The 246,118-nt window shown below is 38.6% G+C and overlaps 2 protein-coding genes across 2 annotated transcripts; one reads left to right on the forward strand and one right to left on the reverse strand.

The window, feature by feature from the left end:
• Nucleotides 1-21,353: 21,353 nt before the first annotated feature.
• Nucleotides 21,354-143,998, forward strand: MGAT5 (alpha-1,6-mannosylglycoprotein 6-beta-N-acetylglucosaminyltransferase). The gene is made up of 17 exons (XM_082056324.1): nt 21,354-21,434; nt 68,640-69,028; nt 73,017-73,184; nt 83,611-83,687; nt 85,115-85,204; nt 94,749-94,820; nt 95,586-95,747; nt 97,301-97,470; nt 98,350-98,484; nt 104,636-104,769; nt 108,154-108,287; nt 117,971-118,120; nt 125,727-125,873; nt 129,622-129,738; nt 130,546-130,620; nt 135,054-135,211; nt 136,917-143,998. Exons 2-17 carry the CDS (start codon nt 68,791-68,793, stop codon nt 137,113-137,115), a joined length of 2,226 nt encoding a protein of 741 aa, XP_081912450.1. The 5' UTR covers nt 21,354-21,434; nt 68,640-68,790; the 3' UTR covers nt 137,116-143,998.
• Nucleotides 143,999-147,988: 3,990 nt separating this feature from the next.
• TMEM163 (transmembrane protein 163) lies at nt 147,989-241,037 on the reverse strand (the record flags this gene model as incomplete). The annotated part of the gene is made up of 8 exons (XM_082056169.1): nt 147,989-150,534; nt 151,870-152,011; nt 155,578-155,689; nt 169,496-169,592; nt 187,137-187,228; nt 188,247-188,290; nt 235,701-235,820; nt 240,884-241,037. The coding sequence occupies 8 exons, from the start codon at nt 241,035-241,037 to the stop codon at nt 150,474-150,476; spliced, it is 822 nt and encodes a 273-aa protein (XP_081912295.1). The 3' UTR covers nt 147,989-150,473.
• Between the last annotated feature and the right edge of the window lie 5,081 nt (nt 241,038-246,118).

Raw genomic sequence — 246,118 nt, forward strand, 5'->3', positions numbered from 1 at the left:
GAGTCCATTTCTCTTTCTCTTTTCCTAAGGTGTGACTATGTTGTGAAAAATAGATGCTCCTGGAAAGAAAAATAGCTTTCTTAATCATGTTGCACAGTTTCGACTTCCACCAGCCCATTAACTGAAAATAAACTACTAAGCATTCTAACTGTCTGCTCAGTGTCTGCCCAGTGACATTTACCAGGAAAGACGCAGACAAGACATAGTGACTGGAGATTTTTACAGACCAGAATAGTGACACTGTAATCTTGCTCTTTCCCTCCCTATACCCATCATGCCCTTTTCCAGTCTCTATGTCCCTTTCTGGACACAGCTATGTCCAATACAAGTGCCCCTTGACATGTGTTCAAATCCAAAATACAGGTATTAAAATTCACTTGAAATTAAAAAATAAATAAATAAATAAAAGGGCAATTTAAGCATTCTCTGGTTCCAGGACATATAGCAAAAAGGACATTACCTCTACTAAGCTCATTTCTGAAGTCAACAGATGGTCTTGCTACATTTAGATCACTTGGAAGTTGTTCGCTCTGTTCTTTGTTTGTTACAGAAAAAACCTTGGAAAGAGTTTCAAAAGACTGTACAGAGAAGGCTTTATGCCAATCCTACTTAAACCAGTCTTTCTGATATAGCTGAAAACAACTTCTACAGTTGTGAGTAGGTGTAAATGTCACAGGACATTTGTAAGTACACATGACCCAAATTAGAAACAACAAAGGAGGGTCTGATGTTATCCCCCCACTATATTTCATGCAGCCAGCCAGTGACAGCAGCCCACAGATGCTGAGGCCAGAGATGCTTTGGTAAATAGAGCAATTTGAGCATTCTATAAATCATCAACATAGCAAAATAAACTTCTTGGAGGCATGTGGTTGTGCCTCTTCCTGACAGAAGGATTGCAGTCTCACTCAAGTGTAAATAATTAACTCACCTGAACCATGCCCACAGACTGGTGAAAGGGAAGATACAGCTCTTGTGCTTTAGTAGCAGTTTTATTTTCAAATTATGACCCAAAGCTACTGTTAAAGGCCACTAACAGAAAGAGATGGTGAGTGAAAGATTCGGTTATTTACTTGCCTCTCCTGTGAAAAACTTGAGGTAAAGCTGAGATAGTGGTCTACTTCCTTGTAATTTTTCCTGTATTAGTTAGCGTAGATAGAATGTACTCTCGGCAATGCCCTACACTTCTTATGCAGATTATCTATTGTCCACTGTCACGTGTCCTAAATTACAAGGTCCTGCTGCCTAGGCTGAATAATAAGATACTTGTAACAGCAGCTGAAAGGAATAAAAACAAGCAACCAAAACCAGAGCTCCTTTCATTCTTATTTTTCTCTGCCTTTTAACATCCAGCAGGCCACAAAATGAATGACAAGGATTAAATTATTTGGCTGCCAGATTATCTCAGTGGCTGTTCTTAGCAGAATATCCATGCAAATCATTGAGAGAGCAGGATATGAGCAGGTGAATCAAACTCTGCAGGGTCACTGCACATCTGACTCTCACTGTATTAGCTGCTCCCTGGCATTAGAAAAACTCAGAAAAAAAAAGATAACCCATCTAAATGAATGCTAAATATTGAACTAAATCAAAGGCAATAGATGTGGACTTTGATTGTCTAACAAATCCAACCTAAAAGGAATGGGAATTCTGCATATGACCTACCTGAAATCTCCCATCGTGCTTGCACCTGCCCATCCTTTGAGGTACATTTTGTTTAGTTCCTGTAAAATAAAGACATGCCTCACTAACAAGACATACAAAATTATGAAGTATAAAAAATAAAACTCCAAAGCTACCATCATGTCTTAAGAAACCTTAGAAACCTTAAATTATTATTTCAAAATGTACTCATTGTTATGGTGTGATTCCATTGTTTCTTTGTTGTGTACATTTTCTCATTAGATTGAAAGGTGGTTTGGAAAGAGGACACCCCCCTCTGTGTTTTACCTGGGCAGTGCCTTTCACCATGAAATATTTATCCCCAAATGGAGATTCCAGGCTTTATTGCTACATGAATAATATATGTAACTTGAGTTATAACCTCCCAAAGACCTATTTACAAGTCAATTTTTCTGTCTGTTCAGCATTGCACTTCCTGACTACATCCAATGACAATATTTTCTTACTTTACGATAAAGGTTGTATTTTAAATAACCTCACTGGCCTATGTATTTACTAACTATTCTTTCTCCCCTTATCTAAAGTACACCACTTACTTAAATTAAACTACTTATTTAAAAAAAATTCTCTCCCTCTGCTCAGGAAAAGTTGCCATTAGCAACTTAACCTAATGAGCAAGTTACCCCAGTGGATGAGACTTCCAATTGTTCAGCTTAAATAAAGAGCAAAAGAATTTGCTTTGATCATAGGGGATTGCTCAGTGGGGAAAACCAGCAGAGGAAAAAATTGTAGATTCTCATGAAAAGCACCTACAAAGACATCACCTCCTATATTCCTCAGATACAGCTCCACCTTTTATAAACCACTTTTGGACAGTCGGACTGTGCTTCCACTCAGAACATCTTAGTAGAAGAGAAAAACATTCTATTAAAAAGCTGCCTTGCTAGTTTTTTATAGAGAGGAGAAAGAACTGAGACAACACAACTTGTTTGCCTAGTCACTCATAAGTTTTCCCTGATTCCTCTATGTAACTGAAGAGAGGATCATTTCTAAGGATATTTAAAGTGCTTCTTGACAAAGATCTTAGGCCAGAGATGCTGTCAGTTCTGGAACACTCTCTCTCATGCAAAAGATGTCCAGCATCAGCTGCCCTCTAAACGGCATTTGGTATAAAGAACAGAACTTAGTAAACAGATGTAACAGAGTAAGTCAAGAGCATTTTTGCTTAGTCATCTTGGATTTTTAGGTATTTTTAAGTAAATCCCTCTCTGTGTATTTAAGATGGTGTTGCTTTGAGAACATTACTAAGCAATGTTTCTACAGGGGAGAGTCTACTACCTAATAAGAAAAAAAAAAAAAATGTTCCTCAGCCATTGTGCACTTATCTTGGTCTTTCTAAGGTGGACTGCACCTTTCCATTAAAAGTCTGACCAAAACACTAAATGGAAAAGCTCTAGTTGCTTCTTGGTTATATGGACTTCACATTTCCCGTTGTCTCTCTCAGAGTCTTTTAGAGTTAAAATGTCCAATGGGCCAGAAAAACGGAAAAACTGAAAAAGAAGTGACACCTTACTTAAGTCTGTTGATTAGGCTAGAAGCTTCCAAATGCTAAGTACCAAAGACAAGGCATACTTCCCAGCAGTGGAAAATGGAATGTTGAGTTATAACAATTACAAGTGCCATTTCTGAGCCTTCTAAGTGATGAGTGGGCTCATGACAGATAATGCTGACAGCATGACAGCTCTCTGTAAGATAGCGTAAATACCCACCACACTGCTAATACAGTGCGCTCACCTGCTTCTGGCCGCCACAAGAAACTATCAACACATATGATGAGATATTAGAATGGACTTCCTAAATTAACAAACTCAGCCCCGCTATCAACCCAGCTATGTCACACAATCCCCTTCATAATCTGATTAAAGAACATGCCCAAAACTAGCTGGGAAAAGAGGGATTCTTACTCTCATTACATTTCCTGAAAGGACATTGCAGAACCTCAAATATTTGACATTTAGAAACTTCCAATTTTGTACCTAAATGTAATTATGACCCAATTTGTTCTTATGCCTAATCTTCCCTTTGGTTAAATGGTAAGGGTAAACTCCCCTCTCTGGTGTTTTTCAATCTATACATCTGTATGCAGGAACTGCATTTCCTCTAAGCCTTTGCTTTGTTACGATATACAAACCAAGTTATCTTATTCCTTCTTTCTTAGGATAAAAAGGACTTCATCCTAGCTGTTTGCCTTTGTAGGCTTTTTCTGGCTTATATTCCAGTATTAATTAATCCTTCTCAAGCAGGAGCACCAGTACATGGTGAGAACAGTATATAGTATTGTATCCAGATCTTATAGGATACATCTGTGCCTCTTCACCTCTGCCCACTCAACTCATCACATTTTTTTTTTCATGGCTGCATCATACAGTCAGGTCTGTCATACTGTTACTAATATTTAAGTTTTATCTGCTACTGGCATTTTGAACAGGTAATCTCCCAGCTGACAGCAAACATTCTTTTCTTCTGGTTTTGACATTTATAAAAACACTTCATAGTGCATTTATAACATTTTATGGTATATACTCAAACATCGTATTCACTCATTCTTTAAAAACTGATACTTTAATGTTTACAGAGGCCTGAACAGCACAAACATCCATAATAGAAGAAAGCACTAAAACTATGGATTTGTTGAGATAATGAGGCAGGAAAAACAAACAAAAAAGACACCACTGCTGTAGCTGATTTTACTTTTAAAACAGTCCATTAGATGTCTTTTAGCAAATTACTTATATGGTTATTTAAGCCAGTGGACAGTTCAGGGAATTGGTTCTTTGACTTCTAATAGAATTCTAAATTTCTTTATTTAACTTCTTTTATTGCCATTGGTTGCATCAGACATCTGGGAACAAGTTAAAGAAAAGCCAACAAAAAAAAGAAGCTTTTTGACACCAAGGTCAGAGAATAAAAAGCTACATTGAGAGATCAAACCTACCACAATGAAGAAGGCGTATCTGCAAGGAAAGAAGGACCCATTATTTTTTCCCAGGGCAATACCATTTTTCTATGTGAATATATACAAAGAGCTCAAATTATTCACGCAAACATTTCCATTAGGGTCAACGGGAGTGCAGTGAGCAGGATGTGTAATAGCATTTGTTTGAAATCAGCAGGGTCCAGGAACTCTGTTGTGCTAGATATGGTTTATACACACAGAAAAGTCTTTGAGGCTTTTACAGTCTAAACTATAAAATCTCAGAGGAAGACAGAAACAGAGGCACAGTGCAATTAACACCTTGATGTACCTTCAAGTATATAAACCTCAGTTTCGCCTCGCACAAACATTTAATTTTTTGCTGGACCAGGGCCAAACTGACTTGACAAGGGTCACATACATAATTCCTGTGGAAGAGTTAAGCACTGAATTCCGTTATTGTGAAATTCAAGGTACATCAGTACTCAGCCCCAGACAATGAATCCTGTAATGCCAATTCCAGCCAATAACATGCCATGCACATTTACTTCTGTAACAGCAGTTTTACTGTATCTTTGTAAAGTGATGAAAAAGATTAAGAATAATAAAAGAGATCTAACAATACACTATTTTTTCCACTTAATTTAAATGATGGAAAAACCTCTAGAAAGAATAAAAGCAATCTGGTCAGATTCCTCAATGGCACCTGCTATATATTATTCATGTCCCAGAATACTCATAATACGCAAAATATCATTTTAAAATAAATGTTGTAAAACTGCCTCACTTACTATCATTTTAAATGTATTTGCCTGTAAGGAATATGATAATATTCTCTATGACAGAACAGAGCTATCTTTTTTTTTTCCCTTAATCAAGCCAAATATCTGCTAGAACAAGTTAAAATCAAACTCTCCTCTGAAGCAGTATTTTAAGTACACAGTCTTTCCAGAACAGGCAGTTGCATGTTGCCTTTATGAAGTCTCTGAAGTCACAGTTGGACAACATGACCAGACATGGCATGAACTGTTTGACTGAATCAAGCACAATGCAAAAGGAAATAACAGACTGTCACATGAGCAAGGAGGTATCTGATAGAAACCTCTTGTGACAAATTAGAACCTCTCAGGTCTCTGAAAAGTGGGTAGCAAAGCAACATCTTAAATAAGATTCGCTATTCATCACTCCTTGTATTTGCAAAGTTTTTGTGTGATTTATTTTTGTTGTTTCTTCATTCCTTCGCAAATCATGTATTTAGCAGGAACTGCCAGTCCTTAAAGAATGTGGCATCTGATGCAGTATCTGATGCTGGATTTATTTTGTTTGGTTTATAACAAAAATGGATCACATCAGCTACAACAGTGATGTCTTTTGTTTAATTTGCTCAGTTTTAAATGCTGCAGCTGGATTTGACTTAGATCTGTAAGTAAGAAATAATACACTGAGATAAAGACATAGGGTCATGTTCTTTTTGTCAGAGGTAGGCCATTATATAAAATGTGTCTTTATCCAGATAGTACAATATAGCTGATGCAAATCCTATAGAGCCCTTGTAAAACTCTGTTCTAAGAGTTGACAGAACCTTACAGCACTCGGAATCTCACAGAGATAAATTCTTTGAATAGACAAGTCATCTACACATAAATTTATGCAATTACATTCCAGTTACAACAACCCTTAACAGTTCTTAAATACAGAAAAACAGCCATGTCCACCAGATACCACCTACATGACCAACTTCCATACATATTGATATGCACTCGCTTCAAGAAATGCATTATTAAGGACCTGCCAATAAATTATTCTGGATTCTAAATATTTTTCTATGAAGTGCTGAGAAATTTTTACCAATTGCATAACTGCAGCTAATCTGTGAATTACTCCAACCCCAAACAATATTCCAGGTTAACTTTTGTCTTCCTAAAAGAGCTGTCCTATCTTCACTTCATACAGCAGTGCTTTCTCATATAAGTAAATAGAGATAAATAACTGAACTCTAGTGGTTATGGTAAATTGTTCTACATAGATTGCTGCTGTGTATTGCCTCATTTCCACTATGTTGCTTCACTGCATACTGACAACTGAAAACTGTTCCTTTAGAAACCTCTTTCCACATGCCTTAGTCTTCACTCACCAATAACTTAATTTTTTATCCTTTCAGTATAGACACTGACAGGTCACATGTATCAGACCATAAAGAGTTGTCATGGCAGATCAGACTACTGGTCCATCAAGTCTGGTATTCTGTCTTGACTATATCTCAGAGGAAGGTGCAAATCCTCATAATGCGACAAGCAACTACGCAATGGTACCCATAAGGGCAACATTTCTTTTCCACTTTGACAATCAGCTTATACCCAGAAGCACAAGATGCTATTATCCTTTAAATAGTTTCCTATGCTGTGCATGACAGACTCCCCTTATGATTGATATCCAACAGGACACTGTTGCAGCTAATAGGCTCAAAATCTAATTTGGTGAAAGAAGAACAAGACTAAAAAGCAAGGTTAGCAGTAAAACTGGTTTTCAAAACTAAGACTGAAGCACAGAGAAAAAGATGGATTCTGTGGCACTACCTTTGTTAAAGTTTTATATGCAAGCTGTGCGATGATTTCAGATTCACACATGACTAATGAGGAAGACAAAGCATTTGGAACACTCATGGAGTCCATGACCTGGATTTACCAGCTCTCCTATAGTAAAACCTGAATACTAGTCTTCAATGGCAACAATTGCTCATACAAAGATACTGCTTTTATTAGTGTTTCCTGGTGGTATTTTGCATTTCAGTTCCCTTGAAAAGGACTGTTTAAAAGAGCAGCACTGATGTTTTACTGAAATTAATAAAAGCCTATGATCCCATTATCCCATGATTCTAGCATTTCTGGATCTACTGCTCAAGAATGCACTGCGCTTGGAATAACTCAATTTATATGATTTGCAGTCTATTTCATAATTATTTTCCATAATTAAGAGCAGATTACGCAGAATGTCCCACAGAGATCAGCAAAGCATCTGAACTCTCGCTAGTTCTGATAAAAATCATTGAGTTGTCATATGACTGTGAGTTCGGATTTCCTTTCTATTAATGGGTAGCCATATTTCCATTCTTTGGAATCCTTATTTTTATCCAAAATCTGACATCTTCTCCCTTGAAGAGAGTCAGCTATTAATCTCTGCTGGCTTGAACTTAACCAGTGGGAAGAAAGAGCAGCAGAAGTAGAAAAATGAGAAAGACTATCCAGACAATAGTTAGGAAAAAGTAATTTGTATAGAAATTTGAAACAGAAAGAAAAAAACTACATGTTTTCATGGACAAATTAGCAACCTATTGAAGGTTACTAACTTGATATTTTATACTGAAACATGTTATTTCCCTCAAACATTTGAAAGAACAATAAATACAGGAGATTAATTTTTCTGAGTTTTGTAAATGGAAACAACTGGAAGCAATTACCTTAAGCTGAAAACAAAGAAATTAATGAGATAAGAGCAAAGAGAGAGCTGTTAGTTTCCAGAATATCAGCCAAATATGTCAAGCTCAATAAAGTGTAAGAATTTTGAAAGTTCTTAAAAACAGATAAACCAAGGCATTAGCAAATACACTGTGTGAGAAGAGATTCTACATTTGTAGCAGGACAAACATGCCCTGTGTGTTTCTATTTATAACTGTTGTAAGTCTGTACATGTGAGTAACAGGAGAATGAAAATGTTTCTGAGTTTTTTTAATAAGTAGATATAAATGAGTACATTTACGATTGATTTCCATGAAAGCAAATGTAAAATAAACATTTTCAAGATGATGGTCATTGGATTCTCTGCAGTATGCATTTCTAAAACAAATATGCCATCTAAAAGGGAAATGCCCACAGGCTTCTAAGTTTACAGAAGTCAATATTGTTTGTCCAGAGTTTGCTGTTTTATTAGTCACTATTTTAACAGCTGTTTTCATACAGGATATTTTCCCGAGAGAGTGTTGTATGGCAGATTTTCAGTGATATGAAAATCTAGGCATGTGGATATAAAACAGACAACTAAAAGTTGTATGTTTTCAGAAGGGACTTGGCTGTTTTTAAGCACCTTTACAATAAAAGACCAATCTAGAGCTCTCCAGAAAATTGTCAAACACCCACCAATGCATCACAGAACATCTAAGTCTATGGGCTGGAACTGTGGTAACTTTACATGTTCTTCCTGAAGGAAGAGCAGTTTGAACCTTGCTTTACCTCTGCTGCAATTATCTGCAGTTACACCCATCTGAGCTGACAGGATGGATCTGGTTGTTCCTACACTATTGGTACCATCCTGGCTTTTCAACCCCAGCTTCTGCAGGCAAGGGCAAGATTAGATTTACTAAAGTAAACATTCCATCTACCTGATCTGACAGACTGATGTTACTCAGTCTGCAGTATTTTTAGGCAGTGACTAACAGTAAATTTCCAACATATGAAAAACACTTTATTTCCTGCTAGCATCCTTTATCTCATTGATCTACCTCCCTGTAATACACATGAAAAGATTACATTTATTTAAATTCTGTCTCTCTTAAAAAAAAAAAAAAAAATCCAAGTCTTCACTAACATGTATATTATTTAGTCAAATTTACTTAAACTGCAGGCATGTTGTAAATCATCTGCTTCTCTCCTGAACTACATAGGTTGCCTAAAAATATATAATGTGATTACACGCAGTAAATTAATGGTAATCCTTTGCCTCCCCTAGGCAGACACGTTTTCTAGCTGGCCAAGGTCTAAGTGGTTCTCTCTAGGGCCTCTACTGTGTGCAACTGTGAGGCTGCTAAGGGCCAATGGGCTATAACCTGACACTCTCAGTCACATCTTTCCAACCTGGACTGATGGAGTCTATATTAAAACCTTTTGTCCAATGATCCTGCTTTAGCAACAAATAACAAAAGATACTTAGAAGTTTGATGCTGAAATAATATCTCAGCTATAGGCTGAGAGGGGATCTCATCAATGTTTATAAATATTTGAAGGGTGGGTGTCAAGAGGATGGGACCAGACTCCTGTCAGTGGTGCTCAATAACAGGATGAGGGGCAACGGGCACAGACTGAAGCACAGAAGGTTCCATCTAAACATGAGGAGAAACTTCTTTACTTTGAGGTGCCAGAGCCCTGGAGAGGCTGTGGAGTCTCCTTCTCTGGAGACATTCAAACCCACCTGGACACATTCCTGTGTGATCTGCTCTGGTGAACCTGCTTTAGCAGGTGGGTTGGACTGGATGATCTCCAGAGGTCCCTTCCAACCCCAACCATTCTGTGATTCTGTATAATATTCAGATCCGTGTGTTTGGATGAAGCCACCCAATCTTTGCTTGTGTTTCATGCTTGTTAGGCATGTGTCTAAGGAGATAAAATTGCCTATGAGAAATACATTCTAGAATGTCTAAGGAAACCAGGAAGGAAAGTAATTTGAAGCCAGGGACCTAATTAGGAATACATTGAAATTCCAGTGTCTCAGTTGTACTAGAAAATGCAAAAGCTTGACTGTATCTACTTAACATTGGGATGTATCTCCAGGGATAAACAAGTATCTCTAAATGCTTCCTGTCCACAGGGACTGGTATGGGTCAAACACTGGAGGGATATGAGAACTGGATTTGGAGACTGTCCTCTTGAATATCACTTGAGATTTTTTTTTATTTATTTATTTATTTTTAAACAGTGGCAAAGGCTAAGGAAAAAAAAATTAGATTCAGGCTTACATCAGTGTTTGGACAATCCACTGAACACTTAAATTACAGATGAAAACATATCTGTCCATGTTCTAGCAGACTTTTCATGTAGAAATAACATTGATTAAACTATACAAGCTGCTGTGAGTTCATTGCATCATGTTCTACATTGAGTCCCAGTTCCTTTCTAGCTGCAGATCAAGTTGTTTTTTTATCACATCTATGAAGCCTTGAATAGCCTGGGATCTTAGTACATTAGAATGTGCTCTCCTTAAGCTTCACTGTAGAATCTTCCATGGATGGCAATCTAGAATACAGAATTTCTTCCAAGGTGGCAGATCCCGGTAAGAGCAGAGGTGACACCAGAAGACAGAACACAGAAGGAAATTGAGTTTTTGAAATGACTCAATGTAGTTAGAGGGTAAGGACAAAGAAACAAACTATTTTAGAAAATGTATATTTTTCATGTTAAGTTTAGTTATTAGAAGAAGTCAGTATTCATGACGTAAATCAAAACTTTCCTGAATTAATGTGTGTTGATCAATACTCCCTCCTGAGACCTTTTCTGTTAATACTTCTTATTTGATAAGAGACGTATGCAATTCATTCCCTTTTGTGATCCTGAAGAATTTGAAATTTACAGTTGCAGAAAGCAAATACAACTGATCCAGCTTTGACTTTCCAGCTGTATGCCTCATGATGTCTACACATGGTCAGAGCAGACCTGGGTGAAATGATAAAGATGTATTGTTATTTTTCACATTTGCAGGTTTAGGGTTTGTTTGGTTTCTGTTGGTTTTGAGGTTTTGTTTTGTTGGGCTGGGTTTCGTTTTGTTTGTTTGGGTTTTTTTTCTTGTTGTTGTGCAGGTTTTGTTGTTGTTATTGTTGGGGGGGTTTTGTTGTTTTTGTGCAGGTTTTGTTGTTGTTGCTATTGTTGGGGGTTTTTTTGGTAAAAGGACTACATTTCTGAATGAGGACTCTCCCATGCTCCGGTTAGACTGCTTTTCATTTAAATGGGTTGTCTGACAAAGCAAATATTTTCCCTTGAGGAAATCTACACTTTCTGACTTCCCAGTGCAGGAATTCTCTCACAGCACATGTAAATGCTTCTACTTGGTCTTTTGCTCCAGTATTGTAGGCTGGCAGATGCATAAAGTCAAATTAATTGGTGCACATCCAGTGGCTGCATTCACTACTATGTAGCTTATTATTTTAGAAGACGTTGTACAGAATTCTTCCTTTCTCATAAGAATTTCTCTTCAAAGTTTTCAAACTTGTTTAAAACATTTTACAGCCAGTGTAGACCATTTCATAGAATCATAGAATCATTTCAGTTGGAAGAGATCCTCAGGATCATCAGGTCCAAGCATAACCTAACTCTAGTACTAAACCATGTCCATAAGAATCTTGTCTAAACGCCATTTAAACACCTCCAGGGATGGCGACTCCACCACTTCCCTGGGCAGCCTGTTCCACTGCTTCACAAGCCTTTCCATGAAGAACTTTTCGTAATATCCAATCTGAATCTTAAAATTTGATGTCTCCTTCGAGCCGGAATCGAACCAGCGACCTAAGGATTACCATGGAGCAGCACCTCTACAGTCCTCCGCTCTACCAGCTGAGCTATCGAAGGGACCTAATTTCATAAAGCCCATTGAATTATATATCTGCAAAAAAGAATCAGTCCCTTGCTAAAAGATCTTCAGTCCCATGAAGTAAAAACACATTAAAATAAGAAGAGATTTGGAAGGAGAAGGTAAAAGATGGAAGGTAGTGGCAGGACAGTGAAAATGTGATAATTCTTCTAGTAAGTAATGAAGACATTTGATTTGAGAAATCCTTGCAAGAGTCAGTTTAGGAACTCCATTGTATTTAGTAAATTCTAAACATGTTAAATGAATATTGACTTTGGGCTAAACATTGCATGGCCAAGTTCCACACTCAAAAACCATAAAAGTAAAGGTGCTGCTTCTCTTTTTGCGATGTGAATCCTATTCACAGACACTCTTTCCAGAAGTATCCAGTAACCAGATGAGAAGACTTAGAGGTCACTGACATTCCAGGTAGATGAGCATTCCTTTAAGGCTTTTGTAGTGCTTGAAATGTTCAATATATATTCTCTATTGTAGAATCTTGCTGGGACTAGAGATTGCAAAGTGTCAACAATTCCAGACAAGTACAAGCACTTAAAAGATGCTCACCAATGTCAGATTAAAATTTTCCAGATTATACTTTAAATTACTTATAAGGATACACCATTAAGGGTAATATATTAAAAAAACCCCAGTTATTATTTAACAACTAAAATTCCACTAAAGCTTTCACGTAGCACCAAACAATGTAAAGAAAAGCTCAGTATTGTCCAGATCTTAGTCAACTTGATTTTTTTCTTTATCAGGAACAGAATAACAATCTAAATACACATCAGCCTGGAATTTATCGACCACAGGACTCTCAACCTTTTAGACTTTTGAATAAGACCAAAGGCAACCTACCAGATCCGTTTAACCAGCAGAAAGCCTACAAGCAAGTTCTCATATGGGATAATTCCACAGTCAATAATCCTGTCTTTATTGCTCACCTCATAATTAAAATACAAGATCTACTGCAAATAATCTCTTGGTGCTGAAAAACAGAATTTCAGACACGGGGTACACTACAGTTAAACGGTATCCAACAAAAAATTTCCCTCATTTGGGGGGCCAAGGAAAAAAGACTGTTCAAAGACAATGATCTAAGCCTCCCAGTTTGATTTTTTTTCTAATAATAACAGAAGCTTCATCTACCTCCTGCTGAAGAGACTGTTTTGTCACAGTTCATAAATTGTTGAAAACAGTTTCCTTTTTGTGAAGTTTTATAATCAGTCCTCTTTAGCTTTATAAAACAGTCTCCAGTTTAGTGTCTTCTATAAATCAAATGCCTCCCACTTTCAAACTTTAATTGCCAAAATAGTGACAACAGCTCTCTTTTAAGTAGATAGAAGCAAACTAAATCTGTTTTTAACACCCTGGTTTAATGGTTCCCATAAGTGAAATGTCACCTGGCTACTTGAGAGGGAAAAGATGCCAATTTCAGTGACTGCCTACATGATGTGTTTTCTTCACCCTTGTGTGATAATGCATTTAGCATTAATGAAAAGTAAACTTGCACAGGTACATTACTGAATCCATATATCATTTTGAGTTTCAAATTAACGAGTTAATAAAGTATTTTAAAGAAAAAAGAACAACTGTGGGTCACTTAAGAACAATTACAGGTATGTCAAAAGTTCTGGAGATATATAGGAAAGAGAGCATTTATTTCCTAGATCTGTTGTTGCTTAAAGCAGTAGGCCTGATGCTGAAATCACAATTAATATCCTAGTTCAAACTGTAAAAGCAGATTCAATAATAAAGATTATTTGGCTTTTAGTATTTGGTTTAACTGTCAAATAACAACAGAAATACAGAAACATTTAACTAATGTAAGGCTGAAAAATAATTAACTTCATTACTTCATTATGGCATTGGCCTGGAGTCCTTTGTTAAATTAGTGATAATGTAGCAGAGATCCAGCTACTCTGTGTTCCAAATTCATTTGCTCTATTACACTGGCCACAATCACACTGTAACACTAAGGGTTTATGTTACTTAAAAATTAGGAATTTGACTCTTCAGTGTCAAGATTTTCCAGATTTTGTCCATGAGACACCGTTCTGTAAGGTGCAGTACAACAGCATGACTAGGGCTATATCGGGGATAAAAAGGCATGGAAATACATAAATATATACATATATATAAAATTCATCCGGGACAGAGTAATATTTCCAGAATATTTTTTAAAACTGCTGTTTTGAAGTCATTCCAGTTCACTATTGAAAATATGCCAGGAGCTGCATGGGAACCTATGAAAACTGGAATGAGGAACAGAGACCACAAGTTGTAAGGCCTAGTTGAACTGAAGCTGTTTTGTGCCTTGAAAAGCTTGTATTTCACCATAGGGAAAGGCATTATGTCATGTTTAGGTTGTTTCTGTCAAGGCAAGGGAGTCAGACCCTAGAAAAGAAGCACTACCCCAGATGAGTTAGCAAATAAAAGGAAGCAATGAGGACATAGTAACAGCTGCACTGGGTCAAATGAAGGACCAATTGCTCAGTATCTCAAAGAAAGAAATGAGGAGACACTTTGGCAAGCTGTGCATGTAGCAGGACAAATACATGATGATGCTTCCCAGGGAATATTTTCCCAGCTTAACAGTCAGAGACTTAGAGTCTTCTTTAAAGTTGCTACCTACTTAGAAGTTGCTACAGGACCTCTTATTGAGCTATGTAACTCTTTTTTCAATCCATTTGTGGTTTTGGCCTCTAAAAAATCCAGAAGATTCTACAATTTAACTTAGATTTTGCCTTGACAAGTATTTAATTTCATTTGCCTGAAAGCCACTATTCAAAATTTCATTGGGTGCCACAGGTTCTTTTTGCTGTGACAAATACTGAACAATTCTGCCTCATTCATCCTGTGTGATCAGTGATTTCATAATGTTGTTTTACTCAACCTTTATCACCTGTTTCCTGAGTTCTCCTCTTCTCTAATTACTAGTCTTATTCGTCTCTTCTCATTTGATGTAATTCACAGTCTCTGATCACTCTTATCATCCTCTATTGCTTTACTATATATTTTTTGTGGTAGGTGAAGCAAACTGAGTGTACCATGGACCTCTACAGACATAGGGATGTTTTGTTCTGTTCACAAATCCTTTCCTAATGATTCCAAACATTCTGTTTTTTTTAATCACTGTTGTGCATTGAGCTGATATTTTCAGAGACTCTTCAAAGTAATTTCATAATCTTATTCCTGATTAGTAATATAAAAAGTCCATTTGGATATATAGGCAGTCACTTTTCATTTTTTTATGTAATTTTGCATTTATTATGCAAAGTAATATCAATGCTAAATTATATCTGCTGTTTATTTTCCTGTCACATGGTATCATAGCATCCTTCTGCAACATTTTGCATTCAAATTTAGCTTTTACTATCCTCAGCAATTTTATATCATCTGCAATTGTCACCTCAATATTCCTTCCATTTCCAGATCAGTTATGAATATGCTGAAAAGCAAGGTCACAAAACAAGGTCCTGAGAGACTCCAAATATAAACTCCGTCTGCAGCGACAAATGATCCCATATCCCTATTTCTATTTTTGTTTTCTATCTTTTTCTACTCCTATCTTTAAAACATCTTATGACATATCTCATGACAACCTCATTTCTTTAATGACAGCAAGCGTTTGACTCAAGATTTTGTGAAAAAGTGTATGGACATCTGAATAGAATTTGCTATCCAGATCAGAGAGATGGTTACTGACTCCTTCAAACAACAAACCAATCTGTGAGTTTGTCGTTTACCTCTATAGAAGAGGATCATGTAGAGATATTAACCTATTATACATATGCTATCTATATATAGGCTAAGTATATTTTCTGCTGATCCATCAGGGAAGAAGTCAGATTAAGCCATCCATTCCCAATTTTCTGATTCACCACTACAGACCTCTCTGAAATTGGTGATTCTGTTAATTGTGACAAGAAGATGAGATGACAACATAGCAGAAACAGACACTCAGAACTTTCTTACCTAAGCTCCTTCAAAATTCTTGGACAAAAACGATCAAGCCTGGTACTGTTAATTTTATTGATTCAATCTAAAAACTTCCCTTAATTCTTCAGTTCAAGACAAGAGTTCCACAAAGATCATACCAGAGGTGAAACTTACAAAATTACTACCTCAACAGTGAACACCAATACAAATAACCCATCCATATCTTCTACTATGTCCTTACTACCTTTGTTATTTCTTAGCCTTTCTCTTCTTATACCTTAATCATTTATTTGCTGCACAGTCTCTTTGGCAAATCTCCATGAGTGGCCAGTGACTTGTTTCCTCAGGAAAGTCTTTAACTCCCTCAGGTCCAATGAAATCCCTAAAATAAATCATGATGCAATTTCAGTTTGCATTCAAATGAGAATACAGAGTATCTCTTGCACCTTGAGCAGTCCTTCAAACCTGTTCAAGGTGAATGTAAAATATGAGCATTCTTACTAATAACTACAAAGGGATGAAGACAGTGGAGAATCAGCTCTACCAGATTTATATTGTGCTTACAAACTTTTACAATTACATGCCACTTTGTACTGAAGAGCTACTGTAATGTCCAAAAAGGAATCCCTAATATTTTCCTGCAAATCAGGAGCTCCTTGGTACACTTATTGCACACATTAAATACCTATTTAAAATGTCTGGTTTGGTACCTAAAACCAAGGGTTTATTTCCTGTTTGATAACTCAGCACAAAGTTAATGGAAATGTTTGCACAATTTATGTTTACAATGTGTCGGAATATAGATCAACGTTTTCTGGTGATGGAAAATTTTATATGTTGTTATATTTATGAAGAGGGGACAGAATAAAAACTTCAAAGGCAAGAGTCAAATAACAATTCATGGGTGTGTTCTTTTGTACTGGACAGAGTTTATGATGCCTTTAAAAAATCTGACTTTTACATGTCCATAAAAAGTTGGTGGGAAGGAGAAAGTTAAAACCTAACAGCAAAATCTTACTTGTGTTAAAAAACAGGGGGGTTACCTGAATATGGGGAAAGTACAGGAACATTTTCTGTTTGCTACTCTTCTGATATTTAATCAGAGTTAAACCCAGGTTATCCTACAGCAACTTTGAATTGTGAATAAGGAGCAAAAGAAAGGGAGACGGTGACTCTTCAAGATTTCACTTTGTGATCAGAATATTATTAGGGTTGAATATGACATCACTTCAGAATTACATTGTAGTGTAGTTCAAAAAACATAGATGAGGTCCTGAGAAGACCAAACAAAAAAGCATGATACATTCTTGAACAAGAATGCATAAATTTTCTGATCTCCACCACAGAGGTTGGGGTCAGTTATCATTTTGCAGTAAATTCATTTGTATCAACAAAGCTGAGGGAGACATCAAACAGAAAGCTTTAAAAGCATATGTTGGAAGCCTCAAGACACAGCTATCGTGTTTGGCAATGAAGAGACAAAGATACCTTTCAGGAAGGTCTTTTTAATCTTATCTCTGGTTTAAATTACAGTTTTTCCTTTTTATTTTTCCTCTTCTCCTTTTCCATTTTATTGAAGTCATGTTCAACATTAATAATGCAATACTCAGCCTACCACCAAAGAGTCCACTTAGGATCTGCAAAGCTCACAACTACCCCTTTATTCTGAGGAGCATACAGGGGACTTATAAAAGAAAGTAAGAAAACCTGCACAGGGGGATAGAGACCTTCCAAAGACAAGGCAAAAGGGCTTTGAAGGAGATGCAGATGATAATGCAGAAGCTCTCTAGTCCCTATTGCAAGTGCATTATTGCTGCTATTGCTCTGCTAATCCCAGAAGCATAACATATTGTAACAGTGTATCTACCTGAGAAAAGGGGGGGGGGGGGGGGGAACGACACTACCAACTAGAACAAAGGCAGGAATGTTGGATGTAGTCCACCTCAGAAGAAAGAGATTTCTATCTTTAAAATATTTTCTATATCTATCTTCTCTAATACTACAGATCTCATAATAACAGATTTTGCTATTGGGAAAGGTGAACTAAATTATATGTGTGCTGTAATTTTGTTATACAATGTTACAAGCCAAAAGGAAACACGGCTTACACACACTGCCCTAAGGAAAGGTTCATGTAGGTAGGGTCTTTGAGTAATCACAGAATTCTTCTACATCCCAGGCACATTTCTCCCCATTATAGTAGTTTATTCTTTGAACTAACAGAGATGGAAAATTCAACAAGTAGACTACTTTAAAGGTGACAACAAGCAATTCTGGAGTCAGCACCAGTGACCTCTGTACATTTACATTTTAGGCTATCACTCACTGCTGGTCCATAATCAGAATCCTCCAAAAGTCAGTATAGAGAAGTGCAAAAGAATTGCCCTCAGAACATAAACATTCCTTAAACAGTCCTGCTGCATTCAGTGTCTTCTAAGGATTACTTCTGTCCTTTTATGTCAAGCTTACAGTTAGCAAGCAGAAGTCAGTATAGATGTGACTTCTTAACCTAGTCTGCCCGAATTCTATACTAATCGGAAGCTGTGACTGGCACAGAATCACACCAGGGAGTTTTTGTTATCCACTCAGGGCAGGGCTGTACCAGCAACATTTGGATACAAAAATCAAGCAGAGAAAACATATGAATAGGTGGTCTCTTGAATGTCTCTACCAGAATATCTTTTCCTCACTAATAAGACAGACCTCAGAGTAACCCAAAAGTTCTCCATTAACATCAGTTGTAGCCAAGACCTAGCCTTCTACAGTGTTTTGGTGTTTTCACACATCTACCAACTTATCTTCTTTAATCACAGAACGCTGGCTCACAGGATGTCTGTGTTGGTATGTAGGGCAGCTATACATGTGGTGACACTCAGGAAGCACATGTGGTGGAGCATGACTACATCTGGGAAGTATGCCTCCCAGCAGGTCCTACAACAGATAGCACACCTTAGGAGGCACCTGAAATTGCAGAGTAGCACTTGCAGGCCATTTCTGCCTGTGCCCAAGGGTGATGGGATCAGCACACAGAGTCCTGGAGCTAGAGAGAGAGCCTGTGGCTCTGAGATGCAAACATGCAAGATGAGATGCCAGCATCAGGGCCCTGATGGCATTAACAGGCTCTAATGGTCCTTATTAGACTCACTTGGAGCCTCCACCCACACCCTCTTCCCATGAGCACAGAATAAGCAAGCAGACAAGATTTAACTGTGTGAGATTCACACTGAATATGGGACAGGGCTCAGAGAGCTAAATGTGAATAACTGGTGGCCTACTTGTTACACACTAAAATAAGGAATAAACATGTAAGTGCCAGGTTGCTCTCAGATTCTCCTAATACTTTAATACTGCAGGGGTTTATGTTCTCTCTTTTCTCAGTCTCCTGCTCCCTGTGCTCCAAGAACCCAACCTTTCCTCAGCAAATGCTTCTTGAGCAGGGAGCCCACTCTCCTATGCACTTCTCACTTCCTTAATCAATTCAATGCAGTTTTTTTTTTTTTTTTTTTAATTTAGCTATATCAGACATACATACTGTAAAATATGTAGTGTAACTTCCTATTTCTGAATGGAGGGTCTGACTGGTATGCTCCAGATTGAAAACTCTTAGCTAATAAGATTTACTGTTCCCTTCAGCAAGAGCTCTCCTAGGAGACCACTGTTGTTATTTTGTGATATATAGTATTTCTATAACAGAACATATAAAACTCAGAAGTGACTGCAATGTTAGGTCTGCTCCTGCATATGAGCTTCCTAAATTAAAATCATAATAAACAGAAAAGGATCAAAGTGCTGTGGATGCTGTTATTCCACCTGCTTGCTTTGTCTGTGACAAGAGTCTGTTCCACAAACAGTGCAAATCATAGCAGATCTTCTTAAAAGGTACCATCTTACACAAAAACTGGTCCAAGGCTTTGATCACTCAATACCTTGCAAAATTTCCAAATCCTTAACCTCTCATTAAATGCCAGTGAGAGTTTCCAGCAGGGAACACAGCAAAATGCTGTGTGAAAAGTGAAACTCTGAATTACAGAGCATTATTGCAGATGCTTACAGGTACAAAGAAGTGTCCTTTAGCACGCATTGTTCACATCACAATTTTCTGTCCTGTATGGAGAAACCCAAAATGAATAGCACTGAACACTAGCAGAGATTTTTTTCAATTATCACCAAAAACATACCCATTTTCTTGACTTTTTTGTATAACCATTTTCTGATGATTCATGGCATGTGAAGAATATTGTAATAGATATTGATCTAAATTCTGCAGATTATTGCAACCTACACCTTTTACTTTTACCTCTTCCTTTTACTCATATAAGGTTGTAGAGGTAACCAGAAATACATCCTTTTACTTAGATCTTGATCTGCTCCTTATGAAAGAAGCCTCTATCAACACCATCGAGTAGGACTGGCCACCAGATGTCACCCATCTTCTATGGGCTCCCCCCGAGTCTGTGCGTGCAGGCTTGGGAAAACACACCGCTCTCCAGAAGCCGTGCTAAATAGAGACTGTCTCGCCACTACAAAATATAGTCATCTTCTCATTACAAAAATACATTACCTTCCTTTGCTCTAATGGCTCCCAAACACTGAAGCTCTAGGAGCTTTCAGAATGTGTTTAAAGACAACCTAAGAAGATTAAAACCCTTCAACTCCTGATCACAAACACCCGTGTCTAATGCTTTGGAAAACGTTAGCTGATGTGATGCACACACCTAGCGCAGCCAAACCACAGCTGCTACCACACACCAGACCCGCTCCTGACCTTGCTGTTTGCGGGGCTGTGAGGATTTCGGTGGACACGCCCGGGGAGGCGGGAGGGGGCTCTTGGGAGGCTGGTTTGGGGTGCGCGGTCAGCCAGTGCTCTCCCAGGCACGTCTGTCTGTCCCTGCTTTCCCGACCTCTGCCTGACAGGCCGCCCAGCACTGTGAGGCAGCAGCGACGGTTTCCCGGGCCGTTCCTCCGTGCCGGCCCCTCGGCGGGCTCCGCCAGGCCTGAGCGCGGCCGCTCGCTGACCGGACCCCATGGGGGCGGCAGGGCCGGCCGTGGGCAGGTGCGAGGGGAGAAGGAGCTGCTCACGGCAGGGTGAGGCCGCCCCTCAGGAGCACCGAGCTGCGGGGCGTCGAGACGACGCCTCACCGGCGGGCTCGTGGGCGTTTCCCGCCGCTCCCGGTGCAGGGCTGCGCGCGGGAGGCCGCTGTCTCCTCACCCCGCCTCGCGCCCCCGCGCGCTCCGCAGCCGGGCAGGCACTTTGCACACGCTCCCTCGCTGTGCCTGGGCCCGTCACAGGCGCTTCCGGCCGGGCAGAGCCGGTCGTGCCGCTCTGCACACGCGGGCGGGCGCTGCCGTGCGGGGCTGCGCCGCGCGCGCCCTCGCGCTCTCTCTCTCGCGCGCGGCTCTGGCAGTTTGCAGACGCTCCCTTGCGCCCGCCCGCCTCCAGGTGGCCCGGCCCCCACGGCGGGCGCGGCGGCCGCCCCTCCAGCCCGCGCCGGCCTCCGCCGCGGACCATGGGCGATGCGCTCCGCCCGGCGCGGCGGGCTGCGCACAGGCGGCGCCGGAGGAGGTGAGGCGAGCCGAGGCGACGCCGGGTTTGGGGGTGGTGGGGACCGGTGCCGCGCCCAGCCCCACTGTGGGGGGTCGCCAACCGCCGTTGCCCCCTCAGGCCGCTGCGGCTCTGCGGGCCGTGAGGGAGAGCGGTCTCTCGCCTCAGCTCCCCGAGTCGCGGCCGCCGCAGCCGTGCGGGGCGGGGGCTGCGCCCCCGGTCACATCCCCCACTCCGGGGGCCGGCCCGGCGCGGGGGAGCCACCTGCCCGGGTGCTGCGGGGCGGTGCCGGCGGTAGGCACCGTGCGGAGCCGGAGGGAGGGAGGGGGATCGCCGAGGCAGCCGCTTCGGTGCGGCGGGGCCCGTCCTTCCCGCGGCTCGGCCGCCCCCGTCACCTTGCGTAACGACCTTCCGCGCTCGGCCCGGCGGGGAAGCGCCTCCGCCCGAGCGGAGCCGGGCCCGGGAGGTGTCTCTGGAGGGGATCGGCCCCGGGGGGCCGCCCGCTGTGCTCCGGGCGGCGGTGGGAGCCGGGAAGGGCGGGCGGGCGGCGCGGGGGGACGGAGCTGGCGGAGGTTTTGCCGAAGCGCGGGCGGCGAAGCTCTGCCGTGGATGGGAGGATGAATCTCGGGAGAAAGTCTGTTGAAATCTCCCCGTTACGATCCGGTTTATTATACAATCCCTTGATTCCATCCGGTGCTGGTTTCGTTTCCTCTTCAGACTTCACAAACCTCTAGGAAGTGAATTTGAGAAAAAGGTTCCTGAAAACTGTCATCTCTGTGCCAACTGTGCTTTGGTCTGGCATGTCTACTACTTTTTCGCTGGAGGTGCATTGAGCTTTAGATTGGAAATAACGATGCTCTTCATTTGTCAGGGTCAGTATTTCTTACACATCAACATCATCCTGCGGTTTGCTCGTAGGGACTCACCTTTATGTGAAAAGCAGTGGCTGACTTGCTGTGATTGCATAGGTGTGCAGACCTACATTAAGCAAGAATTTTGGGGATTTTATTGTCTCCTGTGATATTTAGCAACTATTTAAGGTAAAGTTACTTTTTGATATATTTAGGGAGACAGTAAATATCACTCAGCTTTGAGGAGCTAAATCTTGGTAGGGGCTTTCCTCATTATTAACATAGGGAGTGTAGGTTCCATCTTTTCCAGAGGCAGTATAATATGAATCTCATCTTTTAGGTGAATATTTCTCTTTCTGGCATTGTAGTCAGTAAACTTGGGGAATGAATTCTTAATTCTTGTATTGTATCTTGATACGTCAATCTCTCCTGGTAACTGCAGCAGCAATAGAGTACTCTTTAAATGAAGGCTCACTCTTGAGATTCACATTTTTGTGGTACACAGTCTTATTTGTCTAAAAAGCTCTGTCACCTTGTCCCCGTGAAGTAGTATGATAGCTTTTTCAATAGTGTGACTCATAATCATAAATACAGGAGTGAATTTTGACTTAGTGCTGTGCAAGTGCTTTATCTCAGCAAATAGCCTTGTGCGTAGAAAATGCAAGTAGGGTGGAGGGAATGTCTGATACTGTATCTGTTAATCTTTGTCATCAGGAGGGCATCATTTGAAGTTGTTTGCAGGATAGGAGTATGTCTTTACTCCCAAATCAGTGAGACGATCTCAGTTCTTTCAAAATACTTTTGCCATTCCATGACTGAAAAGGTTTTAGCAGAACCGGTTAGTTGTTGTTATTTATTATTGAAAGCATTTTGCCTGGGGACACCGAGTCCAATTTAGCCTGAACGGGTGACTTACCTTTTCCCTTCTTCATGCCTGTGTAATGACTCTGTGACTGTTCTTCATGAGAAACTCTGCTCACTGCAACATATAATTCATATATATTCATATAATTACTTGTGGCTGTACAAAGTCTAAAAGTAGGAAAAAGCCTTTCACCTTCTTTTTGTTTGTTTGCTTGCTTTTTTTGGTGGTAGTGGTTTTCTCACATGTAAGGTAACTTTAACTATTCTTTCCTGCTCTTTACTTGTACAAGGTCCTGTAGGGAATAGTTTACTCTTAAAATGGCCCACAAAGCAGTATGTTTAGCAAAAGGAATATCAGCTCTTCATAGTTAAATGTATGTGGACTGTTTTCTGTTGCTCTTATATAGAATATAGGTTTATTTTGTGTTAACAGAATAAGGATTAAAGAAGAACATATACTTCCTCTTTTCTAGGTGATAAATCCATCTTTCTGTCCAGAAGAAAGGCAGCTTATACAGCCTAGCCTGAAAAGATGCTGAAAGACAAAGTGACTGAATATAAGAAGATCAGGTTGTTTAAGCTCCCAAAACTAAACTGCCTAAAACTTAGGAAGCAGCCAGTGACATTGAGTACAAAACACCTAAAATCCTTAATCTGGTTCGTGAAGTAGAATCTGGCAAAATAGTGAAGGGTTCTGAATTCCTGCAATGACTTAGAATAAAGACAGTTGCTCTACAATTTTAAGCCATCTTTCTCCACTCAGATTCCCTTCCTTTCCCTTGTTAAAATAAATAAATAAATCTTTATATAATCAACTTCTATGCTTGAAATAATATGTAGAATTTTACCAGCACCACTCATTTCCCTTCAAGTTTGAAATTATATATTTTTAGTATTCTTTGCAAGGTTATGCTTTTGACATTGTATGCTGGTGTCATCTAAACCATCCACTCTGCTTTTGCTTCTGTTTAATAAAATAGCTTAGTATGCAGTTTTCTTCCTCATCTTGGCTCTAAAATTGTAATAGAACTTCAGGAGTAGTTGGCATTGAATGCCCTTAACTGATATAGTAGCTTGATTATTAGCTGCGTGGTAGGTATTTGAAGGCTAATGAAGACTTAGTGTTTCATGAGAGAATGGGAGAATTAGTTTTGTTTTATTGATAGGAAGAGCAGCAATAAGGTAGAGTCAGTGGCAAACATTACTTTTTGGTTATTTGCCCGCAGATTGTCTGACTTAGTCTATGTGTAGTCTCTCAAATAGGTGGTGGAAAGAAATACAGTATGATGAACATCAAAAAAGCCAGGTTCTGAATAGTATTTTCATTTATGTCACGTTATTCCCCAAAGTGTCTGCAGAACTCTTTTGCTTAGCCTGGTTTGGAACCAGAGCAGTACTCCAGCAGCAACTCTTGGTAATGAATGTCGGAAGCATCTGCTGAAGGAAATGAACATACTGCACAGTGATAATCAGCTGGGATTCTGATGAGTGGAAACTCTTTCAGGAATCAAGCAGTTTTGCTATTACTGCATCTTCAATGTCAAAAAGTTCTTAACTGATTAGAGTGGAATAAGGCCATCCTTTATTTCTCTCTACTTCTGCCGAAGTAGTATTTATGCATCTCTGCATTTCACATACCACATATGCACATCCTCTTAAACAAAAACACCTCAGCACCAAAACCTACAAAATCTTTTGTCTTCAGTACTTCAGAAGAAAAAGTGGAATTTTGTATTTGCCTCTGTGTGAAAGCGTGCACACACAAAACCCTCTTGTTTTCCTCTTTTACCCTCCTGTTATGGCCATATGTTATTGAAGTTGTGAAGGCTTCATTGTCTGTTTCATTTCTTGAAGAGTCCAGGCCTGTAATGGTATAAATTCTGAGAGGAATAAGTCTCATTCAGATTGTGTTTTGATAGTGGCTTGGTTTGTGTCACTTCTGCCCCCATCTTTTTTGTCTGTTTCTTGTTTGTCCCTGTGAGTTAACAGCTGGCATCCGTAATTCATGGCCACAAAGAGAAAGTGACTAGAGTTCTATGCAAACTTAAGTTAGTTCAGTGAAGGGTTTTGGATATTGACAAATGCTCTCTTAATTAGATGGACAGCATTTGAGGAGTAGCCACCATAATGATGGAGAACTGGTGACATACTTGCTGATACAGACTCCTAAATGTGGGACAGCAGCTTTTTGTGACAATGCAGACTTTTGTCAAGGTGGATAGCCTTATTCTTCTAATCCAACTGGAACAGTACAGCTGCCATAAGGTGAATTTGTGCAGTTTTGTTCTTGCTTTCCAACCAGCGGAATTCTTGTCCGGCTTTAATCAGGTGAATCCTTTAAGCCCAAGGTCCATGCATGCACTTAAGCCAGGATGTAGCTCCTTTGAGGAACTTCTGCTAAAATTATGGTATTTTCATATGTCTGCGGCAGGGAAACACTGCAGTGAAAGAACAGAGATGAGAAAAGTAGTTTGGGAAACTCTTAGAGTACTCTAAATAGCAAAGGCCTTTTCATGAGAAAAGCTTAAGTCAATGCTGTGATTTGTTTGATTTATTATTTATGGTTTGTATGAGCTAAGAATCCTATGATGCTGGCCCTTTGAGTCTCACAAGGTCCTCTTATTCCTGTTAGCTAACTGTATTTCTTCATACATCCCACAGGCATTCCAAGCTGTTTAACCTTTATTTTTAGTCTAACCTACTGGCATCTGTCTTACTGATTTTTATATCCTGATAAAAGCCTATGATCTTTGAAAGTTATCAACCACCTCTTTTGACCTTATTGTCTTTTAGACAAGGAGATTTTCATAGGTTACGAGTAGCAGGCAGAACCTGATTTCACTTGTATTGGTTGTTGCTCAGGGGTCGTGTAGCTTGTTGCATTTCTTTGTATATAATTTTTTTGCCATACAACATTCTCCTTGTGGTTACATTTCCCTAGAATAGTTTTAGAACTAAAACCTTTTCTCCACTGATGTTAGAGTTAAGTAATGGAGTTTATTGCTGCTTCCTTTCCATTGCCTGTTAAGGTTCCGTTTCTCCCTTCCCTGAGAGACGGACCAGTCATACATGCACCGTGACTGGTACAGCATTTTACATGACCCGTTTGGAGGTCCTAGCAAAGCATTTTCGGATAGCCATGAATCAAGTAGTAGCTTGGATATTAGGAAAGATTTCTTCACCGAAAAGGTTGTCAAGCATTGGAATAGGGAAGTGGCTGAATCACCATCCCTGGAGGATGACGTGGTGCTTGTAGACATGGTTTAGTGGTGGACTTGGCAGTGCTAGGTTGATAGTTGGACTTTATGATCTTAAAGGTCTTTTCTAACATAATTGATACTATGATTCTAAGTTGTCATAAAAGCTACAAGGTGCATGCGTGCTTGCTGCGTGAGGTTATGTTTTATGATCTAGATGGTTTTTGAATGTGTGACATTTCAATATACTGAACCTTTAGACTTTACCACACTAAGTGACAGTCCTCTTGTCTGCAATATGTGTGACTAAAGTGGGTTAACACGTTCTCCCAGAAGATCCTTGTTAGTACAAAACTATCTACATAAATTCACTTAGGCAGTAATTTGCTTGGGTTTAACTGTGTTTTATCCCTCACTTCTCTTTTCTTTTTCTTTTTCTTTTTTTTTTTTTTTTCCTGTTTTCCGTCTTCTCTCTTGTGTTCTCTATGTGTTTGTTCCTTTGCTGCACAGAACTAATGCAGTTCAGTGCAGCTTCAATGCAGTTTTTGGAAGTTTCCCTTGAACTCTGCAGAACACAACTGTAGTATGCATGTGATATACCTGAAATATAAGTTCAAGTATTAGAGGTGCCATGTAACTAAGCTTACTATTATGATTTTTTGTGTGTGTGTGTGTAAAATGAAGTGTAAAATATGTTTTGATTGAAGATGGCATATCTGAAATGTTTTATTTGTCACGTAAAAGTTGTATACATAAGATACTTAAGAAAAATATACGTAACTCCTTCATCCAATGAACTTGAACAATTTTCATGTGGTATTCATAGCAAAAATCTTTGAACAGATGATCATCTACTTCCTACCAAGCTTTTAAGTAAGTTCCATGAGTCTTTCTTGCTATGCCCTGTTCAAGTACAGTATGTGCAATGATTTAATTTTCTATGTTGTAGATTAAGAAGACTGAAAATACAATGTTTAATTTGCTCTTGAGAAAGCTTTACATTGTACTGTTAGACCTGTGTATCAGAAATACTAATTGATTAATTTTCCTGAAAAGCTTGCTTAAAACAAACAAGAAACAGCAATAACGAAGAAACCCACCTAGAATAAAGGTGAGGAATTTTTCTAACCTGGTATTTATCGAAGTTTGACGCTGTTTGTTCGTTTTATATCAAGACATTGTAACACGATTGTATTGAATGCCGAATGAATCTGTTTGCATGACCTTGCTGTAGGATGGAAGTCCCACGCTGTTTCAGTGCACTGTCCTGTGAAGACTATTTCTGCCTGAAAGAAACACTTCCAGTACTAATGCCTCTAAAATATTACTTTAAGTAACATGACCATTTAAATAGTTTGTTTCTCCCAGTGTTGGTTTGCATTGCCCATTTCTGTATAGACATAATTAAAGCTTGCTGGTTTTAATAGTTAAAATAGCAATAAATACGGAAAACAGACAACCTGTCTAGAAGTATTCAGCAAAAAGCAACAACCACATCTTTATCATCTTCAGATTCTCAGGATGAGTTTTCTTTCTATCTTGCTTTTGGTATGACTTGTACAGTAAAATGGACTCCTTTTTCCTCAAAAGAATACAGAATGTTATCTTGTTGTGTCTTTGTTTGTTTACCTGATCCTGGAATTTCAGAGCCACCTGGCAAAGCAGCTTTCTCCCTGAAGAAAAGATAAACTAAGCAGACATATGCATTTCATGCCTAAGAAAAAACTGTACTATTCTTAACATAGAAACTTTCACTTTGGCAAAATACTTTAAACACCTATCTGGCAAACTCCTGCAGTAAGGTTAAAGGAGCTTGACAACGGTGTTCTCAGTAGGTACTAGTCTAGCACATTGTATGTGGAAACAAACTTTCCCATCTACTTAACACACACTCATACCAAGGAAAAATGGAATTTGAGGTTGGAAATGTTAAAATGTATACCTCTATTGCAGGAACTGTGGAAAAAAGTTCCAGAGAGATCAGGAAAAAAAATCTGAAAAAAATATTTGAAGGACTGAACAAATGAATTGTTTGAGAGAAGCTTTTGAAAAGCTCAGACTGTTTGTCTGGAACTTAAACTAAGTTTAGTAATTGGGCATTTGAATAGACATATGGCCTAATTAGAATATCTAACTGTTTTCCTTCTCCTAAGATTTAATTAAGCATTGTCACTCCTGTATTTTTGGTAGGATTTTGTCACTGAAATCAGAATTTGCGTTTCCTGATCTGACAGAACAGGAAAAGGATGTGGAACGCTCTGTATGAGGGGGAAAAAAAGACACAAATATTTCTCAATCTTTACCACTCAAACTTCAGCCTATGTTGTACAGGATATTTGACCAGATTATTGAAGTTACATTATTTCAATCAGTTCCTTAGCACAATAATCTGTTTTCCTAAGTTCTCATAAAAATGAACAGTTTCCCTCCTTGTATTTCTCTTCATGAAGTGCAGTTTCTCAGACAATACTGTTGATCCTCCAAGAACACGGTGAAATGCAGTATCGTTCCAATTGTGCTTAACATCTGTACGTGTTATACAGCTACTTTTCTTTAACTAGACTGGAAAAAAGCATGCAGAGGAGAATGTTGCAAATGCTTTCAGTGTTTTTTCTACTCAAGCTAACAGCTATTTTACTGTAGATAAAATCTACTAGTTCTGAATACCTCATCTAATTTTAAGGGCCTATAATCAAGTTAAATGAATATGTTATGGTTACTTCAAAATCAAACAGTGGGTTGTTATTTCTAATATTAACAGCTATTTTCTTAGATACCAGTTAAGCTTATTTATAAATCAGCTCTAGAAAAAAATATTTTTCTTTGTTTTGATATTGTAACCTCTCTTGAAAGAGAAATGTGGACTGTAGTCTTTATAGATAAGATAGCAATCTGTAATTCTTGTTGGAATACTTTCCCAGATTTTCCAGTAGCTTGGCAGTCATATGTTCAAGCAATTGGGTAATCAGCAAAATCAAAACTTTTGACTTCTTTAATGATGTGAGAAATGAAACTGAGTTGCATGAGTGTTTGACAAAGTGATTCAACATACATCAGAATCTAGGTGTCAGTGGTTTGAGACCTCTGGGGAAGATTATCAATCTCAATTTATGTCTCCAGTTGTTAATCTTCGTGAAATCTTTGTCTGAGTTTCTTAAGTGACTCTGCCCAGGTTCTGGATTGATTATGTTGTAGTACTATGCATGAGTCCTTTGAGGAAAAGGTTACAGTAGCTTTCACCTAACCTGTCTTATAAACATTCTCACCAAGGTGAGCTAAAACAATATTTGAGGGAGCAATGAAGAGCTTCAGGTTGGAAGATGATTATGGTTTTGGCCTCTCTGCTGGCTCCATTACAAATTGCTGCTTGCTAGCAGCTGAGATGAAGTTCTCTTAAAATAGTACTTGCCTACTGGAAGTTTGGAATTGTAGTTCCCTAGTTGATCTGTGCTGGCTGCTCAATGTCCAGTGAATGAACAGTTGTTTGAATGTGGTTGGTATGTTACCCACAGTGATTCATTGTGCCTCTGCTTGTAATGAAAGGAACGGATTTTTGTAATGATGTAACACTAGTTTAAGTGCAGTGGGTAAAGTTCTGTACTGGTGTAAAAGGCATATTGCAGTTTACTTAAGCTCTTTTTGAGTTGATGCTGTTTAAACCTCTGGCTCTGCATATTGAAACGAGTACAATGAGACCCAAGTGTGCACTTAAACTTTCCTTTGAGGGCTGTACTGGCTGATACAGAGCAAAAGCTTGTAACAGGTTTAGCTTCTGTTCAGCTGCTATTAAAGTCCTTGTACCTTGATTCATTTCCTGACATAGTAGTTTCCATATGTACCGGTTGCATATCTTGTGTGCTGTGTAATGTTACAGAAGAATGCCAGTATTGACTGTGCTACTTAAGACATGTCAAGGAACACTTTCTTACATACTGAGATATTGGCATGCTTGTGATCACATCTAGAGGAAAGAAAACAGTGAGCCTTGTAAATGGAAAAAAGATACCTTTTAAAAAAGCTGTAGTTGAAAAGTAGTATTAGAATTTAAATATATGGGGAAAACTGTTCTATATAATTTTTGCATTTCTTAGACCTGAAAAGGGAAGTTAGGTGGAGATCTGAAGAATCTAATTTATCATAATTTGAGTTTTTTAAAAATGTAAATTAGTTAGGGGCTTTTTTCCATACATTTGAAGTAAAAGTTTTCTGCATGCCATGTTTTTGAAAAACTGTTGGTTTTTTTTTTCCCCCATCCACCATTAATACTCTGTTCTGTTAGAATTGTCTTGGCCTCTATTCAGTGTGTTGTTTGTACCTCATGTCTTGTTTTTGCCCTTGAGTGTTGTTCCTATTGGGTATGGCAAACTTGAATTCTTTTGCCCAACTGATAATCTGGTACTTCAGGATATGTTGTTCAGAATACTCTGTAACTCAGTGACCTTATAACACTGTTTTAGAATTTCTAGTACCTTATGCTAATCCAATAGTCTGTGCTCTGATCACAGGAGAATTAGTAGCAGCATTTGGTGGTGCTTTTACATGACAAGGTCATTGGTCTTCCTGGTCTTCACCAAGACTGCAGTTCGATAAAGTCTGTGCCCTCACACTGTTCTCTTGCCCTCGTACCAATTTCTCCCCTTTTCCTATCCCTGCATTTCCGTGACAGGGCAATGAACTGGCTGACAAACTGTTGTGGCTGTAAATGGCTTTCTGGTGTTGGCCATTCCTGTTTCAGAATGACAAGATTCCCCAGCTCTCTTCACCTTTGAGTTATATATACTGGGGAAGAAGGTTGCAGAGGGAGAAAGATGATGCTTTCAGTGACAGTGCTGGCTTGGAGAGTTTGAACATCAGTCTAATTTACAAGATCACATTCTTACTACTTCTTAAAATGTTCAGTTAACAGAGAGTTAATATTGGTTAATGCTCTATCTGGTAGGTCAAATGGCCCTAGTTTTATCTAGCAAATTAATATTGATGTTGTTGGTTTGGGTTTTTTTTGTTTGTTTGTGTTTTGGTTTGGGGTTTTTGTGTGTGTGGTTTTGTTTGTTTGTTTTTTCAGAAAACTTCCTTTATATAAGTATTATCAATGTACATTTTTATGTTTGTTTATCCTAATTAAACAACAACAAAAACCACAAAAAAAAACCCAAAACAAAACAACAACAACAAAAACCCAAACACACCAACCACAAAAAACCCACCACGTTTTCACTGCATGGATTCCTGATATACAGCTCAGATTTCAAACTATTGATTTTGGACGTGTATTATGAAAAGAATCTTTTAATGTGAGTGTACTCTGCCCTTTCACAAGCTACAGACTATTTATAAATAACCACCCACCTTATTCTTTAAATAACTAAAATTTGTCACTTCATTTAAAAGGCTGCTGATGCAGAATTGTAGCTTTGCAGAAATTACTCTGGGAACCTTATACTGCTCAACATGTTTACTTTCCCTGTACTATGGGGATCAAGCCTATTGCTCAGGATAAAAATGTTTGTCCAGGCCATAAAAATGCAGGATTGAAGTATTTTTGTTGTTTACTTTGTGCTGAGCATCTCTGTCATCCTTGCATTTGACAAATGGAAGAAGAAATCTGTCAAATGTTATTATCTTTTTTTTTTTTCCCCCTAGTGTATTCTCCCTTGGCTTGTCTGTGTGCCTGAGTGCACTGCTGACAGTTGTCCAGTTTAATATGATGTTAAGGTCTTTATTTCCTTGCACGTATTTCTTTAGAATATCACATGAATTACAATAATGTTTTGACTTGTAAAACTAATTAAAAAAAATTAAAAAGGGAGAAGAGAGAGAAATTCTACAGAGTACTGTGTAATAGGCTTCAGGGTGTTGGTTATACTTTTCTTTCCATCTTGGTTTGTGTCTGTCTCCTTTCTCTCCTATTTTGTGTAAATTGAAGCATGTTTATTTTGTCACTGCTACTTATTATTGCTATTACCACTGCCTCTGCTGTTCTGCATCCTAAAAGACTGAAGGGATAATCATGTTGTGCTCTCTTTTCATTTGGCCTTTAGGAGATATACAGGCAGCATATGTGTTTTCCACTCTGCTCAGCACTGGAAACAGCCTTCCACTAGACTGTGAAAATTTTAGTGAATATAATCTCTTATTTAGCAGGTGTACTAAGGTTCAGCTGTTTCACAATACTAAATATGCTGATTTGGGGTTTGGTTTTTTTTGTTGTTGTTGGTCCAGCTGGATTTCATTTATGTGTGAGAAGTGTTTTGAGTGTCCTTGGCTGTGCTCAGAAAGAGACAAAGTCTCCTCCTTAATCCAGACTTCTGAATGGCTTTTGTCTTTTTTTTTTTTTCTCCAAACATCTCATCTTGAAGGATGAGATTTCACCATATAACTTGAAATTTTTTCACACACATTACACTTAACCTTTACTTCATGCATTCGTTCCCATCACTTAAAGTGTACTTCTGAAATTCTTTCTCATGTTCGTGTAACCTGTTTCTTTATTAAATAACTTAGGAAATATCCTTATTACTGATTGACTTCTAGAACTGGACTAAACCAGGACTCCTTATCCTGCCCCAATGAAAAAACTTGGATGGTTGGTTGGTTTGTTTGTTTTCCCCAGCCCCTGTAAAATTAAGTTGAAGTTGATGAAGTCTCTGAATGGTATATGTGCAGTTGTGTTGAATCTTTGTTATAGTGAGCTAATAATAGACACAAGATGAACTAAAACCTTTCTCTTGGATTGCTTGCCACCTGACTATCAAAACATACGATTTCAAGCAAGGATTACATGTCTTCAGAAGGACAGTAGATCTTGCATCTTTTTCTTTGTCACATCGATAACTCTTTCACACACGTCCTTTCTTGTCTTTTTTCTGATGTGGCTTTTTCAACTGACCTCAGCAACTGTCTGTAATGATTGAGGCCATTTGTACTGAAGGTCGGGCTCTCTGCCCATGTTGCAGAAGCTTTGAATCCACAGAAAATGAAAGTAGCACATTAAAAAGGTGAGTGATCGCTGAGTGTCCTATAGTTTGTCTGGATCTGCAGATTTTTTTTCTCCAGGGAGTTATTTGCATCAGAATTGACTTGCATATTTTTGCTAATATATTGAATATGTTATTGCAATGACATAGTTGGCTTGATTATTCTAAATGTTTGTAGAGGAATCTTTTATAAGGCTATTATACCTCCCCTAAAAAATAAACCAGTCAGGATAAACAAATGAAAATATTATGGAGAAAATGTAAGTTTGCTACTTTAGCAGACCACCAAGACTACTTAGAATGTAGGAAAGCTGAGCAGAGTGAGGCAGCAAATAAATCTGAATTTAGACAACTTTTTGAATACTATCTTCTGAAATTTCTAGTAAATCCATGCTAGCTATTGTCTTTTCAGAATTAAACAGCTAGATACTTACAACCTTGAAGCAGTAGTAGGTTTTGGTTTTTATTTTTTAAACTAAATGAAGAAAAAATCTTTCCCATTTTAAAGGCTAGGTGGAGAAAGATCTGGCGATAGTGATGATGGTGTTTTTAAGGAGTCATTAAATTAACTGGTCAGGTACTACCTTCTTTCATGTAAAGCAGACTTGAGTATGAAGAACAGGAACAATGCAATTCATTGGGAGAGAGGTTAGGAGTTAAATGAAACCTTACCTATGGAAAAAACAGCTTAGCTGCTCAACTGTCTTGAAGATCAGACATTTTCTCAGGTTTGGAAAATAAATGAAAGACACTCAAAGATGATATGCCAAAATAGCTATATGTAATAATAATTTTGCATTGAAATAGATATTATAAGAGCATAGAGGTAATTTCTAAGGCACTCTTAAGACTTAAACATCGAGTCATGTGTTGAGTCCAAACTGTATAGGATACATCTTTTCTCAGCATTAAAGCACAGCCTAAGTTGGAGTTAAGCACGAAAGACATTGAGTGATACAAAGCTGTAGAAAGAAATATATCCCTCAAATACAGAGGGAAATATTGTTGAAGAAATATATTGTTTCTTTTGTCAGGCTATTATTAATAGCTTTGAGTGACTGAGTGCCATTGGGTTTTGTTTTCTCCCTCCCCTCTAATTAGAGATACTGTTATACTCTGCATGCAAGTGGCTCAAATACAGGTTTGTCTGCTTTCTGCAGTGGAACACAGGTGTAAGCCAGTAAGCTAAGAGAGGATACAGTGATAGGATAGTCTATGTTGGGTCCTTGTGGTTGTAGTTTACAAAGCAAATGGACTGCTCTGGATGTTGAAATGTGCTTAAGAGAATGCCTTAAATAGTTATCTGCAGGTTATCTGCCAAATCCTACATGTTACAAAGATAAATCAATGGTAGCCCAGAGAAAGGCTTTTTGTACCAACTAATCTTTTAAAATTGTGTTTGCCAGCACATTTCCCCAGTGAGTAGAAAGGAATGAGTATTTTCATAATATTACAAAATCTGTTCCTTCGTCTCTCTGTCTTTTTCTCTTCATTAGCTACGACTGAACAGTAATGAAATCCATTCAGCTGTGATAGTGTCAGTACAGTGACACTACAGCTCTTTTCCTCTCTGCTAGTACTACAATACTGTTTCAAGGCCATTTAAATTCTGCTCAGAGCTGTAAGCGATCTTTTTGGCAGTGTTATATGCTTTTACATTATCTGCTGGATTGCAATAACTTTCAAAAGGATTGTCTGAAGGTGGATTTTTTTGGTACGTATTTATAGATGAGTATTCATGTCTTAGAGCTGTGGGTTTATTTCATGTCTGGTGTCTTTACCTAGCTAACGTTAGCTTGGTTCTAGGAAGATACTACCTGATACAGTCTGGGAGAATGGATGCTGAACCTGCCTGGAGGTCCAGAAGAAAATCAGCAAGTAGAAATAATTCCACAGGGCTTGTACCTTTGATACCAACTGCCTTCTTTGAGCTCTTCTTCTAATTAAAAGTTAGGTAGGGTATATGGTGAACTGCAACCAAATGTCATCTTTGCTGCTAATGGAAATTCCTTTTGAGGCAAGCCTTATATCACTGTATTTGTCTGGAGAAGTCTCCTAACTTTCCCTTGTTAGCTCAAATTACATTATTTTTCACTGTCACAATTATAGAGATGGATAATATTGCCTGTTGAATTTCCTTTCTGATTCTGGAAACGATTTGGGTTTAGGATGCTAAAGAGGTTTGCAGTAGGATGTGTCCTGCTGTAGATGTTGTCTGGAGTTTAGGATGCAGTTACTGTGGAAAGATGTTATCTAGATAATGGCTATAGCAGCTGCTTTTCAGCTGTCAATGGCACCACTTTTCATAACTGGAGATATTTTTTTCTGATGTTGGGGGGAAGAAGGAAGGAAACCTTGCTGCTTACATTTATATTGCTTACAGTGCATTTGTGCTGCTGAAACACTAGAGAACTAACCTAGTAACTCAGTTGATGTGTTTGAATGAACCATGGAATTCTGACTTAACTGCCTTGTAAATCTCGTCTCTATGATTCAGATAATATTTGACAAATATATGGATACTTTGTTGTACATGTGTGGTGTTCTCTGTGTATTGTGTCAGGGAGCTTTTAGTTGTACACTGCAAGATTTTCTGCTAGAAGGGACCTTTTTTTTTTTCTCCTCTTCCATTCATACAATGATGAGTAACATCTAGACTAGTTTTTATTGGTAATGTTGAGTTTTGTGTGCCCTTTTTGAGAATACTTAGTGAATTGGATCCATTTCTGCTTGTTTTTTGAAAGCCATTTCATTTAATGAAAATGCTTTAATTTATATGTGTTTTCTAAGAACTGACTTGGAGGGAGAAAGCTCAGTGTGCATGCTTGAGAATATGGCAAAGAGCATGTGTGGTGGAATTCCAGGAAAAAAAATTTAAGTAGAGGGTAACAGGTATTAAACATAGCTACATAGCTTTAGGTTATATAATCCTTGTACAGTTCAGCCAAGTGCAAAATTAATCACCAGATTTGTCTTTTGAAATCCATTAAAAAAAAAAAAAAAAAAAACAAAAAGAAAAAAAATAATTACTTAAACTGAGAAAGTTCAGAAAACTATGGTAGGCAGGTGAGGAAAACAACCCTCTGATGTGGTTCAGACTGAAAAACATAAGATTAAATCCATGGCAAGGCAAAGACAATCTAATTTTGTAGTTATGTAAGCCTTTAAAATGGGTCATCATTGTTGGGGAAAAATATGCCTTCGTTTTCTAGGCTTTTTTTTTAATGTACCAAATAGGGATTTTTTTTCTCCTCCCCTTCTCGCACTAGAAGGAATACTTTTCTCTAAGGACAAAGATAGGATGAAGCTAAATATATCACTTGTCTACTTTATTCTCCATCATGTTACTTCAGTGGTAATCACTCATTTGAGATTTACCTTCAGAGATCCTATGTGACATAAGGTGACATACATAATGAATATATGCAAACATGTAGCAATTTAAATTTTTTTGTTGTTGCGCTTTGGTTTTAGTTTACAAATTCCTATAAAAATAAAACATATTTTGTACACATTAATTTATGCATTTAGGGGAAATTTCACCCTAATTCTTTATTATTTGTGTGAGGTGAAGAAAAAACAGCTTAAGATCCTGTCTGAGAGCTGAGGTGCTTTTGTTTTCTAGTTTCGAATGATGTACAGGAAAGTTAAGTTTCTTTTCTTTGAAAGTACCACCCTTTTCAGGGAAGGGGAGGAAGTTGATAGAGTTTGAGGGCCATGAGCTCAGTGGCTCTGTTATGCACTTTTGGTTGGTATTGCATTTGGTGGTGGTTGTCGTTGTTGTTTGTTTTTTTTGGTCTTTGTTTGTTTGTTAGTTTTCTGAAGCACCAGCTAGAAGAATCTGAAGAAGGCCAGACTGAGGAAAGAGGGGAGTGATTACATGCTTCTGTAAGAGGAGGAGGCCTGAGAGATAATGACTACAGAGAGATCTTAGGCAGCCCTTTAGAACTGAGAGAGAGAAAGGGAAGTTACCTAGGTGTCCTCTAGACATCTGAAAATGTAGAAATCATCAAAAACTTTATCTCTCCAACTCTTTTTTATACTGTATTTTGGGTAATTGGGAAAAGGACTGAAATGTTGTTTCCTATTCACAATGGGAACCATGCAATGATGAGGAGAAAGTACATACTGCTGTAAATAGTGTTCTTCCTTTGATACTCCTCACTCAGAGTTGGTATAATTGATTGCCAGCAATGGGAATTGTGTCCAAGAAATCCAGCCTGCAGTTTCTGATGATTGAGATAATTTACTTTCACTTTCTATTCAGCAGCTAAGTCCTGTTAATCCAGCTTCTAGTTCATCCTGTATTTATATTCTTTATAGGAGTTGACAGTAAAATTTTTCAGTCCATGCTGAAAACTGCATGTCGGCAAATAAATGGGTAACCATTATAATACAAATCAAATGAGCATCTATTCGAGCTTTATGCGGAGCCTTTGATCAAGTATTTGATAGTAAGTCATGATGTCAGTACGTTGAACCAGAAGAGGACAACACAACCATGGCAGAAAAGATTCCCGCAGTCTTGGTGGAAGGGCCAGTTTATGCTGTGTGAACTATGCTGATCAAAATAGCCAGACCAGCTTCTTGCTCAACTTACTTTGACTGAAATGTCTGTGGAACACTCAGGTTAATTCCATGGACAGATGTGAGGAGGCAACGACTTCTGGTTGGAGACGTCTGCTGGCACACATGGATCCAGAATAGCTCGTGTCTTCTTGGCCTCAGCCTGTCGCACTCAGAAATATAAACCGTGCATACTGAATCGTGTTCTATGGAACTTACATGTATCAAATCACAAAACTGTTTTCCCCTTCACTCTGCACTAATTAAATTGTACTGCAATACCTTCTGTTACCCAGCAGCCATTTTTGATAAGCACGAGCACTTTGTTGTTTTCTAAATTATTCTTCTTCATGATCTGAAAGAGACTAAAATTTTTCTCATACTATATTGGGAAGTACTATCAGGAAGTAAGAACAAAAGAGATTAAGCTTTGAATGAGTTACGAGCACTAATGGTTCCTTATTATTAATATTAGCTGTGTTGTAGAATATTGGGCAGTGTGGAGAAAGGGAAGGGATAAAAACACACACTAATTTGAGTTTAGGAAGGTCAGGTCCTTCCATAGTCAATACAGAGGATGAGGCTTCTGGGGCTGAATGACTCCCTAAAGGGGAATAATGGCTCAGCTGAACAGCTCTTTGCTACAGAAAGATACAATTTCTGCTTTTTGTTTTCACTAGCTCTGATACACACCTGACCCATCTGTTAGACAGCTTCATTTGCAAAACAAGCAGAAAGCTAATGTAAGAAAAATATTTCTTTTGTTTTCACGATCTGAATCAGCTCATGAAGGGATCTGTTGATTTGGCACATCTAGCACAAAGGAGGGTGCGAGAGTAGGTGGCTTGGAGCAGTGGGATGAGAAACATGGAGTTAGAGTAGCGTGTTCTCCAGCCACAAGCTGTTGGCTCAGCATCATGCGTGGCTGGGCCATCTCACATGGGTCTCGAGGACTCCAGAGGCCCCACTATCTGTACTCACTGCAGACTCATAACTTCACCTTGTGCTGTGGTGGCAACAGTGGCTGCTGCTGTTGTCTTTCAACATTACCGTTTCCTTCCCCTTCTTTCACACCATGTAATCTTGCTTTTCATTTCAAAACAGGAGACGTGGTAGTCTTGGTAAATCTTTGTCTTATTAGGTATAAAGTCAGTAAGTAAATGATGGGGGGGGTGGTTCTATGGGAAAAAAAAAAAAAGAAACCACTAATTTAAACTTCTCTATTGTTTCAGTAGTGTCACTGCTATCTGCACTACTGATGCTGCAGAAATTTTTGATAAGCAATACCCTTCAAGTAAAGAGTATCCAGCATTTTTGTTTGGAGGCTATTCTCAAGAAGCATGCATGTAAAATGCACTGCAGAGTACCCGACCACACCCGCAGAGTTCAGAGTTGAGTGCCAAGCCTAGTGAAGCTTCCTTGTACTTGTATCACATCTGGGTTCTTTGCGTTTTGGCAAGCAGTCAAAAACCGATTTAGCCCTTTTCAGGAATTAAGCGTTATGCTCAGACATCGTAACTCAAGAGACTGTGTCCAGTGTATGGTGTGAAATTAATCAAAAGGAAAGAAAATTAATGACCTGCTGTGGTGCCATCCATCAGCAGGTGTGAAATTAACTTGCCTTGACTGTGGACTACATTTTAATGGCATGACGTAAAACTACAGAAACTGTTGCCATTATTACTAGGGAGCAAGCAAATGTTTTTAAAGATTACAGCTTAATGAACTGCTTACGCCATACAGTGGATAGTCCCATGATCATTTAACAGCATGAGTTTAGATTATGTTCCCTAAGAAGATCAAGTATTACTGTACCAGTAAAAATTGTTGAAGGCAGGCTACAGAAATGCAGTTTTAATTTCTATAATTACTGTGCACCAGATGGTGGATGTATACTTTTTTCCAATATAAGTACTTCAGCTCAAATATAAGCAGTTGTGATCTTTATTTACAATTCATCAGATTTTAACCTAGGTGATCAAAATTCCTTTGTTATGGCCCATTATGATGACCTTCAAATAAATATGTAGACCAAACTTCACTATTGTTTGTTATAGTTACAAAAAAGCCTTTTTTTCTTTTTTTTTTTTTTTTAAATTTTCCCAGATCTTAATTATGAGGATAGCAAAACTACCCACCAGTGTTAACGATCCACTAAACTTTAACTACCCACTAACTTTATTTTGGAATGAGTATCTAAGATTATGTATTTAGGGCATTTGGTAAATCCTAGTTATTTTAAACATTGTTTCTGAAAGAGCAGTACTACAAAGATGTAAAACATATTGCAGGTTATTAACAGAGAAATGAGGAAGTTGAAGGAAATGTATTTCCTACTTTGAATCTAAAGTATCTTTATATCCTGCCAACTGTTTTCTTCTGCTCTCTCCTATTTCCTTATGTTCATGCACTTTTTCCTCTGTAGTTGCTCTGATTATTTTTTTTAAATGGTGCATTTATCACCATTGTGAAAGCTGACTTTGACTTCTGCTGAATATGCCTTGAACACCCTCTAAAATGTTCAGTGTCATCTCAGTCCTTTATAGAACTCCTGATGCTTTTGTCCATGGCAGAAAATGGTCATGTGTGGTTGTTGGGTTTTTTTTTTGTCTTTCCCCTTACCCCTCACCTTCCCCCTTAAATTCTGAGCACATATTTCCAAGAGTTAAGGAAGTTGTGTATTTATGATGAGAAGGAAGGCTTAGTTATGACTTGCATATTAGCTTTTTTTGAAGTAGGGCTGGTATACATACATTGATATATTTTCAAGATAAGGTATCCACAGTATATTGGCCCATACTTGATTATCTGATCTTTCTAAACTGACTCATTTGACCTCTTACTAAGGAGTATCTTTGCTTTTGTAAAAGCAGTAAATTTTTTTGTTTCAATATTGTCAATCAGAAAGTTGTTACAGTAATTGAAAGTCTAATGCTTCTCAGTTGTAACAACGTTCTGTGGATTTTGTATCAAAAGCTAATTCTGACCTTAGCACTGGTAAAAGGGTTCTGATTCATAACAAATGTGATGTAACTACTGAGAAATGTTAGGATTGTTCTAGAGTTATCCCACCTATGTCACTGGCAGTACGTTCTTCAAAGATAAAACTGTAAGTAGTAGCTCTAGGATTGCAGGATACTCACTGTTGCGGAACTTAAATGAAGAGGTCTCTAAAAGGTTCTCTTGAAGAATATTCATTTGGGTTGAGCTGACAAGATAGTTTACAAGTTTCTTCTATCTTTGAAGAGAAACATCAGCCTTGGTACCTATTTCAAAATGAGGTAAGCAAGTCAGGGAGGCCTAATGCTTTGCAGCATTGTAAACATTAACAATGCAGGTCAAGCTTTTAACAGTGATCAAAGGTTAGATGATTACTGTAACAGTCTTATTTCAGCTGGAGCTCTGGTCTGTTTTCTTTTCCTGCATTAAAAAATGAGTATTTTGATAAGCGTGTCTAAAGAAACTTGCAGTTAAGGCTTAATGTGTAACATGATGCTCTTTCAACCTCGTTTACCTTGAAATCAACCCTGGAATACTGTGTTCAATTGCCTGCCTGCAATTTGGGTGTTACATTACTGGGTTTATTTAGTTGTACTCCTGCCTGTCTCTTGTTGATGGCTTGTATAGTTACCTACAGCTTTATGATTAATTTGTAGCCCGGGGGGAGGTGGGAGAGAAAAGGAAAAGAGATAAGTTTAACTCTTTATATGGAAGTTCTCCTCTAATATTTGAAGACAAGTGAAAAGCCAAGCAGGAGTGCTCTAGCAGCTGAGACAGCAAGGAACTGTAACTGTCCTGGCAAACCTTTTTGTTAGTCCATCTTGCTGGGAAAAAGACCTCGCGTGTCTGTTTTCCATAACAGGCTGTGTAAGCTGAGTCACACAGCTCTTCATTGTTCCTTGCATTCAAATGGAGCTCATGTTGGCTGGTTTTGCTATTTGTTTTATCGTCTCATGTCTGCAATATCCTACCACGAGGGAACATGAAGCTAATTATGGTGTCTTCATAACAGTGTTTGGTTGGTTTCTGTGCAGCACTACTTGGTTGTGTTATGAAGAGAAATGAGATTTCTCTACACTGCCTGTAACAAGAATATGTAAAATTGGTTTGTCAGTATGCTCAGAGTTAAGCAGTGTGATGTTCTATGCCAGTGAGTGTGGGTTCCTGAGAAGATATTTGGATTTCCCTTGATCTAGAATGACTGAGGACTGCACCTGAAATTATTAATAGCAGAGATGGTGCACTACAAGCAAGCTGATCCAAGGGAATAAAAAATACAGAAAAAGTAAAACAAAACCTCTGCTTGCTCAATTTGATAGGAGAAAGGGAACTGTCTCTTCTGGTTGTACCGAGCATTTATTAGTTGTAAAAGTTATGCTTAACGGCAGTTTCTGATGAGCTGAGAGACATGAGGAAGGGGAACTTGTGTCTGCTGGCAAAGATGTGGCAGTAGCCCTGATGAAATCATTGGGTAGGAGTGAGGTTTTTTTTTTGTTTGTTTGTGTGTGTGTGTGTATCTGTATGAAGAGTGAAGATTTTGTTTGGCTTTTCTCATGACATTTTCTGTGTTTTCCCAAACTGCATTCAATAAGTGTCCCTTCCCAACGGAATTACCAGTCTGCAGACTTGTGGTTGTTATTGTTACTCAGCCAGGGATAGACAGAAACTTCTTATATAACAAGTCAAAAATTATGATGTTTAATAAGAGATTTATTCTGCATGGCAAAAAATTGAAGTATTGTTCAGTTATGAGTCAAACCACTTATTTTGCCATCTAGTTCGTTATGTGCTAAGTAGGTTTATGCCACCACTTATTACAGCTCATAAAAGTCACCATAAAATTACTCAAAATAAGAGTGTTAAAATGTCTTGCTGTCATTAGTTATCCAGTTGGTTTGGTTTTGGTGTCAAGTTTGTAGATAAAGTGTGAATTTTATAGTTGCAGATGGCATAGGATTCAGATAGCATTCTGCTTTTCATTATGGAAAGACACAACCTATATCTAGAGGCTGTAACTGAAACTTTTTTCTGGTCGTAGCTACTGCCTGTTCTCATCAGCAGTGTCAGTGAATCTACTGTACCAAGTCTAAAAGCAATAGATGGAGTATTGATAATGTTCAATAAGTCAGTGATGCCGCTTCTGAGAACAGTACCAGTGAGAGGCTTTCATTGAATCTTTGTGTTCTCTGCCCAAATGGCAGTCAGTCAAGATCTGGAGCATAACTGTGTAAACTGAAGTGCCCACTTCTTTAATAGTGCAGCTCATAATTTCGAGATGCAAATTATTCTAACATGCTCAAATAATTTACATGTGGGTAAGATCCTAGAGTCTGCATCTTTGAAACTGTTGGCATGGTGGAAAGAAAACTAGGCTATGGTACAGAAAGTGATTTCCATCAGTCGTGTGACCAATTGATCAATCACTTCATAATGATTACTTGATATTATAATAAGATTTTATCAATTGATAATGCAATAAAAAGTCTCAATACTTTACAACAGCAAGCTGTAATAGTAAAAAGGTAATGTCTGTTAATAAGTGATCCTGGAAAATTTTGTAGAGGGTATATATTTTTGTAAATTCCAGTTAACCTGAACAGGAGAACTCTTTGAGAAGTAAACTCCAGACTGATTTATTTTAACAGATTCATGGTCCAAATCTATTGATACATACAGTAGTGTCAGCTCCAATTGCTGTAGCCTTACAGTTTTCAATTATTTTTGTATGACTTTATCTCAATAAATTTGGGGATATTATATGCTGTTTATTATATTTTTTTAATCATAAATAAGGTATGAGAGTGTTCAGGGGTAGCAGGCCAGTGACTGTGTCACATACTACATCTAAGTGTACATCTCATCTGGGAGATGAGAATATAGAAGTGCAGAATTTAAATAGGAACAGCTTCTCTGGCTTTACTGGGATTGATGTGGGTAGGGTATGTCAATCTGCTAAAAATTAGGCTCAGAATTTGGTCAAGAAAGAAATTGTATTGTCAGACTGCAGTGTCAGAAGTACATGATCATTTTAAGGAAACTCTAAAGCAGTCTGTTAGAAAGCTATTGTTTGTTTGCCTGCCAAGGAGTACATTTACAGATGTATGTCCTAAGTGACTGTAAATAAACTTTCAAACATGCCTTTTTAAAACTGTAATGTTAAACTGGAATGTCACTTTCGGTTAATCTCTGTTCAAAGAAAGATCTCTGTTTTCAATAATTTATGTGGAAACTGTATGAAAGATTTAAAATTTGACAGCTCTGAAATAAGAAGATTGATGCTACTCTAGTGTGATGTGATTTGGACTCTGACCTAATTTTAGTTAGTGATTGCTGTAGGACTTTGTGGGGTACATGAGCTTATGACTTTTGGAGATTACTGGCTGATATTTTTAGGCTACCAGCTAATCCTGTTTAGGAAGAGGATTTTCATCTGAAAACTCACAGGTCCTTAAATTCTTCCTGTTTTGCTTTAGAATGACAACTGGAAAATGTACAGCAAAAGCAAAGGAGGGTTTACTTATTTCAAACTATCTTGTACTGTGGACCTCTTCTAGATAGTGATTTTCTGTGTACATGTTGAAAAAGTGCTATTTTTCTTCAATGCTTAAACAGAAGGAAGATCTTCCATTGAAGTTGTTAATTTTGCACATGCTCTAAAAGATGTATGGAAAAAGCATTGCATACACATTGGCCCAAAGATGTTTTGAGCCTTCCCTTCTGGATTTTTCCTATGTTGCCTTGTAGCTGTTTGCAGAGCAGCCAGACTATAGATAAACTAACAAATGCAAATTCAGTTCCATTTGCTTATTCAACAACTTTGTTCCATATATAAACACTGTATTCCAGATGTTTTCTACTTTTTAGAAGTTGCTTTCATATACTTGTAAGGTATGGCAGAGAGAATGCTGTTCATTCCACACTTGGTAGGGGGATGCCATCTGCTTTGTCTGTTAATTTGGAAGGTAAGTGTTTTGTCACCTGTTTCTGCAGATTGAGTCCAAAATGCTTACCAGTCCTATGTAGGAGGTGACCTTTGTGAATTTCTATTAAACTTTTTACAAAGTGTAAAGAAGCAGAAAAATAAAGGCCATTGTTGCTTGAATGTTGGAGTGTTGTATGTAGGATTGTAGCTCCTGTAGCAGTTTCATTTCTTTTTTTGTTGTATGCCTCTTGATGGCAAGGGAAGCCAAAGTGAGGTGGAGAAATGAGAATGTGCACTAAAAGTATAATGTGTATGAGTGATACCACCTTGTATTGAAAGTATTGCTCAAACTGTCTAGTTTTTGTTGCTGTTTTGGCATGCTAATATTAATAGGTTTTGCTCTTTTTAGTGAAAGGGTGTATATTGGACTGAGCTTGATGTAATACATACTTTGTATACTCAAATCTCTTTTATTGCCATTACACAGAAAATTCCTGTGATGGCTTGGTGAGGTCCTCATCTCATTGGTAATGGGGGCTGAAGTGAAAGGGAGGGGAGTAGGAGGATGTCACATGCACATAGGCGATGTCATGTCTTACATGACATCCCTGCATCCCAGCACACACAGAATCATGCTCTTGTCTCCTAAAAGCAGAAAAGGCTGCAGTTCTGTGGGCAGCGTTGACAGTGAAAGAGAGCAACTAACTCCCAAGAGTTCTCCCACACAAGTCAAGACAAATCTTGCTGTTCTGCAGAGCAGTGTGGTTTTATTCCTTTTTTTTTTTTTTTCCCCCTCCTCTCTGTTGCCTTCCACACACCAACTCTTGAGAGTTATTTATGGTGCTTTCAGGGAAGAAACTGATTCAGCTACTGCTCATCAAACTGCTGCTGGGCTAGGTGAAGCATTATCCCTCACTGAGGCTTTCTGTTTCAGTCCTTCAGAACTGCCTTAACAACTGGCCATGTCTGCTTCCTTATCTTCATTGTCCCTCCTCTTTCCTCTTCAGTTTCTGTATATCGCTTGTGGTTTTCATGTGCTCCCACAATATAGAAACAAACAATATCAAATATTTGCAGAACTTGATTAATGTGTGAAAGTTTTCTAAATCTGAAAAAGCTGAAGCGGTAGAGATTTGGCAAACATTTAATTATCTGCATGCAGCCAATCTGAATATTGCATAAATCACAGTGAGTTTCAGCTTTCTGCTCTTTACTGACCTAGTTTAGATATGCTGGCATCATTCACATGGAAAGAGGCTATGCTGCCTAGATACCCAAGTTGTTTGGATGAATTATTTTTTTTAATTGCACAACTTGGATTGTGATGCATCAAAAGGAGGTTGTTTGTGAGAATGGTTTTGATTTAATTTATATTTGGAAGCATCGGATTAAGCACATTCATTACACTAGGGGAGACTTCTGTTTTAAGAGCTGCTAGTCAGGTTCTATTCACTTCGAGCACGTTCCTGAAGAGTGCATGGTTGTATGGATACTTGGAAACAGACATTTTAAAGCAGAATATTGGAGTCTTACTCACAAGGCAAATCAGGAAAACCAGAATCCTTCTCTGAGCATGAAGATACCGTTGAGAAAAATAAATGGCAAGAGTGCTGTTTAGAAAGGAACTTGAAATAAGGCAATAGCAGAATACAGTACACCCAAGCTTAAATATGAGAATTGACCAAACTTGTCTTTAATTGCTTAGGATGAAAGTAGATGCTTTTCACACACTTGCTTAATGACACTGTGCAATGTATTCTGGGACTGTCTGGGAAACAGAATGGGCTTTGTAGTAACCTGCATAAAATGTTGTTGATAAAATACTGTAATTATGGAAAGCTGTTGAGTGGAGCAATGTCTATAACTATTCTCTCTTTTATACTTGGGATATGGTTCTTTCAAAAGAATTTCAAAAGACTTGTCTCATTTACATGGCTAAATGCAGCCAAAGTTTGTGGCCAAAATACATTTACTTGTATATTTACTTGTATCTGATGCTTGGTTTTTTGCAAGATTTTAATGGCTTTTTCTAGTTAATGGTTCAAAGAATTGTGGTATTGGTTCCAAAATCTTAAATAAAATTAGTTGTTAGTAAAAGCCAACTGTGTGTAAACCAAATAAGATGCTTGGAATAGACATTCAAAGCATGAAGCTTGCTCACTTATTCTCTGAAGTGTTAGTAAGCCTCTGAAAGTCTATCCGACATGCCAGCTTGGTACCTTGGACTGTGCCTCCAATGTGTATGTGCTCACTTGGGTTGACACTGACTGCTGTTGGTGTTACTGAGTCTAGTTACACATAGACTAATATTGATGCTGGTCTTCGGTATTTACAATTCTTTTTAAAATATTTACAACAAATCAAGGCTTCTGAAATGGGCAAATCTAAGCTTATGATAGTAACAATATAATTCCTCAAACAAGTGTGAGCAGCATTAAAATACCCATTGTTTTTAAAACACCTTCGCAGTTAACAACACAGTCAAAACTAAATTGTCCTCAAACCCTGAGTTATTTTATGTTTAGCATTTCATGTTATAGTGTATTTAAGTACCATTTCAACATTAAAAATAGTGTTTGGTTTTTCACAGATGACAGCATGCTAGCAGGAATATTAACTAAATTGCTTCCACAATGTTTATGAGTACTTGTAGAATATCCACATTCAAGTACACCATTTGGGATGGTGTGGCTGGTTTGAAGTGTTAAGGTTTGAGTGGTTTTCAAGTCTGTCAAAATGAGTTGCCTTACCTCCTTAACTTTTTGATGGGAGGGGTTATACATGTTATAACATAGGAGGAGAGGTCAAGGAGGAGGCCAAGGGACCTGGAACTGTTCAGCCTGGAGAAAGGAAGCTACATTTCTATAGTCCAAAAATTACATTCGGCCCTTTGAAGGCAACCACGAGGCTGATGTGGTGTGCAGTGAAAATTAATTTGACACCCCTGCTCTAAGTCATATTTGTGTATTTCAGATACACATCAGCATGTCTGAATCTGAGAGTGCTATCACAAATAAAAATCTTTTTTATATTTTAATATTAAATCTTAAAGTAAATGTAATGAATGTGTATTGCATGGGGTTAATGTTATGATTCTTAAGTGGTTCAGTGTATCAGTAGACTAAGGCAATTAAATACTTAAAGGGGCAAGGGGAGAGAAAGGCCAACTGCCATTTTAAAAACTGAATATGAAATCTTACGCTGTCAAAAATGATCTTGCTTTTATGTAAATTACCACTTAACAGGTGTTTGAAAAGAAACACAGCTTTTGTGGTGAGAAACACTTTGTCCATGTTCAGCCAAATGAATGAGTTATAGAAATTGAAAAAAGTTAATTTACTTTCTTTTCAATCTTATTTAAAAAAAATAAAAGAAATTTAAGGACTTGATCGCTTGCTTTGCAAGGCTGTAACAATGGGTTAATAGCAGGCACTGCAGTAGGAGTTAAAGGGTGTGGAGAGATCTGACATAATGCTGAAAACATAAATGTAAAGACAGAGATGCTGCTTTTGGGTTGTACCTTTTTTTTTTTTCTACTGCTGCGAAGCAGTATACTGCTAATGACCTTTTCTAAAAAAAGAAATTGAAGTGCATTCAATGGTAGGTTCTTCTTCTCAAGTGTTATCAGTGTAATCACTCAATGTATTATGTTTAGTTTTCCTAAATGAAACTGACTGCTGTTTTCATTACTTAACAAAAAAAGCAAAGTATGTGAGTGGAGATTGTTTTTATAGTACTCTTTATTTTCTCACTATTGTAAACAAATGCAGGGGTTTAAGTTGAGTAGCATCATTAACATGGATTTCTGAATAATGGAAATTATTCTTTCTTAAATTGTTGAAAATCATTATTTTTTTTTTAATGGTGTAATCCGTTTCCTTAGACCAGCTTCTAACTATTTTGTATTGAATCTGTTACGTGGCACCAGCTATACTACTTTTCCTGTCGCTGGACACCCAGCATGAATAATTCCCTATTCAAGATCAAATGAATTATTGGAGAAAGAACAGATTATTTTTTCCTGCTACAGAAATCAACTGTGGGTATGCATAATACTATGTAAGCAATCCAACAATAACTCTATGTACCTTCAGAATAATGTTTTGCACTTCTGGATAGCTTTCCAGTTTTTTGTAATATCCTTTGATAGAATGCACCGAAATAGTTGATGATGGCTTTCATATCAGTGAGTCATGGCTAGCCAGGCTGCTAATTTAATGAACCAGAAGAGTAAGACAGGCCTGTTGTGGTCACAGAGTATATTGATTTGAGTGCAAGAGAAAGTACGTGTGAGCTCTGACTCTGCACGCTAACCTGTAAGTCTGTGACTGACGTATTTATCAGGACTGGTGGCGGTAAGGGAGGACAGGATTTTGTGGTTACCCACCAAGAGTGTATTGCTAGCCAATACTCCAAGCTCACAGACTAGAATTCATATCTAACCAGTGGGGGGTAGTGCTGCATCCTCTTGAAGTAATGGGGAGCTCTTGTAACTTCTTCTAAGTGTAAATAGCCTTCTTCAGCTAACATACAAGTAGTCAAGCCATTGCTTCACTCCTACATCTCTGGCATCTCTCAAGAAATCTGATCTTGGTACAGTTCCCCTGGAGGCTTTCTGTAACATGCATCCAACCCACAGAAGTAGACATGTCAGAGGACTTGCCAGGAGAATCATAGATTACTTAGATTCATAAAGACCCTTAAGATCATTGAGTCCAACCATTAACCTGGCACTGCCGAGTCCACCACTAAGCCATGCCCCTAAGTGTCACATCTACACATCTTTTAAACTCCGCCAGGGCTGGTGAGTCAGCCCTTTCCCCGGGCAGCCTCTTCCGATGCCTGACAACCCTTTCAATGAAGGGAACATTCACCTGCTTCTACTGTTGACTAAATCTGCTTCAGTTTGCAAGGAGTAAAAAGTTTTCCTTCTAATCTTTTTCTTCTTACCTTCAGTGCAACCTGTGTTTGTCAGATCCCTCAGGGCTGTCGTTGTCACCGTGTGGCATCAGCTGTGCAGTGCTAATGAGTTTCAAGAAAAGAGAACAGCAGTCTCTGCCTGGTGCAGCACCTGCAGGATCTTTATCAGTCTTGTCCTGTTTTCAAGAAGGACAATAGCAACAAATTCTCCAGCAGGGCCAGCTTACTGGCATTTTGGTGAAGTCCTGGTTGTAAATATATGTTTTATTAAATTTCTTAAGAGTCTGCAGTACTTGAGGAAATTATAACACTGTTAGGTTTTCGGGTTTGAGTGACTGACCTAGGCAAACTTTTACTGAACTAACTTGGAGACAGAAAATTGCAGTGTTCCTAAAGTATGTTGTCTCCTCTGCCTGTGGGTTGAGCCCTGTCCTAAAAGGTCAGTCTGTCCTGCCTATCAGCCACATTTTTATTCCATCTGTTAATATGAATGTTCTCAACATGATGCCAAGCAAGAATTTACTAAATATGTGCTTTGTGTGTGTGTGTGTTTGAATAGATAATCCTTGAATGATCAAGTTTTCCTGCATACCAAAATTAAACAGCTTTTGACCACCCTCGCAAAAGACAAATGATTGGAAATGACTTCCCGTGACTTTCATCACATATCTATTTCCTTTCTCCTTAGATGATTCTTCATTCATGTGGGATGTAAGTCTGTATAAGAACTATTTTTTCATTCATATCTATCTATATATACAGAATTTATATTGTGAATGTATTTATATTCATAACATAAAATAGATGACTATTAAAAATATCCTAAATTCAGGTAGAAAACCAATATGATATAAAAAGCTGAACATTAAACTATGATTTCTTGTTATGAGGACGATTAGGAATATGTAAAGCTTAAAATGTGGTTCCCCTCAGTTTTTCAGTGTGTAAGCAAATCATGAGAAGTAGTTGAAAATGTAACTTTCAGTAACAGTTCTCAAATCTCAGTAAGTTTCCTTATTCTTATGAATTTCTGAGTTACAGCTGTGATTTAACATGCCTTTCCAAATGTAGCAAGTGTGAAATACCAAATCTTAAAGATTTTTTTTTTTCCTCCTTTAACACATTTAGGAGGATGGGAGGAGGGTGAGGGGAGGGAGAAAAAGCTGGTGTTGAAAAATTCAGACCTCACTCCTACTCTTTTATGAATTGCTGTTAGTATTCTTGTCTCCATGTGTGAGCTTGAGGTCCAGGCTTGTGGTTTAAGCTATATAGAGAGATATGATACTTCTATACAAGAATAAATGTGCACAGATGGAGATAATCAGAAGTCACTTAAATGTGTAGGTTTTTTTTGAGATGCTGAAAGCCCACAGTACCCAGTTGACATTGATGAGGGCTACAGGTGCAGAGTATGCTCAGACATACCCTAAGAGTCTGATTTATAAAGGTGTTCAGGCACCTACAGGAATACTCAGAAGTGTCTCATTAAGTGCAGTGGGAGTTGTATATTTGGGTGTGTTCATAAATCTCTAAGATGCCTCTTTGCATCTTTATTGAGATATCTTTAAAATTCTTCATTTTTGCTGTGCTGTTGACAGTTGTTGTAATTAAAGGGAATTTTTTTTAGGACTTCCCTTATTGTTCTAAGTTAATTATAAGAAATCCTAATGTTGTGGTTTGAAGGGTAGAAAGAACAAAAACTTTCAAGGATGGTACTTTGCATAATATGAAGGATTTCTGTGGAATTCTTTAACCTATTTTATACATTAAAATTCAGGAAAAGGACCTTCTGTGCTTTAAAAGTTCTTAATGAGAAAAAACAAACACACAACTTTAAAATCCCTACTTCTGTAGTTACACCTCTGAGACATCTATTCTTTGAAACTTAGAATAAAAAGAATCTTAGAATCTGTATACAAATTCTGAGCATTTTTTATTGACAGTCATCTGGTGTGACTGACAAAAACCCTTTATTTTTCTTTGTGTGTTACTTCCATTTAAGGCACACTTCTGTAGTAAAGGAAAATGTTGGTGTTGGCAGAGATTCAGAATTTCTTCTCATTCCTTAATAGTAATAGGGATTAAATGTGGATAGCAACATAGCTTTTTTATTTAGTAATAAAAACTGTAAATGAGTATTTGTTTTTGCAATGACATATTCTTGCATGTAATTCCAATAGTGCACAGTAAGCCTCCATTAAGCTAATAAATCAAACTTCGTGTTCCCAAAACCATTTTCATCTCCGTTCCCAGTCCTTCCTAGACACAGTATCAGACTTTCCTTCCAAATTCTGAATGTAAGGATGTGAAAGGAGGAAAAGGAAAAAAAAGAAAAAGAAAGCCTGGGCCTTGTAGGGTTTTGACACACTTTCTGAAAGGTATGGCCATTTTCATCCTGTCGTGATTTTTTTAACAGGCAAACACCCTTCCGCCTTTTCTAATCTCAATTTAGTGTGATGTGTTTTTTCTCTGCCTTTCACAAATGAGGCCTTGCTGTGCTGACATCCCTGAAGTTCTGTATTTTCCTGCACATACTAGTTTGACTGTGTTCCACTTACCTATCCTTCCTTTGCTTTGTGTTCTCCCCACTTGAAACATAATCTTCTTGTTTTTACTTTCACAGTCTCCCCCTCCTATTCAGCAAGGAGATCTTGCTTCCTACCTCTACCTGGGCCATGTGCTGCCCTTAATAGACTTTCTTATCAGACAGAGACTCTAGAAAGCATCTTTTTGCTTTTTGCCTTGTTCCTCCCTAACACAGGTAGGAATTCTCCCTTAATCTCCACAAAACTACTTCACTGTTCTCCTCAAATCTCTTCTGAAAACTCTACTTTGCTGTGATGCCTACAGGAAAAAAAGGAAATGAGACTCCCTGTCTTGTTAGTACTACTTCCTAAGGTTTGTTTCTTTGTGTTTCCAGTCCATCTGCTCATTGTTATCATGTGGTTTTGCACGGCTTGGCTCCTGGGCACAAGACATCTCTTTGTCCTTGGCCTAAGTCTCCTAATCCATGTGTAGGATTTACTGTAATGCAAATATTAATACTAGTCCGGAGGGGTAGGTCTAATGCTAAAATCCTGTGTGTCAAATATGACATGATCACTTGTGTACTACAGTGAAATCCAACCACTTTGTCTAGGAGATGGCCATTGTGGTAATTCTTTTTGTTTGTTTTTTTCTTTCTTGTTGTTGTTGTTTTTATTGTTCTATGGGCTATACTGTATTGTACAATTTGACACTTAGAATTTAACTTTTCAGACAGAAAAATACATACAAGAATTGTAACTTGTGAAAAATTTGGTCAGGGTTGTGGGGGTTTTTTGTGATTCACAGGAATCACATTTGATTTGTACATGACTTGAATTTTATGCTGTGTCCTTTCATTTTGACTCAAAACCTCCTAACTAGTTAGTCTTTAACAATACTGTTTGATGAGCTAGTTTCTCCCTCCTTCTGCTTTAACTGGAAGCTTAGATCAGATGGAGATGAATGGATCATCTGCTTCACTGGAATTTGTAACCAACCTTATCTTCTTACAAATGGTCTTATTCTTTTAGATTCTTTTAATTCTGTTTTCATTTTAAGTGGTCCATAAGATATGCCATCTGTTGAGACCTAGGTGTTGTTGCTTTTCTTCTTTGCCTCAATTCACTTTTTGTCATTTGGGTTTTGTTGTGGTTTTACCCAGTACCATTTAATTGCTTTTCTTGAAAAATTACACAACAGGTATTTAATATTCTTTCCAAACCTGTTATTATGAAACGTTTTTATCATGCTGAAATTGAAAAAAAAAAAAAAAAAAATCAGTGGAGGAGGAAGAATAGATAATGTTAGTGAATATATTTTTATTTAAAATAAGTTCAATTCAATGGATTACCTTTTTTTTTATTTGTAATTATACAATACTAATTTTAAAAATGAATTGTCAAGATTCTTGAATAAAAATTGTGGCATGTCTTGGTGCTTTTCTATTTTTGAAAGGGCAAAACTATCTGCTCTCTGAAAATGGGTTTCTTGGAGTTGGCTTTAGTGTAGGGAGTTTTTGTCAGTGGTTTTGCTGACGCTTCTCTAAGGCTTGCTGGTTTGGGTATTTAATCTGCCTGCTGTCTGTTTGCTTGCAGCATTTTCATGTCACTTCAGTTTTACTCATGAAAGTGTTTAGGCAGTGCTAATGTGAGATCTTTGTTATTCTTGGTTCCTACTTTGCCCTTCAAGCTCCTTGTGAGCCAGCTGGGAGGAGGTCATGAGAGAGCATGGGGACGTGATAGGAAAACCCAGATATAAGTGGGTCAGTGATGGCACCATGTTACTGGTGGGAGAGGGAGAGAGGAAAGGCAGGAAGGAAGGAAGGGCACTCCCACCACAAAACCTTTATCTGAATGAGATTTTTCTGCTGTACTGCAAACTGAGTATGGCTAGCAATGGACGTTGCGGAATTTTGCATTACCTACATTAAGAACTAAGCACAAAACCATTTATTTTGGTACATATGCATTCAGTTGCTCTGTCATTAACTGGGGCACCTGTTGCAAATGAAAGTCTACCTGTATTAGAGCCCAACAAGCCATACCTTCTTAACTCCAGTGCCCTCTGGATTGCAGTCGTAAATCACAATGACCTACTGCAGTCAGTGCATTGAGCGCTGTGCAGGTTGCAAGCCAGCTGGAAGCATTGACCATGTCTGTTTGGAAAAAACCTTTGTTTAATGACACAGATATGTTGGGCTGGTATCTTTTCTCTTGGTTAGGCTGATTGAAGCGTTCTCTGTTTTATATTCCTCTGTCTACTTCAGTTTATTGAAGATAGTGGCATAATGAGATGGGGTTTCGTTCTCAGCACTTAGAATTGACTCCTTTGCAAGCCAAAGCAGGGCTCTAGTTGAGACTTCACGAGTGGCAGACCTGACAAATTGGAACCTTGTGCTTTCAGCTGAACTCACAAAACTTGTTACATCTAGAAAACAAGTATTTGGTGAGTTGTTCTTTTGTTTGATTTGGAGTTTCAAGTTTAAATGGCATATAAGCAAAGGGGAAGAGGGAACAGATGAAATATTGAAATCATACTTCATAAAGAAATCTGAAAAATGCTATTTGCACCAAAATCATTCTTTTCTCTTGCACTATGTATTTCTTGATTTGTGCTTATATAAAAATGCAGAAAGCATGTTATGCAAGTAAAGTGTTTCTTTGCTTGACACTCACTACGCAGCCACCTGTTAAAACATAACGGTATTGATGATTCCCAGTATGAGATATGAAAGCTTTGCTGCTTGTGATGAAGTATGTTTACTAACCTTCAGAAAGCGGATTTTGTTGCTAGCAAAGTAGAATTTGAAAGCCTGATAAAGTGAATGCATATAAACTTTCAAAGTAGCACATAGGCTGGAAGACAGTTTTGTGCTAGTAACAGAAACAGAGCAGCCAGCTGACTTGTGCTGTGGAAAACTTCACTTACTCTGTACCTTGCAAACTGCAACCGTGGACAAGGGTGGGTTTTAAAAACATGTTGTTTTTTTGCTATCTTCAGATTTAACAGTGTCAAAAAACTCCTCGTGACACTCTTGCACAATATGTGAGAACACTTGACCAGTAGCCTAAACTCAGTTTCAATAAACTTAATTACTTATGCATTGTCAGACCATTGAGGGAATTTGTTCTCAGAATAAACATGGGAAAACTAGTGGAAATTGCCAAAGCCTATACAGGATGATTAGTTCTGTCTCTTCCGTCACCTGAAGTTAGATATGTGGGTGTACGGTGTTTCTGAGTATCTCTGCCTATGTGAGTGTGTAAATGTATTGAAGATGGTGGCTGTTTGGGAACATTTAAAAGTATTACTTACAGTTTTGAAAAACATAAGTTTAAAGGAACTGACCACATGGAAGGAGGTAATGTTCACCAGTTAAGTAATTAATGTGACCCAAGACCTTAGAGTTCCAGATGTGTAAATGCTTAATATATAATTTATACCAAATATTTTCATAATCCTGCATGTAAATTGTGAACACATTCTTGCAGAGTCTGTGGTTTTATTTCCTATATTGTCTCCAATATCCTTTAACTGCCTGTGCTGTAACCTTAACATAGACCCATAATGTCTTATGTTTTGTCCCTGATGACCACTGAGTGCTGTAGAAATTATTATGCTTGTGAATTTATATACGTGTAGTAGAACAGATCTTATTTACTAAGGACCAGATCCTTATAGTGTAAATCAGTGCAAAGTTTGGAAGATAAATTGCATAGATATCTGACCCTATGAGAATTTCATTTTTTGTGAAGCTGATATATAGATAAGACTAACAGTAATATTGAGGAATAGTAGTTCTGAAGGAGTTTCATGTTACCTTGGATAATTTATTTAAGGAAGGTCTTGAAATAGGAAGCTGTAATTACTGTTTATGGCTTTCTCATAAATGAAAACTCTCCCTATTCCTCACTTGAGCTGAAAGATTTATCAGCTTAAGTGTATCAGGAAATACTGGTAACTCTTTTGACAAGTGAACTGTTTCCTCTATCAATAGTTTCAATCCTATTTGTAAATGGAAACTTATTAGTTATGCATCACCAGTTGCACTTGCAATCTCCTTTGTGTCTGTTGACATATCACTATAATGTTGATTTAGTAGTATTTAATGTTCTTCGATCTGTTTCCTTGGGCTTGCCTGACCCAGGGTATTCAGCCATCCACTTTGTTTAGCCCTTGTCTGTCAGGCTGCTCTTTCTAGTACCTTTTCATTTCCTGACCATAGGTTTTGTTTACTCTCTCTTAGGCTTACCTTGAAATGTTTTGTTACCTCATCTCCTCACTTGGGGCATTTGTTTTTCTTGTCCCTGCCTCACCTTTCAGTTTCTTAAACAGCTTAATACTTTCTTTTAGTGATTTGCCCTCCACACTTTGGATTTGCAAGCTGGTTTTGCCTCTTCTTGCTAGCTATTGTTTACTCTGCAGCTTTCTTCTCATATTTGCTAATTCTTTTTCATAATTAAAAGGAAGACCTGAGCTTTGTTATCCTATACATTTTATTTGTTTGTAATCTGTTACATCTAAAATGTGTGAATACAGAATTTCTGCCTCTTTGATTTTTCTAGTCTAATTTCCTGATGAACCAGGGCTCTTTCAGTCATCCAGTTTTGGAACTTCCAGTTCCCGTTGAAATTTCAGTCAAGCTGATGGTGAAATTTCTGTACGCTTTCTGTAAATTAGTAGCTGGCTCAGAAGAGCCCTGCTAGCATAGTAAGGAAAAACATGGCATGAGAAGAAATGGTGAGAAAATAAAATGCAGAAAACTAAATTGCTACTCTTTTTTGAAGTATTGCATTTTGTTACAACAGTTAGCTGGCTGTAAAATGGATCGTATATGGTCTGGGCAGCCATAGCATGCTGCAGGAATTCAAGAAACCCTTTTTGATACAGTTACAGGTCATTCAAACTTAAGCTCAACTGGTTTCAAGTGTGTTCTGTCTTAGTAAATCTGCAATTATGTGCCAGTATAACCACATACACATAAAGGAAGGGTTAGGGTTTTTTGTGGCCATTCTCATTACAAATTGCATTATGTCACTTGAGAGAATAACTGCAGGTAATTGATTTATGAGTTTATTTCCTTCACATTTTCTGTGATGAGTATCTAGTGTATGAATGAGTTGGTAGTCCAGAGTAGTTTAGTATGTTTTCAGATGTAGATTGGAATGAGACTTGCTTTTTTAAGTGAATTGATAACCCTGCTAATAACACTTTGATTTATATAGTGGAGTACTCTTGGAGATCATGAACTGAATTCCTTTTGAATGAAAACATTCCAGGAATGCAAGTGATGTCCTCAAAATGTTGGTATTTAGTCAGTAAGACCAGACTAGATATAATCCACAGCACTGACCTCCCTGTACTGACACCCACACCCCTGAGCTGAAATGCCTATGGTGTGAATGGCAGGTCTTCAAAACCTATCATTTGGTTTTGCAGATAACGGTCCTGCTCTGCTGTGGTACTTGCTAATGTAAACAGAGGTTTTGAGACCTAGGGTGTGATTTTATGTCTATTAAAGACAGACTTCAGGCTTCATTTCCTGGTCTATTTAAGGATAACTTTCATGTGTAAATTCTAACTAGATCCTTTGAGGAAATTCATGACCACTCAAGCATTCAATATTGTAAATAATTAAATTGGCAAAATGTTAACATTTATGTTTGCTTTGGAACTGCACTGCAGGAGGAATAAAGGTTTGCTTTCAGCACTGAAAATGAAGCTATTTTTGCTATCAAACCTTGAATGACAATTGACAATAGCCTCAACATAACATGCTTTGGAAAGGGGGCCCTTCCAGTAATGTAGATGATTTATAAAAAGCATTGAGGCATCAAAGAAAGTGGATTACCCAAACTGTTACTGCACTGTGGACCAGAACCAGTAGATGAAATAGCTTTCTGAAGTAATAATAGATTCTAGCTATCTAGGGCACCTGAAAACTTAGGAGCGAGAGAGGCTAAAAAGAGGAACATTGTTATTTATGATGGAGTATAAGCAATTAAGAGAGCTGATGGGGTTCTGTATCTGTCCTTTAGAACTATATGTTGTGTATCAGCTCAGAAACTTTTGCTGCTTGCTAGGAATTTTTCATATTTCCTGAATTTTGGGGGTTTCTTGTGTGTCCTCCCGCCTCTCCCTGCCTATCAGTAGTGTAGAGGGAAACTGCTAAGTTATATCACTGATTCACATTTCTTGTGCTGCCACTGCTGGCTGCTTTCTACACTTCACTTTTTTTCTTTTATTTTTCCTGCCCCGTTTAGCTCTGTAAGGGTTACAGCTGACACAAAGCTCTTCCTCAGAGTTTGCCAGTACAAGTTGTTCTACAGCTGCTTAGGGATGGTGAAAGAGGGGAGGCTGTTTTCCACCTACTCAAAATAGTTCATAAGTTGTGCCCTGCAATATGCTAAGTACAGTTCATAGTGTTTGCAAAGGAAGCTTATATAGTTTATTAGATCTTACAGATAACTAGAAAGCAGCACAGTGGTTATAATAAAATAGGTGACAGATTAGAATGTGGTCATGCTTGGCCTGATACTGGCTCTCTTTTGAAAGTACTGTTGTGGTCATGGCCGAGTTGTTTGATATTTGTTGTACTTTATGGTAAAGCTTTAAAATTCATAGCAGCATTGTGAGAATCACGTGCAGAGGGGTTTTACATGAAAGCTCATATTATTACTATTTGCTTATGGCTGGATGGATCAGAACTGCATAGGTGTAGAAAGTTTTGTCTAATGCCTTTTCTAAGAGTTGCCCAGTGGCTCTCTTCCACTAAGATCCTGTGCTTTTGGAGGAAAAGCATTACTTTCAAGCCCTACTGGTGCTTTAAAGTTCTGTCTTGTTTGACTGTAGGTTTCTAACTGGGCTTTATTGGGCATGTACAGGACTAGATGCATGTCCCTTTAAATATTTTGACAGTGGGAGTGTTATGTTTGTGATAAGAGGTTGTTAATAGTTTAAAAGTGAGCTGTGTAGCTTTGATGCTGTTGCTAATCCAGGAACACAATAGTCAGTCCTCAGGATGGAATAGATTGCAAAGGTGATCCCTGTGTGACAAATTGTTGCTACTTACAAAAGAGAAATAAGAAACAATAAAAGCTTTCACTTCAATGGAAGTGTTCTTCTGGTAACAGCTGTTGATTAAAAACAGTGTTGATCAACAGAATACAAGTGATGCAGGAAATAGGTTAAATTTTGCTGTTCTACTAACTTTAAAATTAGATATGAAGCAAATTGCAATTTTGTCTTTTTCAATAATAAAGAGAAGGACTTAAATGCAGAAATGAAAGCAAGGGAATAATCAGCAGCGCTGTTGCTTCCAAACAGGTGAGTGTGTTGAAATTTTAATTCCGTTACGTTTTGTGCTTTGGAGTTTCTGCTTGTATTTTCAGCCATTTGTCTAGCCACATAAGCTGGAATGTGTTCAAAATGCTAGCCAAGAACAAATCCATTGGAAGAAATATTATACTTTGACTGAGGTTCAAGATGTTCTAAAGCAACAAGAAATAAATATTTCTGATGACTTATTTAATGTTCAGCTTAGTTATGTTTTCTTTCCTCCCTGTGATCTGATATACACTTGCTTAATAGCACACACATACTAATTCCCTGTGTATTTCTCTCTACTTTTCCTCTGTTTTAACTTGACTCTTTTATCTTTTTCCATTGGCATTTGTCCTTTACCGACAGTTTAGATGTAGGATGCTGTAGCAACAATTTTTTTAAACCCAACTTAATGAGAATTTTTTTTATTTGATTATCCACCACCCCCAGCAAATAAGAAATTCAAAGAAGTTAGATTTCTTACATAGATGTACTTACGTTTTTGTCTTCCATTTTTGAAAAACTTGTTTAGTTAAGATATAGTGAGTGCTTTGAGCGTGAATGTGTTTGGATCTTTCCTTAAATCTTGTATTTTATGTTCAGCTGTCTATCTGGGGTCCAGCAGTTGCACAAGACTACATTTAGTGTGTTGACCATCAAGTTGATAAGGGATGATAGTTGGGCATCCACATGGATGAGAGCGAGCTTGCTGAATACAAAGAACTTTTTGACTTTCTTCTGTGAGTTGGACAAAGCTGCTGTTTACTTTTTTTTTTTCTGTTGGACACACTGCAAGATATGATGTAACAGTCTGATTTGTGGTTAATAGCAGTGGGTGATACTGGAGCCTGGAATATCTGCTTGATGCAAGAAATGAGCTAATGGATCCAATTTCTATATAATAAACGTATTTCTTCTTGGAGTGCTGAGTAATTTGGTTGCTTTGATTATAAGCTGAAGGTAATTTTATTATTTGTTTAAAATGAAGTTTTCTGAATAAGGTCATAGTGATGCTTGTAACTCTTGCTACCACAGTTATACTGTGTCTGTAAGTTTCTTCCTTGTAAAATAAATTAAAAGAAAAAAATCAACCACACACACAAAAAATTCTTATCTCTTGATCAAGCATGCTGACATCCCCAAAATGTTCTTTTTCAGTGAGAAAATGCTATTTTGGGCATCTTGTATTAATGCAGCAATAAAATGAAGGTTATTAATATACCCTATACTTTGCCTGTACAAGGCTGTAAATATGTAAATTTCTTTGGTTTGTTCAAGGTTGGGAATATTTCTGATTTTGTGAAGTTCAGGGAAGTCCTATTCCTAGTCCTAAAATTCATTCAGTTTTTGATCTCTAAGAACATCATTAAAAGAACATCAGGTTAGTTTGTGTTTCTGGCCATAGATGCATAGCCTGGAGTGTTTTTAATCGATAAACAGTATTTGAACCATGAGGATTTCAACCCATAAGGATTTTTCTTTATGGATTTTCCTGTAATCCTTTTTTCCTTCATCTACTGTGTAAACCTTCCTCCCTTTTGTCCTCTTTCCCCCCTGAAATATTAGGGTAAGCAAACAACATGAAAAGAGGAACATCTGATGGTTTAATTTCTGAGGGACTAAACTGCAGAAAATGACGTGCTAGGTAGAAAACTGAAAGCATTTTGGAGTGCTCTGTGAAACCACAGACCTACATGGGGAAATTATGGTGGGGTTGCCACCCAAACTGTTTGTAACTGGAGAAATTTCTTTTTGAAAGTGAAGGTAAGCTACTTGCTCAAGATGAAAATTTACTTGTTTTTATGGCATCTTATCAAAGACTGCTTTTCTCTCCTTCAACCTTCATCCCACTACCTCCTGCCAATTTCTACTATACACACACACACACGCACAAAAGCAAACACACCCCCCTAACCTAAAAAAACCCAAACTCGGAGTATTTATACTCTTACTCTCCCGCAGTCCATCTGTCCTGCTTCTACTGTTGTGACCCAGTGTTGTTTTGCTTTTCTCACTTCATGGGATTGCATCCCGAATTGCCACTTCAGGAACAGTACGTGGTGCCATTTCAGCTGTAGAGGGGTGGTGAGAGAGAAGACGTAGTGACATCTGTCAGCTAGAAGAAAGAATGGGTTGGCAGAAGCATTGCTCAAAATAAAGCTGAGCAGCAGAAGGAAGAGCAAAACTAAGACTCCATAATTCAGCTAAGAAAATGGCTTTATGCATTTATTTTATACTAAGGAACTTAAATTGTAAAATATGCCGTTTCTGTAAACATCCGTTACCAGATGATTTTTCAGCTACCTCTTTGTCCTGAGGTGCTGGGTGTGGAGACTGCCTTTGAGGTCCACAGGGAATGTGGACACCTTCAGATAGAAGCCTCACCTAGACCTTGGAGCTGCAGATGTGGGTTACTATAATTGGCTTTGCTAAGCATGTTTCTGTGCCTTCCAGAACATGCTGTCATCAATTTTGTGTTTTATAGGGCTGGTCACAACTGAATTATGGAAGCTTATTTTAAGAATAACAAAAATGTTTTGAGGTGCCTTAAAATTTATGACTGGAACTACGGAAAGAAATGAATTATTTATTGACTAGTTGTTGGAATCAGTGGAGTCTTCCAGACTTAGTTATAAACTGACTCATCTGTTCGTATTTTCCCTCTCCTTAGAGTAACCACCAGGTTGGTGTTTCGGCTTAATGTGTGATACTTAGTTTCTTCTGAAATCTTGTAAAATGTTACATTGCTGAATTTATCTTAAAGAAGAAAAAAAATAAAAAGTAGCAGCTATTTTAAGTTCTCAGAGGGTTGCAAGGCTGCAGTTTTGTTCCTTGTTGCCGTGGCCCAGTCAGGGTAGGGGGGCAGTAGACAGCCCCTCTCGCCCCCAGCAGATGTGGAGTCAGCCTTTAATGTCCTGCTGTCTGTCCATTGCTGGACCTGTCTGATATGATCAGAGACTAAAGGGCAGCTAAACTGTTTCTGAACTCTCAGTGTAGCAATTGAAAGCCCTGAGTTTTGTTTAGATGTGTGAATGGCTTCATGTTAATAGAACATGTTTCCTAAGTGTATTGGTTATTTAATTGCCGTATCAGTACTGGAGTCAAAATGTACATGGTAGGCAGACATTGTGTTGAAATGCAAGTATTCTTATCAGAAATCAGGCTTCTTTTTTTCTTCTGTGATCTAGTTTATACTTTCTTATCTTCTACCAACACAGCACATGACCGTTCTTTGATTTCACTCAACTGTATTAAGTAGTAAGCTGTAGCTTATCCCGTCGTTAGTGCTGCATTTTGAAAACAGGAGAGGTAGATTCAGCCTCCAGAAGGACTAAAGAAAGCCAGCATCTTGCAATAAATAAAATGGGGTGTAAGCAGGGTGATGTCTTCAGGACGGATTGCACTGTTTCAGAACACAGATTGGCCAACTGAGGTGGGACATCTGCTGAGATATTCCTGCAGGAGTAAAGAACTGCCTTACTGGGAAATCCATTAATTTGTATTCAGTTGGGGTTTAGTGCACATCTGTTTAGGCAATGCAGCTGCAGTTGGAGACAGTGGTTAACATCAGCCTGGAATTCTAGTTTATGTATATGTTGAAGCATGTCTGGTTTAAACTATTAAATCCCAGCAGTCCCAGTTGGACTCATTACTCCTAGAAAATAGGTTTTAGAGGATTGCCTATCCCTTTTAAGAGGCATTACATCAGCTTCTGCGTGAAGCATGACTCCTGGCATCCCTTAGCAGAGAAGTGCTGGGATACGGCAGGTGTTTTCACTCACTACTGTGTTTTCTGGCTGTAACTCTGATGTGTTGGCAGCCCGCTGGCTTGACACTTGAATTATTGTTAGCTTTTAGGTTAACACACCCTTCTTAAGAATAGAGGAAATTCACATCCTGATATTTGTCCTTTGTTGGTCTGTAACATGTTTTTCTACAGCATCAAACAGTTGCAAACAGAAGTGCAGCCTACCCTCTTCAGAAAACAATCAGGAAAATAGATCAGTATTTGCTTTAGGATCCTGACATGTGGGCTTTTAAGAGCACCTCTTCGAGCTGATTGTGATACAAGAACAAATTGTGTGCAACAGAATACATGTTGTTTGTGTATGGATATATGTAAGAACAGAATGAGAATTTGCTATGACTGAAGGTTTAGAAGGCTGATGAAACAAAACAGTTTTAAGCCAGCTTTAAATTTTATAACAAAACTTCACTTGATTGATATTCATTAATAATACATGTTGCTAATGGCTAGTTCTTACTCATTCCTAGTCATTACCACTGCATATTCAAAGCAATTAGTCTGTAGCAATCTCATTATAAATTGGTTGTGAGCACACAGGAACACAGAGCTGGTGGCATGTATTTAGCACCGATAGCTGTGGTCCTTGATAGTGAGATGTTTGAGGCTGTCACAGGTGTGTTTGCTTGTTGCATAGGAGTTGCTAGGCTTTTCAGCTTTTGCTGCTATTGAAAGAAAAACAGTTTTTTTGTTTTGTTTGTTTGTTTGTTTTCAAATCTCAAGGTTACACTTCATCAGTTACTAATAACTGACCAGCACTGAGGTGGTTGTGGTTCTGGGGCCTCTGCTTTCAACCTGTGCCCATATTTTCAAGGCCCTTGTTATCTCAGTCTGAGTTGTATACCATAACAAGAGGGACCTGGCACCCAGCTCTAGCTCACACAACAAGTTTTCCTAGTAATTTCACAAGCATAAGAGGCGAGAATTTGGGCCTTCCACATTTGGCCTAAGGCTTGAGGCATGTTCCTAGCAGTGGCAATACTATTTTTACTGAGCCACTTGGTACAAAAATGCATACACATTGTTTACTAGTTATGCTGTATAAGTTTGCTTATGTTGTAGTTCATAACAAGCTAATAATTAAATATTCCCCATCTGCGCCTACATTTATGGGTGCAAGAGCTTCTGCTTTGGCTACAGTCTGTTGAGGCTTTATAACTGTGGAGGCAGTGATGAACAGTGCATTCAGGTGATGGACAGTGGAAACCTGGCTATCCTGAGTCCTGAAGATATTAAGTACCATTTCTTATATAGGTACAGACCGGACAGAGAACGTCAAGCTCTGTATTTGTAAATACTAATAGAGAGATTTTGCTTAATCTCTTGTAGATAATTAATTATCTTTTTCAAAAGGTGAAGAGGAATACATAATTATGTGGCACCAAAATCTGTTCACATTAAGATTAAAGTGTTTGCACACTATTTTAAGTATTAAAAAAAAAAAAAAAAAAAAAAAAAAGAGAGTACAGACGTAAAATGCTGAGAACTGTGTGATTTGCATCCCTTATGTACAGGTGACTTTAGCATTGGGATCCTTTCCTAACATAATTCAAAATAGTATGAGGGCTTTTTATTGCGATGACATAGACATGATAATGTTATCCTCTGTAGTGACCAACTGTTGAGCAGGATTTTATTAAATCCTGAACAGAAAAAATGTGGTTTTAATGAAGCTGTTCAAAATACTAAAAGTACTAAGATGATTACAGAATCACATAAGCACAGAACAGTTGGGTTTGGAAGGGACCTCTGGAGATCATCAGTGCAACCCACCTGCTAAAGCGGGTTCACCAGAGCAGATCACACAGGAATGTGTCCAGGTGGGTTTGAATGTCTCCAGAGAAGGGGACTCCACAGCCTCTCTGGGCAGCCTGTTCCAGGGCTCTGGCACCTCAGAATCAAGAAGTCTCTCCTCATATTCAGATAGAACCTCCTGTGCGTCAGTCTGTGCCTTTTGCCCTTCATCCTACCACTGGACACCACTTAGGCCTATGTAAACAGATATGAAGTTATCCCTTTCCCAAATAAATATGCTAATTGTTTTTTTTTTTTTTTAAGAGTAGAGACAGTCTGGTTTAAATTGTAGTATGTTTATCACAAAGGGTGTAACTGGTCTGTTTAAAACAAAAACAAAACACAGCAACCAACAACCAAACAACAGTCCAACCAAACGAACAGTGTGTTGGTTCAGTTGCAGTGAGATTTTGTCTTGTTGGAGTTGAATTTAAGGAAGAATGTAGCAAAGCTGTTCTTTATTAAAGCTTTTCTTGACTTGTATATCTTTTCACTTTCACCCTGTTTTTCACACTCGGCCTACAGTTTTGGTACATTTGCTACTCTTGGTAAATCAGGAGGAATGTCTTCCTAATGGTTTCACAAACAACTTCACAACTATGACATATCCAGTTTCCAGAGAGGTCTTGGAATTACTTCCAGAGTTGTCTCAGAGTGAGACCACCTCTTTCAAAAACTTAAAAAAAAAAAGAACACCCTAGACCTGCCATTCTTTAGAAGCACACACAAAAATGTCTTTCCATGCCCTCTTTAGATACGACTCCTATTGTACATTTTAGGGACTAGGCTAGGAAGAGGCCTTGATAGTTCACAGGATCAGCTCCTTTGAGAACATTTACAAGGCAAGGGGAAAATATGGGAAATATTCTACTACCTTAAGTTCAGGAATGGTTTACTTGGTATGGGCAGCAGGCAATATCAAAGTCTGTGAGTGATTGCACTAGACACGTATCTGTTTATTGCTTCAACCTTTGCACACTTTAGTTACTAATTTCCTGTCAAAACAGAAATATCTGTGCTGCTGTCATCATGCATGGCACATAACCCTTTGATATCTTCTGACCACTGTCAATTTAGATACCATATAATGAGTCATTATAGGTAAGCAGTAATCATTAACTGTGGAATAGTTGTGTTGCAGTCCTTGACACCTGTCAAATCTCGGACTAAACATATACCGAAGTCAGTGCAGGTGTGCATCCAGCCATGGAAATGGGGGGAAGCACAGACATTCTTTTCCTGTGCACTAACAAACCTCCATGACCACCAACAGTGCTGTAAAGTTAATTAGTTAAGTACATGTTGTTGAGCATTCATCAGCTTGCTAGCCACTGGAATTGCTTAAGTGGCAGTAAAAATAGGGCCGGTTTGGGGTTTTGGGGTTGGTGGGGTTTGGGTTTTTTTGGTCATGATTTTATTCCTGTTTCTTTTAGCACTTGCAATAGTGGGGGCCGTTCTTCCATCTGTCAATGAATTCTAATCCTTTCTTATTGCAAAACATTGAGATTTGCTTTCTGTGTTCTCACAGTTTTTCAGTAGATTTAGGGCTTTTTTTCTGTTGATAAACAGAGTGGGTTTTTTTTCCCTAAACAACTAGTCATAAAAAATCGTTAGCACTTGTCTGTTAAAACATGATGGTGATAGGTTTACTTTCTTACTCAGTGTTTTCCACTTCACAAACTGAGAATTGGGGAAGAAATATTGATTGTTATAACCACAGATATTATTGCTGTAGAGGATGCTGTCAATTCTTACTTGAAATTAAGTAACCGAGGGAGTTAATCTTTAATATTTCAGATTTGTTTTTAAAATTGTGACGTTTTGTGATGTATGAAATTTTCTACATTTTATGACACCAGATATTGCAAGAGAACAGTAAAATAATACTCAGTTTCTAATGATGTAACAATACTCTACAAGAATGTCCCAAGGCTATAGTTAAATAAACTGAAAGAAATGACATTTCCCTCTGCCATTTCTTGGAAAATTAACTTCAGTGTATGGAGAACAGCATTAAACAGAGTCCTTTGTTTTCTCTATTGAGACCATTCATTTTCCTTACTGAGATATTTTAGGTGCGGAAAAAGTGAACTTGAGGGCTTTATAATATTTTTCACTGTACTTGCAATTTATTTTTCTGCACCATTCCTACTTAAGGAAAAGGTGGCTACAAATTGCTCTTTTAGCAACATAAATGCTTGGTACAGTCGCTGCCTTGTCTGCTTGTAGTTTACTATGTAATGCACATTCACTTCTACAATCAATAATAATCAATAATGCTAAATGCACAAACAGACGACACGTTGGAAGATGAGTAGTCCAAAGATACTTCTGTCCTGCAAAACTGCTGGTTCGACTGAAAGCAGAAGATCTAAAGGGAATTTTAACAAACAGGGAGTGTTGCTAGCAGGCATCTGTGTAATTATCCTATTAAAACAGAGTAACATCTGCATTATCTGTGCAAGTGGAGAATGGAAGGGAACATTATGTTGTCTAATCCTGTTTGGGAGCATTATGAAGTTAAAAGGATAACATTTTACCAAATCTGTGTTTCAACACTTAATTACCTTTTAATTACCCTTTTTTCTCCTTGAGTTTTATGCTAAGGACCCTGCCTGTAGCTTTCATCACAGAACTGCCCTTGCCTTTGACTTGTTTATGCCAGGTTTTATCTTTGATTTTACTGTGGAAAGATGAACCTACTGTGTCTTGAAGGCCGTTATTCCAATTATTTTTCCCTAGTGTGTGCAAAGCTCTGAGAATATTAATTTTATATACAAAAGGCATGTTATAGCAGTCAGTATTATGTGTTTTGGATTTGGTTGCAAAGAGCAAAGTCTTTGGACTATGTGTTATGAATAAGGAGTAATGATGCATGGCAGAGGCCACACAGGAGCAAAAGGAGATTATTCCAGCCTTCTGACTGCTTGCAGTGTAAGCCAGGAGTGTATTGGCTTAAATAATGTAGATTTCTTTTTTCCTCTTTACCCCTGAGGGTGTCTGATTTCCTGATCACCTATCTAACCATATGCCGTGGCTCTTGCCAGGAACTCGGAGCAGTGTCACTGCCAGCTAAAATTACTTGTTTTCTGAGAACTGAGTTACGTTGAGAATTGTTTTAAATTGCTGCACCGACAACATCGCGGAGTTTAGTGTACACACACACACGCACACAAAATGTAAAAGCAGCCTTACCTTGAAATTCAGCTTAGAAACCACTTCAAGCATTGAATTTGATCCAGACGCTGAGAGGTGTTCCACACCTGCCCAGGCGCATCACTCCCTCTTTGTTCTCTTTCCAGTGCTTTTCGCAGCTTCTTTGTGCTCTGGCTAGTACTGTACAATGTTGATACATGCAAATTGAACATGTACAAAGAAAGCATGTTGCTTACTCCTATTTTGTAGCAGTCAGAGTGAAGACCTAGTCTAGCTAGTAAAAACTAGGCTGTGCTAACTTTGCTTCTTTTCTTTCCTCTTGCAACAGGATGGAACTGAAATACAGATGTACATCGACTAAAGAGCTGGAATAAGACTGAGTCCTGCCCTGTGATATTTATATACATAGACCATGAACTTGCTGTTTGGCTTCATGCTTTAGGAACCTTTGTAGTAACAGTGTGAAGCTGTTGGAAATCATGGCATTCTCTCCATGGAAGCTCTCCTCTCAGAAACTCGGCTTTTTTTTGGTGACTTTTGGTTTCATTTGGGGAATGATGCTCCTGCATTTTACTATTCAGCAGCAAACACAACACGAAAGCAGTACAGTCTTGCGTGAGCAAATTTTGGATCTCAGCAAAAGATACATCAAAGCGTTAGCTGAAGAAAATAAAAATGTGGTTGATGGGCCTTACGTTGGGACAGTGACAGCATATGGTAAGTGTATGCTCTAGGTTACGTGATAATCTGATTAGGTTTTTCTTAAAGTCATCCAAATGTTTTACGGCGTTATGCTGCTCAATTGACAGTATATTGCACTGTGGATTTTCTGCATAGACTGAGAAAGCAGTCTTGACTTGTAAGTGTGAAATGGGACAATTTTTCATTTCCAGTCACTTGGAAATGAAGATGTCTGATAATTTTTACCACATCTGTCTAGTAACTGTATCTGGTATGCCTCAGGTTATTTTTTTAGAATGTCATTAAAAAGGGTTTTTTTGCTGTTTTTGATAAACTTTTGGAGACTTTTCAGTGTTGTGTGTCAGTGATCTAAGAAATTCCTTGTGGAAGAAGACTGTACCTTATTGATAAATTAGAGACCTGCTATGTTCATTTCTTTTTCTTTCCCATGTCATTTCTTTGTTCAGTCAGTTTACTTAACATTTAAGTTTCTGTATCAGGCATAATCTTAAATTAATCTTAAACATATTGTATTTGCTTTGGAGTAAAGAACTCTTTTCTTGAGTTCAGGTGCTTTGATCGGCAGTAAATTTTAATGCTTACTTTACCATTTGTATAACATGAGAGTTAAGTTTGTGTGCATGTGTGAGAGAAAGCATGCAGAAAGGAACGAAGCATGTTGCCAGAAAATGTTATGAAAATAAACATATAATCCAATTTCAAGTTAGGTGTGGCCCCTTTGCAATCTGATAATGTCACATCATACACCTTACCTGTTTAGCATTTTTTAAATTCACTTTCCCACTTAGCTATGCACTTTCAGGCTATCTGGAAAGTTAATGGCTAATTAGTCATCTAGATTTGTTTCCTTTTATAGTTGCCTTAATATTTGGCTCTGAAGAAATTGGATAGATGTCTTTTGTAGGTTTAGACAAAGAATAAAGACTAGGATGCAACAGATAATAGCTGCATGTTTTTCTATAGTTTTCTCTTAATACTCTTCTTCTTGGTGCATGTGATGAAAATATCCTGCTGGGAGTTTCTCTCCATGGCTTTTTTCTGTTAGCACTTTTTTCCTCTAAAGAAAGAAATGTTGAGTTTGTGTGAAGGTGCTTGCCTGCAAGCCTGAGATTATCATCCCAAACACAGGTAACAATTACATTGCTTTGTTGCTTAAAGAACAACCCATCCTGATTCTGTAACTTCTGATTTCTGTCTGCATATTGAACTATACTGCTATGGTAATATTACAAAGCAACACAAGCTAAATAGAGTGGTACTAGATCGTTATTTTGATTGAAGACCTCCAAGCAAGTAGAGGCCCCTAGAATTGTGTGTATACACTTAAAAGAAAATGCTATCTGCTATATAGCCATCATCAGTGTCCTGTTATCTTGTAAGGATGGTTGATGGTAGCTGAATTGAAGAAGAAAAACGAAAAACAAAGAAAAATATGTCTCCAGAAATGAAGGGTAACTGCATTAATCCAAGCCCAAGCTAGGTCTGAAGGTACAGGGTATCCTTAAACGCAGATCCCCTTGCAGCTTGTTGCCTGTGGCATTAATTTCCTGTTCCAAATCCCGCTGAGCAATAAGTTGACTTGCTGCCAAAGGATGCTCAGGTTCCCTGGGAGAAGTTAAACTGCATTTGAAAGTGCGTAAGAGAAATTCGTAACGCTTCTGTGAAAGTAAAGCTAAGTTTTGTGTAAAAATTTCAAGTTCCATGGCTAAGAAGAATTTTAAGTTTAAAGACAAGTTTCGACAGGTGTTTTCAATTAAGGAGTTCAGAAATATGCAAAATATTGGTAATATATTTACTTAAAATATTAGAGGGAAAGATGCTATGGTGAGTGAATAACACCATATTAAATAATACTTTATGAATCTGAGGAAGATAATAGTTACTTATTAAGTTATATTGTTCTGTTTGGCATACCAAATGATTTGTTGATAGCAAATGATCAGGTTAGCTGTTGAGGATTAAACACATTAATGATTAATGTTAATGGGTAGAAGTTGGTTCGCTATTCTATGCAAAGTAACAACCTTGACTTTTAGCCTTTTTATTTCTTTTAATCTTATCCTCAGATGCTATTACTAAGCACAGTTGTCATTTCCATGTTCAAGAGTAAGTTTTAAGTTTGCTTGATTTGGCTGCTTTTACCCACCCAAAAGATTTTCTGTCACTCCTTGTGATTTTATAGCTTGTTTGCTTTCTCACTTTTTCTTACTCCCATATATTGACCGATCAGGCAGGTAGATCAAACACTTTCCTTTTAAAAGTTGTGGTCCTAGTATACACAGTGAGCATTAGATTTTTATAGCATTAAGCAGTTATATTACAAAAATTATTATGAACCTGTTTCTTCCCTCCCCTTCTCAAACTAGCTTCCAATTGCATTTTTGAACTGGTAAGCAGTCTCTCATATAAATGTTTTGCTATTAAAAGTATTCGGTATTAAAACATTACAAAGTTTAGCCATTTTTTTCTTTATTCTCTGTGTATACTTTTATGTATGGTATGTTTCTTCCTTGTTGTTTCCTGAATTTTTTTTCTGCCTTTTTTTACTTGTATTTTTTCTTCCTTCTGTACCACATTTTTTTTCATGTTAAATCCCTTTTCCACTCTCTCCTTCTTTCCTTTTTGTCTGCACACTGTACCATTAAGTGATGCCACAACCCCTTTTAAGATAGTCCAGATCATTAGTGCTTAAGATTCCCTCTTCTGATCTTTAAAGGACAAAGAAAAACACACAATTATAAAGAAAAATATCTACTTTATGGCTTCATGGAATAAATATAAATCTCCTTTTATTTGGAAAAAAGAATCATAAGCCTTCTAAAACTAATAGCTTTTTCTTACTGTCTCATTTGCACCAGTATTGGGCTAGTCATGGGAAAAAAAATAAAAGGAGTACAAAATAAGCATGGCAAAAATACAACTGATGTTGTGGCAGAGGAATCTCTTCAGATGTATGGAGAAATTTTCTGTTACAGATCAGAAAGTTATTTGATTCTAAAGTTGTGGAAAGCAGAAATTGTATTATACATATGCACATGTAATATTTTATGGAATTAAGTGGGAGAATAATGTAAATTCATCATACCAAATTCTTTAATCCTGAGAGAAGGGTACATGAACAAAGAGCAATACTTTCTTTTATCTTTTTTGGCTCGTTGCCACTATAATTATACGGTTTAGCCTCATAGTGGTCTACTTTTCCATTCGTCCCCACCGTTCTTTTAGCTTCTCCAACTGTCTGGGCAAGAAATATGAACAATAGAAAAAGGGAAAGAAAAAGTATCAGAGAACTCTTTCTGGGTTGTCATTTGATATGTAAACTCCTGTTACTATTTGTTGCTTTCCATATGGCAGAATTGCTATGTCAGACCGAACAGGTAGAGGCAATCACTAACAGCTTAAAAACAACAGGTGTTTTTTTGTGTGTTTTTTTGTGGTTTTTTGGTGTTTTGTGTATATGACAGAAGGGTTGAACTTAACATTTTTTTGCCAGTGAAGAATGCTGTTGTGCTGGAGGAGATGCAGAAGAAGGTTTTTGTACTGGCTCAATGTTGTCCCATCTCTGGGGGAGGAGATTTTTGTTTGCAGGTGACCGAGCATCTAAAAGACTGTTCCTCTGATAGTGCTTGAATATGGATTTAGGTTTAGGGTTATTGTTACTTAAGCAACTTCTTATTACCTGACTATTGCAAAGCATGCATTTTTTTATTCCCATGTGTGTACCGATTAAGGCAATACACATTTCACCTGAAATTAAGATATGTGTATGAGTTGCAGTGTGCTCTATAAAATACACAAGAAGACAAGTTCCACCTCCAGGGAAACTTTTATCTGAGGCTAAACAAAGTAGGGAATGTTACTGCATAGAACTGCTGATGACAAAGATTTGCACTGAGAAAGTGTCTGCGTATATTCCAGTCTCATTCTTGTATCTATTTTTTTATTCTGTCTGACATGGCACATTGCATTATTAAGCAATTTAACTTTTCATTTTCGCTTGTAGATTTGAAGAAGACACTTGCTGTCTTGTTGGATAATATCTTGCAGCGCATTGGGAAGCTGGAGTCCAAGGTGGAAAATCTTGTACTTAATGGAACAGGAGCAAACTCTACCAACAATACTACCACTCCTGCTCCCAGCTTAGGAGCAGTCGAAAAGCTTAATGTAGCAGGTGCGTATGGCAGTTTAAAATATTTATGCAGTGTTTAATCTGTATTTTTCTCTCTTGGCCATAACATGATTTTTTGGTGTTAGACATTTGGAATGCCTTGGAAAACAAAATTCCAAGTCTAGCCTCTATCGATGGCAATCTGAAGTCCAGTGGTTTTTTTTACAAGCTCAGAGGAAGACTTTCCATGGTAACTTGAACACCTTGAAGAAAATAAAATTCTCTGCCAAAGCAATATAGTCTACCTTGTTCATTGTAAAAGTTTCATACTTCAGATGATCCCACTTCAGAAAGATTAAACTGGGCAAGCACTTTCTCTGTAAGCCTAGTTACTTGGGTTGATATTAATCTACTGTGCATTTTTACCATAGACACTTTATTGGTTATTAACTGAAAGAAAACATTTATTATGTTTTTTACTGGTTATGGTTTAAAAATGTCTGTCCCTACTCTGCTTAATAGCTGTTACGATTTGGCACACAAAGATGATCTACCTGGTACCTTCAACTTAAATATATATTTTTAAAAGTCATTTGAAGTCATTAATTTTGTCTTCAGTGAAAGGCCTGTTCGCTACTCTCACAACTTCTCAAAGTATTTGAGTCATGCTGTGGTAGAATGGCTCGCTGGCCTCTTCACCTGCACAGCTCTGTTCCTTTAGTGTTCCCAGCTGTGAATGTGGTTTATACACTAAATAAATATTGCTGTTTATACTCCCTGGTCTATTGCCCTGCATTTTGCTCTGCCAACAAGTCTAAATAGGTACTGGCTGTCCTGACCCATAGGAAGGTCTGAGTCTGCCCTGCTAATGATCTTTGCAGTCCCAAAAAGGGAACAGAGCATAGGAGTTTTGTTTGTTATTCCTGGTGTTTAGCAGATTCATAATTTTAGTACTCACAAGCAACGCCTGAGGAGGTTGATAAGAGTTTTCAGTTTGTGGTGTTTGCATAGCTTTTTGAGGCCTGAGGCTTGCTCTGTGGCAAAGAACACCATTTGTCTTATTAGAGCTTCAGTTTTTTACCTTTTGCTCTTGTACACTAAGTTTGAAATATCTGAAGCAACTATATTAAACAGCAACAACAAAAACCTTTAGGAAACAGTTTCCTAAGGTTTGATTAATGTATTGTTCTGGTGCCTTGTTGAATAATATTACTGTTCAGGTATCTCCAGGCTGGATAGTACCAATGGGTAGAATAGAGCTGGAAGCTAATCCTTGTGTTAAAGTGCCTACTCTTCATCCCTTTGAAGCCATTAGTGGAAATTAATCTGATCAGAGGCAGCCAAATGGAAACGAAAAACGTGTTTCTACTTCTGTCTTCAAAGCAGTTTCCTGACAGTAGCAAACTCTGGAAGCCATATGATTCCAGTAGAATCATAACAATAAATATCTTCTCTGCTAGGAAGGAAATTTCAGTAAATAAGCTAGGTTAAGTAAACATCGTGATTACAATACCAGCTACAGTGTTAGCTTTGTCTGTAATATTTTACCAGCATCCTTTCTTATTGTGCTAGAGCATTTGAGATAATCTGAAGATTGTTGCAGAGAATGCAATTTGTTACCCAAGAGTTTGTCATTTTACTGGAGCTGAAACACGTATGTATACAAATACACATAATACTTCATTGTTTTCTTTATAATAGTTTATTCAGCCATTACAATATGAAGTGATCACAGAAAGCAAATGTTAGGATTACTGTTTCTGTCTTTATCAGCTCTAATATTTTAATGCTGACTTTAGACAAATTCATGTTAGCTATTGCTGGTAATATTTTTCTTATAATTTAAATCAGACTACGATGGCAGGCTAGACTTGTCAGTCTGAATATGCAATGGGCTTTTCTTCATTGTGTATTTTAAGTGTTAGTAACACTTTCATAGAGAAAAAAATAGTATTCTTTTATCTGCAAACTAGAAAGAACAGAGATCATGATTAGTCAACATTTCTCCTCCCAAAGCCTCTCTGCATGTGGAATTTTCCTTTATTAGGTACAGTGCTGTATTAAGGAAGCAGTTCTGAGCACAGTATCTATATGATGCAGGTGGATTGTGATAACACAAGAATCCTGGTTTAGGTCCAAGGTCAAGTTATTGAAATCAGTCCAGTTTATGGTTTTGTCTGACTTCAGTGAACACATCTGGCATGTGCCCATGTCTCAGATTTATGGATTGAAAAAGTCTTTTCGTTAAGATTAAGGACACTGGCAATTGGACCAGATAGGGGTTTTTAAACAGAAGTCCCACTTCTCCCTACTTACTGTCTACTGTATAGACAACTAGAATAATAGTATATAAAGGAAATATTTACAGTATTAGAATTTATAAATGTTTTCTTCAGTTCATAGAATTGTTTAGGTTGGAAAATACCTTGAAGATCATCGAGTCCAACTGTTAACCTAGCACTGCCAAGTCTAGTGCTAAACCATGTCCCTAAGCAGCACATCTGCTCATCTTTTAAATACCTCCAGGGATGGTCACTCAACCGCTTTTCTGAGAAGCCTGGCTTTTTTTTTTTCTTTTTTCTTAAGTTGTTCCACCTCTGACTGTCAAGCATGGTGCAGAACAGAGGCAGCAGCCGCGATATCTGCAATGGAAAATATGGCTCTGTGGTGGTGTGTAGAGTTTCTGGCAGACAGCAGGATGTGAAGAAAATCCATCTGGATTATGCTTGTTCATAATAAGAAGATGATGGCAGTAGATAAGCAGAAATGTTGAGGATTTAGCAAGGACTGTAAGTCAGCTGTCCCTGAAGTAGGTGAACTATTTTATTCATTTTTCAGTTCCCATTCAGAGGTCAGAAATCTATCTCTTCAGACTCTCAGACAACTAGCATCGTTGATTTATATGCAGACTGAACTGTGTATTCCTATCCTTAGTGTGTTTAGGTTTAATGTTTGTACTGTGGTACCACACCTAGTTTCTCCCTCTGAAATTAGTTTTGCATCAGTTTTTCATTGAGGGAAGCCCAAGAGCAAAAAAGCTTCTCCTCTCTTTTGGGTTGCATGAAAGGATAATAGAGCATCTTAATATCACAAATACCTTTAATCCTCATCCCAAAGGAGCTGAGGATGTGACCTCTGCTAGAGGGTGAAGCTCCATAGATTACATTAAAGAGTAAAGCTGGAGAGCACATTGAGTAGATTGAGTGGGAGGTTAGGTGTTACTTTTTTCTTTTTTTCCCTCTTTAAATCCATGTGTAAAATCATAAGCATACTTTCTTTTTTTTTCTTCCCTTCTCAAAACCATCCAACAACCTGGTTGTTTTGATACTGACAAATTTCAACTGCTTTTTCAGAGCCTCCACTTGGTTTATGAAAGAGTGTTGTTAATAAAGATGCTTATAAGGCTTCAACTGATTGGTTTGAGAAGCAATCAAGTCCTCTTTCCTTCTCTCTATTCTGTCTTTATTCAAGTTGTATCTGAAAAGATTTTAAGATATTTGGTAGCTGTCCTTTCTGCATTCATGGGAAGTAAAATATTCCCATACACACAAGAAAGTATTAATCTAAACCTTGGGTGCCCAGCAGATAAGAGTTTTTGTCAGCCTTGTCACAAAGCTTTGAACCACTGCCACAAATAACACCTTAGGTAAATCTTAGCTTGCTGTTTTGGAGGTGATTAAGTGGAAATGGTGAAATACAAAACTATGGCACATGTCTACATGGCTGCTTCTGTTGTAGGCAAATCCTTGGTTTCATGTGACAGGCACAAGATCAGTTTGATTTTAGGCAGCTTGGCTTTTAGCGGTTTTGCTTTTCTAAGATAACTGTGAAAGGAATCCTTGATTTTTGTGGGACATATTTCATCAGATAGGACGATTTGCTTGCACAAACATGATCAAAGAATCAATTCTCTGTTTTCTTTATGTGATTTTTCAGTAAGCAGAGGGTGTGGGGTTTGTGTGTTGTGGCTTGGGTCTGATTTGGGCTTTCTCTTGTTTTTTTGTCGTTATTGGTTTCCCTCCCACCCCAAATTGTGAACTCTTGCTGTGATTTTTTGGCAGCTATTGTTTTAAGCGAACTAAAGGAAACCATTTCAATTCCTCAGGCTTTAAAACACTACTAAATAATAGTGGTACTAATTCTGAATATTCAGGTTGCAAAATACTTTTTTAAAAATAAAAATGTTGATTTAAAGCAAGGACTAAGGTGCTTTGAGGCCGCTGTCATCACTCTACTGTGCTTGTTCAGTGAAAAGCTAAAGTTTTGGTAAGTGTAACCATCCATCAGCTTAGACAGTATAATTTGACTGAAAAGTGTGCCAGACTGGTTGTTTACAAAATATTCTTTTGCCTTGAGAAGCGTCATTGTGGACAATATTAATCGTGTGTCTTTGATCCTGTAAAAATGAGCAAGTGAAGGTTCATATCAAGTCCTGCTCCTCACCTGCCTTGTGCATAGCTGGCCGTAGGAGAACTCTCTTTAATACCAAGACCAGTCAAGAACTAGGTTGCTGGACGCAACACTGCTCAGCGAGGGAGAATATTTTTGGTGTATCTGTTCAGAGTTTCCATAGCTTTTTCACCTTATGCATTAACTTGTTCTGCTGTATTGGCTGTTTGAGTTCTCTTTTAACAACTTCAGTGTTAGTATCTTCAAAGTCACTCATTAGGATGCAGACATCAGTATTTACTTGTCATCCAAGACATGATGGCTTGGATGCCTGTCAGATATCCGGCATCCTTCAGGAATGTGTAGTGAGGCAGGCTGACAAGCCAGCTTTGGCAATGCTGCGAGCAGGCTTTTTTTCAAACGTTACTATGGTGAGAAGAACCTTTGCTGTGGTATTTCCACGTCCTTCTTCCTAAAGACTTGGGGCTGACACACTGAAGCCTTTTAGGTGAGGAAGACAACTCAGGTAACTTCATGATCAGTTGTTTTGTTTCCATGGCTCTCTTTCTGGTGAGCCTTGTTACATATATAACAGCCTTGTTAGTTTTAACAGTCTGCAAACATAGTTCACCCCGTAGTTCTGTACTTGCAGAGGCAAACTAGATTTTAAAAAGCTATGATGTTGCATGTTATTTTGAATTTCCAAAGCTATCCTGTTTTAAGAGGGCTACCGTAGACTTTTCTTCAGTTAACGTACTATGTACAATGTTCCATATGGCTGCGCCTTAAAAAACAAACTGTTTGTCCCCACAGAACATCAGTGTGCACCAGATGTGGGCTTCCCTGGTTCTATTAGCCAAGATTACAGCTTTCGCAGGGTAACAAGTTGCTTTGACTTGTATGTGTTGTGCCTTATCTATTGCATATCTATTCCACGCTGTATACAATACAGAGCAGTTTTTCCTATTTTTCTGTCCATTTGGCTTCCCCAAAGGCAGCAGCATGGAGTTTTCAAGCCGTGCTGTTGCAGTGCAGCACAATGACTGTGCAGAAGACCACATGTGAATATTTTCCACTGCAGTGCTGAGCTGTATTAGTGATGCTGAAGGGGGCTGTTAGTGGTCCCCTAGGCTGCATTTTGATTAAGCACTTGACTTCTACTTGTATTCTCCTAACACTGCATTGATTTCAGTAGCATTAATGGAACATAGCAGCACAGCTGGTGTGAGGATGGACTAGCACTAGAAATGTTAATTTTCTTCAAATCATCCCAGTGCTTCACTACTGAAGTTTCTAAAGTATTAGTAGAAACCATTTTGTGCTCTGCATTTAAAATCTTGAAACCTTTAGCTCAGTTCGTTGAACACGTTGATAGTGTTTTCAGCTCACAATGCAAATTTTCCCGTTAAAGAAATCTTACCAGCTGGGGATGAAAAATGTGAATGAAATTGAGAATGTGTTAATTAGTGGGAGAAGGGAAAGGAGGTCTTACACAAACTAAACTAGCCTTAACTACGGTGTTGTGCCTAGTCATGAGTATGAGATTTCAGAACTGAAATAGAAACAAGAGAACCTCTTAATGAATTAAAGTGAGAATAATAGTTTTATTTAATGATCGAAACCAGGAGAACAAATAGAGATAAAATTCGTGAATAGACTTGATCGCATGTGATTACTCTGTCCTTTTAATACTAAAGCAGTTCCTGATTTTATGAGATCTGCTGATGGGAAACACGTTGAGTCAAGCTATTTTCTGTGCTATATGTCATCAAAGGATATTCTAATACGCATTTTTTGTACTAGTCTATAAATCTGGGTTTAGCTTCCAGGTTCCAAAGGACATAAACTTTTGTGTCATGTTAAATTCTTAAGGTACTTCCATTCTCTGAAGAAAGAAGACTTGGTCCTTAGCACACTAGGTGGGCTGTTGGTGTTATGGTTTGCAATTTCAATAGTATTGTGGCTTTTTCATTTGCTGCTTTTTTCATTTGTTATTTTAAATCTTTTATGACAAACAGAATACCTATCAAGCAACAGTCACTACTGAGTAAATAATTATAACTATTATTCAGCTTACTGTCTTAGTAGATTATTTTTAGACTTCCTAACTGTCTGATTGAGAAAAATTGAAGCAGAATTTTTTAGCCTGTTACAGAGCATATTATTTGAAGGATGGCGCAGTATAGGAAACGGACAAAATGGGTACATAGCACTCACCGTTACTTACTTTTACTGTTTGCTAGGAAGCAAACAAAAAAAAACAGTGCCTTATCACAGATCGTGCTTTTTATCTCTTGGGTGTTATAGACCTTCACTAAAACAAACTAAACCTGTGGACATGGAGTTTAATCACAAGAGACGATAACGACCTGTCCCTGTGAACTGGTGTTTAAAGAGGGTGGTGTCAAAGGCATGGGAATTTAGCCAGTAGAATCGCTCATACAGAGCAAAAAGGGGGAAATATCCTTCCAGTGCAAGGTTAGGTGGCTTAGCTTGTGTCTGCCAAGTCATTCGTGCCAGCATGCCAGACTTTGCACTGAAATAACTGATGATTGCTCACAAGTTCAGTTTCACCTGCTGTGCAGTGACGATCTCTGATGCAGAGCTGTGTTATCTTTAAACAGCCACAGACATTTGCAAAGTGAACATATGGCTCCTTTCTAAACATGGGGATGGAGTTTTGGTTAGTTATATATTGAATATCCCAGGACTTTACAAATGGACCCCTGTTTAAAGAGGTGGTTGGTTTTTTTTAAATCTAGAGTTGCTTGGTGTTTTATCAATATCTTCCATTTTTTGTTTTTTTTTCCTCAGGATAATCTGTAGCAATGTGCACTCTTAGGTTTATAATACGCTCACATTCATATTTTCAGTTTGTCAATGCATTCACTTTTTGTCTAACATCCTGTGAGATAGATGTTTAATAATTATGTCTTTGCATAACAGCAGTCAAGAGGAAATAAGCCCTGCATGGCTTCAAAAACACTTAGGTGTCTGTAGAATAGAAATTAATGTAATGACTCACACAAAGCTTCAGAGAAAAAAGCATGAGTATTATCTACTGTTGCTTTGTACTGACTTGACAGTTGCTGTATTCCAAACTTTTTTGGCTGTAAGTTCTAAGTTTTGGCTGGGAAAAGAGACCTCAGAACTTGCATTTTAAATTGCACACATCTAATTAAGAATAAAAATCCTTGTGGTTTCTCAAATACTTTTTTCCCAACAAAAGTAACTTTAATGTCTAGCTTAATAATGTATTTTTTCCCCTTCAGGAAAGATCTATCCGACATGAATTTAGTAACAGCATAATACTTTTATCCAGACCTTTTTAACAGGAATCTTTGTAAGATATTAGGGTTTTTTCATCATCTCCAAATGATGAAGAAACTCTAAAATCCTGAATTGCATTTTAATACTTGCTTTTCATGCTTTGGAAGATCCAGATGTGCAGATCAGGATCCCCAAGGTTCCACTTGCTTCATCTCCCTTGTCTTTGTGAGCCATTCAAAAGTATAAATTGCTAGTACCAACACTCCATGGGATACACAAGATTTGTTCACCTCTGGATTCCTGTTTAAGAAGGGCCAGCTCCTAGTTAGTGTAGATGGCTGAAGGGAGTGAGCTGCGTTGGCCGTATGGGCTCACGCTGAGCTAGAGACAGGCTGGGGAACACATTCCAGCCCTTGCTGCTTCTGCTGCTCCAGCTGTGCAGCATGAGGACAAGCTGGACTCTTAATTTGGAGCTATGAATTTGTATTGAAAGAGGCTGATCACAGCTTCCGTGACTTCAGATATTTTACAAGGATGTTTCCTATGTTTGTAACTGTGGTTCAGAACAGCCAGTTTACTGAGGACGGGGGAAGGAACCTTTTTGTTTCCCGCAGGCTACTAGATTATACCAACTGGCTCCAGGACACCCTCCATGCCTGGTTGGGAGTGAGCTCCTAGAGGAGCTGAAGGGTAATTTTTTGCACAGGTTCAGATCATTAAGGATGAAAAAAGTTGGGAGTGATGTTTCCCAACACAGAACTCACACTGACTATGGCCAAGAAGAAGGGGTACTGCTTCAGCGCAAGTAGCACTTGACTGGAACCATCTAAAATTATTCACAAATTCAGACTTTTGCATTTAATTCTCAGGCTTATGTGTGGAAACCCATACGTTCGAGACTTGTGCATTTCTACAGGCGATGTGTTGCTTTGGACAAATCTTGACGTAGATATGTTTCCAGTCCATTTGTGTCAGCTGGCTTTCTAATTGCAGGCATGAAGGAAAGATTGCTTGTCTAGGGAGCACTCCGATGGCGCAGAGTTGTTTTCCTCTGTTGCTTCTCCTGTTCTTTCACGTTTGTTTTGTCTTGTATGCATATATTGCTAGATTTTGTTCTGCTCTGGATAATGCTTTATGTAAATTGTTTATATTTAAGCTTTATAGAACTGCCTTCACTATGCGATTACCTGATTAGTATCTGTGTACGAAGCAAGTGAAAGTTGGTATAGGTGTTTGGATACATCCATTGTAAGTCTGAGTGGGAAGCTGGTGGGCATGTGGAGCATCTTCGGAGTCTGTAATGGTGGAATAAAAGTGTTATCATTTTTTGTGGAAGGTGAAAGGAAGCATTTACTGTTGCTGACTGAATTTAGAACATGCTTTTAAATGGTGAATATCTGTATGCATGCTCTGTGTGTTCTTACTTGGAACAGAAATCAGAGCTATAGTTGTCTGTGGCCTAGTCTGCAAGAATTCTGTAAGGATAAGAAGATAAGGGAGAATATTTTGAAAGTGTTTATTGATTTGAAATTACGAAGTCATCTTAAAAACAACTTTGCTTCAGTGTTATTGACATTGACAGTACAGCTCAGTTTGTCAAATTGCTGCTGCTGCAGAGACTGCCAAATAAGTGTCTTCTTCCTAGAGTGGTTCTTCTTTCCACACCTGCTCCATTTTGCAATGCTTCACTCATATTTCAAGTTTTTATCTTTAAAAGAAACTATTTTCAAAAGAAATGGAAAATATTCAGATAAATCAGGAGGTGGTTTTTTTGTATATAATACAATGTTCTTTTATCCACTGATCCTGTCCCTATTTTAGTCTGGTACTGCAACCTTTTTTTTCCCCTGAGATCTCTAATTAGCATATTGTGGGTGAAGCTGTGCACCGTGTCTGCCACAGCATGGAGCGTTCCTCGCTTGATGGATGGCTGGCTTTAATGATCTTGATTCTTGCCCATGGGAAAAGCCAGAAATGATGCAGGTATAATTTAGATAACTCTGGGATGAACTACCTAAATTGAAAACCTTATCCTCTGCTGCCTCTGGCAAGAATCTCTCCACCATGTTAATCATTTTTCTTGCCTTAAAGGCCTGCATTAGAAGATTCTTCAAAGTTCTTAGAAGAAAGTCATATCCTGGAGTTGGTGTGGCAATGTCCTTCAAAACTGCTCCTTTCTCCTTGACTCACAGGCTAGAAGTGTTGCTCTGTATAATACTCTTCATGTGTTGTAAAAAACTAGAATGATAAAATATTAAAATAGGTAAAAAAGAAAAAAATTCTTGGGAGACCACAGGAAATTTTTCTCATGAATGTGATGTAGTGCTGCTCGGCTGTATATTTAGATCATATTGCAACATTTATTAATTGGGTCATGTATCTGATGCCAAGTTGCAGATCATGGGTGTATGATAAAGTGAGAACAGAACTTGAAAATCTGTTTTTATGTTTAAGAGTAATATACCCTTTACAAATATTTGACAATTGGAAACAAATTGTTGCAATTTAGTAGTTGTAATCATACTTCGATTAGGAAGTTATTTTGCTTTTTATTATTTTCAGTGTGGGTTAGCTTAATTTTTAAGTCTTCATAGACCAGCTTTTGTAATTCAGCATTTTTACGGCAAGTCAAAGGTGTAATCTATGCAACCATTTTCTTCTTTAGTCAGAAAGAGCACACCGAGTTTTAATGTTACAACAAATGTTATACAGTAGGACTCTTCAGTCAGTCAGCCTGAGTTGTAGATTCGTGAAAATAAAATGAAGGATTCATAAGGCTACCTGTCAGAACTGTGAAATGAAATTCAGTTTGGTCTATGTTTCTCTTTAGATCTCATAAATGGAGCCCAAGAACAGTGTGAATTGCCTCCTATGGATGGTTTTCCTCACTGTGAAGGGAAAATAAAGGTAACTGAACTGTTTTTAATCTTATTATGTGCATTTTGTTAAAAAACTGAACATATATTGCAGGAGATCACTACTCAGACCATGGCATAAAACAAGAACAACTGGGTCAAAAAGAAAAGCGGATGTTTAGGAGTGTGTGTCTCAAGCCTTTAATCCTGCTGCTGCAGAGAAATGAAGTGACATCCTATTAAGACAGACATAAAATGCTATTTTATAGTAAAATGCTAGATTATTTAATAAAATACCTTATTATTTGAATGCTTTCTTGTTACTCACAAATTTCTCCTTTTTTAAAGCCCTGTTTTTCTTCCCCATTATGAGTCATTTGGTGTTCCCCTACCCCGGGACTGACATTCTGTGGGTACCTCACTCCAGCCCTTTCCCCATTTCAGCAAGACATTTGTGCACAGATTTTTTCCCCTCTTTGCCAACAGCTCTGTCTGGTTCCTCCCTTCCCCTTTTCCATTAAAAGCATTCTGCCTTTTCTGCTCCCAAGCCAAGTGCTGCACTAAGTGTGCCACCAGAGCTTTGGGGTTCACAGCTGATTCTATATAAATCCTGTATTTGACTAATAAAGCAGTGGGAAAGTCCAAATATAGAAAGCCATCAGACTTTGGTTGGAAAGGAAATAACAAAACAAACCAAACAAAAAACAACTTGCAGAGATGGAGGTTTTGGATTTTTTTCCCCCAAGATACATTTTGAATGTAAGGATACTGTTTTAGTAGTTGTGGATAAAAGTAAAATTGCTAGGCACTTAAATATCATTATCAAGTATTACAATTTATTTCTGAAAGTGAAAGCAAATAACTACCCAAGTATATGTGAAATTATATTTCCTTTTTTATCTAAACAAAATTCTTAGACAATAGTATTTAAAAAAAATAAGCTGTTCCTTTTAAATCTCTGGTCTGTGTTTTGATCTGTTTTGACAAACTGGCTGCATAGTGACTATGTAATACATTATTTGAATATTAAAATACAAATCTAAATTAATTACTTGCTTCTGCAGAAATGTTAGATTCTTGGCAGAGTTGAGCAGATTTGAATCTTTGTAACTGAAATGATCTGTTGAATTCCAGAGCGAGTGTAACATGGGGTGCAATGCAGGCAGCTCCAGCCACGCCCGCGTGTCTGGTCCCTGATTATATTCTCCTTTTGATATTTGTCTCTGCTTGCCTGGCTTCCAGTTTGTATAAACTGTACCCATGTCTGGTATGTAGTTAGTTCCCCAGCACAGGTGAATGCAGAGATGCAGTATGCTGCAAAATACTAATGAAATTCCTTTTCTGTTATTTGTGATTTTTATCTGGTTGTATATACTCACTTGCAGCTTTCCCCTGTTATTCCTGAGTTCAGTGTGAAATACTATAGAGATATCGCATGGTACTTTAAGCCTAAGAGACTGTGTTTTTGTTCTGTTACAGTGGATGAGAGATATGTGGCGGTCGGATCCCTGTTACGCAAGTTATGGTGTAGATGGGTCCACGTGCTCCTTTTTTATTTACCTCAGTGAGGTCAGTAACCTTTTAATCTGCAGAAGGGGAACATCATAGCACCTCCATAGTTCTGGTAACTGCAAACTTTTCTCAAAAGAAATCATAACTTTCTTCAGAAAAATACTATAAAGAGGAAAAAGCAATTAAAACAGAATTATTATGAAGTGTGCTGCTATTATTCATAAATCATTCAGGAGTTTCTATGCTGGAGAATTCTGATGTTTATAACTGAAGTGATGTAAGCAGCAACCCTCCAGCGAGCCCACGCTAAGTATCCTGTTGAAGCTGAGTCATAGACCCTTGCCTCTGAACACTTTTTCTGCTGCTTTCTATGTAGCTCCTGAGATAGTGACAGGTAAGGATTTTAAGAGAGACATTTGGAAGGTAAAATTTGGGAAGTGGACCTAGATGGTATGTCCTGCTAAGCAGCGTAGCAACTTCCTACTTGGAGACTGTTCATGAATTGCCAAGTCTGTTACAGAAAACAAAAAAAACCGTGAAAGTCATGTTTTTGCGAGAAGTTACAGATATATTGGCTAAAGCTTTTGGTACCTATCAGAACCAAGTGAGGTGCTTACTCTGGTGGATTTTATGCAGACCTCCTGTTTCCTGAGTGACACTTGTTTTCCAAGAATGAATTTTCTCAGTCAATTTTATGAGCTCCATTACTGGCTTATAGTGTGTGTGCCAGACACAGGTGTATTTGATCACTTGTCCCCTTCTTTCTTATTAGTAGAATTTTGATATCTTAGAGCAACTGATCTCAGAAGCAGTATTGATATTTACTGCTTGCAAAGAACTACAAGAGCCAATGTGGCTGCAGAATTGCAAACTACTATTAATTTTGTAGTTTCTGGAGGACTGAGGTGGTGCAGCTGGGTTTTTTTATGACATATCTGAGATTAAAACAGTAATTCTGTTATATAAGTAACTCATTTGAAATGAAAACAGTTTCCATTAATTTACTCAGCTGACTATCATTGAACTTTCAGGGGCATTGCTTGAAGCAACAATAATAGTTAAAAGCATATCCAAAACACGTATCTGAAGAAATAAAAAAAGCTAAGTTGAATCACAAATTTGACTCATTCCATTGCTAGTACCAAATGTTGATTTATTTAAGAGGCTGTCATGCTGGGGAAGAAAAATATATATGATCGTCTATATTATTTATCCTGTTATTTATCATAAAAGCTGGAGATACGGTTTTGTAATCACCTGAAGCCGATCTAAGTTTCTGCTAAAAGGTTATGTTTTAGCATCAGCAGAGTTACATTTGCACATTACTATTCTGTCAGCCAGCAAATGCTTCATGCTTATAATGGAGATATGCCTTAAAAAAGAAGATACATGTCAACAGAATGGGACAATGTATTATTCTTAAATGACATTTATTGTTATGTATTTCTGTTAAATGACAGTACTTTCTGTGACAATCTCCTCTCATCATCAGTTTTGATGCCATTAGTTTTTTCATAATTGATCTTTCAGCTCATCCTCATGGCAAAATGTAAGCAGATTTACAGAAGCCAAAATGGTTGTTTTCTCAGGGGTCTAGGGATTTAGAATTTTTCTTTAAGCAGCAATAGTGAATTTGGGCAACCTCTCATTTCTTGATGGAACAACAGTACAATTAGTGTATGTGTATATTTGTTAACTTCAGACTAAGGTCTTGTACTTCTTTTTTTAAAGTGTTTTCCCATGATAGAATGTCAAACTAATATTGGGTGAGCATATTATTAACCTTCAGTGTAAATTTGGCATTCTTAATCCTATGATTAATTCCATGATTAATGCCCAGCAGCAGAGGTTGAAAGCTTAAATGTTTGCGAATGCAAGCATGAAATGAAATTCTAATAACACTACAATGATGTGGATTTATGAGGTGTGTTGGCTGCTAAGGATAACTTGGAAATGCTATTGCGAGAGTAATTTGTCAAAGTGGACAGTGATGAAGAGTTGACAGTTTATAGTATGGTTGCACAGCTGAATGATAAATGTGCCTACAGAGCTCTCAAGTCAAACTGCTGATGTAAAATATTAAAATGCATTAGATTACTGGAAGCATATTACTGTTAAGGTTTTTCTTTTTTTTACTTTAAGGTTACAGTATAGGAGTGAGATGGTTGTGCACACATAATCTGTTTTACCAAATTTGATATGCATCAAATTGTGCATATGTGCACTTTTGCTCTTAAAATCACCTCTGCTATCTCGTGTGACAAGTGCCTGTGCTCTTTCATACTCTTTTGAGATCTACTTTTTTCTTCTGAAGCAGTTCCGCTAGCGTATTATGTTACACTCCTCTATTAATAGCACTCTTTGTAATACAATTCTAAACTTGTAAACAAAAGATCTGGAAATATTACATTTTGGTGTGTAATATGGGTCAGAGCCAGAGAGACACTAAGTAACTTGCCCACGGTTTGTGCAAAGATTTAGAAACAAAGCCTGGAATAAAACCGAGTCTTTGAGGATCTGTCATGTGCCCTCATTATGTTGTCACCACGTCTGTCTGCAAAATAGTAACATCACAGTCAAAATGCAGGCTGCCCCAAGTCTTCTCTTCTGCAGAGCCTGCACAAGTGCAAGTTTTAGCAGTTCTGCCTCCACTGGTTTGCTTTGAAGGGCGCTCCTGCAGGAATGCAAGAACAGCCAGCGGAACTTCTCCACCTCCCGTCTTGTGTCTTGGCTGCTTGAGCCTTATGGGAGGCAAGCATGGCAGCGGAAGGAAAGCAAGAGGCAAGCCAGCACATTCAGGCTTGTGGGTTTTGTTTAAAGCTCTGTCCTGTACAGACTTGTAAATAAAACTGCAAGGATTTTGTCCTTCTGTCTTGCTGGTTTGCTGCAGGCATCAGATCACTCCTGGTGGATGATATGCAACTGTGCAATCCTTGTAACACTAATTGTGCTGGAGCCTTTGAAAGACAGGAGGAAACACAAATGGCCTGAATAGCAAAACCACGCTTAAATTCTCTTGAATAACAGAGCAACACAGAGATTAGAAGCAGCAAAAATTGAAAAGCAAGTCTAGGCAGCTCTAAGGTTTCTGGATGGTTTGGACTTGTTTACTTTTAACTATAATACAAACTTGTCCACTGAGAAGAGTTATTTCCTTTTAAACTTACCATTTAGTTATGAAAAAGCCACTTGTTTAACGCTGTAATGTCACTGCCACAGTTATAATTTTCACGGATGGCATTGCCTCTAGGGAGAAATGTGAAAAAATGAATTTCTAGACAGTACAAAAATATATTTCACTGCAAAATGTCAGCTTGCAGCTGAAAAATGACACTTTTAAAAATATATTCTAGAAAATGATTTTTGCACAGTTTCTCAGCTTACCAGAAGAAAAAAAAAGTGGAAGGATCTTATCACTCCTTTTCTCATCTAGTTCTGTGCTTTCTCTGCAACAACTGCCAGCTGCCCAGGAGAGGGACTGCGGCTGTGCCTGCTGGGCAGCCACTCGCTGCCATGGAGTTACCACCGCCCAGGGGTCGTTCCATTGACATCTGCGGATGCTGGGCAGATCTCATTAAATCCCAGGCTTTGGATCTCCAGCTCACCTTGCAGATGCAAGCATAGTATTTGCTACCCATCTTGGAAGCGGATCCAACCCTTCAAGACTAGAACTGTTTCAAAGACTAGATGATCTTTTGAGGTCCCTTCCAATCCCAAACATACTGTGATACTGTGTGTGTGTGACCAGTCCTTGAGATTCTTGCCCATTTGCTAGTATACCACTGGAGAGAATTCTTGTTTTCAGTTGTTCAGACTTGATGGGAACAGAATGCGTGGTTTGATTGCTGTAGTGTTTTTCTTTACACTGTTACTTTAGCTTTGAAAGATAGAGCAGAAAAATACAAACTGAAACTGATTTTGAATGTGGGTTTATTTCCAGACTGCAAGCTGTAGTCTGAGGCACATACTAGTGAAAGCACCTGGGAACTGTAATTATACAGGTTCTGTAAATCCTTGTGGTGTTGCTGGTTTACTGCAGTTTGCTAGCAACTGTGTGAAGTCCCCCTTTACAAAATTTCTGCCACACGTGTAATCTAATTTCTGACTTTGAGATGAGTTAATGACTTGGATTTCTTCATTGTAATTTAACATGAAACCAACTTCTTTGAATTCTACACAATTACTCATAAAAATGACAGAAATCTTGTTGTTGTCTGAAATGTAAACCAGCAAAAGCTTGAACTTCTTTAGTCATCTTACATATTCCATTAAGAAACTGAAATGCTAATGATTGTCAATACTTTGTCCCCAGATCATCCATTAGCGTATTCCCCTGGATCTGGGTGACGGGGGGTCAGTTGTCTTTTCTACCTCAGTCATTTTAAACTGAGGTTAGTATTTTCCTGTCTTGTTGGAAAAGGCAGAGATGCTCGTGTAGAAGAGGAATCAAATCTAGTACATGTTGCTGAGGCTGGATTAAGAGACCATTTACTGATTGATGGTTGTGTATAAGATTTTTGTGTTGCAGTGTTCCTGGGACTGAAGGTACCTAACACCCAATTTTTGGGATTGCCTTTGGAAACAATAAAATCCAAAGTTACCTGTATACTCCTCCATTTCAGAGAAATTATTGAGTTCAGTTTAAGAAAATCTGGGCCTTCACACCCCAAAGCAGTTCAGAACACCAGCTTTTCACTAAAATCTGGAATCATGTAGCACTTAAATTTTGGACTTCTAAAGTACCATGCAGCCTAACCTTATATATAATCTACTACATATGCTTTAGCCAATGCTGTGTCTGCAGAGATTCAGAACCAACAGGGAACACTTGAATTCTTGGATGGACCTGGTTTCTTGAGGATGATCAAGGACTACCTAATGCATTTGGCTGGCCTTGAATTCAACACTAGGTACAGGAGACACAGCTGGTCTTATTCAAAAATATGACAGAAGAAAGATAAATATGTGTTCTGAATAATATATTAGCATTTATACCACTCATGCAAAAAATGGTCCATCTTCAACTCTGCGGTTGCTGCTTCCCAACAGTCTTCTTTAACTGCTAATCTGCGGTCTGATACCACATCCTTCCTATTAAATCATGTGCATGGCAGTGTAATAGTTGGTTGCTATGGAGAGAATAAGCTAGAGAAGGAACCCAGTGAGAGGAAAGTTGTTCTGGGAAGCGGGGGAAAGGAGTCCTGATTCCGTCTTTGGAGACAACTTCTGTGTTTTGTCTTAAATGATTAAATAAAATGTATTAGCAAGTTGAAGGGCAGGGTGCAAACGAACACTGCTGTCCACCTTCCCCTTGCTCAAACTTAGGGCTTGTTGGGTGTAGATATTCTGTTCCTAAACAAATATAAAGCTGAAGTGTTTCTACATTTCTGATGGATATTTAATCTAGATACTTAAGTGAAATCATAATCCTTTCTGTCATTGTTGCTGATGACAGAGAAAAGGTGCAGATGAATGGAACAATACCTCGTTTGTAACTGCGTACTGCAGCCTTAGCATGTGCTGTATCATCTTCCTGTTCACAATCACATGCATGCACATCTACACACACATTTGTCTGTGTATACACACACACTTTTTTTCCATTGTATGTGTTATTTAACCACAGATATTCCTGTCCCAGGACAAGGTACACTTTAATGCTGTTGCATTTTCTGCAGACTTTTTTGTTATGAGTTAGATGGTACAACACCTGGTCAACCAAAGCAGGTTGGTTTTGTTTTGTTTTCACCTGTCGCCCTGTTCTGTATTAGAAGCTTTCAGAAAATGTGTTGCAAAACAAAGTCCCTAATTCTTGTCCTCACATTCCCTGCCCTATCCCTGTCTTGTCCCTGGTAGTTTCAGGGAAAGCTGATAGGCTTTCCTTAGGCAATTTGGGAGCAAGGAGAGAAAAGCAAGTTCTGGGCACCAGGTGTTTTCACAGACCTTGTAGCGCTGTTGGTGCTTATTTGTCATATGTAATGAAGGACATCGAAGGCCTCCATTCAAGCCATTCTGAACAGTTGTAGACATTCCTTACTTTTCTTTCTCCCACATCTATAGTTGGAAGTTAGTACTCACCAAAAAAAAACCCTGACTTGTACTTATCTTACATCAATAAGTCTGAGAAAAATGGATTAAGTTTTCACTGGTAGTTGCTGGAAAGAAGATCAATTCACGAGCATCTTCCTGCATTTTTGAATGACTATAGCAGCCACTGTTGTTTTCAGAGAAGTTTCCATGGCAGTGGTTAGTAGTCTGAATCTGAGAAGAACAGCTGCAGAACTTGATCAGAAATGATGAGTACAGCTCAAGTTATTGTTGTGGGCCATATCTGAGTCTCACGAGGTGACTGGGAAAATCATTTAACTGCTTAGGTTTCATATTTAGTTCTAGGCATCCTTGTGGTGTCCTGTACCAGAAACCCTGAAGTGATTAGCTGAAGTGGTAATACTTGACTCTTAAAAAAAACCCAAACAAACAAAAAACCACCCACCCACTTTCTAGGTCATCTGAAGTTCTCACGAAACTGTAGGTCCTTCCAAGAGCTGCAATTAGAAGTCGTTCTTTGGCTTAAAAGTGAGGAATTGTGTGTTCTGGACAGGAAATGCTGAAGTGCTCGGTTAGAATTGAATATTGGTTCACTGGGCAGGAGACAAAGGCCAAGTAATGGAAGAGCAGAAAGTGGGTGTCTGGAGAAAGGCCAACAGTACATTTATTTAGATAATTTTTACACGTCTTCCAGAAATGATGCAACAGAAGCAGCATTTATTCTGCTCTACTATGCATCATTACATGAGGCTAAATAGAGAGGAAGACAAAGTTTGTTTTGCTACCCATCTGGTTAGTGCAAACTGTTGCTTTTAATTCTGACAAGATATTGAGCACTATTTCTTTACAAGAGTTTTAAGCAGTCTTTGTTGAGGCTTTGTGCTGCTGTTAGACCTTAATTTTACATACTGCAATACAAAACCACAGTTAACTGGAAGCTTTTTGCTTGAAATACATATAAAAATGCAACTGTTGTGGGCTTTGAGAAGGGCAGCAATAAAACTCAGCAACGTGCTAGATATCTTGTATAAGTATCATGGAATCAGCAGGCTTTTTAATTATGTAGCAGAAGCCTGTCAGTGCTATAGTTTCCTTTTCCCCTAGTTCTACAAAGGCTGTCTCTGAAGTCCTAGTTACCTTGTGTAGTTGAAGAGGTTGAGATCCATCTCCCTTCTACCAAAGTGTCTATAGGCTGTTGTTCACCCATAGCTCTCACTGAACAGGGAAGAAAGAACCACAGAGAGAAATATCTCTGTTCCCTCTGAAAACCTCAGGTTTTTGCAGCTGTGATATTTCTCGCATACTAGGCACCTCTAAATACAGATGTTATGGCTTGTGTAGACTTCCCTGCTGTAGTTTTTCATTTCTGTCTTTCCTCTGTATTTGCATGATAATATATATTATCATCTAAAAGTGACTTCTGGTACATGATCTGCGGTGTTGAGTGTTTGCGTGTTCTGCCCTCCGGCAACCACTCTTATCATAGTCTGATTTTTTGTCTCAGTTTTCTTGGAACCATGACGTTGTTGATTCTTTAATTACCAGCAAAATTAACCCATGTTCTGAACGATAGAATTCATATTAGCATTTTGGCTGGTTTTGCTATCATAATATCTGAGGGGTAGTTGTTTGCTTAATCTTTGCTTTCTTGGTGCTTTCATTAATTATTATCCCCCCATCTAAAGCTCATAGTTTGTAAGCCATTGGCTCATAAAAAATAGCAGAATTAATTCCTTTTTCTGCAAGAGAATGCCTATGCATTCTTCCCAGTGCTGAAAATAACAAAACAACTGGTAATACTTTGAAGAGTATGTTGATAAATCCTCCAGTGAGTTAAGTTGGTCTTTCCAGTGAAATAAGGAATTGACTGAATATCAATAAGGAAAAATGAGTGCTAAACCAACTGTGTACACTGATATTGCTTTGGGTCTACTCCTTAAGTGTTTATTTGTGATTAGAATTACTGTAATTTAGTTTAGACTAGAGGGAATGTTTCTAAAAGCACAAGAAAACCTGTATTTGTTTCTATGTCAGTGAGGCGTGCTGCTAACTGTCCTTGGTAGCTCTGAAAAATCTTTGGTTCCTTTAGGATGCCTGGTGGTGCAATGTGAAATACATCAACCCAGGAAAGGGGCACTTACAGTAGTTCTTGAAATGTCATATCTTAATATAGATCAATTTTAAGCTAGGAATAATTCAAAATTATTTCTACTATTTGAAAATAAAAAGAGAGGTTGTGACTGGGCATGATTTGTAACATGGAGCTTACAAATCTTTTCCACCAGTGATTCCACAGCTTATATCAGTAAAACTTTTCCAGAGTTGGAGACCACTGAAGAATCACATGTTTGCAGACAAGGTTGATCAAGTGACTGCTTTCAAATGTATTAAATACAATGAGTAGATTAAGTCATAGCATTCAAATTAATGCTTCTATATAATTTGTCTGAGGAACCTAGTTTGAGACATTTCTTCTGTTCAACGAGGTTATGATGTCTATTAATTTCCCTGCATGTAACAGGTCTTCTAGGCAATCATTTGGTATGATCTTAAGCTTTTAATCTCTAATGCTTCAGGCTTACTGCAGCATGATTAAGCTGAAATTGTGTTTTGACAAGTCTATGCCTGCAGGAACCGTAAGACCAGCTCTGAGTTCACCTTCTCAGGGAGTTGTGAACTTTATCAGTAGTGATGGGGTATCTTAGCTGGCTATAAATGTTTGTGTTTCTCCCTTTTCACAGTGCACAGTTCTGTTTCTGTTTCCATGGGTTTGCCTCCAACAGTGAAATTCCTTTATCCCCAAAGTGAATTTCTCAAGGCACATTAATAATAAAGATTCTACAAGACAAGCAAGATCCCCAGGGAGAGCACAGGAGCTTTCAGTGACTTGCATCAATTTGCTGTTTCTTCCCCAACTCCTAGCTGTTGTACATTTTTTTTTTCTAGTAGACAGTAGTAGAAGTATTGCATTTACACTGATAATGTTTCTCTAAGAATTACAGCTATTAGTACTTGTGGATACTGTTACTTATGTTATAATTATGTTACTTATACCCTTCACATAGGCTGGTTTTGGTTTTAGTCGTCTTTCAACTTTTTGTCTAGATTGCTACGAGGTAAACTTTGATCCTTGGGTTTTATCAGGCTTTGCCTTTTTATATTCCAGGGAGATGGGAAATGTTCCCAAACACAATTTTTTAAGGCCTAGAAGCATAAAATAGCACTTTTTGAAAACATTTCAGAGAAACCATATTTAGAGCATTTAAGAGCTGACCTCTGTCTCAAAAGGGTTTTATCTCCTGTATTCATTATAATGAATGAATATCTGAATGTGACTTTTGGTTGCAAATTTGCAAGGTTGAAATAGTATTGAATTGCAAAAAGTCTTCTTAAGCTTTTCTCGCACAAAGCAGTTTTACCTTGCAGTGACTTACCCATCAGCTGATGCCTTATTTAAGCCATACAAAGGCACAATAGAAGGGCAGTGAGAGAGCTGCCAGCGACCAGCTGGAAGTAGAATAGAATGATTCATTTTCATGTGATTGTTTTACAGGTTGAAAATTGGTGTCCTCGTTTACCTTGGAGAGCAAAAAATCCTAATGAAGAAACTGATCAAAAAACAGTGGTAAGAACAATGTTAAAACATGAGAAATAATTTAACAGTTGTGATTCATGCAAAACATCCTGAAACCCTGTGCCACAAAATGCTGACAAGACTAGAATTTACCATTTTTATTTCTCAGCTCTGCAAAACTGAAGGGAAACGTCCTTGACTGTGTGTATGCAGCTCATCATGTTTTTTCTCCAATCTTTGTATTGCGCTGCAGTCTTGGTGGTAGATTTTCCTTAAAACATTTATGTGTTTAAATTTATGAAATGCTGTACAAAGATACTGAGTGAAATTACAAATCCATAGACTGTTCACCAGTTTTAAGTGACGTTTCTTCCTTCATGGTATAATAAAAGACTTCATTGTATTGGGAAGATTCATAATATGCGTGAACCTTCAGCATACTGTCCTGATTTTATAGTGTGTTTTAGAGATACTTCAACCTCATTTTGAAGCACATGAACAAAACTAAATATTTTCTGGCAGCATAAATACATCATGAAACATTGCAAACATATTCTGGGGCTACCAAATACTACTAATAAAAATAATTTATGTGGCTTAGAAATGTCTATTTAAAACTTAAATATTTGAATTAAAATCCCAACTTGTCTTTATTAATGGCATTAGGGGTGTTGTTTGGAGTGGTTGTTTTGTTTGTTTTTGTTTTTAATGAGGAATGTAAAGCACAGAGTTCACATTTGAGAAGTTTTGTCACTTCTGGGAAGTCCAATATTTGAAGTATAGTATTTTGAGGGTTTTTTAATGCTTTAATTGAAGGCTGAGATTCGTATCAACTTCGATAATCTCTACAAAATGATGTCAAGACATGAGGAATTTAGGTGGATGATGTTACGTATCAGACGGATGGCTGATACTTGGATTGAAGCAATTAAATCACTTGCAGAAAAACAGAATTTGGAGAAGAGAAAACGAAAAAAGGTAAATGAAAACATTTTTCATTCCTACCACTTGCAGTCTTATAGGCTCTTTTAAGTTCCTTGTTCCTAAAGTAATTTCAAAGTGGAAATACCAAATATGTCTAAAAGGCTGGTGTTTATACTTCTGCCTCCTTTCAAGAAGTATTGCACACTTTGAAATTATTGTTACAATGGGTATTTGCATCACAAATAGTTTTACGTACTTTCCATGAGTCAATGTTTACGTTTTTAAACCTCTTTTATTTTGGATAGAGAGTATACAGAAGTTTCTAAAGGGAGAAACTGTGAATTTACTTCAAGCTGATGCAAATAGAGTGTTTTACGTAGTCATAGAAAACAAGAATTGTACATCATCTTTGTCCAAAACTGGGGCATTTAAATAGCATATTTTTTGTTTGGATTTGAGTAGACCTCAAATTGGCCACTACTTTGGATTGAATCAGTTTAGACCTCTTGTAATGAGTTCAGTTTAAAAATAGTGAGATTCTTGAACTGAAAAGTTGGGGGGGTTGTTTTGGTTTGTTTATTAATTACCTCAGCCAGTTAAGATAAAGCCGAAAATTGTCAGCACAGCAACAGTGTCTCTTCCCAGCTTGCTCTTAGGGAGCGGGTTCTGACTGACAGCAGGACGATGTGCAGGCTGTGCACTCATGTCTCTCCCATCTCTCAGGCTGCGGCTCAGCTCCCTGCTCGAGATTCTCAGTCCTCACATAAGGACTGGTCCTCATGTTGCCACTCTAATGTTTGTCACGTAGTGCAGCCCTTGAGAAGGCTCACCCCTGTCAAGGAGCAACCCTTCTCTTTGAAGCAGCCCTCCAGCCTGTTTTATTAAAGAAATATAACATCTAAAAATCCATAAACTCAAGAATAAGCAGAAGTGGTACTGCCCTGCATGGGCAGTTTTGATGGGATGCTCTAGTGCTTAGTCTTTGCTTTTAAAAGTCCTTTGAGGTTGCTGTTAGAGCAGGATGATTTTGTTTTAATATGTCCAGTTCAGCTCTGGGAGCTGCAACATATTAGAATAAAATGGTTGCTTGAATTTTGCTGCTTTTTAAAGAGTGATGGAAAAGGTTTTTGATGTTTGGGAGTTTTTATGCCTGGTACTGTATATACGCACACTCAAATAACAGCCCAGGTATGTGGCAAAGTGTTTGGAATTCCACTTCTGTGCTTCTGTGCAAAGGCAAGCACAGATTTTGAGGAACTACAGAGGAAAATCTCCTCCAGTGGCAACAGAGACGGGAGGTTGGGAAAGCATCCTGTTACCCTTATGCTGTCCATCAAAGTTCTCAATGGCTTGTTCACAAGTTTAATTACTGATATGGTGGCAGGCAATACTGCAAAACAATGCAGTAACATTCTTACACCTACTGTTCTAGAAATCCATTACAAAATTAAATTATCGTGAGAGGAGTATTAGATTTTTTTTGGTTGGTTTTTTGTTCGGGTTTTTTTTTGGCCGTAGTTGGAATTTAATGGAAAGAAAAAGCACAGTGAGGTAAGCTAGTTGCATATTTAATGTCAACAGCTCTAACATATGACTTTCCTTTCCAGATTCTTGTCCATCTGGGGCTTTTGACAAAAGAATCTGGATTCAAGATTGCAGAAAATGCGTTTAGTGGTGGCCCGCTTGGTGAATTAGTCCAGTGGAGTGATTTAATTACATCTCTCTACTTACTGGGCCATGACATCAGGATTTCAGCTTCACTGGCAGAGCTCAAGGAGTAAGGAGATTACTTTCACTTTTGAAACTGGAATGCAAAAAAAGAATTGTAAACTCTCGATGCTTCTATTAGCAGTATGTAATTTCTTGAGGCATAAAATGAAAATGATAATTCACTAAACAGATGATAAGATTATTTTAATGAGCTAAGTATATGTGCTATGAAAACCATAATGTGTTTTCATTGTAGCTTCAGGCTCCTGAGACTTCATAAATGGATGTTGTAAAATTCAAACTAAGCTGCTTATTCTTTAACATTCCAAGTGCCTTAACCAGCTGCAATAGGAAATGTTACAGCCTAGCCTGTGTCTTCTTCTTCGGTTTCTGCTGTTCTTCAATGAGTATTGGATTTTAAAATAAAGGTTTAAATCCTTTAAACACATCACTTTTGATGTAGTTCATTACTTATGTTAGGTCGAATTTCTACCTCATTTGTCTTTGTCTTGCTATGCAAGACAGTATTAGGCATACATTCAGTATTAGGCATACAACATCTGTTTTAAGTTTGAGCACATGCACTTTTTTCTGTACCTTTCATTTTTTTATAACAAACATGACCGCATCATTTTATAGAGAGTTCTTACACTATAAAGCTGTCAATAGAAATCAGGAATTATTTCAAATAATTTCAAGCACACTATTTTGAAACATTCCAACCATATTACTCTCCTGTTTAAACTAGATGAGGTTTTTGGTGAAAATGAGCTCTTTACTGATATATAAACAGTTATTTAATAAATGCTGATCTTCTTTAGCATTTCGATGTTCTCACATGATTCCTGATTTGGAAAAGGGAATGATTGGTATAAATAGCATTACAGCATCTATTTAAGATATTTGGAAAGTAATACTTTTTCATATTCCTTCTTTCTTTATTTAGGATTATGAAGAAGGTTGTAGGTAACAGATCTGGCTGCCCTACTCTGGGGGATAAAGTTGTAGAACTCATTTACATTGATATTGTTGGACTCACCCAGTTTAAGAAAACGCTTGGTCCATCATGGGTGCATTACCAGTAAGTATAACACTTATTTGACCTCCTAACTGCTTTGTTAAACAGCTGTTGTTGAATAATACATGTCAAAATACTCAGGTGGGTACATCCATGTGAATTTGAATTGATCAAAAAGTAAAAATGTGGTTATCTGTTGTCTTTCGCTCTTAGGAATATAGGGGCTATTGCCTGTTTGTTGCTTCCCATCTTTATCTCCCCCAGCAAATTTGGCATTCTTGGATTCAAACATTTTTAATCTTAATGAATTATATTACATTGAGGCCTGATCTTTGCCTTTCTTTCCCTCCCTCCTTTACATTCCCCACCTCCCCATACTTTTTGTTCTGTACATTAGTAGATGAGCTGAGAGATTATTGGGTTTTGGTGTTTAGTTGAAATACCAAAGGCATGTTTGGCTTGTCAGGGTTTACAGCCATACTGAATTGAAGATTGTGGAGATTTATCTATTCGAACTGTATTGCTCAACAACAGCAATGCCATTTTTTCTGTTCCATTCCTTAAGATACTGGGCAGAGAGTTCAGGGGTAAGTGTAAAGAAGAAACCTGCTGGTAACTGCAGTTGTTGCTTCTGTAATCTTTAAATATCTTCCCACTAGAAAGGGAAGATGATAGCCACAAGAAATTACTTCGTACAGCCTTCTTAGTGTCTGCAGTTTTAGAACCGCATTTCTTTTTGTCAATAACTTCAAATCAGCAAGCATCCCATGTGTTGTACGAATACGTATCAGCATGAAATAAAACCAAATCTAAATTACTGACTTCGATTTTTCTGTGCCTAATCAAATTAGCTGTTTCATGATCAGTAAAGTCCAGTCAATTGCCTTTGAAGGAAGGCATTGGAAGGTGTTCACTGCAGGCAGAAAAATTGTTTTCTCTCTATCTCAGGATTTTCTAGAGCATTGGATCTTTTCAGTGTAATTTTAAATGAGAGTACCGCGATCAGCGTTGCAGATTAGATTAGTCTTAATCTCTTTTATGAAGCAGAGGAGTAAACGGATATTCAGGTTTTTAGGAGCCTGCTAATAAAGATAATCCCATTTTCCACTGAGCTACAGTTGGTTGTCTGTCTGCCAGATGTAATTGTCACTAGGCAATCACATACAGCATTCTGGTCAGGATATAAAACCATTTATAAATTTAAAATGTTTCTTCCCTTTTGCTTTCCATTTCTTATTTGGTATATTCTGTAATGAAGATATGGAAATACACCATGTCATTGAGATCATTAGATTAGCTCTTCAAGTTTTCTTGCTTATTTCACAAGTTATTAAATCTTAAACTGTCAGTCTGGTTTTCATCGATTCCTAATCTGTGGTAATGACTGACTTTTTCTGGTTTAGGAGAGTAGAATTAAATTTAGCTCTAAATAAATAACTTAAGCTAGTATAGGAGTTTTTATGAGGCTTTTGAGGAGAAAAAAAATACTTAATATGTCTCTTCTACAACACTGGATTCCATTGGATGGAAGGGGATCCCATCTATTCCATACCCTTGCTTAAAAGTAAATCAGATGTGTTTGTCCTTCTTGAGAGATTTTTGCCTAATCTTTTACTGAAGACTCCAAAAGATGTCTCAGCCATTGTTTTATATTGTTAAGCTTTTCTTTAAAGTATTTTTCTTGGCCTGACTTCTTGAAAACTGCTTGTTACTGCCTATTATGGTTCTGGGGAATAAATTACTTCTTTCCCCTGTCTGCCAACCTCGAGAACATCTTATATACTGAATATTCTTTCAGTTTGCTTTTCTTCAAAATAAATCCAGGGGTTTGGATTGTTCCTTATAATTCAAGTTTTGTAGATCTTTCATCAAACTTATTGCATTTATTGGGAATCTTTCTAATTACCTGATACTGTTCCTCAAGTTCAGTGTACAAAACAGGGTCCAGACACTACCAGAATTTCTTAGAGGAGAAGAAATAATTCATAGCTTCATGCAAGCTATCTCCTATTTTAGGATCCCTCTGCAATCATTTTTTTTTTCTTAGCATCATGAGTTCTCTCATACGTTTTGTGATCAAAATATTTTTAAGTTAAAAGTAATTTTTGCCTGTGTGAGAGCATAATTATATGTTTTTGTTTAATTCATTCCAGTAAAATAAACATTATCACAAATCAAAGTGCCTTACCGCCCTTGTTCTTTACAAACTTTACTTTCTCACTCAGTTGTATTTAACATCAGGAGGAATAATTCTTTGTCTTGACAGAATTGTTTTGCATTATGCCATATAGTTTTTCAGCAGACATGCTAGTCAATTCAGGCTGGTTTATGCAGACCAGACTCAATTACAAATAAAAACTTGTTTATTCACTTCAGATTGGAATACACTGGTAAAATACACCTATGTCTTCAGAAGGGTCTCGTGATAAGAGTGCTGTTTATAATCTTTGTGAGTGAACGTGAGCACTGAGTAAATTTTTGGTAATTGCAAATCAGGTTTCTAGAACTGCTGGCTCAAAAGAGTGACCCTGCAGCTCTGAGAGCCAAGTATTTCTCAACAACTGAAATACTGGTTTGTGCATCTGAGATCTGTAGCACCGATGCCTCTTGCTAGTACAGGCTTTATCTCTGGTGTAATTTGTGCTGTAAAATCCATGAATATAGCAAAACAGATCTCATTTTTGGGTGCACCTTATTTTCAAGCAGAAGAATGCCTGAACCTGCTGTATTTTTCAGTTCTGAAGTGTAGATATTTGAATTCTGTTTATGTGCAATGAAGCAACATAAAAATTAGTAGCTTAATATAGTTTGAGGGGTGCAGCTCATTGCTTCTGTTAGCACCCACATCCTCCATACAGCACATAAGAATCTGGTAATTTTTGCATTTTTCTAGTCTCTCTAGCAATGACTCATTCCCATATGCCAAAAATCCAACTGGTGTTATTCTTGAAATAAATTAACATGACAGCTATCGTGAGAAATGAGCAACATTCCTGCTTCTTACATGTTCTCTAGAATACATCTGTTCTAGGAGAATTATTTTCTGACTAAGTTTTTACATTTTTTAAATGCAAGTACTGAGTGGCCTGAAAGTTAATGCGTTCATCTGCCAGGATTTCTGTGGACACATCTGAGCTGCTCGTGATCTGAGAGGGCTGGACATAAGCCAAACCAGGCTGGAGTCTGTGTATCTGCACCAGCATGTTGCTGTGCCCCAGCTCCATGCACCTACACAGCTTCCAAACCACAACTGGTTGTGTTTTGGCCAGCTCGCTCCCAAGACAATGCCTGCAGCCACTGCTCTATATGTACCCCTTATTCAACTATTTATGCTGGACAGCATTGCTTGTGCACATGAAAATTAAGTATATGTCAGTAGAGTAAAATTAGAACCTCGGGTGGGAGGATATGAATCAATGTGTCTAAATACTTCCACCAGGACAATCCAGCTTGTGCTTATGCCCAATATTTATGGGAAAACAGTAACTTTAAAAATTCTGCTAACCCTAGGTTACTTTTGTCAACATTTTTTTGTGTGTCCCAAAATTATCATTTCTAACATATTAGAAGAAAGGCTTTTATATAGAAGTTTCTATAAGCAGTTTGCTACCCAGCAATCCTCTTTTTAATTAGTCATTTAATAGACTAATCAGTCTGACCCCAATTCCAAGCATGCTGGAATTATCTGCAGCTTCCTGCTAAAGCCAGGTGACACTTTAGGACAGAGGCGCCAACTGAGTGAAAAACTAAACTTTAAATCATACTAAATTAACATTTTTATTTAAAAAATATCCCTGTTTAATAAAACCACTGGTTTACCATTTTCAAAATTAATTATTTCACTTTAGAAATGTTAAAACATTATCAAAGTTTTGTTTTAAAATAGTTTGATTGAAAGAAATTCAAACCACTTAGTGAAACAAATGGAGAATGTAGTGCTTGGGCAGGTAGCTGAGGTGTTCCTACGGATGTTAAAACATCAGTTCAGCAAAACTGGCATTAATTACATTCATTTCAAAGTTTTAAATCTTTACCAGTTCTTTTCTGCAGCATTTTGGGGATTAGGTTCACCACTTTAACCTTCAATCTCTCATACCATTTCTGCATACACTTGCATTTTCTGCTGCAATCTTTTTCTCTTTTCTGACTGACTTTATGCCAGAATCATATAAATATTTTTGTTTTCCCCATTTCCTGGTTTAGTTCAGTTTCTGATGTGTCACCTTTCCTGTCCTGCTTCAGAGACCCTGTGTGTATTGGAGAAAGTTACACATATCCTTTGAACAATTAGTGCTACATACCTTACATCTGAAAACAGGAAAAAGAAAAAGGGAGGAAACAAAGCACTTTGAGATGATCACATGCAATATAACACTCCTTACATATCGAATTTGACAAACTCCTGTAATGTTGCAGGTTTTAGTAGCATTCACCCCTTTTTCATTCCCTTGTACTCAAGTACCTGAGCAAAAGCTGCGTGTTTGATAAGAATTTTGCTTTAAGACTTGCCAGGAAATAAGAGGGCTTTTATTACTGAATGATTCATCAGTGCAGAAGTTGTTTTGGTCCTACTGGAGTATTTTGTGTGATGCAGAGATAATTGCTACTGTTGTAAAATATTTTCATTGAGAACAGTTGACATAAAACACTGCACAGAAACTGATCTGTCAGCTTTGTTGTTTGGTGAATCATAATGTGTTGTGTATTTTGACTTTCTATTTGCTTGAAAGATCTCTGTGAAGATTAAAAAAAAGAGTAAATTTACTCTATATTTACTTTCAAACACAAAGGTGGTATTTCATATGAGAATTGAGTTGCTGTTGTTTTATCCTGTTTCCCAGTTTAATGGATAGTTTGGAGAAAGAAGCAACATATAAGAAATATGTAAATATATTTTTGGGACCAAATGCTTTCAGCTTTTAAAGCTGACAAAAGGTTGGAGCTAAGTTCTGTCACATTTTAAAGCCAAAATCCTGATGTTTTACTGAACAGGCATGGGAAGCGTTGAAGACTGCAAAATATTGCCATTTTTAATACTAACTTTTGAAGTTACTTCCCCTCTCTGCCTGTGAAATCATGTCCCTTCCTTAGGAATACAAACCCAGTGATACAATGTGCAATGATACAAGGTCATGTCATTTTAACACAGAGGCACATGATGTAGGAACTTATTCTGTGTAACTCTTTTCAGAAAATGTTGTTTGTGGAAGGCTAAAGAACGATAGAATCAGCAGCTTTGGAGCTGTATAATCTGATTCATTTGCAGTGGAGCTCATGGTCAGTATGATAGCCACAAAGTTCCTGTCCAAGCCATATCAAAGGTTTGGCAGGCTGCATTTTGGAAACATATCTCCTGGAATCTGTATGCTAGAATGTATGCCCTTTTCTTCATAATGAGGCTTTTTCTGCCTTTCATGTACTTATGGGCTATTTTTTGAGAAGAACCACTTGTAAATGAAGGAATTTTTTTTCAAGGAATTAATAAGACTTTAAATAAAGGACTGTGTGAATCTTTCATTCCAGACCGTTTGTAATCTAATGCCAAGGTTTCTCTCAGTTGTATACTGGTTGTTGCAGATACTTGACTTCTATATTGTTTCTTAAAAAGTCTGTGACAAGATCTTTCATAAACAAATAAATGGTCTGTCTGACTGGAAATGTTCAGCAAATTAAACTGCCTTCAGTGCTTCTCTGGGAGGTCTAGTTGACCCAAAAGGCAGCACGTGGAGACCAAATACAATTGTCTAAAGACAAAGTAGTATTGTGCTGTGATCTTGGCCTGTGGGCCTTGACTGTTGCATTGGTTTTGTAGTAATGGCTGAGAACACCAGAAAATAGGTGAAGAATCCTCTCTTCTTTTGCCTGAATTCTACTTCAGAGCCCCACAAATGTAGGTGACCACAGTAACATTCCCATAAGCTCTACTTGGATGTTAAAGCATAACTTCATTCTGTAAGAACAAAGAAACCCAAAATAAGCTCCAGGGTTGCTATTTGAATGTCTGTTATATCCTTGAATTTGCTGATCATTATGTCTTTGTGAATGTCCTATGAACAGAAATGTTTGAAATTAAAATGTACCTTCAGTTTAGAAATCATCCACAGTTGCAAACAAAACCAAAACACATCTTCTTAATTATAATAACTATGTCTTTATACACACATGCTTATATATAATATGCAAGTATATCAGCAGTAATTATTTTTTCTTTTAGGTGTATGCTAAGAGTTCTGGATTCCTTTGGAACTGAACCAGAGTTTAACCATGCCCATTATGCCCAGTCTAAAGGCCATAAGACACCATGGGGAAAGTGGAACCTTAATCCACAGCAGTTTTATACAATGTTCCGTAAGTATCCCAGTGTTTGTAAATAATATGGAAGTTTATAAAGGAATGCTGTCATTTAGAAGAATTTTTGTATTTTGAAAGACAAGTTCATGGTTTAATAGAATGCAACTGATAAATGGGCAGAATAACAAATGTCAGTGTCTGCAGACTATGCAAAGGCTGTATCTTGCTTTCACCCCACACTCAGAAAAGAACAGCATCAACACAAATAATGGTAGGGAACTTTATTCTCAGGGTACCTGTGGAAAGTGGTAATTGGCTTTTCCTTCAAGTTGGTTTTTGTTAATTTTGCCTCTCTGCTGTGGAGAAATAGGTTTTTAAGGAGCTAGATTGCATTTTTATAAATTGTGCTCTTGTGTTTCATCACATTAAACTGAACCTTGTGACTATGACACATTTCTGCTTTTTTCCCCAACAATTGGGCAACACAATTCCTTTCCTATTTCTTTGCATTTAAGATTAATAAACTAGCACTCAGCAAAAATATTTTTTGTATTTTTTTTTTTTGTGGATTTCTTAAGATTTTCACCTAGCTTGTTTTCATGCTGTGAGCATTCATCCTGAGGTGAGCTGAGCTGCATTTACAAAGCTATTGAAAAACACATAGTAGATTTCAGCATTACCATAGATCTTTGCAGCATTATTAAATATCTAAACCAAAACCAAAATAAATTGGGTCCGATTAAATGATTACAGAGACCTGCTCCAGCCCTAGTCTTTGACTGTATGGCACAAGGATCTTTCTCCTGCCTGTTGTAGTAGTGGCTCAAGTTTGTTATCTCTGGAAGGTGCAGAAGGATTCACCACCAGCCAGCTGGAGGGTAAGTGAGGCTCAGGAAAGAGGAAGGCACATGCTGTTGTGTGCAGCAACTTCTCAGCCCAAGCCTGTAGAGAAACACTTGCCGGTGACCAGCCTGACGTGCTGAGTTTGGTGGTGGACCCTGTCTGAGACCAAAGTCGAGGCATGCACTCTGCTTTCTCATCAGATTTCATAGTCAAGTCTTTCAAACTTTTCTGCTTTTCACAGCAGAATTGTACATGCTGCTGTCTGGTTGACACGCTTTTGATTTCAGTTGCCCTGTAAAATTCTTGAGAGAGGCAGATTTTGTCTGTCAACATTTGCTGTGCAAGTTTTTCCAGAGAAATATAAGTGAAGGTTGTTCAAAAGAAGAAAGGCTGCATTCACAGTTGTTTTGAAGCAAGTTTCAAAACGCGTGGTGGGGAAATGTGACTTGGAAGTGATTGCAGAGTTTGTGTCTGGACATTAGTAAGCAGAGCTTGTTCTGTATCCACCTAATTTGCTAATATTTATTAGTTTATGACCTAAATGGAAAAGGAGCCAGAGACTCAGTCGTGCTGCATTTAAGTAGTTTGGCTGGTGGGAGATTTGTGTGTGAGGTCCTGGTCAAGATACCACCAAGGGTGATGATGCACTGGAGCAAAATAGTTGCATGAACACTGGTGGTACAGCTGTGTGTGTGGACTCCAGGAAATTCAGAAGAAAATATTCTCTATAGAGAAGATCTCTGTTGTGGAAGTAAAGGCTACTGTTACGGTCTCTTGTTCAGAGTAAATCACTTCACAATGAATATTCAGAAGAATATGAACATATTGGAATTTCAATAAATAATAATTCCCAGTTTTTACTACCGGAAGTGACTGCTGGATTTACTTTGCAGCAAGAGCGGTAAATAGGTTGCAGGCAAACTCACTCTGAAGCATGAGGGATTCCGGTGCTATAGATTATTCAAGGGTTTTGCTGCTTTTTGTACCCGGTTCAGAGAGTCAATGTTCTGTGATATTTAAAGTTTAATTTTATTTTTAGTTCTCTGCTGCAGAGATAGCACCATCTTTGTGTGGTTGTGATTAAAAGTGCATGTTATGCATCAGTAAAGATCTTCTGACAGATTGGAACCCTGGACAGCTTCCCAAGCTCCAGACTCTATTATGTTTTGAGAACTCTGATTATAAGGGCAGAAAATTATTACTGAGCAACAAGCAAGCCATATTCAAACCTGTGGCATATTACCAAATGCTTGACTGTTCTGTGAGCTTTCCAGAAGCATGAAGGAGGGGGATTACCCTTTTAATATATTTTATTTCAATTCTTTTATGCAAAAAAACAGCAGTGGTACTTTTAAAACTGAATGATCTTGCTTAAAAATCTGGGTGCTTCTTGTCAGTGGTGTTTGAGGCACTGGTTTCCACCAGTTCTAAGTGCTAACTTTAACAAAGCTTTATTTTTCTTTGGAGTGTGTACTGCCTTGCCTCTCCTTTGAATGCAGTCTCTCATCCAAAAATATGAAACGATGGAAAAATGCCCCTTTTCAGACATATTCGCAATGTGCCATTTGCTGTGCTAAATTCTAAAAAGTCCTTGGGTCGAAGTAAGTGCCTGGCTGTTGCTGAGGCATTTTTTTGTGAAAAAGAGTAATTGTCATTTGAAAGACTAAATATAGTGGCAGAGGGAAGTGTACACTGCATGGTTTCTGTGGTGCACTGCTTTATCCATTTGAATGATATTCAGCAATCAAAAAACAAAACCTCATAACTGCAATAGAATGTTTTTGTGTGCCTGGGACGCTGTCTTTGTTGTTTGGAGGGTTTTTTATTTTGGTTTTGTTGTTTGTTTGGGTTTGGTGGGGTTTTTTTTTTGGGGGGGGGGGTGGGTTAACTTTGCAAAGAGAAAACTGGGAGTAAATTGCACCTCCTTTGCATGCCCTTTTTTTGTTTGGTACTGGATTAATAATAATTTTGTCAACTTCAGTTGTCACTTTTTAATATTTTATGATAGCTGTATCTGAGAGAATTAGGCAGTGAAATTTGTATTTTGATGTGCATAGTGTGACTTCGTAGGCTATTAATAGTGATTAGCATGGATACACAATATGCACTGAGATGGGTGGGTGATGTTAGCTCTTCCAATACAGGAGGCGAACCTAAGAAATTTACTAAAATTTATTTATGACATTGAGCAACATAGAGCTTTGTTAACAAACATAAATCCGGGGTTTTTTTTTCAATTTATTGGTATTACATCTCTGAGATTGTCAAGCTAGATTTCTTCTGGTTCTCTTAAATCATAAAATAAAGCTCAGCACAGAAAAAATCATTATCATTGGCCTTGGTCCATCTACAGAACTTCTATTGTCAGAAACGAGCCAGAAGATAACTGCTTACTTCAGCAGACATATGCCACAGGATTTTAGATTGATAAGAACTATTCTTGATAATAAAGCAAGCAAATGTATCTCTCTGTGTGAATGTGAAGGAAGCAATCTGTTGAGTAGTATGTTCTTTATAACTTCTTTTCTGACAAAATTCATGCTTTTGTAACATTAACTGATACTGTAAAAGGTTTTGAATATGCTCCATTTCTTACAGCTCACACTCCGGATAACAGCTTCCTTGGATTTGTGGTAGAGCAGCATCTGAATTCCAGTGACATTAAACACATTAATGACATCAAAAGGCAGAATCAATCTCTTGTTTATGGCAAAGTAGATAATTTCTGGAAGGTGAGTTTTCTTTACTCATATAATTGAGCAAATTTATTTTGATCAATACAATAAAGCATAACTCTAAATTTAGAAGTATAACTTCTCTCTGAACCTATTAAGTTCTTTTTGTGAGGAAAAAAAGCACATTTAAATAAATAAACTGAACATTCTGAAGTCCTTCTGATGAGGAAACTTCTGTCTAGATTGATGTGGATCCTTTGCTATTTATGTATGCTTTTCTCACACAATAAAAAAATTTATATTCTTGATATCACAGTAATTTTGTAAAATGCAGAAGCTGTTAAAATTACTAGGAAATTGAAAGTGTCGGAGGCTTTGTGAAATTTAATCAGGCATAAGCAAATATGTCTTTCAATTATTTCCTTTCTTCTATCTACAATCAAAACTGTGCTGTGTTTTGAACTGGAAATTGTGTTTCACTAAGGGCTGTAGAAGTGTTCAAACTCATCTTCTCTCCCTGTAATAATATCAGAGTTTTGTTTCTTAAATATTGAAATCACTGCATTTGTCTCCCATCTGCAGACAAGGGCTGCAGAATGACACCACCAAGGCTTGGTTGTATTTTCACCGAGTTAAAGTATATTGTGTTGTTAAGCTCACAGGGGTCTCTTTTGGCCACTCTCATTTTCTGGAGCTGCTTTTTCCAGACTGCCACACCTGGGAGGGTCTCTTGTGCAGTTTTCAAAGAAAAGCAATGATTTACTAATAACAGGATTTCTTCCAAGTTACCTCTAGCTCTGTGTGCCCATATACTCTGATGCCTTCCCTCCTGCCTAAAAAGACCTAATTTTAAGCCTCTTGACAACTGAAAAAGGAACTGATCAGTACCTGCAGTGCCATACATAGGACCCAACAATATGGCAGTGTGAGAGCACCCGTGACACACATTTTCTTTCCTTTTCTCTTCAGTGGTATAAGAATATGTCTTACACAGTTTGCTGAATCACAGAAGCAACATTTAGTCTCCTAACTGTGATTATACAGAATAAGTTATTGAAAAACGATAGCTACAAGTAAATGGTCCATCTGTGAGACAAATACAAAACAAAAGCTTAGGAGAAATGGGAGAATGTTGCCAGTGGTAGCATAAAGGTAGAGCTGAATGCCTCTTGGCTACTATGCTGAGAATATGTATATTAGGCATTTGTGTTCAACTGCGATTTATCAGATTTATATTTGGGCTTATTGCACTAAGCCGTGTAATTTTTGTCTTAACAGAAAATTTTACGTTATAGTAAATACTGTGACAGTTACTGTGTGTGGCTCATGGTATAGAACGACTTATTATGCCCCTGTCGGCAGTCTGTTCTGTCTGCAGAATGCTGGAGCAGAGCTGGGATCCCTGCATTTGAGTCTTTTCTAGCAGAGCCTCTTGTACTTTTAGTTCCTGATCTCATTATCAGTCTCTCAGGAACACTTGCATGTAATAATCATCTGTATTTCCTGACCTGATTTGTAGTGCACATCAGCAGAACAACCTGTTGAATACTAGTTAGATTTAAGGAACAAGATAGTTACTTAGTCACCAGGTTTTTTTTCACTGACAGATATATATATTTCTCAGTTTATTCAGTCTTTGTGAATTCAGAAATATGTATTAATAGCTTATATGCCCAGAGGAGAGATTTGTGATTGCCTAGTCTGAGATTCTGTATGACACTCAGAATATTCATTGGCTGATTCAGACAAAAACATGGCTTTTTGGAAAAGCAGATCCAATCTTGATTTTTAAATAGCACATGGTGGAAAGCACACTATTTCCTCTCATCAAATCATCAAATAATTGCCTTCTCTCTTAAGACTTTGCATTATTTCTAGTACAGATTTCCAAATGATGAATTCCAGCCTTAGTAGCAGTTACAAACTTTGTTTACTGGACTGATGATGGTTCTGTTCTGTTTCCCTGTAGGAATAAATAGGTTGAGGTCAAAGTTAACCCATAGTTCTCTCCCAAAAAGCCTGCATATGCCAAACCACTGAGATCTTTGTGCTTTCTGATCCTTAAGTGTTCTCACGAGTCTGTTTTTTCTGAACCTTTTCAAGATTATTGACATTCCTCTTGAAATGTGAATGTTAGCAAAGGGCACATGGGCCATACCAGCACCAAATCAAACAAATACTATATGCCTTGTTAGGCATGTCCCCTTTTCACCATTAGGAACCCATGTTTAGACAACTTCTCAGCCAAGACCCTAGTATCATTTCTTGGAACTGCTGCTGCTCAAGTAACTACTCCATTTCTATCAGTATTGCCTGTATTTGTCTTCCAAGATGTATGACTTAGTACCCGGCCATATTAAAATTCTTACTGTATGCTTGTAACATCAAGCACATTAAAACTGTAACTTGCAGCCTGTAACTGCAGTCATGCCCATATGCACTGGTACATAAAGTGTAATCGCTGCAGATAGGCTTTGAGTCGGTGACAGTGTGGGATGTCTTATCTGGAGTGATAAAATCCAATTCTTGTGATCAACAGAAAGCCTGAACTAATCTCGTGTCTGTGTAATTTGCTTATTTCATGTTTCCTTCATTTTCCCTGTTCAATGCTCTTTTCATCTGCCACCATGGCTTGTACAGAACCAGACTAATCTATTTATCCTGCTACTTTTCTTTGTGTTGAACATGGCCAATTAACAAAAAGTGTAATCTCCACAGAATACACGTTACTGCTGGGTCTGATCAGTCGTTAGAGAAGCAGCACAGTGCAGAGGAGAGAGCATTCCCTTTGGGGAATAGCAGTTGCAAATAATTGTTTAATTTTAAGCCAAGCTGGTTGAAATGGAGCTGAGGTATGCACAGGACCCTTTTTCCCTGGAGGTGGCACTTGAATAGCTAACTGCCATCATGGTTTTTATATAAGAGCTATGGACATGGGTCTTCTCTTGCACCTGGCCAGCTAGCCAAGCTAGGAATCTGTATTTTCCAGCTCTGCTGCATGGCCAGGCAGAGTTGGTGAGGCTTGCTCACTTAAACTGTGTACACTGACCAGGTTCTTGTGGCTAGAGAATTATGAATTGCTTACAGACACTGTTCTGTCATCCTGTATCATTCAAAGGGGCAAAACTCTGGTTCGAATGTGACAAGTAAGAGGGGTGGAATAAAGTGATGAATTCTGTCAGCTCTGCTGGATACAGAAAAATATGTCAGCCCATGGCCTGCAACCAGTGTTGTTCATCCCATGTTACAGAGGGGAAGGCTGGGTCCATCTCACTGGGGGATGTAAACTGCAGAGACTGTAAGAAAAACATCTTGTTTTCTTCCCTCTCATAAGTAAATCGGTCATAACTGGGTTGCGGATTACAAATAGGAGGCTCTAAAGAATTTAGCTTCATTCCTAAAGATCATCCTTAGAAGTAAGCTATCAAGGGCAACATGTGCCAAATTTTGGATGCGTTTGTTGTAATCAAATGTTTGGGGTTTTGTCTGGGGTTTCTGGCAGTATTAAGGAGGGGCCTCTCTGTGCCTAATTGAAAAAGAAGGAATGAATAAAATGTGGAAAAAAAATATGAAAAAACCCATAATGCTCTCCATTATCAAAATTAGCTTTAATTACAGAACACTTCAATTGAAAGGGAATGCTCGAGGCCTTTCATGTTGTCTTAGCTTAGTTTTGGCGTATTTTCTTTAGTCTTTTTCCTGCAACTTCCTGTCATACTATTCCAATACTTCTACCCTTAATCCTAGAAAGAAAAAAGCATCAAGATTCATTTTATCCTATTTGCTATTTCTTTTTTTGGGGTTGCTGCAAGAGAAGTCAGAATTTTGCTTGTATCAGATAATAACCATCAATGTGTAACATGATGATTGCGTCAGTAGATTTTATTATAGTGTATTGGAGTTGCCTTAAAAATACTTATATATTTAAAAGCAAAATAATGTGTGAGTTTGTTACTAATGCCACCTGACAAAATGGGGATTTTTCTTGGAGGCATAACAGGTTTTGAAGAACTGGAGATGGGAAATGGTTGCGCTCAGCTACTTCTCAATGGGAAAGTACATAACCAAGGCCGTTCTTACTAACAGCCTTTATAGCTCCATGTGACATACGTAATTTCCCTGTCATATGCCCTCTTGCATGGAGTGGGAGGATGAAAATGGAGAGAAGTTGGAGAGGAAAAATTGTACTTCTAGGAATAGTTCTGTTATGTGCACAGATCAGTGTCTCACTGCTGGCAGCGTTGCCTTTCCCTTCCTTCTGATTGTTTTTGTGCTTCATATTTAGCAACATACTTTGGCTGAACATTTCATTTCATTTTTTTTAAGCTAAAAGAAACACAAGGGAGAAAAGATCCTTCTCACCTTTTCTCTCCCATGTGGTCAGCACACTCATGGTGTTCTTATTTTGTCTTCCTCCAAATTTGCAGCAGCACTGTGGGCTTATCTATTGATCAAAACTTACCCTGTTTGCTGGCACCAGGAGCACTGTCCCGCTTTGTGCCACATAACAAATGGAAATGAGGCAGATACTTCCATTTAGCAACGTTTCTGAAATTCACCATTTGCATCTGAAAGAAGTATGGCTCAAAAAACCAAGTAAATCAAAGCAAACGAGCAGCTATCAGTGCGGTAAACAAGTATATATGTGTGTACATTGTTGAAGGCTTATTCTTCAACATTTATTATGAAAATTAGAGTTTCATTTATTATGAAGAAAGAAAGAAAAAATGGTTTCCATGAATATGTACCTTTCAGACAGGTTGGTGACCAGCTTCTCTTTTTGCAGAACTCTGCAGCTGCAAAATAAATTAGTGAGGTCTTACAATACCAATTAGCACAATCACCTACTAGTATTTGATTATCACAAAACCAACACAACCTTTTTCTCCTTTGGTCTCACTTCCTATTTTCTTCTATACCCCTGCACTTTCCTGCTTCAGCACTTAGAGTACACAGGTATGTCTCATTGTTAGTTCTGGAAATTTCCATTCAAAGGGCAGGAGATTCCTGGTTGGACGTTAGTGTGCATTACATGACAAAGGAATTGTCAAATCTTTCAAAAACCTGAGTTTAAAAAAGAGATTAAAAAAAAAAATCATGGATGAGGAACTGCAAGAAATGATGAATGAAATAAAGATGAGGATAGAGAACTGAATAAGCAGGATTTCTGGCAGATCTTGAAGAACTCAAGTCTTTACTGAGATGTTTTATTCATTCTTTGTGCAAAGATTATATATACATGCAAATAAATTTTATATATATAATGTGCAGGCTGGTGCATATTTTGTGCAGGCATATGTGGTAGGTGCCTAGCAAAGAGGCATTCAGGGAAGAGCAAAAGCATGGCAAGGTTATCTAATATGTCCTTTGCGTATTCTTTCTCTTTCCAGCTTTTTTCAGCTCAGGCAGTTTTCTGAATCTGTTTGTCTATTGGTAAACTGCCTGTAGACAAACTTTTGAAATGTCGCTGAGAGCTGCCTTGACTGAACATGAACCTTTACAAACTGTATTGCCTGCACAACATTCTCTGTCCCAGAGTCCTTCAAAGCTCTGATGCATTTTGGGAGGACCCATCAGCTTTGTGGGTTTTTGAACATGCTCCCTACTGGCTTTGTTTGGCTTCCTTTGTATCAGGACGTTATGAATAGCCAGTCTCTGTCCATGATCTTTATGACAGTTACGGTTTGTAAACCTCTTTCATATTCTGCCAAGTTGTGTTTTCCAAGCTGAAGAATCATTAATGAATTTGTTACAGATTTCTGTATGTAATGATGGAAATTGTTCTGTAGCTTGGATCCTTCTTACTGCGATCAGAACCACAGCCAGTGTCTTGGCTACTTCTTGAAGAAAGGGACCAGAACCGCAACAGTGTTCAAGGAGGGAGAAAACTGTGTCTTTATAGAACAGTTCAATGATATTCTCATTATTTATTCCTTTCCAAACAATTCCTACCATTTACTTGTTTGGTGGGTGGACTGACTGCTACTGAACATTGGACTGATTTTTTTCATGGACCATAATAATATTTTATCATGATGCAAAGTCTTCATCCTTGGGTGACGTTGGTAAGCTCAGGTCTGTTATTCGTATGTGAAGTTAGGACTGGTTTTCAACACATGCATCACAGTGTTTATTTAAATTGAATTTATCAGTCATTCTATTTCCTAGTCACTCCATCCCTTAGATTACTGAGGAGGCTTTTTCAAAACTTTACAACGCCAAGTGTTCAGTATTGTGACTTTTTTCTGCAGTATTTTGAATTTAGCTTCAGGTTTGCTACTCTGAATAGTATGTATTCACTGCACACTTTGCCACTTCTCTGTTCTCTTTCGCACGATGACTGTTCATTCATAAGGCTGATTCCCTTCTATCCTGAAGAGACTTAGTTTCTTTAAGAACTTCTAAAGAATTTCTACATGGTGATTGGCTTTTTTTGGGAACATTACCAATTTGGTGAGGATTTCCTTCTATAGAAAGAATTGACTACTGTAATTTTCTTGGTTTTATATGGTCATATAGTTAAGTCTTAAGTTTCATATAAATTGTTTGACGTAGAAGTCACACTTGCTAATCATGAATCCTTTCCACATCCATTTGTCAATTCAATACTCTGCATTAAGTACTCCGTGATTAGCAATTTGAAAGTTTCATACTTCAGCTCCAGGAGACATCATCTACACCTTGGGATTTACCACTGTATCTTTTTAACTCTCTTAACATTGTTGTACATTGAAATCTCTTCTGGTTCCCCAGCAGAGAAGATTTTCATTATTCAGGGGAGTCTTTGAGAGTGTGATGCTTCTCGACAAGAGAGATTTTCCAATCTTATGTTTGTGTCACAATCTCAATTGTCATATATTGAATATAAACTGGATTTTGGCTTATCTTGGACTTGCTGCTTTTGCAAATAAATACCCAGATGTTAGGACTTCTAAACTTAACAGTATATATTTAGGATATATACAAAGATCTATCCCATTTCTTACTTTTCTGAGTTACGTTTGTCAAGCTTTATAAAACCATTGTCTTCTGACTTTTTCAATGTAAGAAAATGAGACTGGCTAAATGGGATATTTGACATGCATATTGCAGCTTGAACTTTCAACCCATAAACCCGTTTAGGACTCTGAATCCAGCTCTTCTGTAATGTACTTGTCCTGTAGTTCTGTGTGTGTGGTGCTTCATTTCATTCAGTGCTGAATTTCTGGTGTTCTGTGAGAGGACATGAATGGTCTCAAATTGCAAAATATTGTGATAACCTCAGGCTGACAAACTGATGACAGAGTTGTTAATTACTGCCATCTACCACATCAAGAAGACTAAAAGCAGAGTTTAGTTCTTAGTACATCATGTTTCTACCATGGTTTCTTGTAGCTTTTATACTAAAGTTTTTCACCCACCAAACTTAAAATTTCAGCCCTTCAGACTGTTGCTTCATGTCAACATTGTCCTAGGGAAAGACTTTATCAACCAGTTGTCATTTGATTTCTTTGATGAGAAAGGACTTATCGTGATGCTTTTAAAAGTAGGTGGAAATAACTGATGAACAGTAATAACAGTTCTGCAGTCAATGATCAACAAAAAGTACTTTCCTGAATGACATGTTTATTTTAGCTGCCGAAAAATGGTTTCAGAACAGGTTTGTGTGACTGTTACTCATGATTGCTCTTCCATTTTGATTCTGAGGAGAAATCACTTGGTTTTTTGTTTTCTTTTTTTCATGCTCGAAGTCTAGATTTGCAGTAGCCAGCAGCCCATGATCTTTTCTCTTTGAATTCATTTGGAGAAAGTGAAAATCTGGAGTTTGCTGTCAAAAGTTTTGGCTACAAGAATTATTTATATCTGCACCCAAGCAAGCAAACTCAGGAATTGGATTAACATTTGAAGGAATGTGATTTGCAAACAAAATATCAACATTTCTTTCTTTATTTGCAGCCTTTCTATTTATAAATGCCATATTTATGCTTATTACATTTTCTAACTCAATATTTTAATGTTAGGAATCAAATTACATGCCCTGATGATTTTTATTACAATATATACTTCTATGATCCAAAATAACACTTTTCTACAGGAATGTGGAAATTTGGGACAACTTAAATGCGAAAGGAGACAAATGTTAGTGAGATTTGTGTACAGGAGAAGGTCTAATGGTATTTGTGTGGTACTTTGTGGATGATTATGAAAGCAGTAGATTTTGACTCAAACTGTGTGAGGGAATAAAGGAGTGACTGTTTTGTGGATTGCGCTTTCTGAGTTTTTGGTTGAGCTTTTTTTGGTTTATTTCCTTCAGAAAGAAAAACTTTTGGAAAAATTAAGAACAATTGTTTTATGTATAGTGAACAAAGGGAAGATGCTGCTCTCTGTTTCAATTGTTCTTTAAAAATTTCATTTGGTTGAAAGAAAGAAGGTTGTCCTTTGGGGGATGAAAGATTTTTCCCAGCTTGTGTGTGTTGTTTTTTCATGCTTTTACTGTCGTGATTTGAAGACTAATTACTAAAATTTTTACATATTGATCCCTTTACTTTGATTGGTGCAGCCATGGCATAGCTACCAGAACAGGGTGATTTAATAACGAGATGGGCAATCTGCTCCATCACAAACTGTATCACTGTAGAGCAAGCTAAAGCTAGAAGCCAGTTGTTATGTGACATTAAATACCCTTTGTATTTGAATGTATACAAACAGGTAATTTAGCAAGGAAATTTTAAGAAATGATAGCGTTCATTCACCAAGGCCTGATACATTATCACTCCTCCAAGATGAGTGAAGCCAGGATTTTCACCAGTCTACTTGCCCTTCGGATGAACTTCTGTAAAATTGTTGGCCAGCTTTCACACAGGACTGTGGGGGAACAGTGCACAGAATTTACATGACAAATTTGCGGCTGAAAGTAGAATTCTTAAAAAAATCTCTTGCTGCCAAGAAGTACAGAGACTTCTTGCCTTATTTTAGAGCTGTTACTAAGACTATGTGCAAATATTGAGGGAAACTCTCTCTGATCTGTGCTGCATACTGGCTGTAAATACAGTCTACAGCTAATTGCTTTTGGAATACTAGTAGTCTTTAAAACTCAAAAAACATATGGCATTGAAAATTAAAGTAATTCTTGTTTGCAAACTAGGATGGTGTACTGTTTTTATTTTTTTTAAATGCAGCACTATAAAGCCATTACTCTTCTCTGGTCTTTTCCAAAATGCCTTTACAACTTTAGGTAAGTGGAATATTTATAGGTATCTCATGGCACTCAGATACTAGGTTTTTAGTTAAAGGTATGTGTTCAGTTATTCAGCTCGCAAGAGTGCATCTTATTAAGGTAAGATTCACCCTTTTCTTCACAAAAAAGATAATAACTAATGATTTTGCATCTCTGACAAAAACAGAGCAAATATTTTAAATTTCAAAATGAGTTTCTTAGTATTTTTAGGCCAAGTTTTGTGTAGGCATGCTGGGATTTACAGCTACCTGATGGTGACCTGGTTTTTGTCCAATTAGAAATAAATAGGACCTTGGTTTTGATGTATTTATACCTATACTATGAATAAAAAAGCTGCAGTTTTCTTCCAATCTAGTAGAAAACAAAGACTTATAATGTAATGAAAGATCAAACATTATATAAGAATGAGCGAACCTATGTCTCTTTCTGGCTTTTGTGGTACAGGAGATAAAAACCACCTCTGATTGAACTTTATTGCTTGAAATGTATAAACACTGAAAATATTTTCCCATTGCTGTTACAGGACAAGAAAGCTTATCTGGACATCATCCACACCTATATGGAAGTCCATGGAACTGTTCACGGGACAAGCACTATTTATATTCCTGGCTACGTAAAAAACCACGGAATACTCAGTGGGCGAGATTTGCAGTTTCTACTGAGAGAAACCAAAGTAAGTTTGTCAAGAGGGAGTAGTGGCAAAACCAGCTACAGATAAACAGTATCTGAAGTGAGCACATTTCACCTCCTGCAAATGAGCTCCTAACTTAAAAGCATTGGAAAAACAAACATCCAAATGTGAAGGAGCTTAAGTTGTCTTCTGTGTGCTGGGAATATGTTTTTCATCATGTCCATGTTTTGTGGACTGACAGCTGTTCCTAGAAAATTGTGATGACAACCTGCAGTCACAAACACATTTAACTTCAAGCTTGAGAAACATGGATAAGTGCATTTTTTATTTTCTTAAATGTGATATTCAGCTCAGGGAGATGATCAGCTGTGAATGTGGTTTGTTTTACATGCCTTTTACATGTCAAAGTCAGGTAATATCTGCAAGCTGTGCAGCAGACCGGCTTACTCTGCCCTACCAGTGACTTTAACCTGGAGCGACCCTGCTCTCTGGGGGAGAAAAGAAGAAAGGCGAGCGCTTTGTTTGCCATTTAGTTCCTTCTTCTGCTTCAGTCGTGCAGAGAGAGCAAGCAAAAGAGCGTGCTTTTTGTGGTGTGCTTTGCCTCTGGCCCCATAGTCAAGGGAACTCAAGATAAGGAACAGTATATACATTGAAATAAATAAACTTTTGTCCCCATCGTTAGAATGCTTTGTGAAGTTTTCTGTGCCGTTCCCCTAATCTTTGTGGCACTTCACAACACTAAAACACTTTAGTAGATTACATTTCAATAGGATGTTTAATTTTCAGTTGGTGAAAGAAGTGGTTTGTGTGTTTAAAATTAGCAAAATGTGTAGAACGTCGCTGCTTACTCTCCATAGTTGATAGTTTCTTGCTGTGCACTTCTACAGAAAAATCTATTAAGAAAAGGAAAGGAAAAAGCAAGCACCTCCTAGTCTTCCCACACGACTGCAGAGATCTCCTTTTTGAAATATTTGGGGAAATGATGGTAATTCGACATCTCTGTGTGACAGCTGTTGGCAAATTATGACTTTTTAGAGGCAACCACTGTTTGTATGTACTTGATGCATACAGATAGACATAATGTTGCAGATTAAAAAGTCAACATTTTCGTCATAGATAATACTGAGATTACACAGCTTTTGCCTGTGTGGAGTATGAAATCACTGGGTTAATCATAGTACTAACGTGGGAAGAATATTGACATTGTAATAACCCCAAGCACAAACAGTGACTTATTTCTGGGGGAAAAAAAAAAGTGTTGTATTCATTGAAATAGTAAAATAACCTAAGGGAGTTCCTATAGAATTATTGAAGTCCTTATAATTTACAAAGTAGAGTTCATAATAATAGTTTTGTTTGAGTAAGTCTTTCTCTAATTTTTTATCAGTCATATGTGTTGCACTAAAAAGCTCAATTTTCAGTATTAAGTAAATAATTGTTATTAGCTATATTTGCTGTGCTCTAAGATGCAATGTAAGGACACATTGAATTTCGGACAAATTCAAGTTAATTCATACATATTATGCAGCTCAGCACAGTGCAGTTATTATATGGGCTTTGTGACACAAGAAGTTTCACTCGGTTTTTGACTGATAATATCAGATGGAAGATACTATCTTGTGATTGTGAAGTTCTCCTGAAATCAGTAAGCTGCTTAGTTTTCACAAATGGTGTTTTAGTGAAAAGCACAGATCTATGCAGTACTGCTTTCAGAGTCCAACAAGCATTTTAGATTTTAATTTTCTATACTATGGTTGTGCATTGGTTATTTTTTTTCTTCCTAACATTGGGGAAAGTCCTTTGAGAATTTGCTGCATTTCTTAGTAGATGGTACTGAGAAACACATCAATGTATTTCTGAACCCTGTATCAGGAAGCAAATGTTTTTATCACATTAAGTTTTTCATACAGTCTTTCCTAATATTTTATTATTATTATTCAGTCTGCAAACAGTATTTTCCTATGGCTTTTCTGACCTTTTTTTAACAGATTTGCAAATGACAAAAGCTGTTTTGCTTTTTAGGTAATTATTTATTTATGATGAAGCCAGGCTAACTAAACTTTGACATGATGATAAGCAGTTAAGAGTCCATCTGCTTCTCCTAATACTGATTATTGCCAGGCAAATGGGAGTGCAACGAAAGAAATGAAATTAAATATGGCTTACCGCATCATGAAGTTTGGCTATTGTTCCTGTCTAACCCTGTTCCAATATATCTAGTTGAACAGAAAGAGTAAAACAGCATCATCCTGAGACTGAAAGTGGAAACTGAGATTTACCATCTAATTTGTTTGGACTTTTTCAGCTGTAGGTGGATTTTTGGGTTGTTCTGGGTGGGGTTTTTTGCTGGCTGATGTTGAGTATGTCATAGGTAAAGTGGCTGCTCTGTGTTAGCATATGGTTGCATTTCAGTGTTGATCAACAGACACGCTTGCTCTAAGTCTTCTTGTTGCCTGTACATTCACAGTTTCAGATTTTGAAACCCTTCAAGAGGTGATACTCTAATGTAACTCAGCATAAAACCCCACCCACCTGTCTCTACTGGCCATCTGCTGCCTGTGTGGGTCAGTTGTGTTTATATCAAATGGATCATGGATTGAATTGCTGAAATCAGGGCAGGTTTTCCACAAAAATCAAGCTGACATGAATGGGAGCTTTGTGCCCCAAGGAGCCTCATGTATGTCTGCACGCGCATCCAGTGATGTTCAAGGGCACTTTTTAATCATAATCACTTTAATCGCTAGGCAACATGATGAGAGCCCCATAATGAATTTAGTTATGGGGTTTTGTCACTAGACAATCAGTGGGCTGAAAGTATGTGAATAATCAGAGCCCTGACTGCGGGCTGGTAACATCTGTGGTACAATGCTTGCCTGAACCATCCAGGTCTGCTCTGGGCTGTCTCCAAGCAACAAACTTTAGGCTTCCAGAAACTTTCAGATTTTTCTTTTCCTAAACATATGTTTTAAGACCCAAGGATTGTCTTTCCTTGCTTGTGGTTTCAACATTGTGTTAGGAAGTTTTTGCTAGGTCAGCTGACAAATGATCTAGTTTTTAGAAAGAGCGAAATAATAATTAAACAAATCACACAGTTCGGTGCACTCCAAAGTGTCAGTTTGCATTGCACTACTTCATTTTGCCCTCAAATTTGCAAAATACCAATAGATGACAGCTCAGTCATGACTCGCAATCAGAGCTTTGCATTCCCAGAAGGTATTTGGTCTCTCTGCAGTAGCTGGTATAGGACACAGTTATTCTTAAAAACATGCAGCTGCCATTTCATTCTGGTGTGTATTATAAAGCAATGTATTTCAGAATAAGTGCGTTATCCAAGCAGGAGGGGGCTGCTTGAGATTCATGATGGCTCGTTCAGCTGTGTAGCGCACGACAAAAACGAGACATGTCAACAGTTCCTAATGAGAAGATGTACAGCCATTCATCACATCAGAGGAAAGCAGGGTAGGCGGGCTGGCAGCCTTCCTGCCAACTTCCCTGGCTTCTTGCCCAGTGGGCAGCTGGGGGACTTGGAGCAGATTCTCTTGGAAGAACCAGCACTAAATTCTTGAGAAATATTCCTCCTTTCAACAAAGTTTCAGATGCAAGTTTTTACTTTGAATCACTGTGGATCTTTGAGGGAATTCAAGTTCTTTTACTGAGTAGAATTTACAGTTTCTGAATGGTGATTAATAAAAGTAGGAGTAACACCCTGTTGAGATAGTTGGGGAAAAATTCTGTTGCAATGTTGGATAGCAGAAATAGGAAAACACATTTTTTTATATTGCATTTTATGAAGTAATATATTCTTCACTTCCACACGCTTCACAAAACCAGCTGAAAAGCCATTTACCTAGTGATTCTATTCTAAAGTTGTTTCAATCACAAAAGGATTGACTTTTCTGTAAAGTATTTTATATTCATGAGAAAAGTATATCAAGATAGTTAACAGCAGCCTTTGTTACACTTCTCTTTCTGTAGTTCAGCAGAGAATATATAAGTTCAGTAAGGAGGAATACAGAATAAATTAGATAAAGTGCAGTAATCTTAGGAAGGGGAGAGGGAAATATAAACAATCCTATTTATGGAACTAAAGCATTTAGTCTCTGGAATATGAATTTTTCCTCTTAAATATTCAGCTACTCAGAACTACCGTCAGTGAAGTAAAATATTCACTCGTTATTTATACTTTTGGCTATAATATAGAAAGACTCTTTGTTCAAGTACTCATTATAATAAGAGTCTGACCTGGTGCCATAAACTCCACAAATAAATTGCTTTTTGTCAACTGAAAGGGAGCGGTTTCCAAAAAATAAAACCAAACCCCACTGTGTTTTCATGGGAGTGGTTGTGAAGCCCTTGTCACGTCAGAGAAGTTTCCACTGAGCTACTACACCCTGGAAGGACTGCCTTGCATTATCATCAGAAAAGAATGGTGTCTTGGCTGCCCTGGTGCTGGGTGACCAACTCCGAAGCCTGAAATTCCAAACCGGTGGTTCAGCTCACTGCAAAGGCAGAAAAGGCTCCTGAGGAACCTCTCTTACAAAAACCAAAGTATTCCGGCTGAAGGGTTTCAACACCTGCTTTACACGAGTTGGCCAAGTGAGATTGTAGATACGAATCCCCTTTTTTGATTCATGCAGACACACCTGGGTAGCAGAACTTGCAAACAAGGAAATGTTTTTTGAAAAAGCACATGCTGCTGTTACCACAATCATTTTACATCTGTACTGATTTGCTGCTATCTCCTTTAGATGTACTTCTATACTGTAAACTCCTCCTGGTAATCATTGCGCTATATGGGGTGTTGGCACACAGAGCTTACTGTGGCGTGTGCCCACTTAAAGCACTGTAGGAAAAATAATGGCTTTCAAAAATATTTGAAAGGTGAGAAAAATGCTCACATAGAGAAACGGAAATGTTTTCAAGCACTAATCAACCAGTAAAGCATAAAAGAATTCTATTCTGCATAGCAATTCTGCTGCAGCTAGCAAAGCAAGACCAGGGTGAAGATGCCTCTCCATGGTGAACTGTTACCAGACACAGCGTCTGGTAAGAGAGTACCCTAAAAGCCATAGTCAGCACCTTGTGTGGTGGAAGCAACAGTGTAGGTTTGTATCACAAGATAGTGGTCTACATCATTACCTTTTGTAGAAGAGACCGTTGTCTTCCGCACAGCTTCAACTGTACTAAGGATGGACACTTGCTTCACTGGTACCTGAAAACTGGTGTCTTTTTTTTTTTCCTCCTTCCTTTTCAATTAGTGAATTACAGCATTTGTTACATACTTTCGGGAAGTACTTTCACAGATTGTTGCAGCCTTTCTGGAAATAACAATCTGCATGTAATTCAAAGGACTGGCAAATTAGAGCATCATGAGAATGAGGTACAGAAGTGACCTATGTTTTCTAATGGTTGCTTTTTGAATCATATAGAATGTGACTTTCTTGAGGCCATTAAGATATTCCTTAGTTTTGCTCTTTATCCCATACAAAAATATTAGCTCCCTAACCAAGGACCATTAATTAGAGGCAATTTTCAAGGGCAAGGTCTAGATTCAGTTTGGGCATTTCAGCTGATTTGATGAAGATGATGTGATGGAGGGTGATAGAAGATTTTGGAGGGTTGAAAGAGGGTGCTGGGGGCAGCTGTGAGTCTGGCTGTAACCTCTGGCCAGCAGGCAGCACACACACCCCCACCCTTCTCGCTGTCAGACATGTCCCGCTTGCTTTCTTCAAAGGTATGGTGCTGCTTAGAGGTAAGCCTGGAAATGGATGTGAAACAGGTGGTAAGCTATTTATTATAGATTAAGTGTTGACAGTGCGCTCTGTGCTGTCAAAACATAAAACCATGTTTCTTGCCCCATGGAGCTTCCTCCTAAATAAACGAACCAGTCAGACACAGAATTGTTGAGCAGCGCACAGCAGCAGTTTATTAAAAAAGTGAAAAACGGAGCAAGCAAACCAGCGTTCTCTACATAACAGACAAATACAGGATCAGAGGAGAATTGATATTTCAGATGGTTTTAATTGCTGGTTCTCAGCTGGTTTTCTGCCTGAACTAAGCAGTAGTTCAAATAAATAACATTATGTGTGAAGATTGCATGAAATGGTTTCATGTCTGTAATTCATTATTTTCAAGAGATTACCTTTCTTTAAACTAAGCCTCTTTTGAGGTGAAATTTAGTGTGTATTTTTCTGACTGCAAGGTAATGTATCTTATGCCATATATAAAACCCAAATTTAGATAATCTGGCTTTAGTGGAGATATTCTGCCAGGTCTCTTTTTTATCAGCCACTGGGGAGTTTTCTGTAAGATTTAAATCTGCGAGATAGCTGAGAGACTTTTCACAAGTAGGTGACTTATTAAACCTGAAAATTGGAAACTGGAATAACAATATTCAGCTCTATGCAGTGAAAATTGTATGTACTCAACTATGCCGAGAACTGTTAACTTTCTTTTTAAAATGAACCAACTCAGAATTTGTACTGTTGTTGCCTTGGGTCCGAGAGGGTTGGTGCTGCAGTGCCTGTGCACAATAATGCTGGCTACAGGTTTATGTATCATGTTAAGATCAGCTCCTAGATAGGGCCTTTGGTTTTGAATGTTCTGTTACTGGGATTCTCTTCCATGCTGCAGAAAATGTAATGCCAAATAATATAATTTGACCTCTTTGAATTTGTACATCCTAAATATATGATCCTATTAGTTACGAAGATTGCTCTTTTTTTTTTGGTTGAAAAAAGCCGTAGTTTTATATATATATATGTGTGTGTGTGTGTGTGTGTGTGTGTGTGTGTGTGTGTGTGTGTGTGTGTGTGTTATATGTATGCGTGAAGACATGCAGCATCACTGAGAAATCAGAGCTTGTAATTTTCCCATTATACGCAGACCTTCAAATATAGATGAAGAATCCTATATTTAATTCAGGGCGGTTAATTATGTTGGGCCAGGAAAGGGGTCAAGATCCAAATAAAAGCCAGAAAACTCTGAAAAAATATTAAATTTCTTTACAATGGAGAAAAGCACAGCCTTTCCTAGAGCATCTGTAATCTCAGCTGATGTACGAATAGCTTTGTGATGCATTTTTTTCTCCTTCAATTTACCTTGGAGGCGTTGAACCCTCTTGATCCTGTGCAATCCCGTGCTCCTTGGTGCAGTGGCTTCAGCTGATGTTTGCTGCCATCTACCGTTTTAATTAGAAGCCTTAATCAGTTGGCAGGAGCATGTTCGTATTGGCCAAACCAGCAGGCTGGCTGCTGCGGGAGAGGGAGAGAACAGTAGCGTGGCTGTTCCTGAGGGTGCACTAACACCTGTTCCTGCAGGACAGCCCCAGCACTTTCATTTCAACACCAACCAAACCACAAAATTACTCTTTTCCAAAAGTAGCTGAAAGGTTCTGTTGTTGCCTCAGCTCCATGAAAAACCACCTCAGCTCATTACAGAAGATTATTGTCAAATGTTTCACGGGACATTCCGTTACTGCTTGGGTTGGCGGGATTGAGCTGCTGAATTTCTTTTATGTTCTTCTTAAAATTACTTTTTTTTTAGGCTGATACATTTAGAATGCATTATTGTTTATTTTAAAGTAGGTCTTAGCTTTCAGTTTTTGTGAAGAACAAAAATTAAGATAGTCCTGTTTTCTATTTTTCAGCTGTTCGTTGGTCTTGGATTTCCCTACGAAGGGCCAGCACCTTTAGAGGCTATTGCTAATGGATGCGCTTTTCTAAATTTAAGATTTAACCCACCCAAAAGCAGCAAAAACACAGAATTTTTCAAAGGCAAACCTACACTCCGAGAGGTGAGCTTTATCATTCTTGATAATTTCTTTACTGAAAATGATTGTGGATTTCTTTTTAGTAACACAATATAGGAAAGGATTTATAAATATTCACAGTTTATTGCAAAAGGTGTGCAGCTGTCACTTTCTTTAGCCATTGATGGGATTATCAATCCTTATTTTTATAGGATAATTGAAATTTTTCATTAACATACTGTTAGGCTTTACATCTAGATTTGTCTGTATGTACATTCCTCTAATTCTGAAGTTTCACATGAAAACCTGATGTTCTGCCCAGGAATAGATCTGATAAATGATGTATCATTTGAAAGTGCTTTTATTTTGTTGAAGAAACAAGCATTACTGTGTATTGTGCAGGAAGTAAATAGGTGTTTAAGTAAATGATAAAAATGCCGTTTGTGGGTTGCTGTGTGTGTCTTGGGATATTTTTTTTTGTCCAGAGAAGACCTGCTCAAGGCACTGTTGAGCTACTGTATTAACGGTCACAGCCCACGGTGTTTGTGGTTAAACACCGAAGACATTTGGAGAATTGACTCTTTAAGAGAACTGGAAAACCAAACCTCAAGCTTAGATTCTCAAGTTTAGATTTTAGGAAGAGAAAAATGAGGCTAAGTAAACTAGTACCTCATCCTGGCACTGGCTTTGGAATATTTTTCTTCAGTGTAGGTAAAATTCAGCCTATGCCGCTTGCAAGCATTCAGTTGTCTTTTAGCCATTTCTAACATTAGCAGTTTTGCCTGTGACCATGACTTGTTCATAGGTGAATATATGTATTTTCTTTACATACTTATCGGAAGGGGAGGACCTCTGGTAACACTTAGATGATGAGATCTTTGCACAGCTATTTTTCTGAATTCAAGTTATACTTGGGCTATTGAAGTTGTGTACTGAACGGTGCCAGCTAGTTAAGAAACAAAAGATAGTATTTTAAACCAGGAACCTAAATTCTTTGTGATTTTATGATTCAGGACTGGAGTTGCCTTTCAGCTTGTTATACATTCAGCTCATACAGGACATAAGTTTAAACTTGCCCCTTCTTACACCTTGTGTTGCTAACAAAGGAGATGGGGAGAAAAGGAAGAAAGTCTGTTTAAACTTCCTCCTTGGCTTGGCACCTTTCAAAGCTTTTCTTCTGTGGGTCACTCAACCGTTTGTCTTGTTTTCAGTTGTTCTGTGCCCAAACACTATAACTGGTCAGGCTCAGTAAATAACCTGGACACACTGAATTTTTCAGTAGGAATTTTAGTGCTTGGAATGTCGTGCTAAACCCTGCTGGCACGTGTCAGCACTGACAGAAATGCTGTACACCTGACTTGCACAGAAAAATAATCCCTATTGACTGCTTTAGTACAAAATGGTATCATGAACATTCCTCACGAATATTGCTGCGTTCACACACTCTGCTGACCTATCCTGAGAGTAACCTCTTCTCTGACTGGTGTTCACAGCTGCTTTTAGAGCTGATTGCCAATAATCCATGTGCTGGTTCTTTGGGATTAAGAAAGTCTTTAAATCCTTCTCTCAGTTTTTTTCAAATGTTAAAGGAGGACAAAAAAAGCTCGTGTAGTTCTGTGAGTTAATTATCCATAGACCAAATGGAAGATAAGTCTGTGTTTAGTAATTCTGTAAAGCAGACATTGCAAGTCACACTTTCTCTTTTGTTCTATGTAGATTTTATGGGAGTCATGGGGAATTAACTGTTACCCTGCTACCCCCAATATGGGGTCCTGTAGTGAAGACTGTGCAAAAACTGGAAATGATAATTTTCATTTTAGATCAGCAGGTGTTTTGTCTTGGGAGATGATTTTGCTGGGCAAAAGAGACAGAAGAAAAGGAAAAACAAATCACCTTCAAGCAGCTTGTTTTGTACCAGTATTTGTAACAATATCTCTTCTGAATTCTTCCCCCTACCCACCACCCCCAAGAAAAACATTGTATGTTAGATTTAGTTGAAATGTGTACTTGGTAGGTGTGGTTTCTTTCATTTTCTGCTTTCAGGAGGGGAAAAAAATATGTGAAATTAGAAATGCATTAATTAATTCCAAATCTATTTATAAGAACTCTTACAGATTTTAATTGTAGACAGAGGGAGTATCTCCTGAATATCTAAAACATTAATCCTTGGCTAATTAAAGCATTTCAGTATTAGTAAATAGTCTTAATATTTTTTGAGATTATAGATGTAGAATAACTGGTGCAATAAAAATATGTTGCTAGTTACTCTTAACACTTAAACCACCTACTAGGCTGAGAAGTTCAGTTGTTGGTCTTCCAGATCAGATCTGGCTTTAGTGTTGCTGTCTGAGATGGTAGAGAAAGGCCGGTCTAAGGCATAATCCCTAAAGCTCTGTGGAATTTAAAGCTCTGGTCTATGTTCATATTTTTAAAGGTGCGATAGGTTTTTTGTTGTTACTGAAAGCAATAGGAATGTAGCTTCTGCCATCTGAAGTCCAGACACAAGTGCCCTGGGAACTCAGTCTCGCTAACCAAATTTTTCACTACACACAGTTTTAGCAGCAGTAGAAACACTATTGTGAAAAGGTTAGGATATGGCAGTCCTCGAGTAGCATTGGGCTTTCAGGAGGAGTTTAAAACACACTGAAGGGAGCACAGCACAGTGAACACGGGCAGCTGGGGCAGCTCTCTGTGTTCCCACTGGTAGCTCCGAGACTGGCTTCTTTTGTCCACAAGAAAAATGCAATAGGTAAAAAATTTTTTTAATTCATTTCTTGCATTCACTTGAGGAAGAGAGCAAGTATGGTACATGCCCAGTGCAGGGGAAGGTTCTTTACAACAGGTTCTCTTTCCTGCTTCAGATATTTTGCACTGATTATATTTTATTTTTATTATCATGCATAAAGAGGCAGCTGTATAAAAATTGTCTATGAATAATCTGTCCTGTAGGGGGGTTTTGTATTTATTTTAAAAGCAGTTGTCTTCTTTAGGCCAGCGTGAAACACTCCCCTCTCTTCTGCAGCTTTTGCTTCCTCTCAGTGTGTTCATGTATGTGTTCCTCTCACTCCTCTGCAACCTGTTACAGAAATTACATTTAATGCCATCCTGCTAGTTCCAACAGCAGTCTCTGATGTAACTTTTCTTTGTTATCTACTTGGGTATTTATTGAATTTGTTTTCTGACAAAGTGGTGAGCAAAATACCAATTGACACTCTTCTTGAGATTACTATACTATCAGCAGCGAGAGTCAGAATTCATCCTGAGCAATAGAAATGATTCTTTATTCACTACTGCTCTGTTCACTACTACTAGAAGCTTGGAAATGTTTGAAATTTGAAGGAGAGACAGGCCGAGGCTGTTGTCTGAAGGTGAGAATGCCATCTCTGGAGGCCAGCGCCGCAGGTCTGACCAGGCCTGGTAGCAATTATGGGCTGTGAAAACTGGAGTGCTGCTCTGAGAATGAGCTGTGGGGAAGCAGGGTCACGTCGTGAGAGGGATTTCAGTAAGCACCAAGTCGTCTGTGATGTGGGTCATTATGAGGACCAAAGCCACAAACCAGGCATGCACAAATGTTACTGTGATCTGCACTATTATCTGATTTTTGTCCAACTAAATCTACTTTCTAAATTTGAACACAGAAAATGTGAAAGATAACTCCGAAGGAATGATGCTGTTAGGTTCTAGCTGAATTCTCGTGTTATCCTAGTGCATTTTGTCCAAAATGTCTGATGAAGAGAGTAAGAGGGAAGATCTTGACATATTAATTTTTACTAATATAATTTCTTCCTTTCAGTTGACATCTCAGCATCCCTATGCTGAAGTTTACATTGGGAAGCCCCATGTCTGGACTGTAGACATCAATGATCTTTCTGAAGTTGAGAACGCTGTGAAATCAATTTTGAATCAAAAGGTGAGAAATGTATCATCAACACTTAAGGGTGTGTTTTGTACTGCATATAGAGTGCTTCTTAATGTTAGTTTAATTAAAGCAGAGTGCTGCACTTTGGTAGGATATTGGGACAACAAAATGTTATTTCGTCTCTGTAGTATCTGATTATCTTATTTTAGTACTGGGTATGTCAGGTTTTTACCTGAAATAAATGAGTATGAGTGAATTTGTATAGAAATGTGAATTTCATATTTAAATTATACAGCAATCTGTATTTTCTGGGAATTCAGTGAGGCGGTTTCCTTGTTGATTCTTAGAGCATAGCAGGCTGCCCAAATTCATGCTCAGCTCTTTTGACTGATTTTGTAGCCTTGAAATAACTGCCACTGTGCACTCACAGTGAGGAATTGTAATGAGGACACTTCAATGGGAAAAACAAAACCCTGAAGTAATTTTCAAAGATTTCACATTCTTTTTGGTCATAATGTTTCTTTTTCACTTCAACTTCAGAACTGAAACTTACTTAAAACAGGAGCTCTGCAATCCCGTAGGGTCTCAGGCTCGCTTTTTATCTAGTACTTTGCAGTATACCCTGACTTTCCGTAAAGATAATCACTGAGCAATTTTTATTGCCTTCACAAAGGAGCAAAAATCAGCTTAAATTGCTGATGGTTTTGTGAAACTGGTTTGTTAATGAGTTTATTTGCATTTACTATTGCTACTTAAGCTGTAATGTAGTATTTGGAATGCAAGCTGCTACCACTCAGTGCACCACAAAGTTAATTTAAACAAAAACCCCTCTAACCTTAACACACTGTGTTTCCACAGATTGACCCTTATTTGCCCTATGAATTCACATGTGAGGGAATGCTTCAGAGGATGAATGCATTCATTGAAAAACAGGTATGAACGTTTGCTGTGGATGAATCTTTTCTTGATGTTGGGAAGGGAGGACCCTCTCCATTTTGAAGCTTCTCAGTGTTGTTGCTGTTCAAGTAGAAGCAGTGGCTGTGCAGTCCTTGTCTGGGCAGCTGTTTGCTCAGAAGTTCCCTTGGGAGGTCCACGTGGACTCAGACATTCACTTCTATGGACTTGGCCTTGTGGGACTTGGGAGGCTCCTTCCAGATACAGCACCAGTGGGATTTTTCGTGTGTAAAGAGACTTACTAAAAATTAAGACAAAGTGCTGGCTACCAGAATATTTGTTCTCCTTCTCAGTTTGCCTTTAGGTTCTGATTCATCTGTGAGTGTCTGATTTACCATATGTAAAGATGGATATAGTTTATCTGAATTTCAGGAACTACAGGAGCCTTTATTTTTTTTATCCATTGCTTGATTATTTGATTGATTGATCGATTGATTTCCAAAGAACCTTCTTTCTTCTGATATTATATCAAAGCAGAAAGGCAAAGTAATTTTCCAGTGTATATGTGACTCCTTTAACTGTGTGCACACAAAAGGATATTTGGGTCACGAAGTATCACTTAAATATACAGATACTTCTGTGGAAGAATTGCACTTAGGCTAGAGCCTCTGGGAGGATTTTTCTAGTATTTAGTTTCAATCGATAAAGCTTTAAATGGTTTGGAAACTAGTTACTTAGAAGACGTTTGGTCCCCATGCATTATTGCCAGCTGAGAGCAGCAGAAGATACTGAGTTGGAGTAATAAGCTGCAGAGATTTACAGGGGATCTTGATTTCTAGAAACTGTATGTTTGCTTGGGCTTCTGCCCAGGGCAGATGTGGTGCAGTGGCCAGCTCTGCCTTCTGTTCTGGCTGCTGCAGGAGACAGATAAGAATAACTGATCTCTCTGTTATGCCAATTAACTTCCAGGATTTCTTTCAAAAGCACCGCACATGCTCCTGTATCTCTGAAAGAAGATAGTATTACAGGCAGTAATAAAGAATAACACAGCTTCAGATGAGAAGTGTAGTTAACTACATAGCTATTTCCAGTTTCCTGCCAATAAACACTTTATGCTTTTTGCTGCTGCATTGATCACATAACCTGTAAAAGTATCTCTGATTCTTTTGATTCTTCTGAGTTAGCTATAATTGAGAGGTTTTGTCAATGCAGGAGGAAATGGAGCTCAGTGTAAGGGAGAAATAGATACAATCTAGAGATAGCATCTGTGGCGCAAAACTCTCCCCTGTGGAGCTCCCGCCAGGGCTGAGCCCTGGCCTCTGCTGCCTGCTTCTCAGAAATAAATGCAGCATTGTCATTTGGTTTGGTGCTTTGGCTAATTGTCAAAAGCCATTATTGTTTCACAGCCCCCAGGATGCTTAAGCATCTTTATCAGCTGCATGTGCTTAGCACTGTGCCCAATTAACATGTCAGATGAAGCGAAAATAAAGGTTGAGACCTTCTTTTGCAAAGTTAGTGGTGGGAAGCAGGCAGAACAGAGAAAGCAGCACAATCTTGGAAGAGGAACAAAGACCCATGGAGTTGATCTGACCGAGAGGCTGTGGGGTGCTTTAACCATGAGAGCATGGTCTTCAGGGGGTGTTTGAATGTGAGGAGGATGAGGCCAGGCACAGCCATGCACAAGCCACCCTGTGGGACTCTGAAACTCTAGGATTTAAAGGAGTTGTTGGAGCTCCCCTTGTGGTGCCTTGGCTCAAGACCGGGAGGGAGGATGATTCACAAGAAAGGTTTAGTGAATTCATCAAGTCTTCAGATCCAACAGGTGGGCTGGATGTCTTCAGGGTCTAAAGCAAGAGAACTGCTGTGCTCTGTGGTCTCACGTTTAGCAGTGCCACCTTCAGCTGGATTAGAACAGTTCGCACTCCAAGCTGCACCTTCCTGCCAGTGCCTTGCCAGGCGCCCGGCGTGGCTGCTCAGAGCGTCTGTGCCATCTGCTGAATCCACCCCTTGATCCTGGCTGCTCTGTGGCTCTACAAACAGTCGTGTCAGCTCTGCAAGGTGGCAGCGTGGGCTGGGAGCCAAAGGGTGGGTCTGCTTGAGTTGGCATTGCCATCAAAGGGGCAGCCAGGCAGCTGCCGCCGAAGCAGCTGTGGGATTCCCTGTTGCAGACTTGGGAGCTGTTGGAGGAGACAGGCCGGGCTGATGGACCAGACATGCTGACTTTGAAAGATGTGGTCAGGCGGAGTGCTTGGTAACTCGACAGAAAATGGTTTTGGCAGGGATCTGCCAGGCTGGCAAACTGACTTGGCTCAGCAGAGGGTGAGCTGAGCACCAGAGCTTGGCGAAGGGAGTGGAGTGAGAATGGTCCTGAAGAGCAGGAAAAGCCAGAGGGAGTAGGACACCTCCTTTGACAGCAGCACTGAGCCTATTTCACCTTGAAATTGTGGCTATAGGTAAAACAAACATAAACACAGTCTGTGGTGAAAGCTTAACCTTCTGTTTTACATAACATCTTTATTTTACCCTTATGCATGTAGCGTTGTGGGCCAAGGCAGACTGGGGTGAGAATACCCAATTTAGGTTGCTTTTGATGGTTGATAGGAAAACTAACCAGAGACAGCAAACTGAAACCCAGGCCCGTGTGCTGGTGCCGGTGAAGGTGAGGTGCTCTGAGACATGCTTCAAGGTGGCATGAGCCTTCCCATCAAGCTCTGGACTGGAAATGGGAGGCTGTGCCCAGTTTGGGGGAAGAATTTTCAACTAAGACATGTTAAAAGCTGAAGCCCCCAGCAAATGGTAAAGCCTCACCAAGTGATTCACTGGCTTTAAAAAATGTTGTCTTCTGCCTGCACTAGCTGTGAATCCAATCTGATATTACAGTATTGCATATATTACATTAGTATTTATTGCAGTATTATATAGTATATATTGAATTGGATTTTGAACCTATATAGATTTCCTCCTGCATCTAGTATATTAAATATTGATTTATAAAAGGACACAGTAAGCGTGGCACTTATGTCCAAATAGCAAAATGTCCTTTTTGATACAACCTCATTAAAAAATATCTCCAACCATCTGTTGTTAACCTATTTATTTAGATGCTGTTAAAATTATTCTGCCATAAATATGCTGTAAAATGACTTTTTTTTTTTTTTAATATGGCATGAGGGAATGGCTTAGAGCTGCATCAGGGGAAGTTCAGAATAGGTGTTGGGAAAAAGTTCTTCACTGAGAGGGTGGCCAAGCACTGGAACAGGCTCCCCAGGGAAGTGGCCATGGCCCCAGACCTGTCAGTGCTTAAGAAGTGTTTGGACAATGCTCTTAGATGGTGTAGCTTTTAGGTTGCCCTGTGTGGAGTCAGGAGTTAGACTCTATGATCTTTGTGGGTCACGTCCAACTCAAGATATTGTGTGATTCATGATCATATAATATTAAACCTCTGGTTAGACCTGGGAGTATGAAAACTTCCTCCTCCAGCAAAGGAAATCTAACCAGAGAAGGAAAAAATCAAACTGATATTGAGAACTGGTAAATGATTTGGAATCTTAGCTTCTTTGAAATTTCAGGTAGTTCAGCCTCTCTAAGCTGTGGATCACAGTGTGGGACCTGTTGTAATACAAGTGTTAGTTTTGTCAGGAGAAAGCAAACCATGATGGGCTGGGCCCAAATTTTTTGATCACCTTTTGATGGCAATTGCCCAAGTGTTAAAATAATGGCTGAGTATCGTGGAATTAAAGTGGCTCACATTTTCTCTTTGCTTTTTCTCTTTTAAAACGTCAAGACTGTAAGAACTTGTCTTGAAGTAGTTTTTGCTCAGGTGTGTTTAGATAGCGTTTCTTCCTTCCGCCTTTCCCCTGTGGTGACACTTGACTGCATGCATTATTTATAACCAAGTTTTACAGTGTTGGGAGAGCACTTTTACTAGCAGTTCAACCAAGAAGAGCAAACAAACTCTTTGAATCCTGGTTGCTTTATAGAAAACTTCGGTCTTTTATGAGCTCAATTCACTCCATAGCACTGCGAGTCCCCTGATCCTTTCCAGATGGTTTCCCACACGGGCCACAGGAGACATTTCTCGCCTATAGGGTAACTGGCCTCTGGAATTCTCCTACCAGAACTTCCTTCTGGTATTTGTGCTGTTACAAGAATAGTTCTGCTAGCACTAAATTAGTGAAACAGGGATCACTGAGAAAGCCCAAAAGGGGTTGGAAATGTGGAAGAGAGTATCTGGAGTTGCTAATGATAATTAAAAAAGGGAAGGGTAGGGAAGAAGAAAAATTATGCTGTCACATTTCACATAGCAATCAAAGGTGATAATTCCCTCATGCTAAAAAGAAAAAAAAAAATCATTCTTTTTAAATGTAAACACAACTGATCTGCAAAATGACTGGGTGATAATAACCACTTGTTTTACTAATTGCTGTCAATGGACTGGATGCATCACAATAAAATATGATCTGTCACTGCAGGATTTCTGTCATGGGCAGGTGATGTGGCCTCCGTTAAGTGCCCTTCAAGTAAAAATGGCTGAACCTGGAAAATCCTGTAAACAAGTTTGTCAGGAAAGCCAGCTCATCTGTGAGCCTTCCTTCTTCCAGCATCTTAACAAGGACAAAGCTCTGCTTAAGTAAGTACTTCAAAGCACAAACATATTATTTGGTCTCTTTATTGCCACACATGAAGTTTAGTGAATGAACTCCATGAGAAGGGAAGGGAAGGAGTTCTGTGTGTCTGTCTGCAGCGAGCTGTGAGGTTAGCTGTCAGTCCTTCTGGCAGCAGCTGGGAGAAGTCACCGCTGCATCAAGAGCACCGTTCCACGTAGCACGTGTTTTTGCAGTGAGGAGCACAGCACCCAGGCCAAAGATTTCCATCTCTTCCTTCCCCTGTCCATCTTCTGTGTGCATGTACCCAGCAGTGCCCTTGGGTGCTGGGTTGATTGCACTGAGCTGCAGTTATGGCAGGTAGCAGGGCTGGAGCTGTGTTTGGATGGAGCTTTGGCAGCCCTGGCTGAGCAGGTGCCCTTCTCCGTGGCTTTTGCCGTATCTTTGGAACGTTAGGCAACTTTTGCATGACTCTGAATGCTAATTCTAACTGTGCTAAGTCAGCGGGGTCAGAAATTAAAGGCATTTTGTTGCAGTAAATAGAACTCTGTACACATTGTGTGATTTCTATCGGTTGTTCACACATTTTTTAAATATAGCACTTTTAAAGTGTTGCTTTTGTTTATTAAGTTCATGATTAACATCCACATTGAAACATCCATATTCGTTGGCAATCAGCAATTACTGGTTCTGCAAACCTTTTGTTGGTGTTGTCTTAGGTAAAGAATTGCAAACCCTTGTACATTAGAGGTATTAGTACCAATTTACAAAGCTTACCAGCTATGCATTAAGAAAATTAATGTTGCTTTCAGCTGCCGTCTCTTTGGGAGTATGTCTGTGTGCCTTTCAGAATGAAAATGAAGCTTGGCTCGCACAAATGGGTGCTAGGGAATCTGCTTTCTAGGTTTTCTATCTCCACTTTTTGCTACATTAAATTGTAGAAGGTTTTTATTTTTGTATTTTGTTTGAAAAGCTGTAATTTCCACTGGAGTTCAGAAGCAGCCCATGTGAAAACTTTGTCGGGCTTCTTTTCTAGCTGCCTAGGCAAAATTATAATTCTGTGAGGGAAAACAGCCAACCAACCGAAAAACCAAACCTCTGTTCAGTGTTGAAAGCTACCGATGTTTCCAGAATAAGTGAAAAACAAGCCTCTGCTGGAATTACTGCCCTTGTGCTTAAGCTTTGTGGTCAGAAAATGGCAACTCCAATTGTTGAGTTTTCAGTTCCTCGAGGTGTGTGTCCTGCTCCGAGTGGCTCTGGCTGCCGCACACCCCGCAGCGTCACCTCGTCCTCCCTGTTTGGCCGTGACCGCACCTCGGGTGACCCAGGGCTGCCCGGCACCCTGTGACTTACTGGGGGGAGCCAGATCCCTGCTGACACCAGTGCGAATATCTCCTGATTTCACATTCTTTGCTCTTGTCGTACTAGAAATCCATGGTGTATTTCAAGATCATGCACTGGGCAACAGTCAAAAGCATTTTTTTCCTTTTTAACTTCTTTCATTAATCTTCAGGAAACGGAGCAAAGCTGGAAGGACTGTACTGCCCTCTGCAGAGAGAACTGCACAGGCAGAAAGAAATGAGAGTCATGGTCTTGAAATCTGCACTTCTACCTGTGCTTGATTTAGGGTGTAATATAGCATTCTATTTCATTTTTCATGAGGAAGCATGAAAACTGTACCGAACTCCTGTGAACTCCACCACAACTTAGATCATGTGCTTTGCTTTTTAGGCATAATATTGAATGTCTCACCATGGAGTCTGCAAATGATATCCTGGTCCCCTCTTTTGATGGAAGAAGGAAACACTGTGTTTTCCAAGGCGACCTCCTGTTGTTCAGCTGTGCCGGATCCCACCCGACCCACAGAAGAATCTGCCCCTGCAGAGACTATATTAAGGGGCAGGTTGCGCTTTGTAAAGACTGCCTATAGCAGCGGCAGAGCTGCTGGGGAGTTGAGGACAAACTGTAAGTAGTTTTGAGAGGAGCTACTTATTACTTCCTGCACTTTTGTCCAGGTTTTTCGCTGCAGGCAGAGCTATCCTTACTGGGCAGAATCTCCGAAGAGAGGAGGGATTCATAACAAACAGCTCACTGATCTTTTTCCCTAGAAGAACATTCGCAGCGTAACTCTGCAGATTCGTTCATCTGTTTGCGAAGAGAAATGAGGTTCATGTTCTACAGCGATTTGAAGATGACTGCACAGAATAGTTTGTAGAAAATTCTCAGACCCATCGAAGATATTTTTGTTGTTGTTTGGGTGAAGTGTTTTCTATTTTTTAATGAGTTAGGACATCCCCCATGGTTAGCTAAAGGATCTCAACTTCATTCCACTAGAAAATTGACACAAATGTGCTTGAGGGAGGAGGCGCAGGGGAGGGAGGACTAACGTTTATTCTAGGTGCACTGTTTTGGGTACTGAATGGCTACAAAGTGGTTTACTTCACAAGAACTCAGAATCACAAGCTAGCTCTGTACCCTGCTGTTGGGTTATCTGGGCCCATTCTTTCATTTTTTTCTTTTTTTTTTTATCTTTGTACACAACACGGTATTGTTTGCATCCCAGCTGCTGCCTCCGAGCAGTCCAAACAGTATCATGAATGAGCAAAAAGGCAGTTGCCAGCGTGTGACACATCATCTTGGGGACTGGACAACTGCCTGGGGTTGTGGCGTTCTTCGGTGTGGGAAAGCTACAAAAACATACTGCCGTTTTCGGAACGGACTTGTCACGGTTTACTGGTCCCATTTAGAGAGTAATCCTTGGAATTTGCCCATGCTTCTGTTGTAGTCTGTCTACTAGAATACTGTGTGAAGCAAAAAGTATTCAGCATCATTGGAGCAATATTATCGTTAGAGCCTCAGTTTGCTACGGCTTCCAGTAGTTAAAAGTGTTGCTGAATGACATAGAAAGGTTAAACTAAGCTAACTATAATTATTGTATGGTAGAAATGTAAAATGTTTTCATAGCTAGCTAGGTTTTTAAAGAGAATTTTTTCTGAAAAACAAGTAAGAGGAGACAACTGGTAGGAAAAGCGTTGATCAATCTTGTTGGGTCTTTGATGGTTTTTCTGGTTTGGGAGGGGTTATTTGTGGGGGTTTGTTGTTGGTTTTGGGGTTTGCTTTGATTTTTATGTTTGGTTGGGTTTTTGTGTTGTTTCATTGTTTGGTTTGGTTTGGTTGTTTAGCAGGCACACCAGTTACAAATGTAGATAAAGAACAATACAAGCGTTTGGAATTCAAATCAAACTTCATTGTTTTAGAGCAGCAAATTGAATCTTCTAAACCACCTTCTTTTTATAGGGATATATTTTGTTACTTTCAGCAGAAGGTGACATGCTTGACAGCACCATTTGTAGTCAGGAAATGTGCTAAGATTAGTGAGAAACAAGCGTGCAGACTATTTTGAAAGCAGTCACAGTCTGCAGGCCTGCAATTCGGACATGCTCTGATCATACCCAAAAAAACTCCAGTCAACCTGAAGAAGGTTTTTTCTCATAAAGATCGGTAACAAACATTATCAGATAACAGTGAAAAACAAAGATATTTTAAATTTTCCTTTCTTGGATATATCTGGTTGGTTCAGATATTTCTCGTCACCAGCATTCATTAGCTGTGTGTGGATATCAATGTATCTCTTGACCTACCAAAGACCAAGCAAGGGAAATGCTGTTTAATCTTGGAAACATTCTCAGAACAGTATACATGGAAAGTTTCAATTTAAAGCAATGAATTAGCTGTTTGGGGTTTTTTTGTTTCCTGCCTCAGCACTCCCGAGGGTGTTATCCTCTAACACCCCAGCTCTGCCCTGGACTACGCAGGAACTTCATCCGCATTGTGGAGTATCCAAAAAGGATACGTGGGAGCTCCTAAACCGCAGGCTCACCAGGAACTGGGTTGTGACGGTGATAAAATCTGCTGTATTTTAGTGTAATTTTCCAGAAACAGAACAGCTGGGTTCTCTAATGGGAGGCGAAGATTTTGTATGAAAAGGAAACAAACACAAACTAGTATGAAAATACGGTTACCATAGCTCAGCATTTGCTCCAGTCAGCACAAATGTAGTTTGCAGTAGTTTTAATACTCTGGAGAAGCTGGGGGAGGAGGATTGGAAATGGGTCTGAGCAGGCACGACAGTTTTGTATTTATATGAAATATCCCCTGCATAGGCGTGCAGATTCGTGCAACTGGTAAATCCTGCGCATCACAGTATATTTACTTCTACCTGGTGCTGAAAGTAAAGGTGGCAGCAGAACTTGCCTTTACCAGTTGAGCCTGAGGTTCTTCAGGCAGGAATTTAGTTTGCAAGGAGATATCACAGAATTACATGGGAAACAAAGATTTGTACGTGTGCATTTAAAGAATGCAAAACACGTCATTTTTGCTGTAGTGTAATTCTTTGCTGTAAATACATATTTGCTTGTTTCCCTCCCACTGTATGGTCCAGCCGCCGTACTGCATTTTATTTTGCCTCTAAACCTTTAAAGACGGGAGGGGTTTGGTATTTGTCATTATAAGATTTTCTGGCCTAGTGCTTTGCTCAGTGCTAAGTTTGCCTTTACCACAGCAGGGAGAGTCTATTCTAAGCTCTGTTTTTTTCGTGCTGTAGCACTGTTTCTTTCTAGTCTACTGAACTGAATTACCGCATACTGGCAAAAATGAAACAGCCAACACCGACGCCGCTCGCACTGCAGCCAGGGATAGAACATCCAAATTGGCTTCAGAATCGGTTGGATCTGATCCTGTTTCCACTGAAATCTATAGAGAAGACTCATTAGTCTTAAAGAGAAAAGAATCAAGACCTATAATTTGATAGGCCGCTATTAATTTTAAATTCTCTTTTCAGAAGATTTATTACTTTTATGAAATACGGCTTCAGTCTAAATTTCTGTAAATTTCTGAGGCTATCGCATGACAACTGAAAGTGCATAAACTTTGCCAACATACTCACTAAACGCGATTGAGGATCCCCCGTCAGCCAGCGCTGGTTGTTCATGCGTCACTAAAGCAGCGAAGCTTTCCGCAGATAAGCACTCAGGCAAATCCAGGTGGGGCTATTTAAAAGTTTGAATGATTTACTAAACCATGTAATATATATCCACATTTCAGGACAGAGGGCAGCCTTCTGTCCAAGTTCCATAACTATATTCCTTCCTAATTAAAGAATGAGGGTGTAGTCCAATTATTGCACTTAAATAAGGATATTAGAGACGGGCTGTGCTGCTGTTTCTCAGTCTGGCAGTAACGCTTGCAGCTTCCTGTACTCGGAAATCAGGTTTTTGCATTATTTGCATTTGAATATATTGATCAGTGATTGATGAGAAAAAATGTCAAAAGTTGAATATAAAAACACTTGACAAGCTTTTAAACATATCTCTCATATCAAGACATTCTTTGTTTTAAAACTTTGTATTTTTGTATGTGACCTAGTTTTTTTCAAAAATCTTGTTCCTATGAGATTAGAAAACTTGAGAGAAGCATTTACATATTTATTAAAATTAACATAAAAGGCTTGCCTTTGAAAGGTAAAGTTGGTAAATACACACTGTTTAAAAATGCCAATAAAAACCTCATTTATTTCATATATGCAAGTTGATTTGCACATGTATAAATAGAGTTGCTTTTTGCATTTTGTGCTTAGCTTCTGTGTTTCTTTTTGTAATTTATAGTTGCAGCTGTGTGTTTGCTGGTTTATATCAGATTATGTTTCTTTTAGAAGTATTTAATGTTTATGTGCCTTTTACTTTCTTTGGGGTTTGGATGAGTGTTTGGAATATGGACACTGTCTGAACAAGTATAATGGAACACTAATTACAGGTAAAAATAGTGCTTGATGAGTATACAACTTAGCGATATGAATTTGACTGGTTTTAAGTAGTGGAGAAATCTGTTCTAAAATTATAAGGTGAGGGTTAATAAGATGAAACTATAACTTTGATTATTCTTGCAAAACGTGGCTTCTGCAAGCAAAGTACCCTTGACTGAATATCTGTAATTTGATGTGAGAGCTCCTGCTGGGGTGTCTGTTTAATGACCAGAGAGCAAACTCCAACCTAACTGAAAACCTCTAAACCAGCCACCTCTGGTTTGATCAGCAGCAAAACTGAAGATCCACATCAAAGTTTGTGAGGTGTTGGGTTTTCAGATAAAGTACAAGGAAGCACACAGGCTGTTTGTGGTGCAGTCCTATCACACCTGAATTTGCGACTCTCAGCGGGGAAGGGACCTCTGGATAGTCAGCTTATTGCAGGTGGTTTTCTCTTTACTGCGACTAATTTTCAGCATTTAGTGCAATAGCTGCAGATGAGGTTTGAGGTTGTGAGCTGGTGTCTTCTCACTTCTCATGTTGTACTACTGTCCTTTAAATCCTAGTCAACGTCCTTGCTTTATCCTTGATAAGGAAGACATGCCCTCCCCTCTCAAAAATAAGTGGCTCGTCTAAATTACAATAATGATTTATGAGTTTGCTGCACTTTTCACATAAAGAAAACCCAGACAGATTTCTCAGGTATGTGTTTTGCTCATAGTGCATTTCAGGACCAGGTTTTGCTAGTAAAATAAATTAAAGGGGATGAATGAGGCTGGATGCAATCTCATCCATGTCTAATTAACTTCCTGACTCCCACTGGCTTCAATGATAGCAGAACTCCTCCGTTAATTTTTCTTCAAATTAAAAAAGCAGCTCCCCCTTGTTGTTACATATAAAGCACTGTATCTTACAAGATAAAGACCAACACTTGCAGGTTGTGTTGTACACATATCAGTGACGGTTTAGCTTGCTGTCACAGCATATATCATCTCTGACTAAGCTGTACTTATTAAAGTATCCGTTGAAAACTTACTTAAATAGCTGTTCAGTCTCTAGTTTGGAGTTGGAGGGCTGGGTGTTTGTTGTTTTGTTGGTTTTGTTTGTTTGCCTCTTTTTTAAAGAGACCATTAGTTACCAGTTCCCCATTCCAGTCTTTATTCCAGGGGTGCTAACATTTTGGCATGGCTGTTTCTTTGATATTTGCCTCCAGCTGCTATGCCTTCAACTTGTGACTCGCGATCTCTTTCCGTTTGTAGTTCTCCTTTGGTCCCACCGTTCAGGGGGCCGCTGTAAGGTGAACAGTGCACTGACACATGTACGCTTTCATTCAGCGACAGAAATGGTTTCATTGAGATATGCTTTAATAATATTGCTGTAAATGTAACATCAAAACATATTGTTTTATGGGCAGTGACTTAAATCTCGTCTTCATATTTTTAAGCAGCTCTGTAGGGGTTTTTTTTAATTAGTTTGTAATTTCTGAATATTATATTTAAATGCACTGTGTAAACAGCAAACTCCGTGTCTCAAGTGTAAGATGTTTACTGTAGGAACGTGTTGAAAAGACCAGAGGCTGAACCCCAGATGCCTCAGATGTGAGGCATCGTTCATGTTCTTTCTTCCAGGGAAAAATATAACCAAGTGCAACCATTGCCAAAGCATCTTGCTTTAATAGGTATAATCCTTTACAGATCCATACAGCTAGGAACATACAATAGTACTAAGCCACCTGTTTATTAAAGGGGTAAATAAATCAGGTCCTCAAAGTTCTGATAAAATGACTAATAGTGACTAATCCCCTTCACCCTGCGGGGCAGAGGGGCCTTGCACTGCCTGTCCCTGGCCATTTAACGAGGGTGGGAACAGCTTTTGTCACCTTTAGGGGCTGGCAGAGCTGAGGCCCTGAGGACCCCACCGTCTTCACACCTCACAGCAATGAGAACATGCAGCTGCTTCTCCGCACAGGAAGATCCGTCTGCATTGCGCTGCCTGGCTGTAGCTGCGCACAGCGGCCCGGCCAGCCCTTGGCTTTGGGGACAGCGCGGAAATAACGCTGCGGCGTTTCCCGGAGCCATCGGGCACTTGGCGACGCGCAGACAACACGTCCTGCCTGGGACTCCAGCCGCTGCAAAGTAGTTTGAAGTATCAAAGAGGTAATACGATAAATCAAGTTAAGTTGCTGTCTGAAGGCAGTTAACAGGGTTATAGCCAGAACTGATTTGTCACATTCATTACCAGGTGTGTTGCAGTACAGTGACAGTGAAAACCATTTTTAAGAAATCATGGGTTTACGTGGTTTTCACAAAGGAGTATGGCGGGGAGGAGGAAACGGCACTTTTTACCAAAGGAAAACAATACTAAATATTGTGAGAAAAGTTACCCTGAAGATTCTGAGAGAGCTAAAAGAACAATTGAAGGGAATATTAACAAAGCTAATTTGAGCTTGGAGAAGCTGATCCCCTGAGCTCGCTGGGCTGGTGGCTGCGGGGAGTCCAAGGGCAACTGGGGCAGCTCTTTGGCTTCTGGTCTGACTCATTCCCTGGGGGGTCTCTCCATGGGCAAAGGGGGTCAACATCTGAATAATCCGGCTAGCACTGTAAATTGGAAAAAAACAAGGCAAACCTACCGAAATATCTAATAATAATAATAATAATTTGGAGTCAGTGAGAGTTTTTCTATGTACATGAGAACTTCAGGGTCAGACTGGTACTGTATGTGTTTGGTTTGAATTCTCTCCTAAAAGGTTGTTCCTTTGTCTTCTTTAAATTGCTGTGTTCCACTATATTACGTTCAAGCGGTTTGATTCAGAAAGAACAGAGCACAGTGGTTCCGATACAGTCGAGTTACTGGGGTTCAACAGGATGTTTTTTTTATTTGATTTTATTTTTTTTTTTAGAACAGTCAATGTCTGTACTTTAATGGCATAGAAAAATGCTTTGTTTTCACTGTTGTAGAGAAAGACTAGGGAGAACTTTATTTTTCAATAAACCTTTTTCTTGTGTGATTTGGATTTATGATTGCTTTGTGCCTAAATGGTGTTTGGGTGGCCTGTCCTCGCAGTCGTGCAGCTGGGCAGGTGAGCATGAAGAGTCCCAGCTACTCACATCTCGGTCATATGAACAACAGGCAAGTAATTCTCTCTTTGCTTTGTTTTGTTTTGGTTTAAATCCAAGTTGGATAACGGATGAAGTCAAGGTCTATTTTAGGAGGGCAGCTTTGCCACGGCAGTAATTAGGAATTCCAAATACAGGCCAGCGCTTTTTTATCTATTCTAAAAACATCCATTTGTAATACAGCTACTCTGTAAAACTACACCGGAGAAAAGCAACTGCTTCCGTTCTTACAGCAAAACCTTTTTCCAAGTTTTTCATGTCTTTTTTTTTTTAAAGATGTAAAATCAGAATAGTACAGCAGTCAGTAGCTGCCAGCTTGGGATCCTTTTTTTCCCCGTCCCAATTAATGCTGATTAACAATAGCATAAGTAATTTCAGACTGAAGTGGGAAGGTGGAATGGCTGCGGGGTGGGATAGGGTTTGTGACCTGGGGTTGGCAATCCACTTGCACAATCTATTCACCGCCACAATTTGGAAATTTAGGGCATGGTGGTTACACCTGATGGTTTTCTGCTGCACATTTCTTGCGGTGAGTCTTCAAGAGCCTTTTCTTACTGTTCCAGTGAGGTGAGGGATGTGAATATCCTTCACCAGCTGCCTCTTTTTATAGGTATTTCTTTTTCTTCCTATTTACTTCACCTCGGACTAAAATGGGTGAAAAGTTTGTTGGTTCTGTGTTGCTACTCAACGTGCTGCAATTCCCCAGTGTTTCCAAACATCAAAATGAATTAGGGAAGGACGCTGCTCATTCAGTCCCATGTTCTGGTTATTTTTGGAAACGTTTTCCTTCCTGTTTCATTCCCCTAATTGCTGTTCAGCTTTGGCTTTATAAGGGGACGTCTGTAAACTGGTGAGCACTAGAGTCAGATGTGGGCTGTGTTGCAGTCACATAATGGAAAAAAAATGTATGAAAATTGGAACTTGGACTAAAAAATACACACGCCGTGCAGCTGGTTCAGGAAGATCATTGAGGAAGCTTAAATACTAAATACTTAAACTCTCACACACTTAGATGGTTCAGTCAAACTCCATCTGGTAGAGAGGCCACAGATGGAAACGTTTTGTTGAGCCTTTGTGCAGCTCTCAAAAGCTTCATCATGTGAGAGACGGAGCAGCCCAGTTTACTGTCTTACAGTGCCCCTTATTTATGGTTATGCTTGTTGGGACTTACATATTATTTTACTGATTATGGAGATTGTATTTAACTAAAATCCTGGTAGTAAATTTTTGGTGCCAAAACCAGAATATTTTTTGCAGCAAACAGGCTCCAGCTGTTGAGTCTCACTGTATGTCCTGCTTTGCCTTGCGGACCCTTGGCTTGTAGGCCTCCCAAACATCTGTGCAGAGGGAACTTCAAAGCAGAAAGTGCCAGACAAAAGCTACTGTAAAGGTAACACCACGTCTAGAGCAAGTGTACCGAGGGATGAGCCCCTGGTGTTTCAGCAGGTAACAATTGTTGCTCGCCATGTAAGTGGATCTTTGAAGTAAAAGCTGCTAAATCACTAGAGACCCCTCGTAGCTTTTATTTCCTCCTTGCCTCCGCAAGCAGGAGGAATCTACCTGATTCACCCACGGCCATGCCACAGGCTTGGATTCTGTCCAGGGGGTCAGCACCAGTAAAAGGAGGTTTGGTATTTCTTGTCACTTGGCCATTTTGGAATAGGTGTTGCCCTCACTCCTTGCCCTGTGGTGAAGGTGACAATCCTGGGAGGCCGGGGTCAGTCAGGAGTTCAGAAGGACAGCGAGGTTGGTGGCCAGAGCTGATAAAATGGCTGTTTCCTAGTTACTTGCCAAACTAAGAAGGAAACTTCCCTTCTGTGCAGGCTGTGGATAAAAACTTCAGCCTTCCTGCATCTGAGAGTTCTTGTTGGAGCCGGTGTCAGTCCCTGCTGGACCTGCACACGGGTTCTGACCTTCTGCTCTTGCACACTCCGTGAGGGGCTGCAGGCTGCTGGGGACCAGCCGTGCTGGGCACCCTGGCAAACTGGTCCCACTAAACAGGGAAAAATTCAAGACCCATTCAGTGCTGCCTCAAATACCGACCTTGTGGCTGAAAGGCAAACATCAGCTCCCCAGCGCGGGAGGAACGGGAGAGGGAAATATCCCTGGGTTGTCTGCTCCTGGATCTAATTATGCTCTCACTTGCGTAACCTGGCCCCGCGTGCCGGGCCGCAGGAATGTGTTTTTGTGCTACTCCTGCTTGGTTACTGGTGCTGGATAAACATAGCTCGGGATGTCCCTGTCACAGCACCACTTGGTGGCACTGCACCCAGCACAGACTTCAGCAGCAGAGGTAAGAAATTAGAGGTGCTGCCAGTGCAGCAAAACCCTTTTCTACCTGCAGGCTCTGGCTGGGGCGTCTACACAGGTCCGTGCGTCCAGGGATAACCTCTGGTCATGCAGCTCCAGCGTTTCTTCTCTCTGCTGCTGCAGAGGCAGCTTCTGCTGTCGTGGGCCTCACAGACTTCACAACAAAATGGGCAGTGAAGACATTTCTGGAGTATAAATTTGTCTGGGAAAAAAATGTATTGCCAGGTTGGGAACAAATATTCCTGCTTTGTGTGTTATTAAGGCTTAAAAGTTTTTTTCTAGTGACGTAGCATCTCCTCAAGCTGGCCCACAAAAAGGATGCCAGAAATGCCTGCGCTTTTTTTGCCAGGCAGCTGGGATTGCAGCAATGCAACTGGTACTGGTAGCAGTGAGGAACTCGGTGGTACCTTCCCAGGTGCAGGTCTACCTGGAGCTGAATTTGACCCCATCTGAGAAGCTTCTAGTCTGTGATCTTTGCTTCAGGTCCATTTCTGGGAGATCATTTTTAGCAAGGAGCTTCTTTCAAGGCTCAGCTTTTCCAGCCTGGTTGGGTGATACTGATTTATGGCTTACCTACTACAGCTAGAAGTGAAATGGGGCTAAATCAGCAAGGGATGGCTGGTGATTTCTTAATGACAGTCCAGGTTCAAAAAAAATCTGGCTTTTAGCCAGAAATGGAACATTATCATGTTCCATTATTAAAATATATCTCATGCCTACTTGGTGCATGCAGGGCATGGGTTGGGATTCAAGAGTGCAGCTGCTGCAGTCCTTACCGTAAGAGGTTTTGATAGCTGCTTCTCTGCCAAACACTATGGCCAAGTTCAAAGCACCTGCCCAGATTTGTAGTCACTTTCAGGGGTTAATTTGCAACCCGCAGTTTGGCCAGACTTTAATGTGTCAGTTTGCAGTGTCTGCCCTGGCCAGTGCTGTTCCTTCCATGAACAACAAACCCCTTCCCTGTGTCCTGCGCACAAGGAGGATTGGGGGGGGGGGGGCAACCAGCTGCTGGGGCCTGTGATCACCAAGCAAAGGGCAACGTTGGCCAGAGCCAAGATCTAGGTGATTAGGCTGAGAGGTTTTGAGCTATTTCAGCTTTGGAAAAGTCCACCCTCACTTGGCTTAGCTGGAAGCACACTTGTTATCCCATAGTTAGAAAAATCAACTGGCACAGACATTTAAAAAAGAGAACTGCTATAGAGACTGTTACCTTTGAGGGTGGCTGGCAAGCGCACAGTGTCTGGGTAAACTGGATGAGCAGTTATTTTCTATTGTCACCACAAAAAGTCTCCCTGATGTTTGCTGGCTTTATCAGCAGGTATTTGCTTTCTTTTCTGGTTATCATTATTTCTTGGTCTTTTTCCTTTTAAGTATCACAAGAATTTCAGTTATTTTCTTGTATTTACCTGCTAATACCAGAAACGCTTTGAAGCACCCGTGGTAACTGAAAAGTTTCTGCAATTGGTTTAAATTAATCTGATAAGAAAAAAACTATTAACTTGTTTAACCACATCTGCTTTCCAAAGGCTACACAGCTGGAGTCCACACTCACAGACACCCCCAAGAGCGTTCCAGAGTTCCAGAAAGAACTGTGACACCTCACTTAAGCGTTCAGCTTTGCTTTGTGCACGAACACATCTGCACAATCCCGCGCTCCTATTTACACTCAGCATTCTAACAGAATTATTTACTGTTTGAGTTGGGTGTTGGTTTGAATGTCCTACATACTTTCAGTGGTCTAGGACTTGTAGTAAGTGTCTTGCCACAGCAAATTACAGCTGGACTTGTAGTAAGTATCTTGCCACAGCGAGTTACAGCTTCTCACGTCCCTTCAGAAGCACCTGGCACTGGCCTCTGCTACAAACAGGCTGCTGGAGGACACGGCCCTGCGGAACAGCTCTTTCGGTAGTTCCCAAGCGCCATTCTAATGCCTGGTGATGGGACTGGAGACATCGTGAAGCCCCTGGAGAGGCTGAAGAGGGTAAACAGCCCTAATGGAACTAACAAAACCATGAAATGTCTAATATAGCTCTGGTCAGGCTCTGGTTCTCTGATGCTGAGGCTGAAGATGCTTGACAAAAGCTCGTTAATCAGTGGGGAAATATCTGTTCCACAGCTCATTTCACGGAGCTGAGAGTTAGAGAAGCAGCATAATGGGAAAATACCAGAACTAAGCAAAACAAATTAGGAACATGTGTAAGAAGTCATGGGAGGGTATTTGAGATTTAAAAATGCACCTGTGATGAGTACAGCAATGACTCCTATACTCTACTGTCTTTCTGGAGTGCTTGCTGAATTCATTTATGAAGTATTATACTTACTTTCGTCTTACTGCTGAGCGACATACGATGATCTCTAACACCCTCTAACACCATCCTGTGACAGCAAGGCACAAGCAGCATCAGCACTGCGAGCAACAATATTTTCAAGTTTGCATGTAAATATTTATCCAAACTTAATTGATCCAAACTATGTGCAGACAAACTATAGCAGCAGAACAAAATTAATTTTACTGTAAAGCATTTTCTGTTTCAAGCAGAACCAAGTGTCACCTTTCCAACATTGTGCACCTCCTAAGGGCACAGTCAGGTCAGTGACAGCCTTGGGTGGTCTCTTCCTACACAGATCATTGAGAGTTGGTTTGTACTAAAGAGCCTTAAGGCTCTGTCTGAGAACTTGCTAAATGATGGGAAATACAGTTTTAGCATCACAAGGCACCAGTAAAAAACAAAAAGCAGTGTCCCCATTGTACCTCAGTCACTGAACAGTCTCATGTATCTCTTCTAGCTTGTCATCTGCTGCCATGTAGCCAGAAACAGGGATGTCTGGCTACTTCACTACTCACCAAGGTCCTATTTTTAACTCTACAGTGGTCTCTCTATATTTTATCCACCTGTGATAAAGAGAAGCAGCAATACTGGTTCTGTGTTGTGAAAACCAACCTGGAACATATAAAATAAAGAGAAAATGGATGTAGCCAGAGAATCCAGTTTAATAGGCTGCTATACAGGAAGACTTTGTTCTATGATACATTCTGGAAATAGTTTTCAAATGTTACTTACAGATACTGTATAAAATAGATACCAGTTTTATTGATTATACATCACGATTCTTTGATCATTTAACCTGCTATTAAGTAATATATAAGATGTGTGATGGAAGGTGAGCAACACTTTACAGGACAATCTAAATCTAACAAATAGATCTGTACCTCACCACCAGATTGAGCCACTGCTGTGCCCTCATCAGACTACAGAGCAACCACAGAGTCACGCACATCCGCATAAAGTATGACAGAAACTGAGAACTCCATTCCTCGAGCAGCTCCTCTTCCTTGCACAGCTTTTTGGCTTTGGTCTGCACAGTAATACCGTGGGTGTGCTTGTTTGGTCCATGCAAAGCTATGAACAGTGTCTCGTTAAGAAAAAAATAGAATTTAAATTGGAAAGGTATTGTTTTGGTTAATTTAGGATTAAAATGGAGTATCTCTCTGGTCACAGAAAGGTTTGTACCTGCTCCTTCTGTGTCTCTTTGACTGGGGGGGGGGGGAGGAAATAGCTACTTAAGTGTTTTAAGCAACACAGCTCTTGGTGTCCAGACTCTACGTAGGATACTCTGTTGGCTGAAGAGGTTAGTGAGGATTGTACTTCTGTCACAGAATGTGTTCAGGAAAATACAGGCCAGGAATAAAAAAATAATAAAAAAAATAATCTGAAACTGGCACTTCTTTACCCACAGGCTCATCACATCATGAAGAACACTCACTTTCACTCTGGAATATACAACATGGCAGCTGGGTTAAAACTTTAAAACTGCAAACTGCATGTTTTCTATTGTCACAGGAATCAATAGCATACATGGAAAAAAATGCTGCTGTTTCGCTGAATTGCAAGCAGTGTGCACATTTGCCAGTTTTACAGAGAGATTTCCCATTAAAACAAACTTCAACAAAAACAGACCACGGGAAACAAACTGCATATTTAGTAAAATACCATCGGCACCACTTGCCAAAACGTACGATGCTGTAGTTTTACAGTCCTGACAAAGAAGAGGGTGTGATCTTCACTCAAACATCTCGTAATGGCGCGTTTGCCTCACGCGGGGTATCATATCGATAAGCAGCCTGCGGAGGAAAGCACAGGAGTGTTGAAGCAGAGGCACAGGAAAGCCCTGGAGCTGGGCTGTTCTATTTACTTATAAATATTGATCTATTTTACAAATTAAAAAAAGAACTCATGTGCAGTAACAGCCTTATCTTGCTCCTCCTGATCAGAATAAATTCCGTCCCACAATTAATTCTGCCCAAAAGGGAGCGTAAAACAAACTGTGTGGAGAGAAACTGCACTGCACCGCAGCCACCGAGGGACCAGGGGACAGGGACTCTGGTCGCAGCCGCGTTCACACCAGGCTGCTGCGGGTGTGTCAAACTGAGTAGTTGCCAATACAGAATTTAGTTTTACCCTTCATGAGCCTTCGCTGTGTCCTGGTGACGCAGCGGCTGAGCAGAGCAGACCGGTGGTGTGTACGCAGCCTGAGTTAGAGTGGCTGCACAAAACACTTCGGATGCTGGTTGGTATGTTTAAATAAATCATTTCGCATGAATTTACTCCACGGTTTTGCAGAACAACTCGTTTTACAATGGAAGTAGTGATTATAGTGATTTTTCCAAGAATGGTATTTCCCATTAACATGTTAATTTAATTTTCCGACTTAAAAAAAATAACCACACAGCTTCCAGATGACGGCTACTGTAGCCTGGCCAAGGTCTGCTTCTCAACAGGCACCATTCCAGTTGACTAAGATGCTACATCTCCCCCTTTCTCTTATGGCAGAAAGCAGAATAAAATGCAAAAATCCCAGAGTCCATGCGGTTGAGAGAAATCGTGGCAGCAATGAAGCACATGGCAGAGCTTCACTCGATTTTGTTCTATTTCTGGTGTCGTGACTCAAGAAACCATCTTAAAATTCAACAGAAACAACGTTTGAAACACGGCTGGCTAACCTTCACTTCAGCAGTCGTGACAGGGTAGGATGGAAATCACCAGCAAGGTCATTTTGTAAACTTGGGGAGCTCACCTTTAACCCACACTTCCTTTGGAAAAAAAACCCAGTGCTTAGCAATGTGCCACAAAGGCCGCATGGAAGGATTCTCATCCAGGACTTTTGGTTATTTTTTAAAATATCTCAAAGCCTGTATTTCCAAATTCAGGTATACAAAAGTATTCTAAAAGTTATTGCAGTTTCTTTTCCAAGCCCTGGCTTCTTTCCAAGTGGTGTGAGACGCAGAATCTTTTATCCCTTTCCATAGACTCGGCCTCAGTATTGGCAGCTGCCATCATAAATTCCAGTGACTGATGTGGCTGGAGGTACATAAGCCTTTAAGAGCTACAGCTTATTACATTAACCAGACAGCCCATCTGCTGGACATACCAAATACCTGCTAGCAGGAGATACTCACTTGATTCCATAGGCAAATATTGTGAGTCCAATTAAAACTCCTATACTGCCATCCAGAAACCAGACAGAAGAATTGTGTTTAAAAACTTCTGCGCTGAGAAGGATGGAAAATCCCATTATTCCACCTACAAGAGAGTTGAAACCTAGAAGGGAATAAAAAAAAAATGAAAGAACAAAATCTCAAGGAATTTGCTTTAAGCATCTCTCCTAAGAAGAGGTGACCTGCAGGGAGACAAGGAACTGTTATTCCAGCGTCACCAGAGAGGGACAGACCTGCGGGAGCATCTTGGCAGCGCTGGCACCACACTAAGGACACAGTGCGACTCCTTCACACACCGTTAGCCAGGGCTCGGTGCCACGTGTCCTTCCAACAAATCACACACACAACATCTGGTGTCTGGCGGTACATTGTGAGACCTCTGTCAGTTGTCATGTCTGACAGAAATAACTTTACAGCCATTTTGCTGCACTATGTGTCTTGATTGGGTCAGCCCTGACATTTTCATTCTCTGTTTAGTCCCAAATCCCAATTCTAGCTTTCGCCTCTCGATGCTCATTGTCCAAACAACAATATTCCTTCAAAATGCTGAGCCTGCTGCACCTTGGCCCTGCCAGTCAAGCACTGATCTCTCATACAGCTGATTGTCAGAAATGAAGCATTTTTGAGTTTTGCACAGTAATGTTTCAAAGACCTTCTCTTCCAGTTTTTTACCCCATTCCATATAGTTATTTACATGTATTTGGCACTACAGCTTAGAGCTGCATACACTGCTGAATGCATTAGGGAAGACACAGTATAACCTTAAAAATATTTTCCATTTATGCCTCAGATATATCACAGGAGCTTCGCATTTATTGTTCGCAATTTTTATGAACATCTTTTTTGATTCCTCTTTCTTTTTAAAAACCTTTGGTAGAGACATATATTTAACCTAGTTAACAACTGAAAAATCGAATATGGAATATTCTATATTGCTTGGTGAGTCAACTGTTGTGAGCTGCTGCTTACAGTACGCACCCAGTTGTTTTCCAGTTCCCCACGACTGCCAACAACCACGTACATGACACTTATTCCTGAATGTCTCATCCAAACCTCTTACAGCCAGTCCTCACCTAAATCACGTTGTCCTTCTGAAAAATGTAGCTAAAAATTGACTTTTCCTATGTATCCGTACAGCTGAAATACCTCTATAAGGCATCAATACTGTGATTAAGATTCACCAGATCCCTGGCAGGAGGTGTTGAAATGCAAAGGAAACCCGGCCAAAGAACAGCACTTATCACTCAGCAAACCTGAGGCAGAACGGGGCACACAGCCCTGCAAAGAAAAGGGGGGTCGGGTTTTTTTTGGACTGTACAATTGGCATCACAGGCATTGCATGTAAATGCCTGATTATGGATTAATTATAACCCTACAGTTTAACCAATACAGACACGGTTCCTCTGTCAACACTCTAGTCTAGAAGAATCCTGGTTCTTTTTTATTCCCAGGCAATAAAACTTATACTGCTAATAAGTGCTGAAGAAATATATATATTGTGTGAATATATATATAAAAAAGATTAAGTCTAAATTAATTAACTATAAACTATAAACCAGTGTTACTTCCCCTCCTCCAGCTTAAGTCAGTATCCATCAGCATGACATGCAAAAGGCCTGAATGATACATTTTCTTGTCATTATTGGCTGATGGTTCAAATGATCTAAAAGCGACTTTCCTAAAGAAAGTGTTTTCTCTTCTGCAGTCAAACCTTTCTCTGCTGGTGTGGCAGGAAATCAGTGGCTGCAGGTATTAATCCAGCCCCATGTGCTGTGGATAGGGCTCCAACAGGAAAAAACAGGTGGCTAAATTTGGGAAGGAAACAGGTATCTGAAAACTTACAGAACAGTTGGCTGACATCACCCAACTGGCCCATCTCTGCTTTTGTCCTCCGAGATGTTACAAAATTCAAGATAGGAAAGGCTGTTTTTATTGTCTAAAAGACTTTTGCTATAAATAAATTGTACAAACAACATTTTCTCTTATTAGGATTCATACCTTTAGGCTTTAAAGAGACAAGCTCAACTCTAAAATAAAATTATTCTTTAAAAAAAGTCATTAATAGAGATTGACATGTATGAGAGAAAATTTGCAGTTTTGAAAATAAACCTATTTTTCAGAAAGAAAAAAGTATGCTCTTATTACTCAAAACAATTTGTTGGTCTACAGCCAGTAATTGCAAGAGGTAAATTAGCAGGAAACAGAAAACACTAAAGAAAGAAATGCAAGGGAGTCCTAAATCTGTCTCAGCTGCTGAATTACGTTGTCTCCTGCTGATTGTTAATAAATCAAGTATATATGTAAATACATCTTGTGAAAGAAGATATTTAACCACACATGGTAAGATCAGCCTCCTACATTTTCTAAAGTAGTTGTGAAGGAGAGAAAAGAGAGATAAAAACCAGACCGAGCTAATTGTATACTTTGTTCCCTAATTTTTTTTAATCAAAGAATGAGCGATCTCCAGCTCTGAAGCAATATAATTAGCACAAGGATGTAATTATGGGGGAAGATATTTCTGTGCATACAGGAGACCAATTCAGAGCTATTCAGGAATTTTTCAGCTACTGTACTGTCTGAAAAAACCTGCTCTGTTTTACAAACAAGTGACATTTTTTGAAAGGGAGGGTTAAACATCTGCCTGCCTGGACAGAATTGTGAAAGGGTTGACATGTCCCACTCGCACGGTGACAGCGAAGGCAGCCGGACTCACTGGGCTGTAGCTCCCAGACCCTTTCCCGAAGCCTTTTTGCAGGCTGGGGATCTTTTTGGTTTCAGAATGCCTGGGGTGGCAGAGTCCATCGTAAGGAATAACCACCGAGCACTGTGGTCTGTTGGGAGGGAATCACAAATGCAGGGAGGCAGTAGCTTTGTCACAACCCCTGCACTGCTGATTTGATGCCCTTTTTGCTTATCTTGTATTTAAAATATAAATACTCATTAAGAAATTATATAACTGGGACGATGTAAAATATGAATGCTCGTAATATGTTATCACCCCTTAAAAAAAAAAAATCTGCGCATAAGTTACTTAAAATAAAGCAATTGTATGTATCCCTGGAGTAAGCTGAAAACTGAATTTCTTTAAAGTGAAATCTTTAGCAAAGTAATTTATGTACCACAATCCATGCATCATTAACACCCCACTGTGTATGTTTACAGAGCATTTCAAACTGGCCTGTGCTTGCAGATAAAATCTGGTAGAGGTTTGTAGGGCGCTGTGAAACCTTCGCCATCATTGTGGCCTCTCTTGTGTGCAGAGCAGATCCCTGTGGCTTTGCGAAGACTCACAAGCTTGAGCCCTGTCCGCAAGAGCTGTATCTGAAGCTGCCTTTAAAATATGCCTTTAAACATGGTTTTCAAAACAGCAACAGTGAGGTGCTGTGCACCTGAGCTAACAGTCATGGCAGGGAGGTTTTCTACGGCTACAGCAGATGAGATTCACCTTGTGCCAAACCCGGGTGGGGCAGCAAGAAGCAAATGCTATCACAGACTGTTCTGCATTGGGTTTTGGGGTTTTTTTTGTTTGTTTGTTTCCCATTTCCCAGTGGCCACCTTATTTCAATGCTCTTTCACAGTTGCGCTCGTGCAGAGGTCACTCATATCCTCTGTGTCTACAACATGTCCTAGAGAAGTCTATAAATGCAGCAGGATCAACTTCACACTCACCATCGGTTATCAGCGCTCTGCTTGTAAGGACCTTTCCCAGCATAAATTTGATTACAGCCAAGACAGTGCAAAGGATTCCACTTAAAACGGAGACGCTATAGAGAAAATCATCCTGAAAGAAAAAATGACAGACGTTAGTATGTCTTCTAGTCATGCTTCATATATTAAATGACAAGTTGTACTAGTTATTGTGCAATTATTTGTGCCGCTGAAGGATACAACCTGAGAAAAAGATTTCCTTAGTTATGACTTGCATGACAGCTGGTGCTTATTTTACTTATGTTGCCGTCTGTAGTTGCTTTTGCAAATGTAATTAATGATGGTTCCAAGCAGCAAATTTAGAATTGACCCAAACTCGTCTGAATCAGGAGGTTCTGTGCCTGCAGGGCTGACTGCAGACTGCCAAGGAATCCAGCGCCAGTGCAGGCAGTGATGAAGTCCCCCCAGGCAGGAGGAAGGCTTGAGAGGAGAATCCCACTTACCAGACCTCTGTTGATTTTTGGTGTGAGAAATAACCATGTAGCATTGTTTCTGATTCTGGACTTGCTTTGGTTTTGTTTGGTTTCCTCCTCCTCCTAAGGTAAAGTCTGGTGCAAGCTACATTTTTAAGACTTTTGATACTGATGTGCAAAGTCAGGCTCAGCTCTTTCTTAGAAAACGATTTTTCCATGGACTTTAATTTCACAGCTCCCGAAAATATCCACATTGCTTAATTTGAATGTATAACATGGGCTCCCGAGGCTCCCTCAAGAGAAAGCTGCCTGTCTATGCAGGGCAAATAAGAGGAATTAATTACTGTTTAACACAGATTCTCTCAAAGGTCATCTGGAGGCACCTGCCTCTATCTGCTGAGCATTTTGTGTTTGGTTGGGGTGGGAGGAAACACTCTTGGGTGCTGAAACACCAGCACTGCAATAAAGTTCCCCCAGAGGTGCATCAGGCGAGGGCTGTGCAGAGAAACCCAGGCCAGCTCTGAGGATGCTCCCCTGCCATTTAACCACGGAGCTTGGAAATGGATTCATCCATTACCCTTAAGAGAAGCTTTAATTTAAGCTGCTGCAGCATCAGTACAAATAAAGGAAATACTAAGAATATATTTTTTTTTACCTGCAGGTTTAAGTGGGCCAGTGCCATTGGGACCCCGTTACTGATTAAAACACTCTGCAAAAATCCCCATTGATAGTAAACATTGTCATGATGATTCATTATCAGCTCCGTCCATTTTCATTATTTTAGCAGCAATTCAAAACTCAAAGAAATAAAAAAATTGGTTTCAAAAGCTGCCTAGGAAGATACTGGGAATTAAATTACTGGTATAATGTACTCACATCCCTAAATAAATCATTCAATATATTTTTATACAATTTTTAATGTCATAATTTTCAAAGTCTGCTTCATTCACTCTCAGTCATGAGCTCATTCTCTCTAGTCCTGATATGATATTGAATATGAAGACAAAATGCACTTAGGGAAAGAGAGTAAAACAGAAGCAGTAACAACACAGAACTCAAGCACTGGGTAAAGCATTTGTAAAAAGCATTTGTAAAATTCATCCAACAAAACAACTGGAAAATACCCAGGCAATTTTGGAGTGCCAGTGAAGGACTAAGGAAGGACTGGAGATATTTGCTTGCTGTCAGCCTAGCAAAGAAAACCTGGGAGCTTTCAAAGATCTGAAATGACAACAAAGCTCCAAAAGTCTGGATAAGCTTTGCAAAAAGCACTTGAAATTTGAGATTCTTGTCAAATTTGTGCCTCTAAATTTTGTGCATCTTTCTCAAAAATGTATATACACAGAGCTCAAATAATTAACTTTGATAGCCTGACACATTCTGATTGGTCTTACGGTTATCTAATCCCACATAATATTAGGTACTTTACCTAATATTCAGTATACAGCATATATGTAAGACTTCAGAATAATCTGAAGCAGAAAGTGGTGCTCCAGTCCCTTCTATCCCAGCCTGCCGAGTTTGTGCTCCAAGCGCCACTTCTCTTGCATCTCATTTGCCAATGGTCAATCACTGTGTGAGGTCTCTTATCTCATCATCACCCCACAGACTCTCCAAAAACTTATTGCTGGCTCCCAGGCATCCCTATCTCATCTTCATCTTCCTCCTCAGCAAAGCACAAGCTTTGCCACTCGCGCAGAACCAAACGTTGCAGACCCCGTGGAGGTGACAGCATAAACTGCTTTGCTATCAGAGGTCAGGTTACTGTCAGCCTTGGGCTGACAAAATGCAGTTTTCCTACACCTATGAAATTCTTGGGGATGGACCTGCAAACAATTACAAATTCACGTAATTTGGAAAAAAAAAAAAACCACTATGAATCTCAATACAACAGATTTTGAAAATTGTTGATACAAATGCTCAAAAGTCCAAGTATGAATTCAGAATCTTGAAGCTGCTATGCCTTATCCCCTGTGTTACAGCACAAGATTTCATCCTCTGCATGGGACATTATTTTGAGCTGGTTTGGTTTTCAATTGTCAGAGCATGTACCATAGATTTTTGGGGTGAATTCGGTTCTTTTTCCTGCCTCTGTCACTAAGCTCACGGTGTGCAAAAATACATCTTGCTATTCGTTCTGGCTATGTGGTTGTGACCAAATTGAGTCTAGCCACAAAATTAGTCTAGAATCCATCAACGACTTATCTGTGATACAGACTTCTGAATCACTTCATAAAGTACAAATTAACAGCCTTGTTTATAGGATTCAGAAACTAGAAATGCTTCATACGTTTGGATTTTCATTGAATCACAAAAGACAAGCTCATTTCATTGCTAATACTGATCCAATAAACACTGATAATGCAGAAGACCTGACATGCAGAAGGTCCTTTGTTATCACGGTGGACACAAAGGGAAGAAGTTAAAAAACCCGCTCTTAATGCAAACACTTCAGCAGTTTCTTGCTTTAGACTGTGCTGAATAGATTTTTTTGGAAGATTATACTAATGTTTTTAATCTCTAAAGCTCTAAATCTAGATGGTATATAAGCAATTATCTCCAGTTGTGTGCAGCTTTGCACAACAGCCACCGGGAGGCGGCAGATAACGCAGTAACTGAGCAAACGAAGAGGAAAAAAAAACACTGTAAATTCACTTTCCTCAGTACTTTGCTACGCTGAGTATCCAGGCACCCAAGAGCTGGAAGAAGAAGAGAGAGTCTACTTGCTACTAACAAGAATGTTGTAAGAAGCTGTAAGAGATCAGCACACGTGGCGAAGCCCAGCAGCCTGGGCAGCCCCTGCGGCGTCCTGCCTGAGAGAGGCAGCAATGGGAGAGGAACGGATCAAATCGCTGCCTTGGCGCTACTGTGTTGCGCTGGCCAGAGCTGGGACCAGTCTCAGACATGGGATTCCACAAATTACCTGCGGGAGGGCTGCTGGGGGTTAAGATGCTGCGCTGGAGCCGACTGATGGGACACACGACGGATACACGTGTTTTGCTGCAGCGCTCCAGGCTCTGAAGAGTTAAACACGTCATACTGTGGCTGTGAAATGATTCCCATTAAACTAACTGATCCTTTGGAGAAATGAAGAAAAGGGAAGCCATAATGGAAGGCTAGATTAATAAAATCAGCCTGGCCATCTGGCAGCATGTCCCTCCGGATCTCCCTGCAGCCCTGCCCTCCCCGCACCCTGTGCCTGCCCATCTGACAGCCATTCAGAGCAAGGAGCACCTCCAGCCAGACCCATGGTACACATCCTTGGTGTCAGTTTAATTAAAGCAGCCGCAAATTGTGACAGATGATAAAAATTAAAATTCTGATCATTTCCATATGATAAAGGCTTCTCAGCGTGATAAGTGAAGCTCTTTCCTTCTCCATTTCTTTTCATCGTATTCCCTCATTACGTGAGACCTTAATTAAGGACACGTATATATTATTAGATGGCTTCATGTATAAAACTGCAATGTACACAAAATGTCCTGGCCTGCCACCTCATTGCATGGCACAGCTGCAATGTCCCTATTTAAGATTCTATGCTGTGGCCATTTCCCAAAAGAAAGCTTTCCTAGGGTGCTCTGTTTTCAGTCCTGGGAAGGAATAGCAGAAGCCAGCAGGCAGCTCTTCTTCCACCTCACCCAAACACCCTGTGCAGCTGAGAACTGGGGTGAAAACAAATGTGACAACAGTTCCACCCTACTTTCAAGGATCTCACCAAAAAGCAGCAGTAATCTTATGGCTTAAGGAAAATTTGTTGATGATGACTTTGATCTCTTTCTGAATCTACTGTACAAACTCCAAAAAAAGCCGCGGGGGATGTTTCAGTGCTTGGCTTATTAGGTGGAGATATTTTAAACCAATTCCCAGCCTAGTAACTAAATTTCAGCTGATTTGTGGTCTTAATCTTTTCCTAGAATGCATCTCGCCAAATCTGACCCTAAAAACTTCGCCCTGATTTCATATATTATTTCTACAGACTCTTCTCTGCCCCCTCCCCTTTAATTACAGTCCTTTTACTTCCCCTTCTGGAATGTAAAAATGTTCTCATTTCCTCTGAAGTGTTCAGTGTTGAGTAAAAAGGAATTAATCGGTATGGGAGAAACACGGCATGTTCAGTGTTCCTCTCCAGTGGCCACAACACATACAATATTATTAAAATCTGTGTACGATCCTCCTCTCTGGCCATCCTTGGTAGCCCATTCTAGTGTGACCCCAAAACAAGCTGCTTCTCCTGCACCCCCCAGCTGCAGATTTCTTGCCACCCTTCTGCCCTCCTCATAGCTTCCTCCCTGAACTGGCCAGAGGCTGAACCACCTCCCCACTCCCATGGGAGCTGGGGATTACTGGTCCCAGCTTTCTCAAGCCATTTTTTCCCTTCCCGGAGAAGCCGGTGTCTCATGATCGTGCACCTCTGCTGAGCCTCGCTCCTCTTGGCTGAGGAGGCAGGGACATGTTCTGGAACAGCACAGATGCTGTTGGCAGGAGCAATGTCATGGCTGGCCCCAACTGAGCTGAGTTTGTGTTGTTAAATATTAATTTTGCCCATCACTGCGACTCACCATCTGTCTCACAGCTCCCGACAATGACCCTTCTTCAGTCTAGCTGACTTGTCACCATCGTCCCCTGTGTCCACCAGGGTATGCTGCCCCCCTGCTCCACATCCCCACCTCCACACACTTTCCAGTGTTTTCCACTCCTCCAGGTCCCTCAGCAGCCCTCACATCAGCTATTGCATTGCTAGAAGTCCCTCTGTGGAGCATGTTATTTAACCAAAAGGCACTGGTTTCCTTCCTCTCTCCCCTTGAGGATTCTCTTTATATAGATGCTAACTGAGATGGTTCGAATACAAACAACAACAAAAAAAATCCAAACCTCTATCACTTTCTCCCAAATAATAAACATTTTATATAATCAGTCTAGAAGGAGCTTCTAGGAAGCCGAGGGTCTCTCTCACCAGCTAACTTCAAAAGCGACAAGAGTTTTAATTGCACTTCACTGTCAGAAAACAAACCACCAGCCCAGTGTCTGACTCAAGTAGCAGACAGTTTTCACATGGAGATATAAAGATCTATTATTAGCACCAAAAAAAACCTCAACACACCACACCTCTTATGAATGTTTAAACTTATATCTGTGGTGCTGAAGTGCTGTGACAAAGCAATTCCACAGCGCAGAGCACTTCTTCAAGAAACAGATAAAGGATGCGCTGAATGCCACAGCGGGGGCACCGGGGCTGGGAACCGAGAGGCGATGAGCCCCCAAGAACTGACTTACATGATCTTAGAACTGCTTGAAACTTGGGCTTCCCATTTTCCCAGAATCCATCTACATTGTTTTAGCATCAGAGAGCTATAAAACATAACATCAAATGGGATTTGTCCACCCTCGGAAGCGCTCCCTAGTCAGGCTGCCATTTGTACAACTAGCAGAGGACTGAGACCAGCAATACGTTTCACATAACCTACCCAGTGGCAGGTGACAACTTTTAGTTCTCATCAACATAGCAAAGTCTGAAAATAAGAATTTTCACAAATCACTTGAACAAAGAGCAGCTGATATGTTGTTCCTAACCCTAGTTCCAGGTATCCACAACATTCTCACCAACCCATAAGCAGCATGCGTATTTTAGGGTTAAATTAATTGTTTACAGTCAAACACCAAACCACCAAACCATACATAACAGGTAACAGTTATAAAACAGGATTCTAATGTATAATTAATGTACAGGGTACTTCGACTTGAAAGGGTAAGCAATAAATTCCCTCTCCATATATGAGAGATTAGAAATGTACAGTGAAGGAAGTGTAAGGACATGTATTACATTTGTATAATCACAACTATTTTTTGCTATATTGGCATTGAGCTATAATTCAACTGTTCACATTGTTAAATGTATCTATGATGTATTTATTATGAACAATCAAATTACTAAATAAATTAGATCTCATAAAGCTACACTATGCCACCCCTAGCTCCCCATTCCAACTGCCATCAATAGCGTACGATAGAATTACATGAGCCTGATCTTTCAAGTGATTTCATTTATAAAAGCCAAGGCGCCACATCAGATGTGCTGCACGTCTTTCGTACACAAACTGATTACATTTTTCCTTCTTTGTTCGGCAGGAAATGTCAGAAATATGGCATGATGCTTGCTTACTCTTGCCAAATCATGTCCTTTGCCATCCTAATGAGGACAAATGCCAAACTGCATTGACATAACCTGTGTTATACTATTACCTAGGGAAATGCAAGCAGGAACGGAATAGTAAATGGATATTGATTTACAACCCCAGGTGAAATTAAAATAGTCATTCTCAGTGTGGCTGGGCTGGGCTTTTTTAGCTTTCTTTAACAAACAACAAAAGGCTTGCAAATTCTTTGTGGTCACAGTCAAAATAAAATATGCCACTTAAATGACATTTCTACTTCCCCAGAATATATAGTAATTGACATGAAGAAGGTACAGGGGCAAATGAAAAAGGATTTTTATCAGGGAAATGGTGAGTGTTAATACTAGCAAATGCTCGAAACCTATGCTTAAATTAGTTTTATCTCCTTTTTCAATATATTAACAAAACATTAAAAAAACCACCAATAAAATTTACACAAAAATCTAAACATGACATCATCAACATTATGCAATATCCCTTTTCCTCCTTACTTGTAATGAAAAGTGGAGCGTACCAAATCCTCAGGGTCAGTACTGGCTGTGGCCAGTAAAGGAATCAATAAAGGAATAGTAATGTCTTTTCCTAGTGGGAATTATCTTATTACAGCTAACACAGGCTGGAGAACAAATGCTGTGAGTAACAATAGGAGAAATATTCCGAGTCTGATAGCTAGGGCAAAAAAAAACATAGTAAATCTGAGCCAACAAGAAGCAATTCTATTTTAGGCTCAACACTCAACAGTCTAGAAAAAAAAGTGCTTAAATTACATGATCTGAGAAATATTCATTTTAAATTAAGTGGAAGGATAAACAGAATGAAGGTTTTATATTCCAAATGTCAAACACTAATTAGCTTTGCAAGTCAGGTGTATTGAAGAACTGCTAAAATTATCAGAAAACTTAATTCCAAACACCCTGGAAAGAAGAGCAGCTGGCCTGGTTCTAATACTTTCAGCAAGTATATTAGGAATAAAGGGAAAAAGAGAAACTAATAACTGTGGCATGTCATGCTGAAGCAGACCCTCAAACAATAAAGATTCCCAGGTATACAAAAATCAGAACAACACCAAAAGAAGTAGAATTTGTAGCTGTAAGGTTCTCATGCTATAATGGCACATCTCTTTCCTGTAAAAAAAAAAATCTTGTTGTCTTTGGACTTCGGGATCTTTCAGTATTATTTCAAGTTTTCCAGGTGTACAATTGCACGTTCACAGCTACTTCTCATTGCAAAAATATGCATGGTGCTTGGGCAGATCCACTGTATAGAATGTCTAAGAGAGTGCCACTTAAAAATTCTGAGAACGGCTCAGGGCCCCGTATGGGCTCTATACAGCACAAGTGTACCTACTTTTTACAGGAAATCTTACCCAAATATCTGAGTGTTCTAGCTATATGCTAAGGATAGGAGAGAAACAGTAAGATTTCCTTGAAAACAAACATATTCCAAGACAAACGGAAATGTCATCATATCTCTAAATCCCTAAAATAAGAAAGCTTGATATAAAATATTTTCAAGCAAATAAGAATGGAGGCCACAGTTTGACAAAGAAAGTGATTTGTACGTATGTGTTGATGTGTGCAGAAACTGCGTCTGCATACACACCCCCACTCGAATCTGCCTCCAAAGGAAAATGAAACCGCTGCAAATTGAAGGTAAGGTTAGATGGACAGACAGATCCTCTCTGGAAGGGACATGAAAGCTTCATTATCATTCACTTCTCTGTCCAAAAATCAAAGACCCTTAATACATTTTCGGACACTCCTTAGAAGTAATGTCCAAAGCTTAGAAAATACGGGAGAAAAAAAAATCCATGACGCTTCCCACTGCCTATATGCAATATTGGCAGTTCCCAGACTTTTTGGACAAATAAATCCCCTCAGTTACAATACTTGTCCTGTATCTACCATATCACCACCCCTGCAGTTCTTGGCTTCGGGATATAACTCATTTAAAAACACAATAAGCAACAGAATTCTATGAAGCAGTTGCTGAAAAACACTGCTCTACATGGCAAATATTGAAAATGCTAGCACAAGGGATTGTGTTCTGAACCCTGAGGATTAATATGTATCTCAATTACTTGAAAAGAAAATTTTCCCCATGATGGTAAGTAGCATAGAATTAATGTAAGTGTAGAATTCTATAGTAACTGTATAATTAATTCACTGGCCAACTCTCCTGACACAGGATGTCATTTTTCAGGGGATGCTTCTTTTTAATTATTATAGAAAGTACTGTGCACAGGGAAAACCCTAAGTTTACCTAACAGTGACAATTTCTGAACTTGCTGTTAACTGTGGGAGATGGAATCTCCAGTTAAAGTGCTGTAGAAATACCAATATAGTGCAATTTGCAAAAATGGACATATTGTATAAATCCCTAGTAATCCCTACGCCTTGAATCCTGTGGGCTCTTAAGGCTTCTCCATCTGAAAATTAATATAAAACTAAAAAAAAGAAAGGTATGAAGGAAGCCAGTGATGACCAAAAATCAGTTTTTAGACCAACCCAGCATGTCCACGGTTGCTGTTTTGTACATAAAACACACACCCTACCAGAAGTCAACATTCCAAACCTTTATCATTAATATCATTCATATTTTAAACCCATTAATTTATCTAATCATCCGTATCCTGCCCTACAGGCTATTCCAAAGGTAACTGCAGTCACTGGTGTATGGAGCAAGGGAACTAAAAGGAGAAATGCACCATTTCTGTGATTCCCAAGATTTTGAAGCATTTAAAAGAATTACAGAAACACTGCCTGGTGCTGAAAGCACGTGTAGTGACACACACTACCTATTATTTATTTTTACTTAACACAGAGAAAAAGGTAAAACAAACAAGGAGCAGCAAAGAAAGACAGAAGCAGTATTAAGAAACGCAGAAAGTCAGGAGGTCTAATTGTCCTCTCTCCTATGCCAGTGCAGATCAGGAGTTCCATCATTCACAGGGTTTCAACAAAATCAAATTCGGCATGGAATAATGGAGAATTCAAATAGGTGACTGAAAAATGCCTGACTGAGCTAAACCTGAGCTCCCGTTCTGTAAATTAAGTAGCTCCTCTCTGCAGTTTAACAAGAAACTGTGGACATTTAAGCCCCTTACAGGATGGGGTGCTCGAGCTGGAAATGCCATTATCGTGTAACCCTGTCATTCTCCTTTTGCTTCTCTGAATCCTGGTGAGGATTGTCAGATCTGCGGCTGAAATCATTGTATGGCATGGCAAAAACCACTGATGACTCCTGCTTTTAAATGTCCACATGAGTAAAATAAATCTGTTTTCGAAACATTTTTAAAATCATTCAAAATGATTTCTTAATAGTGTGAATTTTATAACCTTTCTCATTGGTATTATTTTCATGAAAGCAACTCTTCTGAGATCCACTTCAAGGACAACAGAAGCTCTACATTAAAGATCTCATAAATTCTTTCCAAGGAAATATCTTTCTTGCTTCATGCATATTAAGACCTGACAGATAAGTAGCCAGTGGATCTTATACACAACAAGAAACACAATGAACTTTGTATGATTGATCCAGAATGATTCAGAAGTGACTGACTACACTTTTAGGATTTTAATCGCAGCACCGTACAATCAGGAGGCAGGTATTTAATTGCTTGATCTGTTTCATTTCTTAAATTAAACTTGTCCATATCATACTATTTTCTCCAAAACTTATGCAAATTAAAATGAACTCAGAGAAATTAGAACTGCTCCCAGTTTTTAACTCTGATAAATTCACTGGAGTTCACCATAAATTAAGATGTAAAAAGAGACTTTAGAGTTGTGAGAATGATACAGTCAGTCACATTGCTGTGCCCTAGCATTATATGAATTTTCAATTTCCCACAAACAGTACAGCAATGTATTCCACATCATTTCTGTCTTCAAGACTGACAATACTAGTTTTGTATTCAGCACTTGAACATGAAGAGCAACATCCTTCAATTGGGTCTTAGCCACATAATCTCCCCTAAAAATTAAAGTCACACATCTAAAGTTTCACAAGACACTTTGAAAAGTACCCACATCTTCAACAAACTTTGCTTCAAGAAAGACTAAAAAAGATGTAAACTGTACAAAAAAATCATGTGACTATGGCTCACATATGAAGATTCTGTTGAAGCGTATGTCCTCTTAATCTAGTACAAAGATCTTCACCCAAGTTTTAAGCCAGTTTTTTACACTACATTTCCTTGGTATTAATTTTATGATCTTCCTCACACTACTAAGATACTTGCCTGACATCAGAGAAGCACACTAGTATGAAATCTCAGAAATCACTACCAGAAAATATCTCAGGTCACTATTTTGATGCAGAACTGGTTACTTCACTGCCATGCAAAAAAAACCCATTATCAGAAAATGCTGCTCTATTATTTTTCCATATACATCCATACATTATAGCTAAATTACATTATAAGATATTGCAGGAATTAGCTCAGCCTTGGTCCATGAAGTAGAAGACATCATCCTCAATAAAAGAGTAGAGGTAGAAACTTCTCGCCTTACTGATTTAATCTGAGCAGATTTCGACTTCTAAAATGCTAGAGACATCACCTGGAACATCCTTGATCGGCAAAGACCCAAACAACAGGGAAGAATTACTAATTCCACTGAGATGCAGAGCAGCTGAGGGAGCATCATGCAGACAAAGTCAGTATCAGATTCAGGCACAGCCAGAGCAACTGAAAAGTCTTCTATTAAACAACGTCCTTCTCCCCAAAATACTTCTAATGTAGCAGCTCTTAAACACAATACCTCACTGGCCATTACTTGCGGCAGTATCTTTGCTACAATGCTCCCTGAATGAGCTAAAAGGAACTAAAAAAGGTCTCCCTTTTTTTTCAGTGTTATTCTTAGTTTACACAGGAGTTTCACCTGTCAAGCAATCCTTTCTGAATCAGCTCCCCACAGTGAGAGGTACTGAACGACTTTGAAATAAGAATCCTTGCCATGTCATTTGACACTGAGCAGAAGTACCATCTTTTTTCATCCCTTGTTCTAACCCACTTTCCAGGCAGAATTGCAAGGTATAAAAATCCTTTAAGTGTGTGCATGTGGTTTTTACCCTGCCACCAGTCAGCCGCAGTCCATGCCCTGCCAGACACATCTTTCAAACCCTTGATAGTTCTCGAGTGTCTAAATGAGCAAGAACAGTCAGCTCAATGTCACAGGAACAAAATTATCTATTTAACCTAATACTGGGTCAAATGTAAGCAGTATCCACCCTAACTTTTACCAACTTGATGTAGTTGTACCATGCTGAAGTCTAAATCTAAGGCAGTCTGTGACAAAAGGGATCTGTACAAGTTATTCTTACAGGACACTTCAAATGTAATGGGATCTTCTCTTCAGGGATAGCTTTCTGTAGCTCTGATTTCACATTTTTCCTGCTCTAAATGCAATTCCAAAGTTAAAAATAAAGAAGTCCAATATATTTGCAATTTGTAAATAACTTTGATGCTGCAAATAGGAGACATTTGTAACAAACAGAGCCCTCACCTGTAGATAGTACCTGTAATGATGGAAGAATGAGATATATATGCCACACCTTTTAAACTTTTGTTCCTACTGCTGAAATCAGTAGGGTATTTGCCCACAATGAATTAGATTGAGACATCCAAATTAATCTGATCTACGCTAACATAAATTCACCAAGCGGGTATTTTAGCTACTATTGTAGCCTCCTTTCTTTACATCTGCTTCACAAAGTCAAGACCATATATTTCATTTGTTCACTAAATAGGGGTCACACTACAGCCAGATGCACTTTTTGGGTACAGCCAAGTTAAGAGGTTGTCCTTCAGCTGGCCATCACTTTAGGGTCTCCCCTCACCCTTAGCAGGATCTGCTTCAGCCTCACTGGCACAAACCCACGCTCACTCCCTTACCCAGTTATGTCAAAATGTTTTGGTTGAGTTTTAGAACAGACTATTGAAAGTGTTTCAGTTAACCTAGATCACTTTGACAGAACCAGGCTGGTGAACAACTACATGTGCTGTTATGCAGTAGAGCTGAGGAGACAGTAGATTATGAAGAATGGAACAGAGTAAAAGTAAAATGCAAAGAGAAGACAAAGCAGCTGCAGCCAAACAATGCACCTGGCTGAAATTCAATAATGCATTAGTTCATGGGCTTTTGCTATGCTACTCATCATTGCCCAAATTTCACTAAACTACTGAATATAAGCTTCTGTAGCTGCCCAGCCTCTTGGAAGTTTCCATGAGAGCACAGGAACCAGTAGGTCATTTGCGCTACTAACAGTGGGTAACAAGGTGAAATTCCATTTCGGATTTTTTATTTTCCAGCTCTGCCTCCATCTCCTGGTTGAAAGTGTTTAGGCTTCTCTTTAGTGATGTGTTGAGAATGGTACTTGGCAAGGTGAAGCCCTGATGAGAAAGTCTGCATGCACTTACAAATAAAGCAGACTTCATGAGGGCTGAATGCAAAAGGTCCGGGTCAGGTTGTATGTACCATAACTGAACTGAAGCCTGTTTTGTTTGAGCACATTAGGAAGAATATTCTGGGAGTGGAACCATTACCAAATGGCAATGAGTAGCTGGTTTGGATGAGCAGAGCTCAGGAAAGTTAACGGTCAGTACTGAGAGGAAGCAAGCAGGACAGGACAGAGCAGAGCTGAGAGAAAGGCCGCTGGGAGAGCTGCTCTATAGGCCAGGTAGGGACTGGCTTTCAGAACCAAAAGAAAGCAGAGAGCAGGAGAAAAGCCCTTTGAATGTTCCACGGTGAGGCAGTCAAAAAGCCAGCTCTTTCACCCAGCATGCTCCCCTCACCTGTTTCATTCCTGCTACTGGTACATGGCTCTGGAATTGGAGGCAAGAGCTGGAAAACAAAAAATACAATCCAAAAATACATTTTTTCCAATTTAAAAATAAAATACTGAAGCCATTTGAGTAGTAAACTGTGCAAACATTCTCCTCATAAAATTCTTCTACTTTCATTAAGCCCAGAGAGACCTCCTCTCTGTACGGGCAGTCCTCTATAAATCTTGAAGTTATTATATGCTGAGAAAGATTTGGCCCATAAAAGTAATCATGGAGATGAACAGACGGACTCAAGCCTATAAAACCCCATAAAGACTGGCCTTCATCATAAGGCAAAAAGACTGTTTTAAGACTGGGACCAACATGTGCAGCCAGGCAGGAAATGCACCTGCTACAGCTCTGACGAGTTCAACAGGGGCTTGTTGAAAGGCAACACCGGCCTTTCTCAGTCTCCCTGGCAGTGTATGCAATAAAGAGAACATTTTAAAGAACATGAATCACCTTACCACTTCTGGAAGCACCTTCTTCGCAAGATCGTGGATAGCTTTGATCACAATACATATAGATGACAGGAGGAATATAACACCCAAGATAACACAAGCTCTGGGGAAAAAAAGATAAAAATAAAAAGAAATGTTAAGAACACATTTGGAGTTGTCAGCTCTCCCACTGCTGAAGGATAACACACAACAGAATATTAATGATAAAAAAAATCATAAGTAGATAAAGATGGAGACTTGAATTACAGAAGAGAATTAAAATACATGTCCGGTTCCTCTCCAGTTCTTAAAACCTCGATTATATATGAGAAGACAGGGCAGACCAGATGATGTTTCAGAGTGAGAAAGACATGTCTCTTCTGCTCCTGATGATTTATGATAGAGCTCTCTAGAGATCTGTTTCTCTTTGTTTGTTTGCTTTGCTAGGATCTCACATTAGAAATAATCAAGGGAACTTCATGCTCTTTACCAGCCAGGACAGATGTTTGGCAAATCTGGTCAGTAGCCTAACAGAACCTGAAACATCTGCTTCCTCTCCAAATCTCCAAGAAAAAAAGATGTTTAGTGCAGATATTAAAAAAAAAAATCAGCAGGTCAGGTGCATTTCATAGGCTGTCCAAGGGTCACTCAATACCTCGATGAGGATCAGAGTCTCCTGAGATTAGGTGTTGTACAGAATTAGACTCTCTATTCCTGCTCTGCAGAGCTTACAACCCAGTCTTATAAAAAGCAGACAAATAGGTTAATAAAGAGAAGATATAGTAACAGAGAATAAACAACATGAAATAATTAAGTTTTGTATAGGACACAGGCACAATGAGGCACACAAAGCACATAATGCATACCCAGAACTTCATAGTAAGAAAAAAACCCACAATCTCTTGCTTTTGTTCAAATATACAGACTGATACTACTCCGAGATGGAGCTCCTCTTGCTGTGAAATACTACAGGATATAAGGCTTTGATCTCCTCTATGCGACCAATAGCCGCTCTATTGCAGTACTGATATATCCATAACTCCATTTTACTAATAGCTCTCCTTATAAAATTCTGTTACTATAGACAGATATACAGTAAGAGCAATTTTAATGTTTAAAGCATGAAATAGTTAACAAGTGATATCTGTATGTACTTTTTTTTATCCAGAAGTTTTATTTCCTTTGTTATTCATTATTTGGTACTTATCTGTTCATATCTGTTATTCAGTATTTGGTACTTATCTGTTAGCTCAGTTTATGGATGCTATAATTATTTCAGTAGCAAGCTACTGTTTTCAACAACTCAGACATCAAGCCATCTTGTGGTTGGCAGCACATGTAATGTTCACGTCAAGCTCAATCTAGAGACTGCAGCTGAATGGGCATTGCTTTGCCTAGGTCAGAAGACAGGTGGTGGCGCAGGTGAGTAGCTGGTCATTTTGTTCCCCAGAACAAGCAACACTAAATCACGCTTCGGACAATCCACATAATCCTACAAACAGGTCCCCAGTAAAGGGGCTGCTCTTCTATGGAAGAGCTCAGACAATGCAGAGGACAGCATCCTTCCTGGCAATGCAGCAGTACGCTATGAGAGGTACTCCCAGGGAGCCAAAACTCTGTGCTACACCTATTTTAAGACAGATGTTTAACTCCTTTGTAGTAAAATGCAACACAGCCCTCATTCTTGTTAAACGTTGTAAAAAGTAGGCAGAAAAGGCTTGAGACAGCCTGGTCACCCTGGAGTCCTTCCCCTAGACTCAAAGATAAGAATAAAAACCTATGGCAATATGGATGTGAGGAAAATTCATGTCCCAAAAAGAATGAGTGATATTGAAAATTAGAGGGCTTTCTATTTTTCATTGCATATTTGCAAGAAGGTCCCTGTTCTGCAATAGACTCTTTTCAGAGATGTGCAGTTTCACACTATCTCAATAGATCACTGCACAGAGATCTGTCACCTACTTTTGTCACACTCAAAACTTTCCAGTATCACCTTTATGTTTTACTTCTGCAATATTTAGCACTACTATAACCTAAGGAGCTTATACTGACGAATCTTACACAGCAGATTCTGTTGTAATGATGATTTTGGTTTTTTGGATGAGGTACAAAATGTATATGAAAAGTTCTGCTCATTTACCAGGTACAAATGCAGGTGTTAGGCAATTTGAACACAGAACTGGTCCACAAAAGTTGGCTGACTGGCCTAAGGCCATTTGCTGAGTCAGTGACAGGTTGACATTAGATACATACATGTCATGCAAGAATATGCTGACATTTCATCTGAAAGCAACACTGTCATTCTCAGCAGGCTTAAACCAACATAGCCACAAATCTGTGAGCTGGAAACAACGGATTCAACTTCCTCGCACCGGTACGTATTGCTAAATACCAAGAGCACGGGAAGAAAGAGAAGCATCGTCAACTTTCCTTAGCAGAACCTGTTTTCCCTATGCCCATCTTCTGAGGAAGGCAGGGAAACACTCCCCAAGGCTTCACAGGAGCTTTGCCGGCACAAGTCTCACGTGTCCAGGGAACCAGCACTTGCCTGGATTCAGCTCTCACATCCATTAGAGAGTCTGGGATTATCTCTGTAAACTCTCCAAAAGCACAAGCCTAACAGCAAATATTTTGCATTTTTGCCTATGCCAGTAGATAAATAATGACTTCAGCAATCTTGAGCTGCTTCTTTTATTCACCAGATCAGTTTTACTGTGTCAAAAGAATTCCCATACACGTACTTAACCAGAAAGAGCTAAAAGTAGAAGGAAAAAAAGGAAGATGTTAATAACAGTGACAAGGGTATTAATAGCAGGCAGAAATGCAGTCTGAGATTTAAATCAGCATTCAGTCATCATATTTAGCAAGCCTAGTTTCTCTTTTATATGCTGGCTTTTGGAATCCACAGCCATGCAAAATTCATGAGTAAAGGCACAGTACTTTAAGTGCAAAAATCCATGTTTCTTGTCTTTTTAAGTGTATCAATTTATCTGCAAAACCACTAGAACAAAATACTGCACAGTGTCTTCTTTCAATCGCATTTGCCAGAAAAATAATTTCTATCTAGACTGTAAATAATGCAAAACTCAACTACAAATGTACAAAATAAGAAACCTCCAGAAATTAATGTGAAATTTTAACTGTAATACATAATAAACAAATTGTAATTGGTTATTGTAAGCTTGCTTTATTTCCCAGCCATTAGGCAACAAAAACTTTAACACGAACCCGATAACTTCCATCTGCTAACAATTACTCAACTGCTTTGTAACTAAACACTGCTTCTAACTGCACACAAAAGGTGCCAGTGCCAGGGCTGTTGGCAAATGCAATTTCATTAATAACATTCAATTAAATTAGAAGAGCCAACTGCCACTACTAAACAAATTAAATTCAACTCAGAAGTACCCACAAAAATTAATCAACGAGGGGTTGTACAGAAGTGGGGTTTGACTGAAAATGTAGTGAAGATTTTATCGATACCCCTGGCTTGGAATCACCTCAGTGTAATAAAGGCTCCTCGATCCCCAGGTCCCCTATGATCACTGTCAGCAATTCAGACACTCTGGAGTAACTCCTGGTCCACCTAATGTTATATATATATATATATAATGTTATATATATATATATATATATATACACCAGAACACTCGTGTCTTCTTGCTAAGACGTGAGGATACTCTCCGTCCAGCGACAACCATGACAAACATGTCTGCATGTGCCACAGGCCACTAGTACCACTCACTCACACCTCCAGAGATATTGGAGATCATGCACTTATTTAACAGCCATTTCTACATGAGTTAGTAAAAGAGCTTCCTACTACCTATCAACCGCATCATTAGAGATATAGTTGACTTATAACACAAAACAATTGATTGCTACAGGTTTGACAGGCAACAGAAAAGATCTAGGGAAGAATGCGTGAATCTGAAATCTCCCTCAGTTCCATGTAATACATTGCTCCTAAAAAGAAAAGAGGAACAGAGGCAATTTAGTCAAAACATTTTAAAAAATAATGGAAAGCCATGATTTGATTTTCAGAAACAATAAGCTTTCTGGAATCTTGCAAAGGAAAACAGACTAATTCAGAAAGGACAAGGTGAGGGCACCTCTCTGATATCCAGGCAATAATCAACTTTTAGGTCAACTAAAGCTCAAAGTTCCAAAGGCTTTTTTCTTAGAGTAATGGCACTTGTACTGCAAGAGTAATAAAACCATATAATTAAGTTGTTGATAAAGAGAATTTAATATTATGATTTTAACAGTGAAACCACCAAGTCTTCTTTAGTTTGCTGCAGGTCTTGGTAGCAGATCATGTTCTGCTAAAGATACATCTCGATGCCTTTTGACGCAGTATTTCTATCTGAAAATCCAAAAGATTAAGTCTAATTCATTGTATGAAAAGATGAACTCATCAATTTTATCAGCTTTTCAATATAACTTTGCCACCGATGAAACATACTGTTAAATCAGTTGTACTGCAGCCTCAGGCGTTGAGGATGAAATTATTTGAAGTTTCAAAATGGCCGAAGACTTTATACAGCTTTCGAGCTTCAGTTGCTGCTAGTTCACTTCTACTGGAATTCAGAAACATGATTATGTCTGACTCCTAAAAACTATACTCATGTCTCCAATCTAAAGCTTCGTTCTGGGTACGCTACAGCCTGACAATTCCAAAAGAAATTCTGAAAGAAGTACTACAACCCATATCCAACCCATTTATATTTATGCAAGCCTATAAATGGCCATTTTACATTATACCAGTCCTGGATATTTGCACTCACACCCATCAAAGTAAGATCAGTGTAACTGTATTACATGACATGCAGCTGCCACCTCATCTTTCCGTAACACATGCCCTGCCCAGAGCTCTAATAGACAGAATTCTTCATTTTGATGACAAATTCTCACAACTCATAAGGAAATCAGAAAAGGAAATCTATTACTGTAAGCACCTGAAAAGTCTTTCCCTTAATCACAAATGTGTTACTTTGCAAAAGGTAATGGCTTTTAACTAAGTAGCTTTGAAAAGTACAGAGATTCAGAGGGGGTGCATCTCCACAAACTGTCAATTTTCAAGCTGCTGTTAGTAAGCTAACGTTTTCCCCCCTCTTTTTACCACAAAATTAATTTCCTAGGGAGACAAAAATGAACTATTCAATTCATTTGCATCTAGCAGACACAGCAAAACAGCCTTCGGATTCAGGGAATTATCCTTAATTCTGTCCTACATTTGTAATTATTTGTTATAAGACTAAATTTCTGTAGTATTTCCATCATGGAACTAAAGACTCAACCAGATCTCTATGGTGATTAATCTCCAAAGGAGTTTTCCTCATATCGGTTGACTCCTATAAAATAGCCACCACAGAGGCTTCCCTTCTTCATTATCATCCTGCGATGTTTCTGACAAATGGAATACAGTGGCACAGCACCAATGAGGGTTCATAATGAAACGCTTGGTAATTACTCCTCTAAAGTCAATCTGCTTTCATATGCAGCAAAGGTGGTGCAAAAGAATTAAGGATTCAGAATAAATTATTGATGCATACCAATACAATCTGCAAAGATACGTTAGCTTTCTCCTAGCAGCTCCCAGACAACACTTGTTTTGGGGCAGCGGAGAGGGAATGTGGTCTCACATACCTGGAAGCATGTCTGTTACATCCTGGAACCTATTTTACCACCACACTTCATTTGCATTAAAATAGTCCCTGAAATGTGATAACATTATGTGGAATAAAACAAGATTGTCAGTAGCAGCCTAATTAGTTCCCAGTTTTGTTAAAATATGACACACCTACAATGCAATATTAAAAACCTGACCTTTTTGTCAAATACTGCTGTATTCTACCACCTTTTTTATTAATTGTTGTAACTCAGATTACTTGATCTTTTTTGATCACATGCACTATTGGGGAGTGGCGTATTTGTTTGTTTATTTATTTTATTACTTTTACCAATGTAAAGAACCCACAGAACAGCCCAGGTTGGAAGGGACCTCAAAAAATCATCTGGCCCAACCTTTCAGAGGAAAGAGAGCCTAGATAAGGTTATCCAGCACCCTGCCAAATCTCATCTTGAAAACCTCCCGCGAATAGGACTCTACCACACCCTTGGGGATGTTCCATGGCTGATTGTTCTCACTGTAAAAAAATGTCTTTCTTGTGTCAAGATTACTCACCTTATTTATTGAAAACATCACTTACCTTATTCAAGGAAAACATTTTAATAATTTCAGCAGAGCTACAGAGATAAATGTGAGCAAAGAGAACTGTGAGAAAAGTCATTATGAACCACTAGCATTTGTAATAATATTCTAGAGGTAGAAAATATATTATCACATTTGCAAAGCTGCCATCAAAACAAGCTTCAGTTCCTCACCCTCTGGCAGCTATGACACTATAAATAAAATACTCCTAATTACTATGTACCATTCAGTTACCTTCCAAGAGCTGGTTTACTCCAGTTTATTTTAATTCTGTGTTTTCTTGGTTGTTAAGAATCTTACCATGATTTAATCTTCTAAGAGAAATAAGTTTTCCACCATGGGAATAGTGGAACAGTTTGCCCAGAGAAGCTGCAGAGTCTCCATCTTTGGAAGTTTTCAGGACCTGACTGGATAAAGCTCTGAGCAACCTATTCTGTTCTCACAGCTGACTCTGCTTTGAGCAGAAGCCTGGGCTGGAGACCTCCTGAGGTGCCTTCCAACCTGAATTATCCTGTAATCCTATGAATTTTTATTCACAAAATCTTTATCTCTGCAGGCTCTGTCAAGATCTTTCATCACTAATGGCTCCTAATAGCCCAAAGGAAAGCTAGTTAAAATCTCTTCAGGCTCTTTTCACCACCGGAGTAAAGAGGTAGAGTTGAAACTGTTACTTTGCCAGGAACTGTAACTTAGCATTAAAATGAGCTGCAGGCCAATAAGAGCAATATGAGCTCTAAGCCCAGGAGTAATGTGAGCTTTTTCAGGAAAGCTGAACAAATCAGTTTTATGATGGATACAGGATTTAATCTCAGAATAAACCCACTAATGAAACCTTGAGTTTTCATTTTTCCATGCCTTGCATGTTGTGCTCTATGACTTCCCTGAATGATTCCATACATGATATTCCCTCTGTCACTCACTAATACTAAAATACATTCAATCACAGGGAAACAGGAATTAGCACATTTATAGTTTTTATTGAATTAATTACTTTTATAATTTAATTTTGGAGTGTAAGTAAGAAAAAAAATAAATTATAAATGTATTCATTCACTTTCCAATTCTTTCTCTCTATATACATTTTTTCTCAATTGTCTTCTGCATCTAGCCACATGACAGGAACCCTTTTGTGTCTCTTTGCTTTGCTGGTACTCTTGTTTTCATCCTTTCTTCCCACAGCCAAATACAAATTACATTCCGTGAATGCTCCTTCATTAGTAATTTGGAGCTTGCAATAATCTGCACATTTCTTCTAGATGAGAGGCAGACAACCTGTTTAAACAGAGCTAGGCCTACTTTCATTTGATATTTGTATTATGGCATCTCTTATAGCGTCATTACAGTAGCAAAGTATAAAATTCCAGCCACAGCCAGACCAAGATTTCTCAAGCATAGGCAAAATCGAAAGTTAATACTTCAAGGAAAAAAGCTGAGTATTCTGGTCACCAAACAATTTTGTTATGGCAAATGAGTGGGTTCTGGCCAACAGGGAGTAAGTGAAGCAGGGTGGAAAAAATACAAGAGGACTCAGAAAAGTCAGTGGACAAGGAATATGGAAAGGGAAAATGTCAGAGGATGTTTTGGACAGAACAGGCTGAAGGTGTTCATTCTGGTTTGCAGGCCTTTGAGGAGCCAAGGGAGGGCTGGGGATGCTGTAGATGTGGGGGTCTGATCTCTCTTTGCCTCATCTCTCTCCATGTCTTTCTGAGCGCAAGGAAACACCCCGTCCGGTCCACTACACACTGTGCCACAAGTATAGCTCTGCTGCCCACTATTTTAAAAACATGCATTAAAGTTACAATGCAGTTGTTCACTAACATTTGTTCCTTGCTTTCCATTCTGCAATATTGCTGACATAATTCTAGCCACGTTTTTCATTAGGGTGACATCCAGAACTGTGAAAACTGTAAAATCTGCTTCTTAAACCCACTAAAGGGCTTAATCTAGAAAGAAAATTACTAGCCGCTGTGGCATATTACTGTAATACACAGGCAAAAGATGTAATATCAGCCTCAATCTTTATGTTCCTGCTTCTTTGTCATGCTCTATTGCTAATCTTAAGCTTCTTTGCGTCCAGTTAGATAGTTATATGGCTTGTTCGTGTTTGCGGTGTAGCTTATCTGTTATCAGGTTTAGTTTCTGAGGAGTACTTGGACACCAAACTGTACAGAATCACAGCTGTTCAGAGTATTTGCACCTGCCTGTTGCTGGGTAAAGAGGGAATAGAGTCAATTTAAGATGCACTTTAAAAGGAATTAAGTGGGCTTGCTGTCAATCTCACACATTCCATAATCCACCTCCAGTCACCAGAATCCAGATCAGCACTGTTGCAGCTACTCCTTTTTCTCACTACTAAGTATATATTTTTAAAAAATTTTTAAAAAGCAAACACAGATTACAAAACAAAGAGAAATCAAGTAATATTCCAAATAACCATTCAAAGCTGATTTCTCAATTATTATATTAAAAAATACACTGTGTTATCACATGATCCAACCTCTTATTCCAGAACATACAAACATGCTGTTTCTATCTGAGACTCAGATTAGCTATGCTACATATCCATTTCTTGTTGAAATTGTTATAGCCTCCTAAAACTTTTATTATCCTCAGGAGTTCAACTAGTTACTGCAGAACAGGGTTTTTACATCCTTTAAAAGCATGCAGCTGAACCGAGGCAACAGTTCCATAAATAAGTTGATTCTGCAAGTACTAAATATCTGCCAATAAAAGCTAACAGGCATTTCTACAACTCAGAGATTTTGAAAAGCCTTACAACCTATTTTCTAGTTCCTGGTCTGCACAGATTGTACAACTGCACTTACGGTACATCTGTCTTACAACCATCATCCCACCTTAGGAAGAGCTGATCTCTGCTCCCAGCCCTGTGGCAGGTGATCAGAGATTCTGTCGTTCCCTTGAAGCTGGAAATTCAAGTTTTTTGAGAACTTCTGTAATACTCGTTTTTATGGTGATTATGAAATTCCAGTACAGAACGACACCATATCCCTGATTTATAGATATATCTGTGTATGTGTACTAGGAAATATACACAAATATTGCCTAATCAACTAACAGTAAAGTAAAAAGGAAAGGCTTTCATAAATTAGATTTTGGATCTAGCTCCAATAAAATCATTGCCAAGTCTACAGATGCCACACTTTTAGAAACAGATTTTAGAATGTATAAATATATACATTTGCTATTTCATATTTAATATAAATTCTATGTGTGAGGACTTTGTGTGTGTGCATGCATAAATGTATGCATACATGCATTTCTGCCTGGATAAGAGCAAAGTTTATGATTGCTTCACTTTTGCCTCAACATGGGATAATGGATTTATGGAGAAATTCTGCATTTTAATAAGTCAGTCTAATGAAGCACCGCTAAAAGCTGTATCCAGCGCTGTACCTGGATGTAATATTTCAGCTAAGTAGTTCAGAAGAAAAAATTGTTTAGAAATTTTCAGTGTAGTTAAAAAAAAAAATGTATGTATCTCCTCCTACAAAGCAGATATCCAAGCACAGGTGAATACTCATTTTGGAAACTCTGCACTGTGCTCCACTGGGTAAGAGATACATGGATGTGCCACATGACAGCAACCCATGGCAGCTGAGAATCAAACAAGAGCTGCAGAGCTGGGTTCTTAGCTATTTGCAGTTTGCAGACTATCTCCATGCATTTGACTTTTTTCCAGATCACTTCGCTATTCCATTTACTCAGCACAAAAGAGTTTTTCCTCCAGCCACAGAGGTTTGCCCTCAACTGTGGGTAGGTGTGGATTTTGCCATCTGTGCTTCCAGTCGCTTTAGTATGTATGGCATAGATAAAATTGTCCACAGTTTTTTCAATGTGACTGATATGTTGGGTCTGAATTGAGAGGATTATTTTCATTCAATACTACCTAAATAGACAGTGCTCATTTAGTTGGGCTAACCAGTACAGCACAGCCAATCCGCACGAGGATATTTAAATACAGTACTAATACTGAAAATTAGGGTTTTTTTAATTCTGAGAACCAAGAGAGAATATACCCTGCAACCATATAGGTCAGTATGCTCTCTTACTTGAATCAGAGGAAAAGAAAGAAGAGTCAGACCTGACCTGTCAGGATCAAAGCCATTTCCTCCCATAAGAATTGGTTTCTAACCCCTTTAGGATTTGAAAGTAGGAATAGTATATGTCATGACCCTTATTGGCATGCCTAAATATATGTATATTCAATGTAACTTCCTTAAATCTCCCGATGACCAAACCCCGGGGTAAATATTCTCAAGTGGTGTCACCGGAACATAGGCAAAAGAGAAAAAAGGGTTACAATTACTTTGGAAGGAGAGGTTTAGTCCATCTTAAGGTCCAACCTGTCATCGCATTTTCTCAGTAAGAAAGAAGTTTTTACACAAACTCACCAGCCATGAACTCCCCACATTTCCCCAGCAGCCACACAGACGTGCCCAATTCCTTTACCAGCAAACATGGCTCGGCAGGAGGTGGCAATGGGGATGGCTCTTCACAGAATCTGCACAGGGCAGTAATAAAGGGCAATTCCAATGATCAAAATCAAAGCAAAAATCACTGGCAGGATGAAAGGCTCTAGGGTGCCCTGGACTAGGCCATAAGCAACTGGACAAGAGACTACAGAGCTCAAGTAGATTTGCAATTTGAAGAGATAATGTAGTGCAAAGCAGTAAGGTATCACTTCATGAAGCCATACAGCATTTTTCCCTAGCAACTGATGGAGGATTCCATGTACATATCTGATTACTCTTGTCTTCCAAAAATGAATGGCACCAGAAAGCAAAGAGCAGGAGAACAAGGTATCAAAGGAATATTTATCTGTAAGATACCCACACTGACAAAGGACAGTTCCTTCGGGTATATTCAATTCAGAGTGGATGTCTACTTACCGTACACAGAGCTGTACAGATGATTTTATTATTGCTGTTTACTTAAGTCCAAATTCCAGAGAGAGTGTAACTAAGCAACTGGTACGGGTTTCTAATCACTTGACTAGGCTTCTCCAAAGGTCACACGCCTTAGAAGATGTAAGGTTATAAAGGAAAAGCTGTTCGAAGTTGTATCCTTCTGCTTGATAAACATCCGTTGATTCATGGCAGTATTTGAAACACTAATATGCCCGCTTGCTGAACTGCCTGTTTACCTGAAGAGGCTACTTACAATCAAAAGCTGGAAGCAAAGCACATTCTGTGAAAAGATAACTGATGGAGAGTACATACCCACAAGGCTATCGAGTAACCAAGGAAAGGGCTTGGTACACTGGTAATTTTCTAGTCATGGAGTATTCTAAAAAGGTTGCTGATAACGCTTCATAATTTTTAAATATCCTAATTTCTGTGTCATCCTGTCACACAGCTGTAAATTTAATCCCTAGTGCATAAAGTCATAGGAAAGGGTCAGAATATCCTTGTTCCTTTCCTTCCTCTCTTCACTACATATCCCTGTGTAACAAACAATCCACACAGTGGATTCCTAGAGTTCTCTGACAACTGGAAGCCCCAGTGAACCACCACCAGCTTCTTCTTTCATCAGGTAGAAAAAAAGGTACTACAATGCTGAACACTTAAAAACTGAAGACATACATCGGTATGTAAGTACTGAGATTAGAAATAAGATGTACGTCTTTACCAGTGAGCATACTTAAACATAGGGGTAGGGTAGTGAAGGATGCAAGAGATCTTTTAATTGTTACTCATTATGAGTCAGGTTTCCTATATACTTTGTCCTTGAGGAGCAGTCAAATATCTTTCTTGGAGACTGGTTTTAGCTCAAACTAAGTTAGAAATTCTTAGATCAAGCTCTTAGAGTTGTTCTCTTTTGGATGGCAAAATATATGAGAATACCAGTTCATTCTGCCCATCATTTAAGAACCTAATAAGAATCAAATCCTCAGAGCAAGCACTTTGAATTGGCCAGTGGGTTCAGCACTCTGACAGTATCAAATCCAGCTGCCACAGCTGAGGTGCAAGGTATGGAGATGAGAGTTACGCTGAACTGACACACAGCAATTCTAGACAAAGTCTAATTACAAAAACTGCAGAGACTGCAAGACCTACCCAATTCTTGATCCATTGTTTTTAATCTTAGCATGACGTGGGAAAAGATACACAAAATAAATACACGAACAGAGGTAACTAAAGCCACCTACTGCTCCAGGTAAAGTGTTACCTCACCCCCAAAAAGCATTCCAAAAGCATATATGGCCCCACTGAAGACAGGAATGACTGTTTTCTCCTGGCAAAAAGCCTTCTTAGCTGCAGGTGGAGGTATGACACACTTCTGCACCCTTGTCTCCCACTAGGTAATTCTTGCCATTTTAATATTACATATTTAATATTACAAACGCAATGTTTTGGATGACAACTTCTTCAATACAAGAAAAAAGGGAAATATCTGCATTCATTATGTATTATGTCATGGCAACACAGTGTGCCATGAATTCATTAAAATTATCTGCCTGTGATAGAATTTAATTTTCTTATTATAGTAATAAAGGAAAGAATAGCTGAGTCTGACATATGTAATAGAAGAAACACCCAACAGTAAAAGAAATGTGAGCTTTCTCCTCTTGGCTTTATCCAGCATGTTCATTATGAGTAAGGTTTCCTATTTACTCTGGCACTGGGTTATGAAAGATGCTGACAGACTGGTTCTTGGGAAACAGAGAATTTAACTTGGTACCATCAACAAAATAATATACCATAAACACCAGCTGCAACTGTCAAGAAACACTATGTTAAATATGCTGTACACAGTTTTTGCAATACCGAACATACAAGCTCAAACAAAACCCATTAGCCAAATAAGCCTCGGAGCAATGGATCCTATGGGCATAGGCAGGTACTTAGTCCTGCACTGCATTGTACAGAAATGCAAGATTATAGCTCTGTAATGTAACAACAGGGATTTCGCTTTATCACCTAAGAGCAAAGTCCTGTTTTCCTGAACAGAGAGGGAATCAAACAGATGTTTCCTTGGTTCACAGGTTTGGGACTTTTCCAACCAACTGTACATAAAAGCTCCATCTTTTACAGCTTCTTCACCAGGCCGAGTGCCCAAAGTTTGTTCTTCCGTTTTCTTGATCTTTCTGCTTTTAGTGGTATTTCTTTCTCTTCACACACAGTTCCAGCACTCCAATTCAAGTCCTTCATTCTTGAATTAACAGATCAAAGAGCTGCCCTTTGGCTGTATAGCTGGTTACTAGTTCAACCTCTCATGAGACGTTTTTCCAGGTCCCTAATGCTTCAGTCTTCTATTAAGAAATTACTTCTATCGCTCTTTACTGGGTTTAATTATGCACACGAAAAAACACAGTTACCATATCAATTTCAATAAATTTCTTCCTTCAACAGAATTTAGATTTGCTTCAGCAGCCTAATAAGTAATTACCTTGCTAAAGATGTAGGCAAAATATTCAAGAATGTTTGTAGACTGGTAATGGAGAGCAGGAAGGGGACCACCCAGATATCTTTGCACATCTTGAATGGCTCAGCGATCATTCAATGTTCAAATCACTACGACTGGATTCAGACCTTTCCCCCGACAGGCTGCTCTAATGGACCCTGCTTTGAGCAGGGGTTGCACTGATGATCTGTGGAGGTCCCTCCAACCCCAGCCGTCCTACAGCACAGCACCACACAAAACTCAGACAACGAAGGACTCAGCTGTACCTGGCCTTAAGTGCACATGTAGTGGCTCTACCCTGTTTTTACAGTCTCTGGTTTATCAGTGACATAGGAGTATATTCCTTCCTCTTAGCTTCTCCTCTCATGAAGAAAAATCGGCGATTGCAAGAATTTTATTTGGTTGTAAATTTTCATCCTTTGTTGATATTCAAAACTATTTCTCAAGTTATTTCAGCACTCTTTTCTTCCTTAGATTTTTTAATCATTGCTTTTTTAATTCTTTGTTCTAAGTTTCCTGCACATTAACTCACAACCCAGCAGTTCATGCTGAGAAAATCACTCATGAACTACGTACTCTGACTCTTTCCAGATATCTGCAGTCCTTCCCAATTTTTGTGTTTTCTCAAAACCTACAATTCTTTCAACCACTCTTCTAAAATACATGGAAATGTAGCAGCCTCTTTTATTTGATTGCCGAAACAGAAAGACAGTGAAGTGCGAAACTATCCAAAAAGTACCAGTAACAAACACATCAAATATTCATCCCACTCCTACACACTCTTTCATTAATAAGCCAGCCAGGCAGAACCAAGCAGTGTCTCATATGGCCTACAATCTTACCAGGGTTTATACCTGATCTGATGAATATTCATTATATTTTCCAAGCTGCTTGGTCTATTTTAAAATAAAGTACAAAAATTTAATCATAATTTCATCATAATTTAAGACATATCTTGAATATAACTAGATATATCTTTTCGCAATGACTTAAGAAAAAAATCTCACCAATAAAAGACTTGAAAAGCCTGCGAGCTTTAGGTTCTCAGGCCATCAATATCAAAGAATTTTCACAAAGACGAAACTGCAGAGGCAAGCTAAAATATATTTTGCAGTTACTACATGTGAACCAACATGAGAAAGCACAAAGACACATATATAACTTTGGCACATGTAAACTGAAAAAGTACATTCTTATCTTGCCCCAGAAAATGAGAGAAATGGAACTATCTGGTAAAAATTAAATGCTTTAAACTGATTTGAAATCAGCAGGACAAACGTTCACGATAGTTTTAGCACTGCAATTCCCCAGAAATCAAAAGGAAATGCATTGGTTCAGCTTAGCAGAACTTGGCACAGCAAGCAGTTTTGTACTGCTCATTCCAAACACCAGCCCAGGAAATGTTGCGTTTCTAAGTTCCATATGGCTGCATCATAAGTAAGATTACGCAGTTCTTTTACATCTTAGCATTTTATTCTAAGTATTTAATTCTTAGCACATCATGAGTCAGGCTGTAGTCTCTGTGTCTTTTTCTGGGGTTTTGTTTTTCAATCTATCTTTACGGTCTCTATCTATGACATACATCAGTTAGGACTAGATCTAACGCTGCCCTTCCATAGAAGGCTTTCCACTGATTTCAACAGATTTTGGATCAATCTCTTGCTGTCAAGTTTATGAAACGGGAAGTTTTAGAAATTTGCAATTCATAATTAATTGGCAATTGCACTTGGTTTCTGTCAAGCTCAAGTTATTTTCAGTTATGTTAGGATACACACATAAATGTAATCTTTAAATCAATAAAAGACAGACTGGCACACTTTATTCTGGTAGACAAAGCCGGAGTTTTGCACAGGCTCCTACGCTAAGGCAAAGTATGGTAGGCACACAGAAATAGGGCTAACGCACAGCATGACCTGAGCACCTACATGAATTTGCACTCAACTCTTGAGGAGTGTGAGAGCAGACTTCCCACCGAGGCACTGGGAAACACCTGTTGTGGTTTTAAGTACACGATACAAAGATTATTTATGAGGTAAGTAAGCAGCCAGAAGGAATCATGCAACATTTTCCCAGCACAGAGGAAAAATAATTACATGCAGGCTTTCAAGCAAGAGATTGATTAAACACAACAGGAAATTAGAAATGTGCCTCCCTCAAAAATCTGACACAGTAAGAATTGCCTTAGGAGACACAACCGTCTCTTCGCCTTTCAGTACTATGATTATTCTCCTGTCAAATCTAGAAATGGAGGGATAGTCAGACTGCCTATCCAGTGATTCATATTCCCAGCATATGGTAACATTCTTTCATTCAGTACTGATCTCATCATGTAACCTTTGCTGTCTTCAACTAGAGGGCATGGCAAGTAATTCCTTGACTTAATTTAGCCTTATGTAAAGCAGGAAGATTATATGAAAGCAAATTAAAAGTGAGCATAAAAAGCAGGAAAATATGTTTGCTGCTTTGCTTGTTTACTTTATTGGCTTAGCCATAGGGATATGTTGATTCTTCTTTTGTATTGGGATTTATTTTCTCTCTAAAGTACTTTACAAGGTTCACTTGAAAAAGCTCAACAGAAGGAGATTTCAAAAATATGTTAATTGAATGTTGACAGGAATCTCTGTGGACGCCCACAAAAGCAAGATACTCAGGAAATGTCTGTTAAGATCTCCAAATTTGTGCTGGAAAACTAATTTTAATGTCTTATTTCTGGATTTATTTTTATGAATCAATGCCACATCAGCCTTCTATGGCCTTTTATTCCGAACTGTTATGTATGGAGCCCTGCCAGAAAGGAACTCACAGCACTGGCAAGCTGTTGCATGAGTCTGAATTAATGCACGTAAAAACACCGCTTATTGGTTCTCCAGTTTTTAGAAAAGAACTATGAATATAAGTTATAGTCCCCTCTATGTGGCTTTTTTCTTTCTACTTGATTCTCCAAGTTATGCAAAAGCTCTGTTTCATCAGTCTTCCCTTCTTCCCTTCCCTTCACTTCATTAGAGGTGTTTCAGAACAAAAACTGCCTTACCCCGTTGATCGTAAAACTGTAGCCCACCCAGGAGATAGCTGAACCGTCTTCAAACAAACCAGATAGGACAGTGCTAGCAACAGCAGCACAAAACAAACCCAAAGCAGATCAATGTACTGCAAGTCTCCACCCAGCTGTACCGAAAATTGGAGTAGGAGGTTAAATTCTTCTTTATGCACTAGCTGGAACAATTCTTGAGCAAATCTCCACCTGATCTTCTCAGCTACCACACACATTGCCAATAGGAATGCTGCACAATGCACAACAATGCAGAATATAATTTCCACTGTGATCAATACTGAACTGCAAATTAAAGACTTTTTCCATACATTTATATAGCAATCATTAAATGTACTTACTTTGCAAGAATATACTTTTCTTGATAAAGAAGACACGCAAGTATTGGTATACTCTTACTTACCAAAACAGCTCTGTAACAAAATGGGTGTATTTCTCTCTTTGTACAGTAGTTATAACAAAATGTGTCACCCTACTATCATATCACTAATACAGGCTCAGTCTTATCAGATGTTCTATATTCTCAACTTCTAATAATAACACTAGCAGTTTAAGTGATTTACATTCAAAGAGAAGGGGTTCATACTCCAATCTTGTCAAGGGAAGCACAAATATAATACAAGCATCAATTTTAAAAGCATATTCTAATAAGAATAATGGAGTAAGATGCAAAATAAAAGATTTACAAACCCATTACAGATTGTGAATACAGTTCATTTGATAGAGATGCTGGAAAAAAAAAGCAAAGCCCTAACAATTACTATATTGGCTAACAAGAAACTGAAAATCACAATCACAGGGAAGTTTGCCTATGGAAAGACTACGTATTTGGGACCAAACAGTAAGTTGGCAGGAGGAACGAATACTTGCTGACATGACAAAATGTTTTTTGTCAAAGCTCTGGAATCTGTAGCATCACAGCTTGACAGCAAAAGCTCTGCAGGCCTCTATCAAAGCCAAAGGTAATTAAGTGTACTTACATGTACTCCCTGTGTGCAGAATGCACAGCAGCTGCGTTGCTGTAACGCCACAGAACTATCGCTGATGACAAAACATCCAGGGTAGCATCAAACTGAAAGAGACACAGAGTCAATTGTTTCACGGGCCATTAAATGTGCCTTGTACTAACAGTAATGCATTTACCATCCTGCTGTACAGGCACAAAGCAGCTTCAAATAAATCATTTTAATGAAAGCGGGATTTAGATTTATTCAACAGATCTTCACATTTTTGCCATGTATTATTGCACAATGATGCACTTCAGAGCTCAGTCAGTTAATTAAAGGATTAAAACTTTTTATTTGTAATCCATTACCTGCAGAGAAGTTTAAAACAAAAGAAAAAAACCACACCAAGCCTAACACATGATCTGTCACTGTGGGACCATACGAGTTAAAATATTAATATGATCCTTATGCAAAGACTCTAAAAAATGTGTTTGAAAATGCCTGTCAAGCATTCCTTTTTCTTTCAAACAAGTTTTCTACCATAGAGTGTTTTGTTTCAAAGTAAGGAAATATTAACACCAGAAACCAGGCTTGTCCCACTGTAAGAACTTTCATCCTCAAGTCAAACTTTCTGTAGAGCCAATCTAACTTTCAAACTTGAAAGCAAAAGCCAAATTGTTTTAAATTAGGAATTTTTTGCTCTGTCACTAATCGGGAATGTCACAGCAACTACTACGGCAGAAATCTGTCATCCTGAAGTCAACAGGAGTTTTACCATAGACTTCAACAGGAAAAGGGTCACGCAAAGTTCAGAAGGGAACTTCAGAATTTGGCTCGAGTTCAACAACAGAACTGATTAAGCTGAGATTTTGTAGAAAAAAAGCATATCTGGTGGATAATTTCAGTGATGAGATATAATATTGACATTAACACCAGACTTAGTAGTCAGAAACTGAAAAAGTACAATGAAAGTACCTTTACTTTTCTTTCCAAGATATGACTTCAACAATATTTTTCTAAATCCATCATTGACTCTGCACACCTTGTTATGAAGCCACAATAAGAGAAAATACAGTATTTCATGTTCAGAAAAACCCCATTAAAAAAAATGGTAGAGAACATTTAAATTGTATCTATACTTACAGCAAATCCAAACGATGATGCACTGTATCTCATTACGGAGACAGCTAAAGGAAAGAAAATATTATTTAGAATCACTTTAAATCTTTTTTGTATCCTTTCTTCTTCTCTTGTCCAAGAGCTACAGAAGTAGTTTAAACATACAGCCTTAGTTTCACGCAGTTCCAATTAGAATGACCTGACTGACACTTCAGTTTCTACAGGAAAGGCCTTGTGCTGCAAGAAATGGTTGGGGCACTCGAGAGATGCTTTGCTTCAAGAAATGCTTCAAATTCCATCAGATTGGTGATTTCCAAAGAAAAAAGCATTAGCAGGAAAGATTTTTCCCAGCTCCAATTTAGACTGCATACTGCCTCTAAAAAACCAAACAAGACTTTAAAAATGGGCTAACATATAGGAAAAAAAAAAAAATATATATATATATATAATTTTATTCTATGCATCCTAATTCTGTCACCTCAACATGTCCAATTCTAGGAGGTACTGTGCAAGGGAAAATACCTTTCAAGAGGGACCTGGAGCTGGGACTCCACCAAACCGCAGCTCTCAGTACTGAGCAGCTCCAGCCTGTGGAGTGAGCACAGGACTCACCAGAACTGTGCTCCCGGATTAAAGTGCACAGCACTCTAGTTTCAATATTAAGAGGGCTCAGAATAAAGCCTAATAGGATTAATTTCACTGCACTTTCATGAACAGCTATCAGCTAACTTACTAAGAAAAATACATTTTTGTAAAAATAACAGTACTTGAAGTAAAAAACACTCATCAATGACTTTGTCAATCTTAGGCTGACAAACACAATATCTAATTTTCAGTATTCAGTACTCATTAGAACAGTTTGGCAGAACAGAGCCGCTATGGTTTGACTGTTCTTTTCAGTAACAGCAAGCTGCAGTTCTGGGGCACTTATCTGGATAAAAAGAAACTAAAATATTAGAAAAAATAACCCTTTTCTTATTGACCTAAGACTTAGCTGTGGCCATAAGCATCCCAGATATCACAAATATTTGGACTTCAATGCTACAGCTGGCCAAAACAAAAAGTCATCAAGTTCATTTCCAGATTCTCATTTTCTCAAAGTTGAAGAGCATTGAAACAGTTAGTATGGATTTACACCTCTCATTGTTAAATCATGATTTCCCACACTTCACATCCTAGGTGAAAAAAGAGGCTGTATTTCTTGGTCAGACTTGCCAGGCAAGAGCTACACTTGACAAGCTGACACTGGTTTGCAGTGATCTTGCTGCAAATATGAACACTTCACTGCATAATAATATATTGCCTATCAAATTTTTATTGTATGCCTCCTTAAAGGCACACATTTTCAAAAACTGCAGAAGTTGCATCCAAAAAAATATGGGCTTTCACAGGTACACACAAGCTTGCAATGTTCCCGTTGTTACTGCTTTCATATGATGCAGTTCAAAGCCACACTTTTAACTCCTGCTTCTATTTCTAGCCTGCCTCTCTAGTGGAATTAGCTCCTCGGTTTTTACTAAATTGCCAGCTTTTTTCCCCACTCTAATCCAGACTTAAAACAACCTAACTCTTTGGTTCCCTTAAAAATGAATACATAATTTCTACACATGATGTAGATAGATACAGGTGATGCATACAGAAAGCCACACCTTAAGAATGCTTTAGGGGACATATTTGGTATATTTAAAGCATAAGGTCGTCAGCATGAGAACCATCTTTATTTTTATGTATTCTACCACAGCGAATATCCACAGCACTAACACACAATCTGTTTGGCCCGAAGCTATCTAAAACAGTAATCAAAACCAAGTATTAACTAACAGTGTCACAAGTCTGCTTAAACCTTTTTGCTAGCTAATGAATACGAGTGGAGAAAAGACTTTCCAACAACTGGTGACCTATAATACTAACTTGTAGTGGTAAAAGTCCATAATAACAGTAGTAATGACCATTTAAGCACTGGAAAGATACAATTTTATGTTACTTATTTACATGCTGGTTTTCTAAAGGGAGTAACAGCGCATTTGTCTTTCAAAGTCAAATAAAAATGTTAAAAGCACCTTCAGCCCTGACTTAAGCACATTAATACTTCAAGCTGACAAATACAGTCATAAAGCTCAGCAGTAAATCACCCCGGGTTAAATGTGATGTTTGTCCATGAGTCTCGGCTCTGTGGCAGAGAAAACAACTGTAATATTGGCATCCAAAGTACCAGGTCACAGACTGAGCGCATCCTCTACAGACGACTGGCTCCTGTTCCAGGCACTGAAGCTGAAAGGATTTTAGGGAAGTTCTGCTCAGCATCCAAGCACTGGAGACCCCTGGGCAAAGAAATAACCAGTGGTCCTTCTGCCTCCAGTATCACTGCCATGCTCCAGGAGCAACGTATGGAACTGCAAGAATGGATCATAGAGCTTTTGCTGAACCCGCACCTTCCTTCTCAATATACATTTTCAGTTATTCCCAGATAAGCCTCTGATGTAAAAAACCACAAAGATTCCTAATATCCGTATCGAATCAGTACAATGGTGGAAAACAAGCAATGAAGAACAGAGCAGGCAGCTTAAAAATCCTGCAGAGCCATCGTATACATTTAGCAGCTACACTGCCATGACAGTGGGAGCCTACTTTTAGCTTTTTATTGGCTAAATTGGACAGCATTTTATTAGCTCTACAATAAAGCAGATAATCTTAACGCATTTTTCTGACATTTGTAAACAGAACTTGTAACTAGTCAGAAACTAAAAAGAGAGCCAGCACAATAAGCCACAAATCTACCACCGCCCCCGCCTGCACAGCAATATCAGTTTGTCAAGTCTTCCAACCTACAGGTCAGACTTTTTTGTTATTCCTTCGCCCCCTCCAAAGTGATTCCAATTAAAGAAAAATACCCCATTTCCCCATGTATTCTGAAGAAAATTCACTTCCACATGCCTCAGAAAAATCATATGACTAGGGCCCTAACCCTACAAAATCATTCCAATTCAATGCTTCGGTCAACTCGTCTCCCACCAGCCTTTGCCAGGTTTAATCCATTTAAAATGTGTTCCTGGAGTGCTGGGACCCTGCAGTGATTCCTTCTCTATGATGGAAAACCACCCTGGTACCTTTTTGCTTCAAATGCAGGAGGCACAAAATAGGGCAGGGAATTAACTCTGCCTCCAGTTCTCCCAAACAGAATTCTTCGGGATGCGCCTGGCTACAAATGAGAGATGGCACATACAAACAGCTCCTCCATCTGTCATAAAATCTCTTCTTACCTACTCAGGAAAAACTATTTTTAGGAAGCTCCTCTTGACGGGACAATCACTCCATCATGTTCACTTTGAAATTAGCCTTTCTGAAAGACATGTGGACGTCAGCACATAAAATGTCATAGCTTCAAAGCACAAGACCTACACTCAGCAGAAATCAGGTGAGCAATTTTAACATCACTGAAAGTGCTGGGTTTATTTATACATATATTGCCCTGTGTATATCTTGCAGGTTGTACAGAATCACAAACAATAGGAACTGGAAGTTATACTGAATCAGAAGTGAAACTGAAATAGTCTGTTTTCATTGCCCAGTGTTGGTAAAACATCAAAAACTAATGTAACAATAAATATTTAAAAATAAATTAATTCCAAATACAGAAAACCAAATGAGCAATACTTTTTAAAAATCCACCAAAAAAATCCCTCACAACAACAGAAGGCAAAGAACACATGTGACTCTGATAGTGTGAATATTTGTAATGAACTGTACTGACCAGGACCAACAGATACACATATACTTCCCCAGGCACCTTCGCCTCACACAGAAATTTTTGTAGAGCAAATTTTAAGGGTTTTTATGCACATGCCCAAAATTTCTGCAATCAGCACAGCAGCTACAAATGGCTGCTAAACATCCAATATCTCAGCCATGAGTCTGCCAGAAATCTGATTTACACAAGCAGACCCAGTGCTATCCATCACTATCATGTTCCCATATTTCTATCCCAAATTCATCAGCAAAACTGTACTAACCCTATTCATACAAAACCTTCAGCTCATTTTCTCAGTTTATAATTGCATCAACATGGTAAAGACCCTTATTTCTGGGCAACAGCATTACAACGTTATGTATGTATCCACCAAGTAGATGCATAAGTTTAACGTATATTAAACCTGGATCTTGATCTCATTAGAATTTGTGGCTGATTTGTAAATAAGTCCCTAGGGGGTTCATTTTTCCAGCTGTGCACAGCAGAGTATTAATACTGGGAGACTCCTGTCCTTGGGGACACCTCAGCTGTGGGATGTACAGTGTGACTTGGTGAATGGGGCTCTGAACCATCCAGACATCATCTAAATGTGTACAAAAACTACAAACCTAGGATTTACTACTCCTTCCTTCAAAAAGAAAGTGCATCTCACCAAAAGTATTTATCAGCTTTACATTTTCCTTCATTTTTTAAAGGACCGAGATCCTTGATATAAATGAGTGACTCTATCTACTATTTATAATTTACTTCTTCCATAACAACAACAAAAAAAACCAAGGTATCCTAGAAAGCAGATTCAGTCTGGTAACAAATTCTGCTATTGGTAGTGGTAAAGCTTTCCAGGAATATCTTTCTGTCATTGTCTATTACTCGCTTAATATCACATTTTGTTTGTTTGTTTACATCTATTGCAATGGCCAAATCTCAGCAGCTGTAACTTCCATTATTCCATTTACTTCAATGAACTACAACAGTGAAGAGCGATTGAAGATTTCCCTTATTTCTTATTACTGAAACAGTAGCATTTCAGGGTTTTCTGCAAAAGTTTTCCTTTGTGTTTAATGCAAACAATTCTATTCAGTTTGCTGACATGTTAGCAAAACCAATAATTATTGTAATTATCTCTGACTCCAGGATTTTCTATCTTAAATCATCCATTTTTCAATGCTTCCACTTCAGAACTTTTTTAAAACCTATTTTTTGTGGTTCTTGCAAAGAATCAAACACCAGTACTTCCTTAATTCCCTTTGTTTACATGTCTTCTCACCATATTTGTCTTGTGGCTGCATCAGTGCCTCATGATAAAAGATCAGAAGACTTTCATTTCAGGGGTTAAATATTCATGGTACTGGCTTTCACTCACGGATGTATTTTCCTAGACTGATTATTCATTATATCATGGTGCTCACCAATGACAGCAATCTCGAAGAATAGCAGAGCAGTCCAGTCCTAAAACTATTTAGTCTTCTGATTCACTTCTATTTAATTCACTTTCATTTTCACATTTACTACTCTTGCCTCCACTGGTATGACACAAGTGAACAGCAGAGACTGGGCAGCCAAGCAGGACTGAACTATGAAACAATCCTGCTATGAAAAAACAAAGTATAACTTATGAAATGACAAAAAAAAATTCATGTGGAGAAAACAGTGAACCAGCTTTCTCTACAGTACACAGTAGACAGTCCTCAAGAGCATATAAGTAATATAAATACTATAAGTAATACATAAGTAATATAAAAAACCTGTCCAGGATCCCACTGCTTGACACACTCCTGTGCTTCCTTTCCCAGGTGCCAACCTTCTGTTTTCAAACAAGATCATCTCAAAAAAAGAACATAAATAAATCAGAGAAAAAGAAGAGTGGTATTTTTGGTTAGTTTTGGCTTTCCAGGGGGCAGGAATTAAAAGGGGGCCCATATGTTATAGTTCCAGTTGAGCTTTTTTGGGATACTAAATGCATACATTTGCATTTAAGAACAATAAAAGGTCTACTAGAAACATACTAGTATTTTTATTCCGGGTACATGTTGCAAACTCTGTGCAATTGAATATACAGGTGCATAGTTTAATCTGTCATATTTCAAATGGGGTCACTTGAATCACCCAAAATAACTCAGTGCAATGACATTAAAGCACATTGTCTTTTAATGAAACAATGTATTATTGATGCCCCAACTCCAAATATAACAACTGAAATGGCCTAGAATGTTGCAAATGCCTTTAACTGCACATTTACGAGGGAAGCTTTTGCAGCTGATACTTAAATCCACAGGCTTTGTAATTTTGAGCCTTAAAATACCTTGAAAAACCAAAGGAAGCAGAGTTTGACCCTGGACGGGGCCAAGGAACAAGTGCTACCTTGACTAAAAAAGCCACAACCAACCAGAAATGTTGAGTGATACCAGCCATACTCAACAGCTGTTTCTAAAGCCCTGTGGCAAAGATTTAGAACTCTCTGTATCCAAATGAAGGTTATTTTAGATTTAATGACCCAGGAGACTCTCCAAAGGCAACGTTTCTTTTGTGTTACACTGACTGGAGGCAAAGCTAGCAGAGAAGTATTCAAGTCCTGCACAGGATAAAGAATGTATTCTTGGAAGTTTGGCCGGTTGATTAAAAGCAGGTTTTACCTAAGTTAAGACAAAAAGCCAGAAGACCGAGGTGAAGGTTTGTAAATGCTTATTTGAATTAACTGGGTTTCTGGAAGCTTCACAGAGATCCAGCGAACTCATATTTTATACGTGTATCCCCAAATCTGTAACAGCTTGGACTATGTCTAAATGTTTTTACCAGACACGGAAGGTTTTGAATGGTTAATAAAAGTGCTGAAATACTGCCATTATTTCCAGGCTCTAGGAAGCTCCTGTCCTGTGGTCACATACAAAGATGGAGAGATCCTTTCAAAAAGATCATTAAAGAATTGTATTGTATGCAAGCTACAGCTCAGATGTATCGACCCAGAATTTGCACACAAGGATTCAGGCTAACTGCAGCACAAACAACAATAAATAGATGGATATTGTTGGTTGTGCTATGTACTAATGTCTAGATGAAAAAAAATATTTTTAATTAGGTTTTATTTAGAACGTTTAAAAGAACATAATCAGTGAGAACTGCATCCCCTCACCCTGGGCAAGGTTATTTGTCTCCATTACTGTAAAGATGCCTAGTGGTTTAATTTTAAAAAGACGCTTAACTTGAAGTTTCTAAATTTAGACTAAATGAAATATATCAGAAGACTCCAAGTGCCAAATTTCTGAATTCAGTATCTTTTTTTTTTCTTTATTTTCTCCCTATTTTTATGCTACTATTTCAAACTTCACGTTGATTGTATTTTCAATAACTGTGGAACAGCAGGTAGCAAGAGCATTAAAAGAAAAATATCACCAATGCTGCTGTTAAAAAAAAAGAAAAAGGCAAGTCTGGTTTGAAAATACTTCTAAGAAACAAAAATAGTCCAACATCATAAAACTGAATTCTTAGCATGCTACAGAGATTCAAAGCACAGGCCTTATGGTGCATGCAAACGGTATTGCGTTGGTTGATATTTCAGGTTCAAAATCCTCACACCAGCAAAAAAATACAACACAGCTTTAAATACCTGGAACCATACGCCAGTATAACCTCCGCTCCATAGAAATCAGCTGACTGAAGCGCAACATGGAGGATTTAGATCAAGATAGGATTTAGGTAGCTTTCCCATTCATCATATCTCTTTCTAGAAGTATTCCAGCTACCCTGTACCTTAAATATAGTCCTTAAATAAGAAAAAAAAAATAATCTATCTGCGATTTAAGTTTACTCAAGTTGGATTCTTCCTGGTGATGTTTAAACTTTGAGAAAAGAAACATATTTTAGCCATGATAAGCATTTAAAACCAGTCCACAAAAGCACTGGCAAAATCCTCACTTTTCCACATTAACTGTAAGAATGTTTTCTTGGTATCTGCTATCCACAATACAACACAGGTGAATTTTCTAGTTATAAACAAATACAGACCTGCCAGATAATAGTATTTTCACTAGAGTTGCATCTGAACTTCAATATACAAATTTATGATCAAAGGTCATCTTTTCCTAGAATTTCAGTAAAATTTTATGCAGCTCAATGGATGCCGCAATGAATTGCAAAATTCTGCATTTACCATAGAAAGTTTTCCAGATGAATTAAAGGTTGTTGTTTTTTTTTTTTGATGGATTTTAACTTTCTCATTCAGTGTGTGTGTGAAGACAGTTATATTTTTCAAGGTCATTACAGACACATAACTATATTTACAACTACCTCAAAACACAAATCAAACCAAACAATTATAGTAGTCTCCCTATTTTACAAATAAGGAAACAGAACTGGATCAGGTATCTCATGAGGTATTTGAAGATCAGGGATCCAGAAGTTCAACAGCCACAACAACTGGACTCTGGAGAGAAACTATAATTGTTTGAAAAGGCAACTGGGTTGGCACAGTCTCACACATCGTACTGTCTTACTAAGTAGCTTTGTAATAAACCCTTAAATATTCCCTTTTTTTAGTGTTCTTATCTATAAAATGGGACTAAAGTACTTCCACAGTTCAGGATGTTATCCACAGAAAAAGTCATTTTACCATGTGGAAGCATCTAGTAATTCTGCAAAGAGTAACAGCAGGCACCATTAATATCTTACCTATTTGAACAAACTGTTTAGTAATACAATTTGCCTCTTATAACATTTCACATTCTCAAAGCACTGCCTTAACTTAGAAATGTAAAGTTTAGCTACTGAAAATGGTAACCCAATTAGAAATGATCTGAATGATCTTCATGGCATTCCCACAGCCGAGCAGTTGTAACATACTCTGAACTATATCAACAGACCTCTGAAAATCAAAGCAGACTTCCTTTTATACAGAAATATAGCAGTAATTCAGAAGTGTATCAAGTGCTGAAAAAGAATTCATACTGAAAATCATTTTGTATTGCCCTTTAACTTGCATTAGCATAATGCAATTACAATTATTGAAACTGATGTGACTACTGCACCCCCATCAATTAGGTACTACAAGCTCATTTCTGTCCTGCTGAAACCTCTAGAACACAAATGCAGTGAGACCCATGAAAGCAAAGGTGACTATTTTAAGCATCCTTTGCCTTAGATACCTTGGAAAGGTTCTGAATTTGGAACACAGAAAAATGAATCCACACAAAATTGTCAGTTGGACACCCAGTAATGAAGACACCAAAAATAATTATGAGAAAGAGCTGTGGAAAACTACATTCAGATTCAGGTAACTGAGACCATATAGACAGGTTGGTACTTAAAAAAAAAATAAATTAAAAAAAATATTTCTAGTATAACAATTTAGCTGTGTGTCTATTTTTTTGGAAAAATCACACAAAGGCAGCAGAAAATCTGTCAGAAGGAATGAAAGTAAAGTAAGATTGGTATTTTTGTCTGGTTCCTCCCTTAACTAACAGGTGGTTAAATCCTGCAATTCTGTTCATACGGAGGATAAACAGAATTAGAATAAATTCTCTGCACATACCCATTTGTGATTTAGAAATCTAAGGCTGCTACCCTGTCTGGAGTGCATCCGTGAGTGACCTGGGCTCGGTGGATCCTGGGACGAGGAATGGCCACTGGACCCTGGAAGCTGGAGGGCACAGAGCGTGATCTGCCGCAGACGTGCCTCACACCATAGTAGCGCTGGCTGCTTCTCTGCAAACAACTTCTCTATACACGGGTCGGTGCCTTCCCCAGCACTTCCTACCCTGTGACTAAAGGCACAATTGAGTCCCTCCGTCACCAATGGGAACAACACAAGAGACGAGCAACATAATGCAAAGGTAGACAGGTTTTCCTTATCGTAATAAATGAGATTTTTTAAAAAAATATAAAAGGAGGCTTATACTCATTTCTCTACGTATGGCTTTCCTGAACATGCCAAGAATGGAATGTGGTATGTGAAGACAAGGCCAGAAGAAATTCACACTCATGACATTTAGTCTCATTAAATGTTTGTTCTCTGAGCATTTTAATGACACTAGAAATATGAAAACCAAGGAAGATTTGAACTGAAAAGCTTTAGTCATTGAAAAATAATTAGTCATCTTCACAGCTTTTTTCATCATTCCTATCAATTTCAGAGACAAGACACATATCACGGTAACCCTCATTTTAATTAGATGGCTAGTGAGCTACTCCAGAACCAAAACAAGCTGCCAAATACCATGAAGCAGGCTGCCAGAATATAGCACAATACTACAGAGATTTCCTTTTCACAAAGTGAGATTAAGATTGCAAACCATCCCAGACACTTCAGTGAATTAGTGAAGAACCTTTAAATCCTGGATTTACAGACACATTTAAAAAACAGACTTCCAATTTAAAGTTGCTTTTTGGTGTAAAAAGCTATTAGGAAGATTCTTTTATTCACAGAAAGTAATTAAATAGTCCAGGTAACTGCAAATAAAATGTACTGATAAATAAGGGAGAAAATTACAAGCTTATATATGGCTATTCACTGTAAGTGAATTGACGAACCTACTGATTTCCACATGAGTCAATGGGTCTCTGAGGGACAAAGGAGGTTTGTTCATAAAATAAAGGATGAAACTAGGATCTTATATGTATAAAGTCATTTTTTGAGTCCTCCAAGCAGAGAGGAAATAACGTTTGCTGATTGCTTCTTAACGAAGGCCATTTTGCAAGCCCAAAAGAGAAGGAAGCCATGCACGTATAAATCTTTAAGATAGGCACTCCCTACAGCTCTGATTCTAAAAAAGCAATCCACTCTTTATTTCAGCATTATCTTCAGTGGAAGGCATGTTGGTTCATTCTTTTATAATAATTTTACTCTTTTCTATTCCCCAAATACACTTTAAAGTGTACAAGTCCAGAAGATTCTTTCTTTGCTGGACCTTCTTTGCCCATGCTTTTTTAACTAAAACATACCTCACGTGTCTTCTTAGCAGGATTTCAACTCAGCAACTAAAAGACAGCAGACTCTTGCTTTATTTATCATACATCTGCTGGAATGTAAAGAAATCTTAAAGTTTGAACTGGATTATTAATGCTCCTTTAATACAGATCACCAAACAATGAAAATTCACCCTTCTTACACTAATTTAATTAAACATCCAAATTCGGAACACAGACAATTCTGCTGAATACATCAAAGATCAGGAAGTGAAAAAAAAAAAAATAAACAAACCTTCTAAAGAGAGAATGTGTCTCTGTGTGATGTGTCTCTGTTTAATTTAACTGTAGGAAGGAATCTCAAGTCCTTCAGACAAATCTCTTCCTCAGGTAACATGCTCACCTGAGCAATCTCTTGCTAAGGGCCGCAGTGAAGAATGTCGCCATCAGTCCCACTTTGAAGTTGTAATACAGAGATTCTCTGCTAGGAAGGATGACACTGACACACAAAATAGCACTGCGGTCAGGTTTAGTATACAACTCGAGAACAAACCTGATATATTCAGTTAGCTGTGGGTTCTAAGTCATTAAGTAAAAATTGCAATGAAGTATGAGTCTTAATCACAAATTTCCTTTGTTCTGGGGTTTTTAATTAAGCTTTGGTAGTAGCTGTTTAATGCAATAATTCTAAATAAGTCTTCCTGGAAACTTGTAACGCTGATTTACTAACAAAAACATTTCTTAACTATTACAGTTTTCTTCCCATTGCAGAGTCTTGACAACAGGCAGCAGCAGGAAATCCTACTCAGCAATTCACAAGACCAGGAAGATTGTAACAGCTTCCCTGAAGGATGCAAAGTTCTAAAACTAAAAGAAAAATCAGGAAATGATTGACATACCATACTACTTTGCATTTGTCCATTTTTGGAGTAATTGCCTTGACATGTCTACTGCTAATTCTGATCAGAAAACTTCCAATCCTGTCTCTATGAGATGAGATGAATTTATGCAGACAAAAAATATTTCAGGTAGCATCAGAATAAAATGTGATGATAAGACAGGAGGATATTCACAGCTGTACATTGCTATTTACAACATGCAATCGTGTCACTAAAACTGTAACTGCATCAATTACTGTTTGTGTTCCATGCACAACTACTCCAAGGGGGAAGCTCTTGAAAACCATTAGAAACACATTCCCAGGATAAAACCCCTTATGTCAAGCACCACAGACATACACAGGGCTTTTGCTGTCGCTTTTTTTTTTTCCTGTTATACATGCTTATTATTAGCATGAAACAACATCAAAACTAAGAAAACTGTCTACATTTCAGTACACAGAGAATGTTTTAAGCAGAGCTGGCTGCTACCTGACTTGCAATCAAAATTACTTTCCACTGGAAGACCCTGAGCACCAACAATCCATGGAGTCATCGAAAATTATGAGCACGGTCTATGAAAACCCAGGCTCGAGTTTTCTATCAGTAGCAGTTCTAAAAATGGAGCTAACTTTAAAAGGGTTAGCATATCTTCTACAATCACGACACCAACAGTTCTAAAAAGTTTTATTTGCAATATATATTTTTGAAAACGTTGCTTCACATCATCTAAAATGCAAAACCACACACACATTTTTAACATTCTTAGATCCTCGTCTGCTCTGCTTTTAGGGATCAGTCATTCTCTGGCTCCATGCAAAAAGTAACCATGCTTTTTCTTTTATTTGTAAATCACATTGAGAAAACTCACTTATTCACAAAATGAGAAACCTAGAATTACTAATACCAGAATTCTAGACTTGTAGTTTAAAAAAATCATAGAATCATTTTGGTTGGAAGAGACCCTTAAGATCGTTGAGTCCAACCATAAAATCCAGTGGTCTGAATTTGTAGTCCCCAATCCCAATCCCTAAATCTGAGATTAATTTACTAGAACTGGTAGGTAGGTGTTGCAATGGCTGAGAATTGTATCACTACTGTAGCATTTCATGTTGGCCAAAGAGGTTTTGCTCACTATTCCCACTGTGCCAGACTTACTGCTTCCCTTCCCTGGTGAGGAAAGGCGCTGAACTTCTTGGCCTGATGCACCAATACGGCTTCAGCTTGACTCCCTCAATGACGCCAACACCGCAGCCCCATGTGATTTCAGCTGCCTGCTGCAGAAAAGATGTTCCTTTTGCAAAGCCTTCCAAGCCAAAATAGGTATTTCATATTCAACCACAGCTCAAACAATGTTAACTTATTCACTGCTTTTGATGACATCTCAGCCTCCCCCACCAGATAAGACACTATTTAAAGTTTACAAGTTATTGTATCGTTTTTTCCCCTGTATTGCTCTTGCTCATCCTTCCAGCTGGGCTAGTGGTCAGAGCCATATCAGGATGTTAAATATGATTCACAGTAAACAGAAGAGAAATTGCAGGAAGTTCATTCAGCCGCTTTAAGAGAAAATCAAGAATTAAATCAGCAGTGTAAAACTAAAGTAAATGATCTGAAATCAATGTGCAAAACCATAGGATTTAGATACCTTTGTAGCAGTGTTATAGAAGAGCCTAAGAAATATTTCCCTATACTCCCAAGCAGGTCCACTCTCAAGTCCAAAGATGTTATTGCAACATTCAAAACAAGTAGAGTATATTCCTACATTAAATAATACCATATGACAAAAGTATGTCACCTTTGGAAAGTAGAAAGAGCGTGCTACTATTTATTGACTGTGCAAAGAAAATTACAGTGAGTTCTGGAGTACTATAAATTCACCTCGCAGTCTATTTTATGGTAACTTCATTGTATACATAAGAGATAAGAGTCCAGACTTTTTGGACTGTGTAAATTTACATCATGTTCTTCAGATATGCTTATTTATGCTACTTGATTATTTAGCCTTTGTATAACTGACTGTGTTCCTAGCAGCCTAAATTTACAAATTTCCCATTTTGAAGTGTGGTAAGGAAGCCTGAAAATTTCCATGGAAATTATTGAGATAACTTGATCAATGACACTGCCAGATAAAAGAATACTTACAATTGAAAATATTATTTTGCAAATACATTTTTGAAATGCAGGAAAGACAATATCCTTTCTTCAAATAAGAATTTGCAACAGCTTCTCAAATATCTTAATAATGTAACTTCCTTCTGCACACTAGATTTCATAAAATAGCTTGCCATATACCTCCTCATTCTACCAAAGAATAAAATAAAAGGTGATTAAAAGGAACGGCCAGGGAAAAAAACATTAATTCAGAGCTGGAGCTGAGGCTGCTCTGGGTAGGATGTCAACAGAACAGCTGCTTCAGATGGGAACCATGAGATTAGTCAAGTACATACGTAAAGTCTTGAAAGGGCTTTAGAACAATTCCGACATTTCTTCTGCAGCAAGGAGTGTATCCTTGTACGTGACAGGAGGTGATCATCCTGTACTTCTGTAGTTATAGACAGATAGACCTAATACTGTTTGTAAAGCAGATTTGCAGTAAGTTAAGGCAAATAAAATCTCTGTGCCAGAAAGCCCTTATGATACAGAAGCCAACTTTTATGCTATACATCTATTTATAGGCTCATCATTTCAAAGAAAGTCATTATTTATTTCTGGCCTTCTTAGCATCTTTCATATATATATGACATAAAAAAAAAAGTCATGGTCCAGGATCAGTCATCAAGGAGACTACAATAAGCCCACTCTCTTTGCTGGGGCACACGGTACCACACCATATGTTGAATTATCAGCCACAAGACTGTACAAAAGATCCAAGAGGCATCTTGGGGCACAACACTGCCAGCCATGTTATCCAAAGGTCTGGCATCCATTTCTGACACATCTTCAGCTGTTGCCATGACAACACTGACATCTCCCCATGCTGCAAAGTGCTCTTAGTTTGAATATTGTATAAGTGAACATAAATCTTTCATATATCTTATGCAGCTATTGTTTGTGCAATGGGGGCAGTATTCCTCTACTCAGTTTTATTAGAGGAATAAATATTATACAGATCAGTCATACTGTTATTCACTGAACACTGAAAAATTTCAACAGCCCAACCCAGCATAACATTAATATATATAACACAAAGCAGTATAGAAAGGGTTACTGTATCTCGAGTGTTTCAACAGATTTTCTGTCCTGAAAAGAACGAGGTGTGTTGAAAAATGAGACCTCCATGATAACTAATTTACCACATGGAAACTTAAACTAGCTCAAGTAAAAGAACTTTTTAAAATGCTTCGATTTTCTAAGTGAACATTTTGTGAAGGTTTCAGATTGTTTCCAGTTAATAGGCCTATGAAGACATTCATGTAGGCATTATAATGTAAAACTGGCACCTAGTTCTTATGCTGTTATCACTTTACATAACTGCTTTTGATTCAGTTGGTCACCTTCTAGGGGGTTGACCCCTGTCTTTGCAGACAGAGCTGATAATTTCCACCCAGATTGGTACAAAACAAGGATGAGTTTTGCTAGTATTAAATATCTTCTGGGACTGGGAATGAACATACTGCACCAGGCACTGTAACACTAGGGCCAGTGTGTTTCACCTACCCAAATAAATCCACATCCTTCAGTTCCTTTGCCCACAATAGGTATCAGCCTCTTGTGTGAGCAAACTGCTCTGTGCCCTTCTTTCCGTACAGAGAGTAATGCTTCATAACATATCTGTAGATTTTTCTATTACTTATATACAGATATTCCAGAATAAGATGACATGGGGAGCAGGGTATTTTTGTTTGCAAACACACAGCAATGCTCTAATGACCTATAAGAAAATGCAATAAATAAGACCAGACTCATCTTTAATCACTCCCTGCATTCTCTTATAGGCAGGCAGATATACAGATAGATATTTCATCTTCTCGTTTTTCTTTTAGGCTCACTTTTTGTGGCTGCTGCAGCATTTAAATAGAGTTAATCAGTTCCCTCCAGAGCAAAGGCAAGTACTATAAACAGAGCTGCATGGCTCAAGGGGTGCTCAGCAAATGTGTTCAATCAACACTTGCTCCTTCTGGAATAAAGAGGATGTGCCTCTGCATCACATTTAGCCCTTGTCTACTGTTTGAATAGCGTGGCAGTCTCTGTCTACGCCCTAATATGATTTAGATTGAGGGTAAAAGGGCATGGGGTTAATGCTAAAACTGTATTGCAATGCCCAATTTTCATCTAATGAGGATTCTCTAATTTACATCTGAAAACCTGTACCTACTGCAAACGTGCCAGTTACAAAAGAAGGCGTGTGCAGGGCTGGAGCTGGTGAGAAGGCAGATATAAATGACTCTGTTAGGACTCTTGTTCTGTATAAGCATGTTAATTATTATCACTGGAATAAAGATTTTATTAAGGAAATGAATAAAATCTTGAATTGCAATATTATCCTTTTTTTCTGATTAAATATAATTTAAAATAGCAAGCTTCAAGCATAGCACTTGCTGGCACAGGAGATGGTCCTGCTTCAAAAGGTGATAGCTATAGTCATTTAGTCATAATATGCATTAAAGAAAGGACCCTTATGAATGTCACCAATAAATAAGTATCAAATAGTAATCCCTATTCTGTAAATCCCCACAGAAACTGGCAAATTCAGCCACATTTAACATCTCATTTAAAACTGGCAACATTACTCTAATTCTCATAAGTAACATTCTCTCATTATTTTAGTAGATTATAGGTTCATTATGAAAAGATTTGGAGCTTTCCTGACCTATTGCTTTACACCCCTGAAATCCATTAGGAGGGTCATTGTTGCACACAGACATATAGGTTCCTTTCATCTCTGAAGCCAAGTTGTGTGACTCCAATTTACTATTAATTAGATAATATTTCAGAGGATTATTTGCTAATTATCCTCAGGAGGATTTCAGCATATCAAAAAATACACAGAAACAAAACACAAAGCAAGACTTTTCCAAGAAACCTGGCAAGCTCTATGGAATGCAGCCTGTGAATACCCCACAGACGCTTGGGGATCCTTCAGCCACGACACTCCAGATATAACAACCTACTTGTGGTAACTGCTCCTGGGCAACAGGGTACCCATGGTCTATTATACTTCAGAACTACCCAACACCAGGCAGGGCTTGAAAATAAAATTATTTTAGTAAAAAGCATGTTTAAGCAACTACTTGACAGATTTGGAAACAGCACAAAAAATAAGAGTGATATCTAATACTTATGTGTCATGTGTTAGCTATGGGAATTTCCTTCTTTTTCATTCTGCTAGCAGAGCTGAAGACAGACACAGAGGGCGATTTTTGCACTTATAATGACCAAGGACCAATTTTTAGATGAAGCAAGTTTTCCCAAATAGATATGTTTGCTTGGGTGAGAAACTTCCCTTGTAAATCACCCTACTAAGAACTCCTGAATTCCTCCCTTTTTCATGTAACGTTTAATTCTGACAGCAAAATCCAATCACAAAATATTTACAACTTCCTTACTAATGAAACACTATTTGTGGTAGCTGTACTTTTAGCTATACAATGGTGCTTTTGAAACATGTAGCCTTTTCTGCCAGACCTAAAAAATATTATTAAAAGTAATATTAGCATGTGGTTTATTAATAATATATTCATATGATGCAAACATGGTTCTTTTTGCCAGAACAGTTCAAGTCTCAGTACATAACATGTATTTTGAGAATCACTTCTCACACAACACTGTTCATGACACTATGAAGTGCACCTTACTGTTTGCTTTTGATTGAAACTGTCTGTAATGGATTAATTCAAATTTGAGGATTCTGATATATTTGGACAAGGTTATAGCATTACCACAATTTCCAGGATGTGAAGGGCATGAATTTCTATACAGTCTTGCTGCCTATATTCTTTTTGCAATACCACATAAATAAATGTACTAAGATGACTCCATATACTGGTTAAATGAGCTAAACAAGAAATGTTGAATGGTTGCTTCCATTAGAGCTGAACATATGGTAGTAAATAAGCACTCTCAGACAGTATCTGCTTGAAGAAATCCTCTTTTTTCAGCCTTGCAATTATAACTATCCATGCTTTAGAGACCTTCTTTCACAGTCCTTCTCAAAAGTTAAACCACAGTTGCCCGATACTCGTGATCAGCTGACTTAAAAGCTGGGTTCTGGGTTTTAAGTTACTACATGTCCACCAAATGCTACAGAGATTGCACCTAACACCAGTAAATCTTTCCCAAACTGCTACTCGATTGACAAATTAGACAGCTGTAACCAGAAAGGATGAAATAGGAGGAGAGAGCTGTCAGACTTATCCTAGCAGTAGCAGAGTTTTATTCCTTCGCCTCCTCTCAGCTAACCAAAATACGGCACAGAGTTTTGGCTGCTGCTGCCCTTGACTGTTCAGACTGGCTGCTGCCACATCCTCCTCCGTTATTTCCAAGGCACAGCAATGCCCGTTCTGTTCCAGGATCTCCTACACCCAAAATTTGAGCAACAAGGTGAAGTCACATGACTCGCAACTGAGATAAGCAACATGATACCTCAGCCAACACACTGGCAACCAGAAAAATGATGGATCAATGCTGGCAGCTGCAGACCACAGCCTTGTTTGCTGCTGAGTCAAGCATTTGCAGCACGTTTGACAGCCATAGACACAGCCAAGTGTATTTAAGTTCCAGTAGCACAGAAGCATCCTGCCAGGAACTCCAGAGCCACAAAAATCCTAACGAAGATATCATCTAAGCCTCCAAGTACTTACTGGATGTGAACTCTGGTCACTAAAGTCACGAGAGCTACTCAGAGAAAGTCAAGCATTGCTTATGCAGTTGTAGAACTTGGGTGCCTTGGGTACATCAGAAATTTAAAAAAAAAAAAAAGAAAATTGTGTACATGTCTATATGTGAAAAAAGCATCTACCTCTTTTGGTGATTCAAAGGAAAGGTAAAAATCCTTACCTATAATAGATTCACAAATATTTCATATGCTACATTTCCCGTGTGCTGATGTCTTGAGCTACTGTAGATTGAGTATAGCCAAGAAGATAAATAATACTGTCCTGTGGAATTTGTATATAACATTCTCCTGCTGAGACAACAAGAATATTTTTTAGTTCGATACAAAGGAAAGGAAAAAAAAAAAGTATGACCTGCTCAACTAGATCTGATGGTTTACCAGTAAAGAAGACTTTCTTAGAGCACTTTAGGAACACCTGGATTAAACATGCACCTCACAGCGCTGCCTATACTTCCTGAGGGATTGGTTTTGTAAAGAAGTAATACGCCCAAGTTTTAAAGGCAAAATAATTAAATAAAAGATACTCCAGTCTTATGTTCTTTTAATTATCAAGAAAGTAATGACTGTCAAAATGTGTTACAATATATTTCAAAGTCTTGTTTTTAAAATTATCTCTTATTTCCAAACCCACTGCTGAAGAGTCATATGGTTTTTAGCACATCAATCTTTTTGATAGTATTTAGAAATCTAAGGGATATTTTGTTATTGTTACAAACTTCATGGCTATAAATACATTGTAAACAGATTATTCTCACTATACCCCACTGAAGATTTCCAATTACAGATACTCTTATTCACATACACGAAAGTGTAAAGAATTCAGTTATTGAAAAAGGAAAAATAATTGCCAGCATCTATATTCAATGCATGTTTGGTGGTCCAACTTCAAAAACTGGCAATTGCTTTCTTCAGTAAATCATTTTATATTTATCTAACCATGTTACCATCCATGTTATCTGAAAGCAGAACTCTAACACAACCTTACTTGTTCATCCTGCCTAATGCCTCCCAAGGAAGGCAAACACATCTAGGTCAGAAAAGGAAAATATAAATTCTAGTACATAATATGAAATTGTTACACTGTCTGTGGCATATAAATGAAAGGTCCACGGGTAAATACAGTGGGTATTCTGTGGCCGTTACAGATGTGGTCAGCATACTGTCATATTCACAGAATGCTCAGAGCAAGCAAAGCAAACAGGGAAAAGGATATTCCAAACAAAGCCATCTGGACAAGACACTTGAGCAAAACAAGGTCCCACATTAATGAATGTGCAACTAAGGGCTATTCTTCTCTCTTAGTACAGCTAAGGCCCAGGAGGGGAACACATCACTAATCTCTGCATTACAATTATCAGAATGATTTCAAATTTCCATTCTCTGGTATACATACTTGCTGCCAAAATTGGCTTCCTTTATACTTGTTCACCAAGAATACAAATGTAGTGATGCTTCAGACTCTCTCCTGAACAGTGTAAAAGGCTGCACCTAGAGTGTATCTATCCCACATTATGACATTTTTATTGGCATCAAACTGCAACAAAATTTTGAGTTCCTCAGTTGTACCACACAAAGACTGCTGGCATTAAAACTTAAAGAGCAGAAGCACTTGCATTTTTATTTTCTCTTGCCAGTTGTCTGCAAAGAAATCTAAGAGACCTTGCATTAGATCCAATATGCGGATTAAAAAAAGAAAAATCTGATTTCTATTCTTTAAATAACTAGAATAAAATAACAGGTACAAAGTTTTATATGGCTAATAAGCAGCCCTGGAATAGAATTCTTAATTTGCCCTGACAAACTTCCTATTACAAATGCAGACCTTGAAAGACAAATATTAATGTCAACACAAAAATAATTTGTATCTAAGCACTTAGTAACACCAATCATGCCACTATAGTCTACCATAATAGTATATTTTAGAAAATTTTATAAAACTCACCTTATAAGTAGGGTTTTTTGAAAGACTCATTACAAGCTCCTCTACAAATACTGGATGCTCTAGTGTTTTTCAAACCACTGAATTGTTGCAGGCAGTCTTTTCCCAAAGACAGGACTTAAAGCTGCAATATATGTTAAGAGGTTTCTCAAAACAAAGCTAAGCCATAGAGAATTTAGAATTAAATTCTACACTTAGATTATGCCAGTTCTGTTTATCCAAGGAAAAAAAGCAACCATGTATGATCAAACATATTAATTTTATTTTACATTAAAAATTTAAAAATACACTCACAGAAGACCAGAGTAAAATTTCCACACGAGTACAAAACTGATACTGCTCCGGCATAGTGCAATATCATTTTTGCTACTGAAAATGCTTCTACACACACTAAGTTCCTAGAAACTCCTGGTTTCAACTCTTATTGAGGAGCCACATCCAAAGCTTCTTACACTTAACAACCTGCAGTCTAAAGTCACCCTGGAGATGACTAACACAATTTGGCTGAAAATAAGAACAGATTTCAATCATGAATCAATTTCAAGCTATAGCATATGCATTGAGGCAGTCTCATCTATGTCAAATGGTATCCAAAGTTAGAGAAATTCAAATAAATAAATGAAAAAAATAATATATATAACATTGTGACTTATTCTGAAACTTCCATTTCTCCCAATCTCTCCCTCCCACCCTTCCGACATACTAAGAATATATGCCAATGAAGTAACCCCCAAAAAACCCATCCACCAAAGCTGTTCTGAATAAGGTTCCCTTTCTTCACCAACTATACCTAATTTTCATTATCACCATATGAATCTGCCTTTCTATATTCTTCATTTCTCAGTTTTATATGCATTTCCTTCATAATATACCAGACTGATGAATTACAGGACTGAAAACTGTCATAATAACTACTCCTAAAATGAGGCCTAAGTACTTTTCAACTCAATTTCATTAGTGAGCCAAAGCTGTCTGGGATGCTCCAAAGTTCAGAATCTCCTGTGTCTGATTTTCAACTGCTGAAATTCTGAATTTGACAAGTGATAGCTGTTGAATCTTATTCTACAGAATGGGGTGCTATATAGACATCAGACTACAAAACACCTGAACCTCGGAGTAAAACTGCCTCCTGGTACTCATAGTATTAACACTTAGTTTTTACCAGTACATGGGCAATCCATTAGCATTTCAGTTCTTTAGATATAGCCATGGACAGTACAGTTAAACACAATCTGTTAAAATACGTAATAAGCACAGGAAGCTGAATTTAACACAACAGCTGTTTGCTACTCCTCTGCCAAACTCAAGTCTCAACAGATTCCCAGTATCAAATATCTGAATAAGAGGCAAGAAAAAATAATTGACTCGGAACCATTAATCTTCCACGAAGGACCTTCACTGGTCAAGACTTATGGCAGCTGATGACAGCAGTAGGTATTGTACGTGAAATTGAAGATGAAATCCTGGCTCCAAATTCCATGCCAAATTCTAACAGTACTTTTGAGCAATTCTTAGCCCCTCTGACTCAGTTTTTGAACTGTCAGTTGAGTGGGAGGTGTGAATTGAGGAAATGTTTTCATGAGTTTCCTCATTTAGCCATTTTTCCATAACATACATTGGCAGAGCTCACAGGGAAGAAAAAAAATAAAAAAACCCCACACCACTTTGCAGACTGTTCACTGTTTTCTGAGTGAATTACTCAGCTTTTTAGCTAAGCCAAAGCTTACACCTCCCAGGGTTTCCAGAAATGCTGAAGGCTGCAATTCATACTCCTCAACACAAAGAACCAAAGCCCAGGAACAATTCTCTTTCTACGATCATGTTTTTGCAGGTCCCTCATCATATAGATATCCACATGAAACCTACTAAACTTCAAGCTGTTACTGAAAGGAAAAAAAAAACTGCTTGAAGACTTTAATGCAAAGAAGAAATGCGTTTGCATAAATAATATCAATTATTGTCATAATTTCAATATTCAACATAGAATGAACTTCAGAAAAAACTTAAGCAGGCTGGAGTGGGCAGGAATTCCAGAGCAAGAAGGCCAAGATGTCTCTGACTATCAGGCCAAGAGCTGGCAGTGTGATCTCTGAGGATCCATTTCCAGCTTTGCTACTGCCTGATTCTGTGACTTCAGAGAGTATGGTATGTAATGTAAAATGTAAAGATGCCAGGAAGGCCCAGTCAGCTCGGTAAGTTTTGGCTTGCCTTTATGAATTCAAAACAGAGAGAAAAAAAAAACATCCCCCTGTCTTTGAAACATTTACTTGAAAAGGGATGAACCTTCAACATTCCTTGTTTGAGAGAACAAAATGTCAGGATTCAAGTCATGACTACAGGATCAGCTTGGTGAGAGGGCAAACAGAAATGAAGGAGAAAGCTGCTGGGTGAAGGTATATGGAATAGGTGTACAGGGATTCAGCAAAAGTCTTTTAATAGGTGGGGACATAGAGGCATGGAGCACGCCATTATTAGATCTAAATAGATTCATTTCAGTTCCGATGGTACAGCATCTTTAGACACTGCAACAGTTTCTCGGACTATGTAGAACAAAGAGCTACTGGGGGAAAGGTCAGATCTAGAGTTTTCAACAGGACTCTTCAGGTTTTAACTGCTTCATACTTCCAGGACCCTGAGTATTTTAAATATTTTCAGAGGTATCTGCCTGGCCCACCCACGGCAAAAGGGCCTGAAGAACTGCTCTCAAGATACAGGGGAAGCGTAAAAGCTACAAGAAAATGAAGCACCCAAAAAGCTGTCTACAAAGTGTCTGCCCAAACCTGACCGTGCTAAAGAAGATGACATCAGGGGGAGCATGAAGAAACTTTCAAAACAAAGAAACATAAATGTTTGTAGTAACAGCAGGGAAGCAGCAGTGGGAACAGCAAGAACCAAACCCAGATATTTTGTCAATATCTAATGCTGCGGTTTACCCACTGCATTGCTGATATTGATCCCGAATGTACAATGTACCAATTGCCAGTTAATTACCTGTCATTAATAAATCAATAAACCACTTTGATGCTTCTTCGATTTAATCCGTTAACTGAGCAGTTTGTCCCTACAACCAGCATTTAAATTGAGCGCCACTGCAGGAAGAAACTCAAAAGTCACTATTGCCTAAATAATTACCTGGATATCCTCAAATAAAAAATTCTTTTGTGGGCCACAACACGCATGGAGAGCTGCAGGGCAGGCAGCATTTCCAGTCAGAGCAGCGCTGCTCTCCAGATACACTACAGCTCCCTGCACACATCAATCCGGGCAATCACTGCATCACTATAAATCACTATGCATGTAAACTATTGAAAGGCTTTTGTATTTCTGTGCTCTGCTCATAGAGTACTTTGCAATGGTTGGGAGAGAACTCATAACCTAATAAATAAAAAATGAACTTTGTTACAGCCACCATTGGGAAAAGTGCTTTTTACGTACAATGTGCCACCAAGAATCTTTGGGCTCTCCTCAGTTTTAGGCAATGTTTCTTTGCATAGCAACAGCCATTATGCACAGGGTCTGCAGAAATGTATTTGAATGGATCTGTAAGCTTATCACAGCTGATTTTGTTTAAAAGGTAACAAAGAAATCAGGAGGGAGATAAAGTAAAAAAAAATAAAATTCAAATACATTTTAAACTTAATCCTTCCCAATGGGTCAAATTACTTCTCTTTTCTGTGTCTACCATTATGAGAGCATTTCTCAGTTACACAGGTTTACTAATTGCCAGTCTCCCCACAAAATGTCGACAAAACAAAACCAAAAATAATGAACAGTAGAATACATAGCACTGCTTTCTCAAGGGACACATATACGTGTTGATGCATGACTGCAACATGAATAATTCAGAATCTTCCTATCTGAAAATGTTTTTCACATAACTAAGGTCTAAAACCCCTTGCATTCATTAAGAAATATTAATAGCAACAACTGCTAATTCTGGGATTTATTATTGTCATTAGACTTCATGGTTAGCATGTGAGTTTTATACAGACAAGGGACAATGACCTCCTGTCCATGCATCTTCTGAATAAATCACTCAATAGCTTCTCCTTAAAATGTATTTTAATGATATTGATTGGTCAGGTGTGTCACCTCAAAAAATGCACCATTTAAAATACCATCAGGGGAAACAGCGAACTGGAAAGCTACAAGGAAGCTTCTAGTAAGCAAGAGCATGAACTCTGCCAACACGACAAGGATGTGTCATTTTGCGTCACATCACTGATGAATCTGAGCAAATGAGGTATATACCACATGGTGCTCAGGGACTCACCCTGATTCAGGAGAAAATCTTTAGCAGGAGGAAGGAAAGGCAGTGGATCCTGCAAGAGCCATCGTCTCTTCTACTAAGGAAAGCCATTCCTGTTCTCTGCTTTTTGGAGATATTAGTAGATGGTGTACATTAGTGACTTTTATTTATGCCAGAGCACTCACAAGTATCATAAGGATGCTGAACTTCAGAGAGGGAAGGGAAGTAAGAAAGAGAAAACGCTCCAGGCCACCATTTTTGCAGTGTCCTAAGGCCAGTTAACTGTGTCACATGCAGTTCAAATAGACATCAGCTAAGCCCTACAAAATTCTCAGCTATATTCTGTCACCTGAGTGTTAGCAAGGGGTGATGTCCAATTATTGGTTAGCTTTGAACAATTTTAAAATCAGAAAATATGTTTATGCTTCTAAAGAGCAGCCTCTTCAAGAAGAGCAGGCCAAACACCAAACCAAAAATGAAATATCCCATAACCTTTTATAAGTGATCCTTCTAATATTAAATAAGGTTAAATAAGCTTCACTAAAATGATTCCCTTGAACTATTTATGCTTTGTATTTGTGGCTTTTGTGTTCCTCTGTAGAGCCCACTAATGATAATAGGGCAATTCAATATGCATGCATTACCCGGTACTATCTCATTAGCAAAAACATAAAGCCCAACTATCAAAAAATGTCTGATAGTTGCAAGTCTGATACAGTACACCAACAGTCTAAGGGCTGCCTATGTAACTCTATTAGAATTTTAACGATTTAAACTCATTAAACGAGCAAATACTGAAAAGTAGTCAGGTTCCTCATGCCAGTTTTATTGATATCAGACACCTAAGTCCACAGCCTAATTTTAATTCATAACTACTTCAGAAATGGTGCACACACTGATCAACTTTCTTCAAAGCAAGAGTGAACAATGAATGTCCAAAGGGAGAAAATAAGCAGGAAATCAGAGAATTGCTACCAAGTAGCTGAACAGCAAGGACACAGAGCTTCCCATGGCATTTGCTGTTTCACTGCTCTCCTCAGTACTTTTGGTCCAGGTCTGCACAAAGTGAGCCCACGGGCCAAGTCTATCTTGCAGCCACCAGTAAGACTATACTGTATTATGTTTTATGTGATATTTCAAGAACACTGAATAATTTATATCAAGTATCGCTTGTACTTCCAAATGCTAAGACATCAGAAGGCACTTTTCCAGGATAAAAAATAATCGCTGCATAAGTTGGAAGGAACTGTTCCGCTTAAGCAAAATATTAGCTACCAAAAATATAAGTGATATTTTCAAGTTCCTCCAAATGTTTTCAACTTGCAAAATCAGAACCAGAAAAGCTCATGACGTGAAGTCAACAATGCAGCAAAGCACACAGTCCAACCATTCCCTTACGTGCAAGTATTTAATTGGTCTTATAAGACTATATACATATGATGAGTAAAAGTCAGTATTAGGAAATAAACATATGAAAAACTTGGGATAACTTAAAATTATCCACTAAAAACAATGAAGACAGAATTCAGTACAGAGGGAAACATTCTCAAATTGCGGTAGGGAAAATAGAGCCTATTATCGGACACAGAGTTTTTACACAGTATCCAACCAAGACCATAAAATACTCTTCAGTAAGGAGGACTTCCAGCCCTGGCACATTAGATCCTTTAAGCTCAATAGAAGAATGGGATTTTTGATTGCAATTTTCTAGCAGAAACTCATATGCCAGACATTTGAACCACTGATGGCAGCATGACAGTTTTAGGTTTCTCTATAATCCTCTCATGGAGTTTCATGTCACTTCAGAAATTTCTACACAGTTTCTTTCAGTGGTCTTTCCTATTCTAGGTCCAGGAATATCTTTTTGTTGATATGTACAATTTCAGGGGTCAAGAAAGTACACAGTACCCCCAAAGAAGTCTCTATTTCTACATAAGCTCTTCCTTTCCAACATTGCCTTAACCAAACCTCTTCACATGAATGGCTCATTGCATAATTACCATTTAATTATCAGATTAAATAGATCAGACACCTCAAAGGCGCTTCCTTTGACAGTCTTGCTGTTTTAATAGCAATGCATCCTACCCAGCTGACATGTGACGTGCAAAAGCTGACGGTGTAGAACTCCACAGTGGTAGCACCTTCAGGTTCTGACACAAACATAGCTTTAATCTATTCATTTATACAGCACATAGCTTGTTAAAACAGCTTGGTGTTTTGAGTTTATATAAATTTAACCCATGGTGTTATTTTTAAAATTACGATTTCCCGGTAGCCTGCTTCAAAGCAGAGCTGTAAATTACAAGACTCCTTCTGAACCCTTGCACTAATAAAATATCTCATTGGAAATAATTTTGCTATTTTTTCCTCTTTTCAAAAAAATCAATGCACATTTACGACTACTATTCAGTGAACACAATTATATTTATTATTGGAAGTACTCATAAGGACTATTACCACCCTCTGCTTTCTGATAATTATAGTGTTGTTACACATGGAAAATCAACTCATGCCCAAATCAGAGGGCAGGTCAGATGCTGACTGTACATAAATATTTGCTAGTAATTCATTAATATAATTCTCAGCTGCACAACAAGCTTTTCATCCTTGATTCTAACAAAATGTGCTTCAACTAACATTTTGTATTCCCAAAGATAATTGTTGCAAAAACGTGTCTCACAAGCAGATATTAAACAATCTTTTCCTTAACGCTCACAGGCCTCCTACTGAAATTCTGAATCCTTACTGAGCATTGGCACAAAGTTCAAAACTTGATATACTCTAAAACTGGACTTCATAAATTTCAAAAACTTGTTAGCGCAGGGCACACTATGACAAACACAATGCTAAACTTCACAGGTTTGAATTGCGAATTCCCACCATGTAATGGGTTAGATTTTGAAAACAACCAGTCTGATGAAAGACCGGTGTACTGGCCTATGAGCCCTTTGGAATTAATAAAGAAGATTTTGAAAATATTACAGACAAACTTCCCTTAAAATGGAGAAGGTATGGAAAAAAGTTGCAATATTTCTATAACAACTCATCAGAAACAGTTTAAGAAAAACACCGTGTAATGCAAAACTATCCACTGGGAGAATATTCAAAGAGATGATCTGAAATACTAAGAGTCAAGATTAGGCCTCTGAAATCAGTATTTACATGTTTCTTCTTCAATGGTACCTTCCCAGTGGCACAGAATAGTATTTATGACCCGATTCACAGGCATTTAGTTGCTAGTGATAAATAATAAACCAAAACCATAAAATACGCAATGTAGTACAGACTCAGAATCTGCATCTGTAGTTCTGAGACATGATCAAGACAACAGCAGAGTTTAGGTCCAGGGAAACCACAGAAACAAAGAGGACCCGGTTAAAATGCCCTTGAAGCCACAGGGCAAGGTTATCAATGTTATTTTATTTAAAGGCAGGTAACAGCTCAAGAACAGGTACCTGCCCTCAAAGTCAATAATCACTGTACATATAACCTAGACAGCAGACTTCCATTTAAGAAAGATAAACACGTAACAAAAAGTATAGAGGTCAGTGATCAGAATGGTTTATAATGTGCTATTTAAGCACTTACACAAAGCATAATTTGAGATACAAAACAAATGGGCACTTGGGAGAGAAAAAAAATTAAAAAGACACAAACACCAAAAACCAGGGATATGAAAAAAGGGAGTCAAGTGGACAAGAAAGGCAATTTGCAGTTGTTCTAAGGTTTATAACTTCTAAAATAGTATCCTAAATTATTAAGCATGTAATTTAATTGTAATGGGATTTTTATTCTAAAGGCTATTTCTTCAGAAGAGAAAGATTTTCCCCTATTTTTCAGAATATCTACGCCCATAGCAAAAAATAAAGAAATTAATGAAAGAGTAATGATCAGAGGGGACAAATTATCCACCGATTTGTATCCCAACAACCCACTGTTCCCACCAGACCTGGCTCTGAAATTGTATTTGTCTTCCTTTAAGAATAAGTTGCACCATGACAGAAAACTGGAATTTGGGCTGCATCTGTGTCCTCATTCTCCGCAGCGGGGTGAGAAAAGCAGCACCATGCCTCTTGTTTATTCCTTCAGAGGCTGAAACACAGGCAAACACAATTCCTGTCTTTCTTAGGACTGTCAATCTCTCACCCAACAAACAGCATTTAGAGTAACATTCTTTTCCAGAATAAGGTTGTTTCTCCTTCGTCAACCTTTCTTTTTCAATTTTCAACCTCAATTACAAAACGATTGCTTTCTCAAGTACTTCTGGAAAATCTAATTTAATTTTTTAAGATGACAAGCTATTGAGTTGCCTGGGACTGAAAACCACTCAAATGCCAACTGCTTTGAAGTCCACTGTTTTCAAGGCTGACCTAACTGCAGCTAAAGGCAATTAATCGTATGAACTACATCAGCAAAACAGACTCGTTTCATGAAATATGAGAAATACCACAAAATTACTTGTAGAGTGAGAACGGAAGGGAGGAGGTTGCTTAATATTCCTAATCTGCTACATAGACCATCTATCTTTCCATTAAATAAAAAATAAAAGCTAAGAAACTTTTCTGATTTGAAAAAGGGTTTCATCCAATAGATAAGAGTGGAAATGCATAAAGAATTCATGTGTCCAGGTCCTGCTGCTTTCACACCATCCCTTAAAGCTAAATTCTGCCTTTCAATAACCTAAGCAAGTCAGGGAGAAAGAAAAGAAACTGTCAATTAATTTTGGATTCACAAGCTTGACAGTTGTTCAAAGCAGCTACCCCTGCTATTTTTACTCATCTCAAAATTCAACATACGCTATGTGCAGCGTTATGAATCACTAGGTTATTTTCTAAACCAGCTCAGCTTTAATCATCATTCCACAAAACAGAAAAGTAACACGACGTTCTGGATCCTTCACCAATATCTGTGGAAGTGGGCATGGCACTAAAGGCAGACACTGTACATGGGTTTTTCAGTGTGATTCAGGATCATAGCCTACGTGAAATAAAATAGCAGAGTACAGTAGCTCTTGCCAGTAAGAGAGTGAATGAAAAATTGAGAGAATTAATAACTGTCAGTGATCAAACACTGTTGTCTTTCCATGTATCAAGCAGACAAAAGTTTGTCTCTGTATGGGGCAAGGAGAAAAATCAGGCCTGCCACACTTCTGTATTGCTGTTGGCCACTGGAAACAGCATCCAGCAGAATTTTTAGGCTTAGTAGGCTTAGATTTTCAAACAGTCCATGTAAATGGATCTGGGCAGCATAAATAATATGTCCAATATACTCCTAAATAGTGTAAATAAAACTGTGTACAAGTAAATGCTACAATCAAAGCAGGTGTATCTTTAAAGTCACATAAAGATTTTGTACTCTGAAATAACTACTTTCTTGTGGAATACTAATGTGAAATGTCTATATCGTGTCAGATTTTCTACTACTGCAAACCAATAGTTAAATCTTTGAAATTTATTAACAAATACTGAAAACAAACAGACCTCATGTTTTTAATCAGAATAATATGACTAGATTAATAAAAATAAGTTGAATTCCAGAATGGCATGCCTTTTCCAGGATGCAGACACCTTTGAAAATACCAGTCTTAACTTTCATTTTTCAGGAAAATAAACTTATCTTAAGCGATAGATAAAGTTGTGTGCAACCCACTAAGGCATACACAGCAAAACAGGACACCAGCTCAATTCTCAGCACAGCCCCCCAGTTCTCAGAGGAAACCAACATTTCTGAGTTGTCATCTGAACAGTAACTCCAGCTGTCCTCATCTTTCAGCATTTTACGTGCACTGACCCACAACACCTTACACTATTTTAATGGCAACTTGCCTTAAGTCTAATTTGCTGTAGCAATGGGGGCAGGAGCAAAGATAAAATGAGCTGTACAGCAACGAATCCTTCTCCCCCTGAAGCTTCTTCTTACTGGACAGTGCTAACGGGGTTTAGTAAGTCATTCTTTTTTTGAAACAGAAATAAAACATTATTATTTCCATCTGCTACTGGAAAAAGGCAACAGAGGGTGTAAAAACCTGGCCTAGAAAGCAGAGCACACCAGCTTACAACTTAGAACTGAAACATGATGCTTCTTTCTATACATAAGTCAGTCTTACAATGTACAAAAAAATAAAAAGGGCCTGTTTTTACTATTCTCTGTGTAAATAAAATTAAAAGTGAATAGCTACATTTTCAACAGTGGCTATTGCTCCTTCTCTGGCTCTCAGTGATTATAAGCCTTTCAAAATGGACCTGCAATTGCACTTGAAAATCCTAGCTCCTGAAATCAAAGAGTGTTTTTCTCATCATTTGCTCATCAGTTGCCGTTGCCTCGAAGGCAGCATTCCACTCTGTATCATTAGCACTTCCATAAAAAATAATATAAATTCAATGCTTAGACATTCTGTAAGATCACAGCCTATTATAAACCACAGGAATTCACTAAAATTTCTGAGTCTGAATTTGTTTTTTCAGGTTTTTTTAAATCCTTGCTTCCAGACACTATAATGCAACACAGTTGCTCCTGTACTATGGAACAATCCTTTGCTCAAACCTTTTGTCCTTCCAGAGAGCAAAGAGCAAAAAAAATAGCACTTTTTCAAGGAGCCATTAGATTTCTCCTAAAATAAGAATGGGAATAGATGAAGCAAGAGAGACATAAAGCACTGTTAAATATAATTGTGGGACATGAAGGCTTAGGTTTTGTTCTTCAGCTTTGAGTTGAATACCACCACTGAATCTGAACAAAACAAGATTAACGATTTATTCATGAACAGCAAATTGTATTCAAGTTACAGATTTCATCATAACAACCAAAGGCAGAAAACATTCCAAAAACATTACAGGCCAACTGGAATGTTTTTAATGGGGGAAAACAAATACTCCTTGCAATTCTTAATACTGTTGGCAAGTGACATTCTGGACCTATTGAAAAAAGAGGAAAAACCCTATAAAAGCTTCACTGGGGCCAGGGTTCTCATCCCTGCCTTCCATGCTACAGTGTTAGACTTATGGGAGACATGGCAGCATGAAGTTTTGACCCCATTCCACCCAACCTCAGAAGGAGGACTGAAGATGATCTAAAAAGACAGTATTAGAATTCTGTATTACGTTTTTTGTGGTTTCTTTTTTTTAATAGATGAAGCCAAGTGGAGGAAATTCAACAAAACCATACGCAACTACATTAAAAGCTTCTTCAAGATTCTGGGTACCTTCTCCTTTATTTCTATAATTTCTGTAACTATCTTTGCAAATGAAAATGCAAATGAAATGGTGGAATTCTAGAAGATATTCTACACTATACCAACACGTGGAAAAACATATTATTTCCTGAGAATCTCAAAGCCTAAGACCATGTTCTTACTAAGGCTTATGAATACAATGTGACTAATCCAAATCAAAACAAAAGGAACAATTACATCAGTCATTTAAAGTCCTAATTTCTGTTTAATTTCTGATTCTTCATCTTAAATTAGAATGACCCAAACTGAGTGCAGCCCTCAAAACCCAAGTGCAATGTGGTGACAGGAAAATTCTACCAGTATCAGAACTAGAAAGTGAATTCAGATTTTCTAGAGCCTATTTTTTGACTGAGCTAAAACAATTTACCTGCATTTAAAAAAATCTGGATTTTAGGATGTAGTAAATGAAGCACGGGTAGTAAATGTATACACTCTGTCCTGTTAACTCCATTGTAGGGACAGCACCTAGAGGCAAAGGGACAGAGGAGACATTCGAGGACAGTTTGGTGATAAATTTTTAAACCACAGCAGCAAGATTCACAGAGCTTGATTGCTTCAGTGAAAATCCCACCTCTAAAGGATGAACAAGAGTTCACTGCAAGTACCTTCATAACGGTATTGTCTTTCTTCGAAGTAGACTGATTCTTACGTTCATTAGTCCACTGTTTCCAAACAGCCACAATGCTTAGGGCATAGTGCTCGGTTTACCCTCCATGCTTATTTGTTTGATTTTATTTTGTGGCACCTATGGAACACTGAATTGGAGAACATAACCTAACTATCTCTTTTATATATTTTTATTCTTTGTGTTTTGTGTACTCTTTTGCAAAGTCAAGTCTTCACAGCTATTGATCTCACCCTATGTCACAGGATTTCTTTTGGTTTCAGTGAAGATAATGAATACCAAGTATCTCCCAAACAGAACTTCTTTATCAACATCTTCTGCTGGCCCAGGATGTTGACTTATCTTATTTTTTCTGCACCACAAGACATATATTGTAGCACATGAACGTAAAAATTTATTCTGATCAAAGTTATGCAAATGAAATCAGGACAGATACATTACTGTGAGTAGAAGAGCTACACATGATCATTAATGGGACAAATTCCCTGCATCATACCTAACCTGCTAGTGAAATCATTGTATAAACATACAGAAAGTTAGAATGCAGAAAACAGATGGTAAATGTTTAGGTCTAAAAGGGGTTCTTGCACCATATAGTAACTAATGCTTTTTGCAGTTCCAGCTCACTGCAAACGTGAGGCCCAGGCCACGAGGAAAGGCAAAGTACGTCATCTGTATTCATTCCTAATTGGAGCCCAGAGATGGACACATTCAAACTGAAGACCAAATCTGCTGCTTTTTTGCAATAGAACTGCTGTGTACCTGCAAAACTGCCTGTAAAGCACACATAGCACTACCACTTATTAAACTACAGTTAACTGTGAAATGTATCACTTGGATTATAGTTAAATAGATTCATTACAACCAAAGGTCAGGTCCTCATGTGTCCTCTGCTTTTGATGAATAACCTATTTATACTTGCATGAGAATTTCTGAAAAAAAAAAAAAAAAGCTGAACAGCTGAACACAGCAAGCATCAGCAAAAGCCATTCTTTACCTTCAAAAGTGCCTTTTCTCCAAAGATTTCTGAGTGTTTCAAAAACTGACAGTCTGGGACACTGTCCTTCTGAATTAAATCAGTTTTGTATCATTATCTGCCATAAACAACCTTGCTCACTGTGCCAATCAGCAAGGGAATTGCCTGTAGTGCGGAAGAGTACAAGCCAGGTTTTATAACCCTTGTCCCATAGCTGCCCCAAGTCTCTTGAGATTTTACTTCATCTGAAACTGAGAATGCATTTTTAGAAAGAGCGCATCCACGCAATGTAGCTCCTTATTTCACAGCACTTAGCAAGACACCACATAGTTTGTACTCTGGCTTTAAATGACAGTATCTGCATTGCTTATGTTCATACATTCATATTAGATTCCAAACCAATATATTATTTCTGCAGCTTCTTTGCAACTCAGTTGTGCAATTTGTTTTCCCATGTGCCCTCTACTATGCAGGACAGGATTACTGATTATCACCTCCCTGTTTATCAAGTGGGTTGCTGCCACGTTTGACGTGGGTTTTACCCTGGATGATCCACTGACGAGTCAGTTTCCACCTGTATTTAGCATTGACATCACCGGATTCCATCCCTGCTTCCCAACTGGAAGCATGTCTGCTTGCTTCAACTATGTGAAAGTCATGGAAATCCTCAGGCCAACCTACATATTTAAGACTGTCATTAAAAGAAAGGCTGAATGTGCTCACCTCTATACAATATAACAGTAAAATCAAGAATACACAAAAAAACAAAAAGCTCCCATCTTTAAAATCACTCAAGTCACCTGCTCGTATGATGATTAGATGAGCCTTTGGCTTTTCCTCATTCCATGGACACCCAGCATTGCCAGTGTACAGGAGAACAGTGAGGACACTGGGACTGAAAGCAGCCCTGTAAACAAAGTCTGTTTCAAAGACTTGATGACCACAACACAAGACATCAAAACCTTCTCAGGACTAACCAACAGATCCAGCGGATTCAGTGTTAGCATGTAATCTTCCATCCCTAAGAACTTCTCTTTGTGTCTTGCCCAATTCCCATCCATACCCTCAAATGCTGACTATGCCATGTGAGGCTGCAACAGCTGCAAAGATTAGGCAATACAACAATTCTTCTGTAGGTCTTCCTCAAATCATCTACCTGAAGTTTTTCCCCATGCCATGCATTGAAACAACAAGTATAACAGAATGCATCATCACAGAATCATGTACCTTGTGCACTCAATAAGTGATGAGCATTTGATCGTGAAAAATTGATGCCATCAGTGATAAGCACAGTCTGTCTTAATTTCTGGTGCTTTTTTTGTTTTGTTTTAAATCAGTATCATATTTAGCAAATGTTTTTTCCTGTATTACAGAAGCTGTGTATTATTCTGGCTTGCTTTTTGTAAGAGCAAAATTTAACAAGGTTTTTTTCTGCTCAGCAGAAAACTGCATTGCAGCAGGAAGTCTATGCAGAAACTGCATATAGTACATAGCAAGAGCAACAAATCACCAACCCCACTAAACTGCAGTGTGCCTAACAGTCACTGCAAAACAGCATTTACTACACAGCGAACTCTAAGAATACCAGCAGGAGATATAAAGTTAAACTACATATGCAGAAAGTTTATTATGGTTGTAAATCGACACGGCAAGACTGTCTTCCCCATTCTAATATAGGTGAATACAAACTTTCAGCCACCTAAGAAAAACATCGGGGACACCATTCTGGTTGTCAGAATTAATGCTCATTTTGGTAGACTTGCTTAGCATTCATAAATGGATCCTTGCTTAATTTTTCAGGATTAGAGACACATCCTCCAACACCATAGCAATCTTCGGGGACATACATGCTGTAGCTACTCTGACCCATTAGACTCCCATCTCACTTCCCTGTGTCATGACCTGAAAAATATTCACAGCTCAGTTACAAATTATCAGCAGATTCTTACAGAGTGGTAAATGGAGTGACCAACCTGTATATATTCTGTGAAAGACATAACTTATCTAGTTTTAGAAGGCCACACCTGAGCCAGCCAAACCCTAAATGCCTGTTCAACTCCTAGGAAGGAGAAAAAAAAAGTAGAATAAAAGAACAAAACACATTTGGTAACCTCATGACCTCATGGAATCCAACTGCACTTTTGATGCACCTTTCAAACCTTATTTGAACTGTGGAGTGCTGAGCTTTATTACAAAAAATTTCAACACCTCTGGCTCAGTTTTCCAAAAAAAACAGTTAAAAGTATGTGCAACAAACCTAGCACAGCCCTGCAAAAAATAACATCAGACTTGTGCTGACATGAAAAGTTACATTGAACATTGGGTCAAACATACAGCTACAGAAAACCGGTTATTTCTTGAAAGTCAAGGCCTCAATAATGTGTTCCTGACAACTGTTAATGGTTAAAACCATCTTACTTGCTACTCAAATACACTTTAATTTTTTTTAAACTGCCATCTTCCATAAGGATCTCTTCCTTGATCTCAAAACCTTCATGCACTTAGGATTCAAGGAAGGTTATTTCCTAGTATTCTCCCATCTTCTATTTCTCAATGGTATTCAATTAACACTAGTTTTAAGTTGTAAAAAGTTATTTCCAACATCTATCCAACCAATGAAAATGGTCAGATACATGTTTCCCAGCACGGAAAAGCAAATGTTTATAGCATTTACCTTCCTCTTCCATGTATGAAAGGGAGGAGGAATAAAAACCACAACACCACACCAGAAAAAGGTCAAAGGCCCCAAGTACTTCACTTCATGAACCTCGAGGCGCACAATGCAAAGCTATTCCATCAACACCCACCACCATACGCAACTGCACAATCCTGTCTTCTTACTTTCAGTAGTCTAGCACAGCCTTTACTCTGTTCCAGGTCAGCAGCAAGCAGGCTAACTGCATCACCAAAATACAAACAAGAATAACACCACCACATTCTTCAAAACCCAGCCACCCAAAACATATCACTCAACGGCAAAATTACCACCGCCCCGGCAACAAGAAGTCAAATACATCTAAACACGTTCAAATCACAAGCATTACAGCACTAAAAATTATTTTATTTACGAAAGAGCCTTCACAAGATAAATCACAGCAAACCATGGAAATTATCCCACAAATCAGCAGGTCTAGAACTGATTTGCAGCCTGCAATACCTGCCTAGAACTGCATACACAAAATTCAGAGCATGTTGTGACTAGGGAAGACTTAGGATACACATAAACGTGTCAACTACTACACAGCAAAACACTCCATTTTTTTGGCAGAAAATTCAGTTACTTTTTCATGTATCAAAAACTGATGTGTACAGATGGAGAAGCAGCTTACAGCAGTAAAATAATTTTCCCAAGGCTACACCCAGGATTAGAACAGTCCCTGGAGCAAATTCTTGGCCCAGTCTCTGTGAACCCAGCAGGATCTGAGTTAGCATTAATACATTTTTTTTTCTCAGCACTTAAAAACACTTGTGAAAGTTTAAACAGGCTGCCTTCAGCAAATATTATGTCACAAAAATGAAGCACAAAACAAGAGTTAGTGTGAAAAAAAACCCACAAATAAACAGCAACAAAAAAACCCCACACACACCACAAGAAAATGCTAAAAGGAAATATGCCTGAAAACACCTCATCTAGTGTAAGTCCATCCTATCCTTTGCCATAAGCTCTAAGGTCAGGTGCTTATCTGTTTCAAATTGAAATAACCACATGGAAGTCAACAAATCTACATACTCCCACTAAAGATCTGTCCCTATAAACTACTTTAAGTGTATGTAGGATATTTCAAGCCTAAAGATTCCACTAAACATTACTTGCCATTATCTCTTAAATCTAAGTCTTGTTTCCATCCATCAGATGCTTCTCAGCAGGGAAATGTACACACAGTAACCCAATGAGTAGCTCTTAGTGGGAGAGTAACAGGAAATCTCCCTTCAAGTTGGATTTGCTCGAGTGTTCACCAGGGCTCAAAATAACAAAATGCATCATTTTGCTGCCCACATCTCAACATCAAATTTTTTTCTTGTTTTTCAACATGCACAAGCAATAACTACGGGTTTCCCACAATCAGAAGTCATATAGTAAAAGACACGTAACTATGAATTTTACCTCCTTAACTAACAATCAGTACAAATTAATTTGCTGACCTATTTTTTCATGACTAGAGAGAACTCTTAAAGAAGCTCTCCTTTTCTTGTCACAGCTAATTACACACAGAAAAATCAAGTCATGCTCAATAAAAAGCAGACACGGTTTACTATCAGTTTCTCATGTGCCACAAAGATAAGCAAATGAATTGGCTCTTTTGGGTACCATTAGTTCCACATAGTTAGACATTATAGTCCAATATATGTTAGCTGCAGCAGCATGTCAGAGAATAGTCATGTCTACCAAGCCAAGAGGTAGCGAATAATTCTGCAGGCACACATATAGCCCTCATTCAGTCTCTTACGAAAAAACAAGCTGAGACAGATGCCTTTCATCTGCCCTTCTGTATCCTCAGCAGCATGCACTTACATACACATCCATCAACATAAAACACTGCTGGTACAGGCTGTCTTAATTTTTCTTACTCGTAACTCCTTAGCCATGTAGTTGGGGAGTGATTTGCCACCACTGCAATTACAATCAGTTTTGTCACTAGCTTCCACAGTGCTAGCCAGGTCTGATGCTGGTTACTTGGCTCTGCCCTATGTTTTCCATGGAACTGTTACAAATGTTTTCCTAGGATTAACTCAATTCACACTAAACGTGAATCTAACTGTTCCAAACATCACAAATCTGTTATTAAATATCTGAACTCACTTGTTGCTTTGAAAGAGCGTTCTTGTCATCAAGGATCACAAATCATTATTTTGATCCAGGTAAAGTAAGTTATGTCATTCCAACAAAATGCTATTTCTAAGGAAATTTCTGATTTGGACTTCAGCATTTCAAGAATACCTTCCACCTGCATATCAGTTGTCTATCATGTCCACCAGAATGGGAATGCATGGAGCTACTTTTCCCCAGCTACACATCCTAGCTGACACTGCAGGCTGCATTTCCATTCTATTAAATCTCCCACTGAACAATAATAAATCTTTCCTCTAAAATTTGGGATTTTTCTTTTCGGAGCCTGGGGAAATACTGTCATTATTTGGCCATTGAAATGTTTCTTTAAAAAACGTGATCTGAGGACCATGCACTTAGAGGTATATTTTCTCCACCTTGATATATTGAAAAGATACATTATACTTAATGGTTCTTTGATGCGTAATCTCTAATAGCAGAAGATAAACAGCCTTCATATCTGATGAGAAATCTTCGTTTAGAATTCAGCTGAGGATCCTGTTCTGCAGTAGGTCTTACTCATGTTCTCAGAATTGCACCTAGCATGAAAATGGCCCAGAGATCTCTCCAGAAAGGCAGAGTTTGTGGTGCAAGTACTCTGCAGCAGTTCCTGGAAGGCAGATGCCTCCTGTCTAACTATTTTTATGCTATTTGTCAGACTATCCCCCTTCCTCTGCAGTTTTTCTGTCTAGCAAAAATACCAGCTGGCTATTTCTGGTCACTCTTCTTTGACTAAGCACTGACTAATCTGCTGCTTCTAACTCTGAAGCTGAGCTTATCTGTCCCCTTTTCTGCACATCCAGAGAAAAATGAATGGTAACAGGTTATACACGAAAGTCAGAAGAGATACTCAGAAGCTCTTTATGGATTTTCTGGAGAAGGCTGGTTTGCAAATGAAAGTGTCTTTAAAAGTTATCTTGCGTTCAACAACATCACCTCCTGTTATAACAAATTTTCTCCACCACCAGTCTATACAAAACCACAGCCCCTCAGACGCTCCCATTTCTCACCCAGCGCTCCCATTGCTTCACCAGAGCTGGCACAGGACAGCACAACCCACAGGACGTTCTGCTGCAACATGGTATGGGTCTGCTGGGAGCTATATTGCATTGTAAAGAAGCAGGTATTATTTACGTGATTATTTTACTGTTATTAAGTCCTCCTACAGTGCAGGCATACCAAAACATGATGAGTCATCTGCAAATAAAATTCTGTACTGAAGGAGGATTAAAATCTAATAAGCTTCGACTTTCAGCGAGAGGAACTCAAACACTGCTACTGAAAAATCACAGAGAATAAGTGCCAAGAAGTAAACACCAAGCGCTATCAACCTCCCCAGTAAAGCAAAAACTGTAAATGTTATTAAAAAAATTAAGTCAGGTCCAAGTTTACATTGTAGTGTTTACATTTTGTTATCTACTAAGTTAAAAATTACATTAATATTTAAAAATTTCTGGCAGAAGTGAAGAACACATAAGGAAAAGAAAGCTCTGTTCTGATTTTCATCACTTTCATTGCTGCCTGAGAAGCTTGTTTTAACTCAGTAGTGCTTTACAACCTCACAAATTTCAAACAATAAAGTGATACTGTACAATGAATATTAAACATTTTCTTCCATTAATCTTGGTTTTCAGCTCCAGATACAAAGAATTACAAGTTCATCTTTGCCAATAAGCAAAGAAGCGCATTTTTAAATTTGCAGAGCATAGGAAATATCTGATAATCTATGAAAATCAAATTCTACTGGTATATCAGGCTTTCATAAAGAAATCTGTTAACATGTTCGTGCCTTTGCACAAGAGATAAGCCTGCAACAGCTGAGGTACCTCTCTGTAGAACCGATACTATAGCGATCGATTGGAAATACATTTGACTTTTAAGACTGCAGTGATGTTCCTTTAAAGGGCAGATGTACAACCACTTATCTATGTGATATACCAAATAAAGCAAAAGCAGCAGCTGAAACTTGTACTAGAGAATAGTTTTAATTCAATTTTATACAGAAAAATCGAATAGTTTTTTACAGACAACAGTTAATACTAATCACACGCAATAAACGTAATATTCCATCCTTTTCTAACTATTTTTGTCTACTTCTAACCAAGACAGACATTTTTCATCCACTACATGCTAGGGATGGCTGTTGGGCACATCATTCCCACATCACCCCATTATTGCCAAGCAGCATGCCCAAACCCTCCCCATCTAACGTTCATTTCTTCTATTCCCATTTGCAAAATTCACCTTCTACCTACATCTACCTCTTATGGCACAGTATAATTCTCTCAGGCATACTAGTAGGATCCATGACACCAGCCAAATTACTTAACACTGCCTAGTTAATTTGTATATTGTGCCTTGCTACACACCTGTTTTTTCATAGTTGGAACCTCTGAATCAACGAACACAAAGTTGCCTTTAATGGAATCCCAGCAGAAATCTGATGGCAAAACTGAAGACCAATTTTAAGTGTCTAAAATCTCCTGCTATAAAATAAATATAATATATATTATAACATGTATATTATATTTATCTCACATGGTATAAATTATGTAATATGGATGTTAACTCATTTAAAGGATGTTACTGTTCTTACTAGTCTAGATAATGCACAGACTTCTTTCAGATTTTTATACAAAAGAAACAACAATCCCAGAAAGAAACAAAAACCAAAAAATGGGAAAGAATCGTGGTTATGATTTTTACACTAAATAGCCTAGACTTAACATACTTGTGTGTTCCTCATTCTTCATGAAATGCTGTTATAGTGCTAGTATTCCCTCAATATCAGCATCCTGTTTTAATTTCAGAATCCTTTGGGATGATCTCTCACGAGGAAGGAATTGGTACTTAGCACAAAGAATAATTAAACTGCCATTTTCTAATGCAAAAATACAACAGGCTCATACGTTTTAAAGGTTAGCATTTAAACATAAACTCCAACACAGCAACAATTTTTTAAATTGTTTACTGTTCAAATACATAGACAGAGATCATTATATAGCCTGTTCCAGATTTCAGACTTCTATCATCATTTTGCCTGCCAACTAAGGAAAAGATTTCATGATGTGTGAAGAATTGCAGATTTTAGACCTATACTTCTGTTCAACAGCTATCAGTCTTGAACTTGACATCCATATGCTATTTTCTCCTCCCAAGAAAGTCACTTAGACTTTTGTATGCCTAAAAAAAACCATGCCCTTACTGGCCTCTCATTTCATTTTCAGTGAATGAAAATTGCATTTTGCTGTTGTAAGTACAGACTGACCTATACAAAAGGCTATATTTGCCAGTGCTGCACAGGCAATGGATATTTTTGTCCTTTAGATCTTACGTATAACATGTTTAGGACCAAACTGTTTTTGACTGTATTGATGCAGCTATAACGAGGACGATAGGGTTGCACAAGTGTCACCAACATCAGAACACTACCTTGGGGATTTAAGTTCTATATTTCATTAACCCTTCTGTGAGACTACAGCCCTGAAGCATCTGTCTTTTTGTAACTGATGTAACGAAGTGCCCTGAGAAACATGCAAAATGTGGGATCTGCATCCTATCACCCATCAGTTCTATTCTGTATTTAGCCTCCACTTGGTTTTAAAGGTCTGCATGGTATTGTGAATTGAAATGTAACTCTCTGAAGAAATGTAATGTGCTCCACTGAGGCGAAAAGACAGATAGATAGATAGACAGACAGACAGACAGAGAAAATCCCTCAGGTCTTTAGGAGTGAGAAATGCAATTCTGTATAGCTCCTGGAAGAGAAAACAAGACCAAGGCTTTTTATGTGGTCAGTGATCCTGGAGAATTCTGTTTAGCTACCCAGCTGAGACACTCTCAAACAGGTCAGAGTTCTGAATGCCCATCATTTGTCTGAAATTCAGTGACCTTTAAAGAATGCTGAATTGGATATCCAAACTAAAGGGCCTCAGAACCATGAGCTTTCACTTATGTTCTTTATTAGTATTATTATTATTCACAGCTGTGCCCAGGGTATACTAAGTATTGTGCAAACATAAGGGAAAGCCCACATATATTTAATTTTTCAAGCAAGAATAGGAATGGGTCACTGAGAAAATGATATATTCATCAATGAATTAATATAGTCACTCCCCAACTCAGTTGTCCAAGTAGTATGCCTGAGATAAGGAGTGACAGATTACATCAATACATCCACATCTGAGCATCCAGAGGATAACACTTTCAATTGCTCAATGTTTGTCGCATGTAACTCCATTTGCAGTGCACCAGAGTAGCATAATAGGGGAGGAGGATCAGCAGTCATGTCCTACAGCTAATCAAAATGAGATTTCATGGCTCAATTTAGTCATTCCAATGAAGAAAGTGCACCTGGATCCACACTATCTAAGGCTTGTTGGCATTTAAATCTTCCTGTTAGAAAGTCTGAACTGGGATGAAGCTTTTACTGAAAGCAAGCTCTACCGTGACATTTCTGAGCGTATGGACCATGCATTTCAAACAAAACTCCAGTAAGTGGAACATCACTTTAATAAATTATTTTTCAGTAATTAATTTTGAAACACAAATGATTTTGTATATAAAATCAGAAAATCAGTTTCTTTGTATTTCTTTCTAATATCTTGACCATGAACCAATAGCTAATCCTATAAAATACTCCCACTTACAGAATTGTGTCTACCAAGTTTTCATTTGATATACTATATAGATTAATAGAATCATGTTGGTTGGAAAAGACCTTTTAAGATCATTAGGTCCAAGCACTAACCTAACACTGCCAAAACCACCTCTAAACCATATCCCTAAGTGCCACTCTATGCATCTTTTAAACCCCTCCAGGGATGGTGACTCCACCACAGCCTGTTCTAATGCCTGACAACCCCTTCTGTGAAGAATTTTCTCCTACTACCCAATCTGAACCTCCCCTGGTTCAACTTGCAGCCATTTCCTCTTGTCCTACCACTTAACTACTTCGGAGAAGAGACCAACACCCTCCATGCCACCACCTCCTTTCAGGCAGTTATAGACAGTGGTAAGGTCTCCCCTCAGCCTCCTTTTGTCCAGGCTGAACAGCCCCAGTTCCCTCAACTGCTCCTCATCAGACTTGTGCTCCAGGCCCCTCACCAGCTTCATTGTTCTTCTTTGGATGTGCTCCAGCACTTCAGTGTCTTTCTTGCAGTGAATAAAATTCACCTTCTCAAAAAAGCCAGTGCATATTTACTACACCGGACTAAACACCAGGATAGGACATCAAATCATGGACCTATTAGTTGCATTCAAGTTTTCAGGTATTTCTATAAAGCTAAACCCATAAATATGTCTGAGTGATCTCTAAAGCAACCCTGAGGACAGATTTCACAACCTGCCTGCTGTTTCCCCAGCATTTTGCAAATAGCCCAGCACCAACTCTTCCCATTAACCACTCACACGCAGGGCCTATTCAGGCACACCCTGGCCACATTGGGACATGCTGGCTGCAAGTTCCATCTCGACAGCTGCCTCATGAAAGCCCTTTACAAAGCCTACAGTTACAAAGGCATACATTCTAAATCAACCCCTGACTACAAAGAGAGCTTTTAGTGCAGAATTTGGCCTATACATTGTTTTGATATATTGATATGACTACTCCATTCACTGTGAAGCAATTGTAGCTAATCAAATCAGCAAGATGAATGAACAAACTACATTCTGTGAATCACAAGTCTACACAGGACAAGAAACACCAGCTAGAATGAGACTTTGTTTTCTGCTTTGACAGTATTATCAGACATTAGCTGCTTGAGCAGAAATTGTAACGACAAAAGCTGTATTTGCATGTTTTCAAAGTTATGTTTTAGCAACATAAATATCACAAAACTAAGAGCAATGGGTTTCAAAACACTGTAGTTCTATTCCACCGTAATAGTCCCTCATCCTCTGTTACGATTCTGAAACTAGGCTCAGTATGAACCTACAGTACTACAGCTACAGAAAGGAGAAGTTATAGTTGTTATTATGAACTTATTTAGACTGGAGCCTTATACTACACATATATGTTGCAAAAAAACTACATACATCTTATGCTATCATTCTTTTCTTGTATTGTTGTAAAACAGAAACAAGTAGTTATATTGAAATTATTATTTCAGTACTTACTTGGGGTGCTGAGGAATAAATTAATGTTCATGTTAGTAATTTTTATCATGCCCAGTCTCAGTTTATGACTACGTATTTATAAAAATGGAAATCCACTCCTTATAAGAATTCTACAAGCATACATATTTGAGGCAGCATCAAAATGAAAAGTGAAACTTATTTCTCAGGCATTGCTCAGTATCCCACCATAAAAGTATTGCACAAAACCACAAATGTCAGAATATGCATAACCAATTCTAAGCGAGCCTAACTTTCGGTCATTAAAGACAATACTATAGCGCTCCATTGACCCTAAGGATCTTACAGATTTACGTCTATAAAGATTTTACTGAAGCGTTGGCCAAATATATTCTGGAAAGTAACACCTTCAACAGCATCCAAAGCCAATGGGAACACAACCATTGCCGCAGATCACAGGAGCTGTACTTAGAGACAGTAGCCAAATCTCTCAAATGGTCTTTTAGAAATATAACATTTCTGTGGTAAAATTTGGTATATTAAATACCTGACACGAAGAGATCTGTTCTTTCAGCTAAGGAAAACAGCTGATTCTACAGTCTGTGTAAGTCCTGCTTCTCAATATTAGTGAATGAAAGATCAGTATAATCCCACCAAAAGAAAATATCTCATACCAGTCAAGATAACCCATTCCAACTCACTCTAATGCGGGAAAAATATAACTTTGGAAGCAAACAGACTAGTCTTGAGAGGAAGGACAGTGATCAAGCTGCAACACCCAAGGAAGGGGGCAGACCATAAAAAAGATGCTCCTGAATCACTTCCCCACTCTCCACACAGTTATCACTTCCCTTAGTATTTTTTCTTACCCTCCATGTCCTCCATTTCTCTAACTACAGTTATAAAGCAATGTCAGTTCCTTGGTCTAATATCCTCACTATATCGTGTGCTGTTGCAAAAGCAGCACCATAAGATACACTTGCAAGAAAGTATTTTGAAGCATACAAGAGGATAAAACAGAAATTTATAGGAAAATGTACAGGGAATCAGAAAGATTAGTGAGAACACAGTCAGTGTAGCCTGACAGTTAGCATAGCAAGGCCCCATTTTTCACTGAAATGGAACATCAGGGTTGCATTGCTAACATTTTACCACTACAGACAAGAGGCAAAACAAGAATGGATGCTTTAAATAGCAGGTGTTCGCAAAGAACTGGCAGTGTCAGACACCCCAAAGTGACAACTAGTCATTTATATGAAGCAGGTAGCAAACCCTGCTCACCTAGCATGTCTCCCAACTTATGGATTGGCTAGAAGAACCCATCAAAAGGACAGCACAAAGGAATAGAGAAGCCAAGGTGAGATGATAAACTGAGCAGAACTGCTGAAACTGTGTGGGGAAGCAAAGTGATTCCAGAAAAAAATATTTTCTTCAAAGACTAAAAAGTTTTAATACTAAGCAGATCAAAAGCCCTGGCAATGCTTTTGTGACATGTAAGTTAACTGTCAACTGTCTATTAAGAGTCTGTTTCTACAGATTTAACATGTATTTGTGTGCTGCTTCCTCTTTTATTCTTCGTAAATTTAGCCCCTTCAAACCATGAGGAAAGATACATTCCAAAGACATACAACTAGTCAACTAACAGCTGATTTCAGTGGTTCAATGCCTATCCACTCCAGCTGAGTATGCAGTCACAGTACAGCCAGGCAGAGACTACCTTCTCTGCTGGGCTTTTTTGTAGAGTTTCTAAACACTGCCAGGGTGCCACGAATAGTGAAAATGGAAAATAAAAGCTTTCAGGTAGCCTTACTAATCTTAGAAAAAAAATTTAAAGACCCTTTTAAAAGAAATGGAGTATTTCAGTTATCCATTTGATACTTACATCTTGCAAATCTGACAAATGAAAACGTAAAATAAAATGAAGCCATTTCTCATTATTCTCTAAAATTGTATTGTTAATAGGTAATAAAATTGTTCTATAACACAGTACTTACTTTTATGTTGCTTCAGTAGCAAAGACAGACTATTGCATTTTCATGAAGCAGAACAAAATGGAAAGCCAGATGTCCTGCTTTCTTGTAACATTCAAGTTCTTTACAGTGTTAGATTCTGCTTTTAAGTGCTTCTTTCCTCTTTTTGAATCAGGTTATTGTACCTGTGTTTCTATATAAATCGCTCCGAGTAATGTATGTTGAATTTGCAGAGACCATTTGGTCAGATTCTAATAATCTCTCCTGGGAGCTGACACCAACTTCCAGCAGCAGGTTGTACACTGCAAATTAGAATAATAAAACACATGCTGCTGCAGCTTCAAAACAAAAAAAAAGCAAGTCTGTCTTTATTAAGCTGAAGGATGATGTTTTGAGACATCTCAGATGTCTCCTAGACAGAGCTTTCCTTTTATTTATATAAACATGTAAATCCAGTCACTTCTGGTTTTCCTTCTTTTGAACAGAGAATGTGCTATTGCAAAGCTTTTGTTCCAGATTCCACATTTCTTTTTGTCCTTACATTAATGCAGCATTACTTAATTGACCAAGAGAGAAAACTAGTATTTTAAATTTGCATTGAACGATGATATATATTTATTTACACAATGTAGCATTTTCTTCTGTTTTAAAATGAAAGAAATATACTTGATTTTCTCCACATAAAAGTGTTTGGGGTTTTTTTTTAATTATTTGTGTAAAGGTAATCTACACAAATGTCTTGAAACGTAAAGAAAAATACTAGTTTAAAAAGAAACTTAGTTCTCCTCCAGATTAGCACTGTGTTTCGGTATAATAAATTATATATTTCTCCCTTACAATTCACTATTCTTTATTACAGCGTTCCCACTACAAATCCCAGGTGGATTAAGACTTGTCATATTTGACCTCTTTGGTTAAAGGCAATCCACTGCATAATGAATTTTACACTATTCTGTAAAATGAACAGTTCCACATGTATAAATTCTAACAGGAATCAACATCTACTGTTTCTTTCCCTGACCTTCAACAACCCTGTCCTCTGCAGAAAAAAACCAACAGTTTTACTAATTTATAAGCACCATGCAGACACAAGCAATCTAAATGTCTTTAGCAGTTGTGAAGAAAAAACATGAGAAAGATTCCACAAAGTGAGAAATTCTGAGAGCCCAAAAGAAAAAAAAAGAAGGAAAAGGTGTGAAGATTTAAAATATACCCAATACTCACTGAATGCAGCCACTGCAAGAGCCAGTGTGACAATAATGGAGACCCAGGAAACCCACAATGCCTTCTTTCTGTAGCTTTGAGCTTCATGAGGTTTTAGCCTTGTACTGCTTTCTAGTAAACCTGATAAGCAATAAGCAAAGAGGGTATGAACAATACAGTGCTCCTTTTAAAAACACAGCTGTGTTACTTCAGACCTAGATCACATTATTTACATTCTATATTACATACAGAATCAAATCCTGCTCACATTATAAAGGTTAAGTGCATAAAGCCACCTGAAACATATGAGTACACAAGGAGAGCACACACAAGTTGTTTTGATTTCACACACATCAGTCACTTAAAAAGAGCACTGCAACTGTAGGGCAGTTATGGAAATTCACATCACTTACATTTTGCACCTGTACATCTAAACAAGAAAGGGCTCAGTCCTATACTCAGATCAAAACTTGTTTCAGAACTTCAAGATCTTGGACACAATTAACATTGGAGAAAACACGTGTGCTCACCAGTCTCTGCAAAATAACCCACCAATGCACAGGAACATACTGCACACATTGAGCATCAAAGCAGAAGCAGGCATGCTTTAGAATCAAAGCTACCACTGTTGAAAAGACCTCTTAAAGCATAATGTCCTTCATGTGAGGTAAGAGCACATCCCCATCTAGAACTCACTGAAGAACCAGTTCTGTCCCCACTGCAACCAGCACAGAAGTCTGTTGAACACTAGGGATGGGATTGCTTTCTTTTTTGATGCTTTCAATTTGTGGAAGTCTTTTGTCCACTCAAATCACAGAGAATTCAGGTTAAAAATAAAGAAAATAACAACATTCCTCAGTTTTCATTCTCCCGGTCTTAAGACACTTTTGAAATGCACTCAGAATTTAACATATTTGCCTTCTGTATATCCCATTCAGATTATTTTGTGTTTAATATATTAATCTAACTGAAACCGACATTCTTTTTCACCAGCAAGTTCCAGCTCAGATGTACTTAACTGGAGAGAACTCCTGATGACTTTTATATTTCTTAACAAATTACTCCAGAAAATGTGGGTGGCCCCTCTCCGGTGATGATCACTTTTCAGAGGGATTTGCCTGCACTGAATGCACTGAACTGGGGCACTGGTTTAATAGCACAACCTCTCAGTAGCTCATCTAATGTCTTAGACAAAGGGTTGAGAACAGGGGCTCTGGCAGACTGAGCAGCAGATTAAAACATAACAGCCCAAGCTATTGATATCCTTACCTTCCCCGGTTTTCTCTCTGATGGCTCTTGCCACTTTCAAGGCAGGGACACCTGATCTGGTTATCAGTGTACTCCCAAATCCACGCCATATTCATCCAAGTTTATTAACGTTAACAGATATTAATTTTCATCTGACTGTAATATACTGGCTGAAAACTGCAGTGGTTTGGGAATCAATTCTGCAGTGAATCAGCCATCTCTGCCCCAGGGGCAGCCATGTGTCAGCAGAGGGGCAGGCATCCAGGGCTGCTCACAATTCAAGCCACCAGACCTTTTTCTGCCACTTGATGTCTGTCAAAATTACTGGTTCTAATCCTAGCATAATTGGTGGGATTCACACTGTCTTGGAAAAATACTCCATGCTTTTTTCACCTCAATTACAATTAAAAAAAAAAAAAAAAAGAGAGTTTCCTTCTGGTAGTTCAGAAAGCCACTGTGGGAATACCATGCTTGTACTGTCTTTTTAGAAGATTTAAAATATTACCTCACTTTTGTGTTACACATTCCCCTCCTTCTGAATGGGGAAGAATTTGCAAACTTGAAAGCTAGAAAACTTCTAGTTCCTGTATAGAAACTATGTGTTTCTTATTATGTGTGTTCTTTGTCTGTTTAATACCTGAAAACTACTAGATGACAACTCTAAAAGGTTTGAGTCTTTTACTGATAATACTGCACAGATATTTCTCACATAGCCCACTTTCATTTGTGTGAAGAAATACTTTTTTCTTTTCCCAACGTTTGGCCTATCTTCTGCCACTACATATAATGATCAGCAGTTTAGCTGCTGTCTGATATGAGGTAACTTAATAACACATCTTGAAATATAGGAGATATTTCTACTAATATAACCTTAGAGAAAACACATCATATCAGGTTTGATGTGTTTACCCCTCATGCCTCCTCCCCAAACCAAGGATTTTAAATTACAGCCCAAATCATGTTGAAATGTAACATAAAGTACATTTTCTTAGCCAGTTTTGATTCTCAGTATTCCACACCTGAAATAAATACTGATCAGAATGACAGACATCTTCACCTGTTTCTTTCTTTAAAGACATGCTATGATTCATCGCTACAGCTCACTGTTACCTGGGAAGTCCAACATACACAGTTGATACTTACAAATCAAATAATATCCTAATTAAACTGAGAAATTAATAAGCCCCACTACTAGTGCAGCACTGCTGATTACTATTCACACATCAAGCACGTGTCCAGTATGACAGAGACTGCAATCCTTACAAAACTGAACCACTTCTGCCGTGTGTGTATGTCTTTCTCTTGCTCTCTCAAAATGGCTGGCATATTCTAGCTGTCAGAGATGTGATCCCTTCCTTCCTAAACTAATTCAAATATATTTTCTGTATTTACAATTTTTATCCCTGGGAAAGATCATATTATTCTTACGAGTGTCCTAGGGGAAGGCACACAAACATACAAACTCATTCACATGACCACCAAGCCCATAGGATGAAATTATTTAGAAGCAACAACAGTTCATTAATTTACACGCAACAACACAATTCACAAGGTAAGCCTCCATATTTTTTCCACTGACCATAAGAAAACAAGTTCTAAGCATCCACAGCAGGCTGAAAGATAATCTTCCAGTATGAGCTGCAATGCTAAAAAAAAAGCTAGTACCTACTGATAAAATTCCTCACCCTGAAATTAACATAGTGAGTAGTATTATTGCCATTAATTTATTTAACACATAGATATCCTTAAGGTAAAGAAAAGATTATGAGCTGGTTAAATCCACTGGATTTTTACTTTATTTTTCAGTACCTTCATATATTAACAGATTTTCTTCCCATAAAAAAAAAAAAAAAATCAGGAGAAAAAACCTGCCTAACAGTTGCAGAACACAAGCTTGGCATATTTGCAAAGTGATTCTAGGATATTCTTTACCATATGCTGACTTACCAGAAGTACTTTTCTATTTGGCTAACGGATCATTTTAAAATGTCAAGTTAGAATTTGTGGAAGAGATAGGGCTAATAGAAAAATTGTTCCCCTAAGATGTTAATTTAAGGACCCCATCCACAAAATTATGACTGATTTTGGATCTAGCTCTTAAAGAGCAAATATCTTGTTCCAAAATTTAGGTTTAGTTTTTATTTTTAGCAAACATGGAAGTATCATCTCTATAACTGGACCAGCTATGATTCATTGGAAAGGATCATAAGAAAAAGTACAATCTAGAAGGACAGACTGTAACAATTTCAACAGGGACAACCCGCAAAAAGCATACCAGATTTTCCTCTACAATGACTGGGAATTATCCTGGTAGATGGAATTAGCAACTATAGGAAATGCTAAGAGAAAGCTACTGCAAGGGCCATAGAAAGAATGTGAAGGCAGAGAAGGCAATAAAATTAGCAGCTTTACTCTCATCTCCCTCCTAGAGATAAGGTTAGGTGCATCAGACACTCTCGTTTTGAAATTACCCTTAATACCAAAATTGCCACCTTTCACCTTCAGCTCTGTCATACTGGGCACTTCCACATTTGAACCATAATCAAAATTCCTGATACCCATTTTTTAAAATAGAACCAAAGCCTCAAATTGCTCTCAGTCACCATGTCTGTCCCCTGCTGTTGCCGATGACAGTGAGGAAACCCCTGGAAAAGGGCTGTCCCCAGCCCGGACATGACTGAAACCTGTCAGGGAAGATGGTGACTGCTCTTCTCCCTTACTTCTCCACTTTGTGTCTATGGTTTGCGAGCAAGCACAGACATTTGTGAAGCTGAAGAAAGAACAGGGGATACAGGGGTTGTGTGTAGGATGGGATGAAGACTGAGAATACAAAAGGGACTCTGGGATGCTGAAAGCAAAAACAGAAAGGAAGAAAATTCAACAGGGAGGGTAAAGAAAGCCTGTACATGTAATAAAAAATGGAGACAAACTGTGTGGAAGAGGCGTTGAGGAGGACAGGGCAATGGGCAGGGTTAAAATGGCAGCTGCCTCTGTGGGCAGCCGGTGAGTGATCACTCACACACCGGGAACAGATGCCCGAAATCGGTGTGCTTCGCATTAAAGAGTAACGCCGTTTGGAAGCAGGCAGTTTTTCATCCCTAGTCAGATATTTAGGCGAATAATAATTTTTAAGAAACGAGTTGCATGCAAGTGCATTATACAATATGGAAGGGAAATGAGGGGTAAGGAAAGTGCCCTGACCTCACTGCCCAGCCTGGTCCGCACCGAACCACCACAGAACGCCCCGTTGTGCCCCTGCTCGGGCGGCGGCTGCCACAGCCCCGCCGGCAGGTAACCTCAGCGGCGAGAAACCCTCCGGCACTGCCTGCTCCCCCTCCGGGCCCCGCCGCCACCTGCGCCCCTCGGCCCGGGCTCTCCCCCTCGCCTGCACAGCGGGAGCGGCGCCATGTGCCACTCGCACCCGCTTCCCCGCCAGGCAGGCAAGTTTTCGGGCGAGGTGGGAACAACCACGGATAGAGTTTATAAAAATATTTCAAAGCTGTCGCGGGGCGTTCGCATGGGAACTAAACAGGGGAAAAGCTTCGAGGGCGGAGCGGGTTGGTGGGGGAGAACGTTGAGCGGGAGGGCAGGCGGCCGGGGCGCTGAGGCGGGAGCGGGGCCTGCGGGCGAGGCGCGGAGTGAGGGAAGAGCACGGGGTCCGGAGGAGACCGGAGCGCTGGGAAGCACGGCGGGCGGCTGCGAGCAGAGAGCGGCCGCTGGGAGCAGTTAGGAGGGCAGGAGCCGGTGCGGGGCTGCCCAGCGCTGAAGAAGAGGGGGCGGGAAGGGCTGCTGTGGCGGAATGAGGAGGAGGGCATGAGTCCGGGAGAGCGAGGCGTGAGGCCGCTGCAGGGACAGCGTAGGGAGAGCTGCCGGGGGTGGGTGTGAGGCGTCTCGGGGCGGCGGGACGCGATGGACCTGCCACACAGGAGGGCGGTGAGGGACGGGCGGGTGCTCACCTCTGTCCTCCAGCCCTTCGCTGAACTGCCCGCTCTCCCCGATCCGCAGCTGCTCCGGCTGCTGCTCCCGGGGGGGCACCGGCGGGCTGGCACCAGGGGGCTGCACGATGGCGGGATCCGGAGTGGTGTCCAGGGGGGCAGCGGGCGGCTCCATGTCTTGCGGGGCGGCGGGAAGCGGCTGGCGACTGTGGCAGCGAAGCGGGGAAGGAGCGGAGCATCCAGCCCGGGTGCGAGCCCGGGGAGAGGAGGAGACTCCGGCTCAGAGCATCAGGGAGACGGGGACAAGCAGCAAACAAACTCCTCCGGCTGCTCCCCGACAGCCGCTCCTCGCGGCCGCCTCATCACTAACCTCGCCGGCGGCGGAGAGGAAGCGGGGGGGGGGCAGGTGGGAGAACGGTGCCGCCTCCCCGCGCTGCCCTTCCCCTCCCCGCCCCGGGGAGCACCTCCGGCGGCGGGAGCGGCGCCCGGCTCCGCAGCGGGGCGGGGGCGGGAGCCGGGGCCGGGCGGCAGCTCGCCCCCGTGCGGAGCGGCGTGTGGAGGGCAGCTGTGAGGGCAGGAGAGGTGGCGGGAAGGGCTCTGCTGAGTCGCCTTCGGGGGCTCCTCGACCTCAAGACCCCGCAGGCACCTGCGAAAGGTGCGGCAGGACCTTGGGCCGAAGAAGCGGGAAACCCGTCAGCCCCCCTTCGCCGTGGTGCGCCTCAGCTTCCTCCTCCCGCTGCCGACTCCCTCAGGGAGAAGAGTTGTCCAGTGAGCGTCTAAACCCGGAGCCCTCGCACAGCAGAACGAGAGGCAAACGCCTTCCGCTGCCTTGCCTCACCTCCCCTCACACAGGTAAAGACTCAGCACTCCTCTCTGCTGAGGGGTTTGCTCGTTTTCCATCTGCCATAACCCTTCCTTCAGTATCAGAGCTGAATTGCCACACACACACACGCACCCCTCAGACTCCCCAGCACTGATACTTTGTTATGCTGACAGTTGGTTTTACCAATATTGGCCTAAATGCTGGCCTAGAATACACAGCAGTCTCATGCTGATTAGAGCTGGAGTCTCCTTGGCCTTCTGGGCTGGTCTCACTTAGCTCACCTGGTGGTCCTAGGGCTGCAGAATAACATAGGGAAAAAACTAAAACCTCAGGAGAACGGAAATGTAAAAGAAAAAATAATAATAATTTTACTGATAGATCTGTGCCAGAGCTGCCTGCTTCTCTGCTGGTTTCTAATGACTAGATAGAGAGGTGCAAATAAACAAAAGCATTTTCCATGCTAGCATATCTCCCAGATGCATGCTCACTAGCATGCGATGAATTTTGAAACTGCGTTGTATTTTGGCTTGGCTCTAAGAAAACGTCAGAAGACAATCAGACATTGCAGAGCAGGTCCTCAGCTCATATGTATGGATATAATCCCCACTTAAGTTATCTGAAGATCAGGTTGCCTTTCTCTTTTGAGAAATTAGCACATTTGGGGAGTATAGAAAGGCCAGCAGGAAATTAATATTTATGCTAGCATAAGGACATGATTTCATAAGCTGTCAGAATCTTGCTGGTGTCAGCCTTATAAAAGTTTTGCATAGTTTAGTAATACCTCTTTGGGAATGGTTAGTGAAACATTGCTACCAAAATGTCTTAATTTTAATAAATTGCTCAATGCTGTATCTATTTTTTCAAAATCTTTTCAGTTGTATTTCAAAGCATAAATTATTTGAAAAAGTAAATACAAGTAAATGTTAAGGTAAGTGATGTAAAATATTGTTTAAGAAACTGATTGGCATTCTGGCAACCCCGTAGAAAGGCGATGGCTGTTGTGGTGTTAGGAACTAGTGTTTGCTTTTTACCTAATCTTACAATTCCTTTGTGTATAGTCTACCATACCTACTATATGAAATTGTTTTGAAGTCGTCATGCCTCTCGCCTGAATTTCATCTTCACCCTTAGCTATCCTACCCTGCTTTGTGATCCCAGAGCTTTCGCTCTTCTAGTTGGATCAGCATTAATACAAATATAAGCAATGTCAAATGTATTTTCTTTTCCCTTACGCAATGGATACAAAATTACAAAGTGCCTATTTGATGTTAATGTCAAGAGAGGTTCTCATGTGCGTAAGCAAACACAAGTGAGTTCTTCTGAGGGAAGTGTTGTTCTTTGGGTTTGGGCTGAGTTGGGAAGGGCTGAAAACGAGTAACTCCATAAAACAAGTACAGTTATTTTCTTTATGGGTTCTTTATTAAGCTCTGGCGGCCTTGAACCTACGAGATACAAGAGAAGATCTGTATGGGTATGCATGTGGGAAATGAATGAAGAGTAGAAAAGACTTACCTTTTGCTACTTGCTATAAATAACAAATTGTCATGTCTCTCTACCACTTCAAATGTGTTTGTAAAGTGAGAATCTTTAAATGGGTAGAACCAGTTTTGTAACGTGGTCACAGACAAGGGATTGGGGCCAAATCACTTTTCAGGACCTCCCAGGGATACAGAAACCTTTGGTGAGTGAGTCTGGGAGACACTCTCTCATGCAGAGTGCATCCAGTACAAGCCATGAAGAGTCTCTTGAAATTACTGCGATGAATCTAATGCTCCCTAATACAATTATTGCAGGATCCTTCCTCTTCTAGGGAGATAAGTTAATATCTGATCCATTCCAGTAGGAACTTTCTTGTTCAGTACATAAATGAAAAAATGACCAGTGACTCCCTTTGGCCACTAACTCCTTTCTGTAAGTCTCTCTAAGCTACTTTGGTATTCTTATAACTTCCAGAAATCAAACCAAGAGGAAAGTCCCTGGAGATTCTTAACTCTATTTCTTTCAAAGGAGGTGAAAGGGGTAGGTTTCCAAATAACTTGGAGGAAAACTGGAACTAGGAACACCAAACCACAAGTTTTAAACTTTAGTATGTTCCTTTTTATTTTTTTCAGTTCTTCTCATTTGCTGTTCTTACATAAAACTGTGTCTGACAGGGACTGCAGCTGCCTCTATCTGTATAAATGTTACAGTGTTCAGGCTATAGCAAAGAGTATAAGGCTTGCAAGGAGTATTATAGTTTCTTTTAAATGACTCTCTTTAGTGCTTTCAAATATGTCCTCATGTGAGAAGGAATATACTCTGCATTTAGCAAATACAAATTCAAAACATTAAGCAGATCCACAATGAAGAGCCTTTCAAATCAGACCGTTATTTATATAAGCTAGCTACTAAGAAGCAGAAAGACTGCCATATCATAGCAGCTGGAAGCTACTTGGCAGCATTGCCACTTATTTCTCATGATGCCTCTTTCACCCAAAATATGTTCCATTGGGTAAAGATGTAGGGCTAGGGTTCTAAAGACGTGGATCCTGTTTTCCAGCCCTGTTGGACTTCTTGTGTAGGAAGCCTATAGGCAAAGTCATTGAAGAGAAAAACGACTGACTGGAATAGCTATATTCTTATATGATTTTATTTCTTGGTCCCTCAAACCTCCCTTTGTTGGATATGAATAAGGAAAAGCCAAAATCGATTAAAAAACAAAACAAAAAATAACAAAACAAAACAAAACAAAAAAAACCAAAAACAACAACAAAAAAAACCCCACACATCTCTGGATCAATTGAAATAGACTGATTCCATCCTGTATTTTATGTCTGCTGCAGGATGAATACACATTTGCAGAACTTTGTTCCCGGTGGGAACTGCCTATAATTTCCATAATATTTTTGCTTCCAGAGAAAGGTGATTCCAAACAAGATGGAGGTTTCTTGCACCACAGCAACCTTGAAGAGAATTTCTGTTGTTTTTCTTTGTCTGGATTGTCTGTGGTCTGCTTTTGCTGTAGTTATTTGTGGTGGTTTCTTTCTTTCTTCCATTCCTCCTTCCTTTCTTCCATTCCTCCTTCCATCTATTGAATAAATGAAACATATCAATCAGATTTGAGGCTCTTCCTCCAGGCCCACTCTAACTTCTCAGTAAAGTCAGAGAAAGAACTTCAATTATATTTGGTGAAAATCAGATTAGGTCCATCATTTTATTCTTTTTCAAGTTAAGACATTTTCCTGAGGGAATAAGCCATCTCTGGGCAGTAGGTAGACCTACTTTCCTAAGTCACAGTCCCTTTGGTTCACTTAAATGCTATTCTCATACTGCCATCAGCACCCATTATGGGATGACAAAGAGGAGCATGATGCAAAAAGGCAGAAGGAATGTGGTGCTGTTGCATCGTGTAGAGTGAAAGTAGAACCAGAACACTTGCTGTTCCTCCTCAGTTGATGTGGAATTGAAATAAATCTGTTTTCATTGTAAGCAATTTTGGATGTGTTAGCATTATATATGTTCATTTGTCATTCTAAAAATGAGAGCTGCATCTATTCTGGACTTTCTGTTTTTCCTTTTCTTTTTAGCGCTACTGACTGGAATGTTTTCACCTGAATTAGCAGAACACAGTGGTGCATTCAGAGACTCCTGAGAAGGAAGTTTGCTTGATTTCATTGACGTTAACTAGTCAATGTTCCGTATTGACCATCATCCTAAGTGCAGCACTTAAATTAAGAGCACTCTTGTATATTTGGAAAGAGTTGGTCAGCTGGCCCAATTATTGTTTTTTTAGTATGTTTAAAGGCATGAAAGCAAAATAACTATACTGTCACCATTCACCATTTTGTTTGCAGGGTTGCATTTCATACACATATTAAACACAAAGCTGCCTTTTTCTGGCAACAAAATACTTTATTTGTCACTGGCATTGTATTACAGTGTCAGGGAGTGCTAGTGTAAGCCAGGGTGGTTTATCAGTTTGGTCTGTTGATGTCTCATGCCTGACATTCAAAAGAAAATGCTTACTTCTTCCTTTCAACAATATACCTTTCATGGAACTACAGCGGGAGGCAATGGCATCCCCATTCAGTTTTACAGGAGACACAATTGAAACAAAACCAAGGACCAATCCAATTCTAAACGAACAGGCAGGCATCAGTCCTGTAAAGGTCATCACTATAGATCTTAATCTTAAGTGTTATTCCTCTAGGACCAAAGTCTGAGAATTATTTATGCTGGTATTCCTAAAGGCAACACCTTCAAGTGTTTATGCTGTTTAAGTGCTCTGATAGTTTGCACTACAGCTACCATTTTGTGCCTGTCACAGTATCACAGTGTCACAGTATGTGTCGTGTGGATGAGATAGTAAGATACTTCTGATCATTCTCTGCCTTTTAGACATGTGTCCTCTCCTGAAATTAATACATTAAATAAGTCTCTTTAGTGATGAAAAC

Source organism: Streptopelia decaocto (assembly GCF_964273445.1).
Source record: "Streptopelia decaocto genome assembly, chromosome: 6".
In the NCBI taxonomy this organism is placed as follows: domain Eukaryota; kingdom Metazoa; phylum Chordata; class Aves; order Columbiformes; family Columbidae; genus Streptopelia; species Streptopelia decaocto.

What these genes read in the sequence shown, in the direction of transcription:
- MGAT5 (XM_082056324.1), top strand. Translation starts at nt 68,791, where the DNA reads ATGGCATTCTCTCCATGGAAGCTCTCCTCTCAGAAACTCGGCTTTTTT. An exon ending in AAGTAGATAATTTCTGGAAG is followed by an intron (nt 108,288 to 117,970) that starts GTGAGTTTTCTT and finishes TTGCTGTTACAG; the next exon opens with GACAAGAAAGCTTATCTGGA. An exon ending in TTCTACTGAGAGAAACCAAA is followed by an intron (nt 118,121 to 125,726) that starts GTAAGTTTGTCA and finishes TCTATTTTTCAG; the next exon opens with CTGTTCGTTGGTCTTGGATT.